This window comes from Gobio gobio (assembly GCF_949357685.1).
Source record: "Gobio gobio genome assembly, chromosome: 15".
In the NCBI taxonomy this organism is placed as follows: domain Eukaryota; kingdom Metazoa; phylum Chordata; class Actinopteri; order Cypriniformes; family Gobionidae; genus Gobio; species Gobio gobio.
In genome coordinates, this window is record NC_137108.1 from 46,373,290 (window position 1) to 46,661,647 (window position 288,358).

At 39.0% G+C, this 288,358-nt stretch overlaps 8 protein-coding genes across 16 annotated transcripts; 4 read left to right on the forward strand and 4 right to left on the reverse strand.

Annotated features, from left to right (window-relative positions):
- Positions 1-7,239: 7,239 nt before the first annotated feature.
- nkd2b (NKD inhibitor of WNT signaling pathway 2b) lies at positions 7,240-75,352 on the reverse strand. 2 transcript variants are annotated; one of them, XM_079836616.1, is made up of 10 exons: positions 75,088-75,335; positions 74,418-74,444; positions 74,247-74,332; positions 16,791-16,851; positions 15,847-15,965; positions 12,943-13,038; positions 12,303-12,453; positions 11,594-11,681; positions 11,237-11,352; positions 7,246-10,131 (listed from the first exon to the last, which is right to left on the reverse strand). In XM_079836616.1, the coding sequence occupies exons 1-10, from the start codon at positions 75,110-75,112 to the stop codon at positions 9,593-9,595; spliced, it is 1,308 nt and encodes a 435-aa protein (XP_079692742.1). In that variant the 5' UTR covers positions 75,113-75,335; the 3' UTR covers positions 7,246-9,592. The 2 variants fall into 2 exon arrangements, with proteins under 2 accessions (XP_079692741.1, XP_079692742.1); XM_079836615.1 differs by lacking the exon at positions 12,943-13,038 and having other exon boundaries at positions 7,240-10,131; positions 75,088-75,352.
- Positions 75,353-85,194: 9,842 nt separating this feature from the next.
- On the reverse strand, positions 85,195-102,649 carry trip13 (thyroid hormone receptor interactor 13). The gene is made up of 14 exons (XM_079836634.1): positions 102,584-102,649; positions 101,963-102,063; positions 99,267-99,420; positions 99,003-99,129; positions 96,598-96,653; positions 94,882-94,972; positions 94,705-94,777; positions 94,561-94,624; positions 94,390-94,476; positions 92,303-92,409; positions 91,802-91,955; positions 91,590-91,702; positions 91,440-91,509; positions 85,195-85,611 (listed from the first exon to the last, which is right to left on the reverse strand). Exons 2-14 carry the CDS (start codon positions 102,043-102,045, stop codon positions 85,516-85,518), a joined length of 1,275 nt encoding a protein of 424 aa, XP_079692760.1. The 5' UTR covers positions 102,046-102,063; positions 102,584-102,649; the 3' UTR covers positions 85,195-85,515.
- Positions 102,650-102,676: 27 nt separating this feature from the next.
- brd9 (bromodomain containing 9) lies at positions 102,677-128,144 on the forward strand. Of its 4 annotated transcripts, none has more exons than XM_079836381.1 (17): positions 102,677-102,843; positions 104,408-104,622; positions 106,717-106,806; positions 106,882-107,077; positions 107,444-107,501; positions 108,646-108,790; positions 108,894-109,004; positions 112,078-112,199; positions 112,291-112,423; positions 115,799-115,871; positions 116,639-116,734; positions 117,802-117,934; positions 118,039-118,150; positions 118,750-118,800; positions 118,884-118,968; positions 119,073-119,243; positions 127,939-128,143. In XM_079836381.1, the coding sequence occupies exons 1-17, from the start codon at positions 102,792-102,794 to the stop codon at positions 128,037-128,039; spliced, it is 1,944 nt and encodes a 647-aa protein (XP_079692507.1). In that variant the 5' UTR covers positions 102,677-102,791; the 3' UTR covers positions 128,040-128,143. The 4 variants fall into 4 exon arrangements, with proteins under 4 accessions (XP_079692507.1, XP_079692505.1, XP_079692506.1 ...); XM_079836379.1 differs by having other exon boundaries at positions 102,680-102,843; positions 118,039-118,186; positions 127,939-128,144; XM_079836380.1 differs by having other exon boundaries at positions 102,688-102,843; positions 112,081-112,199; positions 118,039-118,186.
- A 2,382-nt stretch (positions 128,145-130,526) lies between these two features.
- zdhhc11 (zDHHC palmitoyltransferase 11) lies at positions 130,527-145,969 on the forward strand. Of its 3 annotated transcripts, none has more exons than XM_079836807.1 (12): positions 130,527-130,578; positions 130,685-130,838; positions 132,783-133,004; positions 136,081-136,259; positions 137,245-137,346; positions 137,461-137,585; positions 138,868-139,023; positions 139,098-139,216; positions 142,705-142,763; positions 142,844-142,907; positions 144,703-144,769; positions 144,849-145,969. In XM_079836807.1, exons 2-12 carry the CDS (start codon positions 130,830-130,832, stop codon positions 145,073-145,075), a joined length of 1,329 nt encoding a protein of 442 aa, XP_079692933.1. In that variant the 5' UTR covers positions 130,527-130,578; positions 130,685-130,829; the 3' UTR covers positions 145,076-145,969. The 3 variants fall into 3 exon arrangements, with proteins under 3 accessions (XP_079692933.1, XP_079692935.1, XP_079692934.1); XM_079836809.1 differs by having other exon boundaries at positions 138,871-139,023; XM_079836808.1 differs by having other exon boundaries at positions 130,527-130,838.
- A 1,857-nt stretch (positions 145,970-147,826) lies between these two features.
- tppp (tubulin polymerization promoting protein) lies at positions 147,827-175,907 on the forward strand. 3 transcript variants are annotated; one of them, XM_079837571.1, is made up of 5 exons: positions 147,827-147,949; positions 161,974-162,057; positions 162,673-163,005; positions 167,773-167,926; positions 171,386-175,907. In XM_079837571.1, the coding sequence occupies exons 3-5, from the start codon at positions 162,677-162,679 to the stop codon at positions 171,590-171,592; spliced, it is 690 nt and encodes a 229-aa protein (XP_079693697.1). In that variant the 5' UTR covers positions 147,827-147,949; positions 161,974-162,057; positions 162,673-162,676; the 3' UTR covers positions 171,593-175,907. The 3 variants fall into 3 exon arrangements, with proteins under 3 accessions (XP_079693697.1, XP_079693695.1, XP_079693696.1); XM_079837569.1 differs by having other exon boundaries at positions 167,773-167,944; positions 171,386-172,508; XM_079837570.1 differs by lacking the exons at positions 147,827-147,949; positions 161,974-162,057 and adding an exon at positions 162,062-162,103 and having other exon boundaries at positions 167,773-167,944; positions 171,386-172,508.
- On the reverse strand, positions 175,703-182,382 carry cep72 (centrosomal protein 72). Its single transcript, XM_079837568.1, has 14 exons — positions 182,280-182,382; positions 182,078-182,205; positions 181,353-181,545; positions 181,136-181,250; positions 180,878-181,050; positions 180,540-180,613; positions 180,399-180,432; positions 178,520-178,663; positions 178,173-178,318; positions 177,993-178,086; positions 177,730-177,908; positions 176,472-176,598; positions 176,300-176,387; positions 175,703-176,222 (listed from the first exon to the last, which is right to left on the reverse strand). The coding sequence occupies exons 1-14, from the start codon at positions 182,350-182,352 to the stop codon at positions 176,162-176,164; spliced, it is 1,629 nt and encodes a 542-aa protein (XP_079693694.1). The 5' UTR covers positions 182,353-182,382; the 3' UTR covers positions 175,703-176,161.
- A 1,296-nt stretch (positions 182,383-183,678) lies between these two features.
- spire1b (spire-type actin nucleation factor 1b) lies at positions 183,679-226,683 on the forward strand. Its single transcript, XM_079837572.1, has 17 exons — positions 183,679-184,109; positions 187,177-187,208; positions 195,259-195,498; positions 198,410-198,535; positions 201,898-201,972; positions 202,946-203,110; positions 207,092-207,178; positions 213,106-213,235; positions 213,709-213,750; positions 215,782-215,930; positions 216,014-216,107; positions 217,392-217,534; positions 218,209-218,346; positions 219,406-219,476; positions 219,609-219,636; positions 219,848-219,996; positions 225,983-226,683. The coding sequence occupies exons 1-17, from the start codon at positions 183,803-183,805 to the stop codon at positions 226,239-226,241; spliced, it is 2,235 nt and encodes a 744-aa protein (XP_079693698.1). The 5' UTR covers positions 183,679-183,802; the 3' UTR covers positions 226,242-226,683.
- A 9,355-nt stretch (positions 226,684-236,038) lies between these two features.
- On the reverse strand, positions 236,039-239,124 carry baalca (BAALC binder of MAP3K1 and KLF4 a; the record flags this gene model as incomplete). Its single annotated transcript, XM_079838136.1, has 3 exons — positions 236,039-236,122; positions 237,652-237,791; positions 238,947-239,124. The coding sequence occupies 3 exons, from the start codon at positions 239,122-239,124 to the stop codon at positions 236,039-236,041; spliced, it is 402 nt and encodes a 133-aa protein (XP_079694262.1).
- Between the last annotated feature and the right edge of the window lie 49,234 nt (positions 239,125-288,358).

A 288,358-nucleotide genomic window follows, 5' to 3' on the forward strand; every position in this document is an offset into this window, starting at 1 on the left:
TATTGTTAGAAAATATTTCTATTCTGAATAAATGCTGTTCTTTTTTATTTTTATTCATCAAAGAATCCTGAAAAAAGCATAACAGGTTCCAAACAAAATATTAAGCAGCGCAACTGTTCCAACATTAATAATAAATCATCATATTAGAATGATTTCTGAAGGATCATGTGACACTCAAGACTGGAGGAATGATGCTGAAAATTCAGCTTTGATCACAGAAATAAATTATATTTTAAAGTATATTAAAATAGAAAACCATTATTTTAAATTGTAATAATATTACTGTATTTGTCTGTATTTTTGATTAAAAAGCAGGCTTTTTTGACATGGTACTGTGTATATAGCAAAAGACATGCACACAAAACTTTAGCAATGACATTATTTTACACAATATTCACAAAATAACATTTGAAACAGTAAATGTGCACCGTGCAGCAAGGTAGAATTTGGGACTGACATCAAGCATCTCTCCAATTAGCCATTTCAAAATATCATCAGATGAATCAGCCTGAACAATATATAACCGCATGCCACTCAAATACGTTAAAACCAAGCTCTTTCCCACCATGCATGTGTGTGTGTGTAATGAAACCACAAAGAAAGTTGCCCAGCTAAAAATAATACTTTAAACCAGCATAAGGTGATTTGGCTGGTCTTTAGGTTTCTGCAAACAATTTTTTTTTTTTTTTAGCATAAAAGAGATTTTAAAAAATGATGTTTTGGTCATCTTGGTTGCACATCCTGCATGTTAAGTTGGAGATGATCCCGCAGAATGAAGAGCTCTCTTACCTTCTCTATGTGGCGTGCAAGTGCAGAGCAGCGATGCGTCGCGTCAGTTCCGCGCGTCTCCGTCGCGCTGCGCGTCCGAGCGCCGATGCAGGAATGCGGGTGACCGTGTGAAAGTGGCAACGCTTAACTGGCATTATTTTCTAACTTCCACCCACTCCGAATGGAAGCAGCCAGTTGTCAATGGCAGAGGAGGTACTCTCGCGCAGCACAAAGTAGGTACATTTGCATTTCTCCGACCCTCCCCTCGCTTTTCACGGATGGCATTGTGTGGCGCGGTTGGGGTCCTTATTTGGCCCCCGATTAAATCCTCACTGGCCTGCGCTCAAAAAACGACTTATAACCAGTTATAGTCTGACACATCGCGTTAAGACCTTATATATATACACATGCTCTTCTGAAATGTGCTGAATGCACCGACACGAGTTTACAAAAAGCTTTAGATGCTGTTACAAAAAAGTTTTGGAGCAACAAGTGTCAGAGTAAAAAGACACTTGACGCCCCATTTTGAGTTCCTCAGATGATATCTTGTTGCATAATGACATCACACAACTTCATTATAGTTCTCCAGAGGAGGACAGTAGGAGTTTTTATTTTATTTTTTACTTTCTACTCAATTTTTCAAGTAGGCTATGTACTTCTTTGAAAAACGTTTACTTCACTACATTCCAAAGCGTAATATCGTAGCCTACTTTTTACTGCACTACGTTTTTATAAATAAACTTTTTTATTTTATTTTTTACCTTTAATACCTAATTGAATTACTATCCTTTGAATTACTTGAGCTTGTAGGCTTTAAAAGTCTTGAGAAATGTAAGGGTTCTTCAGAGAAACAAAGGTTTCCAGAAAATTCCCTCAGTGTGACATGGAATTTCACACGTTTCAGTTTTTATAATTTTAGATAAATATACACTTTATGCAATTTACAGATGTATTTCTACAAGGACAATGTTTTATGATGAAGTCATTAAACTTTGTGCATAACAAATAGGCCTATAGAAAAATTAGCAAAATGTTAAAATAGTAAAAAAGTGTAGCATGTCAGCAAATCAGTTTCATAATTCATGTTTTGTGATAGGCCTACTAATGGGTTATTCTGATTACATTACAAAAATAATGCAGAATAATAATAGATGGTATAAAATACATAAAATAAAGATGAAAAAATATCCAAATGAAGTCGATGTCCTCATCTGTTAATATTTTTTTCCATATATATATATATATATATATATATATATATATATATATATATATATATATATATATAATTTTATTTGCATGAATTTCTAAACAATGTTTTTATGATGAGGTCATTCAACTGCATGCATAATAAATACAGAAGAAATAGCAACATGTTCTTTAAAATAGTTTTAGATAAAATAGAGCATGACGTGTTTGCAGGACATTTAACATGCTGCATATAAAATTGTTTAAAAATATAATAATAATATAAAAATGACAAAATATATTTTGTATATTTGCATGTTAGAAAAATAACTTATAAATATAATACAATATAATATTAAAAAATATTTAATAATCATAAATCCCAATGCAAGAGGATTCAATATAGAGCTATAATTGCCCGATCTGGCCGCAGGGTGGCGCTGGAGCCCGCAGAATGTACAAGCACTGCATTCAAAGTATTATGGTTTGAGGTTTGAAGGGGTGTAACGATTCGTTTTAACAACGATTCGATTCGTATCACGATTTGAGGTTGTCGATACGATTCAAGGACGATTTTGGTTCATTTAGAACGATACGATCCGAAACGATTCAGTGACTTGAAATCGATTCAGTAACTTTTTAGCCAAAAATTGTGTGACTGAAATAAATATCTGGATACTGGTCAGTGCAGGTGAAGTTTCCTAGATTCCTGTTGTTTCTTGTAAGGGAATCAGGTATCAATTAATTATGGATATAAACAAACAAGTAAACAAAAATTAATGGCAAATGCATTAAAATTTTATTTGAATAAAGTGCAACCAACAGTTTAGGTTGAATTAACAGGAAGTTAACCTTTTCTGCTCTCATTTTCAATATTCAATACATTTTCAATAAAAGCACAGTAAGTGCAACCAAAATTTCAACAGTAGGTTAACCTGCTACTTCTGCTTTTGTTATCCAACATAATAATATTACAATATTAATATCAAAAATAAAGTGCAACTAACTTCTCTTCAGGTTTAATTAATAGTAGGTGTACCTGTTACTTTTGCTGTTGTTTTTCAACATTAAAATAATACAAATACAATATTAATATCAAAAATAAAGTGCAACCAACATTTCTTCAGTTTGAATAAACTGGCTGAACCTGCTAAAACTATCAGTTTAATAAACAAACAATATTTAACAAAAGATAAAATGTAACCAACTACACTTCAATGACTCTACAGATTTCTTTTTCAAAAATATCAACATGATCTGACCGCAGAACACTTCTCTGTACGTTCACTATGTTGCCAGCAGTACTAAAAACTCGCTCTGCTGGCACACTGGTCCCAGGAATGCACAGGTAACATTTAGCAAGGGTTGAAAGTACAGGTAACACGTTACTAACTTAGCTCTTTCTCCTGGTGGCTTGATCATTTCTCGCTCGTTGGCTTCTCCTCTGCCATCCGCCATGTTCGCTATGTTTTGTTTTCTTAGCGCTGCTGCTGGTGCGTGCGTTGCGATGATGTCACAGATAGGCAGACTGAATCGAGTAACGTTTAACGCCTTTATCATTAAAAGTGCTAAGAAAAAACATCCATTTAAAGTCTGACGTGCTTAAATCCAATGCTTTATTTCCTATGATCGATACAATCGATTGATTACCTTTTAAAACGATGTTAGATCGATATATGTCGTCCGGAAGGCCAACTTGCCGAGCACAGATCGATGTAGTTAGATCGTAGGAAAATAAATCGATACATCGATGTAGTAGATGAATCGTTACACCCCTAGAAGGTACTGTAAACTATTATTAGTTGTCATGGTTAGTGATAGCAAAAACAGACGAACGGTTATTATCAACACTTGCTAAGTCTAACACATGTTTGATTCCCACAGTCAGTGATTAAATCATGTGTTGTTGATGAGAGAGGTGTGCTATTACTTTACAAAGTGATCAGAAGTGCTATTTTCAACGAGTGCTGAAGAAAAAACCCACAGACTTACATTGAAGGAGAGACTCGAGGCATATCTAGAGACCAAACTGTTATAGAAACTTGAGGATGGACTTAGCGACGTCCTGGAAACCACCCGCAACTTCATGCTAACGAGTGGGTTAACATGGATTAACTTCATGTTAACTAAACTTACTCACTCACTCACTAACTAGCCAACGTGTATTTTCTCTTTACAAAATCTCATCGGAAAGACATCCCTGAAATGAACTGTAATAGGCGTTTTCGACGAATCTTTTACGAATCGGGTGAATCGGAGATGGTATCAACCGTATTTTTATGGTCTGTACTCTATATGGTATCATACCGCCAAATCAATCACGTGATTGATTTCAGTTAACAAAGATTTGTTTCGTCAACTGTTTTCGAAAGATTCACCGTTATGACCGTTTTATAAGTTTCGACATTTTAATGACATATTTGTACAATAAAAAGGAAATGTTGTTGTTAATAGTCTCTTGTTGGCCTGATTAACCAATAAAACAAACACATCCCTACAATTTAATAAAATAACACACAGACACTGCATATGGCTATGTAATAAATAAATAAATATATGAAGAAATTTAATAAATAAATAAGTAAATACATAAATAAATATACAAAGAAATGAATAAATAAGTATTTATATTTTGTTTGTTTTTTCACATTTATTTATTTTTTAATTTATTTATTTCTACATTTATTTATGAATATATGCATTTATGTCTACGTTTATTTATTTCTACGTTTATTTATTTTCCTTTTTATTTATTTCTACATTTCTTTGTCTGTATGCTAATGGTGGAGGGGCGTGTTTTAGCTCAGACATGGCAATAAAAATAAATAAAAGTGTAAATAAATAAATAAATAAATGTAGGAATAAAAATAAAAAAATGTGGGGGAAAAAACTACAATTATACATAAATAAGTAAATAAAAGTATACTAATTTATTTTAGTATTTACATTTCTTTGTATATTTATTTATGTATTTATATAATTTAGTCAGCTTTGGAATTACATAAAAATCATTCTGTGTGTTCGCGTTTACTGACATTCGGTTGGCTGATGTCTTTGAGGGGCGTGGTCAATGAGAGGGGTGTGGCCAAAGTCTGGGAGAACTTTTGGCTCATGTTTATCAAGTATTATTTTGGTTGTGACATCACTGTCCATTCTGAGTAGTTCTATTTATTCAGTTTATACAGCAAATGAAAGGCAGATGACAAATGCAGTAGATGTATTTTATTAAAATATAAAAAAACAAATGCATATGTATAAACCATGATAAATATGCATATGCTGTGTATAATCATACAGTAAAATGTTTATATTCATATAGTTTTTATTTTTAAACAAAGGATATTTTAGCATTCAAACTGGCAGTGGTGATATTTCCTCTGGTAAGAGGGAGACGTTCAGTCCATGGCAACTCCCAAAGGAGAAATAGCCTTTTTTTTTCTCTCTTTTTCTTTTTTTCAGAAAAGCTACAGAGCAGCACCATTCACCTGAGATCCATGTGTAGGAGAAAATACTTGAAGAGACACACAAAACCACATCTGAGTGACAGACAACACATCTGTGGCCAAGCAGAGCATCACGGCTAACTTTTATGATCATTTTAAATATATGGAGTCATTCCTTCTATGCAGTACATTCATGTCCCCATCATATATGTCGTAATATACTGGATACAATCTTAAATATACGGAAATCATTTTCATTTATTTTATTACAATTAAGTGAACATAGGGGTGAATATTTAGAGAACCAAGGAAAATTAATATTCATTCAAACCAAATTCATTTAATTGTTCCCTGGGTCTCTAATTGAAATGTGAAAATAAAACATGTTTTATTGGGTATATATTATATATGGAAAACAAATTTGATATATATTTTATAGTGATAATATTATTTTGCATCCTGTTAGTCTTCTGTAAAAATCTTTTTTTAACACAACTACTAGTTGGTTTTTGTCTCTAAATCATTCCATCCCACTTGATGAAATTACACAAATCCATATAACAAACATAATCAAAACATTAAGAAAAATGAAGTTCGTCCTCATGTAAACAGTCAACAATGACTAACTTTAGCTCTATTTCCATGTTCTTTCTGATGTGTAAATGATCACGTTCGAGTTAATAAACTTAATAAGTGCCTGAGTTTGACCAGAGCAGATTTCGGAATATCTGATATATGCAGTGTTGGGGGTAACGCATTACAAGTAACACGAGTTATGTAATCGGATTACTTTTTTCAAGTAACTAGTAAAGTAATGCATTACTTTTCATTTTTGAAGTTACTTTGTAATGCAAGTTGCTTTGTTTTAGGTATTCCTCAAAATGAAAAAAAAAAAAAAACAGTGAAATGCAAACTCAGAATATTACGCAAACCTGCAATAATTAAATGTTAAATTATAAAAATATACTTTATTTAATCTCACTTTATAAACCAATGTCTTCGCTGCTGACCTTCGATGATCCAATTCAACCATACGAATAAGCAAAAATGACTTTAGATAAACCACATTTGTGTTTAATTTAGTTTGTTGTTGAAAAACAGAGTTACAACACTCCCATAGACTGAGGAATGCGGAAGTAAAGCGTGTCATGGAGCGACCAATAGTTCCAAACAACCAATAGTTCCAAACAACCAATAGTTCCAAACAACCAATAGTTCCAAACAACCAATAGTTCCGGCATTGAACCCCATTCATTTCAGTGCATCTCAAGCACACTCGCTGGCAAATTGATGAAATTACTGTATATTTTGAGATTTTATGGCATTAGCTGACCTCTCAGGAATATTAATAGAAGTGGTAATTTATGAAGCGCGTTATAGTTAATGTTTATTGTTATATAATAGATCGTTAGACTCTAAATACAGTTAGATAACGTGAGCAGCACTGCAACAGCTACTATATCCAGATGCTATCGTCATATTTCAACAGTTTTTAGTCTCTCTGAGATCTTTCTGTCGAATGCGTTTCTATGAAGGAATAACGAATAACGCCTATGAATAATGAATATGAATAACGCCTGGATAAAAAGACTTGAATTAAATTTGGTTGCTCTGTTTTTTTAAACACTATTTAAAACTTCTTTCTTGGGTTGAATTGTGTATATGCTAGAAACATTCATTTATATTCACCTGTTGTGTATGCTTATGTGAGTATCATAAAATAACATTCGGACATAACAACATTTAAATTATAAAAGAAATGACCACTAACCAGTAGGTGGCGGAAGAGGAACACTTATTGGCTCAGCCATTTTTTCTCTTTTGTTTTAATTATTTTTTTATAGATCATCAAATCACTATTATAACAATAAAATATCTATTTTTGTTACTTTATTTGTGCTGAAGTGTTAACTATATAGGCTACTTGTAGGGAAAATCACAAAGTCTTATGAAAAACAAAAACTTCTAATTAAACTTCACAATAAATCTTTATTTAAATCATCGTCTCTGTGCTTTGTTTGTTATGATAAGAGGATTTGTGGATAATGGGAAGATTTGTGTAAAACGTAAACTTGCACTAAAATTCATTCAGCGTTTTTAGACTATATAAAACTTGTTTTAATCGATATGGATTCTCATTCCTGGTAAATTAAACATATGACTGGTCATTATTTTCAACAGAAAATAATGCCTTTCTGTCTTTTTCCCCTCAGAATTGTGATATCAGCTCGCAATTACAAGGAAAAAGTCAGATTTGTGAGATTATGTTTAAATGTTACCCATATAAAACGTTATAAGTTTAAATGTTATTTCATGGTGTAACTGTAAAGCTATTATGCCCCTATTAACTGCATATGTGAATATTATGTAGATCTATTGTTTACATCAAATCATTTTGACCCGAAACTCATTTTTGAGTGTTCATCGGAGTGGTCCAAGATGCTACGACTTTTGTCGCACTTGAACCACAAATACACACACACAAATTGACTGGATTTGAGGAGTTTTGTGGTTGAAATTTTTAAAAAGTAACAAATCCTTCCCTTGTGGGTCAATTTGACCCCCTTAGGAATGAATTGAATATGAGGAATGCTTCAGTACACATAGAAAAAAACTAAAAATGCTAAAACTTTACCAAAAAAATATTTTATAATGTGTATAGCTGCGTTTCCACTGCAAGAACTTTCCCCAGGAACTAGGAACTTTGGGGTGGTACTCGGTGTGTTTCGACCGCAGGAACCAGGGTCTAAATGAAGTTCCGGGTAAATATTTCCCCCTCCAAACGACCATGCTCGCGAGGTTCAGGAACTTTTGGGGGTGGGACTTGGGCGCTGAACATGTTGATTGGTTGAGTTCACGCAGCATTTTATTTCAACCAGCATGTGTGCAAAAATGAATACTGTCCGTCGCAGTCGCGCGCAGTCCTACATCACCGGATTAATTTGCCTAATCTTCACGGTACTTTAGACCGCAGTGGAAACGCAGACAGTAGCAGGTCTGGGGGAAAAAAGTTCCTGTAAAAAAAGTTCCTGGTACAAATTGTTCTGGGTAATTTCGGTGGAAACGGGGCTTATGTCTACATGTGTATCTGAATGCATACTGAAGCGAAATGACTTTAGGACCCAGTGGAACGGCTCATTTGCTCCATATAGAGCTATAAGGCCATCTAGTGGGAAGAGTCATGTTATTTATTTATTTTCTCCACAAGAGGTCGGCAAATACACCCAATGTAAGAAATTTTGAGCTGAATTAAAAGGGTTATGCATGAAATTGTGTTATTTTGAATTTAGGTTGAAAGAATATAAAGAATGTGCTTAAATTATTATTTATTTATAAAAAATTGCATAAAAAAATAGAAAAAAAATATCAAATTGACATAAGCTTTCTGGACCAAAATAAAGTAAGTAATTTTAGGGCTTCGGGTCATTTTAACCCATGAGGGAAGGATTTGTTACAAAATGCGAGGTTAGTATGAGGGTTAATAGTAGACTAGTAATCATGGCAGGTTTCATCAGTCCAGTCTGCATTTAGCTTTACAGAGCGTCTTCGATGACGGTATTATAGAAATACGAAGACAATGGGATTTTGCCCATTTTCCTCCACTTGTTACAGCGGTTTTTCTGCCACCACAATACGCACACAGCTGCAAATGATTGTGACATCTGCTCTATTCTTCTGCAATCCATAATGGCAGCACAGCTGAAAGGTTTGTTTGAGCTGCGCCCTCTACTGTACAGGAGTGAATTTGTATTTCCTTCATCTCACTTTTGTGTGAAAGAACCTTTACATTTAACAAAAATAGAGTTTTTTTGCAATTGAAAATCAAACAAGCAAGCCCAGTCTAGGAGCGAAAAAGCAATGCAAAACGTAACTCATTACTTTTCATAAAAAGTAACTAAGTAATGCAATTAGTTACTTTTTTAGGGAGTAACACGCTACTTTTAAAAGTGACTTTCCCCAACACTGGATATATGCTTTTATATAAAAGTACTTTCTGAACATCCGTACTGCAGAACAGGAATGACCCTTACAAACCTGACAGGCACGGCCTTCTGCTCGGTTTGCCTGAAAGCTCTATTTCACGATCAATGATTCCAATGAGCTCAAATCCACAGCTTTACGAAAGCGGAGTTTCCGCTCCATAAAATGACTTAAGAATCGTCCAGGGCAGAACATCCCGTCGCAGGGCGAAGTCATGTCTGATGGTAGTGGTGGTAGTGGTGATGATGATGATGTTCGTGATGATGATGGTGTTCATGTCGCTGGACCACAGGAAGCACAAAGCCAGCGGTCTTCTCGCTGTCCGGCGCTGGTGATGGTTGTTTTGAAGGCGACAGGGCCTGTTCTCTGGCTTTGGCTCTCACCCTCTTGCTGTGACTGTGCTGGAGAGGGTGTTGGTGACCCGATGGGGCTTGCGGCTGGTTCTGCTGGGGTAGATGGTACACATCCTGAGCCCCTGTGACATGCATGCCCTGCATGGAGGGATTGTAGCCGTGGCACTTGCTGATTTTGGCCGCAGCCTGGCCGCCACCTGCTCCTTTGGACGTCCCCTTGGGGGATCGGATGGACTGGGGCCCGTTTCGCACGCGGGGATCCAGGGCCACACAGTGGTCGGCGATGACCTGCGACCGCCGCTGATGAGCGCGTGTCTCAGGCTCATGGGACCGGGAGCGACTCTGGTTGTGTGAAGGTCGTGAGGGCGGCTCTTGTGGGGCCGCAGGAGGAGAGGAACCTTACAGAAAGAGAACATTAATAATATATTAAATAAAATGTTGTATGGGGCAGCAAATTTATCATGATTAAAGAATAATATTTTTCATAAAGGATCAGAAGAAAATAAAGAAATTATATTTTATAAAGAGTCAGCACAGTTAACATAATTACATATAAACTTTTTTATAAAGAATCAAAAGAAGATTTTTATATTTATATTTTATAAAGTATCATCGCAATGAACTTAATTAAAGAATACAATTTTTTATAAAGGATCCGAACACAGTAAAGAAATTATATTTTATAAAGTATCAGCACAATTAACATAATTAAAGTTTAATATTTTTTATAATAGATCAGAACAAAATTAAGAAATTATATTTTATAAAGGGTCAGCACAATTAACTTAATTGCATATAAACTTTTTAAAAAGAAAATTAAGATATTTCTATTTTTTAAAGGATCGGCACAATGAACAATAAAAGAATAACAATTTTATAAAGGATCAGAAAAAAAATTACGAAATTATATTTTATAAAGTATCAGCACAGCAAACAATTACACAAACTTTTTTATTATAAAGGATCAGAAGAAAATTTTAATATTTATATTTTATGAAGTATAAGCACGATGAACATATTTAAGGAATAATATATTGGATAAAGAAAATGAAGCCTGTTTTTAGGAAAAGTAATGAAATAAAGGCAGCACAACAAATACTGCCATGATGAGGACTTTATAATTAAAATAATATCTTATTTCTTTTGCATTGCAGGGTGAGCTTAATGTAAATAATGACATAATGTCAAATCAAATAAAAATTAATGTCTTAAGGCTCTTAAAATGCACTTATTCATGCAAAATTTGAATTTTCTGGTGAAATACGACATTTCCTGATGGGTTTTGTAAGACATCAGTGTTTGTTTGTTCAGTGACTTCAGTGTTTGTTCAATATCGAATTTTCAAGTGAAATGTGGCCATGAGATTCTCCCTTTAATCGCTAATCATTTCAAACGGCTCAGGTTTTTCCGTGAACAGTGTTTGCCATCAAAACTGGAAACTCACTCGTGTCAGTGTTAAGGATTGTTTTTCTGTGCTATTATGCACGTTCAAAAAAATCTTACTGTCAAATCTGGAGGTGTAGTTCTCTATTCCAGCCAGATCCAGGTAGTGATTTCTTCTCTCTGTGTTCTCATCCACGCAGTAGTGATTCCTCTCTTGAGCTTCAGCAGGCTGAGCTCTGTCACATCACCGGAAAAAACATCCAACATGCTTTAATACAGCACATCTGTACATATATAGCATAACATCTACACAGTAATCATGCATGTTTCATACACTGCATGTGATGCAACACAAAACTAGACCTCTCACTTTATAAATCAACAATGGCACCCAAAGAAAACACAACAAAGCCACACGTGACTCTTTCGTGTTTGCCAGCATCGGTGCAGAAGGACACATGAGCATTAGCTGCTCACCTGATGTGTGTAGGTTGTCGTCTGTCGCCAGCGCGGCTCTCCTCCGTGTGAGCCGACTCGATACGACTCAAACGACTCGCATCTCTCTCTGAAGAGGGAGCAAAGAAAGTTCAGTTGCTTTGAATGTGTCTCATTCAATCATAAATTAGAGCGTGAACTATTTTGTCACAAAACACTGTTTTGAGTCTTTTAAACTCGAAGGTGTTCACTGATTCATTCATTTGTTATGAATCATCTGATCTTTTGGTTTGTGTCCATTTAGGCAAAACCATTTATTTGTTCACACCCATAAATTATAGTCTGCACTTCTTATTTTTGACTGTGTGAGTTTTTTTTTAACTCAAGTTAACGATTAGCGTTTCATTATGTGAAGCTTTTTTTGCGTCATGAATCTGATCTTTTACTTTTGAGTCCATCTAGACACAAGCCAATTGTATTTGAGTACAGTACACCCACCCATAAATTATAGTGTGCAAAAAAAATATTAACCAGCTGTAATAATCTTTACATTTATGCATTTGGCAGATGCTTTTATCCAACACAATGCATTTAAGGTATGCATTTGATCAGTTCATGCATTCCTAAGGGATCGAACCCATGACTTTGGCGTTGCAAGTGCCATGATCTACTGTTTGAGCTACAGGAATACTATATCCTGATCTATATACCGTTACTCATTCTCATGTATGTGTGTTTTGCAGAGTCCCACCAGTCCCGGCGTGTGTCCCGTCCCTCCTGCGAGCTCCAGGTTCTGGGGTGACCGTCAGCTTGACTCGGAGGGTCTTTTGTTTGCTTTTACACGAGTGATTGACGGAGGAGTCCACCACGTCATAGATGGTGTGCATCAAACTGGACATGTCCTAACACACAACACACCCACATCATGAATGCATTCTCATTCTCATGCATTTTGATAAAGGGAATGAATGTCAAGTGCTGAACGTGTATTAGCACGCTTGTTTACAGCAGGCCTGTTTCTCACATAATCATTTTTCTGCACAAATTAACAGATTACAGCATTCATACCGCGTGAACAAGCATGCAGCACACTTGTGGGATAGTCCACCCAAAAATATTTCAAAGAATGCTGGTAACCAGAAAATTGACGGCACCCATTGACTTCCATAGTATTTTTTGGAAGTCAATGGTGCCGTCAACTGTCTGGTTACCGACATCCTTTAATATATCTTCTTTTGTGTTCAACAGAAGAAAGAAACTCAAAAAGTTTTGTAACAACATGAGGGTGAGTAAATGATGACAGAATCTTCATTTTTGGGTGAGCTATCCCTTTAATGCTGCAGCCCCTGCATGACTGCTTAACTAATATACGTAAAATGCTAATATTTTACCTCCTTCGTAACTTTTCCACTGTTGTCAAAATCATAGAGGGTAAAGACCCACTCCTGCCTGTTGTCATCAACCAGCGACACGTTACACTCGAGATCCTGAGAGATCAGAACATGCAGTTACACACAAGACCAGCAGGAGGCTGTCAATAACTGTCACTGCCTATTGGGAAACTATCCCTCAAAACTCAAAACTGTCATCATTTACTCATGTCATTTGATTAATTTATTTAAAGGTACACTATGTTACTTTTCCATCCACTAGAGGTCGCCTGTTCAAAACAAAGACGTAGTTTGATGATGCAGAATCCTGAGACATGTGGTCTTCACCTCACAGCCGGTGGAAAAGAATCGGGATAGGACTCGGGCAGAAATCATGTTCATGGATGTGATTATTAATGTTACTGTAGTCTGAAGCAGAGCAGGAGCTGAGCAAGGCCGCTGGAGCGATTGTTAATAAGATGAACGCAAAACACGCCTCGCGAGCAGCGGGACTTTTATTATGACACAGTCGCCGGTCATGAGTATGAGGTAACGCAGCTCTGTTTATCATATTAGACACATCGGAGTGTGTTAATGATGTTATGACCTTACTTTGTGCGTTCTCTCGTTGTTAACACTGCAGTGAGAGTAAAGCATTTCTGCAAAATAAAACCAGAAACCGAGGGGAACGCAGATATGACGCAATCCACAGGCGACTCCCTCACACGTCCCAGTTCCTTGGGTAAAATAGCAATTTTCTCACGATTTACAAATAGTTGGAAACATTTGGGATATTGTAAGTACTCAACTGAACAAAATATATACCACTGGCCTAGTGGTTTTTGGATATTTTACTGCAAAAATTTTACATAGTGCACCTTTAATTTGACAGGGCCAATTCAGAATAATATTACTGTACAGCTCTTGTCCCTGGTTAGGCTTTTACTATGACCCTAATAAATATAAATATAAGAGTAGGTTACAAATACAAAAATACAAACTAAATTAAAAGTAGAAATGTTGAAGTTGAAGCACTGAAATTAGTAACAAAACATAAAAAAAATGAACACTGAACTAAAACTGAAATAAAGAAAAATGAAAAGCACATAAAATTAATAAAAATTCAATAAAATGAAAGCTAATTCTAAATATTAATAAAACTATAATAGTATATACTATTCTAAATGAACTGCAACCACCAAACAATCAAACATTCTTTATAAATAAAATATAATAAATAGATGTTAGGCAGAAGCATCCACTTTCATTTTACTGTATGGAAAACAGAAGCTTTATCAGTTTTTTTGCACAGAATAAAGTCATACAGATATGCAACAAAGTGAGGGGGAGTATATTATTTTTTTGATTAAGAAAAAATTTAATCTGGAGGTATTATGTTTAAGGTCAGCTCTTAAACTGCAATTCGAGCTGTTCAGAGAGGATGTATAAGGCAGTTTTTAACCACAATTCTCAGTTACAGCTTTTGGCAGCAGCTGTAATTCATGAGTATCTGGTATCAAGGATGATAATTGGACGAGCACGTCTGGAGATGCTGCGGGCGTCTGAGTGAACAAACACTTACAACATCGGAATGGATGGTGAAGTGAAGCAAGAAGACTTTCCTCAGAGCTCATGCGGTATATGCCATGATTTAAGACCTTTGGCAATGCGCTTGGATATCACTGATGTGTCTCGCACTATCAGAGCATTTTTAGAGGGGTCCTATTATGCTTTTTGACATTTTCAACTTTCTTTAGTGTGTAATGTTGCTGTTTGAGCATGAAAAAAGTCTGCAAAGTTATAAAGCACTGTTTCTGAACTCCCTGAAACGGCTCCATTGTAGTCTCGAGTTTTCTTCTGTGAAAGAACACATTACAGTATTCCTCATTTAAATAATTCACACGCAAAATAAAGGGCCTGGTTGAGTTAGTTAGTAGTGTCTCGAAACTCGTGGTTATGGTAAGGAGCTTGACCAATCACAACACACAGTCCAGTCCAGCTGACCAATCAGAGTACATTGTGCTTTTCAGAAGGAGGAGCTTCATAGAGACTGAAACTAAACACTAAACAGAGCGTTACTGACAGACTGGGAAGAGAGGAGCTGCAACAATGTCAGATATATGAAAAATAATGTGTTTATTGAACATTTAAACACAAAAACCTATTCTAGTAGAGCCCAAAAACAACATCAAGACTTTGAAAAAGGACAGTATGCAGACCAGTGATGAAACTAGCAACACTATTAACCAAACTATGCCGTACAGTAGCAAATCCTCAGGTATTTTTGTCTTTGTTTAACAGTACAAATATAAAAAAATGTCTAAAATCAAGGTAAGAAGTCTTGTTGAGAAATTGATCAAAAGAGTTAAAATGTGGTTAAAACGATGACAAACGACAGATATCAACTTGATTCAAAAGGAAAACATGTTGACTTCTCTAACCACATTGGCAGATATTTGTCCTTGTTTTAAACTTAATTTTGATCACTTTCTCAGGAAACAAGAGTTCTTATCATTGTTGTTTGTCATTATCTTTATCTTAAGTCCTTTTGGATAAAAGTATCTGTTAATTATAAATCTGTATCTGCCAATTTTTTTGTAATTTTACCACAACCCTGTTTTTTTTTGCGGATGGTAAATGTCTTCTAAAATAGAGCTGCAAATTTCAATCCATTTTAACGATTCGCTTTATTTAGATGATGAATCAGTTCAATAAATCAGTTTATAAAAATATCACCTAATAATAGTCTTTCCACAGATTTATGTGATTTTGTAGAGAAATAATAATGAAAATTATGAAAAAATTGAAATACTGTATGTAAAATTGGGTGCTCCATTTATATCAATTATAAAACTTTATAGTTCTACAATTACAGAGCTGCCCTGCATAAATGATGTCATTGTATTCAGCTTGGTGTGAACTTACATCTAGACTGATGCGCTTCTTCCCTTTGGAGGTTTCCTTCAGGTCCCTCTCTCCATCCTCAGACGGCAGATACTGAAGAAAACTCTCACATCCTTCGGCCTTTTCTGGAGGCAAAACCACTAAACACACACACACACACACACACACACACACACACACACACACACACACACACACACACACACACACACACACACACACACACACACACACACACACACACACACACACACACACACACACACACACACACACACACACACACACACACACACACACACAAATTACAGTGAGTACCCTACACTGAGTGCACAGAGCTCAAATATCTAAACATTCTTATATCAAGATTTATTTACTTGAGAAGCAAAATGACAACAAGTTACCCGATTAATCAAAATCAAGTGAGTTTATGCTAAAAACTAAAACAAATTTCTGTCAATGGAGTCAGAAAAGTTTTTCTTTTAATTAAGCAGATTTTTCTGACCTCACTGGCAGATATTTGTTCTTGCTGTAAAGTCATCATGAAATTGAAACTGACAATTCTTATTTTTAATGAAATATTGCAGTATTATAAATGATTTATCTGTGCACTCTTGCAGCGGGGCAACCTGTCACTCAAATGAGATCCACCAATAGCAAACCACTACCATCCAATCAATTCCAAATGCCCAAAATCAAGTCCCGCCCTTCATTTGTCCTTGTTCAAGAAGCCATTTCACTCGGATATATATCACAAAAGATGATCGCAACTTTGTGCCCACTTTAAGCATAAACTCACTTCGTTTTGATAAATCTCTCAGAAAACAGGACACCTTATCTTGTCATTTTACATCTCCAGTCTCAATGTAAGAATGTTTAGATATTTGTACTGGAAAGGAAGACAAATATTCAAATCCTGGACATTTTGCAGTGTGAGTGTCTGGTGGGTGAATGTGAATACACACCCTCTAGAGGGCAGCGGTGGACTGCCGACTGTCCGTCATTCAGCTCACAGTTCTGTAGCTCCTGGAGGAGAAACATGAAGATCAAGAGAGGTGTTAGTTCAATATCCAGCCCAGAAACCACAGAAAAAACAAACGCCTCCATCCGAAGCATTTCCTCCTCAGGGACGGAAAAAAAGACGATAGTGTCACATAAGATTAAATCTCAGAGCAAAATACCTTCCACCTTGGACCCTAAAGTAACAGAGAGAAACAGTTGAGCTCCTGAAGTAAGAAGAAAATGCTCATTTTCCCCATAGAGAATTTCACACTATTGGTTAAGCCAGTTTTGCTGTGTTGTGTTGTAATAGCACTGAGTCCATTTGTACTTGGCAGGCAGACGCTTTTATCTAGTGACTTACAATGCACACATTTGATCAGTTCATGCAAATGTAGTATGACCTTGGTATTTTTAACACCGCTCTTTATTGTTCAAGCAGCAGAAATACTTTTGCCCAATTATCTACCACGTTTCCTTTTCTCTGATGATTTGAGACATTATCATTAACAGGAAGATTTGGCTGACACTGAGACAGGAGCAGATGAGACTGAAGTCTGCCATAAACACCATCAGAACCAGACGAAATCATCTGCAACCACAGACATCTGAACCACAAAAATGCACCACGGTACACAGTCTACAAATCCCAACCTGCTCATGTAAGGTAAGCAGTCAACTACCTCAACTACAACCATGTTCATGAAGTCTCTCATGCTAATATTGTGAAATATTATCATAATTTAAAGGGGTGGTAAATCATGATTTCACTATTCTAACTTTAGCTAGCGTGTAATGTTGCTGCTAGAGCATAAACAACATCTGCAAAGTTACAACGTTCAAAGTTTAAAGCAAAGGGAGATATTTGCTTTGAAAGAAATCAGTTTCTAAGAACTACAGCAAACGGCCAGTAGGCGACTACACACATTCCTCCAGGGTTGCTGACATCAACAGGCTCAATATTTACATAAACCCCTCCTCCGAGAAGATTAAATAAGGGGGGTGAGGCCATTTTGTATCGCGGCGCTGTTGTGGTATAGTTAGGCTGGAGTGTTGTTGCCGCGATGCCGAGGAAACGCTGTTATTTTCATCCGGATTGCAGGTCTGGGGTACTTGCTCTGTTCAGCCTTCATAGGGACAGGGGTGCGTTGCAGAGCGTTTAACATACAGCATGTTGCACGTGTGTTTGAGTCAGCGGGGAATCAGGCGCGCGCAGGGCTCCCTGCAGCACATCTAACAGAGGAAAACATCCACCGTCTTCGCGATTTCAATGCCAGATTTGCACAACGTCAGCTGCGTGAAAAAAACACTGCCGGTGCGTGGATGCACGACGCGCGCGCTGCACATTTCACGGAGGACAACACAAACTTCCACAAACTTCGCGAGTTCAATACAGGATATGCACAACGGCTTGTGGTTCCAAAGATCCTGAAAGCTGGATTTACAAACAGAAGCTGTTTACGGGCCACAACCTGTAAGTCTGATTTATTTTTCATCGATGTGTTTTCCTGTAATAGGTTGTAGCAAGGAAGTAAACAGATGACAACGCTGTTCTGCAAACCAGTCTGTTAAATGCTCATTCATACTTTAACGTTATCCGACGAACACCTAACGTTACAAACACTAACGTTAAAATCTCAACAGCGAACCTGACATTAGTGTAAATGATTCTTTGATTAGAGCTTTTATGTATTGTTTATCTACAGGCATGCTAAACATGGTTCTGTGTGTGATTTGGCTAACTTACTAGTAAAAGCCAGTGCTTAGTGTTCGTTTTGGGTTAGTTCTTGCGACAGATATTTGGCTATAATCGTTCTAAAAATACAAAAGTTAAAGTGCCATTCAGTAGCGATCACTATAGATCCGCAGTCTTTACTCTTGAGGACTGAACAGGTTCTGCTCGATCATCTTCACTCAAATGTTCTGGGTCTGATTCGGGCTCATATGGTTTTATTGACGCTGTTGTTTCTAACACTGACCAAAGCACAGCCTCCGATAAAGGTAAGGGGCGTGACGTTTCCGACATACGTGCACTAAGCGGTTAGCGAATCACAACACACTGGGCCAGCTAACCAATCAGAGCCCACTGCGTATTTTTGAGGGACTGGCTTCATACAACCCGGAAAGCATCAGACCGTTTTACAAGGAGGGACAGAGCAGTGTAGAATAAAGGTCAAATATATGAAAAATAAGGCAATTTTTTTTAAAACGAAGCATGAACACATGTTACAGTGCACCCCACAAACACAGTCAAGCCTTCAAAAGAATGTGTTTTACCACCCCTTTAAAAGAACTGTTTTCTATGTGAATATATTGTAAAATATAATTTGTTCCTGTGATCAAAGCTGAATTTTCAGCATCATTACTCCAGTCTTCAGTGTCACGTGATCCAGAAATCATTATAATATGATGATTTACTGCTTAATAAACATTTCTTATTATTATTCATGTTGAAAACAGTGTTTGCTGCTTCATATTTTATGGAAACTAGGCATGTGCCGGTATCAAATTTTCATGTTGCTATTAATTGCTGAAGCTTTTATCACGGTATACAATAATATCTCACCAGTTAATGCATTAACATCAACAAAGAATGAATAGCTACATTTTTACAGTTATTCTTCTTTAATAATGTTAGTTTAAAAAAGCAACTGTTAGTTAGTGTTAGCTCAGGTCCATTAAATAATACAGTTACAACTTTTGATGAGTATTAAATGTTATTAAATGCTGAAATGTACATTTAACTAAGATTAATACATGCTTTAGAAGTATTTTTCAAATGTCAGTCTGTTAATGAATGAACTAATGTTAAATAATGGAGCCTTATTGTAAAGAGTGTGATTGAACAACAGTCAGAACATATTCAAACAATATCTAGGGCATGTAATTTAGTCCAGATTAAAATATAAAATGCGTAAGTTTGAAAATGAATAGCCTTAAGTCTTTAAGTATTAAGTATTAGGTTATGTGATGACGAGCACCGTATAGTTTTGTTTACGAGGGTTACCGGGGAAACGGCTGCATTTCTGCTGTTCCGTCAGCGCCCTCTGCTGTCAGAGAGTGAATGTGCACTTCAGCGCATCTCCTTCACATGTTCCGCCATGTGCTCGGCTCATGCACGTTGGGTTTTGTTTAAATCAGTGCGTGTTCTTCTTTGACGTGTTGTTCATTTTAAACGGTTGATGGGTAAAGTATTCTTAAAATGCATTCTAAAAATCGGAATAATTCGTAATAAATAATTATTCACTGTATTTTGAAGTGCACACGATAACAATATTGTGCGTGTTCATCATTGCGGTATATCGTATTACCGTTTACCGGCACATGTCTAATGGAAACTGATCATTTTTGTCAGGATTCTTTGATGAACAAAGTTTAACGCCTTACCTTTTTCATATTTGAGTTATTATCATAAATTAGATATCATTCGAAAGCTTACGAACTCAAAATTCATCCTGAAATCGGACGTTGCGTTACCATGGAAACGGTACTCTAAATTCTTCTAGCGGGCTCCTCTCCTAGTGGGCGGCGTCATGTTTCATATTACAACATTTATTTTAACTACTTTAAAATCGAAATCTTTTCTAATATTGACAAAACACATATCGTCGGAAAGGTCTCAAGAGTCTCAAGATTCCATATTTGGTGACTGTTTTGTGATAGAAGTGATATTTGGATATAAATTTTGTAATTTGTTACAAGAAAATCAATGGAATGTGGATGACAGCCGGTGGCTATTTTTGATATAGCGCCTAATAAAATCTCATGGGAACTTCAATTTTTATGATACCAACTTCAAATTCGGAACACAGCTTTCACTTCAGCAATAATCTGCCGAGTGTCCTCTTTAAAACAAGGCCAAACTTAGGTCTACATTCCAAAGCATTCTTGAATTAGACATTTAAATTTGGATAGTGCATTTTCATGTCCAAATTTCAAAAAGGGGGGTGACAGTTAAGGGGTTTAAAAGAGCAGCATTTATTTTGAATATATATTTTTTTAATGTCTTTACTATCACTTTTGATCAATTTAATGCATCCTTGTTAATGACGCATACACAAAAATGTAATTAAAAACAATGACGCAAACCTGTGAATATCACAATGATTTGAACATGCTTTGTATTGTGAATTTTTTTCCACATTTTAAATGTATGCTGCAACACACTCTGACAAATCGACCAATGAGAACCTCCGAGAGGCGGGTCCAAATGTGTTTTCAGGAATCCAATTAGCTGTATTGATTTCAAACGGATCCGCCTCCCAGTTTAAACACGGAACGCAACATTTAAGATGATTTCCAGCCGCAGGACGGCCATGTTTTCTTTAAAGTCATGTGTCTAAGAGGCATGAAAGCCCAGTGAACTCATTACCACCCAGAGCAACAGATGCATCCCAGAGCTGCATGCAGGATCTGACCGCCCTCTGCATTTTAAAGGCTAACACATGGTATTTTACCCATAATGCCATCACCCACTGAGGCCCTGTTTTAAGCAGCAATGTGTGGGCCATATGGTTAATTAAGAGAGAGCTGGTTCCAATCCACAGTTGGAGAAAAAACAGGCCCTGGTTTCTTTATCGTCTCGCGCTGCCTTCCATCTCTGACTCTTTGAGCTCCAACTCCCCAGTTCAATCACAACAAAGACTGTAAGTGTGTTGAAAGGGCATCTGGAGGCAAATGCATGTGTTCTGACGGCTTATATTTGTGGAATAAGCGCGTGACAACTCTAAAATGTGTCTGTGGCGTATCAGATCTCAGCGGCTCTGGAGAGTTGCTGTTTGTTCCCGCTTCATTCAGAGTGGCTTCCAGACGTGATAGAGTAAAAAAAAGAGGTCGTAATGAATAGATTCACCAGAGTTACAACTAAACAGGATTAGCTAGGTTAACCATCGCTAAAGCAACTATTTGGTAACTCTAAAGTAAGCTCTCATTTGTTAATGCATTGGCTATCATGGACTAATAAAGCAATATATTTTTTTGCAGGATTTATTCATTTTTGTTAATGTTAGTAAATAAAATTACAATTGTCTGTTCAACTTCCGTTGAAATGTTTATAAAAAAAATTTTTTTTAAAAAGAGTAAATGTTGATTCCGACATAAATGAAAAACTAAAAATGTATCCATGAAATAAAAAACATGTAACCCTCTGGTGCTGTTCGGTCATTTTGACAGAAAAAAAAAAAAAAATTCTAACTTAATCGGAATAGTACGCAACTTGGTAAAGGGTTTGGCGCTTGCATGGTGAGAACACAATAAAATAATGCCCATGATTCGAAAAGGTTAAATGGTCCTGAAAAAAATAGTCACTTGTATTGTTCGCGGTTAAAATGAGCGCATTGGAAATGAATGTGAAACACGTTATCTAGTGGAAAGGTTTGGTACTGCGCCAAAACAAAAAGTAAATTTTTTTGAGATATCAACCTCAAATTTGAAACACAGCTTGTTTAGATTTGTAGCTTTGATTAGTTTTAGAGTAAAAAGTGTTTTGGAAAATATATATTTCATATACAAATTAAAATGGTATTTCTGATGTCTGGCTATCACCAGACCAAGCTCAATCTTTTAAGATTGAACATTGGTCTGGGGAGTCTGCTCTGTATTTTCTACTGCACAAGAGGCGTGATCAACGGGCATAGTTCAAATGACATAACATTTATATTTTTACTTTATATTATACTTTTTTCAAGTTTACTTTTTTAAACTTATTTTACTTATATATCAGTGAACAATAATCTGTCAAGTGTCATCTTTAAAAAGAGACCAAGCTGAAGTCCGCGCTCCAAAGCATTCAAGATTTATGACAGTTTAAATTGGAAATTTAATTTTCAGGTCCATACTCAAAAAGAGAATAAATAGATTATAACTGCTGCATAAAAAAATATTGTACCATAAAATCCCCTAAAAATACAAAATATTAAACAAAAAAACATTATGTACTGTATAACTAAAATATAGTACAATCATTTCATTCAAATAAAACAATTGTCATTTTTGACTGACGCGAACAGTACCAGAGGGTTAAAATATTATTACAATAAAAGCAAATTTAAGAAATGCTAAACTATAACAACTACCCGAAATCCACACACATAATCTTAAACACAATACTTTAAAAAAAAAATGAAATACTAGGTGCTAGTGGTGTAACGGTACACAAAACTGACGGTTCGGTACGTATCTCGGTTTTGAAGTCACAGTTTGGTACGAGTTTGGTACAGCAGTTTTAAAAAATGGCTTTTTATTTATTTTTTATTAAACAGTGGTTTACTGAAAAAATTGTGTCTGTCCTTAAATGAATTAAATTATAACTAAAAGTTTCGTAAAGATAATGTTGTAAACTATATAGGGAGCCCTTATACTTGCACATTATTACTATAATATTAAAGATTAACAACAGAGCTCAAGCTATGAGCCATTCAGCTGATATTCATGTTTAGTTATAGGATAATCAACACTCAAATAACAAAGTGTGCAAACATGTAAACTTCACATAAGGCAGTTTTTGCAATAACTCCTAAATCTAATTATAAAATTATGTTTTTTCTCCAATTCGTAGTTGAAATATAATCATTTATACACAGTGACTGTCATTTTCATGACAGATTTATCTAAACATACATTAAATAATCAAGACATCCCTAACAGGTTAAGTAGAATTTTTATATATATATAGCTAATATAGTGCATATATTTAGTGAAAGAGTTGATTTCTCTAGTGAATTAACAGCTGTGGACACTGAATGACTTCTGACTCTGAGGTAAATGATGCTGTGACATTGTTAACAAGCTGTTTGACGTCTTTCCGAGATTGAAACACTGATTGAGCGATTACACGACATATTATACATTTCAGTAAGTGTTATCCTCAACATACCTTAAGATATTAATTCATGTTTATTCTTCTGGAAGAGATGATCGTTCACTCGCGCGCGCCGCGGTCGCTTGAATTGACGCGTCTATACAGTGATCAGTCGTCACATTAAAGAGCGTCAAACGGCATTTATCGTTTGAATTTCGTGAAATAATGGACTGAATACTTAATATGTTAGTGGGAACTAGGATTGAAGTGTGTTCCGCGCTTAAAACAAGCCGACTGTTAACTGTTAAAGATCAATTCATGTTTATTCTTCTGGAAGAGATGATCGCGATTACCTTTACACACGCGCACCGAACCGAGAGCCCTGTACCGAAACTGTTCGGTACGAATACCGTTACACCCCTACTAGATACATGAAAGCGGCCATCATCCAGTATGTCAATAGTCACAATATTATCACAGATAGCAAAAACACAATGCTAGTTTACTGTAATAATCTGAGGAATCCTTCACGTCTGGGGCACAAACACTGCTTCATCATGTTAGAGGAGTTCAAATCAAACCAAGCATGAGCAATAGTGACTTAATTAACACCACTATTCTGCACTAAACACTGCACTATTCTTCAGACTAGTAAGTGTACAGAAACAATGAAAGCATCTGATTGTTCACATGTGAACTCATGAAACTCTTGACATTAAAATCAAATGAAAGCCTGATCCCTCTGCGTGACGCCCAGTTTCCCTCGAAGAGTCGGAAAGTAAAACAAGTCATTCTTAAAATATGAATTATTGAGTGCAACATAGTGGATCTATAAAGAAACAAAAGCTCTTAATTCCAGAAGATTCTCAGTCTGGACTCAAAAACAGATGTGTTCTCGACACGCTCCAGACGACAGGGAGGAAGCAGCGGTGAGGAAAGAAAAAAACACATATTTACATCGCCAAGCAATTCTGGTTTTCTTTCTACAGATGTATATGTGTGTAAATCAGAGTCCTGCTGAATTGAAGAATTGGCTACTTTTTATTCAATCAATTTGTTGAATATTGAAATTGAATAGGCTTCATGCCAAACAAACAAGAAAAAAGGTCTCACTTCCTTGTCGGAGAAAGTGGACTTTTAAGGTAATCAGCTAACCTAGCTAGCTATTTGTATTGTTCCCTTTTTATTCAACTGTAATACCTGAATATTAGCAAGAAGAATTTTTTTAAAAATATCAATCTGCATATGCGATAGACATCGATTATTTTAAGGCATCTTGAGTAAAAAGCGCAATATTTAAAGGAAGAATTGGAATGGCAGGAATAGGAATTTACAATTACAATTCACAAAAACACATGCATTCTGGGAAATGAAGTGTTCTTCCACCCTGATCCACAAAAGTTAATGAAATTGGATGGATGGATGGATGTGATGTTCTAGCTCTATATTACAGTTACACTTATGTGTGTGTGTGTGTGTGTGTGTGTGTGTGTGTGTGTGTGTGTGTGTGTGTGTGTGTGTGTGTGTGTGTGTGTGTGTGTGTGTGTGTGTGTGTGTGTGTGTGTGTGTGTGTGTGTGTGTGTGTGTGTGTGTGTGAAATTAATACTTTTATTCAGCAAAGATGCATTAAATTGATCAAAAGTAACAGTAAAAACATTAGGGTTGGGTACCGAACTCAGTACTTTTAAGGGCACCGACCGAATTACGTCGGTACTACCGAGTACCAATTCACATTACATCAATCGGTACCAAATTTCGGTAGTGTCAGTGAATATTAAACCACAAAAAGACCATTTAAATAAGAATCCTGCGTGTCTCTGTGCGAATGAATGCCGTAGGACGCGTAGGACCCCACACACACACACACACACACACACACACACACACACACACACACACACACACACACACGTTCTTCATGTTTTAATTTTAACTGTATAAAGCTTAGTTGTGCAAATAAAATAAATTAAAAGATAAATTAAATGAATGTCTTGTGTCTTAATTTGATTACCAGAAAATACATAACATAATTTGTGGGAAATCTTTTCATAGAAATGAAAAAAAAAAATTATAATACGGTTGTTTTTATGAATTAAATGAAGTACCTAGTAGCCTACTATTTGCTAGTAAATATTACAGTATACAAACAACACAGAAAACGGCAGACAGAGACCAGGGCAGCTCTGGCATAATGTCAATAACACTTCTACTAGCATCAAATCAACTATTGTTTTGGTAATATTCAAGTTTTGGTAAAATTCATACAGAAAACTATTTTAAATTGTAATAATATTTCACAATATTTACTTTATTTTAGTTTAAATAACTTTCAAAAATACAACAAACAAAAAAATATTGTACCAACTCCAAACTTTTGAACAGTAGTGTAATGCATATTGCCAGTTTATGACAGACAGTAGCTGACGTACATCTGGCTGTGTAGTGAGAGTTGGTCCGTAACGTCCCTGATGCTGTTCACGTCCATTAACACACTCAGATCCAGCGGTCAAGCCTGTGCCAAACCATCCACAGCATCTCACTAATGTTGTAATCTCTGCTTTGGTCTTGGCTTCTACTTTCACTTCTAGATCCAGTGTACTTAAACTGATTCAACACCGAAAACAAGCCGAAAACTGCAGCAAAAATGCTCATTTATAGCACTTAGGCTTGCATAACAAGAAGCTACTTTTCAAAATAATCATGGAACGGACAAGTTAAGCAATAAAAAGCCATATTCAAAATGAGCTGGCAAGGTTCGTCCATTCCGTTTCATTGATAAGCTTTGTTTCGGGGCGTGTGCTGATGAACAACACGTTACTAGCGGGCCACAGATGGCCGAAGGGTTTCCACCCCAGTGCAGAGAGACTTTTCACCCCAAGGTCAGATGTGAGGCACAGTGTTGGCAGGACATAAAGCGCTTCAGAGACTTCAGAAACAACAGCTGTGGAGCGAGTCTGTTCGCTCATCTGCGTCAGAGGCCCAGCCAGACATTTGAAGTTCCCCAGACCTGTAAATCACAGAACATCTCAGCCTGCTGGAACACCAACGGCCTGACCGACGTTCATTACCGCTCTTATCGGCTTCCTCTGTAAGTGTAACACACTGATATGTATCTGCTGGGAAATTAGACTAATTTCTTTAAACCCATCGCAGAACGAGCTACAGGCCAAATGCTTCTAGAGTTTCGATTCATGAGGAATACGCTAAGAATGTGGCTGAATCCCAATTCACCTACTTATACTTATACACCCTAAAAGTATGTACGCTTTTTGTGACGAAAAAAGTACATACTTTTGAGTGTGTAGCAGAAGCGTAGACAAGCTTTGGGACGTACTACTTCATCAATAACAGCCCGCTCTGTCACTCTGTCACTGTTTAAACAGCCCTGTCAATCATCCTACACACATTGATCGCTCAGTCGTGGGTCTTTCATGCGGAGACTCTCCTCATGTGTTGGCACAATGATGCATTTAAAAGTGAATAACCAAAAGCATCTTTATAAAAGTTCACAATGTTGTTGCAGATGAAATATAATGTGAATAACATTGAATAAATATTTTTTCATCAGGTTAGATACTGATTATTTGGTCTTGCACATCTGCCATGTTTGTAGTTTTTTAACACTTTTTATTTGTGTTTGTAGTTGTACTCAAATGGGTACAACATGCAATGGGTCGTGGGCAGTGTTAGCCGTATCCCAAACGGCATACTTCATGTGCACTTGCAGTCTTGTAGACTTACAATGGCCATGTGCACGTGTCCATTAATTCCACAAGACCATAAAGTGTCCCATTTTTCATTTTAGGCTTCAGAAGGGTGCGCTCGAGCACCCCTGTGTGGCCGATATTCGCCCTCGATGCACACTTCTGCCAAGCCTGCAAGCCCGTGAACTCCGCAGCAGACGTCCACCGGACAGTGAAAGTGGCATTACGTCATGAAAGTGTGGACTCTAAGGAAGACCACGAGGGCGTAAGGTTTCATTTGGGACCGGGCCATAGTGTGCATGAATCTGCACTTTGAATTTCCAACGGAAACCGTAAATCATTTAGGTGTCTTTGGAATACTATAACAGACATCCCACCCTGCAAAAACTAATTTCCGGGAGATGGCACGACAAGACCATAATATAAAACAATTATATTATACTATTATATTCATTTGCAAAAGCCGCCCAAGACAGGTTTGTTCATTCAATAGTATTCAATGTAGTTGAGTTTGATGAAAAAAGAGGGTCTCCACAAAATCCAAACGCAAGTGGTCACAGAAGACTTTGCTGACGACTTGTGATTGGTTCACAGAAAACACATTTTAATAAGAGGTGGAAACAGGCTCTCTCTCTCTCGCTCGCTTTGATTTCCGGGATATTTCGAATACTATTTAGGATGGATAGTACGTGATTTGGAATGCAGAATTAGTGTTGTTTATTTGCAAAAATGCAGCCATTACCCCGGTAACCCCCATAAACAAAGCAGGCTGTGTTACTTTCTGTATTTAAATGTTTCCATCAGCCATTCAGATTTTTATCACAGCAACAAACACTTAATACTTAAATAGCCCCTTCCACACATACAGTCTTGTATTAGGAGATCATGTGTGAACAGAACCTTTTCAAAAATACTGTTTAAATATACCAGTTTGAGAAGTTGTAACATTACCAGTAAATTAACAGTATGATGCTGTGTGTGAACAAAGATTGAGGTTGGTACAAGGTCTGCTTTGGGCCAATCATAAAGTTTTATGGAGAAGATGTGATTACTCTGCGCTGTTTACAGTATAAGCTCCGCTGCTTTTTAATAGTTTTTCTGTGTAAAAATGTGCTAGATGGACATCTTTGACCGTTGAGCCGCGTCTCGCAGCTTTTTCAGCGTGTCACGCTCAAGACCCAGCCTTCTTTTATTACTATTATAAGCATCTCGTGAGCAAAAACGCATTGTGTGTGATCGTGCCAGTCACTCAGAAGTAAAAAAAGTTTTGTCAAATTTAACAGATAGTAAAACTAAAGGGCCTCTTCACATGTAGGTGGATGAAGACAATGGTGTGTGTTTAAAGATAATTTCCAATGACTGACATCACAGAATTTACTGGTATTTTGGTGCTGATGTGTAGCCACAACGCAATTGCTTGTACATTTGTGTATTTACCGGTAAATTAATTCTGGTAATTTACTGGGATTGCTGTGTGAAAAACATGAATGACTTAATAGGCTATTTATTTTCAAACATTAATTTAAACATTTTTACATTAAATATGGTCTAAAACATGCCCTAAATATAGACAGAAATTTTTCTGAATCTGCACTTTAATATGTTTGAAACATTTATTTACAGAATTTTTGTGCTTGGTTTTATTGTTTTTAAAATGTACAGAGTTATTTTTGTTATAAGAAAAAAAGCTATTATATCCATTAGGAGGACAACACTATTCACTACCGGGATAAAAGCTTCAGCAATTATTGTGATATGAAGGTATGATACTGTTACATGCCTAATTCAGTTTCAGTGTGCTTTGAAATTTGTCTGGCTATCACCAGACCAAGCTCAATCTTTTAAGATTGAACATTAGTCATCATAGTCAGCGTGATCAACGGGCATAGTTCAAATGACTCTGTACGCAATTGGATAGTTCTTAAACCAATCAGACCACAAGAGGCGTGATCAACGGGCATAGTTCAAATGATTCAGTACGCAATTGGATAGTCCTTCAACCAATCAGACCACAAGAGGTGTGATCAATGGGCATAGTTCAAATGACTCTGTACGCGATTGGATAGTCCTTCAACCAATCAGACCACAAGAGGTGTGATCAACGGGCATAGTTCAAATGACTCTGTACGCGATTGGATAGTCCTTCAACCAATCAGACCACAAGAGGTGTGATCAACGGGCATAGTTCAAATGACTCCGTGCGTGATTGGATAGTCCTTCAACCAAACGATCCATCGCTTCTCTATCCGTCATTGTGTTAAACCCACCAATAGCGCACCAGGTGGATAAGGCGGTTTGTAATTGGTCCCCGCAAAAGTGTAACAGAAGCAGGATAAAATATGTACAGGTTTCCAGCCTGAGCTGCAGGGCGAAATTGAGCTGGGTTTACCCAGTCTACTTTGAAATCATATGAAAATTAAAAAGTACATCCAGAGTTATGTTCATTGATTTTAATTTTCACACAATTTTCTAAACATATTTAGCTATTATTGAACAACTGACACACATCTACAACTAACCAACTTCAAGTCATACTGTAGAAGGCCTCTAAATCCTGTAACATCCAGAGAGCCTCTCTGAAACCTGTACCAGATGTCGGGCCGTCTTTATGAGCCCCTCCTCATCCTGGGAGCACAAATGTGCCGCACACTTGAACCTCAGCAGCACCTCTCAAACAGCTTTTACGGGCCGCTCTTAAAAGAGAGCTGCAGAACACTTTCTCAGACCTTCAGTGTGGTTTGTGTATAATATTTAAAGGTTAGTATGAACACAAGACTCAAAGTTCAGCGAGACTGTGCGGTTAAAATGTAGTAAATCCAGCTTAGTTATTCTAGAACGTCAAACAGCTACACTGGTCTAGTTCTTCCCCAGCCTAAAAGTGGATATTTGCAGTAATGAAGAGGTGTGTATTAAAGTATGACCAAAAGAAACGTGCTACTGGGTGTAAATGCTGAAAATCATAATGGCTTCTTCTCTATGTATGGAAACCCATTTTCGCCACATAAGAAAACAAGTTTACTTTATTTGAAGGTGTCCATGTTACGGTGCAATTATACATCTAAGTACTAGTAATAATAATAAAATAAAAGTAATAATAATAATTAACTATATGTAGCCTACTTACTATAGGGTTAGGATTAGTTTTAGGATTGGCTCCATGTAATTAAGCACAATTTACAGTAATTACTATAGATACTTACCGAGAAAAAAAAATCATACTTTGGGTATTTATAATTATCACATTAAAAGTTGAAATGATGAGATGCTAAGTCAAAACTAGATGAGTAAAGTTCGTAAACAAACTTTGAAGTTTGAAGACTATAACGTTTGAAAAAGTTTTAAAAAACTGAAGTTTAAATGTTTTGAAGGCAAAGTCTATGTATCTTTTTGACTTTATTTTAGTGCTGGGAATTAACAAATTAATTGCATTTTTCTGTAATTAATCATGATTAATCGCCATTAAAACATTGGAGTTTTTAATATTTTCATATTGTAATAATTTCACAGCATATTTTAAATATTTGTTGAAATGGCATCTTTTTATGAATGAAGGCCAGTCTCACTGATGTCTCTATGAAACATTAATGATGTTACATTACAGTATAACTGAAAGATACCAATTTCAACATTTACAAGGCTTTAAAAAAATTAATTTTCATTTAATTGAACTTAAAACAATCTTTACATAAACCCATTATAATTAATGTTATATTTACCCATGGCCTTCCCTGTTAGACATAGACTATACAGACATTTAATAGTTATCAAACACCTTTCTTAACTGCATAAATAATACATGAAATATAGATAAATCATCATTAAAGCTACAATTTTCTCTGTTCCCGTTGTTCTTTGTGAACATTAATGACAGTCATCATTAGTGCTGCTGTCACTTTAAGATCGGCCGCTGCCGAACACAGGCAAATCTAATTTTCTCACAAGTTCATTTAAGACGTTATTTAACTCATTTAAGACTCCTAATATGGCAAAATTCTCTGTGTTGTTGTTATTGTTTGTTCAAGAGCAAAAGAGAACATGATGCTGGTTTGTTTTAGCATTAATTAGCATGTTGGTAGCATGGCTTGGTATGTTGCCGGCATTTTTTTGCAGGTTTTAACATTAATTAGCATGTTAATATGATTTAGCATGTTGGTACCATATTTTAACATGAATTAACATGCTGTGAGCATGTTTTAGCATTATGCTGGTTTGTTTTAGCATTAATTAGCATTTTGGTAGCACGGCTTGGTATGTTGCTGGCATTTTTTAACACGTTACTATCATGTTTTCGCAGGGTTTAACATGAATTAGCATGTTAATATGATTTAGCATTTTGGTACCATATTTTAACATGAATTAGAATGTTGCGAGCATGTTTTAACATGATGCTGGTTTGTTTTAGCATTAATTAGCATGTTGGTAGCATGGCTTGGTATGTTGCCGGCATTTTTTAGCAGGTTTTAACATTAATTAGCATGTTAATATGATTTAACATGTTGGTACCATATTTTAACATGAATTAGCATGCTGTTAGCATTTTTTAGCATTATGCTGGTTTGTTTTAGCATTAATTAGCATTTTGGTAGCACGGCTTGGTATGTTGCTGGCATGTTTTAACACGTTACTATCATGTTTTTGCAGGATTTAACATGAATTAGCATGTTAATATGATTTAGCATATTGGTACCATATTTTAACATGAATTAGAATGTTGCGAGCATTTTTTAACATGATGCTGGTTTGTTTTAGCATTAATTAGCATGTTGGTAGCATGGCTTGGTATGTTGCTGGCATTTTTAGCAGGTTTTAACATTAATTAGCATGTTAATATGATTTAACATGTTGGTACCATATTTTAACATGAAGTAGCATGCTGTTAGCATTTTTTAGCATTATGCTGGTATGTTGGTAGCACGGAATGGTATGTTGCTGGCATGTTTCAACATGTTACTGTCATGTATTAGCAGGTTTTAACATTAATTAACATGTTAAATGATTTAGCATGTTTCTAGCATGATTTAACAAGATAGATAGAGGAGTTTAAATGAATTTCAATGGATTTGAAATAATACATAAAATGACAGCTTAATTGGGTCTAATGGGCTTCAGTGCATTTAAATTAGAATTTTGACATTTGAACGTAATTGGCGCATTTAAACAGTCTGTCAATTATTATTATATTAAAACTAAAACATATGAGGAGTCAAAATAATCCGATTTTAAGTTATGACATAAAAAGACAATGTAACCTAACATGTGACCTTGACTGTCATAATTGTGACTTTTCAGATCTTAATTTTGATGTCGTAGTTATGATTTTTCTGTATTTGGTGGAAATGGTCGTCCATAAAAATGAAACGTGTTCACAGCACATTTTACTTCCATAATCGGATGTATTTACGAGTGAAATGGGATATTCAACAAGATATTCTGTACATGGTGGAACGATTGAGAAATGATTTGAACACTGCAGTGCCAACAATCTTTACATGACTGCTGTGAACCACAATTTTTACTTTCACGTGCAAATGCATCTTTCAGCACAATAGAGGATTTGAACATGCAACAGTCATAGTGAAATGCATGCTAATCCTAAACAACATCAACAGGAACAGCAGCGACTAATGAGCGGAGTCTGGAGTTCAGAAATTGTTGCACCTTAATCATGAAATCCAACCGCATGGCGTCTGATTTCACCCACAGATTAAAAGCCCTTTAAGAGCTTGACCCGTATCCACTCCGGATAGTGTCTGACATACGAGTGTTATCTCTCTGTCGCCACCTCACCAGACCGGTTTCTTCTGTACACGCTGCGCACGCTTCTCCCACCCATGAGTGGTGCAGCTGGCAGACCCACCGAGGCCGCAGACATTCTTGACGCTCATGCAGGAACAGGCTTAAATCCAAGATGTGAAGTTCCTCACAGCCATGACATCGGCCAGGGGTCACCGGCGGGTCAACTGCGACCCCGGCTCCTTGTTTAACCTAAAAATACAGCCCTGCTCCACCACGGGAAGTGGAGGCGTCTGGAGGACGTAGATGGAGCACATCAAATGGACCTGAGCCAATGGACCACTGGTGTTAGGGCCCAACGGGCTAAACAGGAATATAAACAGAGACTGCGAGGAAGTTACTGTGTATGAATGTACATATATACACCTCATTGTTGCGGTGCTTCCTGATACGCTAACGGGGAAGTTAGCCCATCACCTCTTTGTGTAGATCAGAAACAGCAAGATACTCTAAAACTCAAGCTACCAGTTACAATAAACCATCAAATAATGCAATATCTTTTTGCAAGCGGAGCTGCATTTAACTGGCACAGAAACAATGACATTACACGCCATCATTTATACCAGGATAAATCATAGGCTGCGTCCAAAAACGTATAAATGCAACCTTCGGAGGATGCATTCCAAGGTAGGGAGGCATCAAGGCACATCCGAATCCAATGTTAACTTCACTTCCTGTCTCCTGAGAGACCTGATGGATTTTTGAAGGCAGCATAGATGTATTCTTCGCTGCCTTTGATATCGCACAATCCTGTGCTTTCCATTCCGTGAAAGTTGAGCTAAACAATAAAGATGGCGTCTGAAAGTTGCGGTTACTAGTCAGTTTGTGTGTAAATGTACGTTTTTGACCGTTTTCTCATTTCTAGTGAGAAATTACTAATGTAGTAATTGAATATTCGTGTTGTTTTCACCAAAGCTCTCGCTCTATTTTGCTGTAGATCATTAAACTGTTACAATGTGTGTTTCGTGAGGCACCTTCGAGCATAAACTCTGCCAACAACGTCATTGCCTGATAAGGCAGAGAAGCAACAAGTCTAAGTTTTCGTACACAGCCATAGTGAACAGCAGAATTTGACAAAACATTTCAAAACAAAAAATGAATCTGTGAATCCTTTTTAAACTGAATCACTGATTCATTTGAATTTATGACACGTCATTATTATAAAATAAAAAGTCGTGTCAAATCATGCCATAAATTTGATGTCAATTTTGACCCTTATGTCACATTTAGGATATTATGTCATAATTATGACCTTTAATCTCATATTTAGCTTTGTTCTTAAATTGTGTCTTTTTATGTCATATTTATAAATTGTATGTCATAATTTACACAAAAAATGAATGCCTCATGGACATTCAAATGAATCAGGGACACTTTTTTAAACCAGTTTACTGAAATTAACCATTTACATAAACCAATTGTCACACACACACGCACACACACATATATGTGTATGTTTATGTATGAATAAAATAATTTATTATACACTGTGTGCAGAATTATTAGACACGTTGATTTTCTGATCATATTTTTTTCCAGGCACATTTGACCAATTCCAAACCACATTAATCCTAATAACTACTATTAATTTCGTATTTAATCATTTATAAGTGATATATAATTGTTCATGAAGGCTGGAAATGAAAAACACCTTATAGTCAGGTGTGCAGAATTATTAGGCAGTTTTTTTTTTACATATAAAATGAGCCAAAAAAAGAGATTTAACTCAAAATTCAAAGTTGGCAGTACGTTTTGGGAGTACATTTTTAGTCCATCTCCTATCCTAAAGTCCGTTTTGCAGAGATGGACTGAAAATTAACTCCCAAAATGTACTGCAAACTTTGAACTTTTTTAGCTAATTTTATCTGTAAAAGAAAACGTGCCTAATATTAATAGTATTAGTTATTAAGATTAATGTGGTTTGGAATTGAAAAAAAGAACAGAAAATCAACGTGCCTAATAATTCTGCACGCAGTATATATAAGTATATTTTGTAAGATAAGACTTTTTTTATATATTTGAACTTTATTTTATATATATATACACACATATAAATATACATATACATTATATATATATATATATATATATATATATATATATATATATATATATATATATATATATATATATATATATATATATATATATATATATATATATATATATATATATATAAAGTTCAAATATATTTAAAAAAAAAAAGTCTTATCTTACACAATTCTGCTTGCCAGGTAAATGTGTGAAGAATATTAGATATTTTGACTGGACATAGGACAAACATTTTGATTAAGATTCCAAGGACAACTAAACCATTTGTGCTTGCCTACAGTGAAGGTTTCGTGCCAGACCATTTCAGCCCACAAACATCCTGGCCTGCACTTTGGTGACCCTGAGGAGCCCAGCTGTGGGCGTCTCCACCAGGACTCTCCTGTGTGAAATTCTGCAGTGCTTTTCATCCATGGCAAAAGAAAAAGCAAAGATCAAAGGTCTCCTCCTTTCCTGTTCTCCTACTGCCCGCATTTGCTACACTTTTCCCGAGATATTTACTATAAAACACAAGACCGTGACAAGATTGAGACTAAACCTAGCAGAGCTGCCTTTCTGTCTACAGCCCACTTATACAACATTCAAATGCAGATAATTATATGTCATAACTGACTGAACTGGAACAGTCAACTTTTTGTGGAAGAAAAACGACTACCAATTTCATAGAATTTGAAGTCAGAACGTTGCTAAGCTAACGGCATGACACTTCAATAAGCACTGAAAACACAATACACACAAAAATACTTTCATTTCAAGGGGTGATGAATTGAGAAATCAACTTTTCATTCAGCCTTTGATATATAAAAGGTCATGGTAATATAAGAATATCCTGCAAGTTTCGGAGCTGAAAACGTCCTTGTTAGTCAAAGAAAAGCTTTTATTGACACCAGTCCCAGCAATATGTGTGTGTTAGTGATGGTTCGCGGATATATCCATCGATCGGGCGGGCCAAGTAATAAATTATATCATTCATATTAATTGCGGGTGGATGAGAGATAAATCATTGTGTTTGTTTGTTTGATAAAGACATTTTGCGATATCATGGTCTTACCAGACTCTCGTACATTTTATTTGTACAGAGAGTCTGACCAATCTCCATTGACAAGCGTTAACTTCCTTCCTTAAATGCTGTTGTAAATAACGGCCCATTTCAAATGTTTACGTGCTTTTCTTCTTTTTATTTTTTGAGTGGTGATGAAATATATTGCTCTTAAAAATACTTGCCAGCATTTAAAGGGGTGGTAAAACACATTCTCTTGAAGGCTTGACTGTGTTTGTGGGGTGCACTGTAACATGTGTTCATGCTTCGTTTTAAAAAAAATTGCCTTATTTTTCATATATTTGACCTTTATTCTACACTGCTCTGTCCCTCCTTGTAAAACGGTCTGATGCTTTCCGGGTTGTATGAAGCCAGTCCCTCAAAAATACGCAGTGGGCTCAGATTGGTTAGCTGGCCCAGTGTGTTGTGATTCGCTAACCGCAGTGCACGTCGGAAACGTCACGCCCCTTACCGCCCGAATCAGACCCAGAACATTTGAGTGAAGATGATCGAGCAGAACCTGTTCAGTCCTCGAGAGTAAAGACTGCGGATCTATAATGATCGCTACTGAATGGCACTTTAGCTTTTGTATTTTTAGAACGATTATAGCCAAATATCTGTCGCAAGAACTAACCCAAAACAAACACTAAGCACTGGCTTTAACTAGTAAGTTAGCCAAATCACACACAGAACCATGTTTAGCATGCCTGTAGATAAACAATACATAAAAGCTCTAATCAAAGAATCATTTACACTAATGCCAGGTTCGCTGTTGAGATTTTAACGTTAGTGTTTGTAACGTTAGGTGTTCGTCGGATAACGTTAAGTATGAATGAGCATTTAACAGACTGGTTTGCAGAACAGCGTTGTCATCTGTTTACTTCCTTGCTACAACCTATTACAGGAAAACACATCGATGAAAAATAAATCAGACTTACAGGTTGTGGCCCGTAAACAGCTTCTGTTTGTAAATCCAGCTTTCAGGACAAGCCGTTGTGCATATCCTGTATTGAACTCGCGAAGTTTGTGGAAGATTGTGTTGTCCTCCGTGAAATGTGCAGCGCACGCGTCGTGCATCCACGCACCGGCAGTGTTTTTTTCACGCAGCTGATGTTGTGCAAATCTGGCATTGAAATCGCGAAGACGGTGGATGCAGGGAGCCCTGCGCGCGCCTGGTTCCCCACTGACTCAAACACACGTGTATATAACATGCTGTATGTTAAACGCTCTGCAACGCACCCCCTTCCCAAGAAAGGCTGAACAGAGCAAGTACCCCAGACCTGCAATCCGGATGAAAATAACAGCGTTTCTTCGGCATTGCGGCAAAAACACAGCCTACTAACGCTTCCCCGCGGCGATACAAAATTGCCTCGCCCCCTTTATTTCATATTCCCCGGAGGAGGGGTTTATGTAAATATTGGGCCTGGTGATGTCAGCAAAACCTGGGTGAATGTGTAGTAGTCCCTAGCGGCCGTTTGCTGTAGTCCTTAGAAACTGATTTCTTTAAAAGCAAATATCTCCCTTTGCTTTAAACTTTGAACGTTGTAACTTTGCAGATGTTGTTTATGCTCAAGCAGCAACATTACACGTTAGCTAAAGTTAGAATAGTGAAATCGTGGTTTACCACCCCTTTAAAGAAATACAAGTCTAGAAATGCATCCAAATTACAGCGCAACCACACGGTGCTCTGCAGTGGTCAAAAAGGATATAAACAGTGAATTTTGAAGTTATATATTCTTGAAAACTCAAAGATGTGGATTCGGACAGCAATTACATTACCACACGACCTTGGTGTTTGTCTAAAACAGTAGGTAATTCGGCCGGGGATTTTTACGCGGGTGGTGGGAGATGGACGGCAAAAAAAATCCCTGACCAGCCCCTGTAAGTGATGACAATACCTTCCAACCCCACGAGAAACAATTACCAAATAGGGCTTCAGCCAACTCCTTCACCACTAACGGAGCGAGCTGGAAAGGCTTAAACTTCTGGATATTCGGCAGCGGTGCCACAACGGACCGAATGGCTTCGCTCGCATCTTTTCTCCGCCGCCATTACTGAACTACAACTCAAACTAGGGCACGATATAAACGTCATCGTTTTCAGCCACTCCCTCTGTTCGCTGATTGGACCGGTTAAAATTTGTTCGGAGAAAACCTAAGAATATACCGCAGTAGGGCTGTCAAAATGTCTGAAAAGCTAAATTCGAAATTCTTTCATAAATATTAGCAGAATTCGAATTCTAAAGGCAATATTTAAATGTTAGAGGGAAAATGTACTGTATTGTCTCCTATGGCCACAAGAGGGCGCAAGCGAGCGCAACAAGCAAATGTAAACCAAATCAAGCATCACATATTTAATTGAAATGAAATGACATTCACTTTTTACAGTATATTAACTTTTTTTTTTTTTAATTGTTATTAAATAAAATATAATTTCATTAATGAGGAAAATGAAGTAACAAAAGTGCATAAAACTGCAAGTGCACCAGTAACCTGAGAAAACACGCTTCAACAGAAAACGTAACGTGAACACAAAATAGCAAACGAACATTCAGAAACAATCCATTTCCACTCACTAAACATCTACATATCGTTCGTCAAAAACACCAAACAGTCAACTTGACCTGCAGCGAGTGCGGAGCGCTTTTTGCTGAGGTATGATTACGTATGTCTTTGCAAGCTGCGCAATATGTGGATACATACCGCATGATTTTTGCCACCAACTGAGAGGATTTTCGTCAGCAGGTAGTGCATCTTCTCTTTCATTTATATCCATCTCATGCTCCAAAGCCCTGATTGCCTTCTTCTGCACTGCTCTGTCTGACTGAATACGACGTTGAACAGGTTGCCCATTTTTTACCCCTTTTTCAAATTAACAACACAGCCGCACCGAGCTGTACTGGATAAACAAACCGCGTCAGTTACATCATCATCATGTGTGCCTCTACCAAAAATTCGAATGCAGTTTTTGCATTCGAATGTGCATTTTTTTTTTTGTCAATTCGACGAATATTCGAAATTTGATTATTTTTTTTGACAGCCCTATACCGCAGTCCCAGACGGAGTACTGAAGGAAAATTAAAATTGAGCGGAAGTACGAAGGAGGCCCTGTGGGCGGATTCCCGTTGCCGTTTCTCCACATTGGTAGTTTTCAAAACAATTCCCCACATGTACTGACTGTGGAGCCGAAACTCATTATTACGCAAAACTGTTATCCAGTCATAGCAGTGAGCATTTACTTCCAAGTCTTCAGTGTGGCACGCCTATAAAAACCAAGCGTTCCAGGAGAGAGCCTCAAAACCAGGGTAGAAATTACTTATTCATTATGATGTTTTTGAATGTAAAAACCACACAAACGTAATAAGTTGACCTCAGAAAACAGTATACATTTTTTTAAATGCCAATTCATGACCCCTTTAACCTTTTTATAAATATGTTATGATAATATATGTATTATTTATTTATATTTAACATACTGCATATACAATATAAAAACACATAACAATGTAAATATGTATTTACTACTACTATTATAATTTATATAATTATACATTATATAACAGATTCTTTATCTTGTGTGATTTGTTTCACTGAGCTCGTCATAGATTCTAAAAATAAAATATAAAAATATAATGTGCAAACTACATAAAACTACACACTTCAACTTTAAAACATCCAAAGCTGTAACAGACCGACACACACTATAAGAAACCAATGGGTAGAGTTGGCACAAAAACAATGAGCTCCAATGATATGAAGTGACGTTTGACAAGAAACAGGAAAACTGCGCACTTCCCAGCCATGTAAAACGGTGGAATGAGAATGGGGTGAAAAGTTCAGATCTGGTGATACAGTGATGTTTTCAGGGCAGATACGATCAGTCAGACCCATATCAACATACAGGAGAGGTGGCGTACTAGAAGAGTCCTGGAGGAGGAGAAGCCATACAAATGCATCCTTAAAAAAAACCCTCTGACATGTCAGTGGAAATTATAAAAGTTCAGCTTTATTGCATCTCGAGTTTCCAAGCGCCTCTGAAATAAAAAAAAAAGCCCATTTTCCTCGAACGCCTAAAAACCCCCCAAACATCAAAGAGCAAGTGTACCGTGAACAAAACGTTCTGCGCTCAAAAGACACGTTCCCTCCAGCTGACGCCTTCGGACCGTGGGTCAGTATTGAATATCAGTCTGAATCACTAATCAAGGGCGAGTTTCACGAGACCGCCTGTTTATTTAAGAGGAATCTGCAGGTCAACGGAGCGTTAAACAGCAGACAGACTTCGGCGTTTGAAGTCACGCTGCCTGTGGAGGAAGTGGGAGAGAGAAAAGAGTTTGCTTTCAGGAAGAAAATGAAACAGTGGCGTCTTTCAGGCCTTTCAAACCCTCATCCAGTCCTCATCTCATGATGAGATCCCGGCGTTCCTTAGAAAAGAGCCCTGTGGCTGTTCTGAGAACCGCAACAGACAGTAATCGGCTAAATAACCAACAGTGTCGGGAAAGAAACTCTAGTCTCTAATTCAACTAGTCAGAATACTCATTTCAGAAAGTAGATAGCTACACTACAAGCTACTAATATATGTAAAGAAGTAAATAAATAGAGGCAGTGATAGGTGTGTGTGTATAAAATATAATGTTATGAACGCCTTCCTAACATTGTTTTAGTCCCCCTTTTGCATTATCTGCTGAAAGAGCCCCAGCCACCAGGGAATACCGTTTCCATGAAAGGTGTACATGGTCTGCAACAATGCAACATGGATGGCAGGACCCAAGGTTTCCCAGCAGAACATTGCCCAAAGCATCACTGCCTCTGCCGGCTTGCCTTCTTCCCATAGTGCATCCTGGTGCCATGTGTTCCCCAGGTAATTGACGCACCCAGCCATCCATGTGATGTAAAAGAAAACGTGATTCATCAGACCAGGCCACCTTCTTCCATTGCTCCGTGGTCCAGTTCTGATGCTCACATGCCCACTGTTGCCACTTTCGCCGGTGGACAAGGGTCAGCATGGACACTCTGACTGGTCTGCGGCTATGCCACCCCATACACAACAAACTGCAATGCACTGTGTATTCTGACAACAAAAAATATATCACTGGAAATTAAAAGAGGACATAAAATACAGTACAGACTAGGGGTGTAACGATTCGATTCGTATCACGATTTGAGGTTGTCGATACGATTCAAGGACGATATTGGTTCATTTAGAACGATACGATCCGAAACGATTCAGTGACTTGAAACCGATTCAGTAACTTTTTAGCCAAAAATTGTGTGACTGAAATAAATATCTGGATACTGGTCAGTGCAGGTGAAGTTTCCTAGATTCCTGTTGTTTCTTGTAAGGGAATCAGGTATCAATTAATTATGGATATAAACAAACAAGTAAACAACAATTAATGGAAAATGCATTCACATTTTATTTGAATAAAGTGCAACCAACAGTTTAGGTTGAATTAACAGGAAGTTAACCTTTTCTGCTCTCAATTTCAATATTCAATACATTTTCAATAAAAGCACAGTAAGTGCAACCAACATTTCAACAGTAGGTTAACCTGCTACTTCTGCTTTTGTTTTCCAACATAAAAATATTACAATATTAATATCAAAAATAAAGTGCAACTAACTTCTCTTCAGGTTTAATTAATAGTAAGTTTACCTGCTACTTTTGCTGTTGTTTTTCAACATTAAAATAATACAAATACAATATTATTATCAAAAATAAAGTGCAACCAACATTTCTTCAGGTTGAATAAACTGGCTGAACCTGCTACTACTCTCAGTTTAATAAACAAACAATATTTAACAAAAACTACTCTTCAATGACTAAATTTTTTTTTTTTTTCAAAAATATCAACTGATCAACATGATCTGACCGCAGAACACTTCTCTGTGCGTTCACTATGTCGCCAGCAGTACTAAAAACTCACTCTGCTGGCACACTGGTGCCAGGAATGCACAGGTAACATTTAGCAAGGGTTGAAAGTACAGGTAGCTCTTTCTACTGGTGGCTTGATAATTTCTCGTTCGTCGGCTTCTCCTCTGCCATCCGCCAATGCTATGTTTTGTTTTCTTAGCGCTGCTGCTGGTGCGTGGCGATGATGTCACAGATCGAGTAACGTTTAACGCCTTTATCATTAAAAGTGCTAAGAAAAAACATCCATATAAAGTCTGACGTGCTTAAATCAAATGCTTTATTTCCTTTTATCGATACAATCGATTGATTACCTTTTAAAACGATGTTAGATCGATATATGACGTCCGGAAGGCCAACTTGCCGATCACAGATCGATGTAGTTAGATCATAGGAATATAAATCGATACATCGATGTAGTAGATGAATCGTTACACCCCTAGTTCAGACATCTGTGTGGTGATTCAAAGAATTGAATCCTATTTTGAACTAGTTTTATTTAAACAAAGCCAAATAAGTAAATTAACTGAAATGATTCACATTTCCTAATGATCCATCCTGCAAAATGTAAACAAGTTAGTGTCACTATTTACATCATTAGTTAATTCCCAACACTAATAGCACTGTTTTATTTAGGGTGCCTGTGCTTCATAAACAGTCGCATCAAATTTCTTTGGCGCCTAAATTTCAAAGACCAACCAGAACACTTCGCTTCAAACGTGGGACTGCTGCATCAACCCCAATATGCCTCATGAAAGATAATGATTTAAACATTTGATTCTTGCGGTGGAGCCACATCTGGAAGTGGCTTTTGATGGAGAGAGCGCGTCCAAGTAACAAAGGCCCATTTGCAGCTATTCCCAATCTGAGAGGAACTCAGTCCCGCTCCGACTGCAGCCCGCTTTGAAGCTGCCAGTGTGTTTCGAAAGCTAACCACTTTCAGATGTGGCCGTGTAGTTTTATGGCTTGAATAATAGCGATACCTACACATGTGCAAGCTAGAGGTCCAGAACGGGGAGTCTCAATGATTTTCTGAACAAGAGAAAAATGTGCTTCCACTCACTTCAGCTTTTCTTATGTCATAGGAATATGAGGTTCTCACAGTTTTTGAACAGCTCAAACTTTTAAACTACACCAAAAACAGTTAATCGGACTGAAAGGCCTTCATGTAAATACCTCAATCGATTCGACTGAGCTCAATCCAAATGACATTTCGATCAGATATTTTGAATAAAATCGGAGAGATTTCTGTCCCTCCATTGACCGCTACGCAACTACAACTTGAAGCTTAAAAAAAATCATATAGAGATCGTAGAACTAATCCATATGAATTGAGCAGTTTAGTCAAAATTTTCTGAAGAGACACGATCGATTTATATGATGAACAGATTTAATCTAGGCTTTTATTCACTTATAAACATTGATCAGCGAACATAAACAGAGGCTCAACCTAACCTGCTTGATGCATAAGAACAAACCTCATTGGTTCTTGCTGAAGCTCAAACGTGATGCGTAACACGAGAATGAACCTCATTGGTTCTTGAGGAAGCTCAAACGTGCCGCGTAACACAAGAGTGAACCTCATTGGTTCTTGAGGAAGCTCAAACGTGCTGCGTAACATGAGAATGAACCCCATTGGTTCTTGAGGAAGCTCAAACGTGCTGCGTAACACAAGAATGAACCTCATTGGTTCTTGAGGAAGCTCAAACGTGCTGCGTAACACGAGAATGAACCTCATTGGTTCTTGATGAAGCTCAAATGTGACGCGTAACACCAGAATGAACTCATTGGTTCTTGTTGAAGCTCAAACGTGCTGCGTAACACAAGAATGAACCTCATTGGTTCTTGAGGAAGCTCAAACGTGCTGCGTAACACGAGAATGAACCTCATTGGTTCTTGATGAAGCTCACACGTGCTGCGTAACACAAGAATGAATCTCATTGGTTCTTGAGGAAGCTCAAACGTGCTGCATAACACAAGAATGAACCTCATTGGTTCTCGCTGAAGCTCAAGTGTGCTGCATAACACAAGAATGAACCTCATTGGTTCTCGCTGAAGCTCAAATGTGCTGCGTAACACGAGAATGAACCTCATTGGTTCTTGCTGAAGCTCAAACGTGCTGTGTAACACGAGAGTGAACCTCATTGGTTCTTGAGGAAGCTCAAACGTGCTGCGTAACACAAGAATGAACCTCATTGGTTCTCGCTGAAGCTCAAACGTATGAACCTCATTGGTTCTTGATGAAGCTCAAATGTGCTGCGTAACACGAGAGTGAACCTCATTGGTTCTTGAGGAAGCTCAAACGTGCTGCATAACACAAGAATGAACCTCATTGGTTCTCGCTGAAGCTCAAGTGTGCTGCATAACACAAGAATGAACCTCATTGGTTCTCGCTGAAGCTCAAACGTGCTGCGTAACACGAGAATTAACCTCATTGGTTCTTGCTGAAGCTCAAACGTGCTGTGTAACACGAGAGTGAACCTCATTGGTTCTTGAGGAAGCTCAAACGTGCTGCGTAACACAAGAATGAACCTCATTGGTTCTCGCTGAAGCCAAAACGTATGAACCTCATTGGTTCTCGCTGAAGCTCAAACATGCTGCGTAACACGAGAGTGAACCTCATTGGTTCTTGAGGAAGCTCAAACGTGCTGCGTAACACAAGAATGAACCTCATTGGTTCTCGCTGAAGCCAAAACGTATGAACCTCATTGGTTCTCGCTGAAGCTCAAACGTGCTGCGTAACGAGAATGAACCTCATTGGTTCTTGAGGAAGCTCAAGCGTGCTGCGTAACACGAGAATGAACCTTATTGGTTCTCGCTGAAGCTCAAAAGTGCTGCGTAACGAGAATGAACCTCATTGGTTCCTGAGGAAGCTCAAACGTGCTGCGTAACACGTGAGTGAACCTCATTGGTTCTAGCAGAAGCTCAAACGTGATGCGTAACACGAGAGTGAACCTCATTGGTTCTTGATGAAGCTCAAACGTGCTGCGTAACACGAGAATGAACCTCACTGGTTCTTGATGAAGCTCAAACGTGCTGCGTAACACGAGAGTGAACCTCATTGGTTCTTGCAGAAGCTCAAACGTGATGCGTAACACGAGAGTGAACCTCATTGGTTCTTGATGAAGCTCAAACATGCTGCGTAACACGAGAGTGAACCTCATTGGTTTTTGAGGAAGCTCAAACGTGCTGCGTAACACAAGAACGAACCTCATTGGTTCTTGAGGAAGCTCAAACATGCTGCGTAACACGAGAGTGAACCTCATTGGTTCTTGCAGAAGCTCAAACGTGATGCGTAACATGAGAGTGAACCTCATTGGTTCTTGAGGAAGCTCAAACGTGCTGCGTAACACAAGAACAAACCTCATTGGTTCTTGAGGAAGCTCAAACGTGCTGCGTAACACAAGAACGAACCTCATTGGTTCTTGAGGAAGCTCAAACGTGCTGCGTAACACAAGAATGAACCTCATTGGTTCTTGCTGAAGCTCAAACGTGCTGCGTAACACAAGAACGAAACTCATTGGTTCTTGAGGAAGCTCAAATGTGCTGCGTAACACAAGAACGAACCTCATTGGTTCTTGAGGAAGCTCAAACGTGCTGCGTAACACAAGAACAAACCTCATTGGTTCTTGAGGAAGCTCAAACGTGCTGCGTAACACAAGAATGAACCTCATTGGTTCTTGAGGAAGCTCAAACGTGATGCGTAACAATAGAACGAACCTCATTGGTTCTTGATGAAGCTCAAATGTGCTGCGTAACACGAGAATGAACCTCATTAGTTCTTGAGGAAGCTCAAACGTGCTGCGTAACAAGAACGAACCTCATTGGTTCTTGAGGAAGCTCAAACGTGCTGCGTAACACAAGAACGAAGCTCATTGGTTCTTGAGGAAGCTCAAACGTGCTGCGTAACACGAGAATGAACCTCATTGGTTCTTGATGAAGCTCACACGTGCTGCGTAACACAAGAATGAATCTCATTGGTTCTTGAGGAAGCTCAAACGTGCTGCATAACACAAGAATGAACCTCATTGGTTCTCGCTGAAGCTCAAGTGTGCTGCATAACACAAGAATGAACCTCATTGGTTCTCGCTGAAGCTCAAATGTGCTGCGTAACACGAGAATGAACCTCATTGGTTCTTGCTGAAGCTCAAACGTGCTGTGTAACACGAGAGTGAACCTCATTGGTTCTTGAGGAAGCTCAAACGTGCTGCGTAACACAAGAATGAACCTCATTGGTTCTCGCTGAAGCTCAAACGTATGAACCTCATTGGTTCTTGATGAAGCTCAAATGTGCTGCGTAACACGAGAGTGAACCTCATTGGTTCTTGAGGAAGCTCAAACGTGCTGCATAACACAAGAATGAACCTCATTGGTTCTCGCTGAAGCTCAAGTGTGCTGCATAACACAAGAATGAACCTCATTGGTTCTCGCTGAAGCTCAAACGTGCTGCGTAACACGAGAATTAACCTCATTGGTTCTTGCTGAAGCTCAAACGTGCTGTGTAACACGAGAGTGAACCTCATTGGTTCTTGAGGAAGCTCAAACGTGCTGCGTAACACAAGAATGAACCTCATTGGTTCTCGCTGAAGCCAAAACGTATGAACCTCATTGGTTCTCGCTGAAGCTCAAACATGCTGCGTAACACGAGAGTGAACCTCATTGGTTCTTGAGGAAGCTCAAACGTGCTGTGTAACACGAGAGTGAACCTCATTGGTTCTTGAGGAAGCTCAAACGTGCTGCGTAACACAAGAATGAACCTCATTGGTTCTCGCTGAAGCCAAAACGTATGAACCTCATTGGTTCTCGCTGAAGCTCAAACATGCTGCGTAACACGAGAGTGAACCTCATTGGTTCTTGAGGAAGCTCAAACGTGCTGCGTAACACAAGAATGAACCTCATTGGTTCTCGCTGAAGCCAAAACGTATGAACCTCATTGGTTCTCGCTGAAGCTCAAACGTGCTGCGTAACGAGAATGAACCTCATTGGTTCTTGAGGAAGCTCAAGCGTGCTGCGTAACACGAGAATGAACCTTATTGGTTCTCGCTGAAGCTCAAAAGTGCTGCGTAACGAGAATGAACCTCATTGGTTCCTGAGGAAGCTCAAACGTGCTGCGTAACACGTGAGTGAACCTCATTGGTTCTAGCAGAAGCTCAAACGTGATGCGTAACACGAGAGTGAACCTCATTGGTTCTTGATGAAGCTCAAACGTGCTGCGTAACACGAGAATGAACCTCACTGGTTCTTGATGAAGCTCAAACGTGCTGCGTAACACGAGAGTGAACCTCATTGGTTCTTGCAGAAGCTCAAACGTGATGCGTAACACGAGAGTGAACCTCATTGGTTCTTGATGAAGCTCAAACATGCTGCGTAACACGAGAGTGAACCTCATTGGTTTTTGAGGAAGCTCAAACGTGCTGCGTAACACAAGAACGAACCTCATTGGTTCTTGAGGAAGCTCAAACATGCTGCGTAACACGAGAGTGAACCTCATTGGTTCTTGCAGAAGCTCAAACGTGATGCGTAACATGAGAGTGAACCTCATTGGTTCTTGAGGAAGCTCAAACGTGCTGCGTAACACAAGAACAAACCTCATTGGTTCTTGAGGAAGCTCAAACGTGCTGCGTAACACAAGAACGAACCTCATTGGTTCTTGAGGAAGCTCAAACGTGCTGCGTAACACAAGAATGAACCTCATTGGTTCTTGCTGAAGCTCAAACGTGCTGCGTAACACAAGAACGAAACTCATTGGTTCTTGAGGAAGCTCAAATGTGCTGCGTAACACAAGAACGAACCTCATTGGTTCTTGAGGAAGCTCAAACGTGCTGCGTAACACAAGAACAAACCTCATTGGTTCTTGAGGAAGCTCAAACGTGCTGCGTAACACAAGAATGAACCTCATTGGTTCTTGAGGAAGCTCAAACGTGATGCGTAACAATAGAACGAACCTCATTGGTTCTTGATGAAGCTCAAATGTGCTGCGTAACACGAGAATGAACCTCATTAGTTCTTGAGGAAGCTCAAACGTGCTGCGTAACAAGAACGAACCTCATTGGTTCTTGAGGAAGCTCAAACGTGCTGCGTAACACAAGAACGAAGCTCATTGGTTCTTGATGAAGCTCAAACGTGATGCGTAACACGATATTGAACCTCATTGGTTCTTGAGGAAGCTCAAACGTGCTGCGTAACACGAGAGTGAACCTCATTGGTTCTTGATTAAGCTCAAATGTGCTGCGTAACACAAGAGTGAACCTCATTGGTTCTTGCAGAACCTCAAACGTGATGCGTAACACGAGAGTGAACCTCATTGGTTCTTGAGGAAGCTCAAATGTGCTGCGTAACACAAGAACGAACCTCATTGGTTCTTGAGGAAGCTCAAACGTGCTGCGTAACACAAGAATGAACCTCATTAGTTCTTGCTGAAGCTCAAACGTGCTGCGTAACACGAGAATGAACCTCATTGGTTCTTGCTGAAGCTCAAACGTGCTGCGTAACACAAGAACGAACCTCATTGGTTCTTGAAGAAGCTCAAACGTGCTGCGTAACACAAGAATGAACCTCATTGGTTCTTGAGGAAGCTCAAACGTGCTGCGTAACAAGAATGAACCTCATTGGTTCTTGATGAAGCTCAAACGTGCTGTGTAACACGAGAATGAACCTCATTGGTTCTTGCTGAAGCTCAAACGTGCTGCGTAACACAAGAACGAACCTCATTGGTTCTTGTGGAAGCTCAAACGTGCTGCGTAACACAAGAACGAACCTCAATGGTTCTTGAGGAAGCTCAAACGTGCTGCGTAACACAAGAATGAACATCATTGGTTCTTGTGGAAGCTCAAACGTGCTGCGTAACACAATAACGAACCTCATTGGTTCTTAAGGAAGCTCAAACGTGCTGCGTAACACAAGAATGAACCTTATTTGTTCTTGTGGAAGCTGAAACGTGCTGCGTAACACAAGAACGAACCTCATTGGTTTTTGCTGAAGCTCAAACGTGCTGTGTAACACGAGAATGAACCTCATTGGTTCTTGCTGAAGCTCAAACGTGCTGCGTGACACAAGAACGAACCTCATTGGTTCTTGAAGAAGCTCAAACGTGCTGCGTAACACAAGAATGAACCTCATTGGTTCTTGAGGAAGCTCAAACGTGCTGCGTAACACAAGAACGAACCTCATTGGTTCTTGAGGAAGCTCAAACGTGCTGCGTAACACAAGAACGAACCTCATTGGTTCTTGATGAAGCTCAAACGTGCTGTGTAACACAAGAATGAACCTCATTGGTTCTTGCTGAAGCTCAAACGTGCTGCGTAACACAAGAACGAACCTCATTGGTTCTTGCTGAAGCTCAAACGTGCTGCGTAACACAAGAACGAACCTCATTGGTTCATGAGGAAGTTCAAACGTGCTGCTTAACACAAGAACGAACCTCATTGGTTCTTGAGGAAGCTCAAACGTGCTGCATAACAAGAATGAACCTCATTGGTTCTTGATGAAGCTCAAACGTGCTGCGTAACACAAGAACGAACCTCATTGGTTCTTGAGGAAGCTCAAACGTGCTGCTTAACACAAGAACGAACCTCATTGGTTCTTGAGGAAGCTCAAACGTGCTGCATAACAAGAATGAACCTCATTGGTTCTTGATGAAGCTCAAACGTGCTGCGTAACACAAGAACGAACCTCATTGGTTCTTGTGGAAGCTCAAACGTGCTGCGTAACACAAGAACGAACCTCAATGGTTCTTGAGGAAGCTCAAACGTGCTGCGTAACACAAGAATGAACCTCATTGGTTCTTGTGGAAGCTCAAACGTGCTGCGTAACACAAGAACGAACCTCATTGGTTCTTGAGGAAGCTCAAACGTGCTGCATAACACAAGAATGAACCTCATTGGTTCTTGAGGAAGCTCAAACGTGCTGCGTAACACAAGAACGAACCACATTGGTTCTTGTGGAAGCTCAAACGTGCTGCGTAACACAAGAACGAACCTCATTGGTTCTTGCTGAAGCTCAAACGTGCTGTGTAACACGAGAATGAACCTCATTGGTTCTTGCTGAAGCTCAAACGTGCTGCGTAACACAAGAACGAACCTCATTGGTTCTTGATGAAGCTCAAACGTGCTGCGTAACACAAGAATGAACCTCATTGGTTCTTGTGGAAGCTCAAACGTGCTGCGTAACACAAGAACGAACCTCAATGGTTCTCGAGGAAGCTCAAACGTGCTGCGTAACACAAGAACGAACCTCATTGGTTCTTGAGGAAGCTCAAACGTGCTGCGTAACACAAGAACGAACCTCATTGGTTCTTGAGGAAGCTCAAACGTGCTGCATAACAAGAATGAACCTCATTGGTTCTTGATGAAGCTCAAACGTGCTGTGTAACACGAGAATGAACCTCATTGGTTCTTTAGGAAGCTCAAACGTGCTGCGTAACACAAGAATGAACCTCATTGGTTCTTGAGGAAGCTCAAACGTGCTGCATAACAAGAATGAACCTCATTGGTTCTTGATGAAGCTCAAACGTGCTGTGTAACACGAGAATTAACCTCATTGGTTCTTGAGGAAGCTCAAACGTGCTGCGTAACACGAGAATGAACCTCATTGGTTCTTGATGAAGCTCAAACGTGCTGCGTAACACAAGAACGAACCTCATTGGTTCTTGAGGAAGCTCAAACGTGCTGCGTAACACGAGAATGAACCTCATTGGTTCTTGAGGAAGCTCAAACGTGCTGCATAACAAGAATGAACCTCATTGGTTCTTGATGAAGCTCAAACGTGCTGTGTAACACGAGAATGAACCTCATTGGTTCTTGAGGAAGCTCAAACGTGCTGCATAACAAGAATGAACCTCATTGGTTCTTGATGAAGCTCAAACGTTCTGTGTAACACGAGAATGAACCTCATTGGTTCTTGCTGAAGCTCAAACGTGCTGCGTAACACAAGAACGGACCTCACTGGTTCTTGAGGAAGCTCAAACTTGCTGCGTAACACAAGAACGAACCTCAATGGTTCTTGAGGAAGCTCAAACGTGCTGCGTAACACAAGAACGAACCTCAATGGTTCTTGAGGAAGCTCAAACGTGCTGCGTAACACAAGAACGAACCTCAATGGTTCTTGCTGAAGCTCAAACGTGCTGTGTAACACGAGAATGAACCTTGTTGGTTTTTGATCGGTTCTATTTGAAGCGTCAAAGTGGTAGTTGCGTAGCTGTCAATGGAGTGACAGTAATCTCTCAGATTTAATCAAAAAGATCTTTATTTGTGTTCTGAAGATGAACGAAGGTCTTACAGATTTGGAATGACATGAGGGGGAATAATCAATGACAGAATTTTCATTTTAGGGTGAACTATCCCTTTAAGCACGCAAATGCTCGATCAGATTTAAAAAATTTGTTGTGCACATGCGCACATGTACGTTCACACACACTTAAGTCGTACAATTATGCATATATTTATTTCTCCCATCTCACAAACTGGACAATAATAGTTATAATAGTGATACCTAGAGGTTCAGAACGGGGGTCTCATGAGAAAAATGTGCTTCCACTCCCTCCAGCTTTTCTTATGTCACAGGAATATGAGCCAGTTCTCACAGTTTTTGAACAACTACACAAAAGTGAGCCCTTTTTACTGCATTTCTAAATGCGAAAACGTGCAGCACTCCAGGCGCCTTCAAGTTGTCCTACTCGGCAAAAAGGCGCATTTTGTCAAAATGCACAACAGACCTCTCCGTTTCTTTCTCGTTCCAGTGTTTGTTTAGCGTGCAGACAGGAAACTGGGTTTAGGGTGTCTGTCCGTAGCCGTCGGTCTTGGGGGAATGTGGAAAAAGGATGAGGTTTCTGAGGCTTTCACAAAAGAGGCTCTAGGAATCTCTTTGAGACAATATTGCATAAGCAAACACTGATACAGAGTCTGAAACCATCCGATTTATGTGCCTGGGTGTCTGTTTGCAGCACCTGAACAAAGAAAAGGAGGCTTTTCTGTGATCAAACGGCTCAGAAAAGCATGTCGCAGGAACCGTTAAAAATCTCCTGAAACACACCACAAGCCGAAATATCAATCAAAGAGAAAAACTGAATTAAAAGCTACAAAGCACATTATTGTTCACTGTTCATTATTGTATGATATACTGCTTTAAAATATTGGTTAAGCAGTCTTAATGGGATGAAGCACCTTTCCATTTTATTCATTAAATAATATATATACACACACACACAAGCAACACTAAACTAGTTAATGCTTTTGTCATTTAGGCTAATGTTTTCCTCTTAACAAACATTTCCATTTGACTTGTAAAGTTTTTCCAAACGCCTCGTCGTTAAATTACTGATTAAAACACAAGTATTCAATTAAAACCCCTTTTAATAACAACCACAGTACCAAAAAAATAAATCAAATATTCCCTCGACTGCGCTAAGGCTTGCAAATTGTCCGTTTGGAGATGAGCTAAAGCTTTCTACAGGGGAACAGCGGTTTATATGGAAACATACCTTACACACTAAAACGCAATAACCTTTGAGTCTCCTGCTGTTTGACTTGGCTGAGAGTTGCACGAGATCAAACACTGACTAGGATCCAGCAGACTCGGCCAAAAAAAAGTCACCGCACAGGCGCTCCGGACTCCAGCTTCAGGTATTTTCTTTCCTTCTCCTGTAAGCGACGCAAAGTAAACGGCTGCCATAACATCCACCGCAAACGCTCCATTTCCATTCACTCATTCGGCGCAGACTGACCTCAACGGCGGCACTTTAAACATCACGCTGACACCAGCCGAACGTGTGCAAATTTATGGCGTCTCACATCGTGCTTGTTTACACAGTGGCGTTGGTGAACAGATATATGCGTTTTTTTAAGAGATTTTCAAAACATGACATTATAGAAATGTGTTTCGGGTTCAGTACAAGTTAAACTCTATCAGCAGCGTTTGTGGCACAATGTTATGGAAGCTTGTTTACGCCACAGAATAAAACATTTTAAAAGATAATTGGGACTTTTTATCTCAGAATTGCGATGCGAGATATAAACTCGCAATTACGAGTTATAAAGTCGCAATTGCAATTTGCGAGTTTTAGGGCCCTATTTGAACAATCCAAGCGAATGGTATGAAGCGCATGGCGCAGGTGCACTTAGGGCGTGTCCGAATCCACTTTTGCTAGTTTAACGAAGGGAAAAAAGGTTGACGCATGGTCTAAAAGGGTTGTCCCTATTCTCTTAATGAGTAATTGACCTATCGGTAAGCCCCTCCCCCTTAGTTACTGTTGCTAACTCGGACAAACAAACGGAGTTGCTGTATCTGACAATGACAGCTGTCAGTGTGAAAACCTTATCCCAGGATGTTTTTGGACACAGAATGTTGCGTTTACCCTAGGGTTGCCACCGTCCCGTAAAATACGAAATCGTCCCGTATTTTACACAGGTCCACAGATAGTTCAATAAACACATACGGATTTTGCAGTGTGGAGAATACTGATAGCAAATATAAAGAAATCAATTTCACACTAAGTAGTACAGGAGTTTATTTGTGCGTGATTACGTTTTAGCGGCTTTGTTGCCATAGCGGCGGAGTCTCGAGAACATGCGCTGTGCCGTGTGCCTGTAAACTTCCGCGTTTTTTTTATGTCGAGCTCGAGTTGATATAATATATAATTAATATTATATATTAATATAATATTCCATACATTATCAGAGCTTGGCAAACAGAATTATTATTTTTTAGACAGGTTAATTAATAGATTATAGCCTAATAAATGTTATTATTAATTTACAATTCAGTTAGACTATATTAATCATACATAATAAATAATCCTGTCATATAAAGTTTATGACATTTAAAAAAAATATTTAGATAAAAATGGGACAGATAATTACATGATAATATAGTGAAATTAATTAAAAAAAAAAAAACATTTTTGAAATTCAAAAAAGTGATTACTGGTTCAGAATGACTGCTTAAAGGGATAGTTCACCCAAAAATGAAAATTCTGTCATTATTTACTCACCCTCAAGTTTTTCCAAACATGCATATATTTCTTTGTTACGTATGTTGAACACATAGGAAGATTACTATGGAAGTCAATGGTGCCCCCAGAGCAGCCTGGTTACAAACTTTCTTCAAAATATCTTTTGTGTTTAGCAGAACAAAGAAACTCATACAAGTTTGGACATCATGAGGGCGAGTAAATGATGACAGAATTTTCATTTTAGGTGAACTATCCCTTTAAAGTCCACCAAATAGGCTACTAAAGAGTTCTTTAAAAATAAATAAATAATCAAATGTAAAATAATATAAAATGTGTTCTGTTGCAAGTTCACATACTTGATCTCATGTTTTCTTATGGTTTATTGTTGAGCTGGGGGGGTGGGGGGTGAATGGGTGTCCCTTATTGTGCCACACTGAAGGTGGCAACCCTAGTATAACCCGTCCGAATGATGGCCAAACTTTACTGATGGTTTATTATGTCCTTTTTCACTCCAAAAAAAATCATCGTAAGAGCTAAACAAACAAGCATAAGAAGTGCACATTAACGTCTCATTCACACACTCTCTCTCTCCGTTGCATTTCCATTAACATACACATCAAATTAGACAAAAACACCCATACAACTAATAGTAAACAAACATATACAGACCGTATGCCTTTTTGAGGGTGCAGTTAATAACTGGTAAACTTTGTATCTGCAAAACAACTCCGATAAACTGCGTGCGAGCTCTCCCTTTCCCTACCCGTAGACTATAATACCCATCAAAATAGGAGTCCTCCTTAGTAGGACAGATAATGTAGACCCTAAACATATCTAAAATTAAATTAATTTACATATAACCAGTTTAATATGGAGAGGCACTGAAATGTAGACCTTCGTGTTTTTGACCTACAGTGTTACGTGACGTGAGAACAGTTAGTTATTTCAGTTTGTATGTTAGCAGGGACTTTAATCGTAACTTAACGAGAGTATGACAAACAGAAAATCCTCTCCGGATACCTGGAATCAGTGTTACAGTACCTCAGGCACGACATTTTTGCATTTTTGTAGCATAAACACCATCAAACCGATGAGAGCTTCAGATTTTCCAATGCATCTCTATGGCGCTGACACCTAAAGATGTCCGAGTTCCGGTCCCAGCGCAACCGATACTCAACTGCTATTGGCTCATCTGCTTTCGAGGGGAGGGGCTTACTAATAGGTCAATTGGTGTGTTTTGGGCATAACGTGCAATAAACCAATCAGAGTCTCATCTCCCATTCCCTTTAAAAGCCAGTTGCGCTTGCGCCATGGCGGATTCGCTATTTACATGGCGGAATATAAACATCCTCAACCTGACGAGTCAGTTTCAATACATGTGTGTATTGCCACGATTGGTTAAATAAGTAGCCAATTTCATTCGTCATTACTGCAAATAGGTAATTCTGATATATGCAATGACTATCCATTATGACATGTAGGCATTTTTATCTTTATGTACGCAATAATCTTTTACATTTTAATCCTTTTATTTTTAATATTTTAAATAAATATTCGCGTCCCTGTGTGTGTAATAAGCAGAGTGTACGCGCGTTGTGCACACGCCTATAGGCACATATTACTAACACACCCTTTAAATGACACAAAAAATACTGCGGTATGTTCAGGTACATTGTTGGCGCATTGCTATTTTGAGGAACTGAAAAGAACTGCGCCATTGACCAACAAAAACCAGGTCTAAAGTCAATAGCGCAGTTGTTTTCAGTTCCTCAAAATAGCAACGCGCCAACAATGCGCCTGAACACACCTGGTTTTCAGACCAGATGGGCGCACAGATGGGCGTGAGTGCATTTGCTATTTAAACAACGTGGCGCTGGACGTGATAATGATAACTGCAGTGGGCTGAAATTAGCAAAGAACACTTGCGATCGCGCCTGGTGCCACATTGTGCCGAGGGTATGATAGGGCCCATATTTCTGGGCTCTACTAGAATAGGTTTTAATGCTTAAATGTTCAAGAACAAATTATTTTCTCCATTGTTGCAGCTCCTCTCTTCCCAGTCTGTCAGTAACGCTCTTAGTTTAGTTGAACGTTTAGTTCCTGCCTCTATGAAGCTCCTCCTTCTGAATTGGTCTGATTGGTCGGCTGGCGCAGTGTTGTGATTGGTCAGCCGCTTCAAGCATGCTTGGGAAATGCCCCGCCCCTTTATTTTGCATATGCCTTGGGCAGGAATTATTTAAATGAGGAATATTGTGACGTGTTTGTTCCTGGAAGAAAACTCAAGACTACAATGAAGGGAGTTCAGAAAAAGTGCGCACTGATATTGAAAATAACACCCTTTGGAGTGACTGTGCTTTGCAACTTTGCAGACCTTTTTCGTGCTCAAAAAGCAACATTACACACTAAAGACAGCTGAAAAAAGTTAAAAAGCACAACAAAACCCCTTTAATGCTTAAAATCAACATAAAATGCCAAACATAACCTGGATTTCCAAATACAACTGGATAAAAATAGTGTTTTGTGAAGTCGTTTTGATGAAAAATTATGAAACTATTTGTTTTTAGTAAAATGTGCACTGGTCAATTGTCCACAGTAAGACCAAGAATGTGCATTAAGAAAGTACATAGAGTCAATTTTGATTTTATGTTGACTTTAAACACAGCGTGAAAACTACAAATTGCCTTACTTATGAGTAATTGCACATCAAAAGTCTGGAATGAGGAAAAGAGAAACATTGGTGGCGTCTGGAGGAGATCAAACGGTCATCTGCGAGCGCTTTAAAGTCACCCGCTGAACGTGCTCCACAATCTAGTGATGGCACCTCAGTGTCTCTGAAGCCGTGAACGCTCAACCCGCTCGGAAAGAGTGCTTAGACAAGGAACCGGAGGAACGCAAGCAAACACCTTCAAAGTGCCTTTCGCAGCATTAATATCCTCAAATAAATAAACATGCAATCCGCCTGCAGTGTTCAGATGTCGCTTTCCATGAAACACGGAGCCATGAAAAGTGAGAGGAGGAAGTGGGGAGGGGGGGAGAAAAGGATCTCGCACATATGCAGTGTAAATGTTCTGACACAAAAACACAATCACCATAACTGCTAACATGAATACCAGCGGTGGACGGCACATCTTTAAGATAGATTACGTCTATAAAGTTATCTTATTATTACATTAAAAAGTGATCCACAGTGACGATGACATCATAATATTTGCATACTGAGTCATTATTTCTTAGGTATGCATTTATTTCTCTACAGCATAAATATATACAAACCGTAGAAGCCAATAACATACTTTATTTAGCTTTCTTTCCTTAAAAAAAGTAGTGAATCTGTTAACTACAGAAAATGTTTGATATTACTCATGATTAAATATTTTAATTGATTGACAGCCCAGAGCAGAGTAGTATTTTAACACTGAGGGTCTCCACAGAGCGGTTCAGATCCTTCAGATTGACAAACCATAGTGATTTCTACGTTTTTTTCAGTAAAATAAGTATAAGGTCTGTGGATAAAATCACGTAAAGAGACTTTAAAACTGTGTCCTAACCAGATTGATGCAATAAGATTCCAGACGCGACACGACTACGAGATCAATCAACAAAATCAATTAAAAATCACAGCCAATCAGAAGAGCGTGTGGGCGAAGTCTCTCTGTAAGCTCTCTGTAATATTACACAATTTACACATTAAAAATGCATACTAAGCGACTAAAACAATCTTTGTCATTGAATAAATCTGTTCGTTCATATCGAGTTTGTACGTTCTTGTTTCCTTTCATTTATTTTCGAGCTCCATCATCTCTTTCAATATGGCTATAAAGGTCATGCACAATGATATTCAAACTCAAGTTAAACTATTTTAGTATAACATTAAATAAAGCATATAATCATGTTGTTGTTCCAGCCTCAATTTTGCAGAAATAGAAAATAGAATTGTTGCGTCATTGCGGATGGTAAGGACACAGTATAACGTTCAATATCAATTACTTTCATTCATACCTCAAACGTGAATTTTGAAGCCTTTGTGCCCTTTAAATATGTGCTGAAAACAAGCAGTAAGGTCATCAAGCACATACATTGAAATCATGTGGAAGTTCACTATGAAGATGAACAGATGTTAGAAAAAAAAAAAAATGCACATATGCAAGTAAATATTATGATGGAACCATCACTATTGATCACATTGAACCATTAGCTACATTTACATGCACCCAAATAATCTGTTTATAATCAGATTGATGGCTTAATTGGACTGAAAAAAAAAAAACTCAATCGGTTTCAATTGAACTGGAAGGGATGATGTAGACCTGAAAAACAGGAAACTACATTACACTTATGGTAGATATCATGGTAGGTAACGTTATCACAGTGTATTTATCTGAACGCACCAAATTTTGCTTGATTTAAATGTAATGCACATGTAAACGAATATGTGAATCGATTTGCAACATTTAAGGTGACCAGCGTCTGTTAGCGAACATCCTGACGCTCTCCACACTTCTGAAAGTGGGTAGATTAATATGTTGATATGTGCTGCATCCTTTCCTCTCAATAAGAAAATAAACACACAAGTAAAATGTCAGGGGTGAGAAAACAGCAGTTAAGAAAGCATCCAATCATAGTGATGTTGACACTATCTCTGCAATTCAACACTCAATTCAGTAAAGTCACATTTATTTATATAGCACTTTATATAATAGATTGCTTTAAAGCAGCAGCTTTACAGTGTAAAACATGAAAAAGAGTGTCAGTGTCGCTTTAAATTAGAATTACACCGTCGTTTACTATAAAGCAGCTCTCCAATGTGTTCATGTGTTCACTCGTGAACGTCTGACCTCCACAGACCGAATAAATGAACCGGAGAAGATTTCAACATCAAAGAAGGCGGAGCCTCAGAGACTCACCTACCTATTACATCATCACCATGGACCAATGGTAGTTCGAAGGCGTTTACCAGCCAGAGAGAAAAGTTCTTTGTTAAACAGTTTCAAACTCCCAAAAGGATCGCTTTTGGCATGATTTTGTTCGAAATTACGTCACACAATTTCCTTCTTCGATTTAGTTTGAAGTGTGGCCTTTAGGGATTCATATATAATCGGGTGGGTAAAAAAAAAAAAATCGATTATCATTTTTACGAATTTTTACTTAAATCCCAAGAATCACTTAGTCGATCCTGTTTCAGTTGATGGATGAATGAAACATAGCGCACCTCCCATCCAATAAATCGCAATGTGCTTTGTTCCTTTTGATATGAAACAAAGTTTCAGATTTTAAATTCTGTCTATTTTACTATGATATCCCAAAAATAAATACAGTTTTGGCGCTGTTTAATGTGCCGTGACAGATCGCAGTAGCGACTCAGTTCAAGAGAAGCGGCACGTGAACTGATCATCTCCGCTTTAATACCAGTTACAGTGCAAAATAAACATGAATGAACATCTGAAGGTATGTTGAAAGATACAGTACATCTTACCGAAATTCGCATCATGTCTCATGTAATCGCTCAATTAGAGTATATTTCACGCAACGTCACATTTACCATATTCAGTGACCACAAACTCATTAGTCAGCAATCAAAATTTACTCTAGAGAGGAGCATTTTGCTAAATATAAGCACCATATTACATATTCAATATATTTATTAATGCTCTTCAATATATAATGCATGTTCGAATGAATCCGTCAAGTTGACAGCCACCATTTTAATATTTGTATTTCAAAAAACGAATTGGAGTAGAAATATAATTATGTAATTGTAAAGTTAGTATTATAACTTTATTATTATAAAAACTTCTTTGAGTGTAATTTAAGTGTTTGCATATTTTAACCTTCAATATTAGAGCAACTGACTCCCATGTAGTTTACAGCATTAGTTGAGAAATGTGTTTTTTCCTTAAAGGACAACTCCGGTGAAAAATGAACCTAGGGGTAATTAACACATGGTTACCGAGTAGATCGTTCTCTGGGGATGCGTTTTAATGAAAATCGAATGTAAAGAGTTTTATCTCTAAAAACAGGAGCCATCTTGGAAAACAGTCTCGACAAATTTAGCCACGAACGCTGTGCTAAGCTGCGATAATTCCTATCGACCAGCTCACTTAGCACAGCGTTCGTGGCTTGACTCGTCGAGACTGTTTTCCAAGATGGCTCCTTGTCTGTATACGCGTCATGTTCTGTCCTTATAAAGTATCTTCTTATTAAACTGTTTGTACACTTACAAAGTTCTCAATGCTTCGGTTTGCATGTAGGGACCCTCATTATGCTACCGTGTTAACGTGAGGCTATTTTGAGCCTTGTTAGTGGTATAAACTAGCGATTTAATTTTACCTACTCTGTGCCCCGTTTACTCGCGTTATAAAACTCTTTACATTCGATTTTCATGAACACGCATCCCAGAGAACGATCTACTCGGTAACCATGTGTTAATTACCCCTAGGTTAATTTTTCACCGGAGTTGTCCTTTAAGAAAATTTGCCATGTACTGTACATGACATATATCCAAAATAATCGATATTGAATCGAAAGCTTGTGAATTGAAATCGAATCGAATTGTGACAATACCCAGCCCTAATATATAAACAGAACTTTCAGAATCTGAAATTGTATTAAATTCATTCCTAGGAAAATTTGTGCATGAAACATACCTGATGTAAGTCAATGGGACTTAAAATTTAATGTTACATTTCTAAAAATAGACAGTACACAACACTGTACAAAACAAGTCTGAATGCGACTGCATGCATGTATACCCTATTCATTAACAACATGTATTCTTATTTCTGTGCCATAGTTATTATATTGATTAATAATAGATAGTTAGCTAATCTGTGTGCTTTGTATATGTGCATTTCTGAAATGCATAACATGTACAAATCAATTTAAATTGTAATGTAGATGCATTTTCTGTGAAGCTGCTTTGAAACGATATGTATCGTGAAAAGCGCTATACAAATAAATTGGAATTGAATTTGAATTGAATTGAATGTATGTTAATGCTTTGGGTTCATGCAAAACTCGTCAGCATGGTGCTTAAGTGTTGCTATGTGGTTTTTGAAGATCTCAAGTACAGAAAAGAGAACAATCCAGGCTGTCAGTGCCACATCTATTGAACACTCCCTGTTCCCCCGAAAACAACACCCTTCATAGTGCCCCACCACCTCAAAGCCTTTAGAAAAACAGGCCCTTATCGGCCCCCTGTTGCCCCTCTCCGAGCTCGAGGATTTCTGCTGTACAAACCAGGAACAGATGTCCGCAGCGGCCGTGCTGAAAGACCCCGCTGTTCTGGACGGCCGCCACATGCTTCTCATTCAGAGATGAAGGCTCATGGCTCGCCTTCTAGTGAAGCCAAAGTAAAAAAAAAAAATGTCTCCCAGTCGCCTCAAAAACCTGAATACCATACGAGCACGTCTGAGCTTTCCTCAAACCTCGATAGCGTTTTTGACCAGGAGAATGTCGACTATTAAACGAAGGCAGAACGTCGGGCCAATAGCGTCGTTCAGCTCCACCAAGACAATTGAGTTTCTCCATTCACTCCAAGTGAAAAATCTGAGGAGAAAGATGTCATTGAATGTGATGCTTTTAAATATAGGCCAGATATACACAACACATTTCCAAAGCAAATACCACTCAAAGTTAGCATGGGAGAAGAAGACGCCAGAAAACGAACAAGTCCAAATAAAATATCCCTCTCCCGGATAAAGCAAGAAAATACACAGCTCTGATGAGGTGAGAAATCGGATTTCTAAAAGTAAACATGAGATAATCGAACAAGTCCCCTCTGTCAAGAAACAACATCATATCTACAGGTTTTGTCACTGGGACGATTCACATCAGTGAAGACTGACCTCATCCGTCAGGACCCATTATATCTGGGAGGTCAGTTTGTTCCCCCCATGTTTTGGGAAATAATCACTATACTTTAAGAGTTTAGCTTGGCCGTGAGCTAAAAAAGAAAGATAAAACTACAACAATCAGTTACTGTAAACAATTTCAACCACTTTGCTAACTTCTAAATTAGACCGCCTACATTGCATCACGCAAACGATTGTTCATACAAAAACATATGAGATATTGCCTGAAAAATTACATGAAATAATATACAGTATACCAAGAATATTTACATGTCCTGAAAAAATATTTTTAAATGTTTAATTGTACACACACACACACTATATATATAATTTACCGTATATATATATATATATATATATATATATACATAAAGTAAATTATATACATAAAATCACATAATTAATAAAAATAGACATTTTAAATAAAAATGTCATAGAATTGTATATATATATATATATATATATATATATATATATATATATATATATATATATATATATATATATATATATATATATATGTGTGTGGGTGTGTGTGTATGTATGTATATGTATATATATATATATATATATATATATATATATATATGTAAATAAAACATACATATATATACACAAATACATATACACATACACACATATATATATATATATATATATATATATACATATACATATAAATAATGAAAAAATGAAATCATAAATAAAATAGACATTTTAAATGAAATGTCACAGAATTGTGTAAATAATACTAAAAATATACATTATTAAATAGTTGAATTTAATTACTTATATAATTTAATTCATAAATTATAATATTAAATATATCTTATTAATATTTAAGTTTATATATATATATACACACACACACACAAATGTAAACAATTCTATGCAATTTCATTAGAAGTTTATATTTAATTTATTATACATGATATCATTTAAAAACAAATTAAATTTGTATTATTAATTATCCATTATATAAAATTGCATTATCTTTAATAACCATCATTTACCAGAATGCTGTAATGTAAACGTGTTCTTGCCGACTTTGTACTAATGAGGTTCCTCTGTCGTGTGACACTGTTGAATTGCTTTGGCAGGAAGAGTCATTTCCTGAATTGCAATTTAAATTCCAAAAGTTGAACTTGTGTGTTGTAGCCAATTCAATCCGAATTCACACTCATTCTGACTCTGTAATGTGTCCTCCCACCATTTATCCGATTGTTCCCACTTCACTGGCATCACGTTAATGGCTTCATGCCTGGGAACGTTTAAGACAAAAGGGGTGTTGAAAAGTTGAAATGAGCGAGTGTGTCATTATTTGGGCATCCAGAGAGCTGAAGAAGCAGTCAGTGTGCTGCAGACTGTTGATGTTTCCAGTGTTGAAGCACACTGAGGCCTCACAGGCTCTTTAAGAATGGCGAGTCTTTGGAGGGCGAGCCTCCACCTCAGCGTCGGGCTGGAATCGAACGCTTTCCGTGCTGATTTTTCACAGAGAGGCCTCTTGTCCGGCCTTCCAACAACATTCTGAGCGGCTGCTATTTTGGCTGCTCATATTGACTGGTCATTTTGATCTTTCCTCTGAAGATCTCTCTAGCCCCGTGCCAGGTGTTTATACAGGTAAGAGTCGAACACCTGCAATGATCCGTCAAACTCGCCCCGCTCGAAACCAGCCAACTCATTCTTTCCCTATCGCGGTCTCCTTGAGGAACAAAAACAAAGCCTGTTTTTTCAGGGAACGTCTTTGATCAGCCAACAGTCACCTCTGAGTCCAAGTCCGTAATTACCCCATTTGCTGCTCCTGCTGTTTTGCTCCTTTCACTCAATGTGCTTTAATCTGATTCTGCATAACCTTCAGGAATAGTTGAACAAAAATAAAAAAATCTATCATGTCGTTCCAAACCCTGCTGTTATTTTCTCTGCAACATGAAAGAAGAATTTTTAATGAACTCCTTTTCCATACAAAAGGACAAAAAATTGCATGCATTGTGCATTTTATTCCAAGTCTTCTGAAGTCATTTGATTTAAGAGAGGAAAAGGCACAAATTCAAACAAAAAGCTCTAAAACAAAATAGAGTTCATCACACAAAACTGTGTGGCTTAAGAAGACTAAAGGTGCATTTTTTTTGCGGCTTCATACACGTGTTGAACAGTAAAATGTTCCTGTTATTTTAAAAGTTTCCCGTATCATAATTTTTGCTAATATTTTAAATAAGAATTTTTTCATTTTATTTTAATAAAGATTGTAGTAATTTTATCCGAAACCCTGGTGTGCACCAAACAAGCGGATCGAGACCCTGAAAAGATGGGTCTCTGCTTCCAAACGAACTCTGGTGCGTTTCGACTGAAATATAAACGATGAACAAAGGACCAAAAACAGGACATGATGTCACAAGATACGACCCTAAATAGGACAGAATGCTTTTTTTTCTTGTCATAGTCGCAATATTGCCCATCACAGTTCGGTACAGGCGTCAAAACTGCGTCTCCTCGCAGCAGATCTCGGTTTGTGTGTGTGACGGAGAGATTCCTGTCGCTGTTTTGACTCCTTTAAACATTTTATAAGCTCTTTTATGGCTTGATTTTATCATTATTAAAGGTGCACTATGTAACTTTTCCGCCCGCTTGAGGTCGCCTGTTCAAAACAAAGGCGTAGTTTGATGAGGCCAAGTTTGAGCGCAGAATCTTGGGACATGTGGTCTTCACCTCACAGCCGGTTGAAAAGAATCGGGATAGGACTCGGGCAGAAATCATGTTCATGGATGTGATTATTAACGTTACTGTAGTGTGAAGCAGAGCAGGAGCTGAGCAAAGCCGCTGGAGCGATTGTTAATAAGATGAACACAAACACGTCTCGCGAGCAGCGGGACTTTTATTATGCCAAAGTCGCCGGCACCATTTCCGCTTTTCCGGTCATGAGTATGAGGTAACGCAGCTCTGTTTATCATATTAGATACATCTGAGTGTGTTGAAAATGATGATATGACGTTACTCTGTGCGTTCGCTCGGCGGCTGCTGACACTTGTTCACACTGCAGTGAGAGTAAAGCGTTTTTGCAGAATAAAACCAGAAACCGAGGTAACGAAGATATGATGTCATCGACAGGCGACGCCTCATACGTAAAATAGCAATTTCTCACGATTTACAAATAGTTGGAAACATTTGGGATATTGTAAGTACTCAACTGAACAAAATATATAACACTGACCTAGTGGTTTTTGGATATTTTACTGTAAAAATGTTACATAGTGCACCTTAATTATTTTCAATATTTCTATTTGATTAAGTTTTAGGTATTTTAGTACTAAACAAAAAAAGCATACAGCTGAAATAACTCAAATAGTTAATGTTATATATTTTTTCCAAGTAATGAAAATGTTATGATGATAACTCTGATAAAGACGCTTAATTAAAGTGACAGTTCACCCAAAAATGAAAATTCTGTCATTGATTACTCACCCTCATGTCGTTACAAACCTGTAACACTTTCATTCATCTTCAGGACACAAATGAAGATCTTTTTGATGAAATTGAGAGATTTCTGTCCCTCCATTGACAGTTCCACAACCCCCTCTTTAACGCTTCAAAAAGTTCATAAAGGGATCGTAGAACTAATCCATATGAATTGAGCGGTTTAGTCCAAATTTTCTTAAGAGACACGATCACTTTATGATGAACAGATTGAATTTAGGCTTTTATTCACATATAAACATTGAACGAAAGTCGTACGTGTTTGGAATGACATGAGGGCGAGTAATTAATGACAGAATTCTCATTTTTGGGTTCATTCAGGTTAGGAACGACATGATATTCCTTTAAGGAAACATCTGACTGCAGCTAATGAGCTCATTATTGCCCACTGAACACTAATGGCTTTTAGAGTTAATACTCGGGAACTCCACACCAGGAAAACCCTCGGGACATTCACCCGTCTGTCTCTCCCCGCGGGCCTGTTCGTCCATCCGCCCTTCCCCCAGATACGCGGCTTCAGTGATATCAGAGAGCTTTAATAACTCCCAGCTCCGCGCTTTGAAGTCGCGTCCAGGCAGCTAAGGAATCCCATTCCCTCCGCTTCCCTGACAATGGGATGGGGGAGGGGGGGGGGGGTCTGACCAAACACCCGATTTGGCCCGTTTCTAATCTGCGGCCATCAGGATTTTACCTGCCTCCCAAATCCTAAAGCTGACTTTAAAAGGCTGCCAGACACAATTATTGGACACATTCCCTCTTTTCCATTAACTTCAAGGAATGTTCTGGGTTTAGTACAAATTAAGCTGTTTCAACAGCATCACGTCTTTTAAGCAAAGTTCTTTCAATGAACGTGCACTAAGAGATGCAAATCATGAAAGATGAATTGTGCAGCTTTATTTGCATATGCCGTCTGCGCCGTTTAGCACCGAAATTACTTAACGAATTATGCAAATTAAGTAATGCCATGCATATGAATAAAGGTATTCAAATCTCTTTTCCATCTTTTGACGAATTACTGCTGCCATGATCAAGTCAAGTAACATTTATTCTTATTGCGCTTTATACAATACAGATTTTCAAAGAAGCTTCAAATTAATAAACAAGAAAATAACCATGTTAATGTTATAATTCATCAATTTTCAGCTGCACAGCAGCTCTATAGAAGACAATTTAGTCATTATTCAGCTCTATGCAGTTCAATGTTGATTCAATTCAGTATTAATGTTGCAAAGTTAATGTCCCTCAATTCCTCTGTTAGTGCGATAAACAAATGTGAACGCTGCCATTCGAACCCTGGTGTGCACCAAACAAGCAAGACCGCTGAAAAGATGGGTCTCCACTTCCAAACGAACTCTGGTGCGGTTCGAATGAAATATGAACGACGAACAAAGACATGTAAACAGACCAAAAACAGGACATGATGTCACAAGATGCGACCCTCAAAAGGACAGAATGCTCAAGTACACCTGTTTTTTCTTGTCGTTGTTGCGATATTGCCCATCACAGTTTGGTACAGGCGTCTGGTACAGGCGTCAGAACCAAGCGGCAACCTCCCGCAGTTTCTATTGAAGCCAATACGGAAGTGATTTAAATTTCTCTCACAGTGGACATGTACCTACGAGGACAATTTCAGACCCCTCCATGATTTCTAAGTGGGAGAACTTGAAAAATAGCAGGGTGTTCAAATACTTATTTTCCTCACTGTATATATACAGTGTATATATATATTATATATATTATATATTATATTATATTATATATATATATATATATATATATATATATATATATATATATATATATATATATATATATATATATATATATATATATATATATATATATATATATATATATATATATATATATATATATATATATATATATATATATATATATAACTGATACATAGATATTGTCAATTGTTATGTTTATTTATAAGATTTGAATTGTCAATTGTCATGTTTATTTATAAGGTTTGGCATGCTGCCCAAAAATATTTTTTTATTCTATTTTTGTTTATTGACAAACATTATCTTTAAAGCACTTTAACTTTGCATTTGCAGTCAGCAGAGCCAAATGTTATATCATTACAGTTCTAGATTTTACTAGAGATATTTATTTTATATATTCTATTTATATTAATAATATTCAACTCTATTAATATTGATTTTATTACTAATACATAAATCTAACTCAGTTTTGATCCATTGTTCACTTGTGTGGGAAGTGTTTGTCATGTTTTTACAATAAAGGAGAGTTTAAAACCACAGTTAACTGTCTGTTACTCAGGAGCAAAAATATGCCTTTAAACTTTAAAGAAATAAACATTTGACATTTATCGTGCTAATTATCGATATCGACTGATATGGAAAATTATATTGTGATAATTTTTTTGGGCCATATCGGCCAAACTTCACTCCTCTGATCTCAAGACTGACGCGAATCCCGAAACAAACACAAAATTAACTTAGTTTTTGCCCAATTTTGGTCAAAATGTCATCACACCAGTTCATTTTTCAATTTCACTTGAAGTATATCAGGAACTTAAACCTCAACTGAGCAACCAGATGAAATTCAGTTGGTTGTAACGGACTTAATGCCACAATTGCTGATAATGGAGTTTCAAATGTATTAAAATTGGAAACTTCCTGTAAATTGAAAAAGAATATGTGAACAACACAGTATGTTGTGCATACAGAACACAAAAGCCAGGTGAGGTAAGAACAAAGTACTCATATACTTCACTTGATGTAAATCCAGAAATGCGTCATTCTTAAAGAGATTCCTAAGCACTGAGTGTCAAATTATACATCTCCTCTGGTTTGTCACAGACACGAGCATCAGTCCATGTAAAGGTGTCTCCTTTCAGTTCATTTAGAGGACAGAATTACAACTGCTCTGGGGTGCAAAGTCAAACCGCACTTATAAAGACAATGCAACACTACAACCGGCTCGACAAATGTCAAACAATCCCTAGGGGTGACGGGCGGTATGACACAATCACGTCATTCGGTTCTCCTTACACTTGTGCATCATAAACCAGTTGTAAATGACTTAGACAATCAGAGAAAATTATGGCAACAACAGACTAAATCTGAGTGTTGAAATGTATTGAGTCATTTCAGCATCAAAGAGAAATGTCATGTAGACAGTCTATTAAAAGACTGTTTATTTATACGCGGTCTGGAAAAAAATTATAACAGCTCAACCGCATTATAAACTCAACCATCCCTCAATATTACGAAGAGAAACAGAGATGCTCGAGAAAAGAAATAAGCTTGTTTACATGTTCAAAAAGGATGGGGCTTCAAATACAATACATTAAACACAATAAACATTCAATTTGCTGTTTTTTTTCCAGCTTAAAATTCCAGTAGTACTTGTTTTCCAGTGGACTCGTCTTCGATGAAGTAATTACAAAAACAAAGTTTTACAAAAAGGACGAAGTAATTACAAAAAGATTTTGTCATCATTTACTCACCCTCTGTCATGTGCACAATTCATATGATTATTACCACATTTTCCAGAATATAAGTCACATTTAGGGCTTGACATTAAAGGAATAGTTCACTTCAAAATGAAGATTTCCTAATAATTTACTCACCCCCATCTCATCCAAGATGTTCAGGTTTTGTTTTTGAGGAAAACATTCCTGGATTTTTCTCCACATAATGGTTTTCAATGGCAACCAACGGGTTGAAGGTCCAAATCAATGCAGTTTCAAAGGGCTTCAGAGGGCTATGCATGATCCCAGCCAAGGAATAGGGTCTTATCTAGTGAAACCATCTGTCATTTTCTAAAAAAATGTACATAACCTCAAATGCGCGACTTTGGTGTTGTTCTTCTTCACGACGTATGATGTCATCACGTTGGAAATGTCACAGCCATGACGTAGGTGGAAGTACCGACCCAGTGCCGAAAAACTCCATCTCATGTTCTCCTCCAACTTTAAAATAGTCCGACATTGTTGTTTTACCTTTATTTTTGTAAAGGACGTTTGATTTAGTCTTTGCACGTTCGTTTTAACACAAGGCCATTACCTTTCCAACGTGATGCCGTCATACATCGTGAAGAAGCGCATTTGAGGTTAAAAAGTATATAAATGTTTTTTTTTGTTTCGTTTTTTTAAACAAATAATGGTTTCACTAGATAAGACCCTATTCCTCGTCTGGAATCGTGCAGAGCCTCTGAAGCCCTTCCTTGGAAACTGCATTGATTTGGACCTTGAAATACATTATATGGAGAAAAATCCTGGAACGCTTTCTTCAAAAAAACTTAATTTCTTTTCGCCTGAAGAAAGAAAGACATGACCATCTTCGATGAGATGGGGTAAATTATCAGGAAATGTTAATTTTGAAGTGAACTATTCCTTTAAATGTTTTGTTTACATTGATACCAAGGAGAAAAACTGCCATATAGATATTTTTAATATTATCTCATAATTTGGCAGCAGGTATATTAGGCTGCTGTCACTTTAAGACCGAATGCATGGATCCATTATATGGTTACAAGTGTTTTCTTTCTCAACTGTTTACGTTCACCTAAAACATAACTGACTGCGTTCACGTGAATACTCGTCAAGACCGGCATTTTGACCTTATTGTGTGTGCATTTGACTGTTAAAGCACAATAAGCAGCAGAAAAGAACTCAATTTAGCACGAGAGACGGGTTTATGTGTGCACACTTTGGGTATTCCAGCCGTTATTTGTATAGTGGATCTCCCACATGCCAGTAGTTTCAGTTTCACTTTAAATAAATGTGTTTAGGCTCTGCGTTTTTAATGTTGTTTATAATGAATGGCACTATAATTTGTTTGTTTTATACCTGTTCTGTTCTGATTCTGAATACTGTTACATTTAAAGGAACACACCGACTTTTTGGCACTTTAGCTTATTCACTGTATCCCCCAGAGTTAGACAAGTCCATACATACCATTCTCATCTCCGTGCGTGCCATAGCCGTTAGCCTAGCTTAGCACAAAGACTGGAGGTAAATGGCTCCAGCTAGCCTGCTGCTCAATAAGCTCGCAACTTTTCATTTTCCGTCGGTCTTAGTACACGATGTGACTATACACATCACAACATGTAAATAGAAAATGTTGGCGTTATTTTGTCACTTATTGAGCAGCAGGCTAGCTGGAGCCATTTACCTCCAGTCTTTGTGCTAAGCTAAGCTAACGGTGGGTGCGTCAGACAGAGTTATGGCACGCACGGAGATGAGAATGGTATGTATGGACTTATCTAACTCTGGGGGATATGGTGAATAAGATCCCAAAAGTCCCAAAAAGTCGGCGTATTCCTTTAAAAGATTTGTTGTTTAGTAAGGGGAACTAAAATACATGATTATAGTGTTTAAAAATGTAAACGTTTTGTTTATTTTACCAATATTTTACATTTCAGAATTTAATAATAAAATGTGACATACACTGATCTGATGTGTTTTTTTTTTCTCTCAACACCGATTTGACCTAATGCAACTTATAATCGGTTGCGACATATTTTCCCAAAAATATGGTATATGACATGCCTTTTGAAGTTTATTAGAATTTGGCAGTAAAATTAACCATCCACTATAGTTCAGTGGAAAACAGGCGCTCTGATATTTTGCTTGAGATATACTTTGTGCTTCATTCAAAAAAACTAAAAAATACTTATAAAACAGGGTTGGAACAACAGTAAATGATGGCAAAATCTTTATTTTTGGGTGGAGTATTCATGTAATAGTAGGCACACAGCAACTGCCAATCACTGGAAGGCAAAATATAGTAATTCCAAAAAACCTTCAATCAAACCAGCTTTGATCCCACAACAATGACTCTATATCCCTGCAACTCATCAAGATATCGTTAACGAGGATTCGGTTGACTGCAGAATAAACATGGCAACACAAAATTGTGATTATGATGTTTTCAAAAAAATCACAAATAGCAGATTAGACAGAAACGTGATCGCACTCATACGCCTAATTCTAGCACAGATGCATTTGTTTTGTTTGCTTGGACATAAATATGTGCATTATGGGACATTGGAGATTAATAGCATAATAGCTTAAGATAGCATCACAAGACAATGCATATTGTGATCGGAACTGCAACATGATAGTTCAACCTTCATCAACCAAACTCTGACCTGAAATGGACTCGGATCCGCACCAAAAGCTGCCCTTGATTATAAAGACGTCTTGCACTTCAACCACCCTTAATAAACAACCCAAGCTCGCCTTATCAGCAATCAAAAGTGCTCCTGCTCGCAGTTTCAAAGACTCTTTAAGGAACTTGACGACTGACAAAACACACATCAGAGCCAAAGCTTTGATTCAAATCAAACGCTGGACCTGCCCATTAATGACTAATGACATACCCTGCGCCGCCGGTGGTTTCCCCTTAACATCGCTGTCAGATTTTCCCAAATAACTTTCCCATTCATGAAGGGAAGAACTTTTATTAGGCTTCTAATAGGGCAGGTTAATCCTCACTTAGTCTTTTTACAATGCCGTCCTTCAGTGTGACGCTAATTGAAATGATGCAATGCAAAGAGTCTGACATAATAAGACACAAATGACCTCTGTTCATTTCAGTGAATCAATTCAAAATGTTTGAGACTTGAGATTCAAATTAATCAAACAAACTGGTTATAGTAGATTTGATTCCAATGAATATTTGTCCATTTCAATTAATTAATTCAGAGATTCAGAGAGTTTTTTTAAATGGACAGTTTAAAGTCATTCACAGAAATGAATCGAACTAACTTTTTAGAGATGGTTCGAATCAATCCTGTGATTTCCTGTCCATTTCAAATTTGAACCCATCCACTGATTCATTCTTTTGAATATCTGTCCGTTTCAATAAAAGCAATTCAGAGATTTTTGAGATTGTCCTTTTCAAAGAGTCTATTCAAAAGTCAGAAATGAATCAAACAAACATGACTCTGAACTGAATCAAACTCTAAACGTTTTACTGAAGTTTAAAGGGATAGTTCACCCAAAAATGAAAATTAGCCCATAATTTACTCACCCCCCAAGTCATCCGAGGTGTATATGACATTCTTCTTTCAGACGAATATAATCAGAGTTATATTACAAAAGTCCAGGCTAATCCAAGCATTAGAATTTGATTCATAGTTGCTCTGTTTTTGAAGTCCATAAAAAGTGCATCTGTCCATCATATAACTGCTCCACGCGGCTCTGGGGTGTTAATAAAGGCCTTCTGAAGAGAATCAACACGTTTGTGTAAGAAAAATATTCATATTTAAAACTTTATCAAGTAAACTTTCGACCGACCGCATTTCATGGAAAAGTGTTGAATGTTGAAAGTGAAACTCAAGATGCGTACGTGACGTCATGACGAGCGGACCTGGTCGTGTTAGTCTTTCGCTTGGCAGGGGAACTTTCAACAATTTTTCCATAAATTACCAGGGAAGGCGGTCGGTCGAAAGTTTACTTGATAAAGTTTTAAATATGGATATTTTTCTTACACAAACGCATCGATTCTCTTCAGAAGGCCTTTATTAACACCACAGAGCCACGTGGAGCAGTTATATGATGGACAGATGCACTTTTATGGACTTCAAAAACAGAGCAACTATGAATCCAATTCTAATGCTTGGATTAGCCTGGACTTTTGTAATATAACTCAGATTTTATTCATCTGGAAGAAGAATGTCATATACACCTAGGATGACTTGAGGGTGAGTAAATTATGGGCTAATTTTCATTTTTGGCTGAACTATCCCTTTAAAGAGAGACACGATCCAAACATCTCTGTCTGAACAAGAGCAAGTAAAAAGTGCATTAATATGCACTTTTATGCATTAATAAGTGCATAAAATGTTCAGTTTCAAATGTGCAATATGAAGAGAACTGCGTTACTGACATACGTATGCCATGAGGCATGTTATTCTTTGTTGTTAATAACTAGCGGTCGGTCCATCAACCTGTCTCAGGTTAGGAAAAACGTCAGAAAAAAGCAGTATTGTGTGGTCGGGGAATGAGACAGAACTCTTGCTAACTGCTTAGGTGGAGGAGAAAGAGCATACAATTAACTGCGGAAAACTGGTTTGCACGAGATGAAACCTCAACAGATCACAATTAGTGAAATTACTCATCAGCATCTGACACTCCCGAAAGTCGCTGCACAATCCGACGCCGTTCACGCAGACATTATTATGCATGTGAGTGTGTGCGTCCAGCACTAACTGAGACTCTCAGCTGTTAGTTAATACAGTTGTCAATCACAAACCGTCCGCCCGGCGCTGATGTCATAGTCCCACCGCAGAGAACGGGCTGTCAAACCCCATCAATCCCACAGGGGAACAACCACAGAGGAGCTGTCCCGCTGCCAAACACGACAAAAACAACAGCAGCTCTCGTCATCACGCGGAGCTCGACATGTCGTTGCATGGCCTTGCGAACACACACTCCGTTCTGCTTGTTTCGGTCGGTGTAATGATGATTTCTCGTCAGTGGGAATGTGGTCTTTGGCAGCGGGACGGCGAACGGCTCAGCGCAAGTTGTTCCCTCTGTGGTGCAGATCCAGTCTAGATTCTTGAGCAAGTCGACCATGATACAGGGAAAAAGCTTCGACTACAGAAAGCAATCACATAATGCCCTGCAGTCATTTAGTATTAGTTACTTCTGTGTAGGCTATTCTTGCTTTCTAGAATAACACAGTTACCTTTGCATCATGCAAACGGCATACTCTTTGGAAATTTAATTGAAATTAGTCAAGTTTTTCATGCAAAGTGATTTTTGCATGATTTCAGGTAGGCTACAGCTGCCTATGAGAGGCAGGTCTAAAGATGGATGGCGAGAAGGTTTCAGATGCATAAAGGAAGCAAATACACAATAACAGGTGCTTCTTACCTTATAATCTTTCAGATTGGTGCCATATCTCTCGCCCTCTTCAACTCCTCTTCTTGAAATAAAGCCATTCACGACAAAACTGTCCCCTGAAAAATGGATTTGAACAAGCATTGGAAAATGTTCTAAGCCATTAATAGTTCATATTAACTATGGAAAAAATGCAAATCTCACCTTCAGGATTTTCCCGACGTTTGCAAGCTGTGTCCAAATGGCAAAGACAAAAATTGGAGTATTATTTATAATATATATGTATTTCAAGAGCATGCATGGCAAAGATTGACATATTATGGATGATTTATTAGTTATTTTGACTATTTTATATATTTCAAAAACTTCAAAGTGTTTAATCTATGTTGTGCTGGAATTAATACCTGATCGTCTTAATCAGATTTTTTATATTGGTGATGACGTATGGTAATGACATTTTTCAGTTTTTAGAGAAATAGTTTTTGAATTGCTTACACAACTGATTCTCAGTCACTCGGTAATTTTCTAATTATACCTAACGAAGCTACTTTCATATGTAAAAATCTTATATTAAAGTAATTTATGATTTTTCTGACTTTCATTATGCTGGTCTGTCAGAGATGTGCCCCTGTCACTTCACATTTCCAATAAAAACAAATAGAAACGTAAGAATAATGATACAAACGGGCAAAATGTACCTTTCAACACTTTTAAAATTAAGAAAAAGTCATTAAATAAACATAAAAAGCTGAAAGCTATTATATATTTTGGGACTAAAGTCATTGTAAAGGACAGAAAAGTTCCCATAACTGAATAACCGTACATACGCGTTTACATATTATTTACACAAATATGATGCGATTATGTAACTCACCATGCTTTGAGTGAAGTTTCCCCATTGTATCTGCTGTAGTTAACAGAAGTCGTGCATCTCTCGCTCACAGTTGTTACATTACATCCCGTTCGGGGCAATTAAAAGGCAAATCCTGCAGATTCCGGGAACATTCGAGCAGCATTGAGCGCGCGACAACGGCGAGACCCGTTCACTGTGAACGTGTAATGCAGAAGAGTGAAGAGGAGAATCTGTGGTAGGAGCTCTCGAGGTGATCTTCTGCTGCAGAAGAAGATGTGAAGCGAGTGAAGTGAAGTGTGGGAGAAACGCGCACCTTCAGTCCAGCCCCCTTCAGCATCACTGCTGCCCCCTACTGACACAAGCCCAGCACTAGGAGAGACACTACTGGTGTTTTGTATTACACGTTTTCTTAAATGTTATGTTTAAATGTGCAAATTAGGCTTTAACTAATTACGAATGCATTAATTTGCATACATTTCCAGAAGAGAAATCTGAACATTGGACAAAGCAAGGATCAAAATCATTGTTTTATTTTGTTGACTGGTTTGACAGACAGGTAAGCCAGGATTAGGCCGTAGTTCAATTATGACATTTAAGTAGCTTTTATAAACACGCCTTAGAAAGAAAGAAAACATTACTGGTGGTGTGCATCTTCAGACAAAACAATGGCACTGACCTTTTAAGATCAGTGCATATTGCTTTCAGTTCATACATGCATTTTATTCTGGGACTAGCCTAGCGTAAGATTTGAATGTGAAACTGGAGGGAAACGTCTTTTTTAACATGGATATCTCTTATCACTCACTGTCAATAGCCAGAAAACATTTTCACCATATTATTTTGTGATACACTATATTGCCAAAAATATTGGGACACCCCTCCAAATCATTGAATTCAGGTGTTCCAATCACTTCCATGGCCACAGGTGTATAAAACCAAGAACCTAGGCATGCAGACGCTTCTACAAACATTTGTGAAAGACTGGGTCGCTCTCAGGGGCTCAGTGAACTCAAGTGTGGGACTGTGATAGGTTGCCACCTGTGCAATAAGTCCATTCGTGAAATGTCCTCACTACTAAATATTCCACGCTCAACTGTTAGTGCTATTATAACTAAGTGGACGCAATTGGGAACAACAGCATTGGGAACTTAAAATCACAGAGCAGGGTCAGCATTTGCTGAGGGTCACAGTGCACAGAAGTCTCCAACTTTCTGTCAATAGCTACAAGACCTCCAAACTTTGTATGGCCTTCAGATTAGCTCAAGAACAGTGTGTAGAGCTTCGTGGAATCCGTTTCCGTGGCTGAACAGCTGAATCTTCAAGCCTTACATCACCAAGTGCAGTGCAAAGTGTGGGATGCAGTGGGGTAAAGCACGCCGCCACTGGACTCTAGAGCAGTGGAGACGTGTTCTCTGGAGTGACCAACGAATAACGAGTCTGGGTTTGGTGGTTGCCTGACTACATTGTGTCGAGTGTAAAGTTTGGTGGAGGGTGGATTATGGTGTGTGGTTATTTTTCAGTTCCAGTGAAAGGAACTCTTAATGCTTCAGCATACCAAGACATTTTGCACAATTTCATGCTCCCAACTTTGTGGGAACAGTTTGGGGATGGCCCCTTCCTGCTCCAACATGACTGCGCATCAGCGCACAAAGCAAGGTCTATAAAGTCATGGATGAGCGAGTTTGGTGCGGAGGAACTTGACTAGCCTGAGTCCTGACCTCAACCCGATAGAACACCTTTGAGATGAATTAGGGCGGAGACTGTGAGCCAGGCCTTCTCGTTCAACATCAGTGCCTGACCTCACAAATGCGCTTCTAGAAAAATGGTCACAAATTCCCATAAACACACTCCTAAACCTTGTGGAAAGCCTTCCCTGGAGAGTTGAAGCTGTTATAGATGCAATGGGTGGGTCAACTCCATATTAAACTCTACGGATTAAGGGATGTTATTAAAATTCATGTACATGTAAAGGCAGGCGACCCAAAACTTTTGCCAATAGTGTATAAATCAGGCAAATGATATATGAAGAAACCCCTCTGTAAAACCCTTCAGAATATAGATATGAATAAAACTGTAAAGTTTGGTGTGTGTAAAGCTTCTGAAGTGGAGATTTCTGACATTTAATGAAGTTATGCACACAAAAAAAAAAAACCCAGTCAGCAACTTTCTTCAAAAAAGTCACGCCTTTACATTTATGTATTTTCATTGATATCTACAGATGCAAACAGATTAAATAAACTAGAAAAATAAATAAAACTTGAAATAAATAGTGGTTGTTTTCCTTCCACTGGTCTGAAAGAAGAATGTTATGGAAATAAATTAGCCCAAAATCTCAAAATTGATTAGTGCATTAAAAAAACAATGGTTTGCCTGTAGTGCCTTGAAAAACCTTGGACAGCAAAAAGTTTAAAACGCTAAAACAGATGTAGTGTTGAACATGAAGACGGTCAGTATTGGGTTGTTTGTGGTTAATGGATCATACTGATAGTTTATGTGATTCTCTATATTTGTGTGTGAACCTGAGGAGACCTGACGTACACCTACTAAAAAACACCAAAACGGATTCAAACACACTAGGCAAAAATGAAGAAAAGAGCTGTTAATGAAGAGAAACGATGCTGCAGCATTTGTTGTAGATTTTTCTTAAAAACAACGGCACTTTTGGGGGTCAATGTGGGTCTCTGATATGAACATGAGTATTACACTTTGTTGCGTATAAATCAAAATGCAACTTTTGCACATTTTACTTTTCTTACATTGGAGGAGGGATCCTTCAACATCCTTTAGGATTGCAATGATAAGTTTTGCATGGTCAACAACACACATTTTCTTCATGAAGAAATGTACAAATGTAGTCCATTTGTGTATTTTTTTAACTATTAATACAAGTGGCCTAAACTGTTCTTTTTGGATCTCTTTTACCATTCAACCATACCACCACAATCTCGTGAAAACATCTACTTTACTTCAAGTAGAAAGATGGACATTTACATTACATTTTCAGCTTTCTTTAGTGTGTAATATTGCTGTTTTGTTATGAAGCACAAAGTCCCTCCCGCGGCAGTTCTTCTCTATATCAGTCACCGTTTCTGAACTCCCTGAAACGCCTCTATTGTAGTCTTGAGTTTTCTTCCGGGAACGAACACATCACAATATTCCTAATTTAGATAATTCCCGCCCAAGGCATACACTCAATAAAGGGACGGGCTTGGTTGAGTGTGTTAGTAGTGTGTCGAAACTCGTGGTTATGTTAAGGGGCAGGACATTTCTCAAACACGCTCGAAGCACTTGACCAATCACAACACACTAGCCCAGCCGACCAATCCTGCTTTTCAGAAGGAGGAGCTTCATAGAGCCCATCCGACCAATCCTGCTTTTCAGAAGGAGGAGCTTCATAGAGCCCATCCGACCAATCCTGCTTTTCAGAAGGAGGAGCTTCATAGAGCCCAACCGACCAATCCTGCTTTTCAGAAGGAGGAGCTTCATAGAGCCCATCCGACCAATCCTGCTTTTCAGAAGGAGGAGCTTCATAGAGCCCATCCGACCAATCCTGCTTTTCAGAAGGAGCTTCATAGAGCCCATCCGACCAATCCTGCTTTTCAGAAGGAGGAGCTTCATAGAGCCCAACCGACCAATCATGCTTTTCAGAAGGAGGAGCTTCATAGAGCCCAACCGACCAATCCTGCTTTTCAGAAGGAGGAGCTTCATAGAGCCCAACCGACCAATCCTGCTTTTCAGAAGGAGGAGCTTCATAGAGCCCAACCGACCAATCCTGCTTTTCAGAAGGAGGAGCTTCATAGAGACAGGAAATAGAGCTAAAGAGTAGCCTAGAAATCTAGACGCACCCTAGCGGCAGCAAATGTAATTTGCAGCCAGGGTCGTCTAGCAACTCTCTGTTGGCTTGCGAGCTTGAAAAACCAAACTCTAGTCAGGCCAATCACATTGTGTATAGAGTTGGTGGGCGGGCTTAACATAATGACGGCAGTGTTGTGATGGTTCCGTGTGAATTCCCTGCTACTTGAAACCAAAGAAGATGGCGGACAGCGGTCGTTCGAATCGGCTTTGGCCGCGACTCTGGAAGACTTGGAGTTAAGCTTTGCTTTGAGAAAAGAACAAAGAACGGCACTGAAGTCATTCTTTAAAAAGGAAGATGTGTTCTGAGTTTTGTGTGTTCGCTCTGACTACGTCACCTTCTCCGTTGCTCTGGTTGGTTGTAGCGCTATCCTATTGCGTGCAGAGGGAATTTGAAAGACAACCGTTTATCCCACCCCTCGTATTGAGTCCTGCCAATGGCGAGCTCCCAGACCCAACATCTTGATGTAGGTCTGGCTTGTCAGGCTAGCTAAACAGAGCATTAATGACAGACTGGGAAGAGACGAGCAGCAACAATGGAGAATATGTGAAAAATAATGTGTTCTTGAACATTCAAGCATGAAAACCTATTCTAGTGCAGAAAATGTAATTAAAATGAGAAAATTCAGAACAAAAAGCACCCAAAAAAACTGATTGAGAAATAATAATGGAAAAGAGCATCGTTCTTCATGATGAATGATTGCTCATCTGAAACTGTTATGACTGTTGTTCAACATATTCCACAAACTTTCACCTCTCTGGGACTTCACAAACCATCTACCCGTGCCAGCTTGTGGTTTAACGTCTCTGATGAGTTATACCGCTGGTGAAATATAAAGCCAGCTCCTGCGGGGTTGCTTCTTTCTCTTTCCTGTTGGTATTATCACAGTTAGCAAGTTAATCATTCAACAAACGCACCCGAAGCAGTGTGCATGAAATCAGCCCTGAGCCCAGGAGTGATCAGAGGATTTCAGCAGCGGTCATAAAACTCCAGAAGTCATCATGAAATCAAAATGATTTCTTAATGCATTTTTCCGCTGTATGTATACAGAAAACATCTTTATAAACGCTCATCAAAATATAAGTTAATCCTTTGAATCGACTTTCCTTTTCAGCTGACGTCAATAATATCTCTTATTTCTAAAGCACCTGTTATATAGATCCAATTCAGCTCCTTAACCTCTTGGGGTCTTCGGTCACTTTTGACGGAAAAATGTTGTACATATATAATTTTTTTTTAGCAAAACATGGTGAATTTTATGGCACTTGGTATATGAACACACAAAAACAAATTGGGGGCATGATTTGAAAAGGCTAATGGTCGTAAAAAAATAGTCACACTCAGGGTCTTCGCGGTCAAAAATGACCGCCATAGGAAATGAATGGGAAATAGGCAAAAATATGAAAATACAGAGAATTTTGTGTGTGTACAAATCAGCCACGATGCAAAACAAAAGCACATAGCAGTACATATCTCTAAAACATCAGGAGTGCAAAACACACAATTAAACGTCACTGTAACAGCAAATTTTGGAAATGTGTGAAATAAAATATTTTTTAATTCAATAATTCATCCACAATGTAAGAAAAAAAAGCACACAACAATGAAAGGGTGAGACTGTAAACCATCAAGATGGCAAAATAGACATATACACGTATAAATATTAATTATTACCATCAAATTCTCCCAAAATACAAAATAGAAAAAAATTTGACCGTGAAGATCCTTAGTCTGACTTTCAAATGAGGAACCCAAGAGGGTTAAAGATGTCATGAACTGGCTTTTTAATTTTTTTTATTTATACTGTTGTCTGAGGTCAACTAATGACGTTAGCATGTTTTTTACATTCAGAAACATCATAATGAATAAGTAATAGGCTATTTTCTGCCCTGGTTATGAGGCTCTCTGAAAAACGCTCGGTTTTGATGGGTGTGCCGCTCTGAAGACTTGGAAGTAAACGCCCACGGCTAGGATTGGATAAGATTTGCATATTAAATGAGCTTCAGGTCCCCTGTCAGTACATGTGGAAATTGTTTTGAAAGCGTCTGGAGAATCACTCACAGGACTCGCAAAATATCTTTATCAAACAAACACAATGATTCATCTCTTATCCACCCGCGATTGATTGGAATGTTATTTCTGTATTACTTGGCCGGCCCGATCATCAGTGAGTACGTTTACATGCACATTCTTAAGCAGATTATGCTTAATAAGCCGACAAACATGGCCATGTAAACGCGGTAACCTGTTTTCTTTTAAACCCAGTAAGGTCATAAACGGCTTAGGCATAAACCGGTCGGAACAGGTAGTTTTTTGCCTCTTATCCCGATTTTGCACGGCGTGTAAAGGCATTAACTTGCTTTCTGTCGGCTTATTGAAGTGCGCATGTGTTATAGGTGACAGAAACGCATACTTAGAGCAGATTTAAACACATCTTAGACAGAGCGAGCGTTTTGCATGAAAGAAAGAAGGAAATATATAGACCCAGAATTTTTTTTAAATGCGTTCTCATCTCTCGTGCGGTAGAAGTGGTTCAGTCAAAATGCTGCATCTGTAACTGCATGAGAGCGTAATATATGAGCCGAAAGTTTCCCACTGACATGTTGTAAGCTTTATTTAACATCACAACTGACATAACATATGGAATATTTGGAGTCAGATACGGAAATTATTATTTCTGACATCACTACAAGGAAATAATCCGATTTATTAATAAAGTCTGGAGAGTTTACTTGCATTGTCAGTTTACTGGTTTGCATGTAAATGGGGAAAACTGGTTATTTCAATATGCTGATATTTGTGAGTTATCAGCTTACTGGTGTGCATGTAAACGTGCTCAGTGAATATAACCATGCTACAAGTCCGAGTCTGATCACGAATGAACCAATAACAGCTTCTCCAGCCTGTGACCGCATGCTAAGGTGTGTAATCAATAGATATTAAACAATCTGTAACAATGCAATACTATCACATATAAAAAAACATGTTTTACTCACATAAGTGTGTTGCACCGTTCCTGTCGGATCCAATATAGAAGGCACAGCATTGTTTTAATCTCAATATGTCTGCAAATCCAGTCTCGACCTCTATCTTGTTTACAACCGATTCTGCGGTGAAATGAAGCAAACAAACGCGCAATGTCTTACGCACGTGAGCTGGAACCGGCATTTTTATTGCTCGGTAGCGCGACCTGTTTTGCTCCACGAGTCGGTGGACGGGCTTGAGGCGGTGATTCTGCATTCTATGACGTCAGTGGTCGACATATTGTGAGAGCTCTCGTTTTCTGGGCCTGGTGTCAATAAAAGCTTTTCTTTGACTAACAAGGACGTTTTTTTTAGCTCTGAAACTTACAGGATATTCTTATATCACGATGAACTTTTATATACCAAAGGCTCAAAGGAAAGTTGATTTGAAGAGCCTGCACAAATTTCAGCTTTCACAGAGAGACTGACGTATATGATCCTGCCAAGGTATGGAAACAACCGAGCTGAATAATGCCTTTGTGATGGAGACAAAAATATTTAGTGAAGTTATGCACACAAAAACAACCACTTTCTTCAGAAAATGCAAAACTCTAGTTGGTAATTCATACATGCACGATTGCCACAGGAACATTTTTCACATGCAATCAGCCTGAGAGAGAAAAAACAAGATGAAAGCATATTGCATTTGCAAGAGGGGAAAAAAATATATTTTGCAATACTGAAAGACTTGCCAATAAGAGCATAAATCATTCTTTTACTTAAAACAAAAGCTCATATATCTCCTACCGAACAGCCTTGAACACCAAACGTCTTGTGTTGTTGTACGATACTTGCCCGCAAGTCTATTAACTCTTCAACTAATGTATTACTATTGGCAGCTCTATTGATATTCCAGCGCTTGGAGCCAGACAGAAACTCAACAGCATTATACTGTTTGTTTTGTTTAGGAACTCACTGGCAGTTTCTAACCACAAAAGAGATATAAAACTCTGCAACAATAAGGCTTTTGACGGTTTTTTTCTTCCTCCACTGATTACATTTAAGCAGCTTGTTTTTGGAAGAGGAACTGACAGGAAGAGAAAAAAGCCTGCAGACACTGCAATTATGGGTTTGTTTATCTGGTCTGCAGCCTGACACGTTTTAATCTCACATCATATCAGAAGAATGCGATACAGATACCTGCACAATGACGGCTCGCAGGTGTTTACCTGTTTGATCCGGTATCGTCGGGTGATGATACGCATCAAGCAGCTCTTTGTGATTTTTGGAGTCGCATAAAACAACTTCTCACAACTTGACACTTTCCAAACAGCACATCAAAGCAGGCCGCTTTAAATATGGTGTCAAACTGGTTCCTTAGCAGCAAAGGTCAAACACCTTGTGAGAAAGTTGAGTGGGACAATGAAATGCTGCGTGTTTTAGTTTGTGCTTTACAACTTTAATGCCTTTAAATTTCACGAAACAATCAGGCAAGTAGCAAACACTGCAAAATAAAATACAAATAAATCATAAAATTTGATTTGTACAAACTTTTTGCATAAAGGCAATGTGCAAGACTAGAATTGAAAACCAAATCAAAACTGGATGCAGTGTGAATAAAGCCTGTTAGCATACAACTTCATCTTAGTTATCAAATAGTTTCTAATATAACAGAGTAGGTGTGCGAGTGAAAAAAGACAGGCAATTCACGAAGCATTCGATGCATCCTGGGTTTTTTTTTACCTGTAGTTGCACCTTTATGCCACCTACTGGATACAGGTTATGAATTAGAACCTTTTTAAAAAAAATGGTGTTCTAAATAGAACTCTAGTGTTCTTGACTCAATCTGAAAGAACTCTTTATGCCAAAAAGGTTCTATAAAATAAACTTTCATGTTTAAAAATTATTTAAAAAAAAATTCTAGTGATAAAGTATGCTTATCAGCTTGCTTAATAAATTTGATTTAAATTAAAAATGAATAAAAAAAGGATTCAAATAAAATCCATAACATGAACCCCTCAAAAGGTTCTAAAAAGTCGTTCTCAAAAGTTTCCTCACCTCTTGCAGAATCTGTGAAAATGTGAATAATTTGACAAAATAAGAGAGATCATACAAAATGCATGTTATTTTTTTAATAAGTTATTTTACATAAAAGATGTTTACATATAGTCCACAAGACAAAAAAATGCCGAATTAATAAAAAATGACCCCGTTCAAAAGTTTACATACCCTTGATTCTTTATACTGTCATTCCCTGGATGATCCACAACTGTTTTTCTGTTTTGTGATGGTTGTTCTTGAGTCTTTTGTTTGTCCTGAGCAGTTAAACTGCCCAACGTTCTTCAGAAAAACCCTTCAGGTCCTGCACATTCTTCAGTTTTCCAGCATCTTTTGTATATTTGAACCCTCTCCAGCAATGACTGTATGATTTTGAGATCCATCTTTTCACACTGAGGACAATTGAGGGGCTCAAACACAACTATTACAAAAGGTTGAAACATTCACTGATGCGCCAAGAGCCGGGGGTGAAAACTTTTAGAATTTGAAGATCAGGGTAAATTGTACTTAATTTGTCTTCCATGAAACATGTAAGCATCTTCTGTTGCTTCTGAAGGGCAGTACTAAATAAAATAAATGTGATTTTTAAACAAAATAAGAAAAATTTGGACATCATCCTGTGCAAAAGTTTTCACCCCCAGCTCTTAATGCATCGTGTTTCCTCCTGGAGCATTCTGCAATAGTTGTGTCCCTCAATTGTCCTCAGTGTGAAAAGATGGATCTCAAAATCATACAGTCACTGCTGGAGAGGGTTCAAATGTGCAAAAGATGCTGGAAAACTGAAGAATGTGCAGGCCCTGAAGGGTTTTTCTGAAGAACGTTGGGCAGTTTAACTGCTCAAGACAAACAAGAGACTCAAGGACAACCATCACAAAACACAAAAACAGCCGTGGATCATCCAGGGAACGACAGTATTAAGAATCAAGGTTTCATAAACTTTTGAACGGGGTATATTGTCTTGTGGACTATATGTAAAATATCTTATTCAGGACAGTACTATATATATATATATATATATATATATATATATATATATATATATATATATATAAAAAAAAAAACATGTATGATCCCTCTTATTTTGTTAAAATTATTCGCATTTTCACAGATTCTGCAAGGGGTGTGTAAACTTTTGATCAAGACCGTATAGATGAAGCATGAACCCTTTAATGTTCTATATAGAACCTTTTCTTCTAAGAGTGAAGACATTTTAACTGTTATTCAGAAAAAAAAGAACCAAAAAGGAATTATTTTCTCATTTTAATCAAATGATTTAAATATATACACATATAAAAACTGAACATAAAAAAAGAACATTATTTTTCATATGCAAATAGCAGCTGCTACAGTGCATATTTCAAACTCGGATTTAGGACACCAAAACTTCAGCTTATGAATGCAGAATTGAAAAATGTCACCTAGAAGACGACAGGCTAGTGCGGTTTCAAAATAAGACAACAGTGGTTTGTTCTAGGACATGCTCAGAGGATGAAGCTGGTGAACAGAGCAGAAATATTGAACTAACAAATAAGAAACCGTTTCGATTCAACTTGCAGAACGTCAGTTTGCTTCAGCTCAAACACAGTTGACCAAACTCGCCTGTTCCTGTCTCTGTTTGTCCACGGCGCGGCCCATCGCTTTTAAAAAGATCTCGACTGTCATAGTAGGGGTCTGGAAACAGAAGAGAACACATGATTACAACAAACAAAGACTAAACTGCATATTCAAACCAGTGTTTTTTCATGCACTGGTCAATTTTAAGACTCTTTTGTGCGTCTGTAGCATTTATTCTATTACACTTCGGCCTGAACCATGATGGTAGTTGAACAAACTCAGGGTTACAGAATTAGGCTTTGTTGGTACCCTCACCAACTTTCTCTGTCAACTCAGGCTTTGATCCTGAGTTTAGGAGTTTAGATGTGACTTCAGTAGCAAACAGCCAATCATGTGCTGTGGATCAGTGACACTGCGATTCACTTCTCTCTTCTGCAGAATATTACGAGATAGAAAAAATGTACACAGCGAGAATAAAGGAGCTGTCTAAAGCCGCATTTCCATTACCCTTCAAAATCCGCAAATTGAAATTGCAAATTGAAAATACGGCTAATGGAAACGCGCCAATTTCGTAAAAACGTTTTTACGCTGGCATGAGGTGGTTTTTCAGGCAATTTGAAAAAGGAAATTTTCGCAAACACTGCAATGGAAACTTTTTTTTTGCCATTTACAGGTCACCTGGCGTACATAAAAGTCGATCATTCTTTACAGATGACGGTATGTTTGGAAAGAAGATGAGACAGAAGCTGCGTCCGAAATCGAATACTTCTCTACTATATAGTATGCGAAAAACAGTGCGCCAACAGAGTAGTATGTCCGAATAGTAATCGAAAAACGTAGTAGGCAAAAAGTACCCGGATGACCTACTACTTCCGGCGAGATTCTGAAGTGCGCATACGATGGACACTTTACTATCCCATGAGGCCACGGGAGACGATTTATGAGTGGAGGTGAAGGGACGCAACTGACGCTGGTAGGTCACATGATCATGACAACATGGTGGATGTAGTACGTTCGGATTACATTCATACTACACTAATTCATACTATATAGAACGTACTTTTTTAATGGTCGCGAAGTTCGTTCAAATTCAAATGTAGTACCTCTCACATAGGACGCGATATCGGACATAGCCAGAGTTCTTTATTAAACTCTTAAAAGATGAGAATTACAGGAATACTGGATTCTAAACAACAAAGAAATGCCACAAATGATCCAGACCTTGAAGCAGATATGAGGGAGAAACACCCACAAACAACTCATACGTGGCCATTTCCAAAGGGGCTTTCCTTGCCATTAATGCTTGGACAACACGCCCATGTCTCCTTCCATTAATAATAACGGCCAGTGCAGTGGCTGGGATACATAAACCTTGGAATGATTTTGGAACGACTTATCACGAGAGGGGAAAAAAAACAAGTTCTAGTCGCATGACATCGGTTAATGGAAACTGTCATTTCGCAATCGTTTTTTAATCGACATTTAGAAATGATCGCAAACGTTTTACGCAAATCTGCAATGGAAACGCCGCTTATGAAAGAGGACAACTAAAATACAAAAATCTTGCTATATCAGTGCAAGTATAAGTTGTGAAGTTAGTTGATAGGTATAGAGTTGAACATTTAAATTTAGTCATACAGGGAGTGCAGAATTATTAGGCACGTTGATTTTCTAATCATATTTTTTTTCCAGGCACATTTGACCAATTCCAAACCACAGTAATCCTAATAACTACTATTGATTTAGTATTTAATAATGTATAAGTGATATATAATTGTTCATGAAGGCTGGAAATGAAAATCACCTTTTATTCAGGTGTGCAGAATTATTAGGCATGTTTTCTTTTACAGATAAATTGAGCCAAAAAAGAGATTTAACTCAGACTGAAAAGTCAAAAAGTATTAAATGCCCATGAGAAGGATGCAATACTAATGCAATACTAGACATTGCAGTTAAGGCGTGACCATTGGACAGTGAAATGCTTGTTGGGTCAGCAGGATCTGACAAACACAGGTGGTGAAGAAAAGACACCTGTTAACTGCAAAAGAATTAAGAATTAAGGTGAAGAATTAAGGGTGAAACCATCAGGAAGCCTTTAGTCTCCAGCGCCACCATTTTCCAGAGCTGCAACCTACCTGGAGTCTCCAGAAGTACAAGGTGTCAGGATCTCAGAGACTTCAGTTAGGTAAAGAATCCTAAAAAATGACCCCCACTAGATAAGAATCACAAGCTGAAGTGTTGTAAAATACATGAAGAAGGTTTTTTTATAGGCTTTATGGACAGATAGGTTGAGAGTGACTCTTGAAGGACCAGCACCACATCCTCTAGTACCACTGTTTGAAGAATTCATCTTCCAGAATCTGGCAGTACGTTTTGGGATTTCATTTTTAGTCCATCTCTGCAAAATGGACTTCAGGATGGACTAAAATGAACTCCCAAAACGTGTCTTTTCTTCACCACCTGTTTTTGTCAGATCCTGCTGACCCAACGAGCATTTCACTGTCCAATGGTCATGCCTTAACTGCAATGTCTAGTATTGCATTAGTATTGCATCCTTCTCATGGGCATTTAATACTTTTTGACTTTTCAGTCTGAGTTAAATCTCTTTTTTGGCTCAATTTATCTGTAAAAGAAAACATGCCTAATAATTCTGCACACCTGAATAAAAGGTGATTTTCATTTCCAGCCTTCATGAACAATTATATATCACTTATACATTATTAAATACTAAATCAATAGTAGTTATTAGGATTACTGTGGTTTGGAATTGGTCAAATGTGCCTGGAAAAAAAATATGATCAGAAAATCAACGTGCCTAATAATTCTGCACTCCCTGTATTTACAGCTTTATCTATTGATTCTAAAGCTTATTTATATTACTTATTTATATTCATTTAAACTAAGTGCTTAATAGTAATTGATAAACAAAAAATGTACATGTTTAATGGATTAAGGGGATACTAATTACATAAATAATATCTATTCTAAATCATACAAAATTATTATTATAAATAAGCATTGCTAAAAGCCAGGCGATTTTGTCTTTAAATATCATTGCTATGTAGTGATCTTTAATTTGGAGTAGAAAAAGGGGGTGTGACTTTATTGCATCAGACATGTGTCACTTTTCTCACAGGTCCAATTTCAGTTTGAGATCTCTTCACACAGGGCATCGGCCTCAACGCTTGACGGAGGGCGTGTCTGAAGCTTGGCGCATCATAGTGACAACAGCCAATCATACTACTATTCCGGTGTTGCATAAACACAATTGGCTAGCGTCTGCATAGGCGTTTTGATTGGCTGACACCCGTATTGGCGATTGAAAAGTTAAAAACTTTTCAACTTCTGTAGCAAGCAACACCAATGATACGTCGCAACGGAACCCACAATTCAGTTCGGCAACGCATGATGTCACCCATTCAAAGTAAATGAGAAGCGTTGACGCCGACGCCCCGTGTGAATGCAGCGTTTTCTGGAACATAACCTGCCCTGGAGCTATGGCAATGAACACCACTTAAAGCCAAACCACTTTCATGGTACCAGGGTTGGCACAAACTAAACTGAAACATACCTGGCTAGCCACCTAAACCAGCTTCATGGTTTCACAGATAGAGCTTAGATTAAGCCAGGATTTGGCCTTAGCTATGACATTTAAGTATGTGCCTCAGAAAAGCCTTGAGACAAAACAATGATACTATTCTAAGATATATCCGTGCTAGTTGCTTTCGGTTCAAACAGCTCAAACATGCAATTTAGTCTGGGACTCCACTTCAGCTTTACATACACTTTAACTTTACAGTTTTATTCCTTTCTATATTCTGAAGGGTTTTACAGAGGGGTTGGACCCACTTTATATTAGGTGGCCTTAACTACTAAGTACTAACATTTTAACTAATCATTTGATACAAGGCACTTATTGTGTACATACATTTTTTTACATTGTACTTACATTTTTAAAAATACCTGCATGTAATTACGTCTGTAATTAATTTCTGTAGTTACATTTGTAAATACACAGTTGACACTTCCCTTACACTTAACCCTACCCTTAAACTTACCCATACCACCACACCTGTCCCTAACCCTACCCGTCTCCCACCTCAATATCAGCAAAGGTGTTTTGCAATACAATTTGAACACAGTAAGTACATTGTACTTATTTTTTGATGTAAATACATAGTAGTTAAGGCCACCTAATATGAAGTGGGGCCGAGGGGTTTGTTCATGCATTTTTCACCTGATGTATACAACATTTTTGCCCTAATAACATTTGATTTAAAATAACTTTTCAGAAAACATGTAATACAAAACAATGTACCTAATGTACTGTGATTAATCAACTGGGGAAGTATAATGATATCTATTAGTTAAAATTTTCAACAGTCTTAAATTGCTTGTCAACCATAAACTTTCTAGAATTAGACTAATTAACTATATTACTTATTTAAGAGCGGTTTATTCTGATTATTATTAATAATGAATATAATTATTTATTTTTTAAAAGCATCCTTTCATTACATCAATTCAAGCCGTTCAAGGTCATTCATTACAGTAGCTGCGTCTCATTTCGAAGGCTGCGGAGGTCACATTTGAAGGCTGCATACGTCATCGAAGGAGGTCTCATTTAAGAAAAATGAGAAAGGGGTCATGAACTTAAAGGGGTCATGAACTGGCTTTTTTAATTTTTTATACTGTTGTCTGAGGTCAACTTATTTTTTACATTCAAAAACATCATAATGAATAAGTAATAGGCTATTTTCTGACCTGGTTTTGAGGCTCTCTCCTGCACACTCAGATTTTATGGGTGTGTCACACTGAAGACTTGGAAGTAAACGCCCACGGCTAGGATTGGATAAGATTTGCATATTTAATAAGCTTCTGCACCCCCTGTCAGTGACAGAGTGTGGCAAACGGCAACCGGAATGAATCGCCCAGCCCACAGCCAGGGCTCGCAAAATGTCTTTATCAAACAAACACAATGATTCATCTCTCATCCACCCTCATTATTTTTTTATAACCGAGAACCGTACACACACACACACACACACGTGCGCGCGCGCGGCCTTCAAATATCGAGTCAAGAGAGTGAACAACGCACATCAAGACAGTAATGAACCAAGAACACCACAAATAAAGTATTCTCCAGCCTGTGACAGCGTGCTAAGGTAGCGTTATGTTCTGTTAGACACGTACACATAATCCATAGATATCAAACGATCAGTAACAATGCAATACTATTACATATAAAAAAAAAACATTTCCCACATTAGTGTGTTGCTTCATTCGTTCATGTAATCTCATCATGTCTGCAAATCTAGTCTCTTGTTTACAAAGGACTCCGTGGTTAAATGAACATACGTGCAATGTCTTGCCCACGTGAGCTGGATGTTCATTAAAAATACAGTTCATCCATGCATTCATAATATTGGAATCCGAATGCTTAAAAATCTGAATCAGAAAAGTTTACTGCTTAGAAATCCGATGCTGTTTAGCTCTATGCTGCTCTTAGCTGTCATGTTAGTGGCACGAGTCGGTGGGCGGGGCTACAGAATCAGGCACTGTTCTTCTTCTGTTGAGGCGGTGCTTCACTACACTCTCACGTCATAGCCTGGCACATTCTGAGATCGAGCGTTTGCTGGGCCTGGTGTCAATAAAAGCTTTTCTTTGACTAACAAGGAAGTTTTGAGCTCTGAAACTTACAGGATATTCTTATATTACCATGACCTTTAATATATCAAAAGCTCAAGGGAAAGTTGATTTCTCTATTCATCACCCCTTTAAATAAGACATCCTTGATGACCTTCAAATGTGACCTTCGGAGGGCGCAGCCTTTGAAATAAGATGCAGCCGGTGATTTACCACACTTAAGGATTTTAGACCAAGTCTAACACCACCCCTTATTTGTGGTAAAAATACCATAACATTGTATATTTAAAGACGAGTACCTTTCCAAAAAGAGCATGAGCCAGAAATGGGATTTTCCTCAAGGCTCTTCCACTGAGTCCCACACTCCTCCTGTCCACAAAGAGACACTTGTTAAAGATATAAATTTTCAATAACTTTCAGTAATGGTAGCATCACCAGCAAACACTCACTGGGCGATGTTCCTCAGGCTTAAGCTTAGGTGGGTCACGTCGCTCTCCATGAAGTTCATGGTTCCCAGTTCCTCCAAACTCATCAGCTGCTGTCTGGGGTAGATGATCTGACGCTGCAGGGAAGGATCAAATCTAATTTGTGGAGCCCAGCAGAAGAATGAACAGGTAATGGAGCCGTACACACACACACACACACACACACACACACTGACCTTCATGAGTTCCTCCAGACAAGACAGATAGATGTTGAATATGGCACTGGCGCTCGGTGGGCCGATGTACTGCTTTATATCAGCTCTGTCCACAAAGGCCAGATCGATCTTTTGTGTGACGTTGGATGTAGTGAGGATGACAACATTTGTGTGGCTGAATCAAGAAAACACAAGGTTTATATGAATATTAATGGACAAACTGCACAGAAAGCCCAGTTTTAGCTGCCATAATATGAAATATCCCAAACTGCATCAGGTTATTCGATGGTACAAAAAAGAGGGCAGGATGGTATCAGATGAAAAGGGAAAAAAATAGCAGAACAGGTTATTATATTTTGATGAAAGACTACAAAAACAGACTTTTATTTATTTGCAATAACCTCCACAATGAATAATGCACACTAAGAGCAGCAACGTGCATTAGGTAAATACTAAATAGTCATTTTGATTTCAAGCATGCCTTTGTAGATAAAAGTGCAGCAGAGATCAAGAGAAACTGACCGTTTGATCTGATCGAGCTGGGTCAGGACAGAATTGACCACCCTAATAGCGTCAGACGGCTCTGTTCCTGCCTGAGCGGCACTCCGAGCAGCTGTGAGACTCTCCACCTGACAAACACACATTACTGAACCCTCAGTGATCCAGCAGAGCAGAAATGCAATGTATAAAGCAATTAAACAATACCTAACTTTCACTAAATATGGGTATATACAGTGGCAGACAATTTAACATTTTGGTGGGGGAAAAATACATACAAAAATGAAATACTAAACATGTATTTGAAATCAAACAATATAATTATTTATATGTCTAATGATAGGAAAATGCTTACATGCACTGACATTTTTAATGTAACTACACGTCAGACCATTTTTCTACGCATAGCAAAAATGCAACGTTGGGTCAAAGCTTTTCTATTATTCTCACAAAATAGAGCCTATTTAATGAATAGTGTATATATTATACACACACACACACACACACACACACACACACACACACAGGTTGAAGTATATTATTTTTCAAATACATTTGCCTGCTGAATTGTGTTGTGAATTAAAAATGTTCCCATACTGTATTAAAAAACAGTGGTGATACATATTGCATATTTGTTTTATTTAATTCCTAAAAACAAGGTGACTGTTTTCTGCCTGTTTACAGTATTTTCTGTAGCCTGGATACCAGCCGAACTTAGCCCCGCCCACAACATTTTTACTCGGGCAGTTCGGTCTGGACTTGATCCATAGAGGAGTAATTATGCCCGAACAGAAACTGTTCGGACCAATGAAATTGTCAGGGCGGGCTTTAGACGATGATGGACAGATGATAAACAGTAACGTAATCATCCACGTCATCAAAGAGCGCCTGGGTTGAGTTTTTTCTAATCCTAAACGGAGAACTTGTTCGTATATGCGTTCACCTTTACTATTTCTCTCAGAAATGATGATTGTGTTGGTAAGTAAACTCTGTGTATCCTTTTTTTTACAACACCGGCAAAGATCATTTACTCTCATCTTTTTCTTCTAACTTTACTTATTCCAGCGTGCGTGCAGGTACAGGGTTGCCAAGTTTTTACAACAAAACCCTCCCAATTGCTAACGTTCCTCAAAACTAGCCAAAAACAAGCTCAATAGCTTTTCCAGGGGGGTTCTCCGGGAAAAAAGCATTTGGGGGGTAAAATATATGTTATTTTGGCAGGGCTGGCAGCTAAAAATCGCATTCCTGGGTCTGTATGTCACATAATTGGGGTCGCTTCAACCCCGCGGACATGGCAACACAGTGCAGTTGAGTTCTGTTGACATTTGACAACTAACGTTATGCGTCGCTCCGTTGCTCTGATTGGTTGTAGGTCTATCCAATTGAGGTCTTTCCTGGTTCGGTTGAAACACGCCCCATAATCACAGCCCAACGGAGCAGTATCAGACTCATATTCTGACTAGAATTGAGTATGACGACGTCAGGCTATATTTTCTGATTTATGGAGATATAAAAAAGACATATTCAAAATCTCCTCTGTAAAAAGTCTATATCAATGTCAACAAAATCAGATTTCTGTTCTGGAAACATATGCACAAATTAGTGCATATTTAATTAGATCATGCCTCATTTGCATATTTAAACATAACAGTTGCAATTTTACAATGTTTTTCTAAATGATACCCTGATGCAAATTTTGGTTTCTTAAAAACAAGTTAAAGGAAATCAACCATAAGACTGTTTATCGTTCAGATTTAATTCTAATAAAATTATCGTTCATATGAGAATTTGAATTTCAGTGTTTTACCAGATTTAAAGAGACTATGGCCGCTCTTCTTCACTGAGCTAATAACACTGCAAAGAAAGGGTTTACTTCTTTTATAAACCAGTCTAAGCGGGTCTGATTGTCTTAGGTGGTTACAGCTGGTTTTGGGAGACCAGTCTGAACAGCTGTTAAGTGCCCAAAACCCCTCTAAAACCATCAGACTAGACCAAAATCACCAGTGGATGGCAGCTTTTTGGCTATCATTCCACCTTAGACTGTTTTAAGTGGCTTTGTTGAGCAATGCAACTAAATAAATGACATGAGTCAAGAGTTAAAAGGAGAGAACCTCATCTATTAGGACAAACACCAGGGCATCTTTATCGTCAATGAGCTCCTGGATCTTCTGAAACATCTTCGTGACCAGTTTCCCACTCTGTAAAACAGTCACATGTGTTCACAGCGTTTCAGACATGGATCATCTGAGGAAGTGTTTCAGATGAGCTGGATCAAGCTGTACCTCTGAGAACCACTTGGAGAAGAGACTGTGGCTGTTGATCTCCACGAACTGGCTGTGCGCGTACCTGAGGAAACGTGAACAACAATGGTGATGGATACAAGCCGTTGACCAGCTGCCGTTTTGATTTTATGAAAGATGCCACACCTGCCAGACAGTCTAATGGAGAGTTTCTGGGCAAGTCCTTTACATAGAGACGTCTTCCCGGTGCCAGGCGGCCCTGAGGGTTTATGAGAGATACGGCAACTGTATAAACATGGCATGGGCAGCCGTTCAATGAAGACAGAAATTGCTGAGCTAGCAAACAAGCTTTTATTGTCTTACCATGAAGCAACACGACACGATTCCAAGCAATTAAATTGCTGTCAACATTTCTGTCAGAGAAGAAAATTGTTGTCGAAACGTAATCCAAGAGCTGGAGACCAAAGTGAAGACAAAGAACATGTTATGGGACACCAACAAGTAGGGACGGGTGATATGAAAATGAAACGGTAGAAATGTGTCAACTGGTAAAGATTTAGCAATAAAGCTTGTTTATGCTGTAGATGTTGTAGATATACTCTGTGTGCATGACTATCAGTATATGGAGAATAATGTGTCCCAAACATTATACAAACACTGCATGAGCTTAACTCTGAGCTCAAATATGCAACTCCACTCCAAAAAGTGCCAAACAGACAGATTTAAATCTTTCATTTCCAGGAAAACGGACCAAATATTAATATAAATATATGTCAATATAAATATGATATGCAATACACACCGATCAGGCATAACATTATGACCACCTTCCTAATATTGTGATGGTCCCCTTTTTGCTACCAAAACAGCCCTGACCGGTCGAGGCATTGACTCCTCTAAACCCCTGAAGATGTGCTGTGGTATCTGGCACCAAGATGTTAGCAACAGATCCTTTAAGTGCTGTAAGTTGCAAGGTGGGGTTGCAAGGTCAATTGGATTGAGATCTGGGGAATTTGGAGGCCATGTCAACACCTCAAACTCGTTGTTGTGCTCCTCAAACCATCCCTCAACCATTTTTGTTTTGTGGCGGCGCATTATCTGCTGAAAGAGCCACAGCCACCAGGGAATACCGTTTCCATGAAAGATGTACATGGTCTGCAACAATGCTTGGGTAGGTGGTACGTGTCAAAGTAACATCCACATGGATGGCAGGACCCAAAGTTTCCCAGCAGAACATTGCCCAAAGCATCACTTCCTCCGCCGGCTTGCCTTCTTCCCATAGTGCATCCTGGTGTCATGTGTTCCCCAGGTAAGCGTCGCACACACACCCGGCCATCCACGTGATGTAAAAGAAAACATGATTCATCAGACCAGACCACCTTCTTCCATTGCTCCATAGTCGAGTTATGATGCTCACGTGCCCACTGTTGGTGCTTTCGGTGGTGGACAGGGGTCAGCATGGGCACCCTGACTGATCTGCAGCTATGCCGCCCCATACACAACAAACTGAGATGCTCTGTGTATTCTGACACCTTTCTATCAGAATCAGCATTAACTTCTTGAGCAGTTTGAGCTCCAGTAGCTCGTCTGTTTGATCAGACCACACGGACCAGCCTTCGCTCCCCACGTGCATCAATGAGCCTTGGCCGCCCATGACCCTGTCTCCGGTTCACCACTGTTCCTTCCTTGGAGCACTTTTGATAGAGACTGACCACTGTAGACCGGGAACACCCCACAAGAGCTGCTGTTTTGGAGATGCTCTGACCCAGTCGTCTAGCCATCACAATTTGGCCCTTGAAAAACTCGCTCAAATCCTGACACTTGCCCATTTTTCCTGCTTCTAATACATCAACTTTAAGGACAAAATGTTCACTTGCTGCCTAATATATCCCACCCACTAACAGGTGCCGTGATGAAGAGATAATCAGTGTTATTCACTTCACCTGTCAGTGGTCATAATGTTATACCTGATCGGTATATATCAAATTATCTTTATTGTGATATAAGCTTTAGGTTATACCACCTACTCCTGCTAACAAGCATAATTCTGCTAGATGACTATGTATATACACGTCTTACTTGTGTTTTGATGCCATCCTCATAAATCAAGCTCTCCCAAATGCCATGAAACTCAGCTGGAAGACATGAGGAAAAAGATGAAGATGTTGCAAGTATTAAACGTGAACTATGTAACATTTTTGCAGTAAAATATCCAAAAACCACTAGGCCAGTGTTATATATTTTGTTCAGTTGAGTACTTAGAATATCCCAAATGTTTCCAACTATTTGTAAATCGTGAGAAATTTCAATTTTAACCAAGGAACCGGGACATGTGAGGGAGTCGCCTGTGGATTGCATCATATCTGCGTTACCCCCGTTTTCCGGTTTTATTTTGCAGAAACGCTTTACTCTCACTGCAGTGTGAACAAGTGTCATAGCAGCCGCCGAGAGAACGTCATAACTTCCTTTTCAACACACTCAGAAATATCTAATACGATAAACAGAGCTGCATTACCTCATACTCATCACTGGAAAAGCGGAAGTGGCGCCGGCGACCGTGTCATAATAAAAGTCCTGCCGGCGACTATGCCATAATAACAGTCCCGCTCTTCAATCGCTCCAGCGGTTCCTCAGCTCCACAACACTCACTCCTGCTCTGCTTCATACTACAGTAACGTTAATAATCGCATCCATGAACATGATTTCTGCCCGAGACCTATCCTGACTCTTTTCCACCGGCTTTGAGGTAAAGACCACAGGTCCCAAGATTCTGCGCTCAAACGTGGCGTCATCAAACTACGCCTTTGTTTTTTAATAGGCGACCTCTAGCGGACGGAAAAGTAACATAGTGTAGCTTTAAACATGGGTCAGACCATGTTTGCTGTTTTTACGCAATGCCAACTCCTTGGCTATTTTCATGTGTTTATCGAATCATCAACAAATAGCAGCATACAGATTTGGAACAAGTAAATAACAACAGAACTTTAAAGGGTTAGTTCACCCAAAAATTAAAATTATCCCACAATCATCCTAGGTGTATATGACATTCTTCTTTCAGACGAATACAATCAGAGTTATATTAAACAATGTCCTTGCTCTTCCAAGCTTTATAATGGCAGCCCAAAATTTAAAGCTCAAAAAAGTGCATCTATCCATTATAGAAGTACTCCACACGGCTCCAGGAGTTAATAAAGCTTACGCTACGTCCGACGTCATCGTTTTTAAATACAGCAGGCAGTCCGCCAGAAGCTAGATATTTTAATTTATAACGTGTTAAATATGGATATTTTTCTTACACAAACCCATCGATTTGCTTCAGAAGGCCTTTATTAACGCCCCGGAGACTTATGGATTACTTTTATAATGGATGGATGGATGCACTTTTATGGACTTCAAATTTTGGCCTGCCATTCACTGCCCTTATAAAGCTTGGAAGAGCCAGGACATTTTTAATATAACTCTGATTGTGTTCATCGAGAAAGAAGAATGTCTCATACACCTAGAATGACTTGAGGGTGGGTAAATCCTGGGCTAATTTCCCTTTAATTGGTTACACTTTATTTTAAGGTGATGTAGTTACATGGTACTTCTACAAATATGTGCTGAGTAATATTAATTTACTACATGTACTTCCTATAGAGTTACGGTTAGGTTTAGTTACTTGTAATTACACATAATTTATTACTACAGTAAAGGCCTTTGCACACTGAGTCCGAAATTCGCATGCGAAATTTTCGCACATCAAAAAATTAATTTGACCTCACGTTATGTCAATTACGCTTGCACACTGCCTCCGAAACTTTCGTCCGTCAAAAAAAAAAATTCGGAACAGGTTCGATTTTCTGCGTTTTTCGCATCCGTTTTTCCATCTACAGCCGATGCCCAACCTAAAACTGCTGGCAATGCTGGTAAATGAATTGCCAGTGCTCAGATACCTACAATTATATATACAAATATTATTGTATCAAAAATACTACAATATCACATTCACAGCTATAATTATAGTACACCAACTCCCTGTAAACCGTGTGTGTGTGTGTGTGCGCGCGCGCGCGGATCCTAGACATACTGCCAGTCTCTGTTCAGGATTGGAAATTGGTGGTCTTCTTTTTAATATGTGGCTCCAGTATTGCTAGCAAAGCATCAAACGGAGCCACTGACATTCAACTTTGAATCGGTCTGGATAATCCCGCAGCTCCTTGATAAGGAGGTAGAAGACGGCATTTTGTGATGTTTTGCGGGTTTTTTCCGTAATGCATTAATAAATACGCATCGGACTCAGTGTGCAAGGTCTCTGTGCGTGACCAATTTTTCGGATCACGAATACGAAAAAACGCATGCGAAAATTTTGGACTCAGTGTGCAAAGGCCTTAACTATGTCACCTTCAAATAAAGTGTTACCTTTTAATCTTTCAGTGAACTATTGTGTTCAAACTCAAAGGAATTTGTGAATGTGCTTGAAAGGGGCGTGTCATGGATATCACCTGCTGGGAGGAGCCAATGATTGGCAGCAGATAGCTCCTCCTCTTCCTCCAGAGCGAGCGTGCTCGGACTGTCGTCATTCAGGGAAAAAATATGGATACAGAGGTTGTAAACCTTCAGATCCACAAGCTGCGGAATATAAAAACAACATCACATCCATAGACTGAAAAATAACCCCTTTAAAAAGATGTAATAGGCATTTTAAAATTCAGCATATAAATTATAAAGCAGAATGTACACAGATGACAGAATAAAACTGTATTTACTTTCGGACCAGTTACATCTGCTACAGTGACTGACTCCACATTTTTGGTTAGAAATTCATCATCAAACTCCGTCCACTTGAAAGACCTTAAAACCGAGCTGTGTCGATCCAGCAGCGACAACACATGCGTCCTCACGTCAGACCTCTTGGCTGTGCTGCAAACACAAATGTATACTTTTTGAATCATGCAGAGGCAAATATAGACATGACAACAACATGACATTACATCAGAAATTTGATTTAATTTCAAGAGAAAAAAATATAGGGTGGAAATTAACTGGATGAGAGAGTGGCTGTAAAGTAATAATGGGTTTGAGAAAAATCAACCAAAAAGAATGTTTTTTCATCACATTTTGATTATGATTTTCATTTTTTCTTTGGAATGTAAAGAATGTACAGGAGTTGGACAATGACACTAAAACACATGGTTTAAGATCACAATCATTTATTACTATGGTGTAGGGCCTCCTTTTGTGGCCAATACAGCATCAATTTGTCTTGGAAATGACAGATACAAGTCCTTCACAGCGGCCAGAGGGATTTTGAGCCATTCCTCCTCCAGAACAGTGTCCAGGTCACTATGTGATGCTGGTGGAGGAAAACATTTTCTGACTCGCTCCTCCAAAATACCTCCAACATATTTAGATCTGGTGACTGTGCAGGCCATGGGAGATGTTCAACTTCACTTTCATGTTCATCAAATCATTCTGTCACAAGTCTTGCTGTGTGTATTGGTGCGTTATCATCCAACGATTGATCCATCAGGTGCTCATGGTCCTCCAGAATGGTTCAGTAGTCCATCAAGCACAGTAGGGAATGCCATGATATTGCAGGCCAAACCATCACTGATCCACTGCCGTGCCTCACTCTGGACAGCAACAGTTCAGGTTTTTCTGACTTCTCCACACCGTAACTCCCACGGATGTGGGAAACACAGTGAAGGTGGACTCATCATCAGAGAACAATAAGTGTTACACATTGTCAACAGCCCAAGATTTGCACTGTTGGCACCAATAAAATCGACATTTGGCATTGGCACGGGTGACAAAAGGTTTGGATATAGCAGCCCAACCATGAATATTGACTCTGTGGAGCTCCTGACCAACCGTTTTCACGTTTTTGGAGTCGAGGTTCTCAGTTAATTCTGCAGTGAGTTGGGCAGCTGTGGTTTTATGCTTTTTGGACACAATCCAGGTTAGTAACTAGAAATCAGTTTCCTCTTGCGTTGACAGTTACACCTGTTGGATGTGGTTCATCCTGTGGTGTATGGCGACATTACCCTGGATACTAGGGCTGTGCGATATTGAGGAAAAATGCGATATGGCACATGCGATATCCTTGTTAAATAATGCGATATTCGATACGATATTGCTTTAAGTGTGTAAAATCTAGCATAACCGACTATGTTTACATGAATACTCATCAAGACAGCCATTTCGACATTACTGTTTGTGTATTTGACAGTTCAAGTGTGTAACAAGACACAAAAAAAGAACGGCTTGTGCGCACGTTTCGGTGTGTGTGTCAGACAGCACGAGACTGCAAAGGAGTTGTTTTTTGCAAGTTATTGCATTTAATTACTCTTTTTAACGTCAAGCAAGTCACATAAGTAACAGTCGTGTGCTCAGTCTATTCTCTGCTATATACGTCAACCTAAACCGTACACTTTTCACAATGTTGAAGTAGCCTATTACAGTTTTTCTCAGTCGCTTTGGTATATTTCTCAGATCAGAATTGAAATTCTCAAAGCTACCTGTTCAATCTTCACATCATTGTGTCACTTGTGCACATCAAATAAGCATTTTCTCATTTCTTTGAACAAGTTGCAAATGCTTGTGTACATCCATGCAAATGATTATGTACAATTCTCTGCTGTTTCCTACATTATCAGTTGCTTATGTCATTATAATGGGTCTCTGTCTCACCCCCCACAACATTTAGCCATTAGTTCATAGCACAAGTCTTTACATGCAAAATGGTTGAACAAGTTGTCATAAAATGTCAAGCATTTTTCTATACATTTCCGTTAGACGTTCACATTTCTACTTTTGTTTTTCTGGGGGGTTTTTTCTTTGTGCTATGCGGTGCTGTCTTTTCCTTTCTGTATCGCGATGACATGGTCTGTCAACAAATTACAGTACAAACAGTAAAAGCATAAATGTGAATCTTGTCCAGTCTCTTGCATTCAAACTCCCACATACACTAAGGTGTAACCTACAATTTACAATAATTGTCATCAAAACTTTAGCCATATTTACATCACACCAACAGTCGGTCCTCTTTTAACTCTGATACGTCTCCCATTATGTTGTGTGGCTTGCAATAGTTTATGTTCAGCTGTGCTATTGCTCTGCTAATTTAACCTTCACACTCGGCTCTTACTGATGGGGTGTTAAATCAATGGAAAAATAGGAGTGAACCCTCCAACACTGTATTGGTCAGTGTTTCAGTTTCATTGTCCAACCCCTGTATAAAGGGTCAATGTTGATTTTAATGTTCTTGGGGTGCCAGATTTCAGCAATAACTTCCATTAAAAGACAAATAATATTATTAATATAAACATTATAAGATCATTAATGCACTTTCAAAAACAGTTGTGGATTCATTTGCACATATATTTACATTTGGATGTGCATGAACTACTGATCTGATTATGTCTAAGTCCTATAGGCTACAGTTAATTCACTTATGAAATACCTCTGTGATTTCACTTGAACCTCTATGTGCACATCAGGGCGGATGACGCCAACTTCAGTCATGTGATGATCAGAAATGTCCATTACTGAAAGTGCTGTTGACTGAAAAACAGAACACACACTCATTAAAACAATTATAATTATTGATTATAATTATGATTATAATCTATAACAAATCTTTAAGGACAATCTATAAAAGTCAAATGTGATGTAACGACGCAAACCCTAACAGATTTAGAAAACAAAACCCTTAGCAAACATCTTCGCAACTACCTGGCAACAACTTACACCTTAGCAACCCCGTAGCAACCACCTAACACCTTAGTAAGCGCCAAGCGACTTCCTAGTGTACATAGCAAGCAACCACGTTACAATAACAATGTGCCATGGTATTATTTCTCATAGTTAGTATAAACCAACTTTATTTAAACATCCAAACATGCCGTCTGGACCTTTGAAACGCAGCATTTATTATCATAAACATCACGAGCCAGTCACACAACGCACATCAATATTGATTAATGTTGTCTTGAGTTTATATCATAGTTGTAGATTGTGTTAACTGTCATATTTATCAACAGATCGAGTAAATAAAGGAAGCACCATGGAATTAAACACTTACCTCTCAAAACAGCGACAGACAGACGAACTCGAACTTACCGCGCTAAGGGTGACGTCACGCCAGCCTGCGCCGGAAACGACGCCGCCTGAAGCCGGAAGTTAACCATAGTGGCTAATGTTGTTGTTGTCGCTGTACAGAAGAGCGGCAGTAAGAGGCAGATTCTGAAGATTAAACCCGGTTATTTGACCACAAAAAATAAAGACTAAATATGGGGAAAAAGCACAAGAAGCACAGACCCGAGTGGAGAGCGGTTGAAGGAGGTGAATATTGGATATGCGTGTGGAAATCACTTTAATTCATTTTGAGTGTTCTGCAAGTGCGTATGTAAATAGTCAGTGAATGCGAGATATATCTGGTTTTATTAATGCAAAAGCACACAGTCGTTTTTAATTAATGATTTTTTCTTCTGGGTGTTGTATAAATAAGGGGTTTTAGATCTTTAGATGCTACGGACCTAAGACTGAAAAGACCGCTATATATTTTAATGTATAAACACGTCATTTATACTGTGACATATAAATATTATAAATGTTTTAAAAAAAAAGTGTAGTTTATATTACATTATTACGTTTTTTCTGTTGACTGTTAGGTGTATTATTTGTTTATTTAAATGTTTATATATTTGTTATTTTAGTCAGATGTTACATTTGAATTTTTATTTATTTAGTGTCATCTTATTTTTGTTATTTATGTGTTCAGAGAAGCGTTTCTTTTTTTATTTGGTTAAATCTTTTTCATTATTTATTTTAGTCAAATATTTTATTTATTTTAATAATTTGTAATTTAATTGGTTTAATCTTTTTCTTATTTAAATCTTATTTTTGTTATTTATTTATTTCTTATTTTATATATTTTATTAACCGTTATTTTAGTATTTTCATTTAATTTACATTTATAGTGTATTATGTATTTGTTATTTTAGTCAAATAAACATTGACAAAACATTTTTTTAAATGTATTTAGTTAAATCTCATTTAGTTTATTTATTTAGATAAGCGTTTCTTTTTTATTTATTATTGTAATCAAATAATATTTTATTTATTTGAATAATTTGTAATTTTTTGGGTTTAATCTTATTTTATTTATTTATTAAAATCTTTTATTATTTTTTTGTTATTTTAGTCAAATGTGTTATTTTATTATTTATTTAGTTAGTTTATTCTTATTTTATATTATGTATTGATTTATTTATCATTTTAATCAAATGTTTTATTTATTTGGTATAATCCTATTTTATATTATTTATTTATTAAAATCTTTTTTATTATTTGTTTGTTATTTTAGTGACATGTTTTATTTAATCATTTTATTTATTTAGATAACGTTTCTTATTTATTATTTTCATCATCAAATATTTTATTTATTATTTAAATCTTATTTTATTTTTTAATTTGTTTATTTAAATAAATTTGTATTATTTGTTATTTTACCCAAATGTTTTATGGACATTTTTTTATTTAGTTTAATATTATTTTTGTTAGATTTATTTATTTGTACATTTGTTATTTATTAGCACTCCTTTGCGGCCCCCTGTGGTTCCCCAGGTCCCAGTTTGAAAACCCTTGGTCTAAATGGTTATAGTAAAGGAATACACACCCTCTCACTCCTGTGTTTATTTGTCTTTCTGGTTTTTATTGCTGTGGTTAGTTTAACAGGTCTATCAGATTCAGGGGGCGTTTTGCTATATTCACACTAGATAGTGGGTTTGATCATATTACTGAGAAGTGACAGAACAGAAGAATTGTAAAGAGCAGAAATGTCATTAAGTTCAACGCTTATACAAAAAGTTCACGACTCTTGATGTCTTTGTGTGTTGTTTTTCAGACTATGAGGACAAACCCCTGGATAAACCCCTGAAGCTGGTACTCAAGGTGGGCGGCAGTGAAGTGACCGAGCTCTCCGGCTCCGGACATGACTCCAGTTACTATGACGACCGCTCTGACCACGAGTGGGAGCGGCACAAAGAAAAGAAAAAGAAGAAGAAGAAGAAATCAGAGAAGGAGAAATATGTAGATGATGACGAGAGGAGGAGGAGGAAGGTGAGTGAAAAGAACGACTCTCAAACACTCAGAAGTCAAACATCACTATGACTTAATATTGCTCATGATTCCTTAAATCATGTATATTGTGCACAGTATGAGAATATTCAGCATGCTTATTCATCCTGGTGACCTAATACTTATGCCAAAATGAACCAGAAGTGATATTTCATCCTTTTTTTGCCTTGATATTTGATCAGACCAAAATTGTATTGCTAATTTCATGTGGATATTTGGATGCTGAATTAAATTAAGCAACGTGATGAGGTCGTACGGCAGCATTTATTATTGCATAATGCAATTATTTACGATCCTGCTTTACCACTGATTTGCACATATTGTGTCTCTCCTATCTGACACACTCAGTTCAGTTCATGGATCTCTCTCTCAACAAGTAGATGATCAGATTTGTTAAATAAAGGAGACATAGAAAATGTGAAGAGCAGTGGGTCCCCAGGATTGAAAACTAAGAATATAATAGTTTTTACATCCTATTTTCTTTATAGCTGTGTAATAACCTGTATTCATGATCAAATGTATTATATTCACCCAGAATATGTAAAAATCCCATAAACTTACATTGAATTGGGGCCCGACCCATGTATAGAAACAATGCCCTGGTTTGATTGCACCACGGTTATTATAGTTAACTAAAATCATATATCACATTATATTTGAGTGAATTTCTCTTCACAGTTTTAAGTCTGGATGTCCTGTAAAGAGCACATTAGGGGCTTTGCAGAGATACAAAATGTTTGGAGGTTTCACCAGAAACACAACTTCTTCTTGGTCTTTAAGAACGGCTGACATTAATGTTTAGCACTCTTATGGAAATATGATAATATTTTGTAACTATCATTTAAATCTGACACATTTTCAAATTGTTTTTTATAAATCAACATCTCAGGAGAATGTTATGGGGTTTCTAATCAAAATATGACTTTCTGTCACAAAACTAAAGCAGGGGATTGATTTCATAAATGTCTACTGTAGAGGACGCCAGGACTTAAATCATGTTAATCAGGCATTTTGGAGACATTACAAGTGAATAGGGAAAGAAATTACGTATTAATATTCCTATGAAATATTAGATATTGTTATGAAAATGTTTCCCATTATTACACTTCTATTTTCATTACATGTTGCACCAAGAACACATTAATATCCAAATTAGATGCAGTGTATAGATACATTGTATTGAATGGGAAAATCCAAGGATGGCCATTTTACCCACACATTGTATAAAGTAAAATGGTATATCAATGCATTTTGTTATATCTTTCATAACATAGTTCAGAATCATCTTTAAACAAAGTTTGGTAAAAAAAAAAAAAAAAAAAAATCGATTGGTGAATTAACAATAAATGCCATTGTTTTTGCCTATACATGCAATTTCGTGTCATTTTATTTTTTAAACAACTGAGTCCTGGTGTCAACTACAGAGGATATAGCATGACGTATGAAAAATATATAATTTTCAAAAAAAAAAATTTTCCAGTTGTTTATGCTCTAAGCAATGTAATGACATGGAAAAATACTAAATTCAAAAACCTTTTTTCTCTGGGTCCCAGGAGTATATATATATATACTCCTGGGATATATATAATTTGTTTTCTTTATTTGATATGAAAAAAGGTATAAAACCCTATTTTATTTCCGCTAGTTGCCAAGGCAAAATTTCCAATTTTCATTTAGTTTAACTTGATGTAATAAAATACCTAAAACTGAAATAATAATAATAACAAAATGATAGACACATTTAAAAAAAACTAATAAAAGTGACAAAAACACAACAAAATTACTAAAACTTTATCTAAAATGGAAAATACAAAAATAAAATTGATTTCAATATATATCATGATATATATATATATATATATATATATATATATATATATATATATATATATATATATATATATATATATATATATATATATATATATATATATATATATATATATATATATATATATATATATCAATACTAAAATAACTGGATTGTACAGGTAAAAAAAAGACTCACATTCACATTGTAAAAAAAAATCTAGTTACTTATTTTCATTTTACAAATTCTGTATGTGTTTCATCCAGGAGGAGAAAAAGAAAAAACGTGAGCGAGAGCAGTCAGAAAATGCCGCCAGTGGACCGGTTGAACCGTTCACCCTTCCGAAGCCTGTGGAGGTAAGGCCACTGAACGCCTGTTTGATTATCAAGAGGTTAGTTGAGTGCTGTTACTAAAGGAACGTATTGCAACAGGTGGTTGTAGAGGTGAAGGAGGAGAAGAAGGAGAAAGAGAAGGAGAAAGAGAAAGAGAAGGAAAAGGAGAAAGAGAAGAAGAGGAAACGGGACAAATTTGAATCCGAATCAGAAGCAGATGAATTTCATCCTGGAGTGAAAGTAGAAGTGGAGCAGCAAGCAGATCGACCCGTACGAGCCTGTCGAACTCAACAAGGTACAACTAGACTAGATGAAATGTATGCTTTAATAAAAAGTAGTTTAATAAATGCTTTAGAAGTATTTTCATTGTTAGTTCAGTTTGTAGTTACCTAATGTTAGCAAATGGAAGTGTTACCATGAAACAATTCAAAATTTTAATCCTTAAATTATATATTGAGTTATAATCGCACTAGTATTTTTTGTCTCCGTTTCGAACAAAGCATACTAAAAACTACATTTACAATAGTTCATTAGTTGAATTTACAATTCTGTAGCCTCAGTTATAAATTCATGAATTCAACTGGAATTATAAGACAAATCATGAATGGTTTTCAAATTACTTTTCTGATTGATTGTGCTTTTACCGTTTGGCTTTTCCTAGAAAACGAAGCCACCCCTCGCCAGCAGCTCTTGGAGCATTTCCTGCGTTTGCTTCAGAGGTGAGACCCTGCAAAAAGCAGATGGCATTGCGTCATCTAATCTTCTATTTTTCTCATATCTGGATCAGAGCTGCACGATTATAGCATTTCAATAAAAGTTTATAGTTGGGATATAAACACTGTAGCGATCGAAAGAGAGTAAATCACCTTTTGAAAGTAGCTTGGCGCGTCAAATAACGATTGTATCGATTACATTGTTATGCCACAAGGTGGCGACTAGCCTGACAAGCCAGACCCACATCAAGATGTTGGGTCTGGGAACACACCATTGGCAGGGCTCAATCCGAGGGGCGGGATAAACGGTTGTCTTTCAAATTCCCTCTGCACGCAATAGGATAGCGCTACAACCAACCAGAGCAACGGAGAAGGTGAAGCGGAGCTAGTTGATGGATTAAACTTTCGCTGTATCTGGTGGGCAAAACTCTGAACACATCTTCCTTTCTGAAGAATGACTTCAGTGCCGTTCTTTGTTGTTTCCTCAAAGAAAAGCTTAACTCCAAGTCTTCCAGAGTCGCGGCCAAAGCCATTTCGAAAGACCGCTGCTCGCCAGCTTCTTTGTTTACAAGTAGCACACGGAACCTTCACAACTCTGCCATCATGTTTAGCCCGCCACGACTCTATACACGATGTGATTGGCCTGACTAGAGTTTGGTTTTTCCAGTTCGCAAGCCAACGGAGAGTTGCTAGACAACCATGGCTGCAAATAAGATTTGCTGCCGCTAGGGTGCTCCTAGATTTCTATGCTAGGTGGCGACAAGTGACTGTTAAAAAAATGTTTTCCATTCAAGAGATTTGTTCAAAAACTTTGATTCATCCATTAATGGACAATTTCAAAAGTGAAATATTCATTGTCATTGAATCATTTATTCAAACTGATTTTTTAAATAGACAATAGCAATTAACATATTATGTAAGCTTGTTTCCGCCACAGAATAAAAAAGGTAATTGCGAGTTTTTATCTCACAGCTCTGACTTTATTTACTCTGACTCTGAGATGTAAACTCGCAATTGTGAGATAAAAAGTCGCAATTATCTTTTAAAATGTTTTATTCCGTGGCGAAAACAAGCTTACATAACATTTAGTCAGAACCTCTTACATAATTTCATTCTGGATTACATGAGGACAATCTTTCTGTCTCAACAGGAAAGATCAGCACGGATTCTTCTCCTTCCCTGTAACAGATGCCATTGCACCTGGCTACTCCATGATAATCAAACATCCCATGGACTTTAGCACGATGAAGGACAAAATTGCTGCAAATGAATACAAAACTATCACAGAATTCAAGGTACGCAAGTGTCTGAATCTCTGAAATAGTCACTGAAATGACATACTTTTAACTCTACAATGTAACTATTTTGTATCCAAATCTGTGTGTTTAACATCTCCAGGCAGACTTCAAGCTGATGTGTGACAATGCCATGGTTTATAACCGACCAGAGACGGTTTACTACAAGGCCGCTAAGAAACTTCTCCACACAGGATTCAAAATGATGAGCAAAGTAACATTTTTAATTGTTTTTGGTATTGTTTGCCCTTGTTCATCGTCCAGTTCATGCATGCTATCATTCCCATTCGATTCGAAAGCATGCGATTCTAAAAATACTTGGATTAAAGTTAGTGTGATTTATATACAATAGGGTGCAAACATCTGAGACCACTAATGCTCCTCCTTTTTTTTGCTTTTTTTAAATTTTCAACTTGACTCAAGATCGGTCCAAAGATCGTTTGTGTCCGTGAATAGAAGCGAGAACATCTGACATCCAGATTCCCCCGGTCAGAAAATATCAGGGGATTTTAAAATTGTGATTGCAAGGCCTGGAAAATGTATTAAAGATACAGTGTGTGAATTTTAGCTGCATCTAGTGGTGAGGTTGTGAATTGCAACCGGCCAACCGTTCACCCCTCCCTTTCGAAGCACATATAGAAGCTATGGGGGCCTAGACTGGGTAAACCCAGCCTGATCTGCCGGTGAATTGATTTCACCCTGCAACTCAGTCTGGAAACCTGTACATTCATTTCTACTGCTTATGTTACACTTTTGCGGGAACCAATCAAAGACTGACTTATCCACCTGGCGCATTATTGGCGGGTTAAACCGATGACGGATAGAGAAGCGATGGATTGTTGCCCGTTGATCACGCCTCTTGTGGTCTGATTGGTTGGAGGACTATCCAATTGAGAACAGAGTCATTTAATTTATGCTCGTTTATCACGCCTCTTGTGCAGTAGAAAATACAGAGCAGACTCCCCACTCCCAAGACCAATGTTCAATCTTAAATTGAGCTTGGTCTGATGATAGCCAGACAAACGGGGCAGACACAGGACAAAAATGTTGTCGTCTGAGAGAGCAGAGAGTGACTACCGCTCTATAGTTTGTCCGTTTAGGGCTGGACTGGGACTAAGATTCGGCCCTGGACAAACCCGGCCCATGAGTTCCCCCGTGAATGTTTTTGCTGGGGTTAGGGCCTTAAATTCGTGTAAATACATAAAATTAGGACAGGGACAAATAATGATGGATATTATTGAATTTACTGCAAATGCAGTTTACACATTTAATATTGCACTTTTGTCACACAGAAATGCACTTGACAGTAAAGAACTGATTTTGATCTAGGATGCATTAAAGTGAATTTACTGCTATTAAATTCTGTCATCATTTACTCACTCTCATGTCATCCCAAACCTGTTTGGCTTACTCTCTTCTGTGAAACACAAAAGAAGAAAAGAAGATTTTGGTTTGGCTACCATTGAATATTATATGGACAAAAAATAAAAACAGACTCAAATGATTTTCTTATATGTTACACAGAAATTAATTCTTTCAGGTTTGGAATGACATTAGGGTGAGTAAATGATCACATTTGGGGTTGAACTACCTCTTTAAAAACAATATTTTAGGGTTAACACCTAATTTATGTAAGACACTGATATCTATCTTTCATGAGGCTCTTAATTAAATTTCATTAGAACTATTAAAAAGTTCATAAAACATTTAAAGAGAAAAAAGCTTTGTCCTTAATTCATGGGATCCAGGCTTTAAAGCTGTTTTGTTGAATTATCCTTTAATTACCCTAATTACATTTTATTTATAGTTTAACGTAAGATCATGGTAATCACAGGTAAAACCATGCTCCTCATTACCATGGGTACATGGTTTCTAAAAAAAAAAAAATATATTGATTTTGTAATAAAAATATTGTACACAAATTGTAGAAAATAAGAAAACAGACATGTTTTTTTATATTCTGCAATATTTAGGCTAATGTAAGTAATAATAGCAACATTTTTAATAAATAAATTTCTTCCAAAACACCATATTTCTTCACTGTAGCTGCAAGGTAAACTATTATAAAGGTGTGGTGGTGCTAGATTGACAAGTTTGTAGTTGTGTGAATTGGCGTTTTCCAATTTACCTCGTCATGTATTTACATGCTCACGGCTGTTTTCAGCTATTCACCACAGAACCTGTAATGTTCCCATATCACACGACTGTATAAAACTAAATTCGGAGTCAAAGTGCCGTTTATCACTTCATAGAGCAGCAGAAACGCAGCACACATTCGTCAGTGGCAGCGCTGTGCTGATATTCGCCTTTTGCAGTTTCCCATGCGCTCAAAAAAAAGAGATAAAAACAGCATCTAATATGGAGGAGGGGAGGTCTATCTCGCTTTGACCTGTCAATTCTGAACACAAACCAATGGGCCGCTGTCCCTGCATGATGGGCCAGTCCGTGGCAAAAAAAAATAAAAATAACCTTGTATCGGCCCCAAAGTGCGTCGGCCCACCGGGATTAATGCCCAGTATGCCAGATTACCAATCCAGCCCCGTCGTTTAGGGCTACTGTAGAAACATGGCGGCGCAAAATGGCGATTTCACGACCCGTGGTGTATGAAGATAGAAACGACTCATTCTAAGGTATTAAAAACATAACAGTTCATTATGTAAGGCCTTTATACACCACTGAAAACATAGTTATGTATATTATATTGCATTTCTGTCAATAGATCCTCACAAATATTACACACTGCACCTTTTACATTCAATTAAATCTTAAAAACTGATGGAAAAAGTCTATAAAAGATATGTAAATTATTATGTAATGTATTATAATGTAATTTAAGAAAAAATTGAATTGTGACCTAGAAATAATGAAGAATCAGAATCGTATTCTATTTTATTATTGATTTTTTCCAAATTTTTTCAAGATCCTAAAACTGTTAATTATTTCAGGATTAAATGGAGGAAAAAACACAGACTTCATTGGCGTGTCTGATCCCTCTCTCTTGTTTAATTGCATTAGTGAGGTGATTCATTTTGAGCGGTTGACATGATCAATTTGGCTCGAGCGCTCGGCGAGTTCAGAGACGAGTATTTCCATTATCCAATCTCTTTCTTTATTCCAATCCATCCCGTGTTGGACATCCCACGACTCCCATCTTCATGGCATACCTAAGACCTCCCGCAGGAGGAGTAAATGGGTGCTGTGTTGCTCTATTTGTGCTCTGTTCACAGGAGCGGCTGTTAGCTTTGAAGCGCAGCATGTCTTTTATGCAGGACATGGATTTCTCTCAGCAGGCTGCCATTTTGGGTGATGACGACATCACACCTGAGGAACCAGTGACGGAGATCATGCCAATCCACACGGAACACCCCAAAAAATCCAAAAAGCAGCCTGTCAAAGAGCCCATCATCAGGTAAGGCGCAGGCCGCTGTTGATCTCCCCAGCACTTTTGAACTTCCACATGTTTCTGAGTGTGTGATTGAGCAGATGTGTTGCTCGTGTAGTGATATGTATGAGCTAGAGGGCAACGCTTGCAGTTTGACGGACAGCACGGCGGAGGAGCACGTATTGGCACTGGTGGAGCACGCAGCGGATGAAGCCCGGGATCGAATCAACCGTTTCATGCCAAACTCTAAGGTAGTGACCTTTTGTGTTATTTTATTGCAATAATTGCTTTCAGCTTAGTTATATTGTTCCATTTAAAGCAGTGGTCCTCAAACCTGTCCTGGCGACCCCTCACCACTGCACATTTTGTATCTCTCCCTCATCAGACACACCTACTTCAATTCTACTAATGAGTTGAATCAGGTGTGTTAGATGAGGGAGAGATGCAAAATGTGCAGTGGTGAGGGGTCGCCAGCACAGGTTTGAGAACCACTGATTTAAAGGAATCATTACTTTTTTAAATTTATTAAAATTTTTGGTGTGTAATTTTGCTGTTTGTTCATGAGTTCTGCAAGTTACAATCCACTCCAGTCCACTCTGCATCCGAAAATCTAGGCAGCTGACTTGTTGCCTCGCTGCCCAGACAATGACTTATGCTGCCTTCACGTGCTATCGGAATTATCGTAAATACGAGTTTCCTAGGTAAAAATTGCACATGAACGCCCTCTGATGTCGTGTTTACCACTGGGAAGTTCGGAAATAATTTTGATACCCCATCTCCCGAGATGGGCGTTTCATAAACTTTAAACATGGTGGCGGGGAGAACTACTGCTGTGGCAGGTGTGGTTTTATTGTTTTTTTTTTAGGTCGTCTTGTCTTGACATTAATGTAGTACATATTTACATGTAAGAATAATCATATGAAGCGTGTTGTATGTTTGGTACTCAGCGAAAATAGCCTGCATTTGACTGAAATTACAGAATCAGCAGAAAGCGGACTATGTGGAATGTTTATATGGTTGTCGGTGCATGGGAGACTACAAATGATGTTGGTTTTAATAAGATTTTCCCAATAAATAGGCAAGAATAACCATGATTCCTGTTCACTCCGACAACAAAGCACTTGAATGCAACAAGCTTGTAATCACGACTTCTAAAGTGGGAATTAGGAAATTTCCGATAGCACGTGAAGGCAGCATTAAGGCAGCGTTTGTGCATGAAGGCACCTCACGAAATTTTAATTTTGGACAGACTTCTAAGGCAGTGTAACCGTTTAATGATCTACAGCAAAATAGAAAGAGCTTTATTGAGAACTAAACAAATATTGAATTACTACATTAGTAATTTCTCACTAGAAATAACATCAGAAGTTGAAAATGTTGGTCAAAAGTACATTTACGCACAAACTGACCAGCAAACGCAACTTTCGGAAGCCATCTTTTTTTTATAGCTCAACCGTCACAGAATGGAAAGCACAGGATTGTGGGATATCAAAGGCAGCGAAGGATACATATATGCTGCCTTCAAAACTCGATCAGACGAAGGTATCTCAGGAGACAGGAAGTGAAGCTAACATTAGATTAGGACGTGCCTTGGTGCCTACCTTGAAATGTGTCCTCCGAAGGCAGCATTTTCCATGTTTATTTTCCATGTTGCAGCCTGTGACTCCCTAGTAGGGCTGTCAAAATTGCTCAAAAATGACGTTCGAATATTCCCTCTAAAAAAAGCACGAATATTCGAACTATTCGAACATCTGGTTGCGCATTTTATCAAGGACGCGTTTTATCAATGACGACGCAATAATATTTATTGACGTAATGCGTGTGCATTACGTCAATAACAGGACAAATGAATACAAAGACACATAACTACTTATATAGGTAGTCTATTTAAGTTTAGACATATTTGACAACGTATTACCTACACAAAAACAAGTCAATCAACTAATGGCTAAAGACCGCAGACCTCACTCTCTCTCTCACTCTCTCTCTCTCACTCTCTCTCTCTGTCTCATTCTCTCTCTCTCTCTCTCTCTCTCTCTCTCTCTCTCTCGCCCTCACGCTCTCTGCGCATAACGGTTTAAATGAACAAACACATTTTGAGGCTGATCAAGAGTTTTGTGCAAGCAATTTAAGGTCGCGACTCTTGTCCCAAATATAGCAGGCTTCATTCAGTGATTGAAACAAATATTAATTTAAGTTTTACAGCATATTATTGAACGCTCCGAGCGAGCTGTGCTGTGGTAAACATGGAACTTTTCCTTGACATGAAACGGTAAATAATCAAACCAGTGGAAGCAGTGCATTTATCCTTAATTCATGCAATATCTATTCAGTCAGTACCTCGGTTCCATTGCTTGACAGAACTCACTGAAGCCGCCTCATCCACCACACTGATCGCTCTCATGTCCTTACAAATCAACTAAATTAATTTATCCGTTATGGCCTCTTGTCGTGTTGCAGACAGAGAGCTTGTGGCGGGCGATGCAAAGTAAGGCTGGTCCAGTTTGCACATACAAATTAGTTGCTTATATTTACAAAACGAGCCTACAAAAGCATAAAAAAGCCCGTTTAATAAAGAAAAGTTCACGAAACTAAGTGAAAACTCACTAAAGTGTTTAGTGAAATTAAGAAACATTTAGATATCATAAATTGAGTTGTATAACGTTACATTTCTACATACATTTTGTTCTCATGTCACAAGTAATATCAAGGTTTATTTTGATCTGTTTTACATGATTCTTCTGTAATGTGGTTTTCAGTGAAGTGTACTAAAATAAATATCGTCACCCGTGTACATTAGCCCACTTCTTCTCGACGCTTTTCCTGATAGTTTATAGAATAATTACTCCGAGTTGCCATCTGTCGTTTCAAAGAAAAGCACAACGGCGAACGCCTCGTCCGTTTGGGGAGGAGCGCGCGCAGTCAGCGGAGGCTCGCGCTCTGGAGACGGGCCAAAGTACACGCGCTAGCGCGCCCACTCGCAAAGCAGACAGCCACGCCTCTACTACCGCGGGCGTTTTTTCCCCCACATTTTTTTATTTATTCGAATATTAATTTTCACCTTCGAAATTCGTTTTTTAAAAACTATTCGAATATATATTCGAATTTAGAATATTCGTTGACAGCCCTACTCCCTAGTCTTGAATTTTCCCAAACACGCTCAAAGCGCTTGACCAATCACAACACACTGGTCCAGCTGACCAATCAGAGCACATGGTTTGTGAAAAAAAAGGTGTTTTTCTAACATTCAAGAATGAAAACCTATTCTTGTAGACCCTGAAAGCAAAATCAAGACATAATAGCATAATAGATCCCCTTTATCAAACGGACATTAGATACTAAATAAGCATTGAGCAGAGTTTCTCCCATTATAGATTATGTCTGGGCTGTATTGTAATGTAATAGTTATAATAGAAACTGTTTACTTACATTTATGCATTTGGCAGATACTTTTATCCAAAATTATATGCATTTTATCAGTTTATGCGTTTCCTGGGAATCGAACACATGATCTTGGCATTGCTAGCACCATGCTTTACTGTTTGAGCTACAGAAATGCAGATTATTGCTATTTAACCAACCTTTTATTACCCCGAACCTAAATTTTTGTTTTATTTTGCATGTAGATTGGTTACCTTAAAAAGGACTCAGAGGGTTCCCTGATTTACAATGTTGTAAATCAAGATCCTGAAGGAGAGGGTATGATCATCACACTGTTTCAGCTTCTATTACTTTGTATGGCAGTGGTCTATAAATGTATAGCAGGAGGTAATTTGCATACAATTATGCACAATGATGATTACGAAGAAAATGAACACTGTAAAGTCTGACATATAAAATAATAATAGTCAAAAAAATCTATTGTTTTGAAATTGAGCAATTAATTGAGCCTTTAGCCAAAATATAAAATCAGTTGTTACTCTACATCTCCCAATAATGTCTTAGTAAGATGATTTTTAAATGCTTAGTTTTATGATCAAAGCTCTGTAGTTTTTTATTGTGGAGGTCAAAACATATAATGCAATGCAGTACAATAATGATTAAGAGATTTAAACATGTTTTTTCTAAAAAATAAAAAAAAAGTTGCTTCAGTGTTCATCTTGAAATATTACTGACAATATAAAAGTTATTCTTACGTTCACTTGATAAAAACCATTAAAGATTTCACTGAAAAAAAGAGCTGAAGGTGGACATTTTTACAATTATTCTAAAAAAAGTAGGAACTATCAGTCAGACAACAGAAGGCATGTAGTAGATTGCGTGCAACAGGTTTTCCAGCAAAGTTTTGATCATGCTGATCATTTACAGGCCTTAGAAATTTGCAAATCAAATATGATACAGTAGGCTTTAGTTTATAGGGTTAAAAATGACATTTCAATGCAGAAAGGTTGCTGACCCTGTTGAAGAAAGTTTGTCCAGGGCAATAACATAATGTGTCTGAAGAAAATATTGATTATTGTTCACAGAGGAAGAGACTCATCCTGTAGATTTGAGCTCTTTGGCTAATAAGCTCATACCTGGACTGACGTCACTGGGGTTTAAAGACGACAGGAGACACAAAGGTAAAAGATCTTTTATTGCTTCATGCATTGATTTTATTTTTAAGGTTGTGAATCACATTTAGTACCGACTCTCTAATTAAATCATTAAGTACTATGTTAAGACTGTTGCGGGGTAATCAGTCTTCCATTCAGATTCAAATTAGAAATCTACTTTTTGCTTTAACTGACATGAAGTTATGACTAGTCCTAAAGAAAATGGTTAGATGACTTGCTTGTAAGTCTAGCTTAAAGGGACACTCCGCTTTTTTGGAAATAGGCTCATTTTCCAACTCCCCTAGAGTTAAACAGTTGAGTTTTCAATTCATTCAGCCGATCTCCGGGTCTGGCGTTAGCACTTTTAGCATAGCTTAGCATAGATCATTGAATCTGATTAGACCATTAGCATCTCCTTACGCAGCGCCTGAAAATGGTCCGTTGGTCTTACTACACAATGTAACTACAGAAGAGTCAAGTTTTAATTAGGAAAAATATTGAAACTCTTTGGTCATTTGAGCAAGATGCTAACGGTCTAATCAGATTCAATGATCTATGCTAAGCTATGCTAAAAGTTCTACCGCCAGACCCGGAGATCGGCTGAATGGATTTGAAAACGGTAAAACTCAACGGTTTAACTCTAGGGGAGATGGAAAATGAGCCTATTTTCAAAATAAGTGCCGTGTTCCTTTAAAGGGTCATGAAACCCCAAAACACTTTTTTTGAGATGTAAACAGATATGTATAGGCTGCACATCATTGAAAACACTAAAGGTACTCATTAATGTTATCCATATGTGAAAAATATTTAATTTTGCATTTTTCACAGCGATTTCTGTCTTCCGGTTTTAAAAGCTAAGTCGGAGCAACGTCACAGAAACTGACGTTGACCGCTTCGAGCGATTCTCCACATATATTCATGACCTAAAGCTCATTCAATCCAATCACTGCGCTGTAGTATGCATAATATATAATTTAGTTTATACAATTTATAAAACTGACCACAGAATCACAACCTGAATCTTTACATTTATGATTTACATCATATGACGCATGTGTCTGTCATTGCAAATTTGGCCTGTTGTTTTGTTCCAGTGACGTTTTTGAGCAGTGCGTACAACACTCAGACCCTTCAGAACAACTCCATCTATCCTGACCTGCTTCCAGAGGAGATGGACATGCTTTACTCCGCGTATGGAGACGAGACCGGGGTCCAGTGCGCTCTCAGGTGTTTAGTACAAACCTTCGGCTCATAAAAATCTGTTGCTGTTCACTTGACTGTTGTTTAATGGGATTTGTGTGTGTGTGTGTGTGTGTGTATGTGTGCTTTAGTCTGCAGGAGTTTGTTAAGGGTTGTGGGAGTTTTACAAAAAGGCTTGTGGATGATTTGCTGGATAAAATGACGGTTGGGGATCACTCGAAGGCTGTCGTTCAAGTCCGACAGGTAGTAAAAATCAACAAAACGGTCTCTTTTGACCAGGTGATTTCTATGTATTGTATGATTATGGTTTTTAATCCTTCTTAGGGTTTTGTGAACAAAAGATACCAGCAATATACACTTCTGTTGAAAACTTTGGGGGGTTTTCTGTAAGAAATTAATACTTTTATTCAGCAAGGGTGCATTCAATTGATTAAACGTGACAGTAAATACATTTATAATGATACAAAAGATGCTGATAAAAATAAATGCTGTTCTTTTGTACAAAATGTATCTCAGTTTCCACAAAAATACGAAGCAGCACAACAGTTTTCATCATTGATAATAATCATAAATGTTTCTTGAGCAGCAAATCATCATATTAGAATGATTTCTGAAGGATCATGTGACACTGAAGACTGGAGTAATGATGCTGAAAATTCAGCTTTATTCACAGGAATAAATTACATTAAAAAAAATATTACTATAAATGCAGAATATTTTTCTTTCAAAAACATCGTAGATCCCTAACTTTTGAACGGTAGTGTACATTGTGAAATATTGTATGTATTATATTATATAAGTATATCATTCTAATATTTTAAAATGCTGTTTTTGTATTTCAGAAAAGAAACATGCCGATTGATGACGCTAAATCTAGTTTATGTGGGATGCCGGTAATATTTATATTAATTACATTTCATGCTAAACATGTCATACCAAGTACCATTTAATGAGATTTTCTGAATGGTTTATGTAGGGAACAGATGAAGCCGGCTCAGTGCTTGATTTCATGTCATTGAAGAGCTACCCAGACATGTCTCTAGATATGCTCAACACATTAAGTGAGTCATATATTACACATCAAAACCTCACAACTGTAAGACGTTTTTTTGTTTTTGGTTCATTGATGTTCAAGCTGACTCTTGGCTTTTTTTCCGATCTGTAGGTAAATGTGTGAAGAAGGAGCCGGAGCATGAGGACGGACATCAGCACTTTGACGACACAGCCAAACTCCTGCAGGAGTTCCAGGATGCAGCGGTGGACAGGGTCGGATCCCGACCGTCCTCCAATCTGTCTTCCCTGTCAAACGCTTCAGAGAGGGATCAGCATCATTTAGGTACTGAGTCATATTTATCATTTTATACAGGCATCACAGGCATTATATACTGCTGAACATGCTGGAAAATTTAAGAACCACCATCATGCCTTCCTTGTCAGACTCCAATGACTGTTAAACATATTGCACGGTTTTTAATGTAAATAGACTACTATTTGGAATACAGACCTAAGGTTTGTCTCTTTTTAAAGAAGACACTCAGCAAATTATTGCTGAATTGAAAGTAAAATACAAAATATATATTTAAAAAAAATTATTTGGACTAAAATGCTAGAAAATCTAAATCATATGTCTAACAGGTTGTGTTCCAAATTTAAAGTTGATCATTTAAATTTTATGTTGAGGTGTCTATGAGATGTTATTTAGGTGCTATACCAAAAATAGCCTCGAGTCTCAGACCTTTCCAACCATATGTGTTTTGTCAAATGATACCTAATTTTTATGATGATTACTAAAACATGTGATGGGGAAATGGCAATAAAAAGTGTCACCGACAGTTAAAGGGTCCCTATTATGCTAGTCAAGTCAAATTACACCCAAGTGCTGTACAGTAAGACAATGTGCATATAAAAGAAAGCATAAAAAGAAACCAGGCAGATATAAACACATAAGACCAATGTTCCCTCTAAGCTGCGCGCGTGCGCGGCCGTAAAGAATAAAATGCCGCGCAGACGATACACAGACCCGAAATGTGGGGAGAAATCCATTTGATTGTAGTTTAAATGAGAAATAATTGCAGTGCTCTGTTCTACCGCTATAGAGTATCGCTATCGTGTTAGAACCTGTGGATGCAGTTTACAGGTTTCATAGAAAGACAATGATGTCACGTGTGAGCACGCAGCAGTGAGTCGTGTTTGCGGTCCAAATAGCTCAAAATGAGAGGCAACGAGAAATGCAAAGACGTGGAATAAAACCTCATCATGTTTTAAAGCAGGGGTGCTTGATTAAGTGGTGGAAATAACAGATGATGGACACAGCACGGTAACAAAACAGACATTTACAGTTACACCCACCACAAGTGAAGCGTGCAAACTCTAAACACCAAAGTAACACACATCAGTTTAAATAAATGTGTGTGGTTTGGGTTTCAGTGATGTTTAGATAACTATACAAGAGTTCACATGTTCCCTTGAACGTATTGAGCTATAAGATCTATTTAATCACTTCAGTTATTTATTAATTTTTTTGTACAAATTGAAGCATTTAAACTGATATAATATACTATAAATACTTTGATTAGTTTTTATATTATATTATAGGCGATTATAATTGATCTCACAAGGGGACTGTTTAGGGATCCTTGCCATTAAAACGTTTGAAAACCCTTGATATAGAAAATCTTGGAAATTCATAAGCAATAAACAAACATTAAATATAGATGGTTTAATGCTGCCTGGTGCCAATAAATGACTGTACAAAAACACATTAAGAACCATCTCAGTGTAACCGCTTAATTGTTTTCATATTATATTATATTATATAGAATTTAACTGTCCTGGGGGAGATTTTAATAGTATTTATTGGTAAAGAAGACTACAGTTAACAGCACAGTAAAAATTTGCTTAATTTAGTGACTTCTGAATTAACTGTTTTTTATTAAAAAAATTTATTTAATATATCACTAAGTTACATCAATGGTTAAATAAAATAGAAAGGGCACATTAAAGTTAAAAGTTATAACTGCATGATGAAACCACTTTTTTGTGTGCGTTTACGTACGTACGCTGTACAGGTAAAGAATGTTTTTGCTCAGGTGACCAAAATGTCGAGTTAATAGAGTTTTGCTCAGCGAGAAATTAGAGGGAACATTGCATAAGTTCCGATACAATCCAAAATAATAATGATATAAAATATACTAATATCTATCTAATCAAAAGCCAGAGAGAACAGATGAGATTTAAGAACCGATTTAAAACTAGCTAAAACTAGAGCAGACCTCACATCGAAGGGCAGACAGTTCCAGAGTTTAGGTGCTGCAGCAGAGAAGGCCCGACCACCCTTAAAGGAACACGCCAAATTTTTGGGACTGGCTTATTAACTGTATTCCTCAGAGTTAGATAGGTTCATACATACCATTCTCATCTCCGTGCGTGCCATAACTCTGTCTGACGCACCCCCCGCTAGCCTAGCTTAGCACAGAGACTGGAGGTATATGGCTCCAGCTAGCCTACTGCTCAATAAGTGACAAAATAACGCCAACATTTTCCTATTTACATGTTGTGATGTGTATAGTTATAGCGTGTACAAATAACAAGGTTACATGAGACACAGCCATCTTCTAAACATATACATACTGGGGACTATATTCTCAGAAGGCACAGCCCTGCTCTACTTCTGCGGAGTGATTTGCTTGCAGCACCTGAGAAGCAAGCAGCGTTGTTACTTCCGTCAACAAAACCATCGTGACTAGGTAGCTGTTTTTGCACAATGAACCCACAGACAAAAATTAAAACTGTCCATCCCCCCTCCAATTCATTAGCAAGGTGAACGCTACAGTCCAGAGAATTACCTCTAGCACCGCTCATTTGTTACTGTGACAGAGCGCGTTCGTGACAACACAATACTAACATTACAGGGGATACATGGAGCACGGGAAAACTGCAATACAGTAGTGACCACCCTATTCATGTAACAGTGTCACAAACTGTTACTGTTACAGTAGGCTAGTCATCTAAAAACATAACGGAACACTTACCGCAGCTGCAGGCAATCCGCTTTGTCCCGTCTGTACTATCGATGGGATGGCCGTATCCTTCAGCACACATTTCATGGTACGTGTGGCAAATTCCATTTTTTCAAAATAGTCGTCCTCTGTGAAATGTTCAGAGCAAAGGCGATGGTGCTTGATGATGGCTACAGGTGTGTTTGGATCTATATCCAGAGCAAGTAGCCCTCGATTCATCAGGTCAGCGTTTTGGATTGGAATTCTATGAAATATCATTGTATTACCTGGTCCCCCCTGTTTATTGTCTCAGTTCTTTACAATACAGCGAACACCCATGATTGTAAACTATCTAGTAATTGCTGACTCTATTACTCCAACTCAGTTTGGCTAGCTGGAGCCATTTACCTCCAGTCTTTGTGCTAAGCTAGGCTAGCGGGGGGTACGTCAGACAGAGTTATGGGACGCACAGAGATTAGAATGGTATGTATGGACTTACCGGTATCTAATTCTGGGGAATACAGTTAATAAGCCAAAGTCCCAAAAAGTTGTTGTGTTCCTTTAAGGCTGATTTAGCCTCTACGCTGTGGGCATCGATTTTCATTTATACTTCTGTGTCCTTGTCCGCGGCGACCAATTGACCTATCGGTAAGCCCACCTTAGTTACTGTTGCTAACTCGGACAAACAAACGGAGTTGCTATATCTTACACTAGCCACGTTTACATGCGCACTTTTTTGTCATTCCGATTAAAATCATTCCGATTGAAAGATTCGGTGGACTGTTTACATGAGACGTTATCTAAACCGATCTGGTGTTTACATGTGCTGACTTTCAGTAGGAATCCTTTTGTGACATGCGCACACAGTTTGTCTGCCGCCTCAGATTCGTTACGTATTGTGGATCAATAATTCTGTGTTGGTAATTTTTATATTTATTTATTTTTCTGTGGGCGGACATGCAGTAGTTTAACCTAATTTATGTCCTATACAATGGCTATTTCAACAGCTGTGAATGATGAATGCGGAATCAAAAATGAATTAAATTCATTTATTTTGAAAAACACAAAATTAATAATAAAATGCACTCAAATTATTAATAAAAACATAGGATATACGGTGAAACATGAATGAAGCATTCAAGACGTGCTCAGCATCATTACTAGTAGTACTAAAGATATATATTTCAGATGATTAAGGAAAGATACCATAATCACAAAGGTATAAATATTAACAAAAGTAATTAAAGTAGACTGTGGGTAATGTTACTTAACCAATTTGAAGCAGTTGTTGAATTATTTTTTTATAGATAACTTAACTAACGAGAAACAGAGAGCAGCTTGAATGTTCCCCGTTGAAATGGCAGCTCTCAACGGCCACCAGGACTTGTACAGTTTTATAAAAGCTATTTATTATTTGTCGTAAAGTGTAAGAATCACTTCAGAAAAATAAATTATTCTGTCAGGCGCAGTTGAAGCCTAGGACAAATGCTGTCAAGATGAGATGGTGTAGCCAGGCTATGTCTAAGCCTCTAAGCCTAACATGTTACGAAATAAAAAGTGTAATACCTCAGAAAAATGAACTTTCCTCTCTTGTCAACATTAGACTGGTGTGAGCGTGGCGCGCGCTCTTCAGTTGAGGAGGCGCGCGCTGTATATCACGTCACAGAAAGACGTGCACTCAAAGTAATCTGATCAGATCGTTTACATGGTGGAATTTTTCGTTTGATCGGTTCATGAAAAGGTTTATCCCACCCCTCTCAAACCGATTACAATTTCATTCGGTTTGGCCATTTTTATTCCGATTGAGGTGTTTATATGGAGTATTTTTATTCGGATTGGACTTTTAAACCGATTACAGTGCTCCATGTAAACGCACCTAATGTACAGCTGTCAGTGTGAAAACCTTATCCCAAGATGTTTTTGGACACAGATTGTAGCGTATATCCCGTCCAAATGATGGCCAAACTTAACTGATGGTTTATCAAGTTTATTGCATCGTTATTCACTCCAAAAAATCATCTTAAGAGCTGAACAAACAAAGCATAAGAAGTGCGCATTAACGTCTCATTCACAAACACTCTCTTTCTCCGTTGCATTACCATTAACATACACAGCAAATTACACAAAAACACTCATACAACTAACAGTAAACAAACATATACACAGAACGTATGCCTTTTCGGGGGTGCAGTTAATAACTGGTAAACTTTGTATCTGCAAAACAACTCCGATAAACTGCGTGCGAGCTCTCCCTTTCCCTACCCGTAGACTATAATACCCATCAAAATAGGAGTCCTCCTTAGTAGGACAGATAATGTAGACCCTAAACGTATCTAAAATGAAATTAATTTACATATAACCAGTTTAAAGGGGCTATATGCAACTTTTTCCCCAAAATAAACGTAACAATTGCCTTTTTATTTGACCATTTATGACTCAAACATCTCCTGATGAGCATACTGACACCTTGTCCGCTCACAGTGGGTGCACCTATAAGCCTGTATCCTATTTTTCCTATTTTCTGGCGGGTCGTCTTTTCCCGCGCTGTCTGCGGATGTGACGTCACCACCGCTGCGAGAGCGAGCAGAAAATGAGAGCAGTTCTGTTTTTTGGCCACAGGTGTCAGTCGCGAGTTTAAATTTCAGAAAAACGCATATAGCCCCTTTAATATGGAGAGGCATTGAAATAGAGACCTTCGTGTTTTTGACCTACAGTGTTACATGACGTGAGAACAGTTAGTTATTTCAGTTTGTATGTTAGCAGGGACTTTAATCGTAACTTAACGAGAGTATGACAAACGGAAAATCCTCTCCGGATACCTGGAATCAGTGTTACAGTACCTCAGGCACGACATTTTAGCATTTTTGTAGCATAAACACCATCAAACCGATGAGAGCTTCGGATTTTCCAATGTTTCTCTATGGCTCTGACACCTAAAGATGTCCGAGTTCCAGGCAGGTGCGTTAAAATGGGCCCGCCTAAATAATACCCCCCTAAATACTACAGCTTTCTATGTTAATAGAGTTAAATGTGGAATTGTACACACAGTATTGCTGATGTCCGTGTATCAGACCCATTTTAGGAACTCTCTGGGTATCCAGACAGAAGAAGTAGGGGGGTGGCCCAAATGGGCCTGCCCAAATGATACCCCCTACATCTAATGCAACTGGATCATTTTCATGCAATATAAAAATTATTTTAGTTCATTAGTTTAGTTTATTGTAATATTATACACATTTTGGTGTAAGTGGCATTACCCATTATACATTCTTTGCATCTAAGCCTGGGTCTGAATCAAACCTTTTGACGTTTAAGAAGTTGAACCAGGTGTTTGCTACCATCTAGTGGCAGAGTTGCAGAAAAGCATAACACCTTAGTGTAAAATTAAACCATTCTTAGCATCTAAGCTGACAGACAAAAACAACGGGGGAAAACGCTATCGATGCGTTATTAAAACAGATACCATGGACATTTGCCAGTCTCGTTTAAGATTAGGGTTAAAATGGCAATTAATTACGTTGACCGATCTTTTCGTGTTTTAACCGCCATCTACAGTACACACGACGGTACTGCGCACGTGCACGCGAAGGAGGGTAGTCTCCAGCTGGGGGGTCGGAATTAGGCACAACACCGGTCCCAGCGCAACTGATACTCAACTGCTATTGGCTCATCTGCGTTCAAGGGGAGGGGCTTACCGATAGGTCAATTACAGCGCTTGCAGTCCGCGTAGAATTGACGCATTGTTACATTTTTGGAGAGGTGCACGTCAGAGTCAAGCCTGTAGTGCTCCAGTCAGAAATTGAAGCTTTCGCGCCTCGATCGCCCCCCGGTGGCCGGTCCCAGTATAGGTCCTAAACCCCGCCTCTCCATGTATTTGAATGGGCGCGAGACACACTAAACAATTTAATTACACTTCAAATAATTGTTTCCTAAAGATGGTTTCTGTCATTTTAGGCAGTTTTTATTACAATAATTTCATTTCAAGTGTTCGTTTTTTTAAATAAGTTTAGTTTTAGTGAGTTATTTGATGCTATAAAAACGGGGGGTGTGACGTCATGATTGACTGCTGAGATTGACGGCTTCTCTGAGTGAACTTATCACTGAGGCACTAACGGACTTTTTTCTGGATTTTTGGGAGGAGATCGGAGCTTTAGCTTTAATTTCTACACTTCCATAACTGTTTATTTCACACCAACATAATTAATTGTTCTGCATCTGCGAGAGTGTGGGCGGGCTTTTGATAATCGCGCCTCTACTTCCTGTTCTCTACTGCGCAACTCCGGTCCCGAGATCGCTACTGCGCAGACTCGGTCCCAAGATGTCAGCGCCGTGAGCGGGCCTATGAAAGCTTCAACTTTGGTCAGCGGAAGTCAATGAAGTCGCGTCGTCCATATTTTTTTACGGTCTATGGTCAGAGTACGTCGTAGGCTATGCTGGCAACACACAGCCAACAACGTAGCTACGGCGTACACTCGACGCAGAAGTATAAATTGGGCTTTAGTTTTACAGCGAAAATGTGGGACAGTTAAAAGAAGCTGATTACAAGACCTATTGTAAATGTTTTGAGTCTCATACAGTAGACTTACATACATCCAAGCTCAATTTTCTCAGAATATACATTTCACATCACCTCATTTCTCAAAGAGTCTAAAAAGATTTAAAGATTAGTCTCTTTAAACCCCTCCTTTCCTTGAGCCTGCTCTGCTCTGATTGGTCAGACGGCTCAGTCTGTACCATAGTCTGGCATTATGCAAATGTGTTACATTGTTACGTAGTTATATGACAGGATTTGCTGACAGCTAATTTCTGCAGTTCAGAATCAACGCTCATTTAAGAGACAATAACATTTTGTCGTGCACTTTGATCTGTAAACCTTTGTAGACCTGTTACATTTATACATACTGCATGAAAGGTAATATCCGAAAAAGCATAATAGGTGCACATTAACAGGTTAACTGATGTTTTTAAAAACGGTATTGCCTGAATGTATTTTAGAATGCTTGTATTAATCATACATTTCTTCCAGGGTTTCCGCGGGGAAAGTCTTAAATTCGCAGAAGTATTGAGTTCTAGGTCTTAAATAATTTTAAACAGGTCTTAATTTTCCTACGTCCATGTAACGCTACCTCTATTGCTCATTGAAATGCTCCCGCAGCGCTTTAGAATGTTTTTTTTTAACTCTGGGTGTTGTAGTTCTTTCTTTCGCTAGTCCAAATATAATTTGCTGTATTACGACTACAAATGAGACCAACATGCAACTTATATTGCAGCCAATCAGCTTTCATGTTATTGGCGGGAGTCTCTTTCGGATTGTACCACAGACACATCAAACGGATTTTATTCTTCAGATAATAGTCCTCAAGTTTTTCACATTTCCACGATTACTAAATACAACGAAAAATCAACAATGCATTTTTTTTTCCTGCATAATTCATAATTTCACCGCAAAATAATGGCAAGATACCAAAATAAACAAGATTTATGCATTTAGTTTATTCTATTGTCATGTGTGACTATTGTGAATCTAACATAATACAGTAAGTGTTGTATCCTAATTATGAAAAAAACCTTGCAGATTTCTGGAAATTACCATCACAAATTCAGTCATTTTGATCTCAAAAATCACCAAAAAAATATCCTGGTGGGATTGAGCTATGGGGAAGTGCAAGTTTATCGATTTGTTCAATTTGAATAAATTAATTTACTTTGCAAGTAATTTTGTGACTGCATTTCCTTTATAGGTCTTACATTTCATTCATAATGGTCTTAAAAATGTCTTAAAAAGTCTTAAATTTGACTTGTTGAAACCTGCAGAAACCCTGTCTTCAATAGCTTTTATGTTAATCGCATGACTTTTGTTATTCACTTAGTTCTCACCATGAAGATAGCCTTGCTGCTGACATTTTGTGCCAAAAAAACCCAACAACAACAGTCAAACGTCTGAACACAATGTGGGAATTTTTAGGGTATGTGCTTAAAAGAAATCTTAATTTTCTGAATAATAACTTAAGTTTGTTTGTTGACCGTGATCAGGAAGTTCACCTCATCTGGGTGTTGGAGATCAGACAGAGATGGTCCAAGACCCATATGAGTTCCTGCAGTCTCCAGAGCCCGGCTCCACCGCCAACAGCTGATGTCCCCAACCCACTGTAATTATGTGCTGATTTAAAGGACTGTAAGCTTGTACAGGTTCATGTGTTGTTTTTAAATAAAGACTCTGTGACTGATTTCCTTTTTTATATGGTTGTTAACGTTTTTTCAGTTTATGCATATATATGCTGTATGTTCGCTTTTCTTTTTCGTCTCATGAACTTTGGGATGAAGCATTCGCATCTTGTCCTCCAATGCGTGTGCGAATAATACTGGGATTCTCAACTGGTTTATACAAAAGTAAAAACTAAATCTTTATAGATTGATGAATATAAAGATTGAATGTTAGTCATTGTTTAATGGGGGCCAGAAATTATTACAAATTTTATTCACTTTATTGTGATGTTGTGAAGGGCAAGTCTATTTCATACCAGGGCTGTAAAATTCATTAATCACGATTAATTGCATCAAACATAAAAGTTTTTAAATATTTAATAACACTGATGTATAATATTGGTGTATATATTCCTAATATTGTGTTGGTCCCCCTTTTGCTGCCAAAACAGCCGTGACTTGTGGACTCCTCTAGACCCCTGAAGGTGTGCTGTGGTATCTGGCACCAAAATGTTAGCAGCAGATCCTTTAAGTCCTGTAAGTTGCGAGGTGGGGCCTCCATGGATCGGACTTGTACATGATCTGCAACAATGCTTAGGTTGATGGTACGTGTCAAATTAACATCCACATGGATGACAGGACCCAAGGTTTCCCAGCAGAACATTGCCCAAAGCATCACACTTGCCTCCTATAGTGCATCCTGGTGCCATGTGTTCCCCAGGTAAGCGACGCAGGTGATGCTGAAGGGCCCACTTTTGGTTCTTTTGGCTGTGGACAGGGGTCAGCATGGGCACCCTGACTGATCTGCGGCTATGCCGCTCCATACACAACAAACTGAGATGCTCTGTGTATTCTGACACCTTTCTATCAGAACCAGCATTAACTTCTTGAGCAATTTGAGCTCCAGTAGCTCGTCTGTTTGATCAGACCACACGGGCCAGCCTTCGCTCCCCACGTGCATCAATGAGCCTTGGCCGCCCATGACCCTGTCTCCGGTTCACCACTGTTCCTTCCTTGGAGCACTTTTGATAGAGACTGACCCCTGCAGACCGGGAACACCCCACAAGAGCTGCAGTTTTGGAGATGCTCTGACCCAGTCGTCTAGCCATCACAATTTGGCCCTTGAAAAACTCACTCAAGTTCTTGCACTTTCCCATTTTTCCTGCTTCTAATACATCAACTTTGAGGACAAAATGTTCACTTGCTGCCTAATATATCCCACCCACTAACAGATGCAGTGATTAAGAGATAATCAGTGTTATTCACTTCACCTGTCAGTTTATCAGTGTACCTGATCAGTGTGTGTGTGTGTGTGTGTGTATATAAATAATGGTAATTCAGAGTGCTTTACATAAAAAAATGATTTGCATAAAACAAATCAAATTGACTTAAAAACAAATATCAAGAAAAAAAGGAGTATACACAAGTCAATACATTGCAATTAGTAGTACATGGAATGGTGCTCATTCATTAAATGTATTATTAATAATATATATTTACATTCAGAAAAAATAATAGGCCTACTTAAAAATTGTGAGTTTAGTATGTCCTGCAAAGTATTAAGATATGCGGTGGGAACATGAAAATGTTCTCCATAATTGGCTGCAGTGTAAAAATGTGCTGAGCTCTCTCATGTCTTCAAGCCGCTTTCATCGAGAGTTCTCATTTGCATTTGGCTTTGCATTTTCTAGTGGTAACTAGGTTACAGTTAAAATCTTTCACCCCTGACAACTTCCATGTTCTGTCGTTTTATAGCTTCACATTGTTTGAACTTTTCCCTATCGAATTACAGTCACACAATAGTTTACACTTTCTAGACGTTTTAATTCCACTATCATTTGATTAAGTTTAAATGTATTACATTTATTTGCGTTCTTTTGTTGTTTTGTAAAAAAGAAAAGAAAAGCGTAATGGTCAAATGTAGTCTGAAAAAAGCGTGTTTCCACAGCAAAAGCGCCGAGTCCAAATTTATGTCACTTAATATTCATGAGCTGTCGAAACGTCATTTGGCTTTGCATTTTCTAGCGGTAACTATGTTGCAGTTAAAACCGTCCACCCCTGACAACTTCCATGTTCTATAGTTTGTTTCACATTGTTTGAACTTTTCCATATCGAATTACAGTCACACAATGGTTTGCACATTTTAGACGTTTTAATTCCACTTTAATTTGATTGAATTTCCTTTCAAATGTTTTTACATTTCTTTGCGTTCTGTTGTTGTTGTTGTTTATATGAGTATGTAGTTTAATAAAAAGCGCATTCACATTTAAGTTTCCACAGCATAAGCACCAATTTGTGTCGCTTAATATTCATGAGCTGTTGAACCGTCAGCGTGAAATACTAATAGTCATGAGCTGCCGCTCGCCATTGGTTGGCTACTGAGCGTGACCTAATTAATATTCAACAGCTAAGCTTTCGCCCTGGTGTGTGGTTGTGTCGAAGTCAGATGAGCGGAGCACCGCCTCAACCGTGGGAAGATATTTTATCCTTTTTCTTGACGAATAATAACATTATAAAGATGTAATATTATATATGTGATGCTTTGGTGTTAAATATATGAATTAAACGCTTTCAGACTGGATAGAGAGTGATTTTAGAAGGACTCCTCTGCTGTACAGTGGACTGGGAAGGAGATCATTAAGAAACCAATGGATCAGCAAACTGTATCCAAGAGATCCAAATGATCAACAGCAGCAGAGAAAACTGCTGGAAGCTGTTCAATGACGAATGTAAGTAACCGTTGGTCCATATGGAAAATGTAGCCAATCGCTTTTCAAGCTGTTAAAATAATTTAATATTAATTATTCGCAACTGAAGTGTTGTTATTAAAAAAGTTAAACAAGAAACATCATATTCGTTCTGTTTGAAAAAATAATATTTAACATTGTTATTCTTAATACAAGAGTTCATAGATGAAGTGGTTTTGTGGAAGTTACTCATTACACTGTTTTCAAAAATGGGTGGGCACTTTAAACACACACTATACTTATTGTAGTAATGACACTAACTGGGTAATAACTAGTACTAGTACCTTAACCCATGTAGTTACCTTACACTACTCAGTACATTTGTGGGTAAGTACATTAAAGTGCACGTACTGTAAAATTAAGTGCAAATCCAAAAATGCATTGCATTTACGAGGACATTTGCTAGGCAACACAATCTTTCTGTTCATGTTCAACTGGAAAAGAACAACAGCAGGGCTCCTTGTTATTGCTAACTTGTGCATTTGAAGGTGAAAGTTAGCAATAACACACTGATGTGTATTAGTGTAGGGCATTTGGATTCTGGTTTGTCTGAATTATTAAAATAAAATAAAATGTTAAAGATTGAAGTGAGAACGTGAAATGTTAAAGATTGAAGATTTGGGGCTTTTGTAGATTTAAAAACCTGGGTATTTGGGGGAAATGTGGTTGTTAGAGAGTAGCAAAAATTGTTAGAAATATAGTATTTATTCATATTTGGAATTAGCTTTTAAAACAATTCGTTTTTTAATATTTTATATAGATTTATTTAATTTGTTTTAGCAATTTTAGTACTTTGTCTTAAAAAAACATGGTTAAACTTTATTTTAAGGTCTCCTTGTTACAGTGTAATTATACATTTAAGTACTGAGTAATATTAATGAACTACATGTGCTTACTATAGGGTTAGGATTAGGTTTGGTTCAGGGTTAGTTGCATGTAAGTATGCAGAATTTATAGTTATTACTATAGTATAGTAACTGCATGTAACATTTGTTACAAAGACACTGTAAAATAAAATGTTACCAAAAGCATTTATTTCGGTTCGTTGCCAAACTAATATTTATATTTTTTAATGTATTTATATATTTATTCTTTCAGCTACAGAAAACGATTGTAATAGTTTTTGTTTTTGTTAAAAACTAACAATAGTGGTTGCAAGACTTTTGCTGAGGTGTTCTGGTTGTCTGAGTGATGCTAATTGGTTGATAAGGTGTTCTAAGTGATAGATAGATAGATAGATAGATAGATAGATAGATAGATAGATAGATAGATAGATAGATAGAAGATAGATAGATAGATAGATAGATAGATAGATAGAAGATAGATAGATAGATAGATAGATAGATAGATAGATAGATAGATAGATAGATAGATAGATAGATAGATAGATAGATAGATAGATAGATAGTTAGATGAGAACCACTGACAGAATCATAGAACACTAGATAGATAGATAGATAGATAGATAGATAGATAGATAGATAGATAGATAGATAGATAGATAGATGATAGATAGATAGATAGATAGATAGATAGATAGATAGATAGATAGATAGATAGATAGATAGATAGATAGATAGATAGATAGATAGATAGATAGATAGATAGATAGATAGATAGATAGATAGATAGATAGATGGATGGATAGATAGATAGAACGATAGATAGATAGAACGATAGATAGATAGAAAGCTCTATGAGTTGCAGTCTCAGGTTGGGGATTTTAGAAAAAGAAACTGTAAGCCAAGGTCAATACTGTACAGTAACAGCTTTGTCAAGCTAACATAATGATGTCAGGCAGAGTCTTTTTAAAATGTTTCATTGTTCATGCTGGTTGAAGAGACTGTTCTCGAAGCACAATGCTTTATTAGCCTTTCATTCATGTATTACAGAACAGTTCATATGTAGCGTTTCTGTCTTTTGCAGCTGAACTGCTTTGGACGTCACCGTAGACGGACGGCACCCCAGAATGGAGGCAGCAGAAATGAACTGGTCGTACTGCCGATGCACTCCAGGGTCAACGGATGGTCGTCGCCTCTGCACAGTTTCCAGCTGATAGCCTGGCTGATGTACAGCTTCATGGCCATCGTGGGTTTTGGGATTTACATTCCTCTTCTACCAGCACCATGGAGCTTTGCAGCGTACGGCGTATCCTTTACAAATGATTTGACAAAACAACAAAAAAAGCGACAAAGTTTCATGGTAGTGATTTCATATACACTGTAAAAAAGATCAATAAGTTATGGCAACAAAAGTCTTTACATTACTTAATTTTTTCAAGTTATACAAGATTCAACTATTCAAGGCTTATACAGCCAGCTTGATTATACTTAAATAAAGGCAACTGATCTTAAAGGGTTAGTTCACCCAAAAATGAAAATTAGCCCATGATGTACTCACCCTTAAGCCATTCTAGGTGTATATGACATTCTTCTTTCAGACGGAGTTATATTAAAAATGTCCTGGCTCTTCCAAGCTTTATAATGGCAGTGAATGTTGTGTCGTTTTTGAAGTCCATCAAAGTGCATCTATCCATCATATAACTGCTCCACACGTCTCCGGGGGGGTTATAAAGTCCTTCTGAAGCGAAGCGATGCATTTTCAAAAAAAGTGTAGCGCCTCTCGCAGTTCAAAATGATTACGTTACGTCTGACGACATTGCACACCAGTTACGCTCGTCAGACGTAGCATTTAAAACTGCGAGAGGCGCTACACTTTTTCCGTAAGTTGAATACGGAAGGCGATTCGCGTCATTTAGAAGCTAGATCATTTACTGCAGAAGGTTCAACCCGGCGCTCAGGTAGAGTTAAATAGTCCGTAATAGGTGCTCTTGGGGTAGGCAAAAATTCAATGACACAAAAAAAAGGCAGGTTTTTACGAGTGCTTGGGACCTGCCTTTTTTTTGTGTCAGCTAGATAATTTACTTTATAAAGTTTTAAATATGGATATTTTTCCTACACAAACGCATTGATTCACTTCAGAAGACCTTTATTAACCTCTCCGGAGCCGTGTGGAGCAGTTATATGATGGCTAGATGCACTTTGATGGACTTCAAAAATGACCCAACAATTCACTGCCATTATAAAGCTTGGAAGAGCCAGGATATTTTTAATATAACTCTGATTTTCTGAAAGAAGAATGCCATATACACCTAGGATGACATGATGGTGAGTAAATCATGGGATCATTTTCATTTTTGGGTGAACTAACTCTTTAAGTTTTTCAGTTGAATTAGGCAGATTTTTTTTGTGTACTACAAATGTTAACATTCCGTTCTGCCATAAAAATCCAATTATACAAAGCAAATTTTTGCACCACATTGCATTCCCAAAATAATGAGTGTTGGTCCTGGCAAACAGAACAAAACATAAATCGTAATTAAAGCTTGCAGTCTGAATTGAATGTACAAAAACAACAGTAACACTTGCTAAAGGCACAATATGTAGTTTTTCGCCACTAGACGTCGCTTATTCAAAACAAAGGCGTATTTTGATGACACCTGGATTTCATGGAATCATGGGAGTTGTTGGCTTCACCTTTACAGCCGATGGAAAAGAATCAGAAGGGACTCTGGCAGAAATCATATTCATGGATGAGCTAATATATTAAAGATTTATTAACGTTACTGTAGTATGAAGCAGGGTGGGGCGCTGGAGCGATTGCTAATGAGAGACGAGCAACACACGGCTCGACAGCAGCTGCCGCAGATGAGCACTTCTGCTTTTTCTGCTCAGGCTTATGGGGGGTAACGCAGCCCTGTTTTATCATATTACATACATTTGAGTGTGTTGAAAGTTATGTAATAATGCTACTCTGTGCGTTCACTTGACGGCGACTATGAGACACTTGTTCACACTGCAGTAGTTAGATCAATATTAGTCATGGTAAAACATGGTACTCGCGGTAAATCAAGAAAACCAGATTTACACAATAAGACTAACTGTGTTGAACTGTAAGTATAAATCAACAAAATATATAACATTGTTCTAGTGGTTTTTGGATATTTTAATCCAAAAATCTTACATATTGTGCCTTTAACATTAGTGAACTACGTTATTTAACATGAAAAAATAGTCATGAAAATGAAATATACTTCTAAAGCATTTATTAATCTGACATGAACTAACAATGAGCAGCTGTATTTTTATTAACTAACAAAGATGAATAAATACTGTAACAAATGTATTGCTCATTGTTAGTTTATGCATGAACTAACCTTAACTAATGGGACCTTATTGTCATGCATTACCAAAACAACATGTTTCTGTCACATGGCAATCAAACCCCAACAACATACAACATGACCAGTTTGTCCGGTTCATGGACAATTGGTTCTTGAGGCCCGTTCACAACAATGATAATTATAAAGTTAACGATTAGCGTCCAAACCGGTGGACAATATCACTCTTTTTATTCTAAGCGTGTGCTTGTCGAGTATGAGGTCTCTGCGGAACAAAAGTGGGCGTTTCTAAATTTGTGGGTGTTTTCAAACTGATGGGTGTTTATAAATCACGCAATGAAAATAATCCCCTTCACCCGACCCCACCCCTAAACCCTACCCACACTGTGACGTGGGCAAATCAGGTGACACAGTGGAAAACGGCCCTCTGTTTATGGCCACGCCCACTGATCTAGTAACTCCTATTACTAACCTGCAGAGACCTATACTTGTGCTTGTCTGTCGCTTTAAATGCTCGATATATAGTAATGATTCTGATTGTCTGTCTATGTTTTTATCATTCATAAAATTGTTCTGAAACTCATTCCATCTATATCATTTCTCTGTGCCATTACCGTTATATCTGTGGTGTGAACTCTGTTATTCTTTAATATTGAGAACGATTTTTAGAACTATCTCTTTATCGATATCTTTATAGTTATTGTCCTCGGTGTGAACGGGCCTTTATGAGCCATTTCTAAATGCATCCTTCAAAAAGAATCCATCTAACGAACCAACAGAAAAGCAGGATAGTGTAGGAAGCGCTGTGGCACACAAGCAGCATCTCTGAGGGCAGATGTTCTGTTGCGCTGCATGAGCTCAATTACAGGCTGATGTCAGCAGCGTGTGTTTATGCAGCTAATTGGAGGATGCAGTCAGACAGGCTCTCACCTCTCACACAATCAAGCCATCCGTCTGTCTCACCACTGCGGACAGCGAGTTGACTGAATCTGTGTGTGTTCTGTATGTCTGTATTGTTGTTAAATCTTAACACTTCCTGTCTAGTTGATTGGCACTGCGTTTGTTCTGCATTTGGTCACTCATGTGGCGGCCGTGACAATTGACCCTGCGGATCTGAACGTTCGTAGGAGGAAGGATTATTCCAGCCCCATGCCAGTGTTTGACAACAGCAAACATCAACATGTGATCGACAATCTGCACTGCACCCTCTGTGAGGTGGATGTGTATGTACATTTACACAAACAAGACGTTTAAAAGGAATATTTGCTAATAACAATATTTAGAACTCACTCTCTTTTAATTCATAAGTGGGAATTTACAGACAGGAATATGATTTTTTATATATTATATTAATTATATTAATTCATGAATGTGTATTTAAAGACAGGAAGAGTAATTTGTATGTATTGGTTAGTGAGATGCCATTTTCTATATATAATATAATTAATATATTATAATATAATTAGTGTTGTCAAATCGATGAATCGCAATTAATCGCATCCAAAATAAAAGTTTGTGTTTACATAATATGTATGTGTGTACTGTGTATAATTATTATGTATATATAAACACTAATTCATGTATATATTTAAGAAATATTTCCATTATAATTTATATTATATATAAATATTTTATATATAAATATAACACATTTTACTTACATATATACATGCGTGTGTGTATTTATATATACATAATTATACGCAGTACACACATTATGTAAACATTGTAGTATTTATTAATATATTGATTTTTAATATTGTATTACATTTTTTAATTTTCATTTTAGTTACGTTTTAGTAATTCTGTTATGTGTATTCCTTTAATTGTTATTACTTTAGTTTTTTATGTATTTTATATTTTAGCTTTAATTAATTTTATTTAACTTTTTGTAATTTTAGTACTTCAACTTGCAAAGGCATTTCTCATTTATTATTAATTATTATTAATAATTAGTTTTTTATGTTTAAGTTTTTCATCTAACTTTTATATTTTATTTTATTTCAGCTTTATTTCAATTAACAAAAAATATTTTTTAGTTAACAATAACAATGTTCCATTAAAAAAAATCTTAAAATGTAGTTAATCACCCTGTTTTCACCTCAGTTCGCCTTTAGTATTTTAATTTGAAATTCTCAGTTCATGTCTTTTGTCTGGATAAACATGCTAAACGTTTGCTTTAAGGAATAATCACGTCTCATTCCGCAGGGGGGCTAAAGCCAAACACTGCAGTACCTGCAACAAATGCATCGCAGACTTTGACCATCACTGCAAATGGCTGAACAATTGTGTTGGAGGAAGGAACTACTGGTGAGCAGAAGTGTCATTTGATAGCACAAATGGAGAACCAGAATTTGCATTTTGATATGCTTCAAAGATTTCATAATATCTGAACGATCATAGGAATCATTGTTTTTTTCCCAGGTTCTTTTTCATATCCATCTCCTCTGCTGTTACTGGAATGATCCTCCTCATTCTTGTCGTCTTGTTTGTCTTCATTGAGCACTATGTGAACCCTGCTGTCCTGCGCACTGCGCCGCAGTTTCAGAGTAAGACGGTTTGTGTCTCTGGACTCATTTCCTGTTATCCGTCTCCATGGGTGGTCATGTGATTTTCCCTTCACAGAGCACAATTATAGCTCATCAGCGTTAGTTAAAAAAATTGTTAATGGTTGCTTCTAGTGAAAGATCAGTATGCTTGACAGGTTGACTAGTCAACCAATTACACTATATTGCCAAAAGTATTGGGACACCCCTCCAAATAATTGAATTCAGGTTTTCCAATCACTTTCATGGCCACAGGTGTATAAAATCGACACTTCTACACACATTTCTGAAAGAATGTGTCGCTCTCAGGAGCTCAGTGAACTCAAGCGTGGTACCGTGATAGGTTGCCACCAGTGCAATAAGTCCATTTGTGAAATTTCCTCACTACTAAATATTCCACGCTCAACTGTTAGTGCTATTATAACAAAGTGGAAGCAATTGGGAACAACAGCAACTCAGCCACGAAGTGGTAGGCCACGTAAAATCACAGAGCGAGGTCAGCGCATGCTGAGGGTCACAGTGCTCAGAATGGTCAAAAATTCCCATAAACACACTCCTAAACCTTGTGGAAAGACTTCCCAGAAGACTTGAGGTGGACGCACTCCATATTAAACCCTACGGATTAAAAATGGGATGTCATTAAAGTTCATGTGCACGTAAAGGCAGGCGTCCCAAAACTTGTGTCAATATAGTGGATTTGATGATATTATGTCAATGAACAAATTTTATTTTTAAACGTTAATATTTTTAACAGCAGTGCTTTGAATGGAATGAATCAGTAGACATACACTACTGTTCAAAACTTTTTTTTAAATAATTTAATAATTTAATTCAATTAAATTGATCAAAAGGGACAGCAAAGACAATTATGTTACAAAAAATATATATTTCAAATAAATGCTGCTTGAACTTTTTATTCATCAAAAAATCCTGAAAAAAATCACAAAAATATGAAGCAGATATTGATAATCTGATAATAATTAGAAATGTTTCTTGAGCAGTAAATCATCATATGAGAATGATTTCTGAAGGATCATGTGACACTGAAGACTGGAGTAATTCAGCTTAGATCACAGGATTTATTTAAATTTATTGACATTTGAAAACATATTCACATAGAAAACCGTTCTGTTAATTTATAATAAAATTTCACAATATTACTGTTATTTGTAATCAAACAAATACAGCATTGTTGAGCATAAGACATTAATGAATCTTACCGACCCCAAACTTTTGAATGGGGGTGTAATTTTCTATTGTTAATTTCTACTTTCTAATTTCCTAGCAGTGAAAGGAAATGGAACGTGGCTGGTTTTCCTTCCGGCAGCAGCTTTAGAGACCAGCTCGATTAGTCTGCTGGCATTGGCGTTCATTACCATCATGCTGGCTCTGGCTGCTCTCTTATTGCTCTGCCACTTACTGTGCTTCCATATTTACTTATGTAAGTGTTGATCCAAGCATTATTGGCTTTTAAAGGTAGATAGCAGCTTTTATTAATTCTGTATCTTGTCACAGTATCTCAGGGAATCAGCACATATGAGTACATCATTAGGAAGCGTCAGTCACCGTCATCCAACCCCAAAGAGAAAGAGGCGGCTCCTCCGGCGCTACCGTCTAACGGAGCCACCGCACAGGTACCAACACTCCAACAGATAAAAAAGAATAAATAAAAATACAACCCAACACTAAATAATTCCTTTGCTTTTGCTTGCTGTATTGAAGAGGTCCTATTATGCTTTTTTTCATGTTCAACTTTCTTTAGTGTGTAATGTTTCTGTTTGAGCATGAAAAACATCTGCAAAGTTACAAAATCCCTCCAGAGGGAGTTCTTCACTATATCAGTGTCACTGTTTCTGAACTCCCTCAAACTCCTCCATTGTAGTCTTGAGGTTTCTCCCGGGAACAAACACATCACAATATTCCTCATTTAAATAATTCCTGCCCAAAATATTTAGGGGGGCGGGGCCTGGTTGAGTTAGTTAGTAGTGTATTGTAACCATAGACCGTAAAAAAATATGGACGACGCCACTTCATTCGCTTCAGCTGAAGAAAAGTGAAGCCTCCGGAGGGCCGAATATGGTGCTGACATCTTGCGCAGATTTGGGTCTGTGCAATAGTGACCTCGGGACCGGAGTCTGCTCAGTAGAGAGCAGGAAGTAGAGCCGCGATATCAAAAGCCCGCCCACACTCTCGCAGATGCAGAACAAATCATTATGTCGGTGTGAAATACATTTATGTAGAAATTAAAGCTAAAGCTCCAATCTGCTCCCGAAAAAAGTCAGTTGGTGCCTCAGTGACAACTTCACTAAGGGAAGCCGTCAATCTCAGCTGTCAATCATGACGTCACCCCCCCCCCCCCCCCCCCCCGTTTTTATAGCATCAAATAACTCACTAAAACTAAACTTATTTAAATAAACGAAATCAGCGTGATAAAAACTGCCTAAAATGACAGAAACCAAATTTGGGAAAAAACTATATGAAGTGTTATTTGATTGTTTAGTTTGTCTCACGTCCATTAGAATCATAGACTGTAAAAAAAATATGGACGTAGTGTCCGTGACGTCACCCATAGGATTCTGAAGAGCAGTTTTGAAGCGTAAAGTTGGGTCGAGCTGGCCGTCGCCATCTTGGCAGCGCGTCACTTCCGGATAACTGAAAATGGGCAAAGAGGAGGGACGTGGGTGGAGCTGAGGTGACGTGATGACTAACAGACAGCAGATAAATGGCTATCCACCTGTCACTCAAAGTGGCCACGCCCTTAATTATGCAGAACTTTAAAGGCTTTATATAATGTAAACGAATGAGTGATAAAAAATTTCACCCCCCTCTCAGTTGTCATGAAGGGCAAAATTAGCCGTATAGACCAAAACCACAATTTGTACCAGACTGTAAACATGTTTTTTTCTGCTGTAAAGTTGTGCATTTTAACATGGGGCTCAATGAGATTCTGCTCCTTCTGGAGGCTGTCCCTAGTGGCCAGTCGAAGAATTGCAGTTTAAGTCACTTCCATAATGGCTTCAAGAGAAACTGGGGGAGGTTGCCGCTTGATTAGAATACACTGAGGTATACTGAGCTATACTGGGACAAACCAATTGTTTTATACAGTCTATGGTTGAAACTCACGATTTTGGTAAAGGTGTCATGAACTGCCTTTTTTTTATACTGTTGTCTGAGGTCAACTTATGACATTTGTGTGGTTTTTACATTCAAAAATATCATAATGAATAAGTAATAGGCTATTTTCTGCCTTGGTTTTGAGGCTCTCTGAAAAACACTCGGATTTGATGGGCGTGGCGCACTGAAGACTTGGAAGTAAACGTCCACGGCTAGGATTGGATAAGATTTGCATATTTAATGAGCTTCAGCTACCATCAGTCCCAGGAACACATTCTTTTGAAGGCTTGATTGTGTTTGTGGGGTGCATTGTAACATGTGTTCATGCTTCATTAAAAAAAAAATTGCATTATTTTTCATATATTTGACCTTTACTCTACACTGCTCTGTCCCTCCTTGTAAAACGGTCTGATGCTTTCCGGGTTGTATGAAGCCAGTCCCTCAAAAATACGCGATGGGCTCAGATTGGTTAGCTGGCCCAGTGTGTTCTGATTCACTAACCGCAGTGCACGTTTATCAGAAACGCCACGCCCCTTACCTTTACCGGAGGCTGTGCTTTTGTAGTATTAACAATGGCGTCAATAAAACCATACCATTCTGAGCCCGAATCAGACCCAGAACATTTGAGTGAAGATAATCGAGCAAAACCTGTTCAGTCCTCAAGAGTAAAGACTGCGGATGCTTTACTAGTAAGTTAGCCAAATCACACACAGAACCATGTTTAGCATGCCTGTAGATAAACAATACATAAAAGCTCTAATCAAAGAATCATTTACACTAATGCCAAGTTCGCTGTTGAGATTTTAACGTTAGTGTTTGTAACATTAGGTGTTCGTCGGATAACGTTAAGTATGAATGAGCATTTAACAGACTGGTTTGCAGAACAGCGTTGTCATCTGTTTACTTCCTTGCTACAACCTATTACAGGAAAACACATCGATGAAATATAAATCAGACTTACAGGTTGTGGCCCGTAAACAGCTTCTGTTTGTAAATCCAGCTTTCAGGACAAGCCGTTGTGCATATCCTGCATTGAACTTGCGAAGTTTGTGTAAGTTTTCCTCCGTGAGATGTGCTGCGGGAGCCCCGCGCGCGCCTGTTCCCCGTCTCAAACACACATGTGTATATAACATGCTGTATGTTAAACGCTCTGCAACGCAGTCCCGTCCCACAAGGAAGGCTGAACAAAGCAAGTACCCCAGACCTGAAATCCGGATGAAAATAACAGTGTTTCGTCATCATTGCAGCAACACCACTCCAGCCTAACTATACCACAACAGCGCCGCGATACAAAATGGCCTCACCCCCCTTATTTAATATTCTCAGAGGAGGGGTTTATGTAAATATTGGGACTGGTGATGTCAGCAACCCTGGAGGAATGTCTGTAGTCCCTACCGGCCGTTTGCTGTAGTCCTTAGAAATTGAATTCTTTAAAAGCAAATATCTCCCTTTGCTTTAAACTTTGAACGTTGTAACTTTGCAGATGTTGTTTATGCTCAAGCAGCAACATTACACGCTAGCAAAAGTTAGAATAGTGAAATCGTGGTTTACCACCCCTTTAAATCACACACACACACACTCTCGCGGACCCACACACACACACACACACTCACACACACACTCACTCACTCCCGCGGACACACACACACTCACTTGTGCGGGGACACACACACTCACTCATTCGCGCGGACACACACACACACACACACACTCACTCCCGCGGACACACACACACTCACTCGCGGACACACACACACACTCACTTGTGCGGACACACACACACACTCACTTACTCACTTACTCACTGTACTCAAATACAGTTTTATGGATTGCCAAATGGTTTTCTCTCAGTTTAGGAGAGAGCATTTGATGATGTTTGACTGCATCATCTCATGGGATTAGAGGGGAAGTTTTCGACTTCGATTTAGATCGAAACAAGGTCCCACCCATAGACGCTATGCACATTTGCACAGACTTCAACAACCTCTATCTTTTTACTTCCTCCTAGAGTCTTGGGCTGCCGGAATCACCTGTGAACTGTGAAGCTCCGCTGTCCAGCAGGTCTTGGTAAGCTTCAAGTGCGCACTTAGACAAATAGTTAGTGGTTAGATCTTTTTCTTAGGCGTTCTGCTACTTTTTCTTCTCAGTACCTTCAAACTGGAAGATAGAGGACAAACATCTAGTCGACTGCCAGAACCCATCTGTGCTGAGGTAATCAGACAAGCTACACACTCCAAATCCTAGTGAACTGTCTATCTAGACAAGAGGCATCTTAGATGCAACGACTGTTGCGAAAATTGTGCAACATTGAATTAGCATTGAATCAGTGTTGTTATTGTTAAAGGGTTACTTAGCATTAAGATTTCCCCCCTCATGTCCCCCTGAGACGAGAGAATTATGCATTACGCAAATATTGTCATTTTGCATCTTCCGGAGGATTTTTTGGCCAGAGGCTAGAGACTACAGGAGCTACGTAGTTCTGCATGTTATCAACCCGCCCACAGGGGTGGGATCTCACTCACAGAATGCAAATGCGCTCGGCCACTCGGCTCGGGCATTCATAACGGAGCGGAGCGGTGCAGAGCAAAGCGAGTGTTTCAACTTTACAATTAATTCCTATGAAAGTTTAGCTTCCATAGGCATGATCTGATAACGCGCCAGACTGGACACGTGGTGTGAATGACTGCCACGCTTACCTCACCTCAGCTCTGCTCTGCTCTTCGCTCTCGTGATGAATGAAATCTGACTCCTGCTGCGTCTGTGCCGTGACTTTCGTTCGGCTCACTCACACTTTATTGAAAAGACACGTTCAGTTTTTAATTGTAGTGTCTGTTCTCTAACTGAACGAAATGATTGTATTACTATGAAAATCAAAACAACGGTGGGGCGGTGTCATGGTGGGCAAGAGATGTAACCAATGGCCGTGGCTTTGGGAGTGGCCTCATTGAGCAGCGAAGCAAGTGCATTCTGGGAGTTGTTGTCTTTCATCCACATGAGACAAAAATACATTTTCTGTCTTTTCTCAGTCTAGAAGGCACCAAATTCAATAATAATTTCACATTTCTACTACATAAATGACCCAGTTTAAATACACATTCATCTTCCCAGCACTGAAGTACCCCTTTAACTGAGACTAAAACACTATTTAAAATAATTTTCTGTAATTTAAATAAAGCTGAAATAAAATAAAATATCATTATTAGATTACATTTTTAATTAAAAAAACGTAGAAAATAAAAAATGTTGCTTGTGCAACTAACTAAAAGTTACTTAAAACAAACTGAAATAAATAAATAAATTAAAACTAAATAGAAATATTTTTAAAACGTATAAAAATTACAAAAGGACAACAAAATTACTAAACTAAAAATATTATATATAAATTATGATAATAAAAGCTAAATATAATCGCTAATAGTTTATTAAAGAGGCATTCGATGCAGTGTTTTAGTATTATTTATAAATCAATATATTGATTGTAATATTTGAAACATGCATTTTCTGCAAAGCTGCTTCGAAAGCACTATAGAAATAAACGTGAACTGAATTAAATAATACTAAAATGACACTGCATTGAATTTATCTTTTTCTGGAGCTCAGTAAAAAAAATCTGGTAACACTTTAGTTTAGGGTCCAATTCTTCTTATTAACTAGTTATTTAGCTTATTAGCATGCATATTACTTGGACATTGCCTGTTTATTAGTACTTATAAAGCAAAAGCACATATTAATGCATTATTCTGCATGACCATATTCTACATCCCTTAATCCAACCCAATACCTAAACTTAACAACTACTTTACTAACTATTATGAAGCATTAATAGGAGTTTATTGAAGCAAAAGTCATAGTTAATAGTTACTTAATAGTGAGAATTGGACTCTAAACTAAAGTGAGACCAAAAATCCTTTCAAACTGAGAAAATTGTTTGATATAATACACTCAATGCCAAAAATCAATTATTTTACCCCATATGTGTTATCATTAGAGCATAATGTCATTACAGATGGAGGAAGCCAGTGTAGAGAGACATCTGGACTTCAGCTCTGAATCACCAGCACACATTATTCCAGGTAGAAAGCTGCAGTGATTTAAGCTTTCGAGTGTTCAGTGTTGACTGAAGCTGCACCTGATTGTCCTTCTGTACCACAGGTGAGCCTGGGATGTCACTTCCTGTGGGCTGGAACCTCAGCGGAATAGAGAAGCCTCAAGCTCCAGCACGGAGCAACGTGAAGTCTGTGGAGGGACGGCCCATCGTACAAGACCCGCTGGGAAGCTCCATCATGGATGCAGCGGTGGTTCATCAGCAGCTGATGACCGACACGCAGACTGAGGCCTTGCATCCGCAGTATTTAGGCTTCAGAGAGCAGATGCCATAAGATCAAGCCCACTGATCGTCTCATGCATGTTGCACACAAAAACGGCATGATCTGGCTGAAATATTGACTTGATGCAACTTCAGTAAGTGTTGAAAAGTCGTGTTGATATTACGAGCGCTCAGGAGAAACAACTAGTCTCTGGATTTACCAATATTATATTTTAATGAATATTTGAAAAATATGAGGCATGTAGTAGCGAGATTTCCAGAAATGAGAAGCACAATTTTTTTACAGAATAAACTCTTCTTTTTTTTACTCAACAACAAATGACTGAAATCTTTAATAATGTACAATAAGTTCTATTTCTGTAATATGTTGTTTAGTTCACACTTTAGTTTAAGGTCCAGTTCTCACTATTAACTACAACTTTTGCCTCAATAAACTCCCAATTACTGCTTATTGATAGTAAGGTAGTTGTTAAATTTAGGTATTGGATTAAGGGATGTAGAATATGATCATGCAGAATAAGGCATTAATATGTGCTTTATAAGTACTAATAAACGGCCAATATGCATGCTAATAAGCAACTAGTTAATAGTGAGAATTGGACCCTAAACTAAAGTGTTGTACAGCTGGTTTTATTTTATGATTTATGTTTAATGTAATAACTCATCGAGGATTAAATCGCACAACTATTGGATGAATTAATACACCACTGTGATTGCTATTTTTATATTTTAAAATAAATGCCTGTAGATGTTTCTCAAGTGTTTGATGCAGCACTAGATGGGGCTGTTGAGTGATGATGTCATCAATACACTCTGACAGTCCTCATTTCTCTCAGTCCAGTACAAGATCACTGTTGTCTTATTTCTGTGAAGTCGGCCCTTCAAACTAATGCAAATATCATATTTAATATCTGCAACAAGTGAACATAAAACCATACCAACAGACATTAAGACCAAAGTTAATGAAAGTAGATTTGCAAACTGAAAGGATGAGTCTTTTTTTCCATAAATGTCTAATATATATATATATATACACACAGACACACACTGATCAGGCATAACATTATGACCACTGACAGGTGAAGTGAATAACATGGGTGGGATATATTAGGCAGCAAATGAACATTTTGTCTTCAAAGTTGATGTGTTAGAAGCAGTAAAAATGGACAAGCGTAAGGATTTGAGTGAGTTTGACAAAGGCCAAATTGTGATGTCTAAACGACTGGGTCAGAGCATCTCCAAAACTGCAGCTCTTGTGGGCTGTTCCCGGTCTGCAGGGGTCAGTCTCTATCAAAAGTGCTCCAAGGAAGGAACAGTGGTGAACCGGAGACAGGGTCATGGGTGGCCAAGGCTCATGTTACATGTAGACAGGAGGCAGACACAGGTGTTAACAGGAATGGTAGTTTATTGACCACAGTAGAGCATGGGAAGTGGAGCAGGTGAGTTAAGCGGTTGATGGTAGTTAGGAAGGTGATATGAGTGAGAGAGTTACTGTCTTTTGCATAGAAGGTAGAATGACGCTGGAGCCTGGAGATTGCTGGAGACTGGAGATCGCTGGAGGTCAGAGGGAGGGACAGGAACACACCCACACAGCAGACAGGAAACACGGAAGGAGGGATACACGCTGGAGACAGGTAGTATCGATAGGCGAGTCCTTGAGGTAAGCATAGGTAGCAGTATATGCGAACGAGACCGGACGTGGAGTGCTGTGTGCGTGTGCTTCTTATGGTGCTGGTGCTGAGTGCCATGATGAGGTGCAGGTGATAGTGATCAGTACTCTGGGGATGGAGTGCGCTGTGATTGGTGAAGAGTGGAACCTGACGTGTCTGTGACAGCTCATTGATGCACATGGGGAGCGAAGGCTGGCCCGTGTGGTCCGATCAAACAGACGAGCTACTGGAGTTTTATGGAATATTTATTATTAATAATTGAGTACCAATAATAATTAAGCAGCCAATCAGCATATCAGAATGATTTCTGAAGGATCACGTCACAATGAAGACTGGAGAAATGATGCTGAAAATACAGCTTTGATCACCGGAAAAAAACGTTAAAAAAATATACAAGGTGGTTGGTGCCTGAAATGTCAGACTTTCAAAAATAATATTTACTGGAGCAACAAGAGTGAGACAACTAGCCCCAGTGTCCCTGATTTTATTCAGAGGGATTATTATGTAATGCTGGTCTAGAACCCTTCACTAGTTGTGTAACATTTTGTGGATTTTATGCTTTATTCTCCATCACAGTGAAGAAAAGCATTGCTACAGGAAACATTACTGATAGACCTGCTGTTTATTTAGTCATCTTTCCTGCATTTCCAGCATTTTCCATCTGCATGCATTAACAGCCTTATCTTGATTACAGCAGTTCTCTATGGGGAAACATTGTCCAGTCTGAAGACATTCTTGTCTTGCATTTTCTCTCATTTTTGATTTATCTGTTCATGTTTAGTGTTGGATCTGAATGCAAGTACCGGTATGTGAACTTTTCATTTTACCGACTTTAAGAATAAATAATCGCTTTTAGATGTTTAAATTATGGTTAGATGGTAAAAGAGTGGACACCTCAACTGGGAATCATAAGCAGTTGGAGACGCGCCAACACATGTAAATATGTAATAAAACAAAGTTATTTTTGTTGATGCATTTAAATAAAGATAAGATCATAGTACAAGTCTGTTATTCATTAATTAAGTTTTTTTTTTCATGTGCACGAACGCGGGCATATTCAGATTGAGGTGACAGCGCGCGAGCCAATCATCGCGCGCCGCCTGCTCGTCCTCGAGCGCGCTCTCCAGCGCGGCGCACACATTCACGCGCGGTGGCAGCGAGCGTCGCGTCGCGTCTCTTAATCCCGCGGATGTCTCATGTAAACATGTTCTGCTAGACACTGACAGATAGAAGAAAGCGACGGGGACATCATTCAGGTAAGACTGTGTTTGGAGCATAGCAGCGCGTTCCCCTCAAACCATCCGATATAAACGCATTTGATTCGCAATTGATCACGAGCTTGTTTATGTTTTCATAATTTCACCACAAAAACAAACCGAGCAGATTTAGTGCTTCATTTTTGACCGTTGTCACGGAAGTCCGTTTGATTTGGTTTCATTTTTGTTTTGCTGCGTTATCGTCTGCTGGTTTTGTTTTGTGTTTGTCAGTGTTGTTGCATGTACGGATGCAGAGACGCAGTTCACATGCATGAGATGCACAATGTTCATGACAATAACAATGATCACGTGTTGCTCATGGAGAGTTTATGTAACGCTGAGTGTGTGTGTGTGATGCTGGAGATGTATAGAGCTCTTACATAAACGACAGGAGTGAATGAGTGCTGTCGATTAAACGTGTAGAATCAAACGAGATGAAGAACGTAATTTCAAATAAATTAAAATACAGAGGAAGTTTATATTTAGTATTTAGTCTTTCTGTCAGTATATCTATCTATCGTTCTATCTGTGGTTCTGACTGCCATTCCATCCATCCATCCATCCATCCATCCATCCATCCATCCATCCATCCATCCATCCATCCATCCATCCATCCATCCATCCATCCATCCATCTATCTATCGTTCTATCTATCTATCGTTCTATCTATCTATCGTTCTATGATTCTGTCTGTGGTTCTGTCTATCATTCCATCCATCCATCTATATATCCATCCATTTATCCATCCATCCATCTGTTGTTCTGTCAATGGTTTGACTATCATTCCATACATTTATCCATTCATCTATTCATCCCTCCATCCATCCATCCATCCATCCATCATTATCTATCGTTCTATCGTTCTATCATTCTATCATTCTGTCTGTGGTTCTGACTATCCTTCCATCCATCTATATATTGATTCATTTATCCATCTATCCATCCATTGTCCTGTCTATGGTTCTGACTATCATTCCATACAATTATCCGTCTATCTATCTATCTATCTATCTATCTATCTATCTATCTATCTATCTATCTATCTATCTATCTATCTATCTATCTATCTATCTATCTATCTATCTATCCATCCATCCATCCATCCATCCATCCATCCATCCATCCATCATTATCTATCTATCTATCTATCTATCTATCTATCTATCTATCTATCTATCTATCTATCTATCTATCTATCTATCTATCTATCTATCTATCTATCTATCTATCTATCTATCTATCTATCTATTGTTCTATCTATCTATCTATTGTTCTATCGTTCTATCATTCTGTCTGTAGTTCTGACTATCCTTCCATCCATCTATATATCCATTCATTTATCCATCTATCCATCCATTGTCCTGTCTATGGTTCTGACTACCATTCCATACAATTATCCATCCATCCATCCATCCATCCATCCATCCATCCATCATTATCTATCTATCTATCTATCTATCTATCTATCTATCTATCTATCTATCTATCTATCTATCTATCTATCTATCTATCTATCTATCTATCTATCTATCTATCTATCTATCTATCTATCTATCTATTGTTCTATCTATCTATCTATTGTTCTATCGTTCTATCATTCTGTCTGTAGTTCTGACTATCCTTCCATCCATCTATATATCCATTCATTTATCCATCTATCCATCCATTGTCCTGTCTATGGTTCTGACTACCATTCCATACAATTATCCATCCATCCATCCATCCATCCATCCATCCATCATTATCTATCTATCTATCTATCTATCTATCTATCTATCTATCTATCTATCTATCTATCTATCTATCTATCTATCTATCTATCTATCTATCTATCTATCTATCTATCTATCTATTCTATCTATCTATAATCGTTTTATCATTCTGTCTGTGGTTCTGACTATTATTCCATCTATCCATCTATATATCCATCAATTTATCCATCCATCCATTTATCCATCCATCCATCCATAAGTATGTTTGTTAATTGGCATATCTGAGTGAAATTTAAAGGGATAGTTCACCCAAAAACGAAGTTGATCTGGCGAAAGCTAGATATTTGACTTTATAATGTGTTAAATATGGATATTTTTCTTACACAAACCCTTCGGTTTGCTTCAGAAGGCCTTTATTAACCCCCGGAGCTGTGTGGAGCAGTTATATGATGGATAGATGCACTTTTATGGACTTCAAAAACAAAGCAACTATTACTGCCATTATCAAGCTTGGAAGAGCCAGGACATTGTTTAATATAACTCAGATTGTATTCGTTTGAAAGAAGAATGTCATATACACCTAGAATGACTTGAGGGTGAGTAAATCATGGGCTAATTTTCATTTTTGGGTGAACTATCCCTTTAACGGTGATTTATTTGAGAATTGTGCGGATTGAGTTTTTTTCATTCTATCTCCCATCACAGTTGTTTTGTCCATATGTTCATAGATTAGCTACGCCTGACCAGAGGACGCAGGCATTCGCTGAGTTTGGCCCAGATTTTTCAGTTCTAGGTTATGTTGACGTCAACTATCACCCCAACATCTAGAACAGACGTTAAAAGTTGAAGCCTTGAAACAAGGCCTACATTGTACATAGATGACTCTAGTCAGTGTATGTAGAAATTGCCATCCTGGACTGAAGACAAATAGCATTCAGTGTGAGAGTGTGTAGGGACATACGACCAGAAAGACATGTATGTCTGTATAAACGAGGAGCATCACTGGAGCGGGCGGCGGGTGATGGAGTTGACCCGATCAGTTGGCGGAGGGTGATCTGAGGGCGTCTCTGAATGCTTGTGAAGCAGATGGGCTCACGACACACTCAGACATCATTGAGACGTGTTTATCTGCTCTAGATTTTCTACATCTATGCATTTGGCAGACACTTTTATCCAAAGCAACTTATATCGCATTCAAGGTATTTTATAAGTCAATGTAATTTCTCCAGACATGATTGGTATTTCATTATTTTTCAGTGAAATCAATCCCAACTGACACCAGTTTGGGCAGTGTTTTCTACTGAGAGGCTCAGATTTACATGTGCTGACCTGTGTCACTTTTCCAGTTTATGCATTGCATCATATCCTGTTTCTGTCCTCAGTCCATTGTTGTTAGTCTTTTTATGTTGCTGGCATTTTTTGAATTCCATGTCCATTTTTTCCCCCAGATATAAATAGTTTTTTTTGTTGTTGTTTAAAATAGGTCAGTTTATTGTCTAAGCTCTCATCTGTGCAGTGGATGACCAGAAGGCGAATGCACGTCGTCATGCGCTCCACAAATCACAGATTCTCTCGAGGTCTGTGCGCATTTCTCCCTCTCTGACGGCTCCATCATCCTCTGTTGTTCTGTGAAGCATTACCTCCAGCATTAGACAGCAGCAGATGTCTGTCCTGATTGCTGTGCTATGAAAGTATTTCAATTGCACTTGGTTAAATTTCATAGTTGTGTGTTTGCTTGCATCATATAATAAACATGATGAACTGAGAGATCTGTGCGATCATTAGCAGTTTCAGTTTTATAATGTTAATGATTACAGAAATTATATTGACTGGGTGTGTTCATGAGAGTATTTAAAGGAACAGAAAAAAAATTTTGACAGTGGTATTGGACTTGACTGACACAACAGTATTTTTTTTTATCAAATTAATGGTATCGTAATATACAATTTATATAATATGCAATCACATTCGTATTACAATCAAATTGCATGCAGCATGTTTCCATTGTGAATTTGTATTTAAATCACTGGATTAGAAAATACATTATTGTACACACACACACACACATATGTAGCCTATATATACACCGATCAGGCGTAAAATTATGACCAAATATTGTGTTGGTCCTCATTTTGCTGCCTGGCATCGAGGCATGGACTCCTCTAGACCCCTGAAGGTGTGCTGTGGTATCTCTGGCACCAAGATGTTAGCAGCAGATCCTTTAAGTCCTGTAAGTTGCGAGGTGGGGCCTCCATGGATCGGACTTGTTTGTTCAGCACATCCCATAGATGCTCGATTGGATTGAGATCTGGGGAATTTGGAGGCCAAGTCAACACCTCAAACTCATGCTCCTCAAACCATTCCTGAACCATTTTTGCTTTGTGGCGGCGCATTATCTGCTGAAAGAGCCACAGCCACCAGGGAATACCGTTTCCATGAAAGGGTGTACATGATCTGCAACAATGCTTAGGTAGGTGGTACGTGTCAAAGTAACATCCACATGGATGGCAGGACCCAAGGTTTCCCAGCAGAACATTGCCCAAAGCATCACTGCCTCCGCCAGCTTGCCTTCTTCCCATAGTGCATCCTGTACCATGTGTTCCCCAGGTAAGCGTCGCACACGCACCCGGCCATCCACATGATGTAAAAGAAAACATGATTCATCAGACCAGACCACCTTCTTCCATTGCTCCATAGTCCAGTTCTGATGCTCACAAGCTCACTGTTGGTGCTTTCGGCAGTGGACAGGGGTCAGCATGGGCACTCTGACTGGTCTGCGGCTATGCCGCCCCGCAACAAACTGAGATGCTCTGTGTATTCTGACACCTTTCTATCAGAACCAGCATTAACTTCTTGAGCAGTTTGAGCTCCAGTAGCTCGTCTGTTTGATCAGACCACACAGGCCAGCCTTCACTCCCCACGTGCATCAATGAGCCTTGGCCGCCCATGACCCTGTCGCTGATTCTCCACTGTTCCTTCCTTGGAGCACTTTTGATAGAGACTGACCACTGCAGACCGGGAACACCACACAAGAGCTGCAGTTTTGGAGATGCTCTGACCCAGTCGTCTAGCCATCACAATTTGGCCCTTGAAAAACTCACTCAAATCCTTACGCTTGCCCATTTTTCCTGCTTCTAACACATCAACTTTGATGACAAAAATGTTTACTTGCTGCCTAATATATCCCACCCACTAACAGGTGCAGTGATTAGAGGCAATCAGTGTTATTCACTTCACCTGTCATGTTATGTCTGATTGGTGTATACATTGGTATATATATATATATATATATATATATATATATATATATATATATATAAGTGAATAACACTGATTGCCTCTAATCACTGCACCTGTTAGTGGGTGGGATATATTAGGCAGCAAGTAAACATTTTGTCCTATATATATATATATATATATATATATATATATATATATATATATATATATATATATATATATATATATATATATATATATATATATATATATATATATATATATATATATATATATATATATATATATATATATACACACACACAGGTTTATTCATTCATACATATGTGTGTGTGTGTGTGTATTATATAAACACAAACTTTTATGTTCGCAAAATAAAGTAAACTGTGACATATTATACCCAAAATGTCTTCATACAGTGGACTATCAGTAAAAATGATTCAGACACTTTGACCTGACCATGTTTTCCACGTGTGTTTTCTTGAATTGCTAATGTGACCTTTTACACCACAGACTGAACAAAATGAAGCACTGCTTGGTCATTGGTTGACCTAAATTTGTATTATCCAATTGTGCACTTAAATTGAACAGCTGATTGGTTGATCCATTACATCCCTTTCTATCAAAGTTATCTGACATTATCAAGATGAATTTGTTCTCACACAGTTTAACTCTGAGCTCTATTCATATTTTATTACCATTTTCTAAACTATAGAGAATAAACTGTGATAATGTGAGAAAATTTTGAAGATGTCTGAATACATTTTGGTTTTATTGTTAATACATATACATTGCTTCATTCATTTTGATTGTAATTATATATCCTATATTGGGATTATTTCACAAATATATAAATACGTTATTTAGATCATTCAGTGATTTAAATACTTTACAAATGCATTTTGATTATTTTCTCTCTTTGTTTGTAACTTTATGGACAAAAAGCACTAGATCAGATTCAGTTCATTTACTACAAATGAAAGAATCAATCTGAAATCAGTGCAGTAACATCAACCGTAAACAACTAAACTCACAAGTTCTTCCTAGTCTTGATATTTCTTTCTCGGTCACTCTTTTGTTAGCTAGAAAGATAAGAATGTTATCTTTTATTGTCACTCTGGCCCGCTAATGCCAGCGATAGTGGGGATGTCACCGTTGACGCGGCCGTGTGTATGTAGTACACTAGACTGCACAATGGGCCCATAGAGCTGAATGACATGATTGATAGTGATTCATAAAGGTTTGTTTCTTTGTTGAAGGAGAAGTAAAACACAATGCTCTTGAATAGGGACATCTTCAAGTGGATTTTGAGGGTCCTCTTGTACATAGACTGTATTCGAGGAGTTCACTTTGGCCCTACAGAGCTCTTCTGTGCGACCATAAAGACAGATTCATCAACTGTAGCCCATGTGTCCGGCGTTACGGCCGTGTGACGTAAACCTCTCTGTCTGGTTCGGGACAGAAGATACTGCGAGTGCCGGTCCAGGCTCTGTTTTATAAAGATTGACTTAGTGGTTTAAAACATTGAAAAGAAGAGCAAGTGCTGCTTTGGCTTTGTAGAGGTGTCATGACATTGCACTATGGGAGCTACTGGGAGGTGAGCATTCAGTGTCTGTGAGAAAAGGATTTATTTTGTGTTCATTTTTACAACCCTAACAAATAGAAATGCTGTTTAATGTGGGTACCTGGACAAATGTGTTATTGAGCAAAATCATGTGTAGTCAAACTTCACATGGACATCAGCACATTGCAGGTTATTCTGATAAAGTACCTCCCACTTAGACAGGAAGAGACCGTGTGACGTGCAATCACTTTTGGTTTTAGTTTTTTTTTTGTGCAATTGTGGTTAGGAGTCTTTTGCTTTTGATAATGTGAAGATGTTTCTGCACTAATTAATTCATTTGTGTTCATTTTTACAACCCTAACAAATAGAAATGCTGTTTAAAGGTGCACTATGTAACTTTTCCGTCCACTAGAGGTTGCTTGTTCAAAACAAAGGCGTAGTTTGATGACGCCAAGTTTGAGCGCAGAATCTTGGGACATGTGGTCTTCACCTCACAGCCGGTGGAAAAGAATCGGGATAGGACTCGGGCAGAAATCATGTTCATGGATGTGATTATTAACGTTACTGTAGTGTGAAGCAGAGCAGGAGCTGAGCAAGGCCACTGGAGCGATTGTTTATAAGATGAACGCAACACACGCCTCGCGAGCAGCGGGACTTTTATTATGGCATTGTCTCCGGCGCCACTTACGCTTTTGCGGTCTTGAGTATGAGGTAACGCAGCTCTGTTTATCATATTAGACACATCTGAGTGTGTTGAAAATTAAGTTATGACGTTACTCTGTGTTCGCTCGGCGGCTGCTATGACACTTGTTCACACTGCAGTGAGAGTAAAGCGTTTCTGCAAAATAAAAACAGAGGGAACGCAGATATGACGCAATTGACAGGCGACTCCCTCACACGTCCCGGTTCCTTGGGTAAAATAGCAATTTCTCACGATTTACAAATAGTAAACATTTAGGATTTTGTAAGTACTCTACTGAACAAAATATATAACACTGGCCTAGTGGTTTTTGGATATTTTACTGAAAATGTTTTACATAGTGCACCTTTTAATGTCAGACTTCACGTGGACATCAGCACATCGCAGGTTATTCTGATGAAGTATCTCCTATTTAAGCCGGGTGCACACTGTGTGATTTATAATAGTCCTTCACGATTGTTGCTTGTCAGACTGTACGAACATGATCCCTGCTGTAAGCCATGTCACACTGTAAGATCTCAGCTGTCATTAATGTCAGCGATAGTCAAGGCGTGTTAAGAACGGACGCACGCAAGAAAATTAATCTGGAGTTTTATATAATCCATAAATGACGTGTTTGGTGACAGAGAGATGCATTACACGCGGGATTGAAATGGTGGCTACAAAGAAATCTCTAGCGCTCATTTTGATCATGGTTTGTCTTGAAAAAGGACGATTATTTGACGGTTGTCGTAGGAGGAGTCACACTGTGATTTTGGCCACGATTTGGCCGTCTGAGACAAATTTTGCAAGTCCTAAAAGATTTCTCTTATCGTCAAATTATCTTCATTTTTCAAGACAAACCATGACCAAAATGAGCGCTAGAGATTTCTTTGTATTCATCATTACAATCCCTCGTGTAATGCATCTCTCTGTCACCGAACGTGTCATTGTTTGATGATATAAAACTCAGGTCGAGTTTTCTTGTGTGCGTCCGTTTTTAACGCGCCTTGACTATCGTACAGTCTGACATTAATGACAGCTGAGATCTTACAGTGTGACATGGCTTACAGCAGGGATCATGTTCGTACAGTCTGACAAGCAACAATCTTGAAGGACTCTTATAAATCGCACAGTGTGCACCCGGCTTAAGACAAAGGAACATGTGACCGAATCAAAACACAACTGAAAGACCTAACAAACAGACAGACATGTGACAACGTCCTGTCGTAAAATTATATTACTGCATCTACCCTTGTAAAAACGAATCCCCTCCGAAAAAATTTGTCTCAGACGGCCAAATCGTGGCCAAAATCGCAACGTGTGCACCCGGCTTTAGACAGGAAGAGACAGTCTGACATGCAAAGCGACCAATCGCTGTTGGTTTTGTTTTTTTGTGCACTTGTGGTTAGGAGTCTTTTGCTTTGGACTCAAGTGTTTGCTAATTTGGTAATTCATTCATTTACTTTCTTACTTACTACATACTTCCAATCAAATGCAAACCAAACCAAGTGGTTATAGGGAAGTAAAAGTCCCATTAGTTTATAACACAGAGAAATAGTGTTCTTGATGCAAATGTTATAAATCATCTCACTTTTTCCTTTGTGTTTGATTTGAATCACATATAGTAAGAAATTAAATACAGTCAAATTTTATTGTATTTTGACTTATCAATAAATCTTAAATCTTGCTCTTTGAAAGTTGAAAGTGAATGTGAAGGCTTTGTGAGTGAGTAATGGTAAGCATCTGCCCATGAGAGCATGTTGAAGGGTTTGTGTTTAATCCTGGACGGTTACATCATGAAGGAAACACTTATTCTCATCTTCATAATGTTTGACCTCAAGCAAACTGTGCAGTAGAATAACTTCTGTGATCTAGTGCTGATTAAAGTACAATATGTAGTCGTAATATAGTTATTTTTTGTTGGAAACTCAACCAAAATGTTTTTTATATTATATATTCGTGAAGTAATGCCTATTATTAGTAATAGTAACCTTTTTATTTGATTTATTAACTCTTTTTATTTGGAACTTTATGGGCTCAAATCAAAAATGATCAGATGATTCAAATGAATGAATCAAAAACAGCTTGCCTTTTAAATAGACTAATATTATTAGAGGTTCAAGCGTGAAGCCATAAAACTGATCGCCCAGCCCATACGTAACGCCTAGAGACTTGAAACCTGGTCAGAGGGTAGTGGTCTTGCTCTCTACTCAGATACAAGGACTCAGCCAAATTGGCCGATAAGGGGCGCTACAGCGATCGCAAAACCGCTCCTAGCTCCAAGACTGTTTGTTGTAGACTGAAGACAAACAAAACGAATATATCTCCGATTTTCGCCATTTTGAATTTTCAGAAAAATTTCCTTTTTTGAACTCGTCATAGGCCGTTTGTCTAATTCATTTGAAACTTGGCATGTATCATCTAGCAGGGGTGTCCAACCCTGCTCCTGGAGAGCTACCGCCCTGCAGATTTCATTTCCAACCCTGCTCCAACACACCTGTCTGTAATTATCTAGCACCCTGAACACCATGATTAGCTGGTTCAGGTGTGTTTGATTCAGGTTGGAGCTAAAATATGCAGGGTGGTAGCTCTTCAGGACCAGGGTTGGACACCCCTGAATCTAGAGACTCCCATGGCAAAAAGTTGCCAAAATAATTTTCGATCTGTGATTCACGCTCGCGTCCGGACGCCAAACCGTTCAAAGTAGGCGGGGCTACTTTCACTAAAATGGCTTGGACGCAATGAGATATTTTCACCAAAGTTGTTATACTCATGTACAAGCTCATTCTGTGGTCACACCAAAGAAATCTGCGACGATTCGCCACTTGGCGGTCCTCTGCTGCCATCTACTGGTTATAATGTCAATTTTGTCATTCTACTCATTAATATAGGTTTTGCTTTTGCATTTATTTTTAGGGCCCAAGCCCAAAGGGCGCAGAGCCCTATTGTTCTTCCTCAGATTATTCTTTGTTTTTTTTTTTTTTTTTTTTTTTTTCGACTTCTCGGGTACTTTTGGGGCACTTAACATGCTCAAAAACTCTTGAAACTTTGCACGGGCGTCGGAATGCGCGGCCATCAGAGCCGGGCTGAAGCTGGTACCCGGGCGTGGCAGGGGGGCTCGACAGCGCCCCCTAAAGTGGGGTCTGAAAACTTGGTCCATATATCAAACACACTTGCACGTACATGTATGAAACTCGGTACACATATAGATCTCATCAGGCCGAACAACTTTCGTGCTCTAAGTTATGCGTCAGCCCTACAGGAAGTGAGCTATTATGGGTTGTTCGGAAAACGCATGCTCTGGAATTTAATATACTCCTCCGAGGCCATTGTTTCGATCATTGCCAAACTCGGTCAGCATGAAGAGAACATATCCAGGATGCTAAATTGCGAGCGGATTTTTGATATCTCAAATGGTTTGGCCGTGGCGAAGCAACGAATTTATGGCGAGAAAAGGGAAACAGGAAGTGTGTTATAACTTGTGCAAACATTGACTGGTTTGGATGAAACTTCAGCTGTGTGTTCGTTGTAAGAGGCCGATCACATGGATATGACTTTTGTGAGTCAAAGTTATAGCGCCACCAACTGGCAGCAGGAAGTGTGTCACTTTCAAAAATGCTTTGAATCACCATCTTATTTTGACCCGATTTATTTCAAACTTCATCAGTATAATGTGAAAACATGACAGATAGAGACGTATGAAATGGATTCCTGAAATTTCAAATACTGTTGCCATGGCAACGTGTCAAAGTTTAATAATCTTTTGGCTGTTCTGAGGCTCTTAGCATGCTTGAAATTGCTTGAAACTGCTTGAAACTCAACACACACATCAGAGATGTCAGTCAGTACACATGGACAAAGCCTCAGAAACGGGCGGGGATGAGGGGCTCTCTAGCGCCACCTTTTGACAAAAGTGGGGGGGTTAGTTTTATCTTCAGTCACCAAACTCAGTATATATATTGTTCTCTTCGAGCCGGACAACTTTCTAATTTACAGTCATTAGCTCCGACCAACAGGAAGTCAGATATTTTGGTTTGAAGGGGAATTTTTGGTTAAATCGGGGTCTGAGTTTTTACGTTCTCCTCGTAGGCAATTTATTCAATCTCCACCAAACTCAGTCAACATGAAACAAAGATACTGAAGATGCTAAAATGTGAACGGATATTGGATATCTCAAACGGTGTTTCCATGGCAAGGGATTAAATAAGGACAAAAAAGGGGAACAGAAATTCTCTGTGTCTGCTGCTCTCCCCTCAATGAACACAAGATGGCAGCATTGTATTAGTTTTGAAGCAGGATAAAAAAAAAACTTGTTTCTCTCTCTCTCTCTTGTTTGTGATTTATGAGGACACAAATTTGTATAATGACATGAGTATTACACTGGTATTACAACGTGTATGTGTGTGTGTTTAAAAACATACTAAAACAATGTTTTATTCAAATGTAACCAAATAGCTTTAAAACAATCATACTATTTTTCAGATCAATATATTTATTTTATTTAATATATTTCTTCTGAATATTTATTCTCTGTCTGCCCTCCCCTCACTAAAAGGTAGCAGTGTTGTTATTTTTGAAACTCTCTCTCTCCGTGTGTGTGTGTGTGTATGTGTGTGTGTGTGTGTGTGTGTGTGTGTGTGTGTGTGTGTGTGTGTGTGTGTGTGTGTGTGTGTGTGTGTGTGTGTGCTTGTTTATGTGATTTATTAAGGACACAAATTTGTATAATGACATGGGTATTACACTGTTATTACAACGTAGTGGTTAATGAGGACATTTCATATGTCCACATAATAAAAATATCTTTAAAAACATACTAAATAATGTATTATTAAAATGTAACCAAGTAGCTTTAAAAATATACTACAAATTACAATGAAAACATGGTTTATGAGAATATTTCCTGTGTCCCATAAATGAAATAGCTTTAAGGGGTTTGTGTGTGTGTGTGTGTGTGTGTGTGTGGGCATGTTTTTGTGAAATATCAGGACACAAATGTGTATAATGACATGGGTATGACATAGGTATTACAAAAAGAGGGTGAAATATGAGGACGTTCCCCATGTCCTCACTTTTCAAAATGCTTATAAATCATACAGAACAAGTTTTTTTTTTCACAGAAAGTGAACTGCACAGTATCCTGTGATGGGCTAGGTTTAGGGGCAGGGGCAGGGGCAGTGTGTGTGTGTGTGTGTGTGTGTGTGTGTGTGTGTGTGTGTGTGTGTGTGTGTGTGTGTGTGTGTGTGTGTGTGTGTGTGTGTGTGTGTGTGTGTGTGTGTGTGGGCATGTTTTCGTGAAATATCAGGACACAAATGTGTATAATGACATGGGTATGACATAGGTATTACAAAAAGAGGGTGAAATACGAGGACGTTCCCCATGTCCTCACTTTTCAAAATGCTTATAAATCATACAGAACAAGTTTTTTTTCACAGAAAGTGAACTGCAGTCTCCTGTGAGGGCTAGGTTTAGGGCAGGGTTCCTCAAACTCGGTCCTGGAGGGCCACTGTCCTGCAGAGTTTAGTTCCAACCCTGATCAAACACACCTGAGCAAGCTAATCAAGGTCTTCAGGATCACTAGAAAATCACAGGAAGGGGTGTTTGATCAGGGTTGGAGCTAAACTCTGCAGGACAGCGGCCCTCCAGGACCGAGTTTGAGGCACCCTGGTTTAGGGGCAGGGTCAGTGTAAGGGGATAGAAAATACGGTTTGTACAGTATAAAAACCATTACGCCTATGGAATGTCCTCACATTTCACAAAAACAAACGTGTGTGTGTGTGTGTGTGTGTGTGTGTGTGTGTGTGTGTGTGTGTGTGTGTGTGTGTGTGTGTGTGTGTGTGTGTGTGTGTGTGTGTGTGACTTTCTCTATTTATTTTTTATATTGGACCACACATATTGATTTCAAATATATTCAACATATTTTTTTCAGAGAGTGATATAAAAAAAACTTTCTCCCACCATTTAGATTTTATTTCTTTTTGTTGTTAAAATCTTGTGAACCTTGTTCAATGTGCAGATTGCCTCTCTCTCAGTCCTTCCCCTCCCCCCTCACTCTCAGGCTCACCCTGGGTGTGTGTGTGTGTTTGAGTGTGTGCGCGCACGTGTGTGTGTGGTGTGTGTGTGTGTGTGGGGGGGGTGTCTCTCTCACCCTGTGAGTTTGTGTGTGTGCCTTTCTCTCTCGGAATGATAATTTACCCCTTTCGTATCATAGACTATCACAAAAAACTATCACTTTAGTGTGAATAAGTAAAAAAGAACTACAAACACCTTGAATTAAATACTGGCCTTCTGGACTTACAACATTTTGAGCAGGAAAATATAACTTTTATTTATTTTATCCTATGACATTAAAATTAATCTAGATTTAAATTACATCATGGGTGTGGCTTGTGGTGATAGTGGCACCAGCTGCTGCGGTAAATGTGGCATATTCGAGCGATTCTAAAATATTCTCCTGTTTAAATGCATATTGCCTGCCGTGCACAGTTAAGCTGATGCCACCGGCGTGGCGGTGCCACCGGCTTGGGCCCGTCATCGCTGCTCGCAGCTTTAATTAGACTATGAAATCACTATTACAACATTTACAATCACATTTTGTCAGTTTATCACTTTATCACTCAGTTTGGACAATTGTGCCAAATTATGATTAATGTGAAATCTGAAAATGACCCTAACTGCATAGATGGCATAAAGGTCTTAAAACATTTGAACCCTGTTATTTGCTGCTTGCAGCTATATTTATTATTATTATTATTGCTATTTTGCTTTGTTCTTTGCTTTTAACCATTTAATACTCATTTTCACAACAAAACTACTATTGTCATTTCAGTTGCATCAAGAAGAACGAGGAGCGACTCAAACCGAGCAACACTGACGTGGAATCCGAGCGCTGGAGGGGCAGCAGAGGGCAAAGGTCAGACTAGAGATGCTAAGCTGTGTCAGAATTCTACACATTAAAAGTATGTATTTCACTGGTGATATGGAAATACATGCTATTGAGTATAGCCAAGATAGTACGCCTGAAATGAGTGCAAACATAAACTGAATTGGCCACAACACAAAGGATGTTGAGTTGGAATTACAGGAATCTATCTATCTATCTATCATATCTATCTATCATATCTATCTATCATATCTATCATATCTATCTATCTATCTATCTATCTATCTATCTATCTATCTATCTATCTATCTATCTATCTATCTATCTATCTATCTATCTATCTATCTATCTATCTATCTATCTATCTATCTATCTATCTATCTATCTATCTATCTATCTATCTATCTATCTATCTATCTATCTATCTAATGTTATTGATGCAGCTTCACCAGTCACCAGTGTAACCATGATAAGCATGAAAGTTGTCAAAACATGAACAGTGTAATATGGACAGACATATATAGACATAAAAAGCATTTAGACACTTAATCATGTCTGAATGTCTTTGCATTAGATACAACCTATCAAAGCAGGTGTCATTGCAATCCAGTAATATTAACCATTAACATTCATGTTTTCTACCAGCAACATGGAGGAGTTTAAAGTTCAGACCGCCAAACATCCCGTCCCCAACAGTTCGCCCATGAGGCCGCACAGTGAGCACTCGAAAGAGCACGCAGCCAAGCGCCTGTCCTCCGCATCCAACGGCACGAGCGATGGAGGAGCGGGCTCCAAAACGCCGGTGGAGATCACTGCGCTGGAGGAGTCATTCCGCCGCTTCGCCATTCACGGAGACACGCGAGCCACTGGGAAAGAAATTAACGGCAAGAACTGGTCCAAACTCTGTAAAGACTGCGGCGTCATCGATGGCAAGAACATCACCCTCACAGACGTGGATATCGTCTTCTCTAAAGTCAAGTATGCCATCATCTGCACCACTTTTAAACATTTAGGAGGAGAGTTACGGAAGTAAAAGTCCCATTAATTTTATACATAGAGAAATAGATTTTTAACGCAAAAGGCCTGTTGACACCAAGGACGTTAACTATAACAATAATGATATCGTTTTAAAAATCATTATAAATGTAAAAGAATAGTGGAACTACTGTATATTCACTTTCGGAATGATTTTTTCCCGGTGATAAAAACATCAACAGCCAATCAGAATCCATCCGGCTTTAAAGAGCTTGAGTTTTTAAAGCTGCAGACCAGTAATAAGATGAACATACCAATATGAACTTATACGTATTTAGTATTGATTAAATAATACATACAGTTCATTTCCATTTGCCTTCTTGGATCACTCACTTTGAGTTTGATGCAGTGTATCCTGGGATTGCATTGTCTATGAAGTACACATGCTATGCCTTCTTAGATTTTTTATTGTTTGCCCACAGTAGAAAGTTAACATTAACAGTATCACAACACACAACATAAAGTTCTATTCATGTTACAGGGTGTACAAAACCTAAAAAACGAAGTAAAAAATAAACAAATAATAATAAACCAACAACAGCCACAGATAAACATTCACATTGATTTAGAGCATACAATAAAAATGAAATCAAAGGGAATTAACAGACATTAACCACAGTCTGATATGCATATTAAGGGAGTTCCTTTATATATTCCCAAAGGGGAGACCATATCAGCCAGAATTGATCAGATTTTTGATGTTTGTCGTGGGTAAGCTTTTGCTTTCTTAGATTTTGGCCAAAACGTCGTGCCTCAAATGCTCAAGCAAGATCTGTTATCATAAGGTAGGACACTCACGAGGGTCACAATTACACTGTCAACCAATTGGATTTTCTCGCAGACATCTGGTGTGTTCCATGCATGAAAACAGCAAACACACTTACGGGATCTGATTTGGGCCGTGATCAAATGTGGTTTTAAATCATCCACTTTTACACATTCACATCTGATTCAAATCCGATCACTGTTTCAGGTTCAGGTAAGGTTAGTGAATGCATGAGAATCATGCAAGGTGCGCAAATTTAAATTTAATTTAATTTATTCAGTTGACTCTCATATGCATGTCAAATTACAATGCAGCCTCTTTTATCAAGTTATATTTTTCTCTTTTACCAAGGCCAAATGTGCAGAACGAGGCATAAAATTGTGTTTCTAAACTGATCTGTGTAGTATGCAATACCTACGCTTGGAGGGTACGTTCTCGCAACCTTGCGCAACGTTCCCTAAAAGTTCCCTAAAAGTTCCCTAAAGGTGATGAAAATCCCGAACCTTTACAGAACATTAGGGACATTCCTAAAACGTCCTCTTTTGGTTATGAAAGTTTAAGGTTCCTTATATGACTTTAGGGGGACGTTCCATATGGGTTATTCTATGGTCACATATCAACGTTACAAAGAGGACATTTGGGATGTTAACAGAACGTTCCCACATGGTCCTCTGTTGGTCATATAATAAAGTTCCTGATATGACTTTAGGGCAACGTTCCATTTTGGTTATTCTATGGTCACATAGCAACGCTACAACGAGGACATTTGGGACGTTAACAGAACGTTCCCACATGGTCCTCTGTTGATCATATAATAAAGTTCCCGTTATGACTTTAGGGCGACGTTCCATATTGGTTATTGAATAACCGTTATTCTATGGTCACATGGCAATGAACTCCACATCATGATGGAACAAATCTTGGAACGTTATTAGGTGACATCCTTGACACTAGCGGGGACGTTCTGAGAATGTTCTGGGAACATAAAAACCATCCAAATAAAATATGGTCCCCTTGCCCTAGCATTCCGAGACGTCCTGTTTGTTCAGTGAATGTCCACCAAATAACGTCCCCAAACTCTACATCAGTGTCCATTATGGAGCGTTCTAGGAACGTTACTAGGCGATGTCTTTGACTTCAGCGGGGACGTTCTGGGAACGTAAAATTTCTAGTGGGGTATGTGCATGTTAAAGGGGAACTAATATACCATTTTTCAAAGTCTTGATTTAGAATACTAGAATAGGTTTTTAATGCTTGAATGTTCAAAAAACACCTCATTTTCACATATTTGACATTGCTGCAGCACCTCTCTTCCCAGTCTGTTTAGTTCCCGTCTCTGTGAAGCCCCTCGCATGTGTTTGGGAAATGTCACGGCCCTTACTATAACCTCAAATTTCAACACACTACTAACTCAACTGGGATAAAAAAAAAATGCAAGTGTGTCAAAATATTGGATCAGTGCAATAGGCTTTAAAGTTTAGGAGTGTGTGATATTTTCAGTACAGTAACATATTTGCCTTTAATCATTGCATGCATTTTTGTTCATGCATATTTCTGAAAATGCAGTGAAGAGGAGTCGTGTTGTGTTGATATTTCTCAGGCTCATCCCCCACAGCCCCAGGCCATGATGGCTCATGCTGAATAACCCTGATGACTGCAGGACAGAAACAGTCATCGCTGCTTCAATAGGGACAGATTTTAAAAATGTGCCCTTAATATAGAGCACCGTAGACACACTGATCCATTCAGTTTGAGATGTTTAGAAAACACTGCTTGTTTGTTCGAGAAGGAGAACGAATTTATCAAAATCTTTGGACTATTTATGCGTAGAAGAAATTCTCTGCCTTATATCAAGAGATTTGTTTCACCCCGACTGAGAGAGAATAAAGATTATTCTGCTAGACGGCGCCAGAACAACGTGGCCGCGGAGCAAGAGCAGAAAGAACGAATGCATGCAATATGTGCGCTTGCACGCTGTGCGTTAACATTTAAAGAAAAAATGCAACCAAAAATGAAACTTCTGTCATTTACTTACTCTTATGCCATTCCAAACCCGTATGCTGTTATTTTTAAACATTTTCATGCAGCTCTTTTCCATACACTATCTGTAAAGCTCCACAAAACACGGAAAAAACATTAATGACATATCATGACAGTAGTCCAGACAACCCTCAAAAGTCTTGTGAAATAAGTGAGCAAAATGTAAGTTACTTCAGTTAAAAATGTTGATAATTTTACTATAAAAGTTTTTCTTGCCCTTTTTGAGCTTGATTGCATGAGCTCGAACATATGTGCAGTCAGTCAGTGTGTGTGTGTACAGATTGGATTGAGTTTAAAAGGGACACTGGAGTCGATCAGTATCACAGAACTAAAGACGTGCGTTTCCTTTAATCAGTGCGGCCCATGACAGATTAAAGCCCCTCTTGAGTGCCGATTCATCTTAATGATGCTTGATAAAGCCTTGCTGCATTTAAAGCTGCAGCACACAGCAATGCAAACACTACAGAACTTCATAATACCCGTTCATAATACCACATTATAGACATATAGATATTAATTAAAATCATAATAATGATTCATTCGGGTCATCACTTTAAAATGAGTGTTTTTATGTGTTAAAATGTTTCAATGAAAGCATTTCTTTTATGTTTTTGAAAGAAGTCACTTATGCTCACTAAGCATATATTTATTTGATCAAAGATACAGTAAAAACAGCAATATGAATATGTGAAATTATTCAAATTTAAAAGAATGTTTTCTATGTGAATATATTTTAAAATGTAATTTATTCCTGTGATCAAAGCTGAATTTTCAGCATCATTACTCCAGTCTTGCCTAACTGCTAGTGGCTCATACTAGATCTTAAGACACTGTCTTAACATAATGGCTTAGTTTATGCAACTGGCCCCAGTAGTGTAGTGTATGTAGGGTTAAATATGTCTGTTTATGACTATGTATGCATGTAAATATGAAAGCATTCAGTGCATACTCTTAGTTTAGAAGACACACCAGCGCTGAATTTCTTGGCTGACATTAGGCAGCAGCGAACAGTCGGAGCGCAGAAGGATCGCACAAACAAAACCAAGTCAAATGAATTATAAAGCCAAAGAGGTGTGTTTACCGAAGCTTGTTGCTATGACAGCAGGTTGCCGGGGGAGACCGCAGGCTTTATGGGGCTTTGTTTAGGTTCTTGATCACCACGGTAAAACTGTTTGTGTTTGTGTTACTATGCACTGTTTTACAGTGGAAATGGAAGCACCACAGTGATATTAAACATTGTTGCTTTAGGGGCCAAAGAGCACATCTGGAGTCATAATGCAGATCCTGATAAATCAGCCGTTCTCAACTAGTTCTGCTGATTTTGGTGACCAAACACAGAGTCTGTTTATCAAATAAAATAACTCGAGTTTGATTGGGCGCTCGGCCCTTAAAAGCTAGAAATAAGAAATGAGAAGCATCTCCTCTTTTAAAAAAAGTTGATTAAAAGTGAATTTGAGTCTGTTGGCCGTGTGTAATGACCCAAACGCTGGGCCCCTCAGAGCTGACATGTTTGTGTTATCGCACACGGCTGTTTACAGTGCGTCTGTTCATTATGGAAACTCGGTTCAGACTTCGAGCATGCAACACATTCAGAGGCCTTTATCGAGGCAGTTACCACGCAAACTCAAATGTATATTTCAACCATTTACCCGCCGTCAAGTTGTATTATTTTGATGTTAGGCAGAACGCTAATTTTGTTTCGCAGAAGAGGTTTGGACCGTGATATTTTCATTTGCATGTGTCACTCTCGGACAGACCGGCCAATCAGATCTAAAGTGTTTACAGAAGCTCTTTTAATCTGGTCTTGCAGGTTTCTGCTGCGCTACGTGTTTATATTTGATGCCACAATATACTCTGATGAATTTATCATCTGTTTGTCTTTGCTTTATGTAATTGTTTTCTAGGAACAAAGCTGGCCGCACTATTACATACAGCCAGTTCAAAGAAGCGCTGGCGGAGCTGGCCAGGAAACGCTTCAAAGATAAGAGCAGCGAGGACGCCGCACAAGAGCTTCACAAACTGATAGAAGGGAAATCGCCCGTTATATCCGGAGTCACGGTAAAGCCCAGAGCAAAAGTACTGTTCTTTCTCTAAATCAATAAACATTTATGTTCTGAAACTTTAGATTACTTGCACTTCTTGTGTTCATTGCCTCTTTAAAGGGATAGTTCAACCAAAAATGAAAATGATCCCATAATTTACTCACCCTCAAGCCATCCTAGATGTATACAACTTTCACACAATCTGACTTGTATTAAAAAATATCTTGACTCTTCCAAGCTTTATAATGGGAGTGAATAGTAACTGAGTTTTTGAAGCCTAAAAAAAGCGCATCCATCCATCATAAAAGTAATCCATACGGCTCCAGGGGATTAATAAAGGCCTTCTGAAGCAAAGCTATGCGTTTGTCTAAGAAATATACCCATTTTTATAACTTTATAAACTATATTCACTGGCTTCCGGTAACGGCCGCACACAAGTCAAAAGTGGTGTCAAAAGTATTCACATTCATTACTCAGGTAGAAGTATAAGGGTGCGTTCACATTTGTAATGTTTGGTTGGATTAAAACGATCCCTGGTGCGATTGCTCGGTTAGTGCGGTTCATTTGAACATATGTGAACGCTGCCATACGAACCCTGGTGCGCACCAAACAAGCGGACCGAGACGCTAAAAAGATGGGTCTCGGTCCGCTTTCAAACAAACTCTGGTGCGGTTCGATTGATATATGAACGCAACACGGACCAAAGACATGAAAACGAACCAAAAACAGGATGTGATGTCACAAGATGCGACGCTACAAGTCAGCTGATTTGACGACGCAGAAAGATCGGTGTATCCAAAATGAGTAGAGGTCAAACGTGGATCAACGAGGAGGTAAAGTGCCTCATCTATATATGCAGATCTTCGTTTCTGCACACAACGGAGGAAATCCTGCTGCTGTTTTGAATGTTTTGAACATTTTATGAGCTCTTCGTGAGTTCTCAGCTGGTAAATTAGGGGCAGTCGTGGCCTAATGGTTAGAGAGTCGGACTTGTAACCGGAAGGTTGCGGGTTCGGTAATGTTCGGTAAGCAAGCTCCGTTGCGAAATATACGTCATGAAAGCCGACCAATCAGGTTGTGACCGTATCCCTATGCCTTTGGTTCGGTAACTTTAGGTTCGCTGTTAAAAATGCCAGTGTGAACGCTAAGCGGACCAGGACTATATGTTTTGTTTTTGTTTTTTGGTCCGGACCAAACGAACCGAACTACAAGTGTGAACTAAGTGTAAAAGTACTGGTTTCAAAACTACTTTAAGTATAAAAGTAAAAGTAATGTATGGGAAAAAAATGCCATTAAGGACAAAAGCTTAGGCTGCGCCACACAGGCCTAGAGTGCACTACCCTAAAACTACCTCCTCAAAAATGAAAGCATTTTAGTACAATGCAAATACATTAAAGAACCATATATTTATACTACTTAGCATCAACATTTTGTTTCATGGAGCCGAAGATATGATGACTAGTTGCCTATAAGTATTGTAATGGTGCAAAACTTCAGAGTAGGGCTGTCACGATATTAGATTTTTCACACCAAGGTTATTGTGGCCAAAAAAAAATCACGATATCGATATATCGCGATATTTATAGAAACTTTTGGGGAAAAATGTCAAATTAATTTTGACTTCGTTTATTTAGTTTTTCTGCTCAGCTGCAGGAATCTGTGAGGGCAACGGACAAGAAAATTGGTGTACCCACTCTGAATGGTATATGTTTATATTTCTCATCCAACCACAATCAAATTCACTCTATCCAGATGGCGCGATTTATCTGGATAGGTTTTTTGTTTCGTTTTTTTTTAACAATGACAAGCCGCAATGAAAACAAGCCTACATGAAATAGGAGTAACGAGGCTATTTTTAAAATGTAAAAAGTCGGCTGAAAAATAATTACTCCAGTAGTAAAGTATAGATACCCAAAATGTCTACTTAAGTAAGGTATCGAAGTATTTACACTTTGTTACTTGACACCTCTGCTGAAGAGTGACCTCTGACCCGAAGCATGACGTATGATGTAGGAGTAGCGTAAGCTCAGGTGAGAGTAGACGCCTCTCGCAGTTCAAACAAATAGGGCTGGGCAACCAACTCAAGCTCCTCCCACATTTCTCTTTAAAAATTCTCACTTTAGACTTTTAATTTGTGACCGGTGTTTTGTTTCGTTCTATCCTCTGCACTTCCGTGTTCATCAATACGTCATGCGTCGGGTCAGAGGTCACTCTTATCTGCCGGAACTCGACTCAACGTATGGAAGCTAGAGATTATAGTTTATAAAGTTATAAATATGGATATTTTTCTTACACAAACACTTTGCTTCAGAAGGTCTTTATTAACCTCTAGAGGATTACTGTTATGATGGATGGATGCACTTTTTGGGGCTTCAAAATCTAAGGTACCATTCACTCCCATTATAGAGCTTGGAAGAGCCAGGACATTTTTTAATAGAACTCCGACTGTGTTTCCGATTGTGTCATATACACCGAGGATGGCTTGAGGGTGAGTAAATTATGGGATCATTTTAACTAACCCTTTGAGATGAATCGCTTGTGTATTCCTGACTTGTAAATAATAGTACCCTGTTTTTCACAAACTGGGGTTTATGAGTTGATGAAAAGCTAAGAATTAATTAGATCATTTTAAAACAATCAAAACACTTATTAAAAAAGAACATATTTTATTTGTTCACCTGCATGTCATATGTCATCAGAGAACTGTGAACATGCAGATGTGTTGTTAAATTAATAAAATATTATATTAATCTCGAGGGGATTTTAAGTAAATATTTTAGATCAAAGGGGCAAAAAAGTTTGTGAATCCTTGCTGTAGATTATGGAGGAAATCTATTCACTTATTTCTTTTATTATTTATTATAAATCTACAGTATGTGAATAATTAGTGTTTATAGTTAAACAGCTAAACTGTCTGCTGATTTCTAAATGTAATAATAGTGATGATTATATGTTTATATTTTGTTTATGTCTATGTAATCTAAAATGTATCATGGTTTCAACAAAAATATGAAGCAGCACAACTGTTTTCAACATTTATAATAATCATAAAATCATCATATTGGAATGATTTCTGAAGGATCATGTGACACTGAAGACTAATGATGTAAGTTAATGTAATGATGTAATGATGTTAAAAATTCAGCTTTGATCACAGGAATGAATTATATTTTATAATATATTCGCATAGAAAACAGATATTTTAAATTGTAATAATGATTTTACTGTATTTTTGATCAAATAAATGCAGCTTTGGTGGGCATAAGAGACAAAAACATTACAAACCTTAAAGCAAACTGGTCATTTTATTAAATGTCTGGCTCAGAAAATGTTCAGTAGACTGATGGTGCTTTAAAGGAATAATTCTCCCAGAAAAACTATAGATAATAATACAGATGAGTAAATGGTTTGATGATGATGAACTATTGATGATAAACTATTCCTTTTCAAAGTTTCTTTCTTTTTCTCGACACAGAGAGCCGTGGCCTCTCCGACCGTGTCCCGTTTGACTGACACCACCAAGTTCACCGGATCGCACAAGGAGCGTTTCGACGAGACGGGCCGCGGGAAGGGGAAGGCAGGGCGCGTGGAAGTGGTGGACACGTCCGGATACGTCCCTGGATACAAGCACGCGGGGTCATACGAGAAGAAGGTTCAAAAACCTCCTCAAAAACCCATGTGAGATTATCCGCCCAGCAGTGAACGTGAAACCCAACTCTAAAGCACAAAGGGATTTTCCATTGAGGGTACGTCTTGAATAACATTTAGTTTATGTTCCTCTTCCTTTAAGTGTTTTATTACTGTTAACTGGAACGCTGTTTACATCCAAACATTGACGTCACCAGCTGGTACGTTCCTAACAAACACAATGATGCCAAGAGAAAGACAATATTGCACGCTCTATAAGTGTTTTTTCCTGATGATCCGTTGTAATTATTGACATGAAATGCATATATGAATATTTGGCATTTGTGGCTTCTCTAATGATGCAGTAGAATCAGGCCTGAAAATATAAGTTACACGCAAACGCTTGAGCAATGCAATGCATCATCCCGTGGGAAAGGTAAGGTTTCCTTCAAATGTTTGTGTCGTTAAACAATTTGCATTATAATAGCACACAAAACTGAGCTTGCAAAACTAGGTGTGGTCATGTATTTAATATTTTCCACTTATATTTTAGTGCATTTGGCAGGCGTATACATTGCATTCAAGGTATAAGTTTGATCCGTTCATGCATTGCCTGGAAATCAAACCCATGACGTTGCTAGCAGCATGCTTGTAAAGTATGTTTCAGGCCTAAGATAGAAAAAATATATTTACAGACTTATAATATTTAAAGGGGTCATGATATTTAATATGTTCCTTGAGGTTCACTTAAAGCAGGGGTGTCTAACCCTGGTCCTGGAGAGCGATCACCCTGCAGATTTTAGCTCCAACCTCAATCAAACACACCTGAACCAGCTAATCCTGGTGTTCAGGGTGCTAGATAATTACAGACAGGTGTGTTGGAGTAGGGTTGGAACTGAAATTTGCAGGACTGTAGCTCTCCAGGAGCAGGGTTGGACACCCCTGACTTAAAGTGTTCAAGTATTTTGCACAAAAAAACGATTATTTTCAACCTTCACTCCGCCCCTCTGTCTGAAATTAAGGTGTGGCTCCTTTAGTCCATGATTTATTCGCCCTCAAGTCATCCTAGGTGTATATGACATTCTTCTTTCAGACGAATACAATCGGAATTATATTAAAAATGTCCTGCCTCTTCCAAGCTTTATAATGGCAGTGAATGGCTGTTTCTGTTTTGAAGTCCATAAAAGTGCATCCTTCCATCATAACAGTAATCCATACGACTCCAGGGGGTTAATAAAGACCTTCTGAAGCGAATTGTTTGTGTAAGAAAAATATCCATATCCAAAACATTGCAACTGTAAAACTGTCGTACGCACATTCACGAGAGATGACGCAGGACGCAGGCGTAGCGTAAGTTCCGGTGATGAACGCGGAAACGCAGAGGATAGAGCAAAGAACTAGCATACAGACTACCAGACTAACTTAACTGTCAATTTGTCAACGCCTCTTTTTAGGGGAAAATAAACTAGACTTCCCATAGACTTCAATACAAGATAGTGACACAAAACAATGTCCGTACACAGCCGGCAAGCTTGAATAACTTAAGAAATCACCAATATTAAACATGTGAAGTAATTATATGTCCAGCCTGCCTGCCATAGAGAGTGAAAGATACATCCACAAACTTAATTTGGTCAATTTAAAAAAAATCTCCCTTCATTCTCCCACCGTCAAATTGGTCTATGGCGTGAATCTGTTCAGAGACATTCTATGACATTGCGGTGGTTGTGCGTATATTCTCACCGGAGCGTCCTACGCCATACGCTGGAACGTCAGTCTCTCGTGAACGCACGTACGACAGTCACCGGAAGTTAGAGATTACAGTTTATAAAGTTATAAATATGGATATTTTTCTTACACAAATGCATCGCTTCACTTCAGAAGGCCTTTTTTAACACCCAAGAGCCATGTGGAGCAGTTATATGATGGATAGATACACTTTTATGGACTTCAAAACAGAACTTCTCAATCACTGCCATTATAAAGCTTGGAAAGCCAGGATTTTTTAAATATAACTCAGATTGTATTCGTCTAAAAGAAGAATGTCATATACACCTAGGATGACTTGAGGGTGAGTAAATCATGGGCTAATTTTCATTTTTGGGTGAACTATCCCTCTATGGCAGTTTACAGCCACTGTTATGATTGGCTAACGTCATTGCATAGGGAACAGTATCAACGCCCAATCGCTATTGCACATGAGTTATGAGTTTTGAAAACATTATCCATATAAATCATTTACAGACAAAGCATTATGTCAAATGCAGCAAATCCCGCAATATCCCAACAACCTGTTTTTGGAGCTTTAAATAAATGCTTTGTTTATAATGAGGAGGGCGTTTTAAACTTTGAAACTTGCAGGATGTTTTAATGCTACAAAGACCTCTTATATATCAAAAGATCAAGGCAAATGTGATTTCTCAAGTCATGACCCCTTTAAGTAATTTGGATGCATTTGTGGCTTTAAAAACTGACCGTTTTGTTCTGCTTCCCCATCTAATTTACCTGTACCAAGATCATCTAGATTTGACTTTTTTTTTTTAAATCTACTGACTCTTTTTGCATTTTGTATATTTTGTACACATCTCTATGATCTATAACTGAATGCAAAAGTCCAACCATCATAAATTGTTGTTTGATGCGTAAAAAAATTGACCGCTGGTGCTCAAGATTGTATATCTAGTTGTTTGGTCGATGTTTTTGTAGGTTTGACAAGTTGATGTCATAACTATGTATTTCTGATTCTATAATTGCATAATATGAAACACTGCCTGTGTGTTTTTAATTGTGGAATGATTAACTATATCATGTAAAAACAAACACCATCAGCAAAAGGTTCAGGATTTTCTTGTAATTTCCCTATTTTCTATACTAATGTCAAACCAGCTGTCCTTTCAACACTCCTCTGTGTATCTTAATTATGCCGAAAACAATATAGTTTCTTATGATTTTAACACATATAATCAGACTTGCACAGAACCTGCAGCGCTGAATCAAAATGTTGTTCGTTTATGAATTATTTTGGCTAATCTGATAATCTTTCTGCCTACTCTAAGCTCTAATTAGCATTTATGTAAATCCATTATGCAGATTTCATCCCAAAATCAGCATATAAAACACGATTAAGTTTGCAGATTCTGCCCGGGCCTGTTTATCAGCAATAGATCAACCTGCAAATGAAGGTATTAAAAGGAAGTTTTGTATTTTGCTGTGGATTTCAGTTTGAAAAGCACTGTTGTTATATTTAACATGTCATATCAAGGCACTTTGCTGTTTTTTTTAATACGTGCAGTGTTTCTGCCTACAGAACAATGTTTACAAGAGAAGTGACATGCTGTAACTAACGCCGGCATGGCATAGGTCTAAATGAATACATTCCCTTTACCATAACTAGTGTTCTGAATTATTTATAAACGCACTGCCATCTGAACACACTGGACAAGATCCAACCTTCAGGGTTCCCACACTTCTGACCAATGATTTTCAATGACTTTTCCATGAACTTTCCAGTCGTTTTGTGAAAAATTATCGTTCTGATACACTAATGAATCATTCTAACGTTTGTGAGTCTATAAAGACATCTGACTCACAAATCGGACCTCACTTTGGCTTTACTCAATGCAAAAGCAATATTTATTAGCTAATTTAAAGGTGCACTATGTAACATTTTTTGAGTAAAATATCCAAAAACCACTAGGCCAGTGTTTTGTTCAGTTGATTACTTACAATATCCCAAATGTTTGTAACTATTTGTAAATCGTGAGAACTACGCCTTTGTTTTGAATAGGCGACCTCTAGCAGACGGAAAAATTACAGAGTGCACCTTTAATAGTTTAAAATGCATCACTAGTAAAATCTATATTCATTATATACATTTTCAAGATTAAGACCTTCTAAGATTTTATGACTTTTCCAGACATGGATTTAAGATTCCCTGAGATTTTACGTGATGGTGGGAACCCTTTGTAATAGATGATATTGTCCATGTCTATGGAGAGAAGGGACGAGTGAGAGTGTACAGACATATATTTCTACAGAACATCTATTTTCAGATAAGAAAAGTGGCGACGGATCATAAATGTCAAGCTCTCCTGCAGGTTCTGCTCAGAAAGTGACTCATATTTATGATAATAAACCACAAATAAGTATACATGTTGTCGTATTTAACGTATGATTTTAATGTTTCGTGTGCTTAATGCCAAATACTGGTTAACCATCCATTTTTGAGGAACAAAACTGTCTTATTTTTTAAATAACGTTTTTTAATGTTCTACGGTATCCTGATATGCATGTCATATGGTGATGGTAAAATGATTTTAACGTGTTAGTGTTTTGTAGCATCGTATTGAATAAAAAAACAAACTGCCTGGTTCTCGTTTATTTCCTTTATCCACATGAAAGCTCAAAGGAAAGGTCCGTCTATACAGGACACTTGCCTTGAATACCATCTCTGGTCAAACGAACATGTGTATAAGATGAATATGTGATTGATTCTTGGATGTAGGAATAAACAGAGAAAACATGCTATAAAACAAAAGGCTTTTACAAAAACAGATTTATAATAAATTAAAACCGTCGCTATAAATGCAGATGTCACTGTCTATTGGAAGCACCTTTGCACCAATCAGCTCATTAGAGCCTCTTCCAACTGCTGCAGCAAACGCTCATTTCTGGTTATTAAAGACCTGCAAAAAGAAGAATAAATGAAGAAAATTGTGTGGGTTTTATAGCTGTTTTGCATTCGGATCACCTTAACACCCACCTGTAGCTCTCTTGGGGGTCATTCGCTCCGTTTTCATCTTGAATCGTGTGTCTTTCCGCGTTCAACTCCTCACGGACTGACTGCTCTCCTAAAAAAAAAAAACCAGCACATCATTATCAAACCCGTTTTATTTAACTCTCATTTCAACAACTTGGAGTATTGAGGTACTAACCTTTGCTCTCCATGTGTGGGGTTTTCTTCAGATGAGAGGACAGCAGCTTCTTTTCTACTTTGATGAGCTGTTTCTGTAAAGACACGTTTTCCTCAAGCACACTCTTCAGCTGCTCATTAAGGCCTGCCTGTTTTAAAGACGAGTGCAGAAATATGCTTTAAAAATTAAAGCTCCTGTCATTATTTACTTCCAAAGAGGAAAAAAGGGACAAAAAAAAACACCAAGGGCCTCATGAATAAAACTAGTTTTACTATGCATAACCTCATTTTGCATATAATTTCCATATGCATATTCCCATCCACACGATACTACCGTTAACAGTACAAAACACAATAAAAATATGACAAGATAGTGCCATATGAAGTGTGCCATTTGGGACAGGGCCTCAGTCAGTCTGTCAGTAACACTCTGTTTAGTTCCTGTCTCTATGAAGCCCCTCCTTCTGAAAAGCACAATGTGCTCTGATTGGTCAGTTGGACCAGTGTGTTGTGAAGTGATTGGTCAAGCGCTTCAATTGCGAAATGTCCTGCCCCTTACCATCATAGATATACATAATAAAGGCTAGATGTCTCGTCCGCGCTGCTGGCCAATGGAGGTCGCCGTCCGCACCTGGCGGCCATCTTGTCACAGGCAGCTCGCTCACTCGTAACATTGTGTTTTAATGGTGCGTGTACTTTTTAAATAACCATAACTTGCTCAAATTTCTACCGATTTTCAAACTGTTTGGTTTGTTCTAAACGTCAGAGATGTAGTTATGACACTGCATACTTATGAATAATTATTCATAATTTGTTCAAGCATCCAGAATTATATACACGTTAATAACGTTTGTAAGAAACCAAACCATTTGCAAATCCATCAAGATTTCAGTGAGATAAGAGTATTTGTGTTCAGATCACTCACCTTACATCAGGCACCACAGAGCCCGCCAGAAAGCTTGCCTGTGACAAGATGGCCGCCGGTGATGACGTTAGAGACTCCGCCGCAAGACATCTAGCCTTTATTATGTATATCTATGCTTACCATAACTGTGAGTTTCAACACACTACTAACTAACTCAACCAGGAATTATTAAAAGGAATATTGTGTTTGTTCCCAAAAGAAACCTCAAGACAACAATGGAGGCGTTTCAGGGAGTTCAGAAACAGTGACACTAATATAGAGAAGAACTCCCTTTGAGGGGACTTTGTGACACACTAAAGAAAGCATAACAGGACCCCTTTAAGACAAAAAGACTCGATCTGACTGAAAATCTTACGATGGACTCCTGCGCCTGCTGAAGCTGAAGTGTCAGTTCTTCAATCTCAGACTGCTGTTGTTTTTCCCGTAGTTCATTCCGAGCATTCAAGGCTTTGAGCGTCTCTTTAAGAGTTTGGATCTCCTGTTCTCCTCCAGCAACATCCTGGTCCATCATGCTGAGGATCTGAACCATCTTCACTGGACATCAGTGACAGAAAGCACTGGATTAGAGGGAATAGTTTAGCAGTTATGGACTGCTCTTTTATGGAGAGGATCACTTACTGAGGAAAGTCCTGTTTTGTTGATTCTCCTCCTTCCCAGACCAGAGCTCCTCCATCATGCTGAGGAGCAACTCCATAGGCTTCCTGTAGGCACCCTGATTCAGATCAATGAAAGAGTGTACAGTCAGGTCTGTTTGTGTTTGAGGAGATGCAGCCTACAGAAACAGAGACCGTTACTGACCTTCTGTAGTTTGCGTCTTCTCTCTGATACCGATGGGCTTCTCTCTGAGGCTCCTGAGATCTGGTAAGTTAATCTGGGAGGATGCATGACTGGATTTGCTCTGTCTTGATGTTGGTTTTGCCATTTAATGGCTGCGCAATCATGTTCTGCAACAACATAATGTGAATTATTTCTAATGACATTAACATTTATGCATTTAGCAGATGCTTTTATCCAAAGCCACTTAAAATAGAGGAACAAAAACTATTAGTCAAAAAATAATCGTAATATTGTAATGGCGGCTTATTTAATTCATTTAAAAGGCAATAGTCTGGAACTAAACTATTATTAGACTAGTACTGATGTACCCTGTGAAGTGGACCGGATGTCTGTAGGATGTGGCGTAAAGACGTGTTCTCCTCGAACTGTACCGTGAGTCAGACTCCTGACCGAATGACGGCTCTCCACGACGGGGCTCACAAACCTGACTCTGTGAGAACGAACGGGAGCCTCTAATGGTGTCAATCAGAAAAAAAGATTATTTCACAGCAATATTGACAATACGGAGTAGATATACAGGGGTTGTACAATGAAACTGAAACACCTGGTTTTAGATCACAATAATTTATCAGTATGGTGTAGGACCTCCTTTTGCGGCCAATACAGCATAAATCTGTCTTGGGAATGACAGATACAAGATCTTAAGCCATTCCTCCTCTAGAACAGTCCAGGTCACTATGTGCTCCTCCTATCTTTGCTCCTCTAAAAAAAATGATCTGGTGACTGTGCAGGCCATGGGAAATGTTCAACTTCATTTTCATGTTCATCAAATCTTTCTGTCACAAGTCTTGCTGTGTGTATTGGTGCATTATCATCCAACGATTGATCCATCAGGTGCTCATGGTTCTCCAGAATGGTTCGGTAGTCCATCACAGTAGGGAATGCCATGATAATGCAGCCCAAACCATCACTGATCCACTGCTGTGCTTCACTCTGGGTAGCAACTGTCCGGGTTTTCTCTGACTTCACACTGTAACTCCCACGGATGTGAGAAACACATTGAAGGTGGACTCATCAGAGAACAATAAGTGTTTCATATTGTCCACAGCCCAAGATTTGCACTGTTGGGACCAAAGAAATTGACATTTGACATTGGCGCAAGTGACCAAAGGTTTGGATATAGCAGCCCGACCATGAATATTGACTCTGTGGAGCTCCTGACCAACCGTTTTGGTGGAAACAGGAGAGTCGAGGTTCTCATTTAATTCTGCAGTGAGGTGGGTATTTTTTGGATACAATCCAGGTTAGTACCTGGAAATCACTTTACGTTGACAGTTATGCCTGTTGGATGTGGTTCGTCCTGTGGTGTATGCCGACATTACCCTGGATACCATCGCTCTCGATACAACACAAAGACTTGCTGTCCTGGTCACAGATGAGCCAGCGAGACACACACACAGTTTGTCCTCTTTTGAACTATATGATATCTCTCCCATTAGAGCTCAGCTCCTGCATACTTTGACTCACTCCTACAAGTCTACACCCCACCAGAAGCCTTCGCTCAGCTAAGGATCGTACCATCACAGAGAGGCAGAAAATCCCCCTCCAGAACATTTACATTCACCGTTCCCTGCTGGTGGAACGATCTTCCCACCTCCATCCGAATTGCAGAATCACTGACAGTGACAACATTCAAACGACAGCTGAAAACTCACCTCTTCCACGAGCACTTAACCTTATCTTAAAAATATATTTATATATATATTTTTTTAAATCTTTTTCCTTATTTTCCTTCTATTTTCCTCGACTTCTTCCCTACCCTTGTGTGTGATGCTCTGTGCGATGTCCAAAACTTAGCACTTCAGGCACTTTCTGTGTTTCGCTGCCTCCTCATGACGGATCGCTTCCTGTACTCCTCAATTGTAAGTCGCTTTGGATAAAAGCGTCTGCTAAATGCATAAATGTAAATTATGTTGTGTTGATTGCAATATTTTATGTATAGCTGTGCTATTGCTCTGCTAATTTAACCTTTACACTTGACGCTTACTGATGAGATGTAAAATCATCAAGAATTGGCCACCAGGATGCACATAAATAGGAGTGAAACCTCACTATATTGGTAAGTGTTTCAGTTTCATTGTCCAATCCCTGTACGGTTAAAGGTAAAACAGCAAATCACCTGTACAACAAAATGAGAGAAAAATCACTCCCTGTGGACATAAAGTGGGAATAACAAAAAATATTCACCATTCTTATAATCCGAGCTCCTGGTAACAGATTCCTACATGACAGACAATTAAATAAAATAATTAGACATACATAATCTAATCTATATATATAGTAATTGTAATAGTAATTACTAATAATATTGTATAGACACAGATGCACCTGATTTTGTTTTGGCAACCTTTCACAATCAGAATCATTGATTAAATGTATAATATCAGATTCAGATGGATTTTCTAAAAGAAAAAAAGAAGAAAAACAATTGCCAATTACAAGCATAGACAATATGTAGACCAACAGTAAAGTTTAACGCTCAGTCATGCATTAATCATGATAAAGCACTGGTATGTGATTTGTATATGATATTGTTTCTCTGTATGGCTGGGTGATGTATTAAATATTAACTATATATTGGCAATAAATACTGTAAGTCTTTTAGCTACAGGAGATTATACTGATAAAGCAAATGATATACAGAGTGTGGTAACTGCAGTGTTTACCCTGTAACAGATGAGGGCTGCACTCGTTCTCAGAGCGGACGGAAAGAGTTTGAGGTCTCTTGCTATTCCAGGTCTTGCTAGAAACGTCATTGAGGGCAGCTTCCTCATTCCCCTCTAGAAGTGAGAGTGTCTTCATCACCTTCTGCATCGCTTTTATTCTGAGCTCACTGCTTCTGCAAAACAGTGACATTATCAATGACCTCTGAAAGACATTTTTGATAGTTTTAGTTTTGGTGAACAATAACAGCACTGCAGTACCTGCAAGGTGTGTCTTGTATTAAGACGTGTTTCTTATGATTAGTGTCTAGATTCGCTTCTGATGAGAAATGCATGAGGGCCGCCTTTCTTTCTCTGTCCCGCACTGGACAGTCATCTATAATAGAGAGAAAAAAAACATTTACACTAAATATTGTTTGCTTGATTTGGGCATCCCAGTCAGCCCGACACAGAAACAGAGAGAAAAGAGATGATTTACCAAGTTTGCGGAGTTTGGTCACTGCATGGACCAAAAACAAACGGTAGTGCGGGTGTCTCTTGACCACAGGATTCAGCCGTAAGTCCAGTTCCCTCAAATTCTGCAGCTTGTGCAGGGAAAAGACGTCTTGTAGAGACGCCAGTCTGTTGTAGTACAGATTCAGTCTCTCCAGCATTTCCAAATGCTCAATCCCCTGCAATATCAGCATGACAGATGTAAAACAGCCTTCAGCTTTCTGTAAGTTTTGATTTACTGTCAGTGGTTGCTAATAACAAGTACTTTTAGTCAATAAGAATTCACTTTATTACACACACACATATATATTATATGTATGTGTGTATACTGTATATATTTATATATATATTTATATCATGATTAAATCGCATCTAACTTAAAAGTTTGTGTTTATATGCATACACACACACACACACATATATATAAATAAATTATATATATATATATATATACACACACACACATACATAAACTTTTGACAGCACTAATATATATATATATATATATATATATATATATATATATATATATATATATATATATATATATATATATATATATATAATTATCTACTGATGTTTCTACTATACCGTAATCCTTATATGAGTAATATAAATTAATTAATGAGGTTATAAAGTGTGACAAAAGCAAATGACTAATTGTTAATGCTGTAAACTATATTAAATGTATTTATACATGTTGATATTCACCTGAACCGTAACCAGTGCATTATGTGAAAGATCCAGTGTTTTCAGACGCACAAAGTTTTTTAGGGATGTCCCTAAATTACAGATTTTCCCTTCATATGTTCCTGGAAGAGTCAATGATCGGACATCCGCTGCAATAAATTATTACAAATGTTAGTTTATCAAATTGTGACTATATATTAGACTATGTAATGCATTTGTTTACCTAAGCAACTGTGTTGAAGGTTCAGTTTCTCTCTGATCCATTGCTCTGTTATGGTCAAACCGTCTACCGCCATTGTTTTGAAGATTTAACTCAGAGTGCGCATGAGCAGCACAACATATCGCGAATGGCTGGCTTATGAATATTAAACACGTAAAGCGACGCAGGCCCCGTCTGATTTGCTAAAAAACAGACGTTGGAGAGTCTGTTGGTGAATTAGCCAATCAAACTGTGGTAAAGACTCATCTCATATATATTAATTACGTACCGTGATTGAACCACGTTTGAGGGTTACAGAGCAACAGCCACAATACGCAGGACGCAGTCATCGATATGAGATGCAGCTAAGTTACTGTGTATTTAAACTTCATCTTTCGAGGAGGACAGGACAACGTTAAACTACATCAGAAATATATTTAATCAACAGACAGTTTAAAATTATGGAAAGAGATCAGAACTGCGCTGGTAAAGTGCTCAACTGAGAAAGTATGTAAATATATGTTTGCGTATCACCCTCTGGTGGCAAATCAACGCCAACTCAGGACAGTTTTTCCGAAACAAACCACAAATAATGAATCAACATCAAAACTGTAATTCAAGGGATTCATATAAAAACCACTTCACAGCTGTCGATCTATGAATATATGAAGACAGCAGAATGTGGATGTGAGCATGCATCATATCAATAATCTATAGAATCTGGATTAGCGGTAATTAATATATATTTTGATTCTCAAAACGGTATGAAATTTAAAAGAATATCATATCAAACATTCGCCAATCGATTAATTTGTGTCGTACTGTTGTTTTTCCACAAGGGGCGATAAAAGGCTCAGGTAACTTAGCCGAGCCCCACATTGAGCCACATTCCATAGTCCAAAAAAGGTCAACTCTCTGTCTAAAAGGTAGAATTCTTTAAATCGGTTAATTATACAGTAATTAAGGTTAAAATGAAAATCCACCTCAGCAATTTCTATGTATTTAGTATCATGTTATCACAAACGACTCTGATTGGTCCATCCTGGCCAGCGCTGAGCAAAGGAACAGATAACAGGTGACATCGCTGTGCTTCAATAATATGAAGAACTTATGCTTTGATAAGTCTTTTCAGAATATATGCTTGTTTGGTTAAATTACTGTAATTCAATTTAATTTAAATGATTAAAATGAGTGAATGCACAGGTACCACGTGATATCGCTCGTTTTCAAAGTAGATAATTTATACATTGGATGTCATATATATATATATATATATATATATAATTATTTACTTGTATAGTAAATTATTGTACAAGTATTATTCGTATTCATACTCATAGTTCTGCCAGCTATATTTTTTTCATTTAACATTTAATTTAAAATATACACTTATCATTTGAGCCCCGCCTACTTTGACATCCCCGTTTGACGTAGTTTGCCATTCCTGGCGTTTGTGATGCAGAAACAGCAGTGAGAGCAGCAGCAGCAGCATCCACATTCATCTCCAGCTCTCTCTCTCTCTCCTCTCTGCGGGGTAGGATGAGACGATGGCCCGCAGGAGAGATGATGATGATGAAGATGACGGACACAAGCTGATAGAGGAGGAGGAGGATGCGCATCCCATCATGGACAGTGAGGATGAAGAGGAGCTGTCTCTGGACGAGATTTTACATCTATATAAGCAGCCCATCAACGAGGAGCAGGCGTGGGCTGTGTGTTACCAGTGCTGTCGCTCTTTTTTGGAGGATAAGGACGGGTCCAATGGCTCTGCTGCTGGTACCGGAGGACCGGGAGATGTGAGGATTTATAAAGACGGAGCGGTGCGGTTACGGTTACATTCCGGAGACAGATCAGGTGACAAATCAACACCTTCCGCATCCATTGCACACTTCGGCATGTGCAGTTCTATATATAACAGCATAATATAGTCATGCATTTGGGTGCATATGGTTTTAATATGAATGCATTTCATCCCTAGTGTTCTGCATCACAAAATGCACAATATTGAGTTATCACCTTAGATGCAAATTTGCATGTGAAATGTTATGCAATTGTGTCATGCTCCTAATATCTTCTATTTCTCATTTCTTTAGTTCTTGCATTTTTACCATCACTGGTCTGTTATGTAACAGAGAACGAATGAGATTGTGAAATAGGCCTTTATCAGCAGGGCACAATCGGGACTAAATTGAAAACCTGGCATGCATGAGTCTATAAACACAAGAAAGCTTAAAGGAAGCATAAATAAGGTGAAAGTGCTCACAGTCACTGTTGTTTACAGTTATGGATGCTCCCTGATGCACATGCTGGTAAACACAATATATAGCTCAGGGCTTGAGAAATTTCATACTCGTGTTCTTTTTGAGATAATGTTGTTTCAGTACAGGTTCAAATGAATTATGCATGCTATGTCACTCCATGTGTGACTTATTTTGTTTTTATATAATGCACTAAAATGACCCAGAAGCTCATGATTTTTGTCATCAGGATTTGTAGTTTGGGTGTGTCTACTGCCCGGCCGAAAAAAAGTTGCTTTAGAGTCAATGTTTGGATCATTATTGCAGTGATTATGATGTTTCTAGCATGTTATATGTTTGGCAACAGTTCTTCTAACCCTCATTGATGGAGTGTGTAGCTTTTCATTTCTTAAACAACCATGTAGGAAGACACATCATGGCCATATTTCAGGATGACAATGTCAAGATTCATCAGGCTCAGACTGTGAAAGAATGGTTGTGAGGGAGCATGAAGAATCATTTCCAGAGTCCAGACCTTAAAGGATTCGTTCACTTCAAAATGAAAATTTACTGATATTTTACTCACCCCCATCTCATCCAAGATGTTCATGTCTTTCTTTCTTCAGTCAAAGAGAAAATAAGCTTTTTGAGGAAAACATTCCAGGATTTTTCTCTCCACCATTGACTTCCATTGCAACCAAAATGTTGAAGGTCCAAATCAATGCCGTTTCTAAGGAAGGGCTTCAGAGGATCTGCACGATCCCAGACGAGGAATAGGGTCTTATCAAGTGAAACGATCAGTCATTCTCAAAAATGTGTAAAAATTTATATACTTTTTAACCTAAATTGCTCATCTTGTGCTGCTTTGCGGCTCGCCAGTGATTGCGCAATCACGTCGAAAACGTCACACTAGATGTAGGTGGAAGTACCGCCCCAAGCATCGTGCGACGACTAATACAAACGCCCTTTACCAGAAAACACTCTATCTTCAACTTTAAAATCATCCGATATCGTTGTTTTACCTTTTTTTTCTTTTTGCTACAGGGTGTTTGTATTAGTCTTCACACGAGCGCTTTGTAAGCACAGGTTGTACTTCCGCCATGTCTAGTGTGATGTGTTCGACGTGATTGCGCAATCACTAGCAAGCGCAGAACAGCGCAAGATGAGCAATTTAGGTTAAAAAGTATATTCCTTTTTTATTTTTTTTGAGAATGACTGATGGTTTCGCTAGATAAGACCCTATTCCTCGTCTGGTATTGTGCAAAGCCTCTGGAGCCCTTCATTTGAAACTGCATTGATTTGGACCTTCAACATTTTGGTTGCAATTGAAAACCATTATGTGAAGAAAAACGTGTTTTCCTCAAAACATTTATTTCTTTTCCACTGAAGAAAGAAAGACATGAACATCTTGGATGAGATGGGGGTGAGTAAAATATCAGGACATTTTCATTTTAAAGTGAACTAATCCTTTAAACTCATTGAAAGTGTTTGGGATGTGCTGGAGGAGACTTTACAGAGTGCTGGACTCTTGCGTTGGCAATACTAGATCTGGACCCAACATGGAAATAACATCACACCATTTCTCAATTATCAATTTCTGGTCAAGACCATTCTTTCACAGTCTGAGCCTGATGAATCTTGACATTGTCATCTAGGAATATGGCCATGATGTGTCTTCCTACATGGCTGTTTAAGAAATGAAAAGCTACACACTCCGTCCATCAATGAGGGTCAGAAGAACTGTGTCCAAACATATAACATGCTAGAAACATAATAATCACTGCAATAATGATCCAAACATTTGCCTATTTAAATCCAAACAGCGACTTTCATATGCTTAAGTGCTGCTGATAATAATGAAATGTGCTCACTGTGCCGATTATCCAGTTTCACAGATTAACACATTTGTTACCATTTCAGAGGATTACATTATTGCTTTCTCTTAACTCCTTAGTTGAGTCAATAGGTAAGAGTATAGCAATATAAAAAGCAGCTCAGATCGCTTCATGAGTTCATGGTGAGATTTATGAATTTCTCACTGCAGATTTGGTTATCTGGGCAGATTTGAGTACACAGAGTTAAGATCTCTTCTGAAACTACAACAGACACATGGAGTTTTTTCTTAAGAGAAACCTCTGGTCACTATACAGTCTCCATTTGTTCTCTTTGCTGTCTATATGAAATATGAAAGGGATCTCATTTGTGATTTTGCTTTCATCTGTGATACTCTCAGAGGACAGCTGCTCAGTTTGCCTTTTAATAAATACTACTGTCATTGCTTGCATGGTGTCAAGAAGATCGATATGTCTTGCGGAGAAATCAGGTTCACGTTGCTTTGTCAAAAGCGCCGGTGGTAAACAAACATGTTCCTCATTCGCTGTCGACGGCAGAATAACAGCAGAGAGAGGTCTGTTTCTTTGCTGACTTTGCCTTGTGCTGAGATTAAGTGGATTTCAGAATCATTATCATGTGTTTGCATGTTTAATCAAAGCCGACTGACATTATGTGACACACTCAGGTTTGTCAGTGGGACATAAAGAATATGTGCATCACATTTGCAGCCTTCAGTGTGTTTTATGTAAGAACAAACAGCGCTGCGGATTGTCCAGTCAATTACATAACAGATGTGTAGCGAGCTGTTGTTTTATCTGTCCCTGACTGTCATCTCTTCTGTTCTCTCATAGGTGCGCGTAATCCCAGCCGATCATCAACACAGGTGAGTGATGTACTGTACGGTAACGCCTCATGACAGCATGAGCGTGAAATGTGTGTTAATTCAGTCTTGACACGGATCTGTAACGTGGAAATTCTTCCAGCTGTTGCTATGTGGTTGCTATGGTGCTGTGGGTGGTTGCCAGGGCGGTAAGAAGGCAACAAGGAACATCCGAATCCAATGATGGTGTCACATCCTGTTACTACTGAGATACTGATCGATTTTTAAAGGTAGCATAGATAGAGGCCTGAAACTAGAAAATGCACCAGTCATTAATATTTTTTACCAGCTGTGAAACAGGTTAATCCTTATTAAAGTTACAAAAGTTATTCAGTCAAGAGCAATGAGTGATTGTTCTTTGTCGTTTGTCACAGACAGCTGCAGGTTTATTAGGCTGCTGTCACTTTAAGAGCAAATGCACCGATCCAATATACTGATACACTAGTGCTGGGCGATATGGCCAAAAAATCATATCTCTGTATTTTTTGGTTGAATGGCGATACACAGTATATATCCCTGTAAAAAATGGATACAAATCTGTGTTTATTTTAATAATAATTTTATTTCACATCCTGCCCAATGATGTCCTAAAAAACAATGTTGATATTGGAGGCTATAAACAAATACAGTCAATGTAATGCAGGCTATGCAATATATTATGTGCAAAAAGGGGGTTTAATAATTTAATAATTAATCATTTTGTTTTTAAATTCACAAAACTAAAAATGAAAATAAAAACATATCAGCCTATATTTGATTGCCCCATTATAATGGTCACTTTCATAAAAATATACTTACTTGTAGGTTTAAAATTCCACATATGGCACATTTATTGTCCAACAACAAATATTTTAGAAATATCAAATGTATACTTTAGTCAGAAATAGACATGTGCCGGTAAACGGTAATACGATATACCGCAATAATGAACATGCACAATATTGTTATCGTGGGCACTTCAAAATACCGTGAATAATTATTTATTACGAATTATTCAGATTTTTAGAATGAATTTTAAGAATACTTTACCCATCAACCGTTTAAAATGAAAAACACGTCAAAGAGGAACGCGCACTGATGTAAATAGACCGTGCATGAGCCGAGCACATGGCGGAATGAGGAAACGCGCTGAAGTGCACATTCATTCTTCGGAACAGCAGAAATGCAGCCGTTTCCCCAGTAATCACATAACCTAATACATAATACTTAAAGACTTAAGGCTATTCATTTTCAAACTTGCATTTTATATTTTAATCTGGACTAAATTACATGCCCTAGATATTGTTTGAATATGTTCTGACTGTTGTTCAATCACACACTACAAGGCTCCAGTATTTAACATTAGTTCCTTCATTAACAAACTGACAATGAAAAATACTTCTAAAGCATGTATTAATCTTAGTTAAATGTACATTTCAGCATACCTATTGTTCTTTATAATTCTTTTGCACTTTAATCTGTTTTAAATATTTGTTTACTTTATACATTTTTGTGTATTGCTTTATTGTTTTTAAATGTTTGGTAACTTCTTTTGTTATATTTTTTGCAACTTATTTCAATATCGTGATAATACCGTATACCGTGATAAAAGCTTCAGCAATTAATCGCAACATGAAAATTTGATACCGGCACATGCCTAGTCAGAAATTGATCAAGGATTTCGTGAGGTGCCATCTTGTGCAAACGCTGCCTGTAAAGTCATTGCCTGATAATTGATAAAGTCAGCAACAAGCCTAAGCTTTCGGACCTGTGATCTTCTGGTCTGTAGATCTCTCCTTTCCAGTCATAATATTTTTTTTTAATATGTTTCTAGCTTTTATTAATATTAACAATAAAATATTATACATATTATAAAATACATGTATAATATAAATATATATATATTAATTAATAATACATTTAATAAAAATGGTATAGTATTTCTTTTATGTACTTTTGTTTTTTAAAATATTTTTTTAATATTACTTTTTAGGTTTAATTTATTTTCCGTTCAGTTTTAGATATTATTTATGTCCCGTTAGTCATTGTAGTGCTTAGACTAGACTAGAAATGTTGCCTAAATATGTTTGTTTTTCATCTAATTTTTACATTTTATTTAATTCAGCTTTTTTCAATTAAAAAAATAGTTTAATAGTGAATAAGCAGCTCTATTAACACAGTATCTCCTGCAGCTTAGAGACATTTGCACACATCTGAATTTCTTCTAAATTCAGATGTGAGCTTTCAACACCAGGTCATGTTTTCTGCTCTCTCTGCTCTCTTGACCGGCTTGTCACTCCACAAGTTTATTAACTTGATGGCAACAGCTGGTGACATTTTAAAGGCCAATTAGAGATGTATAGACCCGACGGATCACTGTTTGCATCCCAAGAATCTTTGACCTTTCAGGTTTATAATGTGTACAGTAGATTGACTAGAGCTGACTGTGTGATGGACTCTCACCTGACCTATTTAAAGAGATAGTTCGCCCAAAAATTACAATTCTGTCATCGTTTACTCTCCCTCAAGTTGTTCCAAAAACCTGTATGAGTTTCTTTCTTCTATTGAACACAAAAGAAGATATTTCGAAGTATGTGGGTAACCAGACAGTTGCCATTGACTTCCATAGTAGGAAAAAAAGTCAATGGCAACCATTAACTATCTGGTCATAGCTGATTGTATTCATGGTACAATTATTGTTGGCTGAACATTAATCAAATTTGAATGAAAGGTTCTTAATCTCATTTGTTTATTTTCATTTGCAAATCTCATTAGCTACTTTATGTTTCTATCCACCTGTTTTTATGCACATTTGGGATATCGCATAAAAAACACTGGATGGAAATGCCAAGATGTGCATAAATTCTAAAAAATGTGCATAAAAAATGTTCAGTTCAGAAAACATGCACATAAACTATGATGGAAACACATCTATGATGGAAACTATGATGGAAACTATGATGGAAACACATTTACTGAATAAATCATTCAATGCACAACAAAAACTCACTTGATGACTTTGCCTCTGCAGAGGATGTGATTGGATGACTGGACTAACCAATTTCATTGCACAGCTTTTCAAGTGTTGGTTTGATCATTCTGAAATGCCCGAGCATAAGTCTGCGCGTCATGACAATGTCTCACATGATCACGTTCCCAAACACCAGGTATTCGAACGCAAGATAACATGACAGTGTGCATTGGGTTTCATCTGCTCAAGTCATTTATAATGTAGAATAAAAGAGCCACAGTGGCTTCCCTGATTGCAACAACTTCTGTTTTTGTTACAAATGTTTTTCCCAGGAAGTGACTATTTTGTTCTCTTGAAACACATGGGATGGAAACGCTGCTTTACACGCAAATATTTGATGCAACATTCGAATTTTGCGCACAAGTTCAATTTGCAAATTTGAACGGAAACATAGCTAATGTAGTTTTTAGACTTGAAGTGTCCTTATATAATGTGAATAATTGTCACTTTAGTATTAGTAACTGTCCCTGACAGAAGCACTGACAGGTCTAGCACTGCATGCTGGTGGATAAGGACACAAACACACTCAGACAGATTTGCAGTCTACAGCAAACCCATCTTATGTGTAAGACGCACTCCATAGTCAAATCCTTGTTAAGCAGCTTTCCAGAAGCGATGAGTTTCCGCTGAAGAGCTCTAACAGACTAAAAAAGTGTTCAGAGTTTTTTACATTTTACATTTACATTTAATCATTTAGCAGACGCTTTTATCCAAAACGACTTACAAATGAGGAGAGCAATAGAAGCAATCAGACAAACAAGGGGCAACAGTATACAAGTGCTGTTACAAGCCTCAGTTAGTCTAGCGCAGTACATATAGGGTTTTATTTTTTATTTTTTTAAATAAATAAACAGAAAAATGAATAGAACAGTTAAGTTAGTTAAGTGCTAGTCTTAATTGGTCAGGTGCTGCTTTTTCTAAGGTATTTAATATCAATAAACTTGACATCCACAAGCAGAACTGTGTATTTTCTGTTTGGTTGCATTTAATGTCACTGTCTGTCTTAGTTGGCAGTTCTTGGCATGCAGAGAGTCAATGAGAGTCTAGTTGTTCATGTGCATTGTAACGTATATCCAAGTGAAACGACTTCTCGAACAAGAACAAATTTAGGGCGGGGCTTGATTTTGTACATGATGAATTGATTTGATGGTTGTGGTTTGCTATTGGTCAATCTCATGTGAGTGACAGGTTGGTTGCCCCGCCCTCACGCTTGTAAAAAACGTCATCAGAGAGGAGAAGAGTTGTCGCTGCAAGAGGGAGGGGAAGTTATTTTGATTCAAGATTATGAGGCACATAAACTAAAAATACTGCTACATTCCATAAAAATATAATTGTCAATTTTGATTTCATGGTGAATTTAAAGCCCTGTAGGAGTGTATTGTCGTTTGCGCATGTTAATTTGTGCTCTTTGTATTTCACTTTGTTATACTGGATTATTTGGCATTCATGAGACTAGATGGACTAGATGCAATTAGATGTTATTCACAAAGGACTGATGAAGTTACAGTAGTATCTGAAGTTACAGTAGTATCAGTAGTACCCGCCGGTTGTATAAACTGCTTAGACTAGTCTTACAAGTTAAAAAGGTTGATTGGTCTAATTTGAATCTAAAAAGTAAGACTAGCCCTAAGAAATGCTGTTGGTCAGACTAGTTCTTAAAACAGTCTTGGCCATGTTTATGCAGCTGGCCCTGAGTTCCAGCTCCTGTGCTCCATTAACTCTGTGCTTTTGGTTATTATCATGTTTAGACAAAACATTGATTGAACTTCATTACCTCAGTGTTGGTCATAGCACTTATTTTCTTTATGAGATTCTCAGGCTTAATGATCAGTTTTTAAACTGAAGCTATTGTTACCCAGTGATTTTATTTGTGGAGGTAATGGGCTGCCAGACATCACAGTGAAGGAGTCTGTTGTCCACTTCACTGCAGGCTCATGCATCCTGGATGAAATTCATTTTAAGAATATGTGGGTAAACTGTTTGGGTGTGATTAACATCACAGAGATTATTAACAAAGCTCTCTTTATGACTGGACGGAAGCTGCTGTATTCATGCAGCTCTAACAGTACATTCATGTAGCTCAATGCCAAGGTCATGGGTTTGATTCCCAGGGAATGCATGAACTTGCTTTTATAAAAGGGTCTGCCAAATATATAAATGTAAATGATAGCCTGGTTTATAGGAGTTTTGATCTCCGGTCATCTATGGGCAGCAGGTTTTACCATTAAGTCACGTGGAAATTGAGACACATGATGAAACTCAAATACACAAGGTAACATTTTTATTATGATCTACGGGGCCGTTTAAGCAACACCGTTTTCAACTAAAAACTTTTATTCGTTTATTCATATACACAACAACTGCGTTTTGGGGGCCTGAAAACACAAACTTCTGTTTCAAAGTGCACGTTTTTGAAAATGATACCGTTATCTTCTTAGTGTAAACTACAGAAACGCGAATTTGTGAAAACAGTGACGCCTTTGTAAAGGCGTTTTAACATTTGCTCTGCTACGCACCGTTATGAATGCCCGTGTGGCTGTGCCTATTTTACTTTCGCTTTAGAATTAGTGAATTAACAATTTAAAATGTGAGGTGCAAAAGAGGGAAAACTCTAATGTCACCGCCCTCCCGGTGATACCGGTATTACCAGTGTTGGCACACGTCGATTAAACGTTGGGAAAATTTCCTCACCGTCACATCCCAAAATTACGTGTTCAGTCTATAGGCGTGTAGTGTTTCTTTAGCGACAAATTCCCAGGAAGTGACCACAAGTGACATCACCACTGGTCTGGCAGCATAATACAGCGTTTTTAGTCATTTTCGCGGATCAGTGTGAACAGGGATCGTTTTGAAAACATTGGTTCTGTATGCAAAAAAAAACGCAGAGATTTTTTGTTACATTTTTAGTACATGGTTGTCTTGTAAATGTACCCTAAACTCTGGCCCTCGAGGTCCCCTTTCCTGTAGAGTTTAGCTCCAGCCCTAATTAAACACACCTGAACAATCACGGTCTCTGGGTTACAGGCAGGTGAGTTTGATAAAGGTAGGAGCGAAACTGCTGGAAAGTGGACCACAGGGGTTCAACAGTAGAACCTCTTCTAAACTAGCCTGACAAGCCAGATCCACATCAAGATGTTGGGTCTGGAAACTCACCATTGACAGGACTCAATCCGAGGGGCAGGATAAACGGTTGTCTTTCAAATTCCCTCTGCGCGCAATTGGAGAGCGCCATGAGCGCCACAACCAACCAGAGCAAAGAAGAAGGTGAAGCCGAGCTGATGTTAGTTGATAGACTTTCGCCGTATCCGGTCTGCAAAACTTCGAACATATCATCTTTTCTTAAGAATGACTTCAGTGCCTTCTTTGTTCTTTTCTCAAAGAAAAGTTTAACTCCAAGTCTTCAGAGTCGCGGCCAAAGCCGATTCAAAAGACCGCTGTTGTTTGTCAGCTTCTTTGTTTACGAGTAGCACGCAGAACCTCTGCAACTCTGCCGTGACGTGCCGTCATTATGTTAAGCCCGCCCACCGACTCTACACACGCTGTGATTGGCCTGACCAGAGTTTGTTTTTTTCCAGCTCTCAGGTCTACCGAGAGTTGCTAGACTACACTCGCGGCAAAATCCATTTTCTGCCGCTAGGGTGCGTCTAGATTTCTAGGCTACTTCTAAACCAATGTGAAGACACATTTATTTGTGATTGGTATATGTGAGAATGTGATAATGCCATCAGAAGCTAGGTAGCTAGTATTGAAAAATGTAACGAATAAATCCAGTTCGTTTTGCATGCGTTCAAAAGTTCAACAATTTTTTTAAAGAAATGATTACTTTTATTCAGCAAGGACGCATTAAATTGATCAAAAATGGGAGTAAAAACATTTATAACATTGCAAAAAATTATCTTTCAAATCAGAGAACAAATGTTTTTCTTTTGAATTTTCTAGTACTCAAAGAATCCTGAAAAACAAAATTTTGTTTCCACAAAAATATGAAGTAGCACAACTGTTTTCAATATTGAAAAAATTCATAAACGTTTCTTGAGCAGCAAATCATCATATTAGAATTGATTTCTGAAGGATCATGTGACACTGAAGACTCAAAAAATTCAGCTTTTATCACAGGAATAAATTGCATTTTAAAATATATTTTAAATTATAATCAAATTTCACAATATTTAGGGTCTGAATTTCGGTGCGGGTTGTGTGTATTCAGCAATGCAAATATAACTGTGTTTCAGTGTAAAATTGACTGTTCGTTTGGCAGCTGATTTTTATACTAATCAGCCTAACATTCATAACTAAAAACATTTAGTAATGTGACGAATAGACCTCATGTCTGTTCTCTATATATAGTGGGTCTCAACTGGTGGGTCACAGCCCAAAAAATAGGTCACATGACTGTTCTGATTATCCGCTCATACAAGAGAGAAGAAAACGATTGATGATGTGAAAGGTTGTGAATCCAGTATTTTGGCTGTAATGTGATGTGGATTTATCATCAAAAACAACGTACAAAAGTAAAAGGAAATAGAAACCCACGCCATATTACACACAGGTCAAGAACCACTGCTGTGTGTTATTAGAAACCAAACCCTTACAGGTTTTCATTGACACCTTAGCAGTTTACAGCTATTGTTACACAATGCTAGTAGACTAGTTTCGCCATATCAGGTCACAGAGAAAGTTTCACCGTGTCCGTTCAGCCCCAGGATTGTCTGATAGAAAACTTGAAACCTGCTGTTGTTGGAGCCTACAAGGTTCTTGTGGCACGAAATGTGTTTAGTTTACTTTTGTATTTGAGGTTTTGCATAAGCTGTTTCTTGTGTCTCAAATATCCCTACTTCAGTAGTAATTGCTCTTCTGTAATACATTTTTTTGGAAGTATTATAAAAGGTATAATCTCTGAAACAAGCCTCGATATGTCATAAAGGTAAATTAATCTTCTTTGAAGCATATTACAGAAAAGCAGGACAAACATACTGATTAATAAAATGTTTTTAAACATAAAAAAATGCAATCTGACGGGGTATTTCTGTCTTTGTGCTGCAGGTGATCGAGTCTCTGGGCATCATGATCTATAAGGCTCTGGATTACGGCCTGAAAGAGAACGAGGAGCGAGAGCTGAGCCCGCCACTCGAGCAGCTCATCGACCTCATGACCAATGTGGCCGACACAGAGAGCGACTCCTGCCCCGACGAAGGCTACGCCGCCACTGAGGAAGAGGAGGATGACCGAGAGGGGAATCCCGCCCACCCCTGCCGTATCCGCGGATACCGTGACATCATCAAGGTAGGCAGTCTATAGAGTTTGACTGTGTTTGGAATGAATACTAACATACTACTTACTGAATACTAGACATTATGCAACAGTGATGTCACATGACTAGGGCTGCAACCGTTCGCAAAAGACCCGCCCCCTTTAGTTACTGTTGCTATGTCCGACAAGCCATGGCGCTCTCACACCACACACACGTTCTCACGTAGAGAAAACACATCGGGGAGCAAAGAGGACACTGACAACACGCCGACAGACAGGACAGAGCAAGTTACTTTTGATATGAAAAAGTCTCAACTCTGAAGAAATTTAAACAATAAATGGCGTTTTGTGGCTCTTTTAATGTGTCGTGATCGCTTTAGTTCCTCAGTTAAAGCTGCTCATGAACCGATTACCTCTTCCTTCTAGTTCATTGAAAAGCATGAAATGAACATGAATGAACACTATAAGAAATGTTGTTTCAACCGCGGAAAGACGTCAGTACACAACATTTTTTTCAAGTTCAAGTTCACCGATGTTAATCTACTAACTCTCCCGACTGCTTGTCGGACAAAACGGCAGATTCGGCGATGTGATTGGTCAGATCACCTGTCAATCAAACTTGCGGTGAAGGGTGAATTAATCGGGCATTTCTTTGAATAATTGATTAATCACATTTTCAGTCCTCTCCTTGTGCAAATTTAATGTGCAAAATTAAGTTGATTTAGTTTATGCTTGTGTGTCCAAAAATGATTCAAAATATTAGTTACAATATACAATAAAAAAAATATATTTATTCAGTGGTAATGACATTTTAAATAAGCAAATGTTTCATAAAAGATTTCACATTGGTCATTTTAAAACTTAAATTTGACTTTTAACTGCAAATATTGTTTTAATGTAAATGATTGCACTTAATTTCCCGCTTACACTCCATTTTATTTAAAGGTGGGGTAAGTGCTTTCTGGTAACCGATGTTGATTTCAAATCACCAAAACAAACACGCCCCTATTTTGATAGCTCCACCCCACACATACGTAACCCAGACAACGACCGTGGCAGAATCTGCTGTGCCAGCCAGCCGAGGGTATGATTGTCACCCTCTAATCTTGTCTTAATTGTAATTAGTTTGTTAGTTGGACTGTCGTGCTCGTGCTATCAGAGAGATCTGATATCATGAGAACTGTGTTTGTGTTTTTGGGATGGAAGGGATGACTTTTACACTGAACATTCGACCTGGATTACCATAGTAACACACATTGCTTTCACTTATTGATTACATCATACCCTCAGCTCGGTGACCAGAAAGCACTTACCCCACCTTTAAGTTGTGACACTTGTAATGGCATATTGCATGTTTTGCATAACAAAAATGAATATATTATGCATATACGGTATATAAATGTTATATATACACACTGCCGTTCAGTGATTTTTTATATTTTTAGAAGAAGTCTCTTATGCTCACCAGGGCTGCATTTATTTTATTAAATAAAAATACAAAAATATTGTGAAATTTTATTAAAATGTAAAATAACTATTTTCTCTTTGAATATTATAAAATGTAATTTATTCCTGTGATCAAAGCTGAATTTTCAGCATCATTGTTCCAGTCTTCAGTGTCACATGATCCTTCAGAAATCATTCTAATATGCTGATTTGCTGCTCAAGAAACTTTTATGATTATTATCAATGTTGAAAACTGTTGTGTAAATCATTTTTTTTTCACGATTCTTTGAAAGAAAGTTCAAAAGAACAGCATTTAAAAAAAAAATAGAATCTTTGTTAATATATTTACTGTCACTTTTGATCAATTTAATGCATTGTTGCTGAATAAATGTATAAAGCCCCCCCCCCACTTTTCAACGGTAGTACAGTGTTGCAAAAGCTTTCTATATCAGATAAATACTGTTATTTTGAACTTTCTATTCGTCAAAGAATCCTGAATAAAATGTTTTCACAATATTTTCGCAAAAACGTTTGTGTGTGTGTATATGTATATACAATGTATATATTTATATAATGATTTATCGCATCTAATATAAAAGTTTGTGTTTATATAATGTGTCTGTCTGTTTATGCTGTTTATACACATATGGGTGTATGCATACACATACTGTACTGAATATGTATGTATATATATATATATATATATATATATATATATATATATATATATATATATATATATATATATATATATATATATATATATATATATATATATATATATATATATATATATATATATATATATATATATATATATATATATATATATACAGTACAGTATATACACGTGTGTGTGTTTACTTTAAAGTGGCTTTACTGACAATTTTTTTTAATTATTATTATTTTCATTTGATGGATTTGTTGTTGCAGCCCTACACAAGATCTCAGTAGGTCATTTCTGCAGTGTATAGTAGGCTACATGTATTTTGTTAAAAATGCTACTTTTCTGTATTTATAGAATATCAGGGTGAAATGTGCAGTATATAACCAGAGTTTACTGCATGAGACATATCCCACAATGCAATGCACTCAACCTTTCAGTGTGGGCTGAGCTATTTTCACTGGTACACATGCATTCCTTCACATATTTATTTCACATATCTGCTGTGGTAAATAATCTGGTCACAGTGAGGGCATTTATGAACAAATATTTAAGTACTATGTTGATGTTTTTGTTGCATTAATGGACTGCAAAATGCACAGACTGCTGCCAGTATGAAGCCAAGAGTGACTCACCATACCTTCTGTCCATTTATTTCATTTATGAGACATGTGTACGCCTCGATACGGATCAATGCGTCTCCTTCTGACCTGTCTTCATGTTCAAAACATTCATTGTGTATTCCCAAGACGGACATGTGATGAATAATTTAATGTGAACTTTATTATGGTGTGAATCTAGCTTATTGAATTGTTCCCTGTTCCCTGTCTCCAGCTGTGCACCCTTCACCTGTCCACCCCAGCGGACGCGCCCAATCACTACCAGGCCGTGTGTCGAGCACTTTATGCTGAAACCAAAGAGCTCCGCACCTTCCTGGAGAAGATCAAGAGCGCAAAAGAGGTGAGAGGTTATACTTCCTCCCAAAACAAAGCCAAATGTCTTATTTGTAATGTTGAGTTGACCTGGACATGTTCTTGATAGTCATCCTATTGTACTCCCAGTAGGCAATCTTTCATATCTGAGGCAGTGTTTTTCAGTATTATTTATATACTATTGTAGTTTTTAGTAATTGTCTTGATCCCAGCCTGTCATGTGTGACTTTTATGCAATTTCCAGTTCGGCGCCATGTTTTGTATTCCTTTTGTTTATTGGTTCCCCGTTCATTAGACTTGATTGTTCCCAGGTGTGTCTTGTTTCAGTTTTGGTTTGGTCGGCTGATCGAAAATCCACTTGCAAAAACCAAAAACAAAGAAAATCCAAACTGAAGGCTGAACAGAAGCAGGACCATGAAACATAATTAAAAGAGAAAGAACGCAACAGCTTTACAAATATGCAAAGACAACAACAGACAAACCTAGACTGAAACACAGGGGTATATATACACAGGGTAACAAGAGGTTAACAATATAACAAGACACACCCGGGAACAATCAAGTCTAATGAACAGGGAACCAATAAACAAAAGGACTACAAAACATGGCATCGAACATGAAATTACATAAAAGAACACACATGACAGGGGACCGCAGGCTGGGATCATGACAGTAATATTTGAATTAGCTCTTATTTTCATATTTTAAGTTTTTAAAATAAGTTTTTATTTTAATTTTAGTTTTAAAGGACTTGTTCACCCCAAAATGAAAATGTCCTAATCATTTACTCACCTCAATGCCATCCAAGATATGAGTTGGTTGCCATTTTGGAAGGCATTGGGGTGGGTAAATGATTAGGACATTTTCATTTTGAGGTGAACTAATCCTTTAAATATCTTCATGTGTCCAAGATTTCCAAGATTAACAAAAGTCTTATTAGTTTAGAATGACATGAGGGTAAGTAAATTATGATAGAAATTAAATGTTTGGGTAAATTAATAACCCTTCAAAAAAATTGTGACTGATTTAGCATTTTGATCGTTAAGGTCACAAAAGGCAATATTTTAATATAGGATTTCTAAATATTAGATAGCCTACATAGAGGTTCTGACTCAGAGTGTAACAGACTTGTCGGTGCCGATAGCATTGTGGGTAAGTGCGTCGCCATGTAGTGCTGTTGTGCTTCGGGAGACCCGAGTTCGAGTCCTGCCTCATGAACTTTTCCCAATCCCGCCCCCTCTCTCTCCCACCTTACTTCCTGTCTAGCTACTTTCCTATCCTAATAAAAGGCAAAAACGGCAATACTAAATCTTTAGAATGTAACACTTGTTAGCAGTTGAATTTGAAAACATTTTATCAGAACAAGTTAAATATGGTCGGGAAAATCTGTAGGAAGTCTGGAAATTCGAGTCTGGAAAAGTATGGAATTTTGAAATGAAAATTGTGTAGGAACCCTGTTTTCAGTGGTGTATAAAGACCTTACATAATGAACAGTTATGTTTTTATTCATACACCGCAGGTCCCCTTACAGTGAAATCGTTATTTTGCGCCACCATGTTTCTACAGTAGCCCTAAACGGACAAACTTCTCTACAGAGCGCTAGTCACTCTCTGCTCTCTCAGACGACGACATATTTGTCCTGTGTCGGCCCCTGTAGATTCTCTATGTGCTTTGAAAGGGAGGGATGAGCGGTGGGCGGTTGCAATTCACAACCTCACCACTAGATGCAGCTAAAATTCACACACTGCACATTTAACCTTTTATGTGCTTTTTGGCATAATTTTTTTTCAATATTACTATTTAGGTTTAATTTATGTTTCCTTCCATTTAGGTTTTGGCTCATTTTTTGTTTTTATTTATTTCCAGTTAGTCATTTAAGTTTTTAATTTATCATTTGTATCATTGTTGTATTATTTATATACTATATTATACTTTTTGTTAATATTTTGAATTCGATTTTATTTTTATACTTTCTGTTTCTATTTAAATTTTAGTTTATGTGTTTGTAATGTTTGTCGTAATTTTTTCATTCGTTTTTTAATACGTTTTAGTTCATTTTAGGTTTATTTTAGTAGTTCAAATTAAACTAAATAAATATGTTAATTTTATTTCAAGTAATGAAAATTATTTCTTATGGTTTAAGTTTTAGTTCATTTATTTCATTTCAGCTTTATTTCAATGTACAATTTTTTTTTTTTTATAGTTTCGTCAGTCATAATAACCATGATCTGAGGTTTGACTTTTTTGCTCTTGGTCTCATAGCATGATTTGTGATTGAATAAATGCAATGATGTCATATGTGGAGGAGGGTCGCTGCTGGTTTTACTGCAGGAGGTTAAACACTCTGACATTAGACGGTATGGTGACATTTCCATGTTTCCTTTGATTGTGCCCTTTATTATGTATCAGCCAAATAACATGGCTTATATTAAACTGTCTTAGGGAAACATAAAACCCAGACCTGGAAGAGATGGACATTTATTTTGTTTTGCCTCAGTTGATCTAATTTCACATGAACAGAGGGTGTTTACATAGAAGTCTTAAAGGCACAGCAAAAATATAAGACTTTAAGAAAAGTGTCGGCATTGTTTATGTGCTTATGTTTAGGCTGATAATGTCAGCTCTGTGTTGGCACACATTGACCACAAAATGTGTTTAGAGCATCTCCACATTGAAATGTCTCCTCTGTTTAACACAGAATCATTCTCACAGGAAAATCTGTGTCTGCTGTGGCTCTACAGCACCTTTTGATCGGGTTTTGAGTGTAAGATGAGACGAGCCGCTCAGCCTTCACAAACCGTCTCCCTCTGTGCTCGTTCCCATGAGGGTTTACTGTTACTGCACTGTAAAGCCGTTTATTTCCAAACTAAAGCTGGGATGCGGCCATAATGACGCCACCATTTGGGCTCAGGCGCAGAGGGAAATGACTTAAAAACAAAACGTTGCATAGTACAGACAGACAAAACTAAATGTGAATAAGAGCAAGTTTTGTGGTCCTATTCGCTGGGTTTTAAAGGGAAATCAGTGGAAAATCACAGTTATTATAGCAAAAAAAAAATATTTTCCTTTTATTTTACTCACCTAATAAATTCATAACTTCCAGAAAGCAAATGTGCATGTGCAAAAGGCATTAATTGACAGGAAAATAATGTAACAATGCAAAAACAATTGCAGTGGTTCTCAAAACAGGCTTTATTTTCCTAATGCAAAATGTAATTTCCTATTTCATTCTTTTGATTTTGTGGGGGAAACATGTTTCGTGAGATTCATCACATTGTTGGGTGTAATAATAGACAGTTGCAGTGACATATTGCTGCATCTATAGATTCTAGAAGATTCTGCTCGACTCAGCTGCTGACTGAAGTATTGTGTATCCCTCTGATTGGACAGAACCTGCGTAAGATGGAGGGGGACACCACTGACGGGCCTGGCAGGGAGTTAAACGAGCTGCAGAATGCTGATTGGGTAAGTGATCTGCCATTCAAAGAACAGAGACATTTGATTGGCTCTATTTATTTCAATTTAGTTTAAGGCAATACTTCCCCAGTTGATTGATTAGGGTGAATTCAGGGTGATTGGGGCACATTTTCCAAGTCATCTCGATGGCAAAAAGTGTCCCAATCACCCTGAATTCACCCTACATTAAGAATTGCAAGCATTTTTTGTATTATAAGACATGTTAAAACATGCAAATGAAGCATTCTCTTAATTAAATATGCACTAATTTGCATACATTTCAAGAAAATAAATCTGAACATTGGATACATTTCTGACTTACCACCTTTAAAAATATATAGTCATTGAACTCTACAGATAAATACAATAAAATGCACTTAAATGTTTTCTCTCCACTAGTCTGAAACGACACATTATGGCAAGCCAAAGCGCCCAAAATCTGTAAATTGACCAGTACATGAAAAACACTGCCAATCCGCTTGTTAAGTCGTGATGTATAGGAACGCCGTTTCTGGGTCCAAGCCTCAACTCGTTTCACTTGAGAATGCCATCGACGGCCATTTATGAGTGCTATTTATTCATATTAAACATTTTAAAAAGTTAAACATTTTAAATACTTACAGTCTACACAACAGTCTCTGTGCTCACACAGCATTAATATTTTAACGATTTATAAAAGGTGAATCACTGTCTGGCCATCTGGAATTTTGTTATGGAGATAAAGGTCATGATTATAATTTGATTGTAGTATTACACCACATTGTGTGTGTATATTAGCACCGTTTGTTGTTTTTCTTGTGGTATGAGAGCGTTTGGACATGGAAGCGCTGCCGCGTGATGTCAGACTTAATAACCGAATAGCATCTTGCCTTTAAGGATTATTAATACTTAGTAATATATTATGCTTAAAATAGCCTGGAATATTCCATTAGAGTGCGTATTGATGCGTATTAACGTATTGATGCATGTGTGCTGTGGTCAGACGTGGCTCTGGGTGCAGTTGATGCGAGATCTGAGGAACGGTGTGAAGCTGCAGAAGGTGCAGGAACGGCAGTATAACCCGCTGCCGATCGAGTTCCAGCTCACGCCGTACGAGATGCTCATGGACGACATCCGCTCCAAACGCTACAAGCTACGCAAGGTCATGGTGAGTTTAGAACACATAATACCACATTTTTCTATTTAGAACCATATGAAGAGTTTACTCAGCACACCTATTTGATGCATATTTCATTTTCATTACATTTACATTTATGCACTAGGCAGATGCTTTTATCCAAAGCAACTTACATTGCATTTATGGTATGCTTTTTATTAAGTTCATGCATTCGCTGGGAATCCAACACCTTGCTCTACTTTTTTAGCTACACGGATGCAACAAAATTATTGCACAAAAATGGGTTTGTGGTATCAAATTTGTTGGAGGCAGGTAAACTGCATAATACCTAGATACATTTTCGCACTAGTTATTTTTTATAAAAAAGTAATGTTATTTTTGCTTTACTTTTTCTCACCTGTGCTTGGCTTGTTGGTTAGTTTTTTTTAAAATAAGTTTTATTTTTGGCAAATGTAAAGGCCCTTTCACACCAAAAGTGAAATGAATATGCCTCATGGCTGATTTATACTTCAGTCAGGTCCACTTAAGTCAAAAACACCATAGACAAACTTTTTGTCAAATTTTTTTTGGGGGCATATTTTGCAAAAATTTACATTTGCCGATATGGCTCTGTTCTAAATTCCCCATCCTTTTCATGAGCTCCATGAAAAGCCAAGACAGGGAACAGCAGCAGCTTCTGGGGACAACCTCCCATTTTTTTTTAACTAGGAGGGCATCTTAATTCCCCCATTGAGAACAGAGTATACATCAATGACAACAGAATGACACAGACTAAGTTGGGTTGCAAAGCAGTGTGCAGTGGAAGCAGCCAAGCAGGCAGACTGACCTTAAGCTATGCTTAAAGGCCCCCTGAAGTTTTTTAGCTTTTAGTATTACTATGTTAGCCTTAAGGTTAGGAATAAGCTGGTGTGTTCCAAAACAATGACATCAATTGCATTTAGGAGATATAAGCATTCAAAACTTACAGTCTCTCACTTCCGTTAAAATGGATTACAGATTTCGATGACATCATCGCAGACTTCAGCTTCTCATCACATCTTCGGTCCAATCAAATGCTCTCTAGAATCTGAAGCGTCCCGTCCCATGCAGAGGGTTCTGGCAGACCAATCACAGCACTGGCGGTCCGTGTAGAATTGACGTGTTCTTAAATTTTTGGAGAGGTGCACGTCAGGCTACGCTGTAGATTATGCGTGCTACACACAAGGCGTTTCTCAATGTCAAGGAAGGATCCTCGGAAGCCAGAATTCCGAGGATGCTACGTCATCGACGTCCGTCGAAGGGCTGTTCCAATGTCGAGGATCCTTGGAATTTCAACCAAGGTCTGAGTCCTTCGTTCGAAAAATATGCCATATACAGGAAAGGATGCTTACGAGTAGACTTCACGCACTTAGCGTTCTCAAATCACCCACAATCCTATGTGCGTAGCTTTGCTATCTTGTTCAAAAAATACAAAATATCGGACGTTGGCGGAGTCAGAGTGTTAACGGGGCAATATGCTTTCAAGTGTAAGTATTTACGTTACCAAACATTTGTTATAACCGTAGTAAATATAAGTAAAGTTTAACTTTTAAATGCCAGTACAAATTACAACCGTATTGATATTATACAAATGAAGTTATTGATGGCTAACGGACCTTTTCACTGACGTAATGAGGCTGACGCGCACTTGCTAGCTTGTTCCATTTACGTGTTACCGAAAATGTTCGGCCGAAAATGGCATTAGCATTAAAATTGGCATTAGTTGCGGGCCGAAATAAAAAAAACAGCCAAAACCGTAAACCGTAAATGAATGTCACGCGACGCATCTGCCTATCAAAGATTAAGCATGTCAGCGGTATGAGACAAATAGAGATGTATCCAGCTGAACTACCCATTGCCAGAAGCGACAATCCCCTTGACTACTGGCGCGCGAACGAAGGCCAATTTCCATTTTTTTGCGCGGATTGCACGCAGATATTTATCTGCCCCAAGCAGTGTTGCCAAGTCCGCGGTTTTCCCGTGGGATGTTTTTCCATGTCCGCGGGTTGAAGCGACCCCAATTATGTGATATTTACACCCAGGAATGCGAATTGCAACCCTGCCAATAAAACACATATTTTACCCCCCAAATGCCATTTTTCCCGAAGAACAGTGACAGACAGTGAAAGACTATTTCAGTGCAGTATCTCATGTTCTTAATGAGAACCATTCTGTGATTTTGTGTGCAGTTATTCAGATAATTGTGGATCTTTTTTTGCACAACTGTTAAAGAGCACCTATCATGGAATTTTGAAATTTACCTTTCATGTAGTGTGTAACATAGATCTAAGTGAACAAAAACATCCTGCATAGCTTGAAATATGACAGTGCACCGTATATATAGTTATTTTCTTTCAAAAGTAAGAGTCGACTCTGAGTCATTTTTAAGAATCGTTAGAAGACCGAAGCTTTTTCTCTGACTAGATGACGTCAACTTGTCAAGTTATTTGAATACGATACGCCCACTTATTGCGCTCCAAGACGCCAGTGAAAACTAGAAAACATCATGGCGACGAGACAGTACTGTGTTCTGAAGTGCTTTTTTCATCTGCCCAAGGATGAGCATTTGAAGACTAAGTGGCTTGAAGACATACCATACATCGTCGCGATTGAGTGTTTATTAGTCTTCAAATGTATGTTTCGCGATCTCAGGAAGCTTTTATTATGGACTTTTATTATGGCACATGGTATCTTCTTCGTCTGTCTGTACATGGACTACATGTGCACAGAGCGCCCTCCGGCTGCCAGTATGAATTGAAAACAACACATAAGAGACTCAATCGCTCATGATTAGGCTACATCTGCGCATTTTGAGGAAGTATTGAATAAAAAATACTCCTCTGTTTAGAAATTTGACACAGACATATGAGAATCTATCAATATGTCTCCTCATCTGCACACTTTTGAACTAAAAGCCCTGAGGGATGTTGATTTGTCGCGAGTCTTCGTGAGGAGAATAGAGGAGTTTTTTTTATGAATGAGATCAGCTGAGGCTCATATTACAATCAAACAGTACCGACGCGGTTTTCATATTCATAACTCCTGACACATATTAACAAATTACTGTCACTATAAGACTTTGAGCGTTCCGTTTCCGAAAATATCTGCACAGACTATACCAATCACAACTGACTGGGTCATCGGACCAATCACCGCAGATTAGCGTTAGGTAAAAACAGGTAAAAATAAATGCATATTATAAGAAAACTAAAGTCTTTTTTGTCATTGCATGCATGCAAAACTGTTGTTGGGCACTTCTAAAACAATATTTGGAACATTTTAAATGCCATGATAGGTGCTCTTTAAAAACTATTTTATTTGATGGAACATAAAACTTGAAGAATAATATTAGGCCTATTTGGTATTATTAATTATTTATTGTTAAAAAATATTTTAGGTTTTGCTATGTAACTTAATACAAATTTTATTTTCTTTTAAATACAGATTATTCTATTAGTTCCTGATTTTTTCATTTCAGATCCATTAAATTCAAGCAATATATATATATATATATATATATATATATATATATATATATATATATATATATAAGTAGGCCTATATGTTTTTAAAAGAAGCCATTATCGGCTTCAGTTTCGGTTTTCGGCCAAGTGCATCCTAAATTTTCGGTTTCGGCCCAGAATTTTTATTTCGGTGCATCACTAATAATAACTATGTTCACACTCACAGCACACACAATGCCTCTGCCAGAGATGTCTGTCAATGAATGTGAAAACAAAGTAACTTGCTTTACTTATTTGAAAAAGTATCTCATATTTTGTTGTAAATTTAAAAGTAATGCGTTACTTCACTAGTTACTTAAAAAAAGTAATTTGATTATATAACTATATAGGGGGAAACTTATAATGTGTTACCCCCAACACTGATTAAGAGGCAGTGGCTGCATTTATTGGCGTTTAATGTTTCCAGCAGGAATGAGTCTCTGTTAGGTCTATGCATGTTCAAGTCTCTGTCTCTCTCTTTCTTTCTCAGGTGAATGGAGATATTCCACCCAAGTTAAAGAAGAGCGCTCATGAGGTCATACTTGATTTTATCAGGTCCAGACCCCCCCTCAACCCTGTGAGTGCTCCTTTGTCACTTCTTAAAAACTTAGGAGGGCCTTAGGATGCTTAGGATGCACCGATAGCAACATTCATTTGCATGTGCTTTTCCTTATGCAATGTTTTCAGGGATTCAAGTTTTTTGAAAAAAGGCTTCAGGCTATGCCATATTCCTTTAACTGTCACTATATTTAAATACTCAAGACCAATAGCGTTTTAAGAGAGGATGATGTTTTAGAACAGCTTTTCTATTGCCAGTTTGCATAATATCAAAGCTGTTTTCAATCTATTAAATAAAACTAATGCAAGTTATTACCCTTGGTATTGTAATAATGATTATTAATGTTGATTAATAGAATACATTTAAAAAGTTTGGGGAAAAGGCACATGATATTCTTGTGTCTAGTCAAGTCTACACAGACTTAAGTCATTTAGGAAATAGTTAATTGCATTATACGCACTACAAAACATCTTAGCAGCGTGAAAAACAAAATGGTTATTCAGATTATATATAGAAAGCAGGCAAAGAACGTTCCGCATCACAGAAGCAGTTCATGAATTATGTTCAGTGCGATTTCTGCATGCTCACAAAAACTCCCGTTATAGTCAACGAAGCTGTCTACGCTGCAATAAATCTTTTGCTTTCGTCATATCTGCACTTTGTTTATGATGAGAGGATTCACAAGAGTGCAGAATTCAGTTAGGCCCTGTTTACACCTGGTGTTAAGATGCGTTTTGGTCGATCGGAGCACAAGTAGACAACGCAAAAATGTTTTTAGCTTGTCCACTTTCAACTAGAGATGCACCGATTGATCGGCCAGGGATCGGAATTGGACGATTTTCTGCATGATCGGCCCTGATCGGGGATTGGCCGATCAGTCTCATGTGTCACCGATTTTGAGCCGATCCGTCTACATGCGACTGTGAGCACAACGCTGCCGCAACGTTGACGTCACAGGCACGCTCGCGCTCACAGCCCCATGCAAACATGTCGTTGGCATGGAAGTTTTTTACTGTGAGCGAAGAAGACACTAATTATGCCATTTGTAAAACTTGTAAGGTTAAAATAAACCGCGGGGGAACCACCAGGAAAGCGCACAACACGACAAACCTAATTAGACACTCAAAACTCCATCACTCCTTGGAACATGCCCAGTTTGAAGAAGGTAGAAAAGGTAAAACGGCTAAAGCTGGCCAGAGCTCAGAGCCAGCCACAGGTCAGCAGCCTCTCCTAACTTTCCTTGGTATAAGCAGCGAAAAGCAATTACAAAGAAATTATGGACTTCATGGCGCTGGATGACCAGCCGAACGCATAAACCGTCACTTCATGAGAAAACTGTGAACACAGACACTCAAGGGTCTTCATGGCAACCCGTCAAAATAAAAGTTTGGTTTAAAAAAAATTACATTGACAGAAATATATTAGGCTACTGTTGTAGCCTACAGTAGATAGCGCAGTCTCTATGTAATAATAATTCGTCTCTACTAATAATAATAATTATGCCTAGATGGTTGATTATTTTTCACTTGTTTTTTTTTATAAACAATGTTTACTTTTAACCTCTTGCCTGTCACCGTCCCGCTGGCGGGACACCTGTTACTCTTTTTTTGATCAGCTTTTTTTCGTATCATATATTTGAGTAATTATCATAAATTAGGTATCATTCAAAAGCTTACGAACTCAAAATTCATCCTGTGAAAACCGTTTTGAAATTGGACGTTGCATTACCATGGAAACGGTATTTTAAATTATTCTAGCGGGCTCCTCCCCTAGTGGGCGTCATCATGTTTTATATTACAACTAGTGCTGGGCATCGATTAAAAAAATTAACTAATTAATCAAATTTTTTTCTGTAATTAATCGCGATTAATCGCAAGTTTTTAATATTTTAAGTTTTTAATATTTTGATATTGTAATAATTTCAGTTACTCTCCAAATTAATGTATAAACAATTTAAAGACAGCATATTTTAAATATGTGTTGTATTGTCATCTTTTTATGAATGAAGGCCAGTATCACTGATCCTAAAGTGTCTATGAAACATTAATGACGTTACATTACAGTATAACTGAAAGCTCCCAATTTCAACATTTATTAGGCTTTAAAAAACAACTTTTAATTTAAGTGAACTTAAAACAATCTTTACATAAACCCAAAATAATAAATGTTATATTTACCCATGGCCTTCCCTGTTATACAGAAATGTAGCCTAATAGTTATCAAACACCTTTCTTAACTGCATAAATAATAAATGAAATATAGATGAATCATCATTAAAGCTACAATTTTCTCTGTTCCCGTTGTTCTTTGATGAACATTAATGACAGGCATCATCAGCGCTCCTGTCGCTTTAAGAACAGCCGCGGATCTCACGCGCTGTCCCGCGCATCTCATTTTCTCACAACTCTTTAAGTTAATTTAAGACGTTATTTAACTAATTTAAGACTCCTAATATGAGAATACTCAAAATCCTCTGTGTTATTGTTTGTTCAAGAGCAAAAGAGAACTCGATGTGAGCAGGAAACTGACGCGAGTCTATCTATGCGTCGAGTGTGTGCGTCGTGTGTGTGTGTAGCTGACATGAGACGCATCCACACAGACAGGACACTGACACACACACACACACACACACACACAGGACTTTGGCATACAGCGCGTTCTCTTGTGTCGTGATGATCATGTAACGCTAAGCAAAAATGGATATAAAAACGGATGCTGCGTTATTTGCGTTAAATATTTTTAATGCGTTAAGCTGAAAAAATTAATCGCCCGCGTTAACGCGTTAATTTGCCCAGCCCTAATTACAACATTTATTTTAACTACTTTATAATAAAAATCTTATCTAATCTTGACAAAACACATATCGTCGGAAAGGTCTGAGTCTCAGGGTTCCATATTTGGTGACCATTTTGTGATGGAAGGGATATTTGGACAGAAATTAACAGAAAAATGCATCAAAAAACAATCAATGGAATATGTGTGACACCCGGTGGCTATCTGTGGTACAGCGCCTAAACAAAATCTCATGGGAACTTCAATTTTTGTGATATCAACTTCAAATTTGGAACACAGCTTGGTTAGACATATGGCTTTGATTTTATAGTAATTTTAGATTAAAACATTTTTGTAAAATATATATTTTATATAAAATAAAAATATTTAGTACAGTATTTTTTATTTACAGTAAATTTAAATTTCCAAAACTTTTTCATACTTTCATATTTTGAATTGTGTTCACTTCAGCAATAATCTGCCGAGTGTCTGCTTTAAAACAAGACCAAACTTAGGTCTATATTCCAAAGCATTCTTGAATTACAGCCCTTTAAGTTTGGATAGTGCATTTTCATGTGTATTCTCAAAAAGGGGGGTGACAGGTGACAGCATACAGCCTTTAAATGTTTATGTATTATTTACTTATAATGATTAACATCATAAATAATAAACTTAATACATTTAATAAAAATGTGTAAAATGGTTAAATAAAAATATATATATATATATATATATAAAAAACATTTAGCTATGGCTCGGAAATTGGTACAGAGTACCGTAAACGTTTTATGGTATTGGTACCAACCAGTGATGCGCGGGTCAATGTATAAACAACCCGCACCCGACCGACGTTTTGAACTAACCCGCCCGCAACTCGGACCGCAAAAAAAAAAGAAGAAAATATTGTACCCGCCCCGCTTCCTGACCCGCATTTTTTTAAAGTAATAAATGCTCATCGTAGCTCATTGGGCCATTGAGAAAATGTTTCAGGCCCTGACGTGGTGCGCTCAGAGGTGCAGCGGCGAGAGCAGGCAGTTCTTGAGGCGGCCCATCATTTTCCATTTCAGCTGTCTAGATGCATAGGCTACTATTGATGAACACGATGTTTATGTTTCGACCCGGCTTGAAGGTCATCAGCAGGTCAACTGCGAGAAAGCCCTTAAGAGCTAGTTTCACTTTCTTATGCCAGCTGAGTGATAGTTGCTTTTGAATAGAAGCTTCAACTAAATTACATGTTTATTACATAACACTAGACTAGGCCTATATCATACAGCATTCAGAAAAAGAACAGTTTGCGCTCCTAATGGATTGATTTATTCATTTATTTTGTTTCATTTTCTTAACAATTAAGATGCTGCATGTGTTTATCCAGTCTAATCGATGTGTGCGTCTCTCCCCTGACAACAAAAATCCCGCCCCCTCTCAGAAAATACATAAAACTGACTTTTCTGAGCTATATGCGTTTAAAAGTAGCCTATTAAAATGGCACAATGGCATTGCTCAGTTCAACGTGTTGGGAAAGCGGGCATTTTGTCCCGCGTCAGTATTTATTAAAAAGTTAATAACGCTCAACATTCAAAAGGAAAATAAGGATGACCCGACCGACCGCGACCGGAATATCATTAAAAATTATTTTGGATGACTCGTTACCGCGGGTAACCGCGGGTGACCGCAGGCACCCGCTCATTTTGGATCAACCCGCGCATCACTGGTACCAACTACTGGAATTTTGGTACCCTGACATCCCTACACTGGCAACATTTATTACCCAATTACTGAACTGTTATTTGGAGGAGTACTGTACACTTCAGGTTTGTTCATTCATAGGATCTTTTGACTTTTATAAGACAAGTAAAAAAGAGAAAAAGATCAATTTATAATGTTTTGTTTCATAAAGCAACTGATTTTCAGTTATTTGTTATTTCTACTTCTTTCCAGGCACAGAACACTTATTTTTTGAGAGTTGTTTAAGTGGGAGAAGATCCTGTTGTAATGTTTAATAATTTATTTTATAATAAAAATAAAAAAATAGCTTTGAAGAAAAAGTGGATTTTTGTTTGTATATGCTGTCAATTATAGTTCTTAGAAAGAAAATCGAAATCGGTATCGGCCAATCTCACTAACAAAAAATCGGAATCGGCCAGGAAAATTGCAATCGGTGCATCTCTACTTTCGACCAGGTAGTCAAAAACGCATTTCGACCGGATTGCTTTCGTAGTGAAAACATTCATGTTGTCGAATGTGTCCAAACAGCCACAAAAGACACCTACTCTTCGCCTACTGCCCTAATGCGTAAACATTATGGAAAGCACCAACCAGACGGGATTTAAACTTTGTCGGCTAAAGACCCAGGTTTGGTTTAAAGACGTAAAATGTACCAAGCACAATGTTCACTCACCATTCCTGATTACTAACACACACTCACAGCGTTCGGCTGGTCTTTCGGCTGTCAAAGCAAAAGCTGATTCTCGTATGTTTTTTCCGTCCCCTCCGATCGCGTTCATATGTAAATTGTGCAAGCTTATTTTGCTTATTAGATCAAAAGATCTAAAAAAAAACGACAACATATTTTTACCCGCCCATAGACCGTCCCCTCGAAGAAATCAGGACAGAAGTGGTTGAAAGTGGACAAAAGAGACGGATTAAACACCAGGTGTAAACAGGAATGTGTCTCCCTCGTCCACTTGTGATCCGATCGACCAAAACGCATCTTAATAAAACAGGGCCTTAGTGAGTGTGTGCAGTGAAACAAACTGCAGCGTTTTTAGCAGATGTCTTTGTGACAAATTTAAACGCCTCTGATTGGCCTTTGCACTCATGCTAAATATGTGTGTGATTGGATATAATGCTCAAAGGTGCAAAAAAAACAAAGCATAAAAAGAAATCTTTAATGCAACATGTGCAGGGGCAATTTTTGCCCCCCAATCTTGAATTTGGGGGTGTTTTTGTTCATTTTGGTGAGGTTTTTGGCCCCAAGCCCCCGTTAATTTCCACCCTGATCTGCGACGAGGAACTTTAATGCCTGTGATTTAGCGCATGATTCAATCAAGGATTTGTGTAAATTGGAGAAAACCACTAACTTGAAACTGAAGCTTTCGCAATTTGTGAAATTAACTGATGCAGCTCTTCTCTTTGCTCCCAAAATACTCCATGATATCTACGTGTGATTTCAGGTGGCAGCACGAAAGCTCAAGCCGCAGGCCGAACGTCCTCCCAGCCTGCATGAGCGCATTCTGGAGGGGATCAAATCAGAGAGGAAACTGAGGCCCGTGTCGCCCGATCAGATCCGGAGAAGTAGATTTGGTGAGATTTGAAACTCACACACACACAAGCACACAGTACTACATGCATTTACTCTTTGAGATGGGCATAAATGACAGGTCATTTAAAGGAGCTGTCTTTAGGGCTGAATATGCATCATGGATCATGTATGAAGGTCACTGCACATGCTTACTGCTTGATGTTGTAATCAGACTTGGTGATGTTCAATTTAGATGAATTATCACTGAAAGAAACCCGTCTTGACATTTGCTCTGATTGCAATGCAACAGTCACACAAGTACCAGTTTCTCTGTGTGGCGTGTATCTGCTTCATACATGGCTGATGATTCTCTGTCTTGTATTATTTAGTCCATCCATGTACATTGAAAATGGATGAAATCTCTTAACTGCAAGTCTAATCTTGCTATACATGATAATTATTACTGAATTAGCCATGTTCTGCTATTGTGAATCTAAATACTTGCCTGTTTAACACCCTGCCTGTTTTCTTGCAGCCATTCGGCCTCTTAGCATGTCTCAGAGTTTTGATTCATCAGGTAAAGCTGTGATCCATTAGTGCCGTCTATGATGATTAGAACTTAGTCATTTCATATATAAAACTGGGAGCCGTTCATTTGAGGGTCCTGCTTTAAATTTCTATTTAATACTCAATTTGAAAATGTTTCTATTCCAAACAAAGTGCCTCAGGGTTCAGTAATGAAGATCCTGGATGTTATTTATTAATTAATTTAGTCATTTTTTTAAGTATCATGTTTTTTGACCCTCAAATGAATTGCGACCAATTTAAAATTCACTTTGATTTCATCTTATTAACATGATTTATTGTTGTTATTATTATTGTTACAATATACTGATGATTATCCGTTCGTCACACATCACCGCTTCCGGGTCCAAACTCTCTATCAAATGACAAAAGCAAACAACAATGCTAATAATATACACTCACAATGTGATACACTAACAGGTGCCGTGATGAAGAGATATATACGTCAGTGATCGGTGTATATATACGCTATTCTTGCTGCTTAAATAACTATCTTGTTATAAGTACTGTAGCTGAGATGTAAAATTGCTCATATTGTGACTAGAAACTAGTCAGCTCACAGCAGATCATAGAAAGAGTCACACAAAAAGGTTTCTCATCTGAGAGGATGAGTGTGCAGAATTTAATCTGAGGTTGAAATGGAGTTTGCAGGATCCACTGACAGAGGAAAGCCTGTGTTTGAAAGTCAGTAGCGGCTGCACTTTAAACTTGAATGGCGGTACCACGGTACAGTGATGCTATCAAATGGTTATACCATGTGACTTTTAGATATACAGCAGCCTCAAATAGTGTTTGGGTGCTTAAGTCACACTTAAAATATCTGAATGTCATGAATGAAAATAACAAAGCAATTATTATTTGTTTTAAAGAAAGATGGCACATTCTCAGAAATGTGCAGTTTGTTCTCATAAAAGCTTATGCATCATTTTTTTGATGCCACTTGCTTATACCATGCCACGGTACAATCATAGTACCACGGAATATATAATTCTGAAATATCACACTCTGATATTTTATTGTGTGTCTGTAGTGTAATTTTATTAATACTGGCTTGTATAGACTAAGTAGACTTGAGTTGACTTGCAGTAATGGTAAGGGGCGTGGCATTTCTCAAACACACTTAAAGTGCTTGACCAATCTCAACACACTAGTCAAGCCAACCAATCACAGCACACTGTGCTTTTCAGAAGGAAGGGCTTCATAGAGACAGGAACTAAACAGAGTGTTACTGGCAGACTGGGAAGAGAGGAGCTGCAACAATGGAGAATATGGGAAAAAGAATGTTTTTTGAGCATTCAAGCATGGAAACCTATTCTAGTAGAGCCCAAAAACAGCATCAAGACTAAAAAAGGACACAATAGGTCCCCTTTAAGACTAAATTAATCATCAGTGCACTATTTTCTCTGTGACATTAGCCATGTGACGTTTGTACTGGCTCTTATCAGGTCAAATAATGCCGGACAACATGATCATCGGGTTTTGTTCATGTCGCTCCAGTGCTGCGAAAAACATTTAGAGACGTGTTTAGAGAAATGTTCAGAAACATTTTCACTAGCGGTCTCAGAGTTTTGGATCCAACTGTATGTGATTTTATAGTGTGTTTGATATTTCACACGCTCATTCACGGCTCTCATCTGTGGTGTCGTGTCTGTGGTGACGTTTTCATGTGCTTGTGTTTGTTCTGTTTCTGACACCTGTGAGTAATGCAGAGAAACACTTTCAACATCATGTACAAGGATAAATGACCAACATTAGCAGATTGTGCTGATTATACGGTTTCTATTGACTCTGCTAGTGTTGTATTTTAAGAGCTGCTCAAAACTTCAACACTATAAATAAAGTTGGAAATAAAGATTATTGTATGTTTTACAAGTAAATACTATTTCAGTCTTTCTACTTGTGTTTATTGCGTTTCTTTGTGATTGTTTGCGAAATTAATCCAAACCATTTTGTAAAACATACTTCTTTTTGTCTGTATGCGTGTTTTGCTCTTCATGTAACTGTTCTGTGCTGTTTTCTGTAGATGTGTCGTCCTCTGATGGGGCGCGGAAGGCCTCCAGCACGCTGTCATTGGCCAATGGAGTGTCGCTTCAGCAGAAAGGCTCTGGCGGGTTTCAGAGGAAAAGGCTTAAAGCACCGACACTGGCTGAACTGGAGAGCTCCGATTCAGACGTGAGGATTTTTATGGACATCATTTTGGGTCATATAATCTTTATGTAAGCCACTTATTTTCAGTGATGTCTTATCTCACTCAGGATGAGACCATAGGTCAAAGGTCAGCCAGCTGCTCCAGCATGTCTACATCCATGGTGGATGACACGTCGCCAGAATCCGTTCTGGGCAAGAAAAGTGAGTCTTTCTATGATGACAAGTGGATTCATTGTTTTGTCTTTTTTTCTTTTTACACCGCTCTCTGGAATAAAGTAGAGGACAAAAGTGATGTCCGGAGGGAATATTGGTTTTTAATAACCCTACAAGTTTGATTAAACCTTCAAAATATGAGGAAAATATTTTTTATATATTTAAAATATGAGGGAAAAACAAAACCCTAAACTTGGTTAAGCTACAGGATTTATTACTATGCCAAAATAAAAATGCATAGAAAAACAAAAAGCTCACATGAAAAGCATATATTGACTACTACAACATAATCAGTTATTAATATTTCATTGGTTCTCTCTTGTTCATAATTTCTTTGTATGACAGCGTGGCCAAAAATTATGTCAGCACAAATGTGCACGTTTCATTGCGTTATCACGAATAAAACGATGGATTCCAAGCACAACTACGCAAAATGCTTGCAACATCTTTATTAATATGTGGAGAAAGGGTAAAGATGTCAATTTTCCTAGGCCGAACATCACTTTTGGCTGTATTTAATTGTATTGCAGCGTTCTGTAGTCAAATAAATTTTTTTTGTATTTTGCTATATAAGTCTATATTTGACTGATGTTCATAATAACTGGTTTCCTAAATTGTCTTATATTGTCTTATATTCAGTCTTGTTATTAACTAAAACTGAACGTGACATTTTTTTTGGTCATTGCAATTAAGCTGAAATAAAATAGAAATTTAAATATTACATGATAAATTGATGTACTAATATAACTAAAACTTAAATAAATAAAAAAATAAAAAAATTAAGTTAAATAGAAAAATTGCTTAAACCTAAACAAACAGTTTAATAAAAACTGAAAATGTAAATATCAAAATATTAATAAATAATATAATAATCTATAATCTTTCTTCTCTTTTAAACTTATTTTAAAATAAATAAATAACCAATGTTTATTGTCCATTTATTACTTTTTTATTTGCTAAATAGCTGTGAAATGAGAAGGATAATGTACACTCGACAGATCTCCACTTCATATCTGGCTCCAGATTATTAAATTGCAGCTCTTAATAAAGTTACTGGGCCAACTAGCAAGTAACATTTTACTAAGTTATTGTTCATTTAGGACCATTAAGTGTGTAAAGTGTTTCACAGTGCAACCATGTCCGTGTCCGTTTTCTGATGTGATTTGTTTCATGATTAGTTCAGCTTAATGCTAATGCACAGCATCACAATGCACCTGCCAGTTACTATCAGTTTTATTGATAATAATGGGTCTTTATCATCCTCTCTCTCAGCTCCGCCCATGTTCCTGCCCATCTCGTCCACGCCGCAGCCGGAGCGACGCCAGCCCGCCCAGCGCCGTCACTCTATCGAGAAGGAAACGCCCACTAGTGTGCGCCAGTTCCTGCCTCCCTCCAGGCACAGTTCAAAATCCTTAGTAAGTGAGAAAATAACATTTACAAACTCCTCCTTCATCCGATTTTCCTACAGATACACCGTACCAATTCTTTCCGAAAACAGCCGAACTCGTGGAGGCGTGCAGTGGGCGGAGCTAAAGAGTCACAAGCACACACACACCTATGACACATGCTCCGGGAAAACAAACTGCATGCAATGTGTCCTTAACACTGGGTTATTTGGGAAGCTGAACAAGGTTATCTTTCCCAAAAACACACTTCTTTTGTGACATTGTTGATGTGCACATGCGCTCATCTGGGAGAAGTGTCCATACAAGGAATTCCGCCCCCAATGACGTCATACTCAGCCATACTTGAAAAAAAACACACTCAAATCCTGAAGGAGTGTATTTGGCACAGAAATACTCTGTCAAACGTCCAACTCGGGGGGGTTTTGGGCCATGTTTAGCTTGAGAATCAACTCTTTAACTGTGTAAATAAGTCAGAATGCATTAAATAGCATTAGAACCTTTAAAATATTTTTAAATATAAATTATTTTCCTCATATTTTGACGATTTAATCAAACTTGTAGGATCATTAAAAAACAAATATCACTTTTGGACACTACTGTATATTGCAGTATACATACTGTTATGAGTGGCATTGCTGCTGTAGTTTTGTCTCTGGTAACGTCTGGCCGATGTCTTTGGACAGGAGGAGTTTTGTTTCCCTGTGGAGTGTCTGGCTCTGACGGTGGAGGAAGTGATGCACATTCGGCAGGTTTTGGTCAAAGCCGAACTGGAAAAGTTTCAGCAGTACAAAGACGTCTATAATGCCCTGAAGAAGGGGAAGGTGGGAACTGCTTTTATTAGTGCATTACTGCAACCATTGAGAGGAAGCAATCAGAGGAAGCATCATGTCAGCAAAACAGTCATTGCAATCAAGTTGACGGAAAAGCTTTAATGCATGAAGTAAACAACAGTAGAAACTGAATTAAAATTATCAAGGCATATTTTCATTCATATGTCAGCATAACAAACATGAATGGCAATATTTAAAATATATACACTGTTGCTCAAACGTTTGGGCTCATGAGAGCTTTTACTTATAATGTTACAAAAGCTTTTATTTGAAATAAATGCTGTTCTTTTGAACTTTCTAATCATTAAAGAATCTTGACGAAAATGTATCACTGTTTTCACAAAAATATGAAGCATTGATAATAATCATAAATGTTTCTTGAGCAGCAAATCACCATATTAGAATGATTTCTGAAGGATCATGTGACACTGAAGACTGCAGTAATAATGCTGACAATTCAGCTTTGATCACAGGAATAAATTACATTTTACAATATATTACAATAGAAATCAGTTCTTATATGTAATAATATTTCACTATATTACTGTTTTTACTGTATTTTTGATCAAATAAATTCAGCCTTGGTGAGCAGAAGAGACCTTTTCAAAAATGGTAAAATCATACCAAACCCAAACTTTTGAACAAACTTTTGTGTGTATATTTCAGATATTTTACCAAAAAACATCTTGATACAGGATATATATCACATAAGGTCTTCTTTTAACATTTGGAGAGTTGAAGTGAACAAATCGTAGAATCACCGTTTTGAATCGATTCACTGAAAGAGACTTTTTGAACTGATTCAGAGAAATGAATCAAATTTACCAACTTGAACTCTGTTGTTTTTACTGATGAAGTATGAATCACACTATTAAACAAAGTCCCCAGATGAGGAAAAATCATGAATATAAAGTGCTTTAAAATCATTGCCATATTTACAATGTTGCTTATTTGTAGTCTTGCAGCAAAATCATTGCAAATATATTGTTAATACCGAGTATGACTCTCAATAACTCTGTAATAATTCATTGATATTTCTCTTTTTCACAGCTGTGCTTCTGCTGCCGAACTAAACGATTTTCCTTCTTTACCTGGTCCTACACCTGTCAGTTCTGTAAAAGGTAATAAATAACCTGCCATCCAACTTTTTAGTCCGTGCTCATTTAAGGATTTCTAGATATTTCAATAGAAGCCAAGACAGTCAAAAACGTATTTTTAGTAGTGCTGAATCATCTTGTTGTTGATTTTTGCAGGCCTGTGTGTTCACAATGCTGTAAAAAAGTAAGTCATGATCTGTACGTACTGTTCACATAACTTCATGTAATTCTCATTTTACGTTATTTGTGGCGAGCTCATCGTGACTCCATTTCCACGGTCACAGTGGGCCTGTAAATCTCATCACGTTTGGAACGTTCTGTTCTCTGACCTTCAGGAAATCAAGAGCTGATGGAAGCTCATTTTGCTCTCATAACAGTCTTTTCTGTTGCTTTAGATGCGGCTGCCATCGAAGCCCTATGCCAATCTACCCATTTACTCTCTGGGTCCGTCCACATCCACGCTGAAACGGGACAAGGCCACCTACAAGCCAGAGAAGCCCAGCACGAGCCACCATCGACCCAGCCTTCAGCGCACGATGTCCAAGTACAAAAACACAGCATAGTATGGAAGCTTGCTTCCGCCACTGAAAACAAAAATAAAATAGGTTATTGCGACTTTTAATCTCACAATTCTGACTTTTTTTCTCACAGTTCTGAAAGATATAAGATGTAGAATATAAACCTGCACTTTCAGAGAAAGTCCTTTTAGGGGTTCTAGCACATAGTCTCGCCCCAAACGGTCTAATCATGGCGCTACAGCAATCAAAAGTACATAATGGCTCATAACTCCTAATTTGTTTTCGTTTAAAAAAATAAATTAAAAAAATTTGACTTTTACTAAAACGGCTATCCTTCTTGAACAGAGTGAGATCATTTCACCAAACTCGGTACACCTACAGTATGTACGGGCTCAGTCAGTGAGTGGTCGTGTGAAAAAGGACGTGGCGACTGGCCACTTGGTGGCACTATAAAATGACAAAACACGAAAACGGCAATAGCTATGCTACAGTCAGTCCGATTGACTTGAAAACTGGCATGTGATGTCTTTGTCCAAGGTGCTGTGACTGTCAATGAGGTCATCCACATATCTCGAAAAAACACGCCTGCCGTCGGCCAGTGAAGTTCGAGTGGCTGTCAGACAAGGTTAATGGACGGCAATAGGAACGAAACTCGCTGGGCCTGTTTGACTCACGGCCTTAGAGGCCTGTAAGAAATATGAAAGAAATCGGCACTTTCACGTTTTTTACGTGTGTAAAGGTTTGTATATCACAATAAAAAAATTAAATAGGTAATTGCGATTTTTAGTCTCACAATTCTGCCTTTTTTTCCTCACAATTCTGAAAGATATAAGGAAATAAACTCGCAATTGTGAGGAAAAAAAAGTCACAATTACCTTTTTAGGGGTTCAAGCGAATAGAGCTGAAACAATATTGTAATTGTTAGAATTTCAGAGGCTCAGTATTGTCCCCTAAAAGTGATCAGGCAGACCAAACCGAAAGTCGTAGAGACTTGGAATTTTTAGGGATGGCAGTACCCACCCTGTCTAAAACGTCATCAAAGATCGCCCCAATCGGCCTGATAGTGGCGCTATAGCGATCAAAAGTACATGATGGCTCATAACTCCTAAACCGATCGCCGCAAGCTCAAGTGTCTTATATGGGCGGGATTTTCGAGTATTTTGGATTTTTCGCCAAAACGTTTGAACTTTGAAGTGGGCATGGACAGTTTTACTAAAACCGCTATCCTTCTTGAACAGAGTGAGATCATTTCACCAAACTCTGTACTTGGTCAGTGGTCGTGTGAAAAGGGATGCGACGACTGACCACTTGGTGGCTCTATAAAATGGAAAAAAACAACAACATGAAAACGCTGTAGCTACGCAACAGTCAGTCCAATTGCCTTGACAAATGGCATGCGGTGTCTTTGTCCAAGCTGCCGCTGTTGTCTACTAGGTCATTCGTGTATCTCGAAAAACACGGCCTGTGAAGTTCGAGGTGCTGTCAGACAAGGTTAATGGACGGCAATCGGAGTGAAACTCACTCGACCTGTTTGACTCACGGCCCTAGAGGCCTGTGAGAAATTCAAAAGATATCAGCCAGCAGGGCGCCTTCACGTTTTTCACGTGCTTAACCCTCTGGTGCTCTTCGTTTAGGGGTTTCTTCCTCCACCCCAGTAAAACCAATGCAATTTATTTTTCTTCAATAATAATAATTTTTTTAAATTTTGTATTTTGAGATGATTTGATGGTATTTTTAATATTTATGCAATAATTATTGTCTATTTTTGCCATTGAAAGTTATTTTAAAAAAAAAATTGTCTTTTTTTTTTTTTTTTTAATTATTGCAGTATTTCAGGTTAAAGGGGCTATATGCAACTTTTTCCCCAAAATAAACGTAACAATAGCCTTTTTATTTTACCATTTATAACTCAAACATCTCCTGATGAGCATACTGACACCTTGTCCGCTCACAGTGGGTGCACCTATAAGCCTGTATCCTATTTTTCCTATTTTCTGGCGGGTCGTCTTTTCCCGCGCTGTCTGCGGATGTGACGTCACCACCGCTGCGAGAGCGAGCAGAAAATGAGAGCAGTTCTATTTTTTGGCCACAGGTGTCAGTCGCGAGTTTAAATTTCAGAAAAACGCATATAGCCCCTTTAAAGAGCACCTATCATGGCATTTAAAATGTTCCAAATATTGTTTTAGAAGTCCCCAACAACAGTTTTGCATGCATGCAATGACAAAAAAGACTTTAGTTTTCTTATAATATGCATTTATTTTTACCTGTTTTGACAGCGATTCTCAAATGATTCCTTTAGTGATTCACTTTTCAAAACCCCGCCTTTACGTGACGCTAATCTGCGGTGATTGGTCCGATGACCCAGTCAGTTGTGATTGGTATAGTCTGTGCAGATATTTTCGGAAACGGAACGCTCAAAGTCTTATAGTGACAGTAATTTGTTAACCCTTTAAGACCTAAGGGTATTTTTACAATTAATTTTCCGCCTGGTGTTATTTACTAAAAAAGCTTGTAAAACATCAACCCTGTTGTGCACAGACAATTGACACACCTCTTTTTTTTTCAAGACAAGTTGCACTGTCAGTATATTTGTGTTGCATTGATGTCACCTGAATGTAAAATAAGTTATGGGACCATAAAGACAAATGAAAACATAAAACGGAAATTGAATCACTCAAATATTTATTGAAAACACACACAAATAAATAAAAGCTAAGCATATTTCCTCTGGAAAACAGTTTGTTCAAGTCTTTGGAGTCCTGGAACTCAGGAATAAACATGATAACTTATACAGAACCAAAACTATTTACATTTTTCCAAAAAAAGTCCAGGCGCTTTTGGCCTCTTTGGATTTTGGATATTTACTGGTGCCAAGCCTCAAAACAGTTCCTATCAGGAACTTCTCCTCAAACTTTCTTCTCAAACTTTCTCCACAAAACTGCAGCGCGTCTCTCTCTCTCTCTCTCTCTCTCTCCTCAACACTAGCCGTGCGTCTCTCTCTATCCACAATAACAGAGCTGTGGTTCATGCGTAATGACGCACACCAACGTGGATGACGGATCAGCCTGTCATTGGTCAAACCCTCATCCAAAATGGCAGCTAGCATCGCGCTAGCAGCAAAAATGACGGAAAATGTATAAATTATGGACATCAAGGGGATATATCTTGGATGTAAGCGTTTTGATTTATTGCTGAACAACTCCAAAAAGATGCACATGTTCCAGGCTGGATAGAAAACCTTCTGTAAAGGCTACAAAGACACCAAAGACACCCCCGTGATGGCTAGCTCGTTAGCTTTCTGCTGGAAAAAACGGTAAGAAAATTGATAAAAGTTTCATGAAATAATATAGATATTTATCGGAGGTGCCGTGTGACGTCGTGGGCGATGCCGTCGGGCTCTGAGGGTTAATATGTGTCAACCGCGTCTGTACCGTTTGATTGTAATATGAGCCTCAGCTGATCTCATTCATAAAAAAACTCCTCTATTCTCCTCACGAAGACTCGCGACAAATCAACATCCCTCAGGGCTTTTAGTTCAAAAGTGTGCAGATGAGGAGACATATTGATAGATTCTCATATGTCTGTGTCAAATTTCTAAACAGAGGAGTATTTTTTATTCAATACTTCCTCAAAATGCGCAGATGTAGCCTAATCATGAGCGATTGAGTCTCTTATGTGTTGTTTTCAATTCATACTGGCAGCTGGAGGGCGCTCTGTGCACATGTAGTCCATGTACAGACAGACGAAGAAGATACCATGTGCCATAATAGAAGTCCATAATAAAAGCTTCCTGAGATCGCAAAACATACATTTGACGACTAATAAACACTCAATCGCGACGATGTATGGTTTGTCTTCAAGCCACTTAGTCTTCAAATGCTCATCCTTGGGCAGATGAAAGAAGTTTGCTTTTGAGTGGCACTTCAGAACACAGGGTCTCGTCGCCATGATGTTTTCTAGTTTTCACTGGCGTCTTGGAGCGCAATAAGTGGGCGTATCGTATTCAAATAACTTGATAAGTTGACGTCATCTAGTCAGAGAAAAAGCTTCGGTCTTCTAACGATTCTTAAAAATGACTCTGAGTCGACTCTTACTTTTGAAAGAAAATAACTATATATACGGTGCACTGTCATATTTCAAACTATGCAGGATGTTTTTGTTCACTTAGATCTATGTTACACACTACATGAAAGGTAAATTTCAAAACTCCATGATAGGTTCTCTTTAAAATAGAGACTAGGCCTTCAAAACATTTTTTTTTTTTGAAGGCAGATTAGCGCCCTCTTTTGGAATTATTTAAGAAATCATGCAACCATGTGTGTAATCACTAGAGGTCTCTATGGAGAGGCTTGAGAATTCCCTAGTTCTGTTTTGAACACATTTAATGATTTTTTTTGATGGATTTGAATATATATTTAAAAAATCTCAAAGACTATTTATTATAAAGTTTTAGATATATTTTTTTGTTAGAAATATAGATTTTTTTTCGGTGAATTTGTGTTTTTGCAGATTTCCCATTCATTTCCTATGGTGGTCATTTTTGACCGAAGAGCACAAGTGGGAGTATTTTTTTATGACCACTTAGCATGCTCGAATCATGCCCTCAATTTTTTTGTGTGTTTACATATCTAATGCTAGAAAAGTCACCAAGTTTCATATCATTCTGATGAAGCTGTGATTTTTAAAAGTTCCAAATGTGGTTCATAGGTTCAGTTTTTCATAGGTGTGTGTGTGTGTGTATAAGTGTGCGTGTGTGTGTGTGTGTGAGTGGATGTGTCAATATCACACTATTGATGTTTTAGAGTGTCACCCCTTTACTGCTGTGGACTTTTTTTCAGCATTGTGGCCAATTTGTAGATTGTAAACACAAATATTCGGTGAATTTTTGTGTTTTTGACGATTTCCCATTAATTTCCTATGGTCGGTCATTTATGACCGAAGACAATGAACACTACTTTTTTTTTTACGACCAATTAGCATGCTTGATTCATGACCCCAATTTTTTGTGTGTGTTTACATACCTAATGCAAGAGAAGTCACCAAGTTTCATATCATTTCGATGAAGCTGTGATTTTTAACATTTCAAAACAAATTTTCCGGTCAGAAATACACAGAAGAGCACCAGAGGGTTAAAGGATTGTATATCACATGATTTTCCGCACATGTCCACGACATTCATACCATAAGGTAGAACTGCTCATTCTGAGCAACTTTGCCTCTAGGACCACAGCGGTCAATCAAACCGTTAAGAAATAATAAATAAAAAACCTATTTTGGCAAACTAGTCCTAGGTTTTTGGCTCAACGTCGATAACTGTTAAAAAGCTTTTAAACATAAATTTCCATAGTAAATTGCCTGTCTTAGCTGTAAATGGTCTTTTCCATCTGTGATCTAGGTGGTTACAGGCCTGTTAAATACAACATAATATTTTTTGGCATGTGCTTCTGTGTTTTTTGGCAAGGCCTTAAAGTGCTTGAACCACGTCTACTGCTGCTTGCAGCTATATCTTATTTTGTTATTTCGTGGCAGAAACAAAATAAACACATAATTGTGAGTTGTAAACTTGCAATAAGGTCTCATTTGTTAACATTAGTTAATGTATTAACTAGCATGAACTAACAATGAGCAATACATTTGTTACAATGTTAATCTTTGTTAATGTTGATAAAAATACAGTCATTCATAGTCTGTTCATATTCACAGTACATGTACTAATACTTTATATGTATGTGTTAACATTAGTTAATGTTGAAATTAACATTAACTAAGATTAATAAATGCTTTAGAAGTAGTTTTCACTCTTAAATAGTGTAAGCTTAGGTAGTTAACAAATGTTAATTCATGAAACCTAATTATAAAGTGTTACCAAACAAAAAAGTCATAATTGTGAGGAAAAAGTCACAATTACCTTTTTCATGTTTTTATTCCATGGCGAAAACAAGCTTCCATAGCATAGAGTTCGTCTCTAAGAGCTGATATTTATATTTACCGTCTCTTTTCCATTTCTCTAAGATTATCTAAGCACACTCGGCAGTCGTCCTCATCTCAGGAGGAAATTGAGCTCCCGAAAGAGCTGATGGAAGACTGGAACACCATGGAGGTTTGCGTCGACTGCAAGAAGTTCATCTCCGACATCATCGCCTCCGGCAAGCACAGCCTGTCTCTGGCCAATAAGCGTGCGCGCTTCAAACGCAAGACTCAGTCCTTCATCACGCCATCTGAGAAGGGCGCAGAATACCGACCGTCGGAGAGAACTATCAATGAGGTTTAGACGCGGATCACGCCGTGCGTCATCCTGTTGTAGTTGTGTAGATTAGAACGGGTCGAGCGGAAGATCAGTCTGTCAGCCGTGTTGTACAGAGCCAATAAACTCTTATGGATGTGTAGCAGATCTTCCACACATGGGCCGTTTTCTATTCTATGCTGTAATTAAGGAACTTTATGACTTAGCTGTAAACTTTATGACTCATTAGGCCTTTTCAATCTTGAAGTAGTTAACCCTGGGTCACAATCCTGGGTTATCTTATTTCACGTTTCAAGTTGTGCTCATATTTAGGCTAGTATTGTATGGTGAATTTTTACGGGCGGAATCCAGACATTTCAATAGGAATCCATGCGAATGTTTGGAAGCCCATTTCCACCTCATAAGATAAAAAAATTGAAATTGACCAGTCATTATGACATACTAAGTCATAATTATGACATGCTAAATGTAAAAATACATAAAAAGGTTGAAATAATGGCGTAAAAAGTAATAATTATGACATAGAAAGCAACGGCTGTTTCGCTACTAATTCTACTAGTTCTGTGCGACTGCCACAAGGGGGCGAAATGTGACAATCGTATGCGAATGTCGAAGATGGTGGAAAGGAGGCCACGGACCTTGGTATCTCCCAAAAATAAGACCACAGGGCCGTCCCAAGCATGGGGCAGGGACCAGTGTGAGTTAAAGGAAGCGGGGCCCCTCGGACAGTCTGTTAGCGATCACCTTTCGGGGGCTCCTACAGGGTGGAGCCAGTGTGGTCACGCCAATTGCACCACCCTAAGGACGGCCCTGAATAAGACCATCTTAGATTTGGTTCTGCATTGCAGGGCTACCAGCGAAAAAGCAGTGCTATCCCTGCTCCAGAGAAGAGTTATATAACCCTGGGTAAAAAGCGGTGCTTTTAAAATTACAAGTGTTAAAGTTTCCCTTACCTGGGGTTAAAAGCAGGGTTTAGAATGGGGATAACCTGGGGTTAAGTATGGAAGCCCATTTCCATTCCAAAAATGCCTTGGTAAATTATGACTTAAAGTCATAATTATGACATACTTCTAAATGTAATTATGACATAAGTCAAAATGTTGACATTAACCCCCGTTTCACAGACAAGGCTTAAGCCTAGTCCCAGACTAAAATGCATGTTTGAGCTGTTTTAACTGAAAGCAACTTGCACTGACATATCTTAGAAAAAAAATATCACTGGTTTGTGAATCTTGAGACAAAACAATGGCACTGATTTATTTTAAGGCATGTTTATAAAAGCTACTTAAATGTCCTTATTGAACTAAGGCCTAATCCTGGCTCAATCTAATCCCTGTCTGTGAAACTGGGCCAAAGCATCTAAATTATGATAATTGACTTTTGTCACACACCCTGTGGTCTGCGTGGGTCCTAACACCCCAGTATAGTGATGGGGACACTGTACAATAACAAGCACCGTCCTTCAGATGAGACGTTAAACCCGAGGTCCTGACTCTCTGTGGTCATTAAAAATCCCAGGATGTCCTTCGGGAAAAGAGTAGGGGTGTAACAATCAAACGCTCTCCATTGACTTTGCATTGCGTGATGTGGCCTCCTTGTCATTTCGGACTTATAACAAAAAACTGAACAATGTCTAAAAGCTGATATGTGACAATGTGTACAGCAAACAAGCTAAACAAACCCCAGAACCAAAAACCCAGAAGTTTCTATAAGCTGTTGACCCAAAAAACGAGCTTATAAGGACACAAAAGTGGATACAGGCCATTGAGACAGAGCGCGACACTGAGAACTACGCCCACTGGAGGGGAACGTGATCAGAGACAGGAAATATATTATATAAAACTGACATTTGGATATTTGACTTAACAGTGACAAAATGTTTACTGCACACATACGCATACTGAGTGTCAAGATCCCAAAATGTACCCATTCTTCCTGCTGATGCTTCACGTCTTATTGCCTGTATCCACTTTTGTCTCCTTAAACGCTCGTTTTTTTTTATAGTCGACAGCTTATAAAAACTTACTTCTGTGTTTTTTTAGCTTGTTTGCTGTACGTCTTTTCACATATCAGCTTTTAGACATTGTTCTGTTTTTTGTTATAAGTCCGAAATGACAAGGAGGCCGCATCACGCAATACAAAGTCAATGGAAAGCGTTGGATTGTCCAGGTGGGCGTGGCCTAAATACGCTCTTCTCTATGGTTAATGTTTCCTTCACATGCTATCGGAATTATCGTAAATACGAGTTTCCTAGGTAAAAATTGGACATGAACGCCCTCTCAAGTCGTATTCCCAAGTTCTCAAGTTGGGCGGGCCATAAACTCTAAACATGGCGGAGGGGTGAACGATTGCTGTGACTGCTGCTCGTTATTCATTTTTTCCACATCAGCTACATCACTTTTTGACGTTAAAGTAGTGCATATTTACAATTTATGAGTAATCATTTGAAGCGTATCGTATGTTTTATACATAGTGAAAATAGTCTGTATTTGACTGAAATTCCAGAATCATCAGCAAGCTGAGTGTCTAGATAGTGTGGTGAATGTGTATACGGTTGGCAATGAATGGGATGCTAAATATCATTTTAGCTTTAATAAGATATCCTGGTGTCCTCCATGATTCCTGTTCTTTCCGAGAGCAAACGCTTGAAAGCGTCAAGCTCGTAATCACGACTTCTGAAGTGGGAAGTCAGAAATTTCCGATAGCACTTGAAGGCCGTGTAGAAAGCCCTATTGTTCCTCTGCTGTCTTCATACAGGGAGAAAATGCAGCTGTTGAAGTCGGCATGAAATGATACTCACAAGCCGTTATACTTCCGTAATGTGACGTTATGGCTGGACACTTTCACAATCTGTCCCTGTCTCGTGACTTGCATCCAGGATATTTACAACAAGACAAACACAGGATGGGTCGAGAAAAGTGCACATTGTTCACAATAAGACCAGGACTTTAAATATTTAAAGGTCTACCGTTTATTTTGTGTGTCTCGTATATGGACGTTCTCATTTATGGACGTTTGAACCAATAAGCACAAATACATCACTCAACACAGAAGCTGAAAATCATTTGGGATCCTATTAGAAGCACCATGAGATATTGTTTTTTATTCGTGACTTTTGTATATGTTGGCGGTGTGTATATATTTGTACAGCTCATGTTACTCATATCTCTGTAAATGATCCGTATGTTGATTGACTTGATAATTGTACCCCTGCAAGCCGTATGCGCCGTTTTATTTATTGGCAGGCATGATGAGGTCAGTCCGGGTTTATAAACATTAAGAGTTGCATTTATTTTTTAGTAATTTTTACATAATTTATGCTTTATATGTCAGGTGATATTCTGGGATGTACAGCTTTTAATCATGTCAGTCAGAGAGATTTTTTTTTTTATTAGTTTGTGATGATGATAATGATGATGGTGGTACAAAAATCTCATTCAGAAACTGTAATGATTTATAGATTTTCCCAAGCGTTCGAACAGTGAAGAATTGCGTCGTTTCATATGATCTGGGTCAAAAGTTAGGGATGAACGATATATATCGACCACCATCAGTATCGCCCGATTTAATGTTACGTTATCGGCCCGATAAGAAAATTTGGTCGATATATTAAAGCTGATAAATAATGTGTTCGCCATGATGCTTTTGAATTGCTTGAAATATGATTGAAATCACTTTAAAAAATGAAAATACAGTTCATGTGCTGTCTCATAGGCTACATAAAATTATAATTGTGTGCTTGGGACATGGCTTTAAATGGTGAGACTTGTTTTTGTAATCAGGCTCACAAAAGTATTCAAATAATTATTTTGATTTAATTTTTTGGCCAATATATCAGCTTCATATCGTCAATCGTATCGGACAAAATTTTCATATCGGTTAGTCAGTTTCTTTTTGAGAAGTATTTGCCAAGACATCATCTGTAAAAGAGCTATTTTAATCTTATTTTTATTACCTGGGGATTGTATTTTTATGTTTGGACCAGCTGATGCATTACCTTTTTGATAGTTTATTTCTCGCACTGTTGTGGTAAAATAAAGAACACAGAGTTTCAGAATGTTTTATAATATTCATTCATTCATGTGATGTTTTCAGTACAACCTCGATTTATAATTTTGCTAGTTGTTTCTGTCCTCTTTGTTTTTTTTTTAATCATCTGATAAAGTTTAATTTGATAGAAAAATCTAATTTGGTAAATCACTGAAGCAAGATCTTGTCAAGTTGCCTTTTTCCGTCAATAATCCAGTATGACATGAAGAGAGACTGATATCGGTGTGCATGAGTGCTGAGACAGCGTTTTGGGGATGTTGTTCGTTTTATTCATTTGCTCTGAAGTGTCTCTTGATTCCTCCTTTAAAGCAATTAATTTGCCTTATGAACACTGCCTTTTTAAGCATTGCAATAGCATCAAGTCAATTGAATATAGTACCAAATGTGTCTCATGCATTTTAACATCTGCACAAATGCTGTAGATTTGTAAACTGCTGACACATGTTGGAGTATCATTGAAGTTATAAAAACTAAGAACATGTACAGGAAATAAATGTGTAAAAAAAAAATGCAATGCAATGTGCGTGCATGAGAAACGGTCCACATGGTACTTTGATCTATGGCTGTCATTTTTCTCAGCCAGTGATGATCACCAGAATAAAAAAAAATACAATAATTGTGTGTGAATTTTACTCATTCATAAATAAGTAATTCATTATGTGAATGTGAAGTGTCTGCTTCATACAAAACCCGTCACAACATTCTATTTAGTTATTAAAGTCCTTTCACTCGCGGCCATCTTTGAAACGCCTCTCTCATGACTTTTTCAGCCTGGACAAAAGTAATGCGCATGCGCAGTCCTAAGCGCGCGTCTCAGAAGCAAGGGGGTTATCCAGCACCCGGAAAGCGTACCTTTCATAGGGGCAGCCATTGCTAACCAAGCCATCACCTGCTGTTAGAATACCATTGACTCCCATTCACTTTGGTGTCACTTTGACAGCGAATAACTTTACATCTGAGGCGTTTAAAGACTCCATTTGTCCATTGTTTATTTCTAAAGAAACACGACAATGTATAAAAGGCTCCATTACCTTGTATCTTACACTATCGCCCCGTAGAAGCCGTTTTTGTAAAAATAGGCTAACGATTGTGTCATAACCACGCGACTCCCTAGGCGTTTCTCAATGTCAAGGAAGGATCCTCGGAAGCCAGAATTCCGAGGATGCTACGTCATCGACGTCCGTCGAAGGGCTGTTCCAATGTCGAGGATCCTCGGAATTTCAACCAAGGTCTGAGTCCTTCGTTCGAAAAAAATGCCATTTACAGGAAAGGATGCTTACGAGTAGACTTCGCGCACTTAGCGCTCTCAAATCACCCACAATCCTATGCGCGCAGCTTTGCTATCTTGTTCAAAAAATACAAAATATCGGACGTTAGCAGAATCGGAGCGTTAACGGGGCAATATGCTTTCAAGTGTAAGTATTTACGTTACCAAACATTTGTTATAACCGTAGTAAATATAAGTAAAGTTTAACTTTTAAATGCCAGTACAAATTACAACCGTATTGATATTATACAAATTACGTTATTGATGGCTAACGGACCTTTTCACTGACGTAATGAGGCTGACATGCACTTGCTAGCCTGTTTCATTTACGTGTTCTCCAAATGCTTAAGAGGAGCCTCGCCTAGCCTCTGAAGGAAGTGACTTGGAAGGACCAGTCCTGCAGAGGAAGGATCCTTGACATTGAGAAACACCTCCTGTCGCGCAGTAGAGGAATTACCGTATAGACAGAAGGAGAAGCTCGTAGGCAATCTTTTACTGTCTATGAGTCAATCGGGGGGACGTGGAGGCATAAAGTCCGATAAAGTTAAGGGAGAAGCATGGGGAGAAGCCCATAGAGAGCCAAAAGCAACGGGACAAAATATTTCAACAACGTGATTCAGATTTCACTTTGCACAACTACTAGAAGACTTACAACTGTCAGACAGGCCGATCACGTCACATCTACGCCGTCAAGCTCAGTCTGAGGCTGCAAAGTACATCAGCCATCAGGAAGTGAGTGCTTCTAACTGACTTCACTTTCCTCCATTGAAGTCTATGGGGTCGCTGTGTCCATTTCTTTTACTGTCTATGCTCAGAACCAAGCGGCAACCTCCTGCAGTTTCTCTTGAAGCCAATACGGAAGTGACTTAAACTGCAATTCATCGACTGGCCACTAGAGGCTGGCTCCAGAAGGGAGGAGAATCTCCTTGAGCCCCATGTTAAAATACCCAACTTTACAGCAGAATAAAATATGTTTACAGGCTGGTACAAATTGTGGTTTTGGTCTATACGGCTAATTTTGCCCTTCATGACAACTGTGAGGGGGGTAAATTATTTTATAACTCATTTGTTTACATTATATAAAGCCTTAAAGTGCTGCATAATAAGGGCGTGGCCACTTTGAGTGACAGGTGGATAGCCATTTATCTGCTGTCTGTTAGTCATCACGTCACCTCAGCTCCGCCCACCTCCCGCCTCTTTGCCCATTTTCAGTTATCCGTGAGTGACGCGTGACGCCGCTCTGCCAAGATGGCGACGGCCAGCTCGTCCCTACTTTACACTTCAAAACTGCTCTTCAGAATCCTATGGGAGACATCACGGACACTACGTCCATATTTTTTTACAGTCTATGCTCAGAACACTGCCTGTTTCTATAGCAACCGGAGCTTCTAGGCAGCTGCAGTGAAGAGATGACTTTACTAATCAACGATTGGCTCTTTCATTTAGAAGGCGGGGCTTATTCGCCATATTGGGCGTTGCACTTTCTCCCATTTAAAGGAATCGGAGTGCACAGCATCTTCCTTTGGTTCTATGTAGTTTTTACCTTCGTTAGTTTCTCTTTTATGCCGTAGACTTTTTTTTATGTATACAATTTTATTATAATTTATTTCAGTTGATTTGGGGGTGAAATATGATCTGAACGTGACACACCTGTTGGTAAAATCATCACACTTTACAATGTTTATACACTCACCTAAAGGATTATTAGGAACACCATATTAATACTGTGTTTGACCCCCTTTCGCCTTCAGAACTGCCTTAATTCTACGTGGCATTGATTCAACAAGGTGCTGAAAGCATTTTTTAGAAATGTTGGCCCATATTGATAGGATAGCATCTTGCAGTTGATGGAGATTTGTGGGATGCACATCCAGGGCACGAAGCATCCACCACAGTCCAAAGATGCTCTATTGGGTTGAGATCTGGTGACTGTGGGGGCCATTTTAGTACAGTGAACTCATTGTCATGTTCAAGAAACCAATTTGAAATGATTGGAGCTTTGTGACATGGTGCATTATCCTGCTGGAAGTAGCCATCAGAGGATGGGCACATGGTGGTCATAAAGGGATGGACATGGTCAGAAACAATGCTCAGGTAGGCCATGGCATTTAAACGATGCCCAATTAGCCTTTCGCCGGCCCCTCCCCCGAAACGGCCATTGTCCAATCACACATCATAGCAACCGTTACTATGTGAGCAGGTCCGACAAACATTGCTCAGCATCATTAAAAACTAACGGCTATATACATACTAAACGCATAAATATTTCAGATGATTAAGGAAAGATACTATAATCACAGTGGTATAAATATTAACAAAAGTAATTAAACACTGTGGGTAATGTTACTTAACCAATTTGAAGCAGTTGTTGCTTCACTTTTTTATATATATATAGGCTATATAACAAGAATTTTATATCTACCAAAATTTTAAATCTATATATATGAAACAGAGAAATATCGACACGTCCTCTCCAGCAGCTTGAGAGAAATGTTAGTTAGCTTTGAATGGCTTTGACGCACATGTAGGTATAGCTAGCTAACATACCCTTGTATTTGAACAAAATAGCTACTCGCAATAGACAATAATAGACCATACCATATGAAAGAAAACTTACCCGGCAGTGCAAGAGCATGACTGGTCCACAAGGCTGTGCTGGTTGCATTTAAGGTACAGGTCATGGGGTTTCTCAGATTTCGCTTGAGACTGGTAAGCATTAGCCTCGATAGTAGTCATGTCTCCTTCATTGCGTATTTTTATATTTTGAATATATCCCTCCACTGCATACTGTAACCCCTTTTGCCTCGATCGGGAGGTATTGCTCCAAAAAAGGTCACTGACACGCACGGGTATACCTCTTCCCGTCATGGAAATCTGTTGTGCTGGTCGTGTTTGACCATTTGTTTGTCGGACGTAGCAACAGTAACTAAGGGGGGGGGGGAGGGGGGCTAATTGGCACTAAGGGGCCTAAAGTGTGCCAAGAAAACATCCCCCACACCATTACACCACCACCACCAGCAGCCTGCACAGTGGCAACAAGGCATGATGGATCCATGTTCTCATTCTGTTTACGCCAAATTCTGACTCTACCATCTGAATGTCTCAACAGAAATCGAGACTCATCAGACCAGGCAACATTTTTCCAGTCTTCAACTGTCCAATTTTGGTGAGCTCGTGCAAATTGTAGCCTCTTTTTCCTATTTGTAGTGGAGGTGAGTGGTACCCGGTGGGGTCTTCTGCTGTTGTAGCCCATCCGCCTCAAGGTTGTGCGTGTTGTGGCTTCACAAATGCTTTGCTGCATACCTCGGTTGTAACGAGTGGTTATTTCAGTCAAAGTTGCTCTTCTATCAGCTTGAATCAGTCGGCCCATTCTCCTCTGACCTCTAGCATCAACAAGGCATTTTCGCCCACAGGACTGCCGCATACTGGATGTTTTTCCCTTTTCACACCATTCTTTGTAAACCCTAGAAATGGTTGTGCGTGAAAATCCCAGTAACTGAGCAGATTGTGAAATACTCAAGACCGGCCCGTCTGGCACCAACAACAATGCCACGCTCAAAATAGCTTAAATCACCTTTCTTTCCCATTCTGACATTCAGTTTGGAGTTCAGGAGATTGTCTTGACCAGGACCACACCCCTAAATGCATTGAAGCAACTGCCATGTGATTGGTTGATTAGATAATTGCATTCATGAGAAATTGAACAGATGTTCCTAATAATCCTTTAGGTGAGTGTATAAGTACAGGATGAAAAAACAAACACATTGTTGAGATATAAATTAATAAGATGTAAAATTGATGCAAGAAAATCTTTCAATTTGAGAATTTTTTTAATCCTTTTATTATTTTTTTTAATCAATTGCTTAGTTTTGTAGTAAAATATCGAGTCAAAATATTCTTGAGCTGTTTTTACTCGGGGGAATCCTTTCCAGCGTCCTTGTAAAAATGTCATAATTATGATAAAATAATCGACCGATTCAAATCAAACATGTCACTTCACTAAATCATAAATCAATCAGCCTGCAGACTGGAAACCAAACAGTTTCCATTCCATTCAGAGGAGCAAGACAATGTTATGTTTGAATGTGTCTTCATTTCATACAATCACAACCTGAGACTTCTGTATATCTGCATTATCAAACAGACTCATTAGGCACTAGAATATCACTAACCTGCACAATACTGATGGAAATCACACTGGCAAATACATAATACCAGCAGAATATTAAACATCAACAATGGCTGGGAAATAAATAACATCTGAGTACTTCAGAAACAGAGACGCAGCTCTATAAATGCTTGAACCAGTTCAAAATGGCACATGTTGCAGCATGTTAGGGTCGCCATCTGCTCCAGCGCTCAACGTTTACATGCAGACAAACAGACGGAAATAGATCAGATCTGCCATCGGATTTAACATGTGCGTTTAATTACAATGACGGTCCCTCGTTAGGATGTGGCACTGTGACTGTGTTCGACAGCAGCGGCTCGTCCACAAACTCTCAGGTCAAGGCATCACCTCAGCGTTTACAGCCGGACGGACACTTTTAACCCCTTCGGCGTGGGGGATTTTCTTTGATTTACTTTTAACCTGCAAGAAAAGAACATCAGCCTATAAAGATGAGATAAGATGCATAACAGATGAAGAGTCAGGTCAAGTCAAGTCAACTTTATTTATATAGCACTTTTAACAATGTAGATTGTTTCAAAGCAGCTTTACAGTGTTAAACAGGAAAATAATGCAGCATAATTTTAGGAAAAAACGCTGATGTCATCAGTTCATTTCAATTATCATACAGTGACAGTGTGGGCTTTAGATCAATAATTCGATCAGTAATTTAGTTTAAATGGTTAATTTAGTTTATTAATTAGATTTATTTCGATGTTTAGTTGAAAAATTTAGTGTCAATTTCAATTTAGTTGAAAAAGAGAAATGGATCCAGCTCATCTTTATTTAACCCAAAATCAGGAAAGAAGAACTAAATGTTGCATGAAGTAAAAGACAATTAAGGAAAACTAATCCATACGAATTGATTGGTTTAGTCCACATTTTCTGATTAGACTCGATCGCTTTATATGATGAACAGATTGAATTTAGGTTTTTGTTCACATATAAACATTCATCAAACAACTCACACATCAGTTGTGGTGAACGGAAGCTCAAGACGTGTGAGAACCAATGAGGTTCATTCTTGTGTTACGCATCATATTTGAGCTTCCTCAAGAACCAATGAGGTTCCTTCTCGTGTTACGCATCATATTTGAGCTTCCTCAAGAACCAATGAGGTTCCTTCTCGTGTTACGCATCATATTTGAGCTTCCTCAAGAACCAATGAGGTTCCTTCTCGTGTTACGCATCATATTTGAGCTTCCTCAAGAACCAATGAGGTTCATTCTCGTGTTACGCATCATATTTGAGCTTCCTCAAGAACCAATGAGGTGTTTGAGCTTCCTCAAGAACCAATGAGGTTCCTTCTCGTGTTACGCATCATATTTGAGCTTCCTCAAGAACCAATGAGGTTAATTCTCGTGTTACGCATCATGTTTGAGCTTCATCAAGAACCAATGAGGTTCCTTCTCGTGTTACGCAGCACGTTTGAGCTTCATCAAGAACCAATGAGGTTCATTCTCATGTTACACATCATGTTTGAGCTTCATCAAGAACCAATGAGGTTCATTCTCGTGTTACGCATCATGTTTGAGCTTCCTCAAGAACCTTTGAGGTTCATTCTCGTGTTACACATCATGTTTGAGCTTCATCAAGAACCAATGAGGTTCATTCTCGTGTTACGCATCATGTTTGAGCTTCCTCAAGAACCAATGAGGTTCATTCTGGTGTTACGCATCACGTTTGAGCTTCAGCAAGAACCAATGAGGTTCTCTTAACTTTTTGAAGCTTCAAAGTGGTAGTTGCGTAGCTGTCAATGGAGGGACAGAAATCTCTCAGATTTCATCATAAAGATCTTCATTTGTGTTCTGAAGATGTTTGGAACGACATGAGTGTGGGTAATTAATGAAAAAATATAAATTTTTGGGTGAACTATCCCTTTACGAACTATATCTTTTTTTATTATGAGGTGAAATATATAACATGTGAGCATGAGTGTTGATGCCTCTGACCTCGTCTCTGTGCGCCGGTCTCCTCTGGGTGCTGTCGGTGAGCGTGGCGCGTCTGCCACACTGTGTGCCGGCGTTCACCAGCTTCTTCTCCTTGGCAGAAGAGCCTCTGGTCACCGTCATGGGCTTCTCTTCCCTTTGACCTTTACAGCAACAACAGCACAGAAGTTCTTCATATGTATGTAGACCAGTAGATCTCAAACTTTTTGCCGTAGTTTTGCTTTTCAAAACATATATTTTAATCTATGGGCACTCCTACAGTAGTGTCCAAAGGTGATGTCCGTATTAAAAATGCATAGAAGAAAAAAAAGCTCATAGGAAAAAGCATACATTACGTCTGCATAATTTGGCATGTTTCATTGTGTTATCATTAATAATATAATTGACTCCAAGCACAACTGCTTACAAGGTTTTTTATATTATTTGAATAAAGGGTGAAGATGTCAATTTTCCTTGGCCAGACATCACCTTTGGTCACTACTGTAGTTTCTATAAATAAATAAATAAACATAATAATAATAACAACAATAATTATAATTAAAATACTTAAATTTCAGGATTCTAGCCCACTCTATGTAATCAATAAATGTACATGGGTCTTCCAGTAATTCATAATTTACTGGATAAGGATTGAGATTTTAAAAAATATTTTTTTCTCACAATCTCTATCTGATAAAATATTTTAGAGCTTGGCATAACTAGTAAAATATGTATTCATTATAGAAATGCTTCTGAAGTTACGATTTTATTCATTTACATGACTTTTAAATAAATATATACAGGTTGACAGTGGGAATCCTGGTTTGTAAAAGCAAGGAGTGATTACCTTGATTTGTTATTTTTACGCTTGTTTTGTCTTATTTTTTATTCTTTTAAGTCGTCTCAAGGCCCATTGAGAACCACTGATGTACACAACCAGACACATTTGGACTGAATTTAAGTTTTTAATCTAAAAGCTCCAGCTTTTATTGCCTTAAGTTATGACGACAAGGTTGACTAATACCAAATTACCACATTCATAGTAACTATGGGATTTGGGCACTATTATGGTAAATATTAGTTAGGTAGCCATATTGTATATTTCTATTTGTTCTGTGCACAGTAAACTATACATTTTGGGCCTCAGTGAGGGTGTAAGATGAACATATTCATTCATATACAGTAAGGTACAACGAATATGAATGCCATTTTATATTTTCATGGCAATGTCATGGTAATTTCGTAAAGGTGTGTTATCACTAGTAATGTCTATATTATCTATATTATGTCTGTTTTTAATAAAGATGATGGTGTCTGACCTGATCCGGCTGCTGCAGCTGCTGCTGCTGTTTTCTCATTCTCGCTCGCGCCGGTTCCGTTACCGGCAGCTGACCGTTGCGTCTCTGTGTCCGTGCTCGTGAGCCACGTCGACTCGGTGTCTCTGCTCTCATAATATAGGGGTTCGATCGCGGCGGATCTGCTTCCCCCACAGCCCATCGAGCCCGTGAGCATCCTCACACACACGAGCTCAGATCTGCTGCAGTCATTCTCATCTCGCGCGGGGATCAGCAGATCTGGTGAGACGCACGCGGCGATGTTGCGCGTCACCATGAACGCGCATTCATATAAACACGGGCGCGTGTGATTTCAGACGCAACTGACTGAGCTCGACTACTAGTATAATTATATATAATATTATATACAATTATATTAAATATAATAAATAATTATACTAGTAGATCTCAGTATTTGCGTCTAAGTGCTGAAATCACACGCGTAATGTTATATAACATTTATTTATTTATTTTTTTCAAATCATTTGATATTTTAATTAATTCATAAATAGTCAATTTCTCATTGTTTTTTATGAATTAAAAAATCACTTTATTAAAGGACGTGATAGTTACATTTTACTTGTTTATATGGCAGATTTTACCATTTGTTTTTTTTGTTGTTTTTTTGTGTGTATTATGTTTTTATTTTGACAAGAAGACAGCAAGACAACACAACACAACATAGGACTTTACAAGGAAACGGGGGGAAACCATTTAGTTTTTTTTTTTTTTTGTCAAATTTGCCGATACGCGCACAGTCTACGCACGTGACGTCACCGTCAGCTGGAGAGACTGCGGTTACGCCAACTGAGTGTCAAAAAGACTGAGAGGCAGCATTGGTTTTCAGCGTGAATGCCGCAAAAACCACACAAAACCAGGCCCGGCGCCAGAGGGGGGTCGGGGAGGCTTGGCCAGTGGCCACGGACCCCTTGGACATCCGATGTAGGACGTTTCCCCTGCTCCCTGGACTCACTCACACCATCCATGGCCAACCAGTTGAACAGGTCAGCACTTTCAAATACCTTGGTCTCACCATTGACAATAAGCTTAACTTCAATGAACATGTCACCATCACACAGAAACGAGCACAACAGAGACTGTATGTGATACGCAAACTAAGATCGCTGCATGTCGCCCCCCATCTCCTTTTGCTACTCTACAAAAGCATCATCCAACCTCTGATACTCTACTGCTCCCCATGTTTTTTCACCATATTAAGTGTCACCAGCAAAAATAAACTCATTAAATTCTCACACTTAGCATCGAAGATAATACAGCTTCCCACCCCCAGCCTCACTGATGTAAATGACACAGCTACCACACGTCTAGCCCGCACCATAGTAAGCAGCACTGACCATCCACTGAACCAGTACTTTACTCTACTCCCATCTGGCCGCAGATACAGAGCCCTAGACTGGAAAAAGGCCCACTTTAAGAAAAGTTTTGTACCATCAGCCATCATTGCTCTAAACAAACTTCGGTGACAATCATACATCCCTCTTTTGTGAAAAAGTTATATGTTATATGTAAATGTTATATGTTAATACTATGTCAAACGTTACATGTTATATGTTGCTGCTGTATTTTTGGAAATAAGATGATGTGTGAAAAAGAATATCCCTATGGGACAATAAAGACTCTATCTATCTATCCCTCCTCCTCAGACTCGATCCTCACGCGGGTTGCCAGCTCGAGGACGCAACAGGAGCGAGCGCAATTGACAATGAAAGCTACACTGTAAGTTGATGAGTTGATTTATCCGCGTTTTAATATGCTCTGGTTTATAGAGATTTTTAGATGGATGCTTAGGCTTTTTTTTTAGTTCGGGTAGAATCTGCAATCTCTGACCCAGTTTGTTTGCTGGCTTCCATGGCAGCAATACGCTTTGTTTTCCGCCAACTGGCAACCTGTGGTGTCGGCGTGCGGTATCGCACAGACCAAAACAAAAACAGACATTCTGACTCCGAAACACACATTTCAAGTAGAATAACTGCTGTAGCATTGTTTTTCTGAGAAACAAGTAGGTGAATTTAGCATGTTTCCTACATATCTGTAGTGTTGGGCACGTTACTTTACTTTGTGTGTGTATGAACTCAACCTATCAACCTCAACCTTGTCTCCCACCCTCCAATCATCATCAGTTTTGTGTACCACCCCACCCACCCCCAACATGCATGGCATGCACGCACGCCCACACACACACACACACACACACCAACCAACCAGAGAAAAAAACATGTTGCAGGTCCGACTGACAGAGAGCCTGTTTGGATGAAAACCGCTTCAGTGAGCTCAATTATAGTAACGCCGCATTTTATTCTCAGTTACGCTAACGGCATTGTAACGGGAGAAAACAGTAATTCGTTTGATTACTCGTTAATAAAAAAATAATTCTGTTAGTAACGCCATTTATAATGCCGTTATTCCCATCACTGCATATCTGCAAGCATATTGGGGTATTTTGATGGTTTAGTGAGTGAAAAACTTACATACAGCACCTTTAATCTGATAACCGTTTGTTTTACTCACGTTTTCCCCTTAACTCCAGTCATGTAGGAGCTCTTCTGCCACTCAGTCCCAGCTGGCATTGATGCATACCCTCTATATGGTTTTGAGCGATCTGTGCCTGATTTGAAGCAGTACATGCCGGTTAGAAATGTTGTCCGACTTGAGACTGCGATGCCATGTGACTGTGATGTATGCCATCAAAGTACCGCAACAGCAATTAGGGCAGCAGAGAGCAGCTGCACGAGCGCTGATGATAACACAGCTGTTCCACGATTGGCCAGATTCACCGCTTCACGTGTGTTTCATGTTTATTTTGTAGACTGTAAAAAAATATGGACGTAGTGTCCGTGACGTCAACTGTAGTTTTCTGAAGAGCATTTTGAAGCGTAAATTCAGCCGTTTCCATCTTGGCAGCGCGTCACTGCTCGTCACTCCCAGATAACTGAAAATGGGCAAAGAGGCAGGACGTGAGTGGAGCTCAGGTGACTTGATAGCTAACAGACAGCAGACAAACAGCCATCCACCTGTCACTCAAAGTGGCCACGCCCTTAATTCTGCATTACTTTAAAGGCCTGTGCACACCAGGACGATTATCGCGTGCGCTTATCGGCAGCAATTTTTGAGATGCCTGCCGTTTTGCACGTCAGCATGCACACTTACATTGGCGCTCTTTGTTTAGTCATGGTGCGTTAAATGTTGCCGATAAACGCGCGCGATAATCGTCAAAGTGTGCACAGGCCTTAAGGCTTAATATAATTTATGTTTATATAAAATTACGGATGAGTTATAAAAAAAAATCCACCCCCTTCACAGTTCAAATTAGCCATAACCACAATTTGTACGAGGCTGTAAACATGTGTTTTTTCTATTGTAATGTTGGGCATTTTAACATGGGACTCAATGAGATTCTGCTCCCTTCTGAAGGCTGTCCCTAGTGGCCAGTCGATGAATTGCAGTTTAAGTCACTTCTGTATTGGCTTCAAGAGAAACTGCGGGAGGTTGCTGCTTGGTTTATTCTAAAACCTTCAGTTCTACTAATACTCACAAATCTGTATTTTTATAACAGTAAACACTCTTTTCATGTAGTCACAATGTTATATTGTGTCATGTTTATCAAAATAAAACTAATTAAAAAAACAGACACCACTTGACAGTATAGGCTTATGTTGAACTTTATTCTTGTACAATCAGATGCTGTGTTAAGCAGTGGATAACGTAAGCTATTGAATGAAAATATATAGGAAACATCTGTGTATTTGACAAAAATTACATTTATTTCACTTAATATTTGGTAAAGTCTGCAAACCCTGTGCAAGCTTTACTACGTAAAGCGGAAAGTGTCCTTCATGTCTCCGTTTGCAGCTCCTCCCTGCCTGCAAGCGGCAACTCTTGCCGATCGGTTACATCCAGCCGCAGCCGATGCCGAAAACACCTATAATGTTTTAATAGTTGCCCTTATTGGCAGATGACGTGAGTTTAATAATCAATAAGGTAAACATTTAAAGTTGACCACAATTCACCACAGATTTCGTGTTTTAAAGTAATTATAACGGGGCATTAGTTTTCCTTTGTTTTTTTTATTTATTTTTTGTATAAATTAAAAAAAGCTAATTGTTCGTCGTTTTTTGGCAACCTTGGGTGTGGCCTGTGTCCAGAGTGTGCTGTTGGTCCATTGCTACAACTGAGGGCACTATGGGGGCACAAAGCTGGTCAGTCCCGCCCAGAGTACTGCACCAGAGCTAGGAACTAATACGACAAAAAGGCCAATTCAAAACAGATTTCGTGTTTTAAAGTAATTATAACTAAGCATTAGTTTATCTTTAAGAAAAATTATAAAAAGGCTAATTGTTCGTCGTTTTTTGGCAACCTAGGGTATGCCCTGTTTCCCACCCGCACCTTACAGGACACACCCTACTAGGTATGATTTAAACCATGACAAAGCAATTCCACAAGTCGGTACAGGGTCAAGCATACATGTTGTTGATTTTGATGATTTAACGAGTTTAGCCAATTCTTCTTCTCCTATAGCAGTGAATGGGTGTAATTTTTCCTCAGTGATGCTACAATACTCTGTCTGATGTGATACTGTAGTAGACGGCTGCATGGTTAAAAATTTTTTCCTAATATTATCAATCTTACATAAAGAAGAGTTCATAAAGTCATTACTGCTGTGCTGTTTACAAACATCAGAAGTTGAAGCTTTATTTTTGGTTAATTTAGCCAAAAAATTTTCAATTATTGAAAAAACAATCTTTAGTGGCGGCAGTGATTGTCCTGCCATTTTTGAAGCGAGAGGACGGCTTTTCAGCCTTAGCTAAATTAAGTATACATGATACTAGGTAATGATCTGAGATGTCATTGCTCTGCTGCAGAATTTCAATGGTATCAACATTTATTCCATGTGACAATATTAGGTCTAAAGTATGATTATGGCAATGAGTGGCTCCTGACACGTGTTGCCTAACTCCAATAGAGTTTAGAATGTCTTTAAATGCTAATCCCAATGCATCTTTTTCGTTGTCTACATGGATATTAAAATCACCAACAATTAGTACTTTATCTACGGCCAGTACTAACTCTGATAGAAAATCAGCAAATTCTTTGATAAAGTCTGTATTATGCCCTGGTGGCCTGTATACAGTAGCTAACACAAATGTTAAACGGGGTTTATCATGTACACTACATAACGTTACATAAAGCACCAAAACTTCGAAGGAATTATATTTGAAACTAGACTTCTGAGTAATACTGAAGATATTATTATAAATTACAGTAACCCCTCCCCCTTTACCTTTCAGACGCGGCTCATGTTTATAACAATAATCTTGGGGGGTGGACTCATTTAAAGTAATGTAGTCGTCAGGTTTTAGCCAGGTTTCTGTCAAACACAGCACATCTAAATTATTATCTGTAATGATATCATTAACAATAAGCGCTTTTGGGGAAAGGGATCTAATATTCAGCAACCCAAGCTTTATCAATTGTTCATCTGTATTAAATCTGTTGTTTATTTGTTGGACATCAATTACATTTTTACTGTTGAATGGTTTTGATGTTTTTTTGAATTTACTAATTCGGGGAACAGACACAGTCTCTATATGATAATATCTAGGTGAAAGAGTCTCTATGTGCTGGAATTTATCTGACTCCGGTGACGTGAGACAGCTAGCAGACGGTCGGTTTAGCCAGTTTGTCTGCTTCCTGACCTGGGCCCTAGTGAGCCAAGGTTTAGCTCTAAGACTATGTGCCAAATTACTAGAGAGAAGAGCGGAACCACCCCAGGAGGGATGGATGCCATCCTTCTTCAACAGGTCAGGTCTGCCCCAAAAACTTTTCCAATTGTCTATGAACCCTATGTTATTTTGCAGACACCACTTAGACAACCAGCCACTGAGTGATGATAGTCTGCTAACTATCTCAACACTCCTTTTTACAGGGAGCGGTCCAGAACAATAATCAGCCTCTGACATCGTACTAGCGAGTTCACACACCTCTTTAATGTTAATTTTGGTGATCTCCGACTGGTGAAGTCGAACATCATTAGTGCCGACGTGAATAATAATCTTAGAGAATTTACGATTAGCTTTAGCCAGCACGTTTAAATTTGCTTTGAAAGAAAATTTGGTCGTTTTTTGGCAACCTTGGGTGTGGCCTGTGTCGAAATATCCGAAATATCCAACTTGCTAATGTGTGCAGAGTGCGCTGTTGGTCCATTGGTCTAAAAAAAGAAAAAGATTCACATTGTTCGTTGTTTTTTGGCAACCTTGGGTGTGGCCTGTGTCGAAATATCTGAAATATCCAACTTGCTAATGTGTGCAGAGTGTGCTGTTGGTCCATTGGTCTAAAAAAAGAAAAAGATTCACATTGTTCGTTGTTTTTTGGCAACCTTGGGTGTGGCCTGTGTCGAAAAATCCGAAATATCCAACTTGCTAATGTGTGCAGAGTGCGCTGTTGGTCCATTGGTCTAATAAAAGAAAAAAATTCACATTGTTCATCGTTTTTTGCCAACCTTGGGTGTGGCCTGTGTCGAAATATCCGAAATATCCAACTTGCTAATGTGTTTAGAGTGCGCTTTTGGTCCATTCCTACAACTGAGGGCACTATGGGGGCACAAAGCCGGTCAGTCCCGCCCAGAGTACTGCACCAGAGCTAGGAACCAATACGACAAAAAGGCCGATTCAAAACAGATTTCGTGTTTTAAAGTAATTATAACTGAGCATTATTTTATCTTTAAGAAAATGTTTTTAAAAAGCCAATTGTTTGTCGTTTTTTGGCAACCTAGGGTATGCCCTGTTTCCCACCCACCACCTTACAGGACACACCCTAGTCCTAACTCCAGGTGTTGACTTGGGGTGAACTGCCAGCTTTGCCGAAACATCCAACTTGCTAATGTGTGCAGAGTGCGCTGTTGGTCCATTGGTCTAAAAAAAGAAAAAAATTCACATTGTTCGTTGTTTTTTGGCAACATTTGGGTGTGCCTGTGTCGAAATATCCGAAATATTCAACTTGCTAATGTGTGCAGAGTGCGCTGTTGGTCCATTGGTCTAAAAAAAGAAAAAAATTCACATTGTTCATCGTTTTTTGCCAACCTTGGGTGTGGCCTGTGTCGAAATATCCGAAATATCCAACTTGCTAATGTGTTTAGAGTGCGCTGTTGGTCCATTCCTACAACTGAGGGCACTATGGGGGCACAAAGCCGGTCAGTCCCGCCCAGAGTACTGCACCAGAGCTAGGAACCAATACGACAAAAAGGCCAATTCAAAACAGATTTCGTGTTTTAAAGTAATTATAACTGAGCATTATTCTATCTTTAAGAAAAAAAATTTAAAAAGCCAATTGTTTGTCGTTTTTTGGCAAACTAGGGTATGCACTGTTTCCCACCCACCACCTTACAGGACACAACCTAGTCCTAACTCCAGGTGTTGACTTGGGGTGAACTGCCAGCTTTGCCGAAACATCCAACTTGCTAATGTGTGCAGAGTGCGCTGTTGGTTCATTGGTCTAAAAAAAGAAAAACATTCACATTGTTCATCGTTTTTTGCCAACTTTGGGTGTGGCCTGTGTCGAAATATCCGAAATATCCAACTTGCTAATGTGTTTAGAGTGCGCTGTTGGTCCATTCCTACAACTGAGGGCACTATGGGGGCACAAAGCCGGTCAGTCCCACCTAGAGTACTGAGTACTGGTCTGTTGGAGTACAGAGTACAGAGTACAGAGTACAGAGTACAGAGTACAGAGTACAGAGTACTGGTCTGTTGGAAATATCCAACTTGCTAATTTGTTTAGAGTGCGCTGTTGGTCCATTCCTACAACTGAGGGCACTATAGGGGTACAAAGCCGGTCAGTCCCGCCCAGAGTACTGCACCAGAGCTAGGAACCAATACGACAAAAAGGCCAGTTCAAAACAGATTTCGTGTTTTAAAGTAATTATAACTGAGCATTATTCTATCTTTAAGAAAAAATTTTTAAAAAGCCAATTGTTTGTCGTTTTTTGGCAACCTAGGGTATGCCCTGTTTCCCACCCACCACCTTACAGGACACACCCTAGTCCTAACTCCAGGTGTTGACTTGGGGTGAACTGCCAGCTTTGCCGAAACATCCAACTTGCTAATGTGTGCAGAGTGTGCTGTTGGTCCATTGGTCTAAAAAAAGAAAAAAATTCACATTGTTCATCGTGTTTTGCCAACCTTGGGTGTGGCCTGTGTCGAAATATCCGAAATATCCAACTTGCTAATGTGTTTAGAGTGCGCTGTTGGTCCATTCCTACAACTGAGGGCACTATGGGGGCACAAAGCCGGTCAGTCCCGCCCAGAGTACTGCACCAGAGCTAGGAACCAATATGACAAAAAGGCCAATTCAAAACAGATTTCGTGTTTTAAAGTAATTATAACTGAGCATTATTCTATCTTTAAGAAAAAATTTTTAAAAAGCCAATTGTTTGTCGTTTTTTGGCAACCTAGGGTATGCCCTGTTTCCCACCCACCACCTTACAGGACACAACCTAGTCCTAACTCCAGGTGTTGACTTGGGGTGAACTGCCAGCTTTGCTGAAACATCCAACTTGCTAATGTGTGCAGAGTGCGCTGTTTGTCCATTGGTCTAAAAAAAAGAAAAAAATTCACATTGTTCATCGTTTTTTGCCAACCTTGGGTGTGGCCTGTGTCGAAATATCCGAAATATCCAACTTGCTAATGTGTTTAGAGTGCGCTGTTGGTCCATTCCTACAACTGAGGGCACTATGGGGGCACAAAGCCGGTCAGTCCCGCCCAGAGTACTGCACCAGAGCTAGGAACCAATATGACAAAAAGGCCAATTTAAAACAGATTTCGTGTTTTAAAGTAATTATAACTGAGCATTATTCTATCTTTAAGAAAAAAAATTTAAAAAGCCAATTGTTTGTCGTTTTTTGGCAACCTAGGGTATGCCCTGTTTCCCACCCACCACCTTACAGGACACACCCTAGTCCTAACTCCAGGTGTTGACTTGGGGTGAACTGCCAGCTTTGCCGAAACATCCAACTTGCTAATGTGTGCAGAGTGCGCTGTTGGTCCATTGGTCTAAAAAAAAGAAAAAAATTCACATTGTTCATCGTTTTTTGCCAACCTTGGGTGTGGCCTGTGTCGAAATATCCGAAATATCCAACTTGCTAATGTGTTTAGAGTGCGCTGTTGGTCCATTCCTACAACTGAGGGCACTATGGGGGCACAAAGCCGGTCAGTCCCGCCCAGAGTACTGCACCAGAGCTAGGAACCAATATGACAAAAAGGCCAATTCAAAACAGATTTCGTGTTTTAAAGTAATTATAACTGAGCATTATTCTATCTTTAAGAAAAAAAAATTAAAAAGCCAATTGTTTGTCGTTTTTTGGCAACCTAGGGTATGCCCTGTTTCCCACCCACCACCTTACAGGACACACCCTAGTCCTAACTCCAGGTGTTGACTTGGGGTGAACTGCCAGCTTTGCTGAAACATCCAACTTGCTAATGTGTGCAGAGTGCGCTGTTTGTCCATTGGTCTAAAAAAAAGAAAAAAATTCACATTGTTCATCGTTTTTTGCCAACCTTGGGTGTGGCCTGTGTCGAAATATCCGAAATATCCAACTTGCTAATGTGTTTAGAGTGCGCTGTTGGTCCATTCCTACAACTGAGGGCACTATGGGGGCACAAAGCCGGTCAGTCCCGCCCAGAGTACTGAGTACTGGTCTGTTGGAGTACAGAGTACAGAGTACAGAGTACAGAGTACTGGTCTGTTGGAAATATCCAACTTGCTAATTTGTTTAGAGTGCGCTGTTGGTCCATTCCTACAACTGAGGGCACTATAGGGGCACAAAGCCGGTCAGTCCCGCCCAGAGTACTGCACCAGAGCTAGGAACCAATACGACAAAAAGGCCAGTTCAAAACAGATTTCATGTTTTAAAGTAATTATAACTGAGCATTATTCTATCTTTAAGAAAAAAAATTTAAAAAGCCAATTGTTTGTCGTTTTTTGGCAAATTAGGGTATGCCCTGTTTCCCACCCACCACCTTACAGGACACAACCTAGTCCTAACTCCAGGTGTTGACTTGGGGTGAACTGCCAGCTTTGCCGAAACATCCAACTTGCTAATGTGTGCAGAGTGCGCTGTTGGTCCATTGGTCTAAAAAAAGAAAAAAATTCACATTGTTCATAGTTTTTTGCCAACTTTGGGTGTGGCCTGTGTCGAAATGTCCGAAATATCCAACTTGCTAATGTGTTTAGAGTGCGCTGTTGGTCCATTCCTACAACTGAGGGCACTATGGGGGCACAAAGCCGGTCAGTCCCGCCCAGAGTACTGCACCAGAGCTAGGAACCAATACGACAAAAAGGCCAATTCAAAACAGATTTCGTGTTTTAAAGTAATTATAACTGAGCATTATTCTATCTTTAAGAAAAAAAATTTAAAAAGCCAATTGTTTGTCGTTTTTTGGCAACCTAGGGTATGCCCTGTTTCCCACCCACCACCTTACAGGACACACCCTAGTCCTAACTCCAGGTGTTGACTTGGGGTGAACTGCCAGCTTTGCCGAAACATCCAACTTGCTAATGTGTGCAGAGTGCGCTGTTGGTCCATTGGTCTAAAAAAAAGAAAAAAATTCACATTGTTCATCGTTTTTTGCCAACCTTGGGTGTGGCCTGTGTCGAAATATCCGAAATATCCAACTTGCTAATGTGTTTAGAGTGCGCTGTTGGTCCATTCCTACAACTGAGGGCACTATGGGGGCACAAAGCCGGTCAGTCCCGCCCAGAGTACTGCACCAGAGCTAGGAACCAATATGACAAAAAGGCCAATTCAAAACAGATTTCGTGTTTTAAAGTAATTATAACTGAGCATTATTCTATCTTTAAGAAAAAAAAATTAAAAAGCCAATTGTTTGTCGTTTTTTGGCAACCTAGGGTATGCCCTGTTTCCCACCCACCACCTTACAGGACACACCCTAGTCCTAACTCCAGGTGTTGACTTGGGGTGAACTGCCAGCTTTGCTGAAACATCCAACTTGCTAATGTGTGCAGAGTGCGCTGTTTGTCCATTGGTCTAAAAAAAAGAAAAAAATTCACATTGTTCATCGTTTTTTGCCAACCTTGGGTGTGGCCTGTGTCGAAATATCCGAAATATCCAACTTGCTAATGTGTTTAGAGTGCGCTGTTGGTCCATTCCTACAACTGAGGGCACTATGGGGGCACAAAGCCGGTCAGTCCCGCCCAGAGTACTGAGTACTGGTCTGTTGGAGTACAGGGGAGTACAGAGTACAGAGTACAGAGTACAGAGTACTGGTCTGTTGGAAATATCCAACTTGCTAATTTGTTTAGAGTGCGCTGTTGGTCCATTCCTACAACTGAGGGCACTATAGGGGCACAAAGCCGGTCAGTCCCGCCCAGAGTACTGCACCAGAGCTAGGAACCAATACGACAAAAAGGCCAGTTCAAAACAGATTTCGTGTTTTAAAGTAATTATAACTGAGCATTATTCTATCTTTAAGAAAAAAAATTTAAAAAGCCAATTGTTTGTCGTTTTTTGGCAAACTAGGGTATGCCCTGTTTCCCACCCACCACCTTACAGGACACAACCTAGTCCTAACTCCAGGTGTTGACTTGGGGTGAACTGCCAGCTTTGCCGAAACATCCAACTTGCTAATGTGTGCAGAGTGCGCTGTTGGTCCATTGGTCTAAAAAAAGAAAAAAATTCACATTGTTCATAGTTTTTTGCCAACTTTGGGTGTGGCCTGTGTCGAAATGTCCGAAATATCCAACTTGCTAATGTGTTTAGAGTGCGCTGTTGGTCCATTCCTACAACTGAGGGCACTATGGGGGCACAAAGCCGGTCAGTCCCGCCCAGAGTACTGAGTACTGGTCTGTTGGAGTACAGAGTACAGAGTACAGAGTACAGAGTACAGAGTACAGAGTACAGAGTACAGAGTACAGAGTACTGGTCTGTTGGAAATATCCAACTTGCTAATTTGTTTAGAGTGCGCTGTTGGTCCATTCCTACAACTGAGGGCACTATAGGGGCACAAAGCCGGTCAGTCCCGCCCAGAGTACTGCACCAGAGCTAGGAACCAATACGACAAAAAGGCCAGTTCAAAACAGATTTCGTGTTTTAAAGTAATTATAACTGAGCATTATTCTATCTTTAAGAAAAAAAATTTAAAAAGCCAATTGTTTGTCGTTTTTTGGCAAACTAGGGTATGCCCTGTTTCCCACCCACCACCTTACAGGACACACCCTAGTCCTAACTCCAGGTGTTGACTTGGGGTGAACTGCCAGCTTTGCCGAAACATCCAACTTGCTAATGTGTGCAGAGTGCGCTGTTGGTCCATTGGTCTAAAAAAAAGAAAAAAATTCACATTGTTCATCGTTTTTTGCCAACCTTGGGTGTGGCCTGTGTCGAAATATCCGAAATATCCAACTTGCTAATGTGTTTAGAGTGCGCTGTTGGTCCATTCCTACAACTGAGGGCACTATGGGGGCACAAAGCCGGTCAGTCCCGCCCAGAGTACTGCACCAGAGCTAGGAACCAATATGACAAAAAGGCCAATTCAAAACAGATTTCGTGTTTTAAAGTAATTATAACTGAGCATTATTCTATCTTTAAGAAAAAAAATTTAAAAAGCCAATTGTTTGTCGTTTTTTGGCAACCTAGGGTATGCCCTGTTTCCCACCCACCACCTTACAGGACACACCCTAGTCCTAACTCCAGGTGTTGACTTGGGGTGAACTGCCAGCTTTGCTGAAACATCCAACTTGCTAATGTGTGCAGAGTGCGCTGTTTGTCCATTGGTCTAAAAAAAAGAAAAAAATTCACATTGTTCATCGTTTTTTGCCAACCTTGGGTGTGGCCTGTGTCGAAATATCCGAAATATCCAACTTGCTAATGTGTTTAGAGTGCGCTGTTGGTCCATTCCTACAACTGAGGGCACTATGGGGGCACAAAGCCGGTCAGTCCCGCCCAGAGTACTGAGTACTGGTCTGTTGGAGTACAGAGTACAGAGTACAGAGTACAGAGTACAGAGTACAGAGTACAGAGTACAGAGTACAGAGTACAGAGTACTGGTCTGTTGGAAATATCCAACTTGCTAATTTGTTTAGAGTGCGCTGTTGGTCCATTCCTACAACTGAGGGCACTATAGGGGCACAAAGCCGGTCAGTCCCGCCCAGAGTACTGCACCAGAGCTAGGAACCAATACGACAAAAAGGCCAGTTCAAAACAGATTTCGTGTTTTAAAGTAATTATAACTGAGCATTATTCTATCTTTAAGAAAAAAAATTTAAAAAGCCAATTGTTTGTCGTTTTTTGGCAACCTAGGGTATGCCCTGTTTCCCACCCACCACCTTACAGGACACACCCTAGTCCTAACTCCAGGTGTTGACTTGGGGTGAACTGCCAGCTTTGCCGAAACATCCAACTTGCTAATGTGTGCAGAGTGCGCTGTTGGTCCATTGGTCTAAAAAAAAGAAAAAAATTCACATTGTTCATCGTTTTTTGCCAACCTTGGGTGTGGCCTGTGTCGAAATATCCGAAATATCCAACTTGCTAATGTGTTTAGAGTGCGCTGTTGGTCCATTCCTACAACTGAGGGCACTATGGGGGCACAAAGCCGGTCAGTCCCGCCCAGAGTACTGCACCAGAGCTAGGAACCAATATGACAAAAAGGCCAATTCAAAACAGATTTCGTGTTTTAAAGTAATTATAACTGAGCATTATTCTATCTTTAAGAAAAAAAATTTAAAAAGCCAATTGTTTGTCGTTTTTTGGCAACCTAGGGTATGCCCTGTTTCCCACCCACCACCTTACAGGACACACCCTAGTCCTAACTCCAGGTGTTGACTTGGGGTGAACTGCCAGCTTTGCTGAAACATCCAACTTGCTAATGTGTGCAGAGTGCGCTGTTTGTCCATTGGTCTAAAAAAAAGAAAAAAATTCACATTGTTCATCGTTTTTTGCCAACCTTGGGTGTGGCCTGTGTCGAAATATCCGAAATATCCAACTTGCTAATGTGTTTAGAGTGCGCTGTTGGTCCATTCCTACAACTGAGGGCACTATGGGGGCACAAAGCCGGTCAGTCCCGCCCAGAGTACTGAGTACTGGTCTGTTGGAGTACAGAGTACAGAGTACAGAGTACAGAGTACAGAGTACAGAGTACAGAGTACAGAGTACTGGTCTGTTGGAAATATCCAACTTGCTAATTTGTTTAGAGTGCGCTGTTGGTCCATTCCTACAACTGAGGGCACTATAGGGGCACAAAGCCGGTCAGTCCCGCCCAGAGTACTGCACCAGAGCTAGGAACCAATACGACAAAAAGGCCAGTTCAAAACAGATTTCGTGTTTTAAAGTAATTATAACTGAGCATTATTCTATCTTTAAGAAAAAAAAATTAAAAAGCCAATTGTTTGTCGTTTTTTGGCAACCTAGGGTATGCCCTGTTTCCCACCCACCACCTTACAGGACACACCCTAGTCCTAACTCCAGGTGTTGACTTGGGGTGAACTGCCAGCTTTGCCGAAACATCCAACTTGCTAATGTGTGCAGAGTGCGCTGTTGGTCCATTGGTCTAATAAAAAGAAAAAAATTCACATTGTTCATCGTTTTTTGCCAACCTTGGGTGTGGCCTGTGTCGAAATATCCGAAATATCCAACTTGCTAATGTGTTTAGAGTGCGCTGTTGGTCCATTCCTACAACTGAGGGCACTATGGGGGCACAAAGCCGGTCAGTCCCGCCCAGAGTACTGAGTACTGGTCTGTTGGAGTACAGAGTACAGAGTACAGAGTACAGAGTACTGGTCTGTTGGAAATATCCAACTTGCTAATTTGTTTAGAGTGCGCTGTTGGTCCATTCCTACAACTGAGGGCACTATAGGGGCACAAAGCCGGTCAGTCCCGCCCAGAGTACTGCACCAGAGCTAGGAACCAATACGACAAAAAGGCCAGTTCAAAACAGATTTCGTGTTTTAAAGTAATTATAACTGAGCATTATTCTATCTTTAAGAAAAAAAAATTAAAAAGCCAATTGTTTGTCGTTTTTTGGCAACCTAGGGTATGCCCTGTTTCCCACCCACCACCTTACAGGACACACCCTAGTCCTAACTCCAGGTGTTGACTTGGGGTGAACTGCCAGCTTTGCCGAAACATCCAACTTGCTAATGTGTGCAGAGTGCGCTGTTGGTCCATTGGTCTAAAAAAAGAAAAAAATTCACATTTTCATCGTTTTTTGCCAACCTTGGGTGTGGCCTGTGTCGAAATGTCAGAAATATCCAACTTGCTAATGTGTTTAGAGTGCGCTGTTGGTCCATTCCTACAACTGAGGGCACTATGGGGGCACAAAGCCGGTCAGTCCCGCCCAGAGTACTGCACCAGAGCTAGGAACCAATATGACAAAAAGGCCAATTCAAAACAGATTTCATGTTTTAAAGTAATTATAACTGAGCATTATTCTATCTTTAAGAAAAAAAATTTAAAAAGCCAATTGTTTGTCATTTTTTGGCAACCTAGGGTATGCCCTGTTTCCCACCCACCACCTTACAGGACACACCCTAGTCCTAACTCCAGGTGTTGACTTGGGGTGAACTGCCAGCTTTGCTGAAACATCCAACTTGCTAATGTGTGCAGAGTGCGCTGTTTGTCCATTGGTCTAAAAAAAAGAAAAAAATTCACATTGTTCATCGTTTTTTGCCAACCTTGGGTGTGGCCTGTGTCGAAATATCCGAAATATCCAACTTGCTAATGTGTTTAGAGTGCGCTGTTGGTCCATTCCTACAACTGAGGGCACTATGGGGGCACAAAGCCGGTCAGTCCCGCCCAGAGTACTGAGTACTGGTCTGTTGGAGTACAGAGTACAGAGTACAGAGTACAGAGTACAGAGTACAGAGTACAGAGTACAGAGTACTGGTCTGTTGGAAATATCCAACTTGCTAATTTGTTTAGAGTGCGCTGTTGGTCCATTCCTACAACTGAGGGCACTATAGGGGCACAAAGCCGGTCAGTCCCGCCCAGAGTACTGCACCAGAGCTAGGAACCAATACGACAAAAAGGCCAGTTCAAAACAGATTTCGTGTTTTAAAGTAATTATAACTGAGCATTATTCTATCTTTAAGAAAAAAAATTTAAAAAGCCAATTGTTTGTCGTTTTTTGGCAAACTAGGGTATGCCCTGTTTCCCACCCACCACCTTACAGGACACAACCTAGTCCTAACTCCAGGTGTTGACTTGGGGTGAACTGCCAGCTTTGCCGAAACATCCAACTTGCTAATGTGTGCAGAGTGCGCTGTTGGTCCATTGGTCTAAAAAAAGAAAAAAATTCACATTGTTCATAGTTTTTTGCCAACTTTGGGTGTGGCCTGTGTCGAAATATCCGAAATATCCAACTTGCTAATGTGTTTAGAGTGCGCTGTTGGTCCATTCCTACAACTGAGGGCACTATGGGGGCACAAAGCCGGTCAGTCCCGCCCAGAGTACTGCACCAGAGCTAGGAACCAATATGACAAAAAGGCCAATTCAAAACAGATTTCGTGTTTTAAAGTAATTATAACTGAGCATTATTCTATCTTTAAGAAAAAAAAATTAAAAAGCCAATTGTTTGTCGTTTTTTGGCAACCTAGGGTATGCCCTGTTTCCCACCCACCACCTTACAGGACACACCCTAGTCCTAACTCCAGGTGTTGACTTGGGGTGAACTGCCAGCTTTGCTGAAACATCCAACTTGCTAATGTGTGCAGAGTGCGCTGTTTGTCCATTGGTCTAAAAAAAAGAAAAAAATTCACATTGTTCATCGTTTTTTGCCAACCTTGGGTGTGGCCTGTGTCGAAATATCTGAAATATCCAACTTGCTAATGTGTTTAGAGTGCGCTGTTGGTCCATTCCTACAACTGAGGGCACTATGGGGGCACAAAGCCGGTCAGTCCCGCCCAGAGTACTGAGTACTGGTCTGTTGGAGTACAGAGTACAGAGTACAGAGTACAGAGTACTGGTCTGTTGGAAATATCCAACTTGCTAATTTGTTTAGAGTGCGCTGTTGGTCCATTCCTACAACTGAGGGCACTATAGGGGCACAAAGCCGGTCAGTCCCGCCCAGAGTACTGCACCAGAGCTAGGAACCAATACGACAAAAAGGCCAGTTCAAAACAGATTTCGTGTTTTAAAGTAATTATAACTGAGCATTATTCTATCTTTAAGAAAAAAAAATTAAAAAGCCAATTGTTTGTCGTTTTTTGGCAAACTAGGGTATGCCCTGTTTCCCACCCACCACCTTACAGGACACAACCTAGTCCTAACTCCAGGTGTTGACTTGGGGTGAACTGCCAGCTTTGCCGAAACATCCAACTTGCTAATGTGTGCAGAGTGCGCTGTTGGTCCATTGGTCTAAAAAAAGAAAAAAATTCACATTTTCATCGTTTTTTGCCAACTTTGGGTGTGGCCTGTGTCGAAATGTCAGAAATATCCAACTTGCTAATGTGTTTAGAGTGCGCTGTTGGTCCATTCCTACAACTGAGGGCACTATGGGGGCACAAAGCCGGTCAGTCCCGCCCAGAGTACTGCACCAGAGCTAGGAACCAATATGACAAAAAGGCCAATTCAAAACAGATTTCGTGTTTTAAAGTAATTATAACTGAGCATTATTCTATCTTTAAGAAAAAAAATTTAAAAAGCCAATTGTTTGTCGTTTTTTGGCAAACTAGGGTATGCCCTGTTTCCCACCCACCACCTTACAGGACACAACCTAGTCCTAACTCCAGGTGTTGACTTGGGGTGAACTGCCAGCTTTGCTGAAACATCCAACTTGCTAATGTGTGCAGAGTGCGCTGTTGGTCCATTAGTCTAAAAAAAAGAAAAAAATTCACATTGTTCATCGTTTTTTGCCAACCTTGGGTGTGGCCTGTGTCGAAATATCCGAAATATCCAACTTGCTAATGTGTTTAGAGTGCGCTGTTGGTCCATTCCTACAACTGAGGGCACTATGGGGGCACAAAGCCGGTCAGTCCCGCCCAGAGTACTGCACCAGAGCTAGGAACCAATATGACAAAAAGGCCAATTCAAAACAGATTTCGTGTTTTAAAGTAATTATAACTGAGCATTATTCTATCTTTAAGAAAAAAAATTTAAAAAGCCAATTGTTTGTCGTTTTTTGGCAACCTAGGGTATGCCCTGTTTCCCACCCACCACCTTACAGGACACAACCTAGTCCTAACTCCAGGTGTTGACTTGGGGTGAACTGCCAGCTTTGCTGAAACATCCAACTTGCTAATGTGTGCAGAGTGCGCTGTTTGTCCATTGGTCTAAAAAAAAGAAAAAAATTCACATTGTTCATCGTTTTTTGCCAACCTTGGGTGTGGCCTGTGTCGAAATATCCGAAATATCCAACTTGCTAATGTGTTTAGAGTGCGCTGTTGGTCCATTCCTACAACTGAGGGCACTATAGGGGCACAAAGCCGGTCAGTCCCGCCCAGAGTACTGCACCAGAGCTAGGAACCAATACGACAAAAAGGCCAGTTCAAAACAGATTTCGTGTTTTAAAGTAATAATAACTGAGCATTATTCTATCTTTAAGAAAAAAAATTTAAAAAGCCAATTGTTTGTCGTTTTTTGGCAAACTAGGGTATGCACTGTTTCCCACCCACCACCTTACAGGACACAACCTAGTCCTAACTCCAGGTGTTGACTTGGGGTAAACTGCCAGCTTTGCCGAAACATCCAACTTGCTAATGTGTGCAGAGTGCGCTGTTGGTCCATTGGTCTAAAAAAAGAAAAAAATTCACATTTTCATCGTTTTTTGCCAACTTTGGGTGTGGCCTGTGTCGAAATGTCAGAAATATCCAACTTGCTAATGTGTTTAGAGTGCGCTGTTGGTCCATTCCTACAACTGAGGGCACTATGGGGGCACAAAGCCGGTCAGTCCCGCCCAGAGTACTGCACCAGAGCTAGGAACCAATACGACAAAAAGGCCAATTCAAAACAGATTTCGTGTTTTAAAGTAATTATAACTGAGCATTATTCTATCTTTAAGAAAAAAAATTTAAAAAGCCAATTGTTTGTCGTTTTTTGGCAAACTAGGGTATGCCCTGTTTCCCACCCACCACCTTACAGGACACAACCTAGTCCTAACTCCAGGTGTTGACTTGGGGTGAACTGCCAGCTTTGCCGAAACATCCAACTTGCTAATGTGTGCAGAGTGCGCTGTTGGTCCATTAGTCTAAAAAAAAGAAAAAAATTCACATTGTTCATCGTTTTTTGCCAACCTTGGGTGTGGCCTGTGTCGAAATATCCGAAATATCCAACTTGCTAATGTGTTTAGAGTGCGCTGTTGGTCCATTCCTACAACTGAGGGCACTATGGGGGCACAAAGCCGGTCAGTCCCGCCCAGAGTACTGCACCAGAGCTAGGAACCAATATGACAAAAAGGCCAATTCAAAACAGATTTCGTGTTTTAAAGTAATTATAACTGAGCATTATTCTATCTTTAAGAAAAAAAATTTAAAAAGCCAATTGTTTGTCGTTTTTTGGCAACCTAGGGTATGCCCTGTTTCCCACCCACCACCTTACAGGACACAACCTAGTCCTAACTCCAGGTGTTGACTTGGGGTGAACTGCCAGCTTTGCTGAAACATCCAACTTGCTAATGTGTGCAGAGTGCGCTGTTTGTCCATTGGTCTAAAAAAAAGAAAAAAATTCACATTGTTCATCGTTTTTTGCCAACCTTGGGTGTGGCCTGTGTCGAAATATCCGAAATATCCAACTTGCTAATGTGTTTAGAGTGCGCTGTTGGTCCATTCCTACAACTGAGGGCACTATGGGGGCACAAAGCCGGTCAGTCCCGCCCAGAGTACTGCACCAGAGCTAGGAACCTATATGACAAAAAGGCCAATTCAAAACAGATTTCGTGTTTTAAAGTAATTATAACTGAGCATTATTCTATCTTTAAGAAAAAAAATTTAAAAAGCCAATTGTTTGTCGTTTTTTGGCAACCTAGGGTATGCCCTGTTTCCCACCCACCACCTTACAGGACACACCCTAGTCCTAACTCCAGGTGTTGACTTGGGGTGAACTGCCAGCTTTGCTGAAACATCCAACTTGCTAATGTGTGCAGAGTGCGCTGTTTGTCCATTGGTCTAAAAAAAAGAAAAAAATTCACATTGTTCATCGTTTTTTGCCAACCTTGGGTGTGGCCTGTGTCGAAATATCCGAAATATCCAACTTGCTAATGTGTTTAGAGTGCGCTGTTGGTCCATTCCTACAACTTAGGGCACTATGGGGGCACAAAGCCGGTCAGTCCCGCCCAGAGTACTGAGTACTTGTCTGTTGGAGTACAGAGTACAGAGTACAGAGTACAGAGTACTGGTCTGTTGGAAATATCCAACTTGCTAATTTGTTTAGAGTGCGCTGTTGGTCCATTCCTACAACTGAGGGCACTATAGGGGCACAAAGCCGGTCAGTCCCGCCCAGAGTACTGCACCAGAGCTAGGAACCAATACGACAAAAAGGCCAGTTCAAAACAGATTTCGTGTTTTAAAGTAATTATAACTGAGCATTATTCTATCTTTAAGAAAAAAAATGTAAAAAGCCAATTGTTTGTCGTTTTTTGGCAACCTAGGGTATGCCCTGTTTCCCACCCACCACCTTACAGGACACACCCTAGTCCTAACTCCAGGTGTTGACTTGGGGTGAACTGCCAGCTTTGCCGAAACATCCAACTTGCTAATGTGTGCAGAGTGCGCTGTTGGTCCATTGGTCTAAAAAAAAGAAAAAAATTCACATTGTTCATCGTTTTTTGCCAACCTTGGGTGTGGCCTGTGTCGAAATATCCGAAATATCCAACTTGCTAATGTGTTTAGAGTGCGCTGTTGGTCCATTCCTACAACTGAGGGCACTATGGGGGCACAAAGCCGGTCAGTCCCGCCCAGAGTACTGAGTACTGGTCTGTTGGAGTACAGAGTACAGAGTACAGAGTACAGAGTACAGAGTACAGAGTACAGAGTATAGAGTACTGGTCTGTTGGAAATATCCAACTTGCTAATTTGTTTAGAGTGCGCTGTTGGTCCATTCCTACAACTGAGGGCACTATAATGGCACAAAGCCGGTCAGTCCCGCCCAGAGTACTGCACCAGAGCTAGGAACCAATATGACAAAAAGGCCAATTCAAAACAGATTTCGTGTTTTAAAGTAATTATAACTGAGCATTATTCTATCTTTAAGAAAAAAAATTTAAAAAGCCAATTGTTTGTCGTTTTTTGGCAAACTAGGGTATGCCCTGTTTCCCACCCACCACCTTACAGGACACACCCTAGTCCTAACTCCAGGTGTTGACTTGGGGTGAACTGCCAGCTTTGCCGAAACATCCAACTTGCTAATGTGTGCAGAGTGCGCTGTTGGTCCATTGGTCTAAAAAAAAGAAAAAAATTCACATTGTTCATCGTTTTTTGCCAACCTTGGGTGTGGCCTGTGTCGAAATATCCGAAATATCCAACTTGCTAATGTGTTTAGAGTGCGCTGTTGGTCCATTCCTACAACTGAGGGCACTATGGGGGCACAAAGCCGGTCAGTCCCGCCCAGAGTACTGAGTACTGGTCTGTTGGAGTACAGAGTACAGAGTACAGAGTACAGAGTACAGAGTACAGAGTACAGAGTACAGAGTACAGAGTACAGAGTACTGGTCTGTTGGAAATATCCAACTTGCTAATTTGTTTAGAGTGCGCTGTTGGTCCATTCCTACAACTGAGGGCACTATAGGGGCACAAAGCCGGTCAGTCCCGCCCAGAGTACTGCACCAGAGCTAGGAACCAATACGACAAAAAGGCCAGTTCAAAACAGATTTCGTGTTTTAAAGTAATTATAACTGAGCATTATTCTATCTTTAAGAAAAAAAATGTAAAAAGCCAATTGTTTGTCGTTTTTTGGCAACCTAGGGTATGCCCTGTTTCCCACCCACCACCTTACAGGACACACCCTAGTCCTAACTCCAGGTGTTGACTTGGGGTGAACTGCCAGCTTTGCCGAAACATCCAACTTGCTAATGTGTGCAGAGTGCGCTGTTGGTCCATTGGTCTAAAAAAAAGAAAAAAATTCACATTGTTCATCGTTTTTTGCCAACCTTGGGTGTGGCCTGTGTCGAAATATCCGAAATATCCAACTTGCTAATGTGTTTAGAGTGCGCTGTTGGTCCATTCCTACAACTGAGGGCACTATAGGGGCACAAAGCCGGTCAGTCCCGCCCAGAGTACTGCACCAGAGCTAGGAACCAATACGACAAAAAGGCCAGTTCAAAACAGATTTCGTGTTTTAAAGTAATAATAACTGAGCATTATTCTATCTTTAAGAAAAAAAATTTAAAAAGCCAATTGTTTGTCGTTTTTTGGCAAACTAGGGTATGCACTGTTTCCCACCCACCACCTTACAGGACACAACCTAGTCCTAACTCCAGGTGTTGACTTGGGGTGAACTGCCAGCTTTGCCGAAACATCCAACTTGCTAATGTGTGCAGAGTGCGCTGTTGGTCCATTGGTCTAAAAAAAGAAAAAAATTCACATTTTCATCGTTTTTTGCCAACTTTGGGTGTGGCCTGTGTCGAAATGTCAGAAATATCCAACTTGCTAATGTGTTTAGAGTGCGCTGTTGGTCCATTCCTACAACTGAGGGCACTATGGGGGCACAAAGCCGGTCAGTCCCGCCCAGAGTACTGCACCAGAGCTAGGAACCAATACGACAAAAAGGCCAATTCAAAACAGATTTCGTGTTTTAAAGTAATTATAACTGAGCATTATTCTATCTTTAAGAAAAAAATTTTAAAAAGCCAATTGTTTGTCGTTTTTTGGCAACCTAGGGTATGCCCTGTTTCCCACCCACCACCTTACAGGACACAACCTAGTCCTAACTCCAGGTGTTGACTTGGGGTGAACTGCCAGCTTTGCTGAAACATCCAACTTGCTAATGTGTGCAGAGTGCGCTGTTTGTCCATTGGTCTAAAAAAAAGAAAAAAATTCACATTGTTCATCGTTTTTTGCCAACCTTGGGTGTGGCCTGTGTCGAAATATCCGAAATATCCAACTTGCTAATGTGTTTAGAGTGCGCTGTTGGTCCATTCCTACAACTGAGGGCACTATGGGGGCACAAAGCCGGTCAGTCCCGCCCAGAGTACTGCACCAGAGCTAGGAACCTATATGACAAAAAGGCCAATTCAAAACAGATTTCGTGTTTTAAAGTAATTATAACTGAGCATTATTCTATCTTTAAGAAAAAAAATTTAAAAAGCCAATTGTTTGTCGTTTTTTGGCAACCTAGGGTATGCCCTGTTTCCCACCCACCACCTTACAGGACACACCCTAGTCCTAACTCCAGGTGTTGACTTGGGGTGAACTGCCAGCTTTGCTGAAACATCCAACTTGCTAATGTGTGCAGAGTGCGCTGTTTGTCCATTGGTCTAAAAAAAAGAAAAAAATTCACATTGTTCATCGTTTTTTGCCAACCTTGGGTGTGGCCTGTGTCGAAATATCCGAAATATCCAACTTGCTAATGTGTTTAGAGTGCGCTGTTGGTCCATTCCTACAACTTAGGGCACTATGGGGGCACAAAGCCGGTCAGTCCCGCCCAGAGTACTGAGTACTTGTCTGTTGGAGTACAGAGTACAGAGTACAGAGTACAGAGTACTGGTCTGTTGGAAATATCCAACTTGCTAATTTGTTTAGAGTGCGCTGTTGGTCCATTCCTACAACTGAGGGCACTATAGGGGCACAAAGCCGGTCAGTCCCGCCCAGAGTACTGCACCAGAGCTAGGAACCAATACGACAAAAAGGCCAGTTCAAAACAGATTTCGTGTTTTAAAGTAATTATAACTGAGCATTATTCTATCTTTAAGAAAAAAAATGTAAAAAGCCAATTGTTTGTCGTTTTTTGGCAACCTAGGGTATGCCCTGTTTCCCACCCACCACCTTACAGGACACACCCTAGTCCTAACTCCAGGTGTTGACTTGGGGTGAACTGCCAGCTTTGCCGAAACATCCAACTTGCTAATGTGTGCAGAGTGCGCTGTTGGTCCATTGGTCTAAAAAAAAGAAAAAAATTCACATTGTTCATCGTTTTTTGCCAACCTTGGGTGTGGCCTGTGTCGAAATATCCGAAATATCCAACTTGCTAATGTGTTTAGAGTGCGCTGTTGGTCCATTCCTACAACTGAGGGCACTATGGGGGCACAAAGCCGGTCAGTCCCGCCCAGAGTACTGAGTACTGGTCTGTTGGAGTACAGAGTACAGAGTACAGAGTACAGAGTACAGAGTACAGAGTACAGAGTACAGAGTATAGAGTACTGGTCTGTTGGAAATATCCAACTTGCTAATTTGTTTAGAGTGCGCTGTTGGTCCATTCCTACAACTGAGGGCACTATAATGGCACAAAGCCGGTCAGTCCCGCCCAGAGTACTGCACCAGAGCTAGGAACCAATATGACAAAAAGGCCAATTCAAAACAGATTTCGTGTTTTAAAGTAATTATAACTGAGCATTATTCTATCTTTAAGAAAAAAAAATTAAAAAGCCAATTGTTTGTCGTTTTTTGGCAACCTAGGGTATGCCCTGTTTCCCACCCACCACCTTACAGGACACACCCTAGTCCTAACTCCAGGTGTTGACTTGGGGTGAACTGCCAGCTTTGCCGAAACATCCAACTTGCTAATGTGTGCAGAGTGCGCTGTTGGTCCATTGGTCTAAAAAAAAGAAAAAAATTCACATTGTTCATCGTTTTTTGCCAACCTTGGGTGTGGCCTGTGTCGAAATATCTGAAATATCCAACTTGCTAATGTGTTTAGAGTGCGCTGTTGGTCCATTCCTACAACTGAGGGCACTATGGGGGCACAAAGACGGTCAGTCCCGCCCAGAGTACTGAGTACTGGTCTGTTGGAGTACAGAGTACAGAGTACAGAGTACAGAGTACAGAGTACTGGTCTGTTGGAAATATCCAACTTGCTAATTTGTTTAGAGTGCGCTGTTGGTCCATTCCTACAACTGAGGGCACTATAGGGGCACAAAGCCGGTCAGTCCCGCCCAGAGTACTGCACCAGAGCTAGGAACCAATACGACAAAAAGTCCAGTTCAAAACAGATTTCGTGTTTTAAAGTAATTATAACTGAGCATTATTCTATCTTTAAGAAAAAAAATGTAAAAAGCCAATTGTTTGTCGTTTTTTGGCAACCTAGGGTATGCCCTGTTTCCCACCCACCACCTTACAGGACACACCCTAGTCCTAACTCCAGGTGTTGACTTGGGGTGAACTGCCAGCTTTGCCGAAACATCCAACTTGCTAATGTGTGCAGAGTGCGCTGTTGGTCCATTGGTCTAAAAAAAAGAAAAAAATTCACATTGTTCATCGTTTTTTGCCAACCTTGGGTGTGGCCTGTGTCGAAATATCCGAAATATCCAACTTGCTAATGTGTTTAGAGTGCGCTGTTGGTCCATTCCTACAACTGAGGGCACTATGGGGGCACAAAGCCGGTCAGTCCCGCCCAGAGTACTGCACCAGAGCTAGGAACCAATACGACAAAAAGGCCAATTCAAAACAGATTTCGTGTTTTAAAGTAATTATAACTGAGCATTATTCTATCTTTAAAAAAAAAAATTTAAAAAGCCAATTGTTTGTCGTTTTTTGGCAAACTAGGGTATGCCCTGTTTCCCACCCACCACCTTACAGGACACAACCTAGTCCTAACTCCAGGTGTTGACTTGGGGTGAACTGCCAGCTTTGCCGAAACATCCAACTTGCTAATGTGTGCAGAGTGCGCTGTTGGTCCATTAGTCTAAAAAAAGAAAAAAATTCACATTGTTCATCGTTTTTTGCCAACTTTGGGTGTGGCCTGTGTCGAAATATCCGAAATATCCAACTTGCTAATGTGTTTAGAGTGCGCTGTTGGTCCATTCCTACAACTGAGGGCACTATGGGGGCACAAAGCCGGTCAGTCCCGCCCAGAGTACTGAGTACTGGTCTGTTGGAGTACAGAGTACAGAGTACAGAGTACAGAGTATAGAGTACTGGTCTGTTGGAAATATCCAACTTGCTAATTTGTTTAGAGTGCGCTGTTGGTCCATTCCTACAACTGAGGGCACTATAATGGCACAAAGCCGGTCAGTCCCGCCCAGAGTACTGCACCAGAGCTAGGAACCAATATGACAAAAAGGCCAATTCAAAACAGATTTCGTGTTTTAAAGTAATTATAACTGAGCATTATTCTATCTTTAAGAAAAAAAAATTAAAAAGCCAATTGTTTGTCGTTTTTTGGCAACCTAGGGTATGCCCTGTTTCCCACCCACCACCTTACAGGACACACCCTAGTCCTAACTCCAGGTGTTGACTTGGGGTGAACTGCCAGCTTTGCCGAAACATCCAACTTGCTAATGTGTGCAGAGTGCGCTGTTGGTCCATTGGTCTAAAAAAAAGAAAAAAATTCACATTGTTCATCGTTTTTTGCCAACCTTGGGTGTGGCCTGTGTCGAAATATCCGAAATATCCAACTTGCTAATGTGTTTAGAGTGCGCTGTTGGTCCATTCCTACAACTGAGGGCACTATGGGGGCACAAAGCCGGTCAGTCCCGCCCAGAGTACTGAGTACTGGTCTGTTGGAGTACAGAGTACAGAGTACAGAGTACAGAGTACAGAGTACTGGTCTGTTGGAAATATCCAACTTGCTAATTTGTTTAGAGTGCGCTGTTGGTCCATTCCTACAACTGAGGGCACTATAATGGCACAAAGCCGGTCAGTCCCGCCCAGAGTACTGCACCAGAGCTAGGAACCAATACGACAAAAAGGCCAGTTCAAAACAGATTTCGTGTTTTAAAGTAATTATAACTGAGCATTATTCTATCTTTAAGAAAAAAAATTTAAAAAGCCAATTGTTTGTCGTTTTTTGGCAACCTAGAGTATGCCCTGTTTCCCACCCACCACCTTACAGGACACACCCTAGTCCTAACTCCAGGTGTTGACTTGGGGTGAACTGCCAGCTTTGCCGAAACATCCAACTTGCTAATGTGTGCAGAGTGTGCTGTTGGTCCATTGGTCTAAAAAAAAAGAAACAAATTCACATTGTTCATCGTTTTTTGCCAACCTTGGGTGTGGCCTGTGTCGAAATATCCGAAATATCCAACTTGCTAATGTGTTTAGAGTGCGCTGTTGGTCCATTCCTACAACTGAGGGCACTATGGGGGCACAAAGCCGGTCAGTCCCGCCCAGAGTACTGAGTACTGGTCTGTTGGAGTACAGAGTACAGAGTACAGAGTACTGGTCTGTTGGAAATATCCAACTTGCTAATTTGTTTAGAGGGCGCTGTTGGTCCATTCCTACAACTGAGGGCACTATAATGGCACAAAGCCGGTCAGTCCCGCCCAGAGTACTGCACCAGAGCTAGGAACCAATACGACAAAAAGGCCAGTTCAAAACAGATTTCGTGTTTTAAAGTAATTATAACTGAGCATTATTCTATCTTTAAGAAAAAAAATTTAAAAAGCCAATTGTTTGTCGTTTTTTGGCAACCTAGGGTATGCCCTGTTTCCCACCCACCACCTTACAGGACACAACCTAGTCCTAACTCCAGGTGTTGACTTGGGGTGAACTGCCAGCTTTGCCGAAACATCCAACTTGCTAATGTGTGCAGAGTGCGCTGTTGGTCCATTGGTCTAAAAAAAAGAAAAAAATTCACATTGTTCATCGTTTTTTGCCAACCTTGGGTGTGGCCTGTGTCGAAATATCCGAAATATCCAACTTGCTAATGTGTTTAGAGTGCGCTGTTGGTCCATTCCTACAACTGAGGGCACTATGGGGGCACAAAGCCGGTCAGTCCCGCCCAGAGTACTGAGTACTGGTCTGTTGGAGTACAGAGTACAGAGTACAGAGTACTGGTCTGTTGGAAATATCCAACTTGCTAATTTGTTTAGAGGGCGCTGTTGGTCCATTCCTACAACTGAGGGCACTATAATGGCACAAAGCCGGTCAGTCCCGCCCAGAGTACTGCACCAGAGCTAGGAACCAATACGACAAAAAGGCCAGTTCAAAACAGATTTCGTGTTTTAAAGTAATTATAACTGAGCATTATTCTATCTTTAAGAAAAAAAATTTAAAAAGCCAATTGTTTGTCGTTTTTTGGCAACCTAGGGTATGCCCTGTTTCCCACCCACCACCTTACAGGACACAACCTAGTCCTAACTCCAGGTGTTGACTTGGGGTGAACTGCCAGCTTTGCCGAAACATCCAACTTGCTAATGTGTGCAGAGTGCGCTGTTGGTCCATTGGTCTAAAAAAAAGAAAAAAATTCACATTGTTCATCGTTTTTTGCCAACCTTGGGTGTGGCCTGTGTCGAAATATCCGAAATATCCAACTTGCTAATGTGTTTAGAGTGCGCTGTTGGTCCATTCCTACAACTGAGGGCACTATGGGGGCACAAAGCCGGTCAGTCCCGCCCAGAGTACTGCACCAGAGCTAGGAACCAATACGACAAAAAGGCCAATTCAAAACAGATTTCGTGTTTTAAAGTAATTATAACTGAGCATTATTCTATCTTTAAGAAAAAAAATTTAAAAAGCCAATTGTTTGTCGTTTTTTGGCAACCTAGGGTATGCCCTGTTTCCCACCCACCACCTTACAGGACACACCCTAGTCCTAACTCCAGGTGTTGACTTGGGGTGAACTGCCAGCTTTGCTGAAACATCCAACTTGCTAATGTGTGCAGAGTGCGCTGTTTGTCCATTGGTCTAAAAAAAAGAAAAAAAATCACATTGTTCATCGTTTTTTGCCAACCTTGGGTGTGGCCTGTGTCGAAATATCCGAAATATCCAACTTGCTAATGTGTTTAGAGTGCGCTGTTGGTCCATTCCTACAACTGAGGGCACTATGGGGGCACAAAGCCGGTCAGTCCCGCCCAGAGTACTGAGTACTGGTCTGTTGGAGTACAGAGTACAGAGTACAGAGTACAGAGTACTGGTCTGTTGGAAATATCCAACTTGCTAATTTGTTTAGAGTGCGCTGTTGGTCCATTCCTACAACTGAGGGCACTATAATGGCACAAAGCCGGTCAGTCCCGCCCAGAGTACTGCACCAGAGCTAGGAACCAATACGACAAAAAGGCCAGTTCAAAACAGATTTCGTGTTTTAAAGTAATTATAACTGAGCATTATTCTATCTTTAAGAAAAAAATTTTAAAAAGCCAATTGTTTGTCGTTTTTTGGCAACCTAGGGTATGCCCTGTTTCCCACCCACCACCTTACAGGACACAACCTAGTCCTAACTCCAGGTGTTGACTTGGGGTGAACTGCCAGCTTTGCCGAAACATCCAACTTGCTAATGTGTGCAGAGTGTGCTGTTGGTCCATTGGTCTAAAAAAAAGAAACAAATTCACATTGTTCATCGTTTTTTGCCAACCTTGGGTGTGGCCTGTGTCGAAATATCCGAAATATCTAACTTGCTAATGTGTTTAGAGTGCGCTGTTGGTCCATTCCTACAACTGAGGGCACTATGGGGGCACAAAGCCGGTCAGTCCCGCCCAGAGTACTGAGTACTGGTCTGTTGGAGTACAGAGTACAGAGTACAGAGTACAGAGTACAGAGTACAGAGTACTGGTCTGTTGGAAATATCCAACTTGCTAATTTTTTTAGAGTGCGCTGTTGGTCCATTCCTACAACTGAGGGCACTATAGGGGCACAAAGCCGGTCAGTCCCGCCCAGAGTACTGCACCAGAGCTAGGAACCAATACGACAAAAAGGCCAGTTCAAAACAGATTTCGTGTTTTAAAGTAATTATAACTGAGCATTATTCTATCTTTAAGAAAAAAAATGTAAAAAGCCAATTGTTTGTCGTTTTTTGGCAACCTAGGGTATGCCCTGTTTCCCACCCACCACCTTACAGGACACACCCTAGTCCTAACTCCAGGTGTTGACTTGGGGTGAACTGCCAGCTTTGCCGAAACATCCAACTTGCTACTGTGTGCAGAGTGCGCTGTTGGTCCATTGGTCTAAAAAAAAGAAAAAAATTCACATTGTTCATCGTTTTTTGCCAACCTTGGGTGTGGCCTGTGTCGAAATATCCGAAATATCCAACTTGCTAATGTGTTTAGAGTGCGCTGTTGGTCCATTCCTACAACTGAGGGCACTATGGGGGCACAAAGCCGGTCAGTCCCGCCCAGAGTACTGCACCAGAGCTAGGAACCAATACGACAAAAAGGCCAATTCAAAACAGATTTCGTGTTTTAAAGTAATTATAACTGAGCATTATTCTATCTTTAAAAAAAAAAAATTAAAAAGCCAATTGTTTGTCGTTTTTTGGCAAACTAGGGTATGCCCTGTTTCCCACCCACCACCTTACAGGACACAACCTAGTCCTAACTCCAGGTGTTGACTTGGGGTGAACTGCCAGCTTTGCCGAAACATCCAACTTGCTAATGTGTGCAGAGTGCGCTGTTGGTCCATTAGTCTAAAAAAAGAAAAAAATTCACATTGTTCATCGTTTTTTGCCAACTTTGGGTGTGGCCTGTGTCGAAATATCCGAAATATCCAACTTGCTAATGTGTTTAGAGTGCGCTGTTGGTCCATTCCTACAACTGAGGGCACTATGGGGGCACAAAGCCGGTCAGTCCCGCCCAGAGTACTGAGTACTGGTCTGTTGGAGTACAGAGTACAGAGTACAGAGTACAGAGTACAGAGTATAGAGTACTGGTCTGTTGGAAATATCCAACTTGCTAATTTGTTTAGAGTGCGCTGTTGGTCCATTCCTACAACTGAGGGCACTATAATGGCACAAAGCCGGTCAGTCCCGCCCAGAGTACTGCACCAGAGCTAGGAACCAATACGACAAAAAGGCCAGTTCAAAACAGATTTCGTGTTTTAAAGTAATTATAACTGAGCATTATTCTATCTTTAAGAAAAAAAATTTAAAAAGCCAATTGTTTGTCGTTTTTTGGCAACCTAGGGTATGCCCTGTTTCCCACCCACCACCTTACAGGACACAACCTAGTCCTAACTCCAGGTGTTGACTTGGGGTGAACTGCCAGCTTTGCCGAAATATCCAACTTGCTAATGTGTGCAGAGTGCGCTGTTGGTCCATTGGTCTAAAAAAAAGAAAAAAATTCACATTGTTCATCGTTTTTTGCCAACCTTGGGTGTGGCCTGTGTCGAAATATCCGAAATATCCAACTTGCTAATGTGTTTAGAGTGCGCTGTTGGTCCATTCCTACAACTGAGGGCACTATGGGGGCACAAAGCCGGTCAGTCCCGCCCAGAGTACTGAGTACTGGTCTGTTGGAGTACAGAGTACAGAGTACAGAGTACAGAGTACAGAGTACAGAGTACTGGTCTGTTGGAAATATCCAACTTGCTAATTTGTTTAGAGTGCGCTGTTGGTCCATTCCTACAACTGAGGGCACTATAATGGCACAAAGCCGGTCAGTCCCGCCCAGAGTACTGCACCAGAGCTAGGAACCAATACGACAAAAAGGCCAGTTCAAAACAGATTTCGTGTTTTAAAGTAATTATAACTGAGCATTATTCTATCTTTAAGAAAAAAAATTTAAAAAGCCAATTGTTTGTCGTTTTTTGGCAACCTAGGGTATGCCCTGTTTCCCACCCACCACCTTACAGGACACACCCTAGTCCTAACTCCAGGTGTTGACTTGGGGTGAACTGCCAGCTTTGCTGAAACATCCAACTTGCTAATGTGTGCAGAGTGCGCTGTTTGTCCATTGGTCTAAAAAAAAGAAAAAAATTCACATTCATCGTTTTTTGCCAACCTTGGGTGTGGCCTGTGTCGAAATATCCGAAATATCCAACTTGCTAATGTGTTTAGAGTGCGCTGTTGGTCCATTCCTACAACTGAGGGCACTATGGGGGCACAAAGACGGTCAGTCCCGCCCAGAGTACTGAGTACTGGTCTGTTGGAGTACAGAGTACAGAGTACAGAGTACAGAGTACTGGTCTGTTGGAAATATCCAACTTGCTAATTTGTTTAGAGTGCGCTGTTGGTCCATTCCTACAACTGAGGGCACTATAATGGCACAAAGCCGGTCAGTCCCGCCCAGAGTACTGCACCAGAGCTAGGAACCAATACGACAAAAAGGCCAGTTCAAAACAGATTTCGTGTTTTAAAGTAATTATAACTGAGCATTATTCTATCTTTTAAGAAAAAAAATTTAAAAAGCCAAATGTTTGTCGTTTTTTGGCAACCTAGGGTATGCCCTGTTTCCCACCCACCACCTTACAGGACACACCCTAGTCCTAACTCCAGGTGTTGACTTGGGGTGAACTGCCAGCTTTGCCGAAACATCCAACTTGCTAATGTGTGCAGAGTGCGCTGTTGGTCCATTGGTCTAAAAAAAAGAAAAAAATTCACATTGTTCATCGTTTTTTGCCAACCTTGGGTGTGGCCTGTGTCGAAATATCCGAAATATCCAACTTGCTAATGTGTTTAGAGTGCGCTGTTGGTCCATTCCTACAACTGAGGGCACTATGGGGGCACAAAGCCGGTCAGTCCCGCCCAGAGTACTGAGTACTGGTCTGTTGGAGTACAGAGTACAGAGTACAGAGTACAGAGTACAGAGTACTGGTCTGTTGGAAATATCCAACTTGCTAATTTGTTTAGAGTGCGCTGTTGGTCCATTCCTACAACTGAGGGCACTATAATGGCACAAAGCCGGTCAGTCCCGCCCAGAGTACTGCACCAGAGCTAGGAACCAATACGACAAAAAGGCCAGTTCAAAACAGATTTCGTGTTTTAAAGTAATTATAACTGAGCATTATTCTATCTTTAAGAAAAAAAATTTAAAAAGCCAATTGTTTGTCGTTTTTTGGCAACCTAGAGTATGCCCTGTTTCCCACCCACCACCTTACAGGACACACCCTAGTCCTAACTCCAGGTGTTGACTTGGGGTGAACTGCCAGCTTTGCCGAAACATCCAACTTGCTAATGTGTGCAGAGTGTGCTGTTGGTCCATTGGTCTAAAAAAAAAGAAACAAATTCACATTGTTCATCGTTTTTTGCCAACCTTGGGTGTGGCCTGTGTCGAAATATCCGAAATATCCAACTTGCTAATGTGTTTAGAGTGCGCTGTTGGTCCATTCCTACAACTGAGGGCACTATGGGGGCACAAAGCCGGTCAGTCCCGCCCAGAGTACTGAGTACTGGTCTGTTGGAGTACAGAGTACAGAGTACAGAGTACTGGTCTGTTGGAAATATCCAACTTGCTAATTTGTTTAGAGGGCGCTGTTGGTCCATTCCTACAACTGAGGGCACTATAATGGCACAAAGCCGGTCAGTCCCGCCCAGAGTACTGCACCAGAGCTAGGAACCAATACGACAAAAAGGCCAGTTCAAAACAGATTTCGTGTTTTAAAGTAATTATAACTGAGCATTATTCTATCTTTAAGAAAAAAAATTTAAAAAGCCAATTGTTTGTCGTTTTTTGGCAACCTAGGGTATGCCCTGTTTCCCACCCACCACCTTACAGGACACAACCTAGTCCTAACTCCAGGTGTTGACTTGGGGTGAACTGCCAGCTTTGCCGAAACATCCAACTTGCTAATGTGTGCAGAGTGCGCTGTTGGTCCATTGGTCTAAAAAAAAGAAAAAAATTCACATTGTTCATCGTTTTTTGCCAACCTTGGGTGTGGCCTGTGTCGAAATATCCGAAATATCCAACTTGCTAATGTGTTTAGAGTGCGCTGTTGGTCCATTCCTACAACTGAGGGCACTATGGGGGCACAAAGCCGGTCAGTCCCGCCCAGAGTACTGCACCAGAGCTAGGAACCAATACGACAAAAAGGCCAATTCAAAACAGATTTCGTGTTTTAAAGTAATTATAACTGAGCATTATTCTATCTTTAAGAAAAAAAATTTAAAACGCCAATTGTTTGTCGTTTTTTGGCAAACTAGGGTATGCCCTGTTTCCCACCCACCACCTTACAGGACACACCCTAGTCCTAACTCCAGGTGTTGACTTGGGGTGAACTGCCAGCTTTGCTGAAACATCCAACTTGCTAATGTGTGCAGAGTGCGCTGTTTGTCCATTGGTCTAAAAAAAAGAAAAAAATTCACATTGTTCATCGTTTTTTGCCAACCTTGGGTGTGGCCTGTGTCGAAATATCCGAAATATCCAACTTGCTAATGTGTTTAGAGTGCGCTGTTGGTCCATTCCTACAACTGAGGGCACTATGGGGGCACAAAGCCGGTCAGTCCCGCCCAGAGTACTGAGTACTGGTCTGTTGGAGTACAGAGTACAGAGTACAGAGTACAGAGTACTGGTCTGTTGGAAATATCCAACTTGCTAATTTGTTTAGAGTGCGCTGTTGGTCCATTCCTACAACTGAGGGCACTATAATGGCACAAAGCCGGTCAGTCCCGCCCAGAGTACTGCACCAGAGCTAGGAACCAATACGACAAAAAGGCCAGTTCAAAACAGATTTCGTGTTTTAAAGTAATTATAACTGAGCATTATTCTATCTTTAAGAAAAAATTTTTAAAAAGCCAATTGTTTGTCGTTTTTTGGCAACCTAGGGTATGCCCTGTTTCCCACCCACCACCTTACAGGACACAACCTAGTCCTAACTCCAGGTGTTGACTTGGGGTGAACTGCCAGCTTTGCCGAAACATCCAACTTGCTAATGTGTGCAGAGTGTGCTGTTGGTCCATTGGTCTAAAAAAAAGAAACAAATTCACATTGTTCATCGTTTTTTGCCAACCTTGGGTGTGGCCTGTGTCGAAATATCCGAAATATCTAACTTGCTAATGTGTTTAGAGTGCGCTGTTGGTCCATTCCTACAACTGAGGGCACTATGGGGGCACAAAGCCGGTCAGTCCCGCCCAGAGTACTGAGTACTGGTCTGTTGGAGTACAGAGTACAGAGTACAGAGTACAGAGTACTGGTCTGTTGGAAATATCCAACTTGCTAATTTGTTTAGAGTGCGCTGTTGGTCCATTCCTACAACTGAGGGCACTATAGGGGCACAAAGCCGGTCAGTCCCGCCCAGAGTACTGCACCAGAGCTAGGAACCAATACGACAAAAAGGCCAGTTCAAAACAGATTTCGTGTTTTAAAGTAATTATAACTGAGCATTATTCTATCTTTAAGAAAAAAAATGTAAAAAGCCAATTGTTTGTCGTTTTTTGGCAACCTAGGGTATGCCCTGTTTCCCACCCACCACCTTACAGGACACACCCTAGTCCTAACTCCAGGTGTTGACTTGGGGTGAACTGCCAGCTTTGCCGAAACATCCAACTTGCTAATGTGTGCAGAGTGCGCTGTTGGTCCATTGGTCTAAAAAAAAGAAAAAAATTCACATTGTTCATCGTTTTTTGCCAACCTTGGGTGTGGCCTGTGTCGAAATATCCGAAATATCCAACTTGCTAATTTGTTTAGAGTGCGCTGTTGGTCCATTCCTACAACTGAGGGCACTATAGGGGCACAAAGCCGGTCAGTCCCGCCCAGAGTACTGCACCAGAGCTAGGAACCAATACGACAAAAAGGCCAGTTCAAAACAGATTTCGTGTTTTAAAGTAATTATAACTGAGCATTATTCTATCTTTAAAAAAAAAAATTTAAAAAGCCAATTGTTTGTCGTTTTTTGGCAAACTAGGGTATGCCCTGTTTCCCACCCACCACCTTACAGGACACAACCTAGTCCTAACTCCAGGTGTTGACTTGGGGTGAACTGCCAGCTTTGCCGAAACATCCAACTTGCTAATGTGTGCAGAGTGCGCTGTTGGTCCATTAGTCTAAAAAAAGAAAAAAATTCACATTGTTCATCGTTTTTTGCCAACTTTGGGTGTGGCCTGTGTCGAAATATCCGAAATATCCAACTTGCTAATGTGTTTAGAGTGCGCTGTTGGTCCATTCCTACAACTGAGGGCACTATGGGGGCACAAAGCCGGTCAGTCCCGCCCAGAGTACTGAGTACTGGTCTGTTGGAGTACAGAGTACAGAGTACAGAGTACAGAGTACAGAGTATAGAGTACTGGTCTGTTGGAAATATCCAACTTGCTAATTTGTTTAGAGTGCGCTGTTGGTCCATTCCTACAACTGAGGGCACTATAATGGCACAAAGCCGGTCAGTCCCGCCCAGAGTACTGCACCAGAGCTAGGAACCAATATGACAAAAAGGCCAATTCAAAACAGATTTCGTGTTTTAAAGTAATTATAACTGAGCATTATTCTATCTTTAAGAAAAAAAAATTAAAAAGCCAATTGTTTGTCGTTTTTTGGCAACCTAGGGTATGCCCTGTTTCCCACCCACCACCTTACAGGACACACCCTAGTCCTAACTCCAGGTGTTGACTTGGGGTGAACTGCCAGCTTTGCCGAAACATCCAACTTGCTAATGTGTGCAGAGTGCGCTGTTGGTCCATTGGTCTAAAAAAAAGAAAAAAATTCACATTGTTCATCGTTTTTTGCCAACCTTGGGTGTGGCCTGTGTCGAAATATCCGAAATATCCAACTTGCTAATGTGTTTAGAGTGCGCTGTTGGTCCATTCCTACAACTGAGGGCACTATGGGGGCACAAAGCCGGTCAGTCCCGCCCAGAGTACTGAGTACTGGTCTGTTGGAGTACAGAGTACAGAGTACAGAGTACAGAGTACTGGTCTGTTGGAAATATCCAACTTGCTAATTTGTTTAGAGTGCGCTGTTGGTCCATTCCTACAACTGAGGGCACTATAATGGCACAAAGCCGGTCAGTCCCGCCCAGAGTACTGCACCAGAGCTAGGAACCAATACGACAAAAAGGCCAGTTCAAAACAGATTTCGTGTTTTAAAGTAATTATAACTGAGCATTATTCTATCTTTAAGAAAAAAAATTTAAAAAGCCAATTGTTTGTCGTTTTTTGGCAACCTAGGGTATGCCCTGTTTCCCACCCACCACCTTACAGGACACAACCTAGTCCTAACTCCAGGTGTTGACTTGGGGTGAACTGCCAGCTTTGCCGAAACATCCAACTTGCTAATGTGTGCAGAGTGCGCTGTTGGTCCATTGGTCTAAAAAAAAGAAAAAAATTCACATTGTTCATCGTTTTTTGCCAACCTTGGGTGTGGCCTGTGTCGAAATATCCGAAATATCCAACTTGCTAATGTGTTTAGAGTGCGCTGTTGGTCCATTCCTACAACTGAGGGCACTATGGGGGCACAAAGCCGGTCAGTCCCGCCCAGAGTACTGAGTACTGGTCTGTTGGAGTACAGAGTACAGAGTACAGAGTACAGAGTACTGGTCTGTTGGAAATATCCAACTTGCTAATTTGTTTAGAGGGCGCTGTTGGTCCATTCCTACAACTGAGGGCACTATAATGGCACAAAGCCGGTCAGTCCCGCCCAGAGTACTGCACCAGAGCTAGGAACCAATACGACAAAAAGGCCAGTTCAAAACAGATTTCGTGTTTTAAAGTAATTATAACTGAGCATTATTCTATCTTTAAGAAAAAAAAATTAAAAAGCCAATTGTTTGTCGTTTTTTGGCAACCTAGGGTATGCCCTGTTTCCCACCCACCACCTTACAGGACACAACCTAGTCCTAACTCCAGGTGTTGACTTGGGGTGAACTGCCAGCTTTGCCGAAACATCCAACTTGCTAATGTGTGCAGAGTGCGCTGTTGGTCCATTGGTCTAAAAAAAAGAAAAAAATTCACATTGTTCATCGTTTTTTGCCAACCTTGGGTGTGGCCTGTGTCGAAATATCCGAAATATCCAACTTGCTAATGTGTTTAGAGTGCGCTGTTGGTCCATTCCTACAACTGAGGGCACTATGGGGGCACAAAGCCGGTCAGTCCCGCCCAGAGTACTGCACCAGAGCTAGGAACCAATACGACAAAAAGGCCAATTCAAAACAGATTTCGTGTTTTAAAGTAATTATAACTGAGCATTATTCTATCTTTAAGAAAAAAAATTTAAAAAGCCAATTGTTTGTCGTTTTTTGGCAACCTAGGGTATGCCCTGTTTCCCACCCACCACCTTACAGGACACACCCTAGTCCTAACTCCAGGTGTTGACTTGGGGTGAACTGCCAGCTTTGCCGAAACATCCAACTTGCTAATGTGTGCAGAGTGCGCTGTTGGTCCATTGGTCTAAAAAAAAGAAAAAAATTCACATTGTTCATCGTTTTTTGCCAACCTTGGATGTGGCCTGTGTCGAAATATCCGAAATATCCAACTTGCTAATGTGTTTAGAGTGCGCTGTTGGTCCATTCCTACAACTGAGGGCACTATGGGGGCACAAAGCCGGTCAGTCCCGCCCAGAGTACTGAGTACTGGTCTGTTGGAGTACAGAGTACAGAGTACAGAGTACAGAGTACAGAGTACTGGTCTGTTGGAAATATCCAACTTGCTAATTTGTTTAGAGTGCGCTGTTGGTCCATTCCTACAACTGAGGGCACTATAATGGCACAAAGCCGGTCAGTCCCGCCCAGAGTACTGCACCAGAGCTAGGAACCAATACGACAAAAAGGCCAGTTCAAAACAGATTTCGTGTTTTAAAGTAATTATAACTGAGCATTTTTCTATCTTTAAGAAAAAAAATTTAAAAAGCCAATTGTTTGTCGTTTTTTGGCAACCTAGGGTATGCCCTGTTTCCCACCCACCACCTTACAGGACACACCCTAGTCCTAACTCCAGGTGTTGACTTGGGGTGAACTGCCAGCTTTGCTGAAACATCCAACTTGCTAATGTGTGCAGAGTGCGCTGTTTGTCCATTGGTCTAAAAAAAAGAAAAAAATTCACATTCATCGTTTTTTGCCAACCTTGGGTGTGGCCTGTGTCGAAATATCCGAAATATCCAACTTGCTAATGTGTTTAGAGTGCGCTGTTGGTCCATTCCTACAACTGAGGGCACTATGGGGGCACAAAGACGGTCAGTCCCGCCCAGAGTACTGAGTACTGGTCTGTTGGAGTACAGAGTACAGAGTACAGAGTACAGAGTACAGAGTACTGGTCTGTTGGAAATATCCAACTTGCTAATTTGTTTAGAGTGCGCTGTTGGTCCATTCCTACAACTGAGGGCACTATAATGGCACAAAGCCGGTCAGTCCCGCCCAGAGTACTGCACCAGAGCTAGGAACCAATACGACAAAAAGGCCAGTTCAAAACAGATTTCGTGTTTTAAAGTAATTATAACTGAGCATTATTCTATCTTTTAAGAAAAAAAATTTAAAAAGCCAATTGTTTGTCGTTTTTTGGCAACCTAGGGTATGCCCTGTTTCCCACCCACCACCTTACAGGACACACCCTAGTCCTAACTCCAGGTGTTGACTTGGGGTGAACTGCCAGCTTTGCCGAAACATCCAACTTGCTAATGTGTGCAGAGTGCGCTGTTGGTCCATTGGTCTAAAAAAAAGAAAAAAATTCACATTGTTCATCGTTTTTTGCCAACCTTGGGTGTGGCCTGTGTCGAAATATCCGAAATATCCAACTTGCTAATGTGTTTAGAGTGCGCTGTTGGTCCATTCCTACAACTGAGGGCACTATGGGGGCACAAAGCCGGTCAGTCCCGTCCAGAGTACTGCACCAGAGCTAGGAACCAATACGACAAAAAGGCCAATTCAAAACAGATTTCGTGTTTTAAAGTAATTATAACTGAGCATTATTCTATCTTTAAGAAAAAAAATTTAAAAAGCCAATTGTTTGTCGTTTTTTGGCAACCTAGGGTATGCCCTGTTTCCCACCCACCACCTTACAGGACACACCCTAGTCCTAACTCCAGGTGTTGACTTGGGGTGAACTGCCAGCTTTGCTGAAACATCCAACTTGCTAATGTGTGCAGAGTGCGCTGTTTGTCCATTGGTCTAAAAAAAAGAAAAAAATTCACATTGTTCATCGTTTTTTGCCAACCTTGGGTGTGGCCTGTGTCGAAATATCCGAAATATCCAACTTGCTAATGTGTTTAGAGTGCGCTGTTGGTCCATTCCTACAACTGAGGGCACTATGGGGGCACAAAGCCGGTCAGTCCCGCCCAGAGTACTGAGTACTGGTCTGTTGGAGTACAGAGTACAGAGTACAGAGTACAGAGTACTGGTCTGTTGGAAATATCCAACTTGCTAATTTGTTTAGAGTGCGCTGTTGGTCCATTCCTACAACTGAGGGCACTATAATGGCACAAAGCCGTTCAGTCCCGCCCAGAGTACTGCACCAGAGCTAGGAACCAATACGACAAAAAGGCCAGTTCAAAACAGATTTCGTGTTTTAAAGTAATTATAACTGAGCATTATTCTATCTTTAAGAAAAAAAATTTTAAAAGCCAATTGTTTGTCGTTTTTTGGCAACCTAGGGTATGCCCTGTTTCCCACCCACCACCTTACAGGACACAACCTAGTCCTAACTCCAGGTGTTGACTTGGGGTGAACTGCCAGCTTTGCCGAAACATCCAACTTGCTAATGTGTGCAGAGTGTGCTGTTGGTCCATTGGTCTAAAAAAAAGAAACAAATTCACATTGTTCATCGTTTTTTGCCAACCTTGGGTGTGGCCTGTGTCGAAATATCCGAAATATCTAACTTGCTAATGTGTTTAGAGTGCGCTGTTGGTCCATTCCTACAACTGAGGGCACTATGGGGGCACAAAGCCGGTCAGTCCCGCCCAGAGTACTGAGTACTGGTCTGTTGGAGTACAGAGTACAGAGTACAGAGTACAGAGTACAGAGTACAGAGTACAGAGTACAGAGTACAGAGTACAGAGTACTGGTCTGTTGGAAATATCCAACTTGCTAATTTGTTTAGAGTGCGCTGTTGGTCCATTCCTACAACTGAGGGCACTATGGGGGCACAAAGCCGGTCAGTCCCGCCCAGAGTACTGCACCAGAGCTAGGAACCAATATGACAAAAAGGCCAATTCAAAACAGATTTCGTGTTTTAAAGTAATTATAACTGAGCATTATTCTATCTTTAAGAAAAAAAAATTTAAAAGCCAATTGTTTGTCGTTTTTTGGCAACCTAGGGTATGCCCTGTTTCCCACCCACCACCTTACAGGACACACCCTAGTCCTAACTCCAGGTGTTGACTTGGGGTGAACTGCCAGCTTTGCTGAAACATCCAACTTGCTAATGTGTGCAGAGTGCGCTGTTTGTCCATTGGTCTAAAAAAAAGAAAAAATTCACATTGTTCATCGTTTTTTGCCAACCTTGGGTGTGGCCTGTGTCGAAATATCCGAAATATCCAACTTGCTAATGTGTTTAGAGTGCGCTGTTGGTCCATTCCTACAACTGAGGGCACTATGGGGGCACAAAGCCGGTCAGTCCCGCCCAGAGTACTGAGTACTGGTCTGTTGGAGTACAGAGTACAGAGTACAGAGTACAGAGTACTGGTCTGTTGGAAATATCCAACTTGCTAATTTGTTTAGAGTGCGCTGTTGGTCCATTCCTACAACTGAGGGCACTATGGGGGCACAAAGCCGGTCAGTCCCGCCCAGAGTACTGCACCAGAGCTAGGAACCAATATGACAAAAAGGCCAATTCAAAACAGATTTCGTGTTTTAAAGTAATTATAACTGAGCATTATTCTATCTTTAAGAAAAAAAATTTAAAAAGCCAATTGTTTGTCGTTTTTTGGCAACCTAGGGTATGCCCTGTTTCCCACCCACCACCTTACAGGACACACCCTAGTCCTAACTCCAGGTGTTGACTTGGGGTGAACTGCCAGCTTTGCTGAAACATCCAACTTGCTAATGTGTGCAGAGTGCGCTGTTTGTCCATTGGTCTAAAAAAAAGAAAAAATTCACATTGTTCATCGTTTTTTGCCAACCTTGGGTGTGGCCTGTGTCGAAATATCCGAAATATCCAACTTGCTAATGTGTTTAGAGTGCGCTGTTGGTCCATTCCTACAACTGAGGGCACTATGGGGGCACAAAGCCGGTCAGTCCCGCCCAGAGTACTGAGTACTGGTCTGTTGGAGTACAGAGTACAGAGTACAGAGTACAGAGTACTGGTCTGTTGGAAATATCCAACTTGCTAATTTGTTTAGAGGGCGCTGTTGGTCCATTCCTACAACTGAGGGCACTATAATGGCACAAAGCCGGTCAGTCCCGCCCAGAGTACTGCACCAGAGCTAGGAACCAATACGACAAAAAGGCCAGTTCAAAACAGATTTCGTGTTTTAAAGTAATTATAACTGAGCATTATTCTATCTTTAAGAAAAAAAATTTAAAAAGCCAATTGTTTGTCGTTTTTTGGCAACCTAGGGTATGCCCTGTTTCCCACCCACCACCTTACAGGACACAACCTAGTCCTAACTCCAGGTGTTGACTTGGGGTGAACTGCCAGCTTTGCCGAAACATCCAACTTGCTAATGTGTGCAGAGTGCGCTGTTGGTCCATTGGTCTAAAAAAAAAGAAAAAAATTCACATTGTTCATCGTTTTTTGCCAACCTTGGGTGTGGCCTGTGTCGAAATATCCGAAATATCCAACTTGCTAATGTGTTTAGAGTGCGCTGTTGGTCCATTCCTACAACTGAGGGCACTATGGGGGCACAAAGCCGGTCAGTCCCGCCCAGAGTACTGAGTACTGGTCTGTTGGAGTACAGAGTACAGAGTACAGAGTACTGGTCTGTTGGAAATATCCAACTTGCTAATTTGTTTAGAGGGCGCTGTTGGTCCATTCCTACAACTGAGGGCACTATGGGGGCACAAAGCCGGTCAGTCCCGCCCAGAGTACTGAGTACTGGTCTGTTGGAGTACAGAGTACAGAGTACAGAGTACAGAGTACAGAGTACAGAGTACAGAGTACTGGTCTGTTGGAAATATCCAACTTGCTAATTTGTTTAGAGTGCGCTGTTGGTCCATTCCTACAACTGAGGGCACTATGGGGGCACAAAGCCGGTCAGTCCCGCCCAGAGTACTGCACCAGAGCTAGGAACCAATATGACAAAAAGGCCAATTCAAAACAGATTTCGTGTTTTAAAGTAATTATAACTGAGCATTATTCTATCTTTAAGAAAAAAAATTTAAAAAGCCAATTGTTTGTCGTTTTTTGGCAACCTAGGGTATGCCCTGTTTCCCACCCACCACCTTACAGGACACACCCTAGTCCTAACTCCAGGTGTTGACTTGGGGTGAACTGCCAGCTTTGCTGAAACATCCAACTTGCTAATGTGTGCAGAGTGCGCTGTTTGTCCATTGGTCTAAAAAAAAGAAAAAATTCACATTGTTCATCGTTTTTTGCCAACCTTGGGTGTGGCCTGTGTCGAAATATCCGAAATATCCAACTTGCTAATGTGTTTAGAGTGCGCTGTTGGTCCATTCCTACAACTGAGGGCACTATGGGGGCACAAAGCCGGTCAGTCCCGCCCAGAGTACTGAGTACTGGTCTGTTGGAGTACAGAGTACAGAGTACAGAGTACAGAGTACTGGTCTGTTGGAAATATCCAACTTGCTAATTTGTTTAGAGGGCGGTGTTGGTCCATTCCTACAACTGAGGGCACTATAATGGCACAAAGCCGGTCAGTCCCGCCCAGAGTACTGCACCAGAGCTAGGAACCAATACGACAAAAAGGCCAGTTCAAAACAGATTTCGTGTTTTAAAGTAATTATAACTGAGCATTATTCTATCTTTAAGAAAAAAAATTTAAAAAGCCAATTGTTTGTCGTTTTTTGGCAACCTAGGGTATGCCCTGTTTCCCACCCACCACCTTACAGGACACAACCTAGTCCTAACTCCAGGTGTTGACTTGGGGTGAACTGCCAGCTTTGCCGAAACATCCAACTTGCTAATGTGTGCAGAGTGCGCTGTTGGTCCATTGGTCTAAAAAAAAGAAAAAAATTCACATTGTTCATCGTTTTTTGCCAACCTTGGGTGTGGCCTGTGTCGAAATATCCGAAATATCCAACTTGCTAATGTGTTTAGAGTGCGCTGTTGGTCCATTCCTACAACTGAGGGCACTATGGGGGCACAAAGCCGGTCAGTCCCGCCCAGAGTACTGAGTACTGGTCTGTTGGAGTACAGAGTACAGAGTACTGGTCTGTTGGAAATATCCAACTTGCTAATTTGTTTAGAGGGCGCTGTTGGTCCATTCCTACAACTGAGGGCACTATGGGGGCACAAAGCCGGTCAGTCCCGCCCAGAGTACTGAGTACTGGTCTGTTGGAGTACAGAGTACAGAGTACAGAGTACAGAGTACAGAGTACAGAGTACAGAGTACAGAGTACAGAGTACTGGTCTGTTGGAAATATCCAACTTGCTAATTTGTTTAGAGTGCGCTGTTGGTCCATTCCTACAACTGAGGGCACTATGGGGGCACAAAGCCGGTCAGTCCCGCCCAGAGTACTGCACCAGAGCTAGGAACCAATATGACAAAAAGGCCAATTCAAAACAGATTTCGTGTTTTAAAGTAATTATAACTGAGCATTATTCTATCTTTAAGAAAAAAAATTTAAAAAGCCAATTGTTTGTCGTTTTTTGGCAACCTAGGGTATGCCCTGTTTCCCACCCACCACCTTACAGGACACACCCTAGTCCTAACTCCAGGTGTTGACTTGGGGTGAACTGCCAGCTTTGCTGAAACATCCAACTTGCTAATGTGTGCAGAGTGCGCTGTTTGTCCATTGGTCTAAAAAAAAGAAAAAATTCACATTGTTCATCGTTTTTTGCCAACCTTGGGTGTGGCCTGTGTCGAAATATCCGAAATATCCAACTTGCTAATGTGTTTAGAGTGCGCTGTTGGTCCATTCCTACAACTGAGGGCACTATGGGGGCACAAAGCCGGTCAGTCCCGCCCAGAGTACTGAGTACTGGTCTGTTGGAGTACAGAGTACAGAGTACAGAGTACAGAGTACTGGTCTGTTGGAAATATCCAACTTGCTAATTTGTTTAGAGTGCGCTGTTGGTCCATTCCTACAACTGAGGGCACTATGGGGGCACAAAGCCGGTCAGTCCCGCCCAGAGTACTGCACCAGAGCTAGGAACCAATATGACAAAAAGGCCAATTCAAAACAGATTTCGTGTTTTAAAGTAATTATAACTGAGCATTATTCTATCTTTAAGAAAAAAAATTTAAAAAGCCAATTGTTTGTCGTTTTTTGGCAACCTAGGGTATGCCCTGTTTCCCACCCACCACCTTACAGGACACACCCTAGTCCTAACTCCAGGTGTTGACTTGGGGTGAACTGCCAGCTTTGCTGAAACATCCAACTTGCTAATGTGTGCAGAGTGCGCTGTTTGTCCATTGGTCTAAAAAAAAGAAAAAATTCACATTGTTCATCGTTTTTTGCCAACCTTGGGTGTGGCCTGTGTCGAAATATCCGAAATATCCAACTTGCTAATGTGTTTAGAGTGCGCTGTTGGTCCATTCCTACAACTGAGGGCACTATGGGGGCACAAAGCCGGTCAGTCCCGCCCAGAGTACTGAGTACTGGTCTGTTGGAGTACAGAGTACAGAGTACAGAGTACAGAGTACAGAGTACTGGTCTGTTGGAAATATCCAACTTGCTAATTTGTTTAGAGGGCGCTGTTGGTCCATTCCTAAAACTGAGGGCACTATAATGGCACAAAGCCGGTCAGTCCCGCCCAGAGTACTGCACCAGAGCTAGGAACCAATACGACAAAAAGGCCAGTTCAAAACAGATTTCGTGTTTTAAAGTAATTATAACTGAGCATTATTCTATCTTTAAGAAAAAAAATTTAAAAAGCCAATTGTTTGTCGTTTTTTGGCAACCTAGGGTATGCCCTGTTTCCCACCCACCACCTTACAGGACACAACCTAGTCCTAACTCCAGGTGTTGACTTGGGGTGAACTGCCAGCTTTGCCGAAACATCCAACTTGCTAATGTGTGCAGAGTGCGCTGTTGGTCCATTGGTCTAAAAAAAAGAAAAAAATTCACATTGTTCATCGTTTTTTGCCAACCTTGGGTGTGGCCTGTGTCGAAATATCCGAAATATCCAACTTGCTAATGTGTTTAGAGTGCGCTGTTGGTCCATTCCTACAACTGAGGGCACTATGGGGGCACAAAGCCGGTCAGTCCCGCCCAGAGTACTGCACCAGAGCTAGGAACCAATACGACAAAAAGGCCAGTTCAAAACAGATTTCGTGTTTTAAAGTAATTATAACTGAGCATTATTCTATCTTTAAGAAAAAAAATTTAAAAAGCCAATTGTTTGTCGTTTTTTGGCAACCTAGGGTATGCCCTGTTTCCCACCCACCACCTTACAGGACACAACCTAGTCCTAACTCCAGGTGTTGACTTGGGGTGAACTGCCAGCTTTGCCGAAACATCCAACTTGCTAATGTGTGCAGAGTGCGCTGTTGGTCCATTGGTCTAAAAAAAAGAAAAAAATTCACATTGTTCATCGTTTTTTGCCAACCTTGGGTGTGGCCTGTGTCGAAATATCCGAAATATCCAACTTGCTAATGTGTTTAGAGTGCGCTGTTGGTCCATTCCTACAACTGAGGGCACTATGGGGGCACAAAGCCGGTCAGTCCCGCCCAGAGTACTGAGTACTGGTCTGTTGGAGTACAGAGTACAGAGTACAGAGTACAGAGTACTGGTCTGTTGGAAATATCCAACTTGCTAATTTGTTTAGAGGGCGCTGTTGGTCCATTCCTACAACTGAGGGCACTATAATGGCACAAAGCCGGTCAGTCCCGCCCAGAGTACTGCACCAGAGCTAGGAACCAATACGACAAAAAGGCCAGTTCAAAACAGATTTCGTGTTTTAAAGTAATTATAACTGAGCATTATTCTATCTTTAAGAAAAAAAATTTAAAAAGCCAATTGTTTGTCGTTTTTTGGCAACCTAGGGTATGCCCTGTTTCCCACCCACCACCTTACAGGACACAACCTAGTCCTAACTCCAGGTGTTGACTTGGGGTGAACTGCCAGCTTTGCCGAAACATCCAACTTGCTAATGTGTGCAGAGTGCGCTGTTGGTCCATTGGTCTAAAAAAAAGAAAAAAATTCACATTGTTCATCGTTTTTTGCCAACCTTGGGTGTGGCCTGTGTCGAAATATCCGAAATATCCAACTTGCTAATGTGTTTAGAGTGCGCTGTTGGTCCATTCCTACAACTGAGGGCACTATGGGGGCACAAAGCCGGTCAGTCCCGCCCAGAGTACTGCACCAGAGCTAGGAACCAATACGACAAAAAGGCCAATTCAAAACAGATTTCGTGTTTTAAAGTAATTATAACTGAGCATTATTCTATCTTTAAGAAAAATTTTTTAAAAAGCCAATTGTTTGTCGTTTTTTGGCAACCTAGGGTATGCCCTGTTTCCCACCCACCACCTTACAGGACACACCCTAGTCCTAACTCCAGGTGTTGACTTGGGGTGAACTGCCAGCTTTGCTGAAACATCCAACTTGCTAATGTGTGCAGAGTGCGCTGTTTGTCCATTGGTCTAAAAAAAAGAAAAAAATTCACATTGTTCATCGTTTTTTGCCAACCTTGGGTGTGGCCTGTGTCGAAATATCCGAAATATCCAACTTGCTAATGTGTTTAGAGTGCGCTGTTGGTCCATTCCTACAACTGAGGGCACTATGGGGGCACAAAGCCGGTCAGTCCCGCCCAGAGTACTGCACCAGAGCTAGGAACCAATACGACAAAAAGGCCAATTCAAAACAGATTTCGTGTTTTAAAGTAATTATAACTGAGCATTATTCTATCTTTAAGAAAAAAAATGTAAAAAGCCAATTGTTTGTCGTTTTTTGGCAACCTAGGGTATGCCCTGTTTCCCACCCACCACCTTACAGGACACACCCTAGTCCTAACTCCAGGTGTTGACTTGGGGTGAACTGCCAGCTTTGCTGAAACATCCAACTTGCTAATGTGTGCAGAGTGCGCTGTTTGTCCATTGGTCTAAAAAAAAGAAAAAATTCACATTGTTCATAGTTTTTTGCCAACCTTGGGTGTGGCCTGTGTCGAAATATCCGAAATATCCAACTTGCTAATGTGTTTAGAGTGCGCTGTTGGTCCATTCCTACAACTGAGGGCACTATGGGGGCACAAAGCCGGTCAGTCCCGCCCAGAGTACTGAGTACTGGTCTGTTGGAGTACAGAGTAAAGAGTACAGAGTACTGGTCTGTTGGAAATATCCAACTTGCTAATTTGTTTAGAGGGCGCTGTTGGTCCATTCCTACAACTGAGGGCACTATAATGGCACAAAGCCGGTCAGTCCCGCCCAGAGTACTGCACCAGAGCTAGGAACCAATACGACAAAAAGGCCAGTTCAAAACAGATTTCGTGTTTTAAAGTAATTATAACTGAGCATTATTCTATCTTTAAGAAAAAAAATTTAAAAAGCCAATTGTTTGTCGTTTTTTGGCAACCTAGGGTATGCCCTGTTTCCCACCCACCACCTTACAGGACACAACCTAGTCCTAACTCCAGGTGTTGACTTGGGGTGAACTGCCAGCTTTGCCGAAACATCCAACTTGCTAATGTGTGCAGAGTGCGCTGTTGGTCCATTGGTCTAAAAAAAAGAACAAAATTCACATTGTTCATCGTTTTTTGCCAACCTTGGGTGTGGCCTGTGTCGAAATATCCGAAATATCCAACTTGCTAATGTGTTTAGAGTGCGCTGTTGGTCCATTCCTACAACTGAGGGCACTATGGGGGCACAAAGCCGGTCAGTCCCGCCCAGAGTACTGAGTACTGGTCTGTTGGAGTACAGAGTACAGAGTACAGAGTACAGAGTACTGGTCTGTTGGAAATATCCAACTTGCTAATTTGTTTAGAGGGCGCTGTTGGTCCATTCCTACAACTGAGGGCACTATAATGGCACAAAGCCGGTCAGTCCCGCCCAGAGTACTGCACCAGAGCTAGGAACCAATACGACAAAAAGGCCAGTTCAAAACAGATTTCGTGTTTTAAAGTAATTATAACTGAGCATTATTCTATCTTTAAGAAAAAAAATTTAAAAAGCCAATTGTTTGTCGTTTTTTGGCAACCTAGGGTATGCCCTGTTTCCCACCCACCACCTTACAGGACACAACCTAGTCCTAACTCCAGGTGTTGACTTGGGGTGAACTGCCAGCTTTGCCGAAACATCCAACTTGCTAATGTGTGCAGAGTGCGCTGTTGGTCCATTGGTCTAAAAAAAAGAAAAAAATTCACATTGTTCATCGTTTTTTGCCAACCTTGGGTGTGGCCTGTGTCGAAATATCCGAAATATCCAACTTGCTAATGTGTTTAGAGTGCGCTGTTGGTCCATTCCTACAACTGAGGGCACTATGGGGGCACAAAGCCGGTCAGTCCCGCCCAGAGTACTGCACCAGAGCTAGGAACCAATACGACAAAAAGGCCAATTCAAAACAGATTTCGTGTTTTAAAGTAATTATAACTGAGCATTATTCTATCTTTAAGAAAAAAATTTTAAAAAGCCAATTGTTTGTCGTTTTTTGGCAACCTAGGGTATGCCCTGTTTCCCACCCACCACCTTACAGGACACACCCTAGTCCTAACTCCAGGTGTTGACTTGGGGTGA

What these genes read in the sequence shown, in the direction of transcription:
- nkd2b (XM_079836616.1), bottom strand. Translation starts at nt 75,112, where the DNA reads ATGGGGAAACTTCACTCAAAGCATG. An exon ending in GTGGAAAAGTTACGAAGGAG is followed by an intron (nt 12,454 to 12,942) that starts GTAAAATATTAG and finishes GTTGTGTGTTAG; the next exon opens with GACATGTCCAGTTTGATGCA. An exon ending in CTACACCTCCAGATTTGACA is followed by an intron (nt 10,132 to 11,236) that starts GTAAGATTTTTT and finishes TCTTTCTGTAAG; the next exon opens with GTTCCTCTCCTCCTGCGGCC.
- trip13 (XM_079836634.1), bottom strand. Translation starts at nt 102,045, where the DNA reads ATGGACATTTCTGATCATCACATGACTGAAGTTGGCGTCATCCGCCCT. An exon ending in AGGATGGCATCAAAACACAA is followed by an intron (nt 94,973 to 96,597) that starts GTAAGACGTGTA and finishes TTTGGTCTCCAG; the next exon opens with CTCTTGGATTACGTTTCGAC. An exon ending in AGCCTGAGGAACATCGCCCA is followed by an intron (nt 91,510 to 91,589) that starts GTGAGTGTTTGC and finishes CTTTGTGGACAG; the next exon opens with GAGGAGTGTGGGACTCAGTG.
- brd9 (XM_079836379.1), top strand. Translation starts at nt 102,792, where the DNA reads ATGGGGAAAAAGCACAAGAAGCACAGACCCGAGTGGAGAGCGGTTGAA. An exon ending in TTCCTGCGTTTGCTTCAGAG is followed by an intron (nt 107,502 to 108,645) that starts GTGAGACCCTGC and finishes CTGTCTCAACAG; the next exon opens with GAAAGATCAGCACGGATTCT. An exon ending in GATTCAAAATGATGAGCAAA is followed by an intron (nt 109,005 to 112,077) that starts GTAACATTTTTA and finishes GATTTCTCTCAG; the next exon opens with CAGGCTGCCATTTTGGGTGA.
- zdhhc11 (XM_079836808.1), top strand. An exon ending in GGAGCTTTGCAGCGTACGGC is followed by an intron (nt 133,005 to 136,080) that starts GTATCCTTTACA and finishes CTTCCTGTCTAG; the next exon opens with TTGATTGGCACTGCGTTTGT. An exon ending in ACCCTCTGTGAGGTGGATGT is followed by an intron (nt 136,260 to 137,244) that starts GTATGTACATTT and finishes CTCATTCCGCAG; the next exon opens with GGGGGCTAAAGCCAAACACT.
- tppp (XM_079837569.1), top strand. Translation starts at nt 162,677, where the DNA reads ATGGAGGAGTTTAAAGTTCAGACCGCCAAACATCCCGTCCCCAACAGT. An exon ending in ATCGTCTTCTCTAAAGTCAA is followed by an intron (nt 163,006 to 167,772) that starts GTATGCCATCAT and finishes ATTGTTTTCTAG; the next exon opens with GAACAAAGCTGGCCGCACTA. An exon ending in CGGTAAAGCCCAGAGCAAAA is followed by an intron (nt 167,945 to 171,385) that starts GTACTGTTCTTT and finishes TTCTCGACACAG; the next exon opens with AGAGCCGTGGCCTCTCCGAC.
- cep72 (XM_079837568.1), bottom strand. Translation starts at nt 182,352, where the DNA reads ATGGCGGTAGACGGTTTGACCATAACAGAGCAATGGATCAGAGAGAAA. An exon ending in CAGCCCTCATCTGTTACAGG is followed by an intron (nt 180,614 to 180,877) that starts GTAAACACTGCA and finishes TTTTTCTTTTAG; the next exon opens with AAAATCCATCTGAATCTGAT. An exon ending in GAGCTCGGATTATAAGAATG is followed by an intron (nt 178,664 to 180,398) that starts GTGAATATTTTT and finishes TGACACCATTAG; the next exon opens with AGGCTCCCGTTCGTTCTCAC.
- spire1b (XM_079837572.1), top strand. Translation starts at nt 183,803, where the DNA reads ATGGCCCGCAGGAGAGATGATGATGATGAAGATGACGGACACAAGCTG. An exon ending in ACATTCCGGAGACAGATCAG is followed by an intron (nt 184,110 to 187,176) that starts GTGACAAATCAA and finishes GTTCTCTCATAG; the next exon opens with GTGCGCGTAATCCCAGCCGA. An exon ending in AGATCAAGAGCGCAAAAGAG is followed by an intron (nt 198,536 to 201,897) that starts GTGAGAGGTTAT and finishes CTGATTGGACAG; the next exon opens with AACCTGCGTAAGATGGAGGG.